This window comes from Camelus bactrianus, chromosome 11 (genome assembly GCF_048773025.1).
Source record: "Camelus bactrianus isolate YW-2024 breed Bactrian camel chromosome 11, ASM4877302v1, whole genome shotgun sequence".
NCBI classification, from domain to species: Eukaryota; Metazoa; Chordata; class Mammalia; order Artiodactyla; family Camelidae; genus Camelus; species Camelus bactrianus.
In genome coordinates, this window is record NC_133549.1 from 49291550 (window position 1) to 49562134 (window position 270585).

General features: G+C 39.2%; 3 protein-coding genes and 1 pseudogene across 19 annotated transcripts; 1 reads left to right on the forward strand and 3 right to left on the reverse strand.

Moving 5' to 3' along the window:
- Nucleotides 1-71049: 71049 nt before the first annotated feature.
- Nucleotides 71050-138651, reverse strand: KIF20B (kinesin family member 20B). 6 transcript variants are annotated; one of them, XM_045507557.2, is made up of 34 exons: nucleotides 138503-138650; nucleotides 134944-135091; nucleotides 127309-127395; nucleotides 127085-127201; nucleotides 126448-126586; nucleotides 125693-125877; nucleotides 123940-123976; nucleotides 123223-123450; nucleotides 122147-122258; nucleotides 121173-121244; nucleotides 120942-121088; nucleotides 120095-120257; nucleotides 119246-119536; nucleotides 116684-116823; nucleotides 116276-116414; nucleotides 115041-115269; nucleotides 114130-114182; nucleotides 112641-112760; nucleotides 107806-107959; nucleotides 103644-104883; nucleotides 103190-103328; nucleotides 97888-98007; nucleotides 94442-94502; nucleotides 89013-89138; nucleotides 88191-88318; nucleotides 86415-86570; nucleotides 82637-82813; nucleotides 80648-80758; nucleotides 79049-79246; nucleotides 78170-78238; nucleotides 76389-76490; nucleotides 75859-76009; nucleotides 72459-72601; nucleotides 71051-71331 (listed from the first exon to the last, which is right to left on the reverse strand). In XM_045507557.2, the coding sequence occupies exons 1-34, from the start codon at nucleotides 138523-138525 to the stop codon at nucleotides 71254-71256; spliced, it is 5583 nt and encodes a 1860-aa protein (XP_045363513.2). In that variant the 5' UTR covers nucleotides 138526-138650; the 3' UTR covers nucleotides 71051-71253. The 6 variants fall into 6 exon arrangements, with proteins under 6 accessions (XP_045363514.2, XP_045363513.2, XP_045363516.2 ...); XM_045507559.2 differs by having other exon boundaries at nucleotides 71052-71331; nucleotides 115041-115149; XM_045507558.2 differs by lacking the exon at nucleotides 80648-80758 and having other exon boundaries at nucleotides 71050-71331; nucleotides 138503-138651.
- Nucleotides 138652-138855: 204 nt separating this feature from the next.
- PANK1 (pantothenate kinase 1) lies at nucleotides 138856-243453 on the forward strand. Of its 11 annotated transcripts, XM_074373983.1 has the most exons (10): nucleotides 138856-139260; nucleotides 139376-139476; nucleotides 151380-151527; nucleotides 185320-185429; nucleotides 218898-219250; nucleotides 227286-227539; nucleotides 232871-233047; nucleotides 233565-233688; nucleotides 237839-237964; nucleotides 241942-243453. In XM_074373983.1, exons 5-10 carry the CDS (start codon nucleotides 218915-218917, stop codon nucleotides 241999-242001), a joined length of 1077 nt encoding a protein of 358 aa, XP_074230084.1. In that variant the 5' UTR covers nucleotides 138856-139260; nucleotides 139376-139476; nucleotides 151380-151527; nucleotides 185320-185429; nucleotides 218898-218914; the 3' UTR covers nucleotides 242002-243453. The 11 variants fall into 11 exon arrangements, with proteins under 11 accessions (XP_074230084.1, XP_045363519.1, XP_045363520.1 ...); XM_045507563.2 differs by having other exon boundaries at nucleotides 138856-139476; nucleotides 185320-185425; XM_045507564.2 differs by lacking the exon at nucleotides 139376-139476.
- LOC105081844 (proteasome subunit alpha type-1 pseudogene) lies at nucleotides 153086-154877 on the reverse strand (annotated as a pseudogene).
- Nucleotides 243454-263390: 19937 nt separating the features above from the next.
- Nucleotides 263391-268729, reverse strand: LOC123613139 (uncharacterized). 2 transcript variants are annotated; one of them, XR_012510418.1, is made up of 4 exons: nucleotides 267523-267618; nucleotides 267029-267067; nucleotides 265841-265921; nucleotides 263391-263645 (listed from the first exon to the last, which is right to left on the reverse strand). XR_012510418.1 is itself a non-coding variant. In XM_045507476.2 (4 exons), the coding sequence occupies exons 1-4, from the start codon at nucleotides 268610-268612 to the stop codon at nucleotides 263418-263420; spliced, it is 657 nt and encodes a 218-aa protein (XP_045363432.2). In that variant the 5' UTR covers nucleotides 268613-268729; the 3' UTR covers nucleotides 263391-263417. The 2 variants fall into 2 exon arrangements, 1 of the variants encoding a protein (XP_045363432.2); XM_045507476.2 differs by lacking the exon at nucleotides 267523-267618 and adding an exon at nucleotides 268304-268729.
- Between the last annotated feature and the right edge of the window lie 1856 nt (nucleotides 268730-270585).

The following is a 270585-nucleotide window of genomic DNA, read 5'->3' on the forward strand; positions in this document are numbered from 1 at the left end:
AATTAGTTTTCGTATATTTTGCTAGCACTACAATCAAAATGCAATCAGGTCCAGTCAACAGTTTGTGAAATGAAAAGGGTGTTTTACATAAATAACTAGGTCATTCGAACAGCCCCAAGCACTACACATCAGAGATTCTCCTCCACACAATATTCACTTTGTTCTCTTGGAAGGAAATACTTTCACTCTACTCAAAGTACCTGCTGAAAGCGTAAAATAAAAATAGTAAATGGAAATGGGAATAACCAAGATTCCTTATCAGAATAAGTAAATGCAATATTAATAAACCTTCACAAATTAATACACTCAAAAATCAAGTGTACATGAATCTGGGGGGAGGGTATACCTCAAACAGTAGAGCACATGCTTAGCATGCACGAGGTCCTAGGTTCAATTCCCAGTACCTCCTCTAAAAACAAACAACTCTAATTACCTACCTGACCCCTACCAAAATAAAATAATTAAATACAATAATAAATAAGTAAAATATTTTTAAAAAGTGTACATGAACCCCATGTTTCTCAGTGAGTGATTCACTGAACATGGGGGAGACTCCCACACACCGACTTCTGCTCAAGCTATTCTAAAAGTTCCACATCATGGGCGATGGACATTTTCTTGGACTTAATAGTTACATTAGTCACTACAAGTGAGAAAAAAATGTGGAGGAAATCAGGAGGCCGGCCACAAGACCAGGAGGCCAAAGACAGTGTCACTGCCCCCATCGGTCCAGCACACCCCTGCTCATCCCCACAGGACTGCCAGGTGCCATGCCGGGCAGCGAAGACTAAAAGATGAATGAGATGTGATTCCTGCTCATGAGGAGTCTACAACTGAGTATTTTTAATTATTTGAGTTATTCTGTAAAACCTGGCTAGAATACAGGATTAGACATGGTCCGTATCACAGAAATACATGGGAATGAGGGAGATTAAGGACAGCGTCAGAGGAGAGGACTTGAGGGGGTAATCGGTCGTTTTGTGACGAGAGGATGAGGGGAGGGCACTGCAGTCAGGGAACAGGGAGGCTAGAGACACTGGGTGGAGAAAACCCAGGGAGCGTTTGGCATTGTTGACAATGGGCACTATCAGGAGAGTGCCCGTCTGATTCACTCTGCCCCTGGTGCCTGGGACAGTGCTGGTTCACAGGTGAATGAACGAGTTCAAACTAGGGAAGCCTAAGAGGTATGAGAGAATAAAACCTCAGCATCAGGAGATGAGAGGGGCTTTCTTGGCACGGTGAGCCAAGGAGTTTTCACATTGTTCTAGGAGCAGTCGGGAGCCACCCAAGGCCTTCAAACAGGAGTCTGTCTTTATCTATAAAATAAGAATGAGGCTGTTGGTGATTACTCACTTCAAGATCATTGTTAACAACTGAAAAGGAGAAGCTGTCTGCAAATTCATGCTTAGTACCAATGAGGGACGATGGGTCCCAGACAATTAAGAGACTTGTCAAATAGGCAAGTCTGAACTGGGTTCTCCACTCTGCCAAAAATCACAAAGCTGCCCTGGGGTACTGAGCTGGGCTAACCTGAGAACAGAATCTGGGCAGACTTTGTGCAAACATGCTTTCATCCCATTCTTGCTCACAGAGGTTCCACGTGACCTCTCTGAGCGGAGATGCCCTTCTACTAATGTTTTCTTTCAGGGGCTCTCTAAGTAGCCTACCTTGCTCAGAGGGATGATGTGATGATTAAATACAGCAGCATCCACACTAAACAGGTAGATAATCAGTGACCAGTCATTTAAAATTGCTACAGTGCTAAGTCAGGTTTGTTCACCCAGCTACATAGACTTGGCTAAATGCAATACTCTCTTTGAGCAGAAAACACACACATAAGCAGACATTCAGAGTAATCTGCACACACCCTCTGCTTGATTCAAGTTCAAGTCATTTACTCTGCCCTTGTAATAGGGAAGAGCAAATCTGACTCCATATTAGATCTGCTTCTTTAGCTCTAACCCTGTGCTCTGTTTCCTGTGCTTAGCCATACTGGTTCTGAGCCTTTTGTCAAAGAATGTAGCCTGTAGTCTGAAATATACAGGATAGCTCATTCTCAAGACTCTTACCTTTAAGGGTATAACACTTTCCCGATCACAGAGAGAGAAAAAGTTTGCAGAACAGAGAATAACCTTTGTCTTGTTGAAGGTTTACAGGAACATCATAACCTGACCTACGTGAACAGCTGCAAAATCAAAGGATTCCAACACCAAGAAGTTTGCCACAACCAGCCACACCCTCTCCCCTTTTTGGTATAAAAGGAGCCTGAATTCTGACTTGGGAAGATGGTTCTCCAGGACGTTAGTCTGCCATCTTCTTGGTCTGCTGGCTCTCTGAATAAAGTCGTTACTCCTTGCCCCAGCACTTGGTCTCCTGATTTATTGGCCTGTCGTGTGGTGAGCAGAACGAGTCTGGACTCAGAACACACTCACAGAGAAACTGGGCAGGGAAATGTCCCTCTCACAGCCTTTAACAAATAAAGCTAAGCCTTAACAACCTTCATATTTGCAATTCTAGGTATGTATTGAGCTTGATTTCTTTGGTGTGTTATAAAATGGGACAACTGGTTTACAGGAGCCTCCAGCCACTTGCAAGGCAATACAGGGATCCGGATCCTAGTTCTGACTGTCACCAAACTAGCTGCATGACTTTAGCAGGTCTCTTAATTTCTCTGAGCCTGTTTCCAAAGAGGGAATAAGACGAATCTCCTTTTAGTGCTCACTGTCTATGGTTTGCTGCTTCTGGACTTTGAACAAATCTGGGTGAAGGAGACAAAAAATGTGTGATCTTTTTTTTTAACCTCAAAGCTAGTCATTCTCAACTCTGAGTGCGCTGAAATACAAAAGATCATTCTTAAGGAGATGTTCTAAGAATGATCATTAGGCTAAATGTGCTGTGTTTCATACCAAGGGGAAAACTGCCAAGTCTAGAGCGCATCTCACCTCCGTGAGGCCGGGAGAAGTGACAGGAGGAGCCGTGGTGTAGCCAGGCGTGTGCTCCTGGCCCTGACCTTTGCCTGGGATAAATACTGGCTGCCTCCAACCTCTCTGTTTGCTGAATGAGAAGTGTTGGCACCATCACTCGGCAGTTTGGCAAAGATGGAGAACTAGGCAGTTCTCCTTGTCTCTATACACCATACACACTAATGGCCCCAGGACCAGGTACCAGACAACCAGGGGCAGCTCCTACGCTACAGCACCTCTGAAATTACTCACATTAGCCAGTCCTAAGCCTGCTTACCCTGCCTCGCCCATTCCTTCCCGCAGAAACCGTAACGAAGGCATTTATCTCCAGTTCCCCTCATGCCCTCTGCCACATGACCAACCCTGGTATTTCCCTGTGTGGCCTATTTGCTTCTCCCTGTGAATGAAAAATGCACCTGCCATATTAGTAAACAGGATGTTGTAGCCATCAAGCCACTACAGCTGCCTGGAAAGGTGACCCTGAGGGAACTCAGGAAGGAGACAAACAGGCTGCCCACTGCCAAGCCCTCAGCCACTGCAGCCACCCTCAATGGGGCACCCAGCAGGGACCCAGGATGGGAAAGAAAGGAGACTGGCCCTAGACAGCTAAGGTGCACATCAAAGGAATGATTTCAATGAGCCCAGACTCTTGCATCTTCCTGCTAAATTCCTTAACTTGAGATATCCGGTTTTCTTCAATTAACAGTAATCTTTTGATGCTCTGAGTACATGGTTTTTGATGCAAAAACTCCTGTATATCCTGGCTCCTCCCATAACTCTTCGGAGCAGTCCCTAGAGCTAACTGAGAGGCTGTCTCTGGGCTTGAAGTCCTCAGAAAATCCGCCTAATAAAACATAATTCATACTTTAAGGTTGTACATTTACTTTCTTTTCAGTCGACATCCCCAAGGTCCTGTGAATACAAAATTGTAAAACTCCTTCCAGTTTTTCTCCTTGACCTCACCTTCCCTTATCCCAAGTCATATGTTTAAAACAATCGCAACTGCTTAAATCTGGCTGAAACAAGGATGCCTGTTCTGCGGTATGAATACTTGACCAATAACTAACACACAGGGGTAGAGTTAGTTGACCCTCTGCCTCAAGATGGAACCAATTCTGTGCCGTAATTTGTGCTCCAGAACTTTCCTGGGGGATGAGATTGGAGAAAGTCTCTTGTCTAGGCTGGAGGGAGAGGAGGAGGCAGAGACAAGGGGAGGAGGTGTACAAAGACGGGACAAAAAGTTGACTAAAGTTGCCCGGGGAAAGCTGGATACATAGTGGGCCGGCCCTTTTTGCAAAAGCTGGGGTCCTTGCAGAGATATTTCTGTTGCAGGAGGCATTCATTGTCCAAGGCAGAGAGGCAAGGTCAGAAATACCCCGGCTTCACCCTTTCTCCCTCCACCCCCATCTTGAACGCCCCCCCGGCAGGAGCCAGGCAGAGCCAGCTGCCATGGGGGTCAGGCAACCAAAGCCTGTAGGAGTGAGCCCCCACATTGCAGAGCAGAGAAGGAAAGGTTGGAGGAACAGGTCTGAGGGCAAAAAGGATGGACTGCTGGGCAGCCTCTCTTGAAAAAATCCGAGTTTGCCCAGAAAAAGACTCACAGACATAGAAAACTGTGGTTACCAGGAGGGAGAGAGGGGAGGCACAGATTAGGAGTTTGAGATTAATACACATTACTATATATAAAATAGATAAACAACAAGGACCTACGGTACAGCACAGGGAACTACACTCAATTTCTTGTAATGAGCTGTAATGGAAAAGAATCTGAAAAATATATATATGTATGTATATGTATAACTGAATCACTTTGCTGTATACATGAAACTAACACTGTAAGTCAACTAAACTTCAATAAAAAATAAGAATTAAAAAAAGAAAGATCGGAGTTTGCAACACAGGCCCTGTCCTTGTAGCAGTGTTTGTGGTCTTGAGCTGAGCAGCAGCTGTGGTCCTCGCCCTAAGCACACACTCCTCCGTGTCCCTCACCTGGCACCTGCCCCGCGTCTCCCATTACATTACCTGTTTGGATGACTGAGTCATGAGTCATGGAGATCATGGGCATCACAAAACACCGGGGCTGGAGGAGACTGCATGGACCGTCTTACCCAAACTCAGCATATTATAGAGGAGAAAAGTGAAGCCTGGAGGGGCCCAGATTTACCTAACTCGCTCAGTGGCGGAGCCAAGCTGCCTTTTCAGTTTGGTGTTCCTTCCTCTGCACACCTACCTGCGGCAAAAGGGATTTAAAATTCTCTCTCTAATCACAGAGACAGTGCCCTGGGGAATGACTGTATGTTAAAATATAAAACAACAACCCAAACTTTTGAAGAACAAAATGTTTGGCTTAAATCAGGTGGAAAACCCATTTATAAAATAGGTTTAAAAAAAAAAAAAACTAGACCTAATCTAAAAGGATTTTGCCTTCCTGGTTTTTGTTTTTTGTTTTTTAACTACATCTGAACATGTTCTTCTTCCTCTTAAATGGCTTTAGAATGAGCGCCTAATAATGAAGGCTGTTACAATGAGGTTTTTCATGAATTAAGATCGCTGCTCCGCTGTTTCGGACGACTTCACTGGTTCTCTCGGCATCTCAGCCTCTGAGGGGCTCCGGCTTCAATCTAATACACAAGAAATGGGCGGGGGGTGGGGGAGGCCGGCTTTTCCTGGTGACCATATTCATTTGCCTCTTTTCCTATCTTTCACATATTCTACACACAATTCGGTGGAGACAATATTTTGGGGTAGCTGGGTAAGTTCAATTTTAGTGGTAAGAGTTCTGAAACCAGATTAGCTGAAGATGCGAGAACTGGCTTGAACTGAATCTTCCTTGCTTAAGTACACTGAGGAGTTAACAGCTGTCACAGTCCTTCCGCAGCTCTCGACAGGGTAACTCAGCCTCTTCTCTAAATTGGCCCACTCCTGTCAGGAAGCACAGTGGTTTGCCAGGGGAAGTTTCTGGAAATTTCAATACTGCCAAGGTATCCTTGTCAGAGCCATGCACCCTCCCAGCTCCCTCTCTTCTCATTTTAACTGCAGCCTATTTGGGTAGGCAAATTTATGCCAGCAGAAATGGTAATCCCCTCAAGCTGTTATTAGTTTTGGTTTGCCCTGCTATTTCAACCACAAAATATTAACATTCGTTTGGGCTCATGAACTCGAGACTCCCAAAGAGGGGTTCCTAGAATTTTAACAACAGAACGTTAACATGGTCAACAGAAATATTTCGTAGTCAAATAAAAGAAGGAAGAGATTCTGTTTGAAGGGAAAAGATTAGTTTCCTTTCCCTTCTCAGTACATCTCTTTTTCTAAGGCTGAAAAACCTGTGCCATTTATAGAAACGAGGTTACAAATGAGCTCACTGCTTCTCATCAGCCTCAATCTGTTTAATAATCTCACTGATCTTTCTCAGACACTAATAGCAAACTGAAGATCACTTTGAAAGATAACTGACTTTCAGAGTAACAGAGTCATGTTGTGAGGAATCTCTGGAAGAGAAATCCACATGCCACCAAATAACCCTCGAGTCCTGCGATCCCTGTGGCCAGATAAGGACCACGTCCAAGCGTCTCTCTTCCTCAGCAACCTCCCAGCAGTCTCAGACCACAATGTGAGACCTTATTTCTCACTCTTCCCAGTCTAGCTGATATTCCTTCAAGTAAGGATGGTGCTATGGAATTATTTTAATCAAGTACAAGGAGACACAGAGACAGAGAAATGACTGCCATGAAGGAAGACATTTAGACTCACAGGTCCTTAGAAACAGGAGGCACGGCATGACAGTTTGGGGAGGGGGGTTGGGGCAGAGCCACACAGGGAAGCACCAGGGCAGTTGGGAAGCAGAGGGAGTGAGGAGAAAACATGGGGGAGAGCCTTTATTGTGGTTTCCACGGAAGGAACCAGGGAGGCAGGATGAGAAGACACAGGGTTGACTATATAATTTCAGCTAGTCTAGGGGTGTAGGTGCCTCTGGTTGTCTCACACCTGGCCCTGGTGTTATTAGGGCAGGTGGAGGGTGTCCCCGAGTGTAAGAGCTCAGTAAAGGAGGTAGTGGGAGGGTAGTGTCTCTGAACTGGTTGGTGTGCAAGTGCTTGCAGGCAAGTCATTTACTGTCTCTAGGAACTGGCCAGCCCTGGGAGGGACAGTCTCTCCAGGTCAGCAAGGTCCCAGATGCCAAAGCACCAGAACACAAAGGCACACTGAACACAGGGAGTCTCAGCTCTTCCCCTCGGATGGTGATTCCCTTCCCTCTCATCAGACAGTGCTTAGCCAACCTCCAGTCTTCACTGATGCAGTCCCTCCAGCTGAGAAGCTGTTTCCTTTCCCTACCACTCGCCTTAATCCTACTCACCCTTCCATTCTATTCTTGCGTAAGATATTCCTTGACCGTTCTTGTCCTCACTGACCTTTTCCACATTGGAATCCCCACAGTCCACACTTAAGCATCCACACCCACTGGGAACAGCTATCAGTAAGGTGGCACCTTTGACCAGACCATTTCTAAGGAAATAGGAAAAGAACAGCAGAATGCTGACCACAAGATAGAGAAACCTCTGAAGTGGAACCAATATCCAGACCCTTCATTTTTCTGACCAGCACCACAGTTTTGCTGGAAGGCAGTAATTGCCTAGCTCCTCCTGAGGATAAGTCACAGTTGGCCATACCAACAATGCCAGGCCTGTTCCTCACTTGCCCGGCCGCCTTGCAGTTAGACATGGACATAGGACATACTCTCGTGTAGGACATACATGTGAAAGCGGACCGACAAAGAAGCACAATATCCTGATCTTTCCCCTTCTCCCGATGGCTGGACCTATCACAGCCATCTCACAACCAACAGGAGAATGAAAACTCATTTGCTAAGAAAGACAGCACAGGAGGATAGAAAGTCTGCGGTTCCCTGACGGCACAGTTGATACGGTGAGCCTACACCAGTAGCCGCCTACACCAGTAGCCACCTACCCCTTGAATGCCAATTATGGGAGGAAAAAACTTAATAAATGCTATTGTTTTAAGCTACTAATAGCATTTCTGACTGCCATAACCTAATTTTCCAAAAAAAAAAAAAAACTAGAAACTTTGTGAAATTATTCTTCTGTTCACGCTAATGTGAATAAAAGAAAGAAAACATCTTGTCCGTATTTCTACATCATTAAAACAAAACACACAGGATTGGGATTTCATCAGTTTGACAAATTTGCTGAAGTTTAATTTACTATTGTGACATAAAAATTTCGTAGCTCCATGCAAACTGATTATTTGTAACATGAGCTGTTATTTGGATGACAGCGTATTTTATTTTTCAATTACATTCTGTTTAATAGGTAAGATACCCATTGACAGAACTACTGCTGCTGTAAGGTGGTTTTATTATTAAAGATCTAGATCCCTTAATTTAATCACATGTAATCCATTGTAGTATACAATGTGAATGGACTGCGGTTATAATAAGAAGTTCCTTTTAATGTTAGAACAAAACAAAACAAAAACCAAAAAATCAATAGATTACAGAAACAAATTTAATCTGTCAGCTTTAATCTTTTTTTGTTTTTTTTTTGGGGGGGGGGCAATTAGCTTTATTTATTTAATGTAATGGAGGCACTGGGAATTGGGCCCAGGACCTCATGCAGGCTAGGCATGTGCTCTACCGCTGAGCTGTACCTTCCCCCACTTGTCAGCCTTACTCTTGAACTCCAGATAAACTCTGCTTCATCCACCGTGAACAACTGAATCAAGTGTGATTAGAAGTCAGTGAAGTCAGAGTGTCGTATGAAGTAGGTGCTACACAAAGTTGATGGCTCAGCATAGCATGATTCTGACTACCAAGAGTGCTAGCTTATCGTATTTGAAGTTTCAGCAAGTAAGTTGAGTCCAAGCTGACTCCCAGCCTAACCAACCATACCTTATTTTCCGTAATATATAAATTCAGTTCTCCAAAACTGACTAACAAAGCTCAAAAGAATAAGAAATACGTATGATTATTTTGCAATCTTCCCAGGTCTTCGTAAAATCTTTAACTAAACCAATCACAAAGTTGTTGATAAAATGAACTAGTCAGTTCAAGTATCTAGCTTCACCATTTCTTTCCATTTAATGACCAGTCACTAGATCAAAATCTCTCCCACAGAAAGTGCCTCCCATGCAGAATGACTGGGTAGGAGCCATAAAGAAAGGCGATGTAATGTGCTGGGCAGTTCATAGGCTTCAGAGGGAGAACAGGGTCTGTTCTGTTCTTGGCCACTCTTTACTGTGCATCCTTGGGCAAGTCATGCAACATGACTGAGCTTCATTTTCCTCCAGTGTCCAATGGACACCTACCCTTTGAGATCGTTGTGAGGATTATTTTGTTAACAGAGTGGTGATCTCGAGGCCCATTCGACTTACTAGTAAAGCACATAAAAACAAAAGGGTCACGTTAGATGAAAGTGGACTATTTGTGGTCCCTGCAATTTTGCAGGTGCCATGCTGGGTAAATTATCCTAACTGGCACAGAGCAGCAGACTCTGGACCTCAGTATGAAGCAATGGATCTGGTGTATGTGTTCTTCTCCATCCTCACTGGTGAAGAGATCAAAAGCAGTTTGATTTTTGTGGAAAAGATAGCCCTGTACATCCACTGTCTTGTCCCAAAGCAAGTCACCTCCTGCTCTCTGACGCAATGGAATCCAAAACACCTTGGTCATCTTTACTTTCTACAGAACAGCATGTCAGTCCACCATATTGATGACATCCTGTTAATTGGCCCTGGTGACTACTAACTAGTAGTCAAAAGAACTTTAACAATGAAGTCAGAACTGTTGTCAAATCCTCTTCTACTAGAGACAGAGCTTGGCAGTTTTTCCTTTAGCCTCATTAAGTTTCAACTTTTTTTCTTATCATGGGGAGAATAGTTCTTAAAGAATTATTAAATGAATGAAACAAGATAATATATATTAATTAGTTTAATGCCTAGCACATAGCAGACAAAAAAAAAAACTAAAGAAATGGAAGCTATTCATACTGGTATTTTTTTTTTTTTAGAAAAGCTTTAATGAGCCTCAATTTATCTGTTCCGGATGTGTGTGTGTTTCCCTTCTAAAATTTTTGTGTGTTTTTAATTCATATTTCCTCATAGCTTTTACTAAGTTAAAACCAGATTCTTGTTTAAGAAAAATCTCAAAATGATGACAAATGTGGGTCCCTGTTGTAACCTTCAGGCATTGTTGAATGTTAATCTCTAACCATTTATATTTAAATTGAAACTTCTTTGAAAATCCAGTCAAGTTACATCCATTGAAAAACCAATTTTTTAAAATAACTTTTGAATGTCAAAGAGATTCTCTGCCCAGGGCACTAGCTACACAAAATTAACAGACACTTCTCTGACAAGCTGAAGTAGAATAATTTTAAACCCTAAATAATTCCTTCATGCACGTGCAAAGCTTTCAGAATATTACAAAACATTAATCTTGTAGTTCACAAATAAACTTTCACTTTTAAAAACAAAAGATATTATTCTGTTTTCCAGAACCAATATTCTAACAGCACACTATTTCTGCAGAAACAGACCTCTAATAACCATTTCAAAGATTAGTAAAAGCAGGTAATTTACCCCCCAGTACCAGCCTTGGTGGGCAGCAAGGCATGACAAGAAATATAGTTTACATCAAATTAATACATCTACATAAGAACCTATTCTAGGATTTGTTTAATCATTTTTACTTCCAGAAAAAAATGGAAAAACAAAACAAGGTCATTATTTTAATGAACTTTTAAGTGCTTAAAGGAAACCTACACTAGGATGCTTCTGGGGACAGGAAATGGTAGTATTAAATTCAAATCAATTATTCACTTGCAACAGCTAAGCAGGTAGAAGAAAAATTACTTCCACTTCCAAAATGGTTTCAGGGTACAGGGATGTTTGAAAAGAATGTAACTTTGAAAAAAATAATATTAAATATATTTAAGTGGGACAAAATGACACCATTAATTTTCTGGATTAGGTTGCAAACTGTTCTCACAGTTTTTAAGTTATAACTTGTGGCACATGTATCTAAACAGTGGTATTCACATATTTTTTTCATCCCAAAAACCTAAGGACACACCCCCAAAAGAGTGAATCTCAAAGATGTTGAGAATTGTTAAGAATATTTAGAATGGGAGTTCCTCTGATGATTCTGGGGTGTGCCCCCTTTAAAATGATCTATTATCCCATCCTAATCACCGCTGAGAATCACTGATCAGAATCCTAAAAAGTATATATTGTATACATTAAAATAGTCTGTAGCAAGAATTACAGATTTTGTTAAATCTTGGAAATTGTATCTTCAGACATACAGTGTCCCAAATGGAAAACTTCACAGACCTGGCCTCTGTGTTGTTAAAAGCCCTAGTTGTTAAAAGTTTCTATAAAAAGAAGCCTGAAGTGTACAAAAGGTAACAAAATGGGCTCAAGGCCACCTGGTTAGAAAAAGGTAGGGCTTGGCTCCAACCCAGGTGTGGTGTCATCTCTAAGTCCAATGCAAGATCTCCTAACGCTAAGTAGTACGTCCCCTTCTAAATTATCAGGATTTGATCAGCCAATTGCCTCAACATCCTGAGTTCCTTTTGCTATATAGATTCAGCCCAAATATGGCTAGGCTGATGGGGTTTGTTTTTTTTTTTTTCATTCAATTTAACAGCTGCAAAACCTCAAAATGACTTCAATTTGAAAACACAGTTCTTTATTTCTTTAAACAAGTAAGAATTTGGTACATAACGTATTCACTCAGTTACTAAATTCAGAGAGCAGCATGTGATGAAGGTCCCAAATTGCTCTGTAATTCTTGCCAAAATATCTTGGGTGCAGAGATAGATTTACAGAAAATTTAAGATATTTATGAGCATTATTTGTAGAAAAACATTGCCCTCCACAGGTTATAAAATGTTATCAGTATTCTAGATTCTAATCCTGAGTTTGTTACAAGGATTGGCCCCATCAGAGCCGAGCTGCTGTGCTTGGCATAATGCCAAATCAAAGCAGCTTTGCTACAAAAAGGAGATGGATGCAATTATTTCTAAGCTTTTTTTCTGATACCTACCATGGAAGGGAGCTGCCCTGTGAGTCATGGCCAAGACAGAGCTGTCCAGAGCCACCACTGAGCTAATTGGACATCACTCTGGAATGCTTCTATAGAAAATGTCATGCCCAAGCAGAGCATGAAAAGAGGACTATATTCAGGAGTGGTGCAGGCAAGAAGGCTCAGTTAAAACCTTTGTTTTGCCAGGAATCTAGTGTGTTATGTGTTTTACTTAGATTCTTTTGTTTCAGTAGCAGAAACCAATTCAAGCTAGCCAGGAAGGAAAAAAAAAAAAAAAGGAGAGGTGAGAATTTCTAAGAGGATACAAGAGAATCTCACAGAACCCAGTAGCAGAAATGTAGCTGGGTCTGAGGAAGGAACTAGAGGAAGGGACAAGAAGGACATTAAGATTCTCTTTCTGGTGGGGAGGGTAATAGCTCAATGGCAGAGCACATGCTTAGCACTCATGAGGGTCTTGGTATTGCCGAATGCAAGTTCATGTGCCCAAAGCAGAGCGAGGCTAAAGAAACTGAAATGTCAGAGTTTGGAACAGAGAAGAAAGGTTTGTTGCAGGGCCGAGCAAGGAGGACAGGGTGGCGCCTGCCCAAGAAAACCTCAAGTTCCCCGAAGAGTTTCAGCAAAGCATATTTAAAGGCCAGGTGAGGGAGGAGGGTCACAGGGTAAGTGATCAGCTGGTGCACAGTTCTCTGATTGGTTGATGTGGAGGTAACCCCACTGTCAGTACTATCAGCCTCTAGGTGCCAGGTCTAGGGGCTACTTGCTCTCCATCATCAAGTAGTTAATGTGCTGGTGTTGGTTTTTAGCATCTGAAAAACTCAGGAAATATAGATGAGATCCTATTACCAGAGAGGACCTACAACAGACGTTCTGGGGGAGGGGTCTGTCCCAGGAAAGCCCCACAGGGTCCTGCTCGGTTACACTGGATTCAATCCCCAGTACCTCCATTAAAAACAAAACAAAACCCTCTCTTTCCATCTCTCACTTCTGCTCACCTTTACACAACCTTCATGCTTCTTTTTACTGTCTTTGCCTCCCAATCTACATGGCAGAAAATACGTCCACCCTGCAGAGCCCGAGTGTACATGTCAGAGGTTCCAGCGACATGTTCAGTCTCAGGTTTAAATTCCCTGGAGAAAGAGCCCAGTTTTCCTATTAAATTAAGTTTCTACTTTTCATCCAGTTGACCAACACCAGGAGACCTAGAGTCACAGAGGACAAAAATCGCAGCTTGGAAACCAATCTTTACGAATCACAGGATGAAACAGAGAGAAGGCCAATTCTCATAGAAAGAGATGGTTATTACTTCCTCAATTAGAGAACTCCGAAAGTTCTATACAGTAGCCACCTCCAACATGTGTTAGTTCAGAACCGACTATGTGCCAGGGTCTCAATATGGTAGAGCGACACTGTGCAATTATACCACCTGTTATGGACTAAATGTCCGTATCTCCCCATCACCTCACTCGCTGAGTCCTGCCTAGTCCACCCCCTAACCATTTCTTGAATCCACCACTTCTCTGCAATCCCACTGCCCCCGACGTAATCCAAACTGCCATTGTCTCTCAAGCTGGAATTCAAAAGCCTTCCAGCCCTCTCTCCTATCTTTCCCGTCTCTAGTCTTGCCCCCTCCAACCTTCTCTCCACTCTGCAGCAGGAGGAAAGGTCTACAACACAGCACTCCAGAATCTGTGGTCTCTCCACCACTCACTTTTGACCTCCCCCTCTCGCCCTCCAGACATACTGCTTTCAGACCCTTGAACATGCCCTGCTGTCTCTCACCTCCAGGCCTTTGTGCATGCTGGTCCCTCGACCTTAAAGACTTCCTTCTTTTCCTACCCATGTATTTTTCAATTTTCTGCTTAAACATCTCTCTCTCCAGAAAACCTCCCAAGCTTCGTATACCTGAGTCAGATGTCCCACCTATGTACACTCATAGGCCCCTAACACGGTATGTAATAGGATTGCTGTTTCCTCATTTTTGCCTCCACAGGGCAGAAGGTCCATAAAGGCAGGAAAGCTGCCTGGGCTGTTCAGCGTCATATCCGGGGTGTCTAAAACAGACTAGGCACTGAATAGGTATTTATGGCATAAACAGCCTGAAATCTATCTGTTTATTGCTATTTCCCTTGGACAGAAATCTTTTCAGAATTTTTTTAACCACCCTCCCCCATCAAAAAGCTCCTTACTTCTCCCTGTTTTCTGGATATGTGGCCCCCACACACTGGTCTTGCTCAGCACAAACATCAATACAGTCAGGTCATAATGACCCCACCACAGCTGAAGCTGAAGGGAGACAATGAATCTACTCTCTGCCTCTTTCCTGAGCCTCCCTGGCTGCCCCCACCCCCAAGGCCAGATGTGCAGCACCTCAGGTATCCCTGAATTGCAAACAGTTCTGCTCCTGAAAACACCAAATATCTCTGACTTTGTAAACATCCCCCAATATCTTTTTAAAACCCCTCCGTATCTCAGAAATGGATTGGGGGGGATCATTTGCATACTCACATAGGCTTAGAGCTAAAAAAAAAATCCTATACTGAAAAAGAATATGCAACAAAATATATGTATGTATATGTATGACTGAAACATTATGCTGTACACCAGAAACTGACACAACATTGTAAACTGACTATACTTCAGTTTAAAAAATGGAAAAAAAAAAAAAAAAAAGAAACTTTGATGGCACCCAGTTCAGATCTTCTATTTCCTAGTTTAAGAAACCAAGACACGGGGAAAAGATGTCTCTTGCCCCAGGTCATAAACCTGCAAAATAAAGAAAGGAGAATGCCCAAGACTAGAATTCATGACTCCTTACTCTTTCAACTACGATCAGACTGCCCTCCAAAGAAAACACGCTAAGGTGAACTTACGGCCCGAGGCGCTCCCTGGACATCCCAGCCCCTCTTCCCACATGGAACGCTCTCCATTCTGTGACACAAGACACAGCTACCTGCTGTCTTCCTGGGGCAAGAACCCAGTTCTCCTTTGTCTCAGATTAGCAAGCAGGTTAGTTCTTAAAACATCTTGTTTGCCAGAAACATTTTTCTGAAAAGTGATATAATTAAGGTACCCCCTGGAAACCAATTTGAGGCTGATTCTGCCAAATTAACCTGTCTGAACAAATTGACAAGTAACTTCAGGAAAATCACCTGTTAGTCTGATTTTTTTTTTTTAATATATTTTCACAGATGGAATGGGCTGCCTCTTTCACAGAATTTCTTTTTTGGTTTTAATACCATATTGGCTCACTGTCAATAAAAATAAAGCATTTTATTTCTCAAATCTGCACCTTAAATTGGTGGGTCTTATGCTCCAGTGGGTAACATTTCCACTTTCTGAGATTTTTGAGGAGTTTAAATGGCTTAGATCATTTTGATTGGGATTTTTGTTTCCTCTAGAATTGAAGAAAAATGAATTGGACTGACTGGTGCAGATTAAGTATTTCTAGAATTTGCCCGAGTTGTACACAGCGCTTGGCATCTAATCTTGATGGCCCAGATAACTTAGCTGTGGACATAAATGTGTAAATACATCTGCCTACACATATAGGCAACTAATTTTCCCCAAGAATTAAATATGGGCTTATGGATATTCATTTACATGTTCAGTCAAAGAACATTTTATTGAGCATCAAATATGTACCCAGTGGCCCTGTGCTAGTGATAAAAACAAAAAGATGAATTCAGCAGAAGCCTGGTCCTACATAGCTCACTGTCTAGAGCAGAAAAGATGGTCTAATAAACAAATAGATGCAGGAGGCAGGAAACAGAAGAGTGGTCGCTCCACGTCTCACTCTGGTGAAGCCTGAACTGCACATTCGTCGAGAGTGGGCAATAGGGGATCCTTCACTCAAGACTGAAACACTAGCTGACAGTGCAAGACACCATGGCCAGAGACACCACTCACGGGTCCAGCATGTGAAAAGAAAGGATAACTTACATGATGTTTATATGGAGTCCTATCTCAGCTTTTCCCTCTGACCACTCCTAGCTCCAGCTACAAAACTACCCCTCTGTTCCAGCTTGGTCTTAACTAGAAATAATGACAGCTAACGTCTATTACTGTCCAGCAGGCACTGCACCACGATCCTGGCATAGGGTTGTCCATTCCATCCTAATGGCAACTACTAGATGGTGTCCTTATCCCCGTGTCATGCATAAGGAAACAGAGAGACAGGCGAAATAATTTGCACAAAGAACACGGACCTAGGTGTCTCCTCAGAGCCTGATGTCTCTATCTCCTCATTTCTAGGACTCTGGTATTATTATTATTATTATTATTATTATTACTATTACTATTATTATTTGTCTGACTGATAGCTAATTTATGGTGTCCTAGAGTCCCCACCCCACCCCCCAAAAAGCTATTTTCATTCTAAAGAAGCACTCGAATCCACTGTGTTGGAACGTCAGGCACTGCGGAATGATGGAAAAATTAGTGGTTGGGGAGAGGGGGGCAGATCCTGACACTGCCCCTCAAAAAACACCAAAAAGTCATCTGACTTGCATGTACTTTTCCCATTTTATTCAGATACAGCTGATGCGCATCACTGTGTAAGTTTAAGGTGGACAGCATGATGACTTGCATACACTATTGTGAAATGATTACGGTAAGAAGTTTAGTCAGCTTCCACCATCTTATATAGATACAATAAAAAGAAAAAGGGAAAAAAGAAATTTTTTCTCCTTGTGATGAGAACTCTCAGGATCTACCCTTAATCCGCACATACGTCACACAGAGTAGTGTGAACCGTGGTCATCACGTTGTGCAATACCTCCCTCCTACTTACTTTTCTTATAACTGGACGTTTGTGTCTTTGATCACCTCCCTCTAATTTCCCCTCCTCCCACCTCCAATGACTTGGATTTTTAAGCAGGGAGCTGAACAAATTTAGCCTTAGATCAATATGCAAATGGCTCACATAATAGTCAACAAGGAGGTGGCAAAGTCTGTGCCTGACTCATTCCGTTCTCTCCTGAGAGCTGTGTGCTAGGCTCCAAACATGCCGGCATAAAGCCAGTCATCTCAGCAATCACTGTGCACACGAGTGCCATGAGTCATCCGGGCTCACACAAGATGAAGGGTCTGAGATGACAACCACATTTTTAAGGCACTTTAAACTCTTTAAAGCAAGGTTTGGGTTTTTTTCTTTTTTGGTGATGGTGTTTTAGCATTTTACCTTCACTGCATTTCTTCTTTGCGATTAGAAGGGTAGATATCATAAAACCCATCCTAAAGATGAAGAAACTCAGAACCAGCAAACCTTACCCCACAGCATATGATTGCCAAATGGCAGAGCCCGACTCTCCACAGGAACATCTCTCCTTTGTAACCTGCTCTTCTCTCTTACCCTTCAAAACTCAACCAGCTGCCACCTCCTCTGAGAAGACTCCCCCAGGTACAAATGAGTCACTCTGCTCTGTGTGCTCCCGAGTTTCCCTGGCAGCCCTGGTGGAGGGTTTCTCTATAGACCCGAGGAGCTCAGCACAGGACACAGGTCAGCACATGACAGAATGAATGCAGGCCAGACTGAGCCCACTGTTTTTCATACAACCTTTGAATGAAAAACAGTTCTTCTATTTTTTTTTTTTTAAGGGTTTGAAAAGAAGAAAAAGATGAAGACCATGCAACGGAGTCTGTATGGGGCCTGCAAAGTCTAAAAGAATGTCCCGTCCTGCCCTTTGTTGTGGACTGAACAGCAGGGGTACATCACGGATCACTGCATGACGTCACTCATCGCCAGGCCTCAACCTGCCTCTCCTGCCATCTTCTCAGTAACCTTGATGCTCCAGACATCTGGGACCAGTGGATGTGCCAAATGGAACAGACTTTTTCCACATCTTCACATTCAGTTTTATTCTAGCCTGCAGTTAACTGACTGGCCAGCTTCACCTTACAGAGTCTGTTTTAGGCTTTGTGAAGGTGTCTGGAACAGCCCTTTGTCTATGGCGAGCGTAGCCCTGTTCTTAAGGAACGGTCTTTCTGGGTTCTTAGTTATGTCTGGAATGTCTGGTAAGACCTCCCACTCCAGCTTTTCAGAACTCCAGTACCTCCCAGCACCACGGAATCTCCAGTCGGCTCACAGTCCCTAGCAGCTCTTTCCTGCCGGGTATCGTGGAGTCTCACCCTGCACGTGCACAGCTTAAAATCTGTCTTGAGACTGAGGAGAACCCCTCTGCAGATTTCTGGAAGTCTTTTTCTAAGCAGTTTTCTCTTCTCAGTATCCTGCCCAGCAAATTCCATCATCCCAGAGCACCAACCTCTGATCTCTGTTTGCTCCCCCAGGTGAGACTACAGATCTCTGTGTGGGGGTGGGTCCCCCCTCCCTGTGCACCCAGAAAAGAAGCTGAGGTGAACGGGAAGCTCCCCTCATGCATTTCCCTATTCTCGAGAACCTGTCCCTGTGGTTTTAAATAGTTCACTCATGTTATTTTTACAGTTTTATTTTTTCATGACAGGAAGATAAATCTTATGCCTATTACTCTGTCATGGCCAGAAAAGGAAGTTGGTAGCTTCTGATCTTTTGAGATTCAGCTCAAGACTCTCTCCATCCCTGGCCCCATGATTGGTTTCCACACTCTACATTATACATAATTCTGTGTAGTTTCATTTATGTACATCCCCGCCTCCGCCTCTTGGGCTTTGAGTCCCTTGTGAGAGCGGACACTGGTTAGCATGGCATCCAATATTCTAGGCATTCAACAAATGCACTGTAATGATTTTTTAAATAAATTAGATGAAGCTTTCTGCCTAAACCATAGCACCCCTATTTACAGAATGAACGTAAGTACCCCACTTATATGAAAATTCTTTGAACCAGCTGAGGAGAATGACGGGGGGGGGGACTGAAAATTAGAACCTCAAGATTTACACAAAAGGACACAGACACTGCCCTCAGTCTGAGAGGGTGAGGCCCAGTTAACAGTGAACTTGCCCCCACGTGGGGATGAGTCAAGGAGCCCCAGCTGTGTCATGGGACGCCAGTAGTAAGCGGCGAAAGGGAAAGGAAATCTGCTTTGGATCCAGGTAGCGAGAGCTGCCTTTGAAAGTTGCTCTGACTCCACCCCTGAGAACTTGTTCACACGGCAAGTCGAGCTGTCACATAGGTGTTCAAAGGGGAAGATTCTTGAGCTAGACTCTCGAGAAGCCCAACTTCTAATACGTGTCTAGCATTTAGCATTTGCTAGGAAGGTTATCGCTGAATAAATGAATGAGTGACTGACCAAGTGAAGACACAGTTAAATCTTACCTCCAGAAATGAGAACCCCCGGCCCCAAGGGTGCAGCCAAGCGATGACCATCTCCTCCACGGGGGGCGCTGCTTTAGCGGCCTCAGAGTGCTTTCTCCTGCAGCATCACCAAGTCACCTGCCCGGGAACAACGGTAAACAACCTCTATGAAGCTACTCTGCTCAAGTCAGAATTGAACAAAACCTCGTGAACTCAGAGAGGTCCACAGAAGAGCAAATTTTTTAAAACAGATTCAACAGAGCTTCTGAGGAAATGTTAAAAGAATAAAGATTATTTCAGACAGAAGAACAGAAGGTGACTATAAATTTTCAAGCAATGAAAGCACATCATACAAACAATGGTAGTTAGCCACAAGCCCATTCCACTGAGGACAGGACAGAGGAACGGACAATCTGAAGAGGGAGAGATTTGCATTAAATCTATGGAAGAAATGAGAGAAACTGTGGTTTAGGACGAATAAGAATCGTCAAACTTCGATTTAAGGAAGTCTGTGTTTACGTGACACGTATAACGTAGACTCACCAAGTTCTCTCGCAAGTCAGAAGAGTTGTTATTTTTCAGAATGTTTTTTAGGTCACAGTTCTACATACGTGAAAACTCCTTTGTAATGCAAGGCAGTATTTGCCAGGGCACTTCCAAGGCTGAGACTGACATAAAATGAAGTTGGATTTTTTTTTTGTAGAGTACCTTAACCTGAGCACCTTCAAGAGAGACTTGCCTCACCCTCACTTTTATTCTTCTGCGGATAATAGTATGACCACGATGCCAGTGAGTTTCCACCATAAAATTCGTGATCGTCAGGCTAGTGAGACCTCAGCTGTCTATGTATTTGTCACGCTCTGGGAAAGATACAGTTATCTACTTTTGCATAAAAACATATACTGGTGAAAAGTGCCTTGAAAATAGTCGCTAAGATACAGATTTGACTGAGGCAATGAAAACAAGAGTAAGTGATTTCCCACTGGAGAGAAAAACATCAAATTTCTAATCAGTTAAATCTAGGAAAAGGAAAAATCTCAGACTCCTTTGGCAATGGGTAAGCCAAACATTGGACGGATTATCTGAGTCTTTTTACATTTCATCCAGATGTTCTGAAACCCAAAAATGTTGGCCAAGAGAGAATTTAAAACCAATTTAAAAATTTTAAAGTCTTCAGAAAAAAAATAATTTTTAAGGCTCTGAGATACCACACAGGAAAAAAAGTCTTGGAGACAAAACATCTACTAGAGTTTATTATAAGATGCAGAGTGCTGTGAGGACTTCGATGATCACATAAAATTCTGTGAGGTACGAATGGTTAGAAGTCTTTGCTGCAATGGCAGCTCTTGGACGGCCACTGAAAGATGCTGGAATGTTATGAGATTGGGAACCAATGCTGGAGACGTAGGAAGCCACACAAGAACAACGAACGCTTTCTTTGGGAACCACAGAACATTCCATTTGGCTGAACTTCATGGTACATATAATTGTTGGGAGCTACAGAGATAATTTGGAAGCAGAAGTGGGAAGCCCTGAATCGTTTATCCAAGGCATTATAAAAGAAACTTCCTTCATACAGTGGGTTGTATGTCTAAGTCACACTGGGCAAAGAGCTTTTATCTTGAGTACCAACTCCCATGAATTAATAAAGAAGAACCAGAATGGTTTGCTGAGAAGGATGCCGATGCCCTGTCTCTGCACAGTGGAAAGAATACCGCGACCGGGTAACGACGTCTGCCAGGGTCACTGAGAGGAGTGCCAGTGCAGACTCCCCAGGGGTTTTGCTACATCACCTCCATGGGCTCCTCCAGTGATTTTAGATGCTAAGATTCTAGATTCTAAGATTCCACACACTCTGAAAAGCACGTGTTTTTAAGGAAGACATCATTTATTTCTCTGTCCTTAGTTTCCGTTTTTATTTTGTGGCGTGTATAATAGCCACATAGTTGATTGGCTCTTAAGTATCTTAACTCATTGCAATTCTGTTAGAGTAGTAAAAAGGTAAAAGAAAGAGGGGGAAAATTTTTTTGAAGAAAGCCAGCTTCTGTTGAATGGAATGTCTGAAAAAGTCCTAGTTTCCTTTTTCTCTGAGCTTACTATATACATACTGCATTATCTTCAGCAAGCGGTACAGGAAGGGAAAAAGGAATCATGTTGCCTGCTGACCACTCCATTTATTCTACTTAACTGCTCGACACAGGCACCAGGACTCACCTTTTCTAAACAGAAACTCCTGGGGGGAAAAAAAAGAAGCAAAGGAAACACTTATTTCCCACACAAAGGATGTGTTGGTTCTAGAAGGTACTTCTCAGCTGCCAATAAAAAGAAGTCTGTTTTTTAATTAACAGCTCAATTCTTCAGATATCAGAAATGTCAAAAACAATAAAGTTTACAAAACTGTTGATGGAGTGTAATTGTGCACATGGACATCCTTTCAACTATTCAAATTCAAAACAGTAAGGCATGAGTTTTGGTTCTCATATTTTTGCTTCTTGAGGTCTTAAGTTTTTCCAGAATTGGAATGTGATATTTTAAGGATCTAATTACCTAAAGTCAAAATAATAATTGTATATGAATGCATGCCAGGGGGAAGTCTCAGCTTGCCCCCTCTTTCCCCATCTCATGCACCCCTCCCCACACTCTCTTGCATCTTCAGAAAACAGAACAATGGTCAATACAAAATACTCTTGGGAATACCTGCTGGATGTCACACATGAAAAGAATCTATGTAAGTGCAGTTACCTGGACGCAGGAGTCATGAAAACACGCCTCCTCGGGGCTCATCTAAGCACTGTGGGGAGCAGATTTAACTGTCAGCGTAGAATGCTGCCTCACCAGAGTAGAAGCGTGACGGAGGTGGGTGTCCGCCCACGACTGGGGGTGGGGGGACGTCTGCCCATTGACTCAACACTCGTGTTTATTTAAAACATGTCCTGAACCTACACAGTATGCCTGAGCTGCATGAGGAAGATGAAACAGGAGGTGTCCTGAGATCAGGGAGCCCCTGGCGTTGTGGAGGAAGTGGAAACACACGATGGAAATAGCGCAATGCAATGCGAGAGTGGTCGCCACTGTGCCTGGGGGGGTCCTGGGGGGTCTCTGGGGGAAGGAACGGCCAGAGCTGTGGAGGATACGTCAGAAGTGAATCCTCAGCCCCCTGAGCTCCTAATCAGGTCAAGAGGTTGTCTTTGTCACTGCCACAGAAACACCCTCAACATCCAAATTTAGGCATCAGAGTTTCATATAAATGATGGACTATTGCAGTTTTTAAACATTTTAAGTTTCATATATGTATTTACACATATGTATGCATGTTGCATATTTACATGCAATATGCATGCATGTACATACATATATCCACACACAGATGCATGTATGTATATACTTTTAATGGACAGGGAAAATAACCAAGAACATAAAGAAAAATTATAACAGGATATAAACTGTATGTGTCTGTGTGTGTGTGTATACACATACATATACATAAAATGACAATATTGTTTTGGGTCAGTCTCAGCCTATAGATAGTGATGCTACTGGCTAGAAATGCTGGAGACATTAAACTGGGTCTGTACTACTTGTAGTGAACCCCAAGAACATTTCCCATTTGGAGCCAATAGTTCGGTTGGACTGACCTTGTGGTTCTTATTGTAATTGCAAGATACCCTGAGCAATAACCATCAGGGGACTTTGAAAAATAAAGGCTTATTACTCACATGTCTTGCGAGGTACACGGCACACCCAAGGCCATGTAGAGAAGTCTCAGGTAGACACAGAGAGAAAAGGGAGGGAGAGAGAGAAAGGACCTGGAGTTCTACCTTTATTGGGGTCAAGGGTGAGGTGCCTAGTGTTTCGCCAGTTCACTCTTTATTGGTAAATTTAAAACATAAGATCCAAAAAGAAGCAATATAAGTGCACATCGATAGATAAATGGATAAAAAAGATGTGGGGTGTGTGTGGGTGTGTGTGTGTGGGTGTGTGTGTGTGTGTGTGTAATGGAATATTACTCAGCCACAAAAAAGAATGGAATACTGCCATTTTCAGCAACATGGATGAACATAGAGGGTATTATGCTAAGTGGAATAAGTCAGAGGAAGACAAATACTGTATGACTTCACTTATATGTGAAATCTCAAAACAAATGAACAAAAACAAAACTAATAAACATAATAAAACAGAGTCATAGATACAGAGAACAAACAGGTGGTTGTCAGTGGAGAGAGATATAAGTGAAATAAGTGAGGGAAATTAAGAGGTACAGGCTTCCAGTTACAAAATAAATGAATCACAGGGATGAAATGTACAGCATAGGGAGAATAGTCAATAATTACATAATATTTTTGTATGGTGATGAAGGTGGTCAAAAGGTACAAATTCCCAGTTGTAAGACAGGTAAGTACTAGGGATGTAATATACAACATGACTAATATAGCTAACACTGTGTTATATGTGAAAGTTGTTGAGAGGGTAAATCCTAAGCATTCTCATCACAAGGAAAAGATCATCTTTCTTTTTCTTTTATTTTGTATCTATATGAGATTATAGATATTCACTGCTTATTGTGGTAGTCATTTCACTACACACGTAAGTCAAAAAATTATGCTATGCACTTAAATTTATGCAGTGCTGTATGTCAATAAAATTGCAGTGGAAAGACTATTTAGAGCAGAATTACAAAGAACACATTACAACATTTAAAGACTTGTGAGCTGTAGCTACAATAATAAAGATAAATACATCTTAAATGAGCATATCCAAAGAACAGAGCAATGAAAGTAAGCATTCAACAAAAAGCTAGTTTTTAAAAAAAGACAATTTTTAAAAACATGAGAATATTTGACAAAAACAGGAAAGAAGAAAACGGTAAAAGTGCACAATAAAACAAAAACTGTAATAGAAAAACTAAATCCAGGAAAAAAAAAGATAAAGCATAAATATACCCAGGAGACCCTGTGAATCAAGAGTCACAACTCACTGGAGGAAGAATAGACTATAAATGAACCTTACTCTCCCTCAAGAATCTGGTGTTTCTGAACTTTGTTATTATTTCAGAGACAGGCTGGGACCTAGGATCCTTTACTAGAGTGCTTGCACCTGGACAAACGTCTCCTCCAGCAAAATACAAAGAAACTACAAGGAACTAAAAATAACTGCTTCCATGCACAGCTGTGGCAAAAAACAAACAAACAAACAAACAAACAAACAAAAAAACACGGACAATAAGCTACAAAAAGGCCAAAACCCAATGGACACTTATGAGGCGTAGAAGCAAAAGCAGGGTACTGCACATAATCCCAGCACAGGGCACCACCAAGAGGGTGGGCAGACCACCTAAGCCACTCCTCCAGCCCCACCCACTCATCTACCCCCTACCCTCGCCCCATTTAAGGAACCAGCTCCCTCCCACTCCCCAATCAGGTGAGCGAGCAAGGGCAGCTGTTACTTGTTTTCATTCCCAGGAGGGAGCACGAGTCCCAAGAAAGCCTTGCCTGAATTTCTCCTCTGGCCTCTTCATAAATTTCTGTTGATTAAAGAGTCTAAAACCTGGGAGTCGGTAACATTTCTATCAACGACATAAGGAAAGTTCGAGAATCTCTGTCCATATTTCTAGTTAATAAGTAATAAATTCAGTACCCCCCTTTCAAAAAACAAAATATAATATCCAGAATTAAAGCACAGGAAGGAAAAGCAAGTGGTGAGGCAAACGGTCAGTTATCTAGGGCAACCGGAGCTTTCTGAAAAAGGGGGAACTTCACGGATGAAACGGGCCTGGTTCTTCACCCAGCTGTGTCGCTGGGGATGCGTTTGCTGGAGTTGGAGGTCTAACGTGGATGCCTGGGCAATCAAAAGCTTAATGTCAGGCACCTTACAATCCAAAAAGCAAATGAGATCCCAAGGATAAATTTCTAGCACGACACATAACCCAGATGGGTGTTTTCTTTCCCCAAGTTTCTGGGTAGAGCTGACTCACCCCTGTCATCCCACCAGACTGTAGCCCCTGCCGAACGGCTCCCTCCAGATTGCCGCAGCTCCCGGGGGTTTCTGGGCTCCCGGCCTCCTGAGTCCCCACCTCCGAGACTCCGCGTCTATGCGGCCTGCTTTGCCCTCGACCTGAAATTAACACCTCCCCAGGGCACCCAAAAAATACCCACTCACACAACGCAACAAACGCTTTTTGCATTAGTTACCAAAAAAACCCCAGCCTCCCCGCACCGCTGAATCCCTTTTGTCAGAGGACACCAGGCCCCCACACTGCAGCTCTCTCCTTCCTGTACCATAGTTCTCCCACGCTGAATCCAGAAAATGTACCGACTTTTCTCAAAAACAGAAAAGAAAAAAGAATTTCACTCCAAACAGGAATTCTGACGCCAGCTGTTACTTAATTTAAAAAAAAAAAAAGAAGAAGAAGAATTCAACTCATTACACACTAAAACGCCAACAGAGGAATTCCAGAACTCAGGGATGGCGGGCAATTTTTTTTTCTCTGTGGTCTTCTGTACTTTCCAAATTTTCTGTATGTCCCTTTTCAAATTAGAAGCACAAAATAGAAATGATGTTATTGTTAAAGTTACTCACTTCTGAACAGGATGTGGAGCTAAGGGCGCTGAAGGTGGAGAGCCCCGCACAGGCCGGCTCCGCAGGGGCGGGTGAGTCGGCCAAGCACGCCCCCTGGTGGAAGAGCCCGTTGGTGCCCTCCGCTCTCCAGGGCCTGTTAAACCTGCGCTTGCAAAGGTCACCCAGTCTAACCCTGGAAAAGCCAATGAATGACCTTTTCGCAGTCTCATCTTTCTCGCTTGTCCCTGCCGACAGGAAAGGCGGAGGCCGTCTCACTCTGGGCGTACAAGATGCCGCCAGGAGAGGGGTCCGGCTGCCTGGTGGACTCGTGAACCTTAGTTCTGATAGCGCAGCTGCAGTGCGGTTTTGCCGCCGCTCAACATCACAGCGGCTTAATTGCCTAAACACGGCAGTTTGCCTCTTTGGGGCTACAAATTAAAAGGCCTTATTTCAGTCTGTGTTTCCTAAATTTTAATTTACTTTCCGGCCTTAATCCTTGCCAGGATTCACTGGCGCTGACTCGACGCCGTTTGCTAAAGTAAGCTGCATGGCCTCCCCCAACGGCATCACTCAGCAGCGCAGGGCCCAGGGAAGCTTTGAATTACATGGGGAGGGGGGAATACACCCCAGCGGGGCTGGGAGAGAGATTTCTCCTGGTGACTCCTGCTTGGGGGAGGGACCCCACACACCCCAACACCGCCCTCCACGTGGCTTCCCTCTGGGGCTGTTCTTGGCCTCTAGGGAATCTGATCTCCTCTTAGCTCTCTCCTTCCTTAGGAGCAGACTCTTACAGTGCTGTCTGCAATTTTCCTGTTTGTACTAAACCTCTGCTCCACCTGGGAGGGTGTGGGGTTTACCCACCATTACCTCCACACACCCTGAACTTTGGCCTCTGGGCCTTGGCTCTCCCCAGGCTCCGCTCTCCCCTTGCAACCGGCTGCTGAAAACACCTCCTACTCTCCTAGGTCTGCGGACTCAAGCCACAGCTCCTCAGTAAAGGTTGCCTCCAGGTCAGCAGGTGCTGACACTTTCAAAGCCATCTCACACCACCTGCCGGATGTTACCTTCTCTCTGCTCCCCCACCCCAGCACATCATTGTACATAAAATAGATAAACAACAAGAACCTATTGTCTAGCACAGGGAACTATGTTCAATTTCTTATAATAACATAATGGAAAAGAATCTGAAAAGAAAAAAATATATATATATATATATGTATACATATAACTGAATCACTTTGCTGAACACCTGAATCTAATGTTATAAATCAACTACACTTCAATTAAAAATATTTTTTTAAAGAATATATATGCCTGTGCTTCAGGAACTGTGGGCCAAGTTGAAGAACCACATCATGCAAAACAAGTCCCGAAAATGGCAGAGAAACAGCATCAAAATACCCAGATCACAATGATATGTATTTTTTAAGGGGGTAGACCCCAAGTTCCTGAGAAACATGTGCCTCAGGAACAAGAAGGGCCTGAAGAAGATGCAGGCCAACAACACCAAGGCCGTGAGTGCACATGCTGAGGCTGTCAAGGCTCTCATAAAGACCAAGGGGGTCAAGCCCAAGGTCCCACAGGGCGACAACTGAGCTTGACTTGCCTCCATTGTTCACCCCAAGCTCGGGAAACGTGCTCCTGCCTGCATCACCAAGGGTCTCAAGACTCTGCCAGCCAAGGCCAAGGCCAAGGCCGAAGCTCTGGCTCCAGCTCAGGCTCAGACTCCCAAAGGCGCCCAGGTCCTATGAGCTGCTATAACAACATACCACAGGTGGGGTGGCTTATAAACAACAATTATTTCTCACTGCTCCAGAGGCTGGGGAGTCCCATGATCCAGGCGACAGCAGAACTGGTGTCTGCTGACAGCCTGCTTCCTGGTTCAGAGACAACCATCTTTTCACTGTCCTCACAATGGCAGAAGGGGCAAGGGAGCTTTTTGGAGCCTCTTTTATCAGCACGAATCCCATTCATGAAGGCTTCATTCTCATGGTCTAACCACACACACTTAAATGTGCTCAGCCATCTTATCCTACAGTGTGTCCTGGGAGACACTAGTACAATGAAATACTCCATTCTGTGGTCAAGGGAGTTTAAGAAATGCTGTGTCCATCTGCTCTCTTCCTTTTAGAAATTCACAAAGCATATTAACATAGGAAGGGCTCTGCAAGGTACTTCCAAGTGATTTCCCCAACCCAAGCAGGCCTGACCAGGAACTGCCCGCCCTCCTTCACTCCACGGCCAAACTAGAAGCTTCATAGAACACAGAACACACCTTGGGAAACACCAATTTGTGTGTGTGTGTGTATGTGTATATATATATATATATATATATATATATATTTTTTTTTTTTTTTAAGTACCACAAAACAATTCTACAACCAACCAAAATAAACTGGCTTCAAATTAAACTCATGGGTTCTTCCTAGAACAAATCCAGAACGGGTTCTATCCAGATAGGAAAGAGAAACCCATGTGCCTGGGTAGTTTTTGCTGGTGCCGCAGTGCACACACACAGTTTAATGAAAACCATGCTTCTTCCTATTTGCCATGAACGGAGTTCTCCAGTCAGCTTCTACCTAATGAATAAACACCCCTTTCATAATCCCCACTAAACCACAATTATTATAGCAGTTTTTCAATACAGCTTTAGTGATCTGATTAATACTCTTGTTTCAAGTAACAGAATCACTGTAGTGATCTTAAACCTAAAGACATCAGAAAGGAAAAGGGCACCTCACAAAACACAAAGATGGGAATGCAACCAACCCTATCTACCTACCTACCTACCTATCTCTGTCTCTCTCTCCCTCTCTCCTCTCCTTCTGTGTCTCTTCATTCTTTACTCTCTCACTCTACTATGCTTTTGCTTTAACACAAATGCTCACATTCTCTGTCCTTCCTTCAGTGAATCGCTGCCCAGGACCCCCACCCCCACTTCCCAGGATTGACTGGCTTCCTCTGATTTTCCAGTCCATATGGCAGAAAAACAGGGCTACTGTGAGCTCCCAGGTTTACAGTCACAAGTACAACTATGACAAGAGAAGCTGAACTCGGCCTGGTCCACCTGGGGTCAGGTGCCTCCCCTGGCCTGCCAGGGGCCATCCTTATGGTATTATGAAGAGTAGGTGAAGACCACAAGTGGGTGTGGGAGTAGAGGAGACAGATTGGAAGAGAGACAACCTGTATCTGTTACATCTGGGAAACTGCGTAAACAGAGCAAAGACTCACTTGGCTGATCACACACGTGTTATTCATCCCATTACTGTTACCAACCTAAATGTGACTTCAGGCTAGACTGTAGTAAGAAATCAGTACACAAGTCAAAGTGAATTCATTCCCTCCTCTCAACTAAACAGGAGGAAAAAGGCATCTTGGAAATAATTAAAATCAGCAGGATAGAACGTGAGAAAGAATTACTCAAATGCCACTAATAATCATTAATAATTAATACTCATTCCACCACACACTAGGATGTACCTTTATTGTTAATAAGCTGAAGACTCAAGGGCTACATATTTTTCTGTGTTTATTTTTAATTTCTTTTCAAGCATTCTATAATTATTCCTCAAATTAGCCTTCAGTGTGAGCCTGAGTCTACACGGGAGAGTCTTCCTCCCTGGTAACGTTTCACGACACGATCCCAATTCATCCCCAGATTCACCTACGTTGCAGCCACACAGAATGCCTGGCCTCCCCCAGATGGAAGGGATACACTTATACTAAACATTATTTATTGTTTGCCTGAAATTCAAATTTAACTGGGTGCACTCTATTTTTATGTACAAAATATGGCAACCCTACCCAGATCACACTCTGTGCCTTCAAGCCCCCTTGTCACTGTCCCACCATGTTCCCCTTGGCAATACATTCCACCAGTCACGTCCCTTGGCAAACTCAGGCTTCAAGAACCACCTCAAAGGCCCTTTTCTCTGTGAACCCTTCCCTGTTTTCCTCAGGTAGTTTAGATCATCCTGCAACATCTTCTCAAATATCTATTAAAGACTTACAATGTGAATTGACTGCCTGTCGCCCCCACTGAGTGTGAGCTCTTCCTTCAAGCACACTGCTGAGTCTGGGAACCTGCATTTTCAGGCCTGGCATGTAGGAGACACTTAACACATCTTTTTGATGGAATGAATGAATTTTTTGGTAAATGAACAATTACTGTTCCCAATGAACAGCCCTCCTACTCCTATTTCCCCTCACACTGATTCATCTCCTTAAAACAGTACTTTTCAAATCTCGGGTTATTCCCGAGTAGGAAGAAAAATCAATTTAGTGACTAAAACCCAGCAAGAAATAGAATCGAGTGAAGCAGCTTAGAGGGAGGTAGAGTCAGTCGAATGGAGTGGAAATCAGGGCGCAGCTCATGCAGTTAAGGCTGAGTCGCGTTTTGTTAAACCTAAGTTTCAGGTGTGTGTGTACTGGGTTTTAGTGTAAAACTTATTTCTTACTGTAACATGGTCAAAATTGTATGAAAGCCCTGTCAGGAACATCAGGATGAGCTGTGAGTCTCTGATAATATTTCTTGCAATTTCTCGGCACCCCCTCCAAACATCTTCAATGGCTCCCCATTTTCTATGTTCAAGGCCTTCCATAATCTAGTCCCAACCTATTGCTCAGCTCTCTTTCACCACTACTAACTCCACAAACCATCCACCCCAGACAAACAGCCCCAAATAGACAAGATACACTTTGCTTCCGTAATTGTGTTCACCATCTCCCAAAGTCAGCCCTCCACCTGGCCTCTCTCCTCTTTGCTTTGTTTTTCTTTTAGCAAAATGAACCCACCTTCCAGACGTCCAATCCAAAGCAAACTCCTGCTTCCTTAAACCCTTCACCAAATTACCTAAAACAACCAAATCCTAGTTTTTTTCTAACACCCACTTACTGAGAAACCCCTCAGTTCCTCGTGATGTTCTGGCTCCCTTGCTGCAGTGAGTAGCAAGCCCAGTGGGTACAGCTCGTGATGAGCTCCTGGTGGTTTTGGCCAGAAGGCACTGACCCTTGGCTCATGGCAAGTACATACCTAGTGTTTTCTGTCAAATAGAATTAGGATTTTTATATCACCAGACGATTCCTTGTTTTTCACGTGGTGAAAATTAGCTGAGTTGTGTGGCAACTGTTGCTTGGAAAGCAGAGGGTGAGAAGTTGGTTATGTACACAGTCTAGGTGACATGTGTCAGATTTGCAGGAAGTGTCAGGCCAACTGAAACCTAAAAGCTCTTTTAATTGGCTGTGGCTTATTCTCACAGTCACACAAATGACAAATATCTCAAAATGCCATCCCCACTTCTCCATGACTGATGTCAATAAGCCACAGAAAACTGAAACAACCAAATGATTTGGGGGGGGGTTGGTTTTGGTTTTTGGCAACTACCTCAAAGCCTTTTGGGGAGAGATGCAGTGTATAAATATATTTCAAAATATATAATGCTATACGTTTGTTTTGCACTTCATAGATTCTGAAGTTCTCTAACATTACCTGGTGTTGTCCAGTTCCACCAGTCATAATTAAACATGGCTTATTCAGCATTTGTGTTCATTGTGAAAAGAATGCATATATATCCAAGAAATGAATGCTTTTTCCAAAAACTCCCACATGTTCTTCACAAATGCTAAAAACCAAGCATATATGTCATCTACTCAATCTACTCATATAAATTCTCAATTCCTTTCATCATCTCCTCTCTCAAGAGTCCAGTGCATGGCAGAGATCTGAAAAATAAATGGATACACATTTAAAAATCAAGTACTGAGTGTCTACTACAGACATCTCCTTATTTGGTCTTCAGACTTACCTGGCAAGATACATATGAGATACAAACTAAAATTAACCAACATTTCTCTAATGGACTAAACAGTATTCCCCCTAAATTCATATGTTGAACTGTTAACCACCAATCTGACTGTATTTGGAGATAGAGCCTTGAAGGAGGTAATTAGAGTTGAAGGAGATCATAAGGGTGATCTCTACAGGACTGGTGCCTTTATAAGAAGAGGAAGAGCCACCAGAGATCTCTCTCTTTCTGTGTGCACTCACAGGAAAAAGTCATGTGCGGACACAGTGAGAAGGTAGCCATCTGCAAACCAGGGAGAAAGGCCTCACCAGAAACGCATCTTGATGTTTCCCTCATCTCGCCTCCAGAACTGTGAAAAAATAAATTTCTGTTGTCTAAGCCACCCAGTCATTGGTTTTCTGTTTGACACCCCTGGCAGACAAATAGAAATGCCAAAGGCAGAAAGATAATAAATGGTGAAGAAGGGATTTAAAAGCAGATCTCTGGACACCAAGTCTAGTACTCTAATACGCCACGCAAAAGTGTTTACAACGTCATTTCAGACCTGACTTTAGACTAAGTTCTGCCCTTTCCAGGAGCTCAGGGAGGTAAAGAAACCTGTCCCCTTTGTATGCATATACGACGATGTGCTATCTGCTGTTTCTGCATAACTTTTCTCATTGGAAGTGGCTGAGACCAGAGCTGTAGCTCAGACTGCTGGAACGCAAGCTTACCCAGCATCAGAAATCATGATGCCACTTAAGCTGTGGCATCATTTTGAGATCATTTAGAGTTTTAAAAAAAAGGAGGGGATTAAATATTTTAAGTGTAGACATTATGAACTCTTTAAAAGCCAAAAATTATGACAGCTTTCAAACTATGAAAAGGCCACTGAAGCATCCTATAGGTTTTAATTTCTAGCAAAGTAAATATTGATCACTGTAACCTACATAAACAAAAAGCTCTTTGGGGTCCTCGATTTTTTTTTAAAGAATAAAAGTTTCTTGAGACCAAAATGTGAGACACTCTGGATGATCCCAGCCATAAGTCCATTTCTTCCTATGACCTCATACAGAGCCATTCTTTTGGAATTTCAAGAACCAAATAAATTCCTGTCTGGACCTAGGTTATCAGTCCTTCTGGCTCGGAAAGCTGCTTTTCAGTGACCTGGGAGACTTTGACCAAAGTTAGCTTTTTCTTCCTTGGCACTGGGGGTTTCCTGTCTTGTTTCTTACTAATTTCCCCCCTTTTTTCTCTCTTCTTTTCTTGATCTTTTTTCTTTATTCTTTTGTCTCTACTTTTCTCAGTTTTTCTTTATTCCTTTTACTTAGTTTCTTCTTTTTAAATTTAGTTTGTTGGTATTTACTTCGTTTATTTTTGTCTGGCTTTGTGTTTTGATTCAGCTACAAAGACCAGTGCATGGGTGAACTTCGAACTGATTTTCTTTAGGACCAAGCTTCTCACCAGCTCTTCCCAAATGTAAGCTGACCTTAGGACACCCTGACTCCAAGCGCGGCAGTGAGTCCAGCGTGCTTGGAGCCTCTGAGCCATCTCAGCTGAGGAAAGACACAGATTCACACGGTCTCCTCCAGACCTTCGGGACTATAAGTGACTTGGCTACAGTGAAGTTGGTCAGCACACTCCAACTGGGAAAGCAATAGCTGTGAAAATCACTGGTGGGACTCAGCAGACTCCAACATCCAGAGACTATGCCGCAAAGCAGGAATCACGAAGGCTTGGATCATCCCAGCACAGTGAATATTTGAAGTGATGGCAGCTGAGGAAACTCTCCGCCTCGTTAAGAAGGACACTAGTGGAGGAGAGGCATTTGAGTACCTCGTGGCTCACCGCAACAAGAAAGCAAACAGGCTGAAGGCAGATTCCAGCAGACAGTGTGCGCTGTGCAGACGGCCACCAGGAGGGTACTGTCCATGGGGATTTAAGGGCAGAAAAGCTGCTGGTGGATGCTAACCTGAACATCAAGATTGCAAACTCTGGCTTCAGCAACAAATTCTCCTTTTACAACAAGCTGAATACCTTCTGGGGCAATCGCCCTCACGCTGGCCCACAACTCTTCCAGGGAAGAACCACACAAAGTTATACTGTTTACACTGGTCAATGGATTCCTGCCTTTTAAAGGAAGGAAACTTAAGGAGTTGTGAGAGTGGGTTCTGAGCAGAACATAACACCTTCTATTCTTGTCAATGTGAGAATCTGCTCAGGAAATGTCTCATTCTCAGTCCCACCAAGAGAGCAATTTATGAAGGATCACTGATTATTGTGGATCATGGTATGAAGAACTAAAGCTGTACACGAAGCCACTCTCTTGACTACAGGGACCCTGGGCAGACAGAATACATGGTGTCCATGGTTACACATGGAGAGAGAGATTGGGACTCACTGATAGGCCAGACATAGGAGGTAATGTTCCAGCACCTGCTCCTGGGTTATGAGAGATCTGAGGAGAGCTACCTGGTCATCCCAAAGCCTCAGCCTTCGGCTGCTCTGACCAACAGCCCCGCTCCTTCCCTGCCCCCACATACAGCACAGGCTCCCTGCCAACTGCAAGCAGCACGCTTTCAGCAGCCTGCGGTTCCCACCTCTAACTGCTCCTCTAAGATACTCAGAGGAGGAACGGAGATTCCGAGAAAGATCAGTGCAGAGGGTCATGGCACAGCCAACGTGTAAGCGTGGGAAGAAGACCACCCCTGTCCCCTGGCCAATAGCGAGATCTCTACCAGCACAAATCAGAGCAGGAATCCCCCACGTCCTCGGGGGAGGACCAGTCTCGACCAGGCCTCCCTGCAGAGCCTGAAAGACAGCCTGACCGCGAGGTCCAGGGCCGCCACGGCTCCAGCTTCTGCCACGGGCTCCCCAGCCCGCCTGCACCAGGAATCCAAGTGCAGCCCAACCGGGCCTCGGGGCCCGCAGTGTGGAGAGCACGGCGAGGAGCCCAAGCCCGGCACAGCCCCACCCCGCGTGGCCCTGTGCCCTCCGGTCTATCTGCAGTGGAGCCCGGGTCTGTCCAAAGGGGGCTCCGCCCACAGGGGGGCACCGGACAGATGCCTGACCTGACTGCCCTGAGGTGAGACCCCAGCCTCTCCCCGCGACAACGGTCACGGCCAGCAGGGGGCCACTGGAAGCTCCTTCAGGAAGTTCAACTCTACAGGAAGAAATTTTTGTTCGAGGTTTGTCAGAGGAACCTAAATGAACCTGAAATCAAAGACAGAGGGGAGACACTGCATCCTCACGTGGTGGGCAGCCAAGGCAGTGATTAAACAATGAAGGGGAAATTCCAGCGGCCGAGTGGCGCTCACGACACTTGAGGTGGAGGATGGAGATCGCAAACTCCGTGGAGCCTGAGGAGGTGATGCGGTGACAGAAGATGATGCAGGGACAGGAGATGATACGGAGACGTGGGTCGCTCATGCCAGCAGCTGCCCATGCAGGACCTGCTGTGCCGGCCACCAGGACTAGTGGGAGGGGAGGGCGGTGGATTGAAACTCAGCCTGAACTTCCAGGGCCTCCAGGACCATCGCCTCCAAAACCGCCCTCTGGGTGTTGACGGCCCTGTCACTGCCGAGCCAAATAACCCAGAGACAAGGTCTTGGAGCTTAGAAGAAAAAGAGGCAATTTTATTGCTTTGCCGGGCAAAGGGGACTCACAGCAGGCTAGTGCCTTCAAAACTGTGAGCCCACCTTGGGGATGGGGTGGGGTGGTTATATAGCCATAGCTCAAACAATAAAGCATTGATAACAAGCAACAGAATCATTCTCTCATCAGAAGACTTAGAATGGCCACATGACGCCTCCAGGCGACCAATTCTATAGAGGCCAGCGGTTAGATCTCTTTATCTCGTAAGCACTCAAGGTGTGGTCTTCTTGGTAATTCAGGCTATTTTGTAAGTTACAGTCCTGTGACCTTCTCCTTGGAGAAGGACCCAGAGACCAAGCGTGATTATTACCTTCAGTTACTGGAATAAAGTAGGAACAGTAAGATCAATAGCTTTACTTTTAACAGTGGGCCTGGAACTGAGTAGCAACCGGTCCCTCAGGTCAGTTGACCGTTTTCAGGGCGAGCATAAGAATGAGCAATCTGTTAGCCTAAGTGTGACCATTTTATTAATCCTCCTTCACGGGGACCAGAGGAGGGGCTGCTCGGAAATGGGGCCGTGCTCACCCACCTGGGCCCAAACCTGAGCTTCTCTGGAGCCCTGCTCCCGCCGTGGTGCTCCTGCTCTTCTCTTCTGCCTGGTGCGGAGCTGGGGTGCTCTGTAAGATAAACACTACATCTTGCCATGCCCTCTAGCATGGCACCCTGCATACCACCCCTACCCTGCTGCCACTGCTGCCCTAGGAACTGAATCCAAGTGGAGGCTCCCAGTCCCTACCTCTTTGAGTCATGGTTCCTGCCTTTGAGTCATTGTCTTGGACCATGCCCCAGCTGGGACCATGCCCTCACTGCGAGGGAGTCTAGGAAAGCAAAAGTTTGGTATTTTCATCTCCCACTGGATGAGGCAACCTCTGCATCCCACTATGGCTAACAAGGTTAGAGAAAGACCAAATACCCAAGGGATTGCAGATGCACTACACAACTGTCCATAAGAAAAAGTATATCAGATGGGGAGCAGAGAATGTTCAATGATTAAAAATTACCAGACTGATTTCCTTCTATGAATTTAACCTAAAAGGAAAATCCAAAAGAAAAATAAAAATGAAATGTCTTGTTCTTTTAATAAGTGTTTAAGCCTCCTAGAAAACTACTTTAAGTATGAACAACATTCATTTGGATATTTGAATATTATTGACATGATGAAATTTTTATTTTAAGATGTTTTTATGATATAGATATATCTACATACACACACACACACACACACACACACACACACACACAGAGACATACTAGACCCTTGACAATAGCTTTTAACACTCACCTTGATCCAGCTGTAACTACAGCTGAATAAACTCTTGGATTTCCCAAGTATTCATAAAAATTAATTACCTTTTGAGTTTCATTTGAGATAAGTTTCCACTTACACCCAAGAGATTGTAGAATTAAAAAAATATATGTATTTAAAATGTATGACATTTGTTGATTGACTTAGTGTGGACTACAGGCATAAATGGATTTATATGAGAGAAATTTAGTATCATAAATAAATGGGGTAATAAAAACTGAGATGATTATAGATGTCTTTTTAGAACCCTCATATCTACAGCTATGACAAATGTTATATTTTTTAATTTTCCATAGTTTCTAAAATTTAGTTTTTCCTAATGTGCGTAGGTGGGACACAAGCATATTTAACAAAAAGAAGAAAGAGGTCTGCTATATTTTGAAAAATTATTTTAAGTTCCCGCCAAGACAGGTTCTATTCATTCCTGGAAAAGGAGCTTGTTTTGACATAGATTTAATGTCAGTGTGTGAAAGAAAGACTAGATTTTAAAACTTAAGCTATTTATAACATATGTGGGAAAAAATGAGTAAGGGAGATTAAATTTGTGTTTTAAATAAATATAGTAATAGCATAAAATTAAGGCTGAACTAAGTAATGTCCTCTTATCCTCAATACACACACACACACACACACACACGGACAGCAAAATAGTTACTCTGCTCTAAGTGTTCTAGGGCACTAGATTAAACTTAGTGTGTAAAAATGTGCATAAGAATTTTATGAGATACTTCCCACTAATTATCAAAAAATGAACAAGAGCATTTGCCTCCACTCTCCTCCTATAACTCCTGAAATGATAATAAAGGGATTAGATTAAAAGGTGAAACCACAAGGATAAACAGAAGTGGCAGAGAGATGACGGCAATAAAATCTGGAAGCAAGAACGCATGCGTGTGAGTCGCAACCTTTTGGCAAATGTGAGAAAGCCAGACCCTAAGCCAGCAGCGGCACAGTGTGAGCAAGCCCTGCCCCGCGCAGCCCCTCAAAAGCTCTGAACCGGAGGCTTCAGGGACCCCGTGCCGGGCCTGGTGGGTGAACAATCAGGGGAGTCACTGCAAGTCTGAACACAGAGTGGCTGGAAGCCCACACCCCCTCTCCGCTGGCCCAAGACTTTTACTCCCCGGAGATGTTAATTCAACAAAGCCCTAGACTCTGGGGCCCCAGCCTCCCCTGTAGGCAGTAAGGCTGTGCTGAAAACACGGGAACCAGGGAGAGTCTACACACCAAACAGACCCTCTGGCCTCTTGTCCACAGGGCTTCCTGAATATTGGGGGTGAATTTAGGCTGCAGCTTTCAGGCTACCGTTACTTTCTTGTTTCTATGTTTTTGAATTCCTTCCAATGACGTATTACGTAAGCAGTTAAAATTTAGGAGATGAATTATTTCCAACCTATACTTCTATGTCTAGCCACACAAGCAACCAATTATGAGGGTAGATTGAGGCCTTGATCTGACATGTACATGTACTTCCCAGACACCATTTCTCAGGAACCTTCTGAAAGCTGCACTCCACCAAAATGAGGGAATAATGCAGGGGGGGAAAGACATGCAATCTAAAAAAACAGAGAATCCGATATGTGAGAGAAATGAGAGGACTTGTCAGGACGAAGGTAAAGGAAGATGTCTGGGCCTAGAGAGTAAGACAAAGACCGGAGCAAGAGAAAGGAGGGCCCCAGGAGCCGGGGCTGCCATCAGTGGGCCAGCTCGTCCACCAGGAGCAGCAGACAAGGGCCAAGGGCCAGCAACACTTTTAGGAATTTACAAAAATGTTTCCCTTTTCATTTCTTTTAAAGTCAGGATGAACATTTTAAGAAGAGTGAAAATATATATATATATATATATATATATATATATATATATATATATATATATATATATACACACACACACACACACACACACACACATACATACATACATATATATATATATTCAGTCTAGATCACATTCATTACATTCAATGCAGCTGTAAAATATAATCTTATTTATCTTTTTAATGGAGGAAGGGGTTCACAAAGGGAAAACTGCCTAGGACCTACAAAACTCATAATGGGGCCCTGGCCTCCAGGGAAAACAGAAAAGAAATTGGATGACTTTATTTGAACATATGGAAAGGTGATTTAGACTTCAGTCAGAATTTGGCAGAAAGGATTAGTGATAAATACACAGAAAAAACTAAGCAAAGAAAAATTAAGACAATATACAGTAAAGGAAAGACCAAAAAAGTCTACAAGAAAGGAGATGTAATCGTAACATATACTAGATCAGCTGGACAATACATTGTCAAAAAAAGTACTGAAAATTGATGTGATAAAATATGTATATATCTCTAGATTAGGAAGATGGGAGAAGGGGATGTGTGCCCAACTATAAGAGAACTAACTCCTCATATTCTACAGTTGGAAGGAAATAGAAAAGAAATATGCTGAACAATTAAGAACTAGTGAAGGAGATGTGATAGAAATGTGAAGGTAAATAGATGAAAGAGTTAAAAGAGATGTAAGCTGTTGCCAGTGAGGAGAATCAGTGGTGGTAAGGATGAGAACAGGGTGCTGGCTTGCATTATGGCATATAGTTTTTCTACTTCAGGATGGAGAACATATGTTACTTGAATAAAATTAAAATTAAAGGAACTAAAAGCATTGCTGAGGGTCAATCTACATTACTTGAAGAATTTTCTATTTTTCTATGTATTAAATTTGTAAAAGTTTAAGTGCAAAAATGACTGAATTGCATATTAGAACACTTAGAACCCATGAAAGACATGCTCATGGGACGTGAAAGAAATTGAGCAGATTGTGAGGCCAAAGTGAAATTCTAACATGATGTGGATGAAGAGAGCTACTTCGAAAAGAGGAAAATGATCGAAAATGAGGAAAGTGGCACATGTTCAATCTAATCAAACAGAAGTGCCAGAAGCAGCCAGTACGTTATAGTCAATGTGGCAGACTATGAAATAGCTTAATATATAACCTCTCCAGAACAAGACACTGGGGAAAGAGCAAAACAAGAGAATACATAACATAATATTTTATGAGTAACTATTACAGTCTGCTAAAACGGCACATATTAGGTAGGCTATATTATATTAAAAAACCTTAAAGATACTTGAAAATCTATCACAGAAAATTACCATCCCCCCCAAAAAAAATTCAGAATGCGTCTTTCAATGGATTCTTTTAAGTCCATAACAACTTTCCAAAAACGACATGTCATACCACAATGCTGTGTACTCATCCAGGGATGGCTGAGCTGTGTGATTTTTAAAAGGAAATAAGGAACAGAGAAAAGATACTCTGACCAACACAAAAGCAAATGGTTTTTCTGTCAGGCATGAATAAATACTTAGTTATGCATAAAATGAGTGTTTAAAGAAATCCTGCCACTTTACAGAAGTAAAGGAAGAAACAAATTCTGTTGATGTTAACATACTGAAGAAAAAAATCCAGGAACAGCAGAGAAGAGTTATGATGAAGGTATCAGCAAGCGGTGAGACACCCGACCACCCTTGTATCTCAAAGAGATTTCAGCACAAAAGGCAGTTTGAGTTTAGAGACCCAGGAAATCTCAGATGCTGTCCAAAATATAAAAATATCATTTTCTCTAATAAACGTTTTAAGCCAAATAGTAAAAGCAAGTTGCTCAGGTACCTTCTTTCTTAGGCCACACCCTCATATTTGAGAATCTGGGTACAGGATGAATAATAGAGCTATCATCCATTGTGTGCTAATTATGGGCCAAACACATGCATTACGTCTTTTACTAATTCAGCAAATGTTTACTGAATGTTTTCCAGGATCCAGGCACTGGGGCTAGAGCTGCAAACAAAACAGACACCCTACTTGCCTTCCCAGTGTTTATGGTCTAATAACTTACAGAATGAGACCTGACACAGTGATGGGAGGCGATGAGGAAGGCAAGTCCAGACTGAGGAGGGAGAGGAGCAGAGACAAGCCTCCCTGAAGTAGTCATGTGAGGGGAAACTCAGAACTTGCAGGAAAATCTGGGGAACAGCACATCCAGCTCTAAGAAGGGGACACAGATGGGAGGTGTAAGAAGCCCTAGGATGCAGATGTCTCTGCATCTGATGGTGGACTTGGGGTCCCGAGCAGGGCAGACTGGGAGGAAAAAGCTGGAGGCAAAACAAAGGAGAACAAGAACAAGAACCTGCTAGCACACTGGTCTCTGCCTCTCACTGCATCTAAACACTTCTGCAGGGAATAATGGCTTCTGCTTCACTGCCAGCGTCCAGGTCTCGCACAAATATTTGTCCCGGCCAACTCTAACATGCAACCATGAAGGAAGTGTAGTTCCACCTTAGGCCCCTGTCCACCCCTTGTCAAACTGGCTTCTTACTCACCTCTTTTAGCCACATCCAACCCCCCATAGCAAAGTCTAGCTTTTCACCTCCGATAATGAAGCTATTCTTGGTACAACCGAAAACACCCTAAGCCTCTCCCCCAAAAGGATATGAAGTCCCATATGTCCCTTTATCTACGAGGAATGTTCATCCCGTCTCTACATGAATCATATTCCCTTTTAACACCTTAGGAGATGCGCTGAACGACTATTAACACATTTTATGTTCACTAACAGGAGTATGGAGGTGGAAGAAAAGAAAGAGTCGGTATTACATAATATAATTTGCAAAGTAGGTACCGAAATAAGGAACCACTTCTTCTCCCGAAATATTTCGATTTTTTTCTGATAGAAATCCAAGTCGTGCCTGGCTTTCTAAATGGCGGTTTGGTAAGGAATCAACATCCTTAATGGCCCGTGATGGGCGTGCGCGAGCGGCGGGACCGCGGAAGGGCCGAGCATCATCCTGCAGCCTCGCCCGCCCCCCAGCCCCCTGGACCGCAGAGCCCGGCGGAGCTGCGGGAGGCCTTGAAGCGCCAGGAGGGACTTTGGCACTGCGACCTGCGAGTTTTATTTCAAGACATTATCCTAAGGAAATTACCATGAACGTGTAGCTAAATATTGGTACCCCTAAACAAGAGAAGGGGATTGGTTAAATTATTGCACCTCCAAATGACAAAATAATACATGCAACCATTAAAAATGGTTTTTTGAATGACATAGAAAGACTTTCATTATTAAGTGAAATTAAAAGTAGGTACCTAAATACTATGCATGGTGTGAGCATGGTTTGTAAAATTAGTATGGAAAGCAAAATAAGGTTGAAAGTACTGTAAAGTACCCGTATTGAATCTACATAATAACAAGAAGCCGTTAATAATAATTAAATAGAATAATATTCAGCCGTAAAAAACAAGGAAATCCTAGCATTTTCCAACAATTTGGACGGACATTGAGGGTATTATTTTAGGTAAAATAAGTCAGAGAAAAACAAATAATGTGATCTCATATGTGGGAACCTCCCCCTCCCAAAAAACTTCTTAGATACAGAGACTAGATTGATGGTTTAAGGGGCAGGAATAGGTGGGTGAGATGGGTGAAAAGGGTAAAAAGGTTCAAATTTCTAGTTATAAATAAGTCCTGGGAGATGTAATGTACAGAATAGTGACTATAGTTAATAACAGTGTATTGTCTATTTGAAAGTCTCTAAGATGGTAGATCTTAAAAGTTATATCACAAGAAAAAAATCTGTAAATATGTGTAATGAGGGACGTTAACTAGATTTACTGTAATGATCATTTTGCCATATATACATATATTGGATCATTATGTTGTACACTTGAAACTAATAAATGTTATATGTCAATTATATCTCAATAAAAATAATAATGCAATTTAACTTACAAAAAGGAATTTACTGTGAAGAAAAAATAACAAAAGAATAAACAAACAAAGGAAAATATTTGCAAAACAAAGCAGATAACCTCTTTAATACATCACTTGGAATCAATAAGAAAAGGATTAACAATGTAATAGCAAAATTGAAGACATATTTAGAGAAGTAAATAAAACTGATTTTTAAACATTTGACATGTTAGATCTCTCTCATAGTAAGAAAAACACAAACTGAAACCAAATCTAAGTATAAGTTTTTAAAGCTATGTGCTTGGCAAAGATCAGAAAGTTTAACACATTGAGTTGGCAAGAGTATAGGAAAACAGGCATTCTAATTTATACTCCTATTGCTGGTGGGAGTATAAATTGCTGAAAACTCCATGATGTGAAATAGGCATATCAAAATTTCAAATGCATAGGACTTTGAACCCAACAATTTTACTTAAAGGAATTTATCCCCTAGTTATATTCAATCATGTGTTAATGATATATGTATAGACAGATGCATTACAGCATTTCAGCATTTTTCATAATAGGAAACAACTGGAAACAACTTAGGGACTAGTTAAATTACGGCACAGCTATACAATGTAATATTCTGTAATGGTTAAAAATAGTAAGGCATCTCTTCATACATTTATATGGAAATATCTCCAAGATACATTGGTGAAAAATTCAAGGTATATAATGATGTGCTTGAACACTACCATTTCATAAAAATAAAATCAGAAATGTATGTGCATGTATGTGAGTCTAAGTCAGTGTGTGTACACACAGATCATACACAGGCTGACACGCACATACCTGTGTGGTCATAGAGCACATCTGATAGGGTGCTGCTACAACAACAACAACAACAACAAAAAACAGATAAATTGTTTCCCTGTAATGCTGAGGGCAGACATGGGTAGACATGCTCCCAGCAGCCAATTAATTCTAGATCTTTGCCTCAACGTTGCCCATTCTTCCTTTTCTTCATATTCAAAAAGGTATTACCACTTATCCTGTGGATTATGTCAGACAAGGGGAAATCAGTTTACTTCATTCTCTTTTCCTCACCTCCCCTGCATTAAATCAATCATTAAATTTTACCTCCAAAACATACCTCAGCTTTGTCTATTTCTGTGGTAGAAGATGCTGGTTGTCTCCATTGCCCTCTGTCATAAAACCCTAGGTTTTCAACTAGACCTGTAGTCTTAGAATAACCATTTTATTTCCCAGCTCTCCTTGCAACCACATGGGGCCATGTGACTAAGTTCTGTCCGATGATCTGTAACTGAAAGTGTCAAGTGTAATTTCTAGGAATGCCCTGAAAGGGAGGAGACATAACCTTTGCTTCCCTTCCTCATTCATGTTGACTGTAATAAAAACAACATGGCTGGAATTAGAGCAGCCATCTGCACCAGGAGGTAGAGGCCACATGTTGAAAAACAAGATGGAAGGATCTGGTCCCTGGTGATTCAAAGCCACCAATCTAATTTTAGGCTAACTATGTGCAGACTTCAATTAAATGAGCAAGAAACAAACATCTTATCTGCCCAAGCTACTATAATACAGAGTTTTCAGTCACAGCTACTCCTGATCTCAAACGATAAAAAGGCTCTCCATTTCAATCGTCAACCACTTGGTCCAAGCCCAACCCATCTCACCTGAACTATTGCAACAGCATCCTAACTTGTTTCTGCCACATCCACTCTTGACCTTCCTCTCCATTCAATTCTACACACTCCAACCGGAGTATTCCTATAAAAATATACACATGATTAAATCACTTTTTGTTTACCATCCTCTAATGAATTCCTGTTGATTTTAGGACAAGTTTAAAATTCTCAAGACAGCCTATTCAGTCTCCCATTGGCCCCTTACAACTTGGACTCATCCTTTGCTAGTTACCCATCCCACAATCTGGACTACGGTTACATCCAGTGTAAATCTCTTCTCCCCAAGGCCCACTGCTGGCCTAACTCCTACTAATCGTTCAGGCCACTGATAAATTGTAACTTCCTGGGGAATTATAGTGAGGAGCCACGTCCTCATGACACCTCGCACTATTCTTGATAGTCCTTTCCACCTACGTAATTATTTGCGCCATTGTCCTTTAATGTAGAGGTTTCCAGTGGTGTATAGGTCTAGAGCGCCTACAGACAAAGTCCATGGCTCATATGGCATTTTCTTTTTCATTAAACTTGAAGAACATTAGTCAGTACATCCTCTTTTGAGTTTGTCACATTTTCCACCAATTCATGTCATGTCACTAACTTCGGTCCCTTTCCTCTATTCTCTAGGCCTTTTGCATCTTTGGCCTGTTTCCCCCACCAAACAAGAAGCTCCATTAGAATAAGGATGGTCTTGTCTCCACATGATTCTATGCTATCTTTTTTTGTATGTGTGTGAATGGATTTTTTCCCCTAGGTTTATTTAGAATTATTACAGTTTGACTACATGTACACTTTTACATGCAATATAATGTGTATGCTGTCTATCTTAATATGTTTGGGGCATATTAACATATTGTAAAGATCCTTATCCAATGATTGAGGGCAAGGAATAAACTAACCTTGCTCCATTTTTAATAGACATTTTTCTTTTTTTGATATCATTTACTATAAGGAGATAAATGTGGGAAGCATCGATTTGGTTATTACTGCACACCAAATTTTGAACAAATTTAGCACATGATTCTGAACTTTTGAAGCAAACATTTACCTTCTTTTCTACTAGTGGACTAAACAGAAAGCAAAATCATATTTACACTTTTGAAAGCTCTGAGAAGGACACACGAACATTTCATCAGGGCCATGTTAGCTCTACCCTCAAGGAGTTAGGCACCTCAATGTCAGTGACCCAATTCCACTTTGGCTTTTTAAATTCAAGATGCTCCAAAATGTACGTTTCTATAAAAATCCTGTCCTTGCCAATGGCAACAACAAAAATAAATCTAGATCACACTGTTGAAAATTCTTATCACATCAAACAGGATGCTTAGTACAAAACAGGAAGTTTTGCTTTATATCAATAATTTAAAAATGAAGATACAGAATAACACATCCCCAAACTCTTTAGATATTTTATTTTATGTTTTCTATTTCCTCAACTCTTGAAATGGTAAAACTTTGAGGACTGGTATTTATTTTCTTATTTTTTGAGGTTATGAAAACTAGAGACTCTTCTAAAGAGTCTTCTACATTTCGACAGAGAACACTGGAGATGAGTCACTTCTAAAAATTACAATTCCAGGTTCTCCACCCCTACACATCATTATACATTTTCACTGCTTTCAAAATTTCTTATGCCACACACACATACACACGTGCACACACACATACACACGTGCACACACACATACATTTGGTTAGTTTCTCCTCACTTGGTGAAGACTGAAATCTTGTTAACATCTCTGAGCATTGTAAAGTTATCTAAGCTCTAGATAAAAATACCAGAATCCTTAAAAAAAAATTCCCCTGTATAGAGAGAGGGAGGGGTGGGGGTTTGGGGAAGAGAGAGGGGGAGAGAGAAATCAGTTTAAACTTAAAATGTAATGTTCAAAATCTAACTTTTAAATGGAATATAAGTAGTTTCTTAAAAGATCTGGATGTAAAATATTCCCATAAACAAAATAGTGAAAAATATTTATTTCTTGCCATTAAAACAAAGTAAATCCAGTGATGTTAATGAAAGTCAATAATAAATTTGACAGAACTGGTGTCATAGGTTTTATTTTTTTTCATCAGTGTAATGTCTCACCAAGTATGAAAACCAAGACACCAGACCACTAGTTTAGTTCTGTGTTTGTTCAGCTAGCTAAATGGCTTGTTGAAACATGATATGTTTTTCTATTTTTCTTCCTTTCCCTTCTACTCATGCTTTGTTAAATTGATTCGGTAACTTCAGCTCTCCATCTTAAAATATCTCGACTGGCCTTTTCTTCAATTCACTGGAAAGACAAATCACATTGTCTAAAAGTTATAAATCATGTGCTGTTTCTTTTTCACTGAGAGCAATCTGTCCAGCCACCCTCTGCCCTTCAAAAATGCGTTTCCACAAAACTCGAAGTTCTCTAAATTACCTTCACACCATTTTTCAGATGATTAAGTTGTTCTATGTTTCCATTAGATGTCTCAGAAAATCCAAAATCATTTGACTCCGTCACTGATGCACTCACTAATAATAATTAAAACAGCCAGTGTTTATTGAGCCCTCACTCTCCAACAGGTGCTGTGTTAAGCATTTTATATGTGCAATCTCATATTACTTCCCAATAATCCACTATTAGTCAAGAATCTTTCGGTTGCAAATGGCAAGAATCCAGCTCAAAAAATTTTAAGGAAAAGAAAAAGCATAGGCTTGTGTACCTGGAGGTCTTAGAACATAGTTAGCTAAAGACATGACTGGATCCAGAGTCACAATGATGTCATCCGGACACTTTCTTCTCTCAGCTCTACTTTCTTCTAAGATGCTTTATTCTCAGGCTATCCCTATGTTATTAGGAGATGAATGACATTAGCTCCATGTTTACATCCTGTCCACAAAAAAACCTGCACTGGACTGACTTGTGTACCCTCCCAACCAAATTCATATGTTGAACCCCCCAACCCCCAGTGTGACTTCACTGGGGTTAAATGAGGTAGGAAGGATTGGTGTCTTTGTAAGAGAAGAATGAGACACCAGAGAGCTTGTTCTCTCCACCATGTGGGGACACAGCAAGGAGGCAGCCACCTACAAGCCAGGAAGAGTCCTCACCAGAAACCAACCATACTGGCGTCTTGATCTTGGAAGCCTCAGCTTCCAGAACTGTGAGAAATAAGTCTCTGTGGTTTAAGCCATTCAGTTTATGGTATTTTATCATGGCAGCCCAACTGACTAATACACAACCCTGGAAGGGTTGCCCTGACAACCTCAGCAAAAGTCCCAGAATTGATTTTGATTGGCCTTTTTCAGGGCACATGTCCACCACTGAACCAATCGCGGTGGTGAGTGTTCCCTTATTACCAGGTTTAGGTCACCTGCTGACCCTTTGAGCTGCTTCTGTGAGATGAGTCTTACTTGAACTATTTGGATCAAAGTTAAGGTGAGGTTATTTCCAATAGGAAAATTATTACCAAAAAAAAAAAAAGAGAGAGAGACAGAGAGAGAGAGAAAGTGATGCAAGGAAAAACAAAAACAAAACAGGAGCAGGTAACTTCAGAAACACTATGGAGAAGGTATTTCCATTTTCTATAAGAGGAAACAGGCTGAGTGAGGTGAAGTTACTTGCTGAAAAATTCAAGTCTGGCATGTGGCAGAGCTGGGTGGGATTCAGACTCTCAAGTCAACTCTGAGCCACTGTACTCTTCAACCTCCTTGATGATGAAGACCTTAGGGAATGACATATAATGCTATTTGAGCCTTCTTCATGGCCAGCTGCCTTGCTTCCTTTATCACAGGGAAATTTAGCAAGATGCTAAATAAGTAATATGCCTCTTACTCTGTAATTTTTATCAAAGTGATTAAAAACAATCCCCTTCCTAGCCAAAACAAAAACAAGAAATGATAACTTTTCTGGACTGGCTCAATGGTGCATTCTGCCCAGCAGCATCTTCAATAGTACATTTGGGTTGTAATTTGCCCCTGGTTACAATCTTTACAGGGACAACATTTCCCAAGCATTTCAGGGTCCTTTAATCTGTGAATATATCAAAATACTTTTAATCTCTTAATACTATTTCTCTTGATTTACTGTCCACCACAGGAAGTAGTATCTCCTTTTATTTACCCTAAGGATGACTTGCTTAAGCTCCAGGGAAGGCTGCTTTCTCTTTTGTTCAGGATTTGGTGAAACAGTTTCTTTCGCTATCCAGATCAGACAGTTGACCTTATAGATTAGATGGGAATTTATCTCCTGATTCACCTCCCCTCTTTCCAGGCTAGATCTTGGGCAGTTAAACTTATCCTCATGAGCCATCCCTACCAGGACATCTTTCCTGAAAAAAAAAAAAACTGCACTTAGCATTTGAGATGTGGCTCATAACCATTTCAAGAAAAAGATGCTCCAAGACAAAGCTCCAATAGAGCCAAAGGCCAAGCCTTCTCAGTGTCTCTGTCAGATCAACCAGGAACAGAATCATGGTGGGGTGGAGGAGGCACTGGAGATGCGGAAAGAAGCTGGTAAGCAGTAGGCAGCTGAAGGGATCCTCATCCATTGGATTTATAATAAAGCTAGATTCCACAGCAGAGATGGAGTCTAGAGCATTCGTGGAAACCCTTCAGGCTGTTTAGTTGTGGGAACCATCATGGTTTATCACAATCTTACTGTAAGAGCAAAAGCCTCTTGTAAGGTGATCAAAAATGCATTCTTTATAGGAAAATGTTATAGGAAAATACAAAAAGAAAAGAATGCCTGCTAAAGACATTAGATTGTAGAGTATCAAGTCACCAGGGCAGATAGGCAACTGGTTTCCTAGAACAAGATTTTGTTTCATTAATGTTTACCAGAAAATTACTTTAGTGTTTTACTGGGAATGTTAATTTCTTCCCAGGAAAGAGGTTGCACATTACATCATATACAAAGATTCCTTCCTACACCAGGTTTGGGACAAATTCTCTTTTATAGCAGTCAGAGTGTTTAAAGGTAATGGCCATGGAAGTCATGTGACAATGTGAAGAATTGGAAGCTGAACAGCAGAGTGGTTCTGTGTGTTGGTTTTGTGGCCAAATCAACCTGGGTGTTCAACCTTAAGCCTCAGTTTATTCATATGTAAAATGATGGTGATAATCACTATCTCATTGGGGAGGGAATATTAATAAATACTATTTTATTCGTTATTTTCTCTGAATTTTTACAATTGATCACTTTCATAGTCATCATAATAAATAATATTTATTATAATGATAAAATCTTCATAGCAACCAGGATCTGTGTTTATACCTACCATGGTCCCTTTCAAGGCCCCAAGGTAACTTATAAAAATTTAGAAAATATTTGGGCACCAAGATCTTAGGAAACATTGAACACTGAGTTTCCCACACTACAGGACTCAGGCAAAGTCCTAGACCAAATCCAATTCTGAGCAAAGTTTTCACATACACAAAAATGTGTAAGTAGAACTGATTCCTCCCAAAAGCCCATTACCATGGTAACCCACTAAACAAAATAGGCTCAAAGGAAGTATTTTTAAGGCTTTCTTATTCAGAGACCTTGGTGCAGAAATCTTCTTTGTCTTCTAAACAGACCATCAGCAAGTTCCTGTTGCTCTCTGTCAAACATCAGAAGTCCAGATCAACTCAGGCTTATAGTCACACAGGGGAACATACCTTCTTCCCTTTCTCCACCTTCAAACTCGTCTGGAGACCGCAGCCGACCTTTGGTTTGGTGGCCTGCTTGTTCAGCAGTGGAGGCCTCTCCAGCATGAAAGAAAAAAGAGAATCCATCCGGCCACTGTCATTTCATTCTGGGAGCCCCCTGAGCTGCCAGGACAGAGGCACAGCAAGCCCCGCCTCAACTACATAAGGCCTCTATATGATTAGTCATATGGCTCCTTGGCAAAAGCAATGTCCATATTTTAAGAAATAAATTAAAGAAGCATTTAATGGAAATGCAATTTTAAATACATTTTTAAATCCTTTTCTGTTTTACAGTCAATAATGCACTTACAACACCTATCTCAACAATCATCACACTTTAGTGTAATTCCCTACTTAATCATCTAATGCCCTTACTGGACTGAGCTGGGGGTTCTGGAAAGAGCTGTGTGTGCCTTGTTCGGTGCTATGCTATCTGGAGCCCAGCTCGGTGCCTGATGAGCCAATGTACAGAGCACAGGTGACCAAATAAATACTCAATCGTAGTTGATTACTTGAAATTGTAAAAGACAAAATGTACCAGACATTTAAGGAGATGGTGATTTTATTAGGTTACTGCAACAGGGAGAATATTCATTTTGTCAAAGAAAGGGAGGGGATCTGGGCTTTTATAGAGTTGGGGAAACAAAGGAGTCATCCTTGAGTCTCATGCAGGACTGAGACAGGTCCTACCTTGGCATACGTGGGGCAGTTAGCCATTTCCCAGAACACAAGGGTGGAGGGGATTTCTCCACCCATGCTGCTCCTCTAGGAACACAGTGCTCAGATAAAGTGCAACATTGTCAGAACAAAGTCTGTAAAACATTTAGCACCGAGACTAGGAGCACTTGGTAGGCCCTTCTAAGTGGTAACAACTGTTGTATCAAATCAGCAGAAGAGTAAAGGGATCCTTCCCAGGACCACATCACTAAGTTTCCTCATCAGTCGCTGTTCCCACTGGTGCCTGAGGTTCTTGGCTGCTTCTTACTCTAGGCTGCCTTCCAGGCTCCTGGCAATTTAAAGGACCCTCACTGGTTTCCTCTCATCACTCTCACTTATCAGATGATGCCTACTTATCAGGCCATCTCCCTTGGAGGCCCGTCTTCATCCAGCACAGTGCCAAGAACGTCCCACATAGTACGTGCTCCATAAACACATAGATTAATCTATGACAGAGAGCCCGAGCTTTAGAAAATCAAATGTCACACTTATGATAACAATTGTCCCTGTTTTCCCTCTTGATAATGCACATATTTGGCTGCAGAAAGATGTGGGCTTATGCCATTAGGCAAGAATTTACCTAATGTGACTCCTATGTCACATTTTAGAATCATCCTTTTAAAACATTGAATGCTCCTGTGCTAAACACATTACATTGCCCATGTCCACACTTAGACTCATCTACCACCTTCCCATACATTAACACAGCCTCCTAAGTCTTCCCTGCAATTGGTACTCATTGGCTTGGTTTTTCCCTACTCAAAATAGAGTCCAGCATTAACTGCAGAGTTGGAGATTCTACTGTACAAGCCCTTCAATGGATCATTTATAAAGGTATGAAACAAGACTGACCCAGACCAACCCCTGAGGAACCCCACCGTGTTTACCCTTTTCCTTCTAAACAGTGTGCATTTCTACCTACTCATTTTGCTTCCTATCTCTAAGCCAGTACTGAATCTGAGACAAAGTACCCTCACCCAACCTATGGTGACAATAGTTCCTATTAAATTGTACCTTGGGGTCTCACAGAGCACAAAATGCCACCTGAGGGGCAGAGGCAATTCATAGTGTACTGATGTGACATTTTCCTCCTCACTGTGCCATTTAAGAACCATTTAACCCAAAGGTTAAATGCTGTTCCCATAGAAATTCAGGCACAACAGATGGCCAGCAGAGGCACAATGGAATATTCAAAACCCAGGTTTCATCAGGAGCATTTATTTAGTAGATGGGGTTTCAGAATCCTGAAGACTTCAGCATGAAGATGTGCCCATTTAGGACAGTTGCTTTCTTTGGAATGAGGCTTTGTCAATTGTTTTATAGAACTTTGGAGGACTCTACAGGAATTTAATATCCTTAATACCTATGAGCCAAAAATTACTCTCCTTAGCTCAGGTTGCACCTGCGCTGCTTTTAGCACTTGTTAACTTCAAGATTCATCAAGGAGGACTTGAGCAGCCCTCCTGTTCAGAGCCCTCTCCTCTACCCCCACTGCAACTAAAAAGCCTCTCTGTCATTGAACTTCTCATCCTGTGAGGCAATTATTTGCTTATGTATTTCTCCAGAACATGAGTTGATTTATGGTCGGGATCACATTGCATTCATCTCTATGTCACAAGAGCCTAGAACATAGTAGGGACCTACCACATATTTGTTGAATGACTGAATGAATATATAAATGAACAAACAAACCACACATCACCCTTCCCCATCCCCAGCATAACCATTCTACTTGAAACAGGGGCCATGAAATGGGAGCAAGGCTTATTAAAGAAACCAGGCAAGTAGCCAATATGTTTCACCCCTTTTCCTTCACAAAGCCAAGGTTCCACACCTGGCAGGGCACATCCTAGGGGCTCAATTGAGACCTGGGACATGGCCCTCCTCACACCCCACGTCCATTTTCCTGCATCAGAAGCACAAATGCCTTTTTTAATTCAAGTTATAGATTTTTTAAAATCCTGAGTACTACTGTGAAGGAAAAGCTGGGCTGGTCTAACAAGATAACTCACAAGTCTAGGAATGTGAAGGAGAGGCTGGGCTGGGCTAACAAGATAACACACAAATCTAAGTATTGGAATACTGATCTGAGTTCTGCTAGACTAACTTGTAAATCTAGGTTAATTAGTGTTGGTTTGCTGTTCATGTTTTTTGCTAGCCAGCTGGGTTTTCAAAGATACATATCTGGCTTTGGAATGTTGGTTTGCTGCCTCCCTGCCTCCACTTTTGTGATGATAATGCTGCTAAAGCTGTTCCATGCCTATTGGCCAAATACCCCAAGCTTGTACTTTACCCTATAAAACCTCATGTGCACATCTTGAAGGTGCTCAGAGCTTCGGAGCAGAAGCCCCTCTGAGCCCGCCGGCGTAATACATCTGAGTACTCCAACCCTCCAAGTGGTGCTTGTTTCTTGACTGGCCTGTCATTTCCGTAACACTACTATCCTGCAGTCTGTAATTTATATTAAGTACAGCATTAACTGCTCGCTAGTTCCAAGCTACTCTCCTGAGTGGTCCATCACCCTAAGGGGAACATCACTCTACAGGTGGCAGCTAGTGTTTGAAAGACTGTGATAGAAAGCCACACCACACAGATGACACCTACAACTTTCTAAAAACCATCTTTAACAACTCCTAGTAGTGATAGTGAGCTATGCTTTTTCACTGATATGGTCTTCAAGATACGTGGCTTGGCTAAAAGTATTACAAAGGCTCTTCCTGCTCTAGCATAAATAGAATAAATAAATCTAGCAAATGCAGTAGTCTGTATCCTTTGAAATGTACCTGAAGCTTGATTCCACACAGAAGAGCTACTGATTTGGGGGATTCTTGCTGCTGGGATCTAACTGTAAAGTTAGCTGAGTTCAGAGTATTTTCACAGTTTCCTTTTCTGGAGGTATGGTGACAAAGATTTTCTCCTCTACCAAATTCCAATCAGTATCCTCTGAGCTCTTTGTCCAATAAGCCCCATCCTTGGGCATGTTCTCAAGAGCCCAATTTTAGCAAGAATCCTACTAAGGCAGTTTAGCCAGAATCTCCCATCCTGGGCATCTTCACACCTAATTCCCCAGGTGACGTCTCATCATCCTAGCCTGCCTTCAGGAAGAGTCCCATCAGATCATTTTAGCCAGAATCCCTCCCTTACCCTTGATGTTTACTCTTAATTTTTCATCCACCAACCCAAGCACACACATTGTTCCTTAGCTATAAATTCCCACTTTTCCTTGCTGTGTTAGGAGTTTAGCCCAATCTCTCTCCCTCACAGAAAAACCCCACTGCACTAGTCCCTGTACCCATCTCAGTAGTCCTGAATAAAGTCTGCCTTACCGATCTAACGAGCGTCATGAAAAATTTTTTTAACAATGGTCAAAAGACCTCCAAGATCAGATCCAATCACTTGGGGGCCTGCTTGCTACTAAATGTGAGCATGTGTGGCAGGTTTGGTCTGAAACTTGCTTTTATCAAAATCTTGTAGAAAGTTATGAGCAGGAACATATAACCCTCTGTAGCTTCTAATCATTTAAAGCTACTTACATTGCCAAAAAGAACCTAATGGTTGTGAGACAGGATGGAAGAGGGCAAGGCACAGCCATTCAAGGAATGCCACAGCAATTAACATCAAAATGGTGAAACATTCAACCCCCAGGAGGCCTTGAAGCTCAGTATGATAAGAGATTTAACTTCTAGCAGATCTTGAGCTTCATTATACGCCCATTGTGATATCAACATGGTGAATAACACGTCCACAGGCACCATGGCAGTCCCAAGGCTAGCCACAAAAGGTCATAGAGTGGGAAATGGCCAACTTCCTGGGAATCCCAGCCCCTTCCCCAGGCTACTTGAATGGTCCTTCCACTTATTAGCATATGAAGCCACCAAGCCCATAAAAACCAGCAACAAGGTGCCTTGCGGCCGCCCCCTCTCTCCCTCTTCAGAGACAGCCCACATTCTGTCTATGGAGTGTGTACCCACTTTTAATCTGAGCACCCAACCCCCACACCTCATGGCCTTTCTCTTGCCTTTCAATGCATCTCTCTGAATAAATCTACCTTTACTCAACTGTGGCTCACTCTTGAATTCTTTCCTGCGCAAAGCCAAGGACCCACACTTGGCGGGGCACGTCCCTAGGGCTCAACCGAGACCTGGGACATGGCCCTCCTCATGCCCCACATCTGTTTTCCTGCATTAGTTGTACAAGAGCAAATTAGTTTGGGTCATTTCACAACACCTACCTCAGCGATGATGCAGACTGAGGGTCAGAATCTTGAAGATCTGTCCAGTTGCAACAGTCCACAATTTCCCAATTTCCCTCAAATGTGCACAGCATCTACCTCCCATGCCGGGAAACAATTATATAACCATGAAAATGCTCCTTGTCTTTCAATCTTCATTTTCATGTTGATCTCTTCAGTCAATGGTAGATAAAGAAACTAACTAGATTGTTCCAAAGCCAGCAGTCCCTATTTTCAAAGGTGCTATTAAGGAGTGATGGCATAATTGATGTTAGCAATCACTGGAACTCAACAATAAGGCCCCCTGAGAGGACGAAGTGGATGTGTTCTCCCGCCTACCTGTCCAAGGAGGCGTCCCCCTGAGTCATGCCACAGGAGAGGGGGCATTATTTGAAGAATGAAGCTGTCCCACTCCCTTCCTTTACTTGTCTGGACTGAAAGCCTCTTACTGATGCCTCCTGCTGCTCTTTCAACGGAGGGCCCTTTCTCCTGCAGCGGGAGTTCTGCCATTGCAGGAGAAAACCAGCTGTAGATCAGGAAATTGGACTTTAAACTCTCCTTAGGTACCTGGCACTGGCAGGCAGAGGTGGCAACGTGAACTACCAGTTGTTTCCATGGGAACGTGAAGCAGTCTGGACGTGCAATGTGAGCATTAACCAGCACTGCTCCATGGACACGCAACCCTTCTATCTCTTAAGGAGGAGTCCCAAACTCAATTCAAACCAATACTTTATAGAACACCTACTATGGGCCAAGCACTGTGCTGCTGTGGGTACAAAGGTAAATAAAATAGAGTCCTTTGCCTTCATGAAACTCCAGCCTAACAGACTGGAGTGTGTTCTGAAAAGGAAGATCCCAGGTAGAGGAACATAACCGAGTCTGATTTAACCATTCCTAGATGTGTGAAATCAGAAACCTAAAAGGTGAGTCAGGGTAATAGAGGGAGAGAACTTCTTCGATAGACGCATGTGTGTTTGTTGACAATATATATTTAACATTTTTTCACCACTCGGGATGAGTGGTCAGAAACATCTGAAGATCCTGTCCCAGCGCAAATGATCCCCAAACCCCACTTCATATTAAAATTCCCCAAGGTGCTTATTAAAAGGACAGAGTTCCAGTCCTTACCCTTAATAATTATATTTGGTAGATTTGGGGTGAGGTCCTGGAAACTACTGATTAAACACTTCAGGTGATTTTGATGAGGCCTGCTCTGCAGCCCAGTTCCCTAGAAAACTAATTTATTTCCTCTGTCCCATGTCCCAAAGGAGGTCTTTGTCTGAGGCCAGTCTACATTCCAACTTAGGGTGGGGAGTGGAATTTCTTTGTCTTTGTGTTTTCGTGGCATTTGATTATTTCGCTTATTAGTTATCTAAAGTGGCCTCAGTGGCCTCCCCAACTTCCAGGTTTCCCCAATAACTAAAGAGTCCAACTTTGTGACTCTGGGGGCTGACTTCAAGCAGCCAGTCCCCTACCTGACTTCCCTTACTCCTGACCCCAGCCTACAGCTCCAGAGTTTATTAAGGCTGTCTCTTTCTCAACGATTTTTCTAGGTCCTTTCCAGGAGGATGACCAATTGTCCTGGTTGTTTCCAGGACAGAAAGGTTTACTGGAACTTTCAGTGATATAAACAGGAAACATCCAGGAAGCTCAGGATGAGTTAGTCACTGTGGCAAGAAGCTTGGCCTTCTACAAACAGCTGTGCTTCTGTAACAGCTGAAATGGTAGAAAGACAGGTCAGGAAGAACAACAACAAGAGTTAATGCTTCCTAGTAGGGCTGGTTTCTTTGACTCCAACCATTTCTAAGCCTTCTTTGTTTTCATCCATCTAACTTCTACCTAAATCCATGGAAACAAGAGTAAGAACTAGAATTTGAACTGTCTTGTCAATTTTAGCTGCTGGCTGCCCACAGACACTTAGACATGCCAGGTTTTACCTGGCTCTCATGCTGTTTTGGGAGAGAATAATTAATAAACCAGTGTCCGTGTTTGTGAGCATTGTCAGTCCACACAATCAGATCCCTCTCTCTGGCTCCAGATAATCAGAAGTATGTGTCTTCAGGTCCGTGGCTTGAAGGACTGTAGCAGATCCAAGTGACAGGCCTCCTGCAGAGAACTGCTCCGTTCCTTGTAATCTGTGGTAGAGCAAGAATTAGAAAGAGGGTTATGTGAAATCCCTTTTCCTCCAAGTTGAGTCTGGTCTCTGAGACCCCCGACTTGGGGAGTTTTACTTTCTGCTGCTCAGGGAGGAAGAAATGAGCCAGTATTCACTGAGAACCAACTACATGTTGGGGCCCACCACAGCTCTTTTAAAAGCGCCTCTCTCTTCATCCTCAGATCAAACCTAGGAAGAAGATCTTTACAATTCCCCCTGACAAATGAGGAACTCGATATACAGACAACCTAGGTAGCAGAGTCAAGCTTATAGAGTTAAAAGGTGCAGAGCAGGGATCCAAGCAGCAGAAACGGACTGAGCAGCAGCTTCTCCTTCACCTGGCACGCTCTGCTTCTCCCCACGGGGCTCCTGCTCCTTTCCCATGTTCAGTTTAATTAACACGGAGCAGGCAAGGAGGAAGCTTTTCAAAACCCAGATCTCAGCAGTGGGAGCTCCCAGGATCCCTCACTTCCTCTGAGCAGCACCTGGATTCTTAGACAGCAGGGCAGCATGCAGGCATGCTCTCAGATTTGTCCCCAACAAGCAACCCATTTTGACCCTGACGTCTCCTGACTCTGGCAGGGACCCGACACTGCCCTTCTCACCGGGTGATCGTCCCCTTGCCCAGCCTGTCTCCCCCTGGGCCTCTCAGCTAGTCTCCTAGCTTTTTCAGCTGCTGGATGTTTCCAGAGGATTCTAACAAGGTTTCTCTGCATCTGAGATGATTCACTTACATCCATTATGCCTCTTCTTTTTATAAGACTTAAGAAAAAATGTCATTTCTATCTAGATTGACTGGTGTGTGGAGAAGCTGGTAGGTCTATCTAGAGTTCACAGGCCATATATTGTTCATCAGTCCCAAGAGTTTAGTCAGGAATGAATCGATGCAACCCTGCACAACACCACATCCACAAGCTTTCCCTGGCTTTTCCATAAGGTAGAGCTTTTTTCCACCAACCCTGAACCTTCAGGTTCACTGATGTTCCCTCAAGGGGTTATCCTCTTCCAGTCAGAGGCCAAGCTCAGATACCAAATAAGAAACCTGGAAAAAGTCCCCATTTCCACGTCAGAAGTTCCATATCCCTCTTCTCCAAAAAGCTGAGGCATAATGCAAATGCTATTTTCAGGAGGAATTCTGAGTATTTGGTTACTGCCCCCAGGTAAGTAGGAATATTTAATTTTTAATTATAACCACAGTTACAGTGATATCAAAATGTATGTACAGATTCTTACTTTCAACACTCTTTTCTGTCTAGATTGGTACTTAGGCTTTAGAATTAGATGGACAGCAGAGATTTTCAGATTCTTACGTTGTGCGGGTCATGGAGAAGAAAGGCAAGACAAACCCCTACTGGCAAAAATAGAGGAGAAACGAGTATCTTGGATCTCTTTGTAGACTGTTTACTCTCTGTGATGACATGTTAAGGTTGGAGCCTAGATGTCACACCTGATCTAACTCTTAACTCACAATGTTCAAATTTCTAAAAGACAACCTGGCTTCCCCTGTTCTGATATTGGGGGAAAAACAATGGTATCATATTATATGTTCCCTATAAATTATCTGCTGTTCTTTTTAACCTGGGTGTATCTTGACTCAAGCCAACTGTTTGTGTTATCAGAAGGTGCCCCAGAGTATATTTGACCTGCAGATTCCTTCCTCAGATACATCATCTGTCTCACAGACAGCAATGTTTTACTTCAGCATCCAATTCAGCTAAGACAGTAAAGGCCCACTTCCTTAAACCTGCCCCCAGATCACCTACTACAAGCCCCAACCCTCGGAGTCCATCCTAGGACCTCCCCTCTCCTTGCCCTGCCATGTGTCTCCATGGCATTCATTCTCCCTCACTGCAAGTCCATAGGCACAATTCTGTTTGATCACAGTGTGTCTCTGGTGCCTTTCCACTGGGGGCACTGATAGAACGAGCGAGCGAGCACAGGGGTTCCAGGACCAACACTGCCGCTCAATAACTAAATCCTTGAGTAAATCACTCCCTTTCTCTGGGCCTCATTTCTCACCTGGAAAATAGAAAAGCAGATGTGACTTAAGATGGCCATAAATAATCTATGTGCAAGCATAAAATTCACTTTACTTTTATAAGTACTTGAATTTTTCTTTTATGAGTACTCATTCATTCTCAGAAATGAAACTAAATTTTTGCCAGTCTGGAAAATGACCCAATCTAGTAAGTTTCTTTAGAGAGATAGATAGAAATGATAGATCATTTCAGGTTTAAAATGCCACTTTCTTAAGTAACATCATCATTATCTTCAGCCACCTTGCTGTCCTAAGTCGTCTACCCACTGCACCTGATTCCTGCCAGTCTGACAGCTTCCAGGGCGTTTACCCTTGACTCCGGTCCCACAAGTCCAAGTTTGTGGAGGACAATCCAAACACCTGGGTGGGCAGAGGTGATAAAGACGTTATCCATCAGATTCTCGGCAATAATACCTGGCTGTTGAGAGCCATATCAAAATGTTGACATTTGTTCAGATATGCACCTGGGGATTTTCAGTAACAGGAAGACAAGGACAAAGCAGTGGGTTCAAACAGCTTACTGTGAGCCTTAGGGTGACCAAAAAGAACTTTTGCTGAGTTATGCAAAATATTAAAGACAGGGAAAAAGAGACTAGGGAGCAGAAAACAGCAGTGAGGTATATGTGAGAACCCAAGTGAGGAAACCGGCATGGCAGAGAAAGAAGGAAGGAGAAAGCCAGGGAATCCTGCAGAGCAAGAAGTGGTGAAATTTGATAACAGCCTCAGCATGTGGGTGGGTGAAAAGGAGAATGATGTCCAAAATGACCTCTTCTACCACAGACCTGGGGACACAGCATGCTGTGGGAGGAGGCTAGGTCTTTGGAAAAAAAAAAAAAAAAACACATTATGACTTAATCATCCTACACTTAGCAAAGGCAGGGCTTGTTATGAATAGAAATATCCTGAATCAGCTAGGCAAATTCAGAGATAAAAGCAAGGAGGGGAATCATCTCCTTAGTTTTAGAAAAAAAAAATTTGGAAGGTAATTAAGGTTGTGATGAAAGCAGGTGGAAAGGCATAAGAATTTTAAGTAGGACTAATGTTCATTGAAATACATTTTAAAGTTGGAAACAATAACATGCCTATCACATGGTAAATTTCAATAATTGCAGATAGTTACCTGTACACAAGTTTGAGCTCTCCTACTAAGTTAAGAAGTCCTTCTAAAGTTTTCTCTTAGTATTCTCCCTCCAAAGTGCCTCACGCATTGCCTTCCCTGTAGTAAGTACTCAACAAATGTCAGTTGAAAGAATAAATGAAGTCAGTTAATAATTCTATTTGTCCTTCTTTGGTCCTGCTAAAGGAAAGGACAAGGTATGATTAACCACAAACTAGACGATTACTGTATGTAAAATGAATTCACCTGGACTCACAGACGGTCACAGGTAGAAGGAATTTTAGAAATCATCAAGTCCTGTGGTGTTCAGGCTGTTCTCTGTTCCACCACGTTGTGGTGGGGAGTAGCCCATACTCAGCTTCAATCAGAGCAACTCAGCCTTTATCTGTTTTATATATTGGGCTTCTGAATAAAATTTCACCTGGGCGAAGTTTTTGAAGACAAGCAAAATCTGAAAACCATTGAATCTGAAACCCTCTCATTTCATAAGATAAAGAAACAGCAGATGAAAGATGCAGAGCTGTGGCTAGAAAACAGTCCTTCTGACACTTTTTCCAACGTTCTTCCTAACATGTCAATGAGCCCTGAATTGGGGGTATGTTTTTTCAAGCCACTTCCACGTAGAGTTGCTAGATGAAACAGCTGATGCCCATTAAATTTGAATATCAGATAAACAAAAAATATTTTAGTATGTCTCGGATACAGCCTATCATCACATAGTAAATGTCCAGCTGTCCAAACACCAGGGTCCGTAAGTGCTCCATCTTAGAAGCTGTAGCAACACTGAGGCTTTCAGTGTATTGCTATCAAGAGACTACTCTTTAACTCCCAGTTTGAAGGATAAAAACCCAGCTCATAAATCATGCTCCCCAGTGTGCTATTATGGATGGAGTCAGGATCAAGCACCATTACCACAACAATCCTGGCCATTCATTAGGGAAAAATGATGGCTTCCCTGGTGAAGGTGGAAGACACAACTGGTCAGTGTTATCTTAAAGATAATGCCCTACGCATGTTCACAATTTAGTGGATCAAGTGGATGAGCCCATTTGGGATTGTTGAGAATATGTGTCTGTGTAAGGGAGCCGTAATATCTGTGCTGCTGACTTTGGGGGCCCACTAAACAATCAAACCATAAATCATCAGTTGCTTCCTTGTCTTTGGCATCAAATTGGGTTTCTTTCCAGGTAAACTAGTATCTCTTCACTTCTGGTTCCTTCCCATTATGAGCTCCATCACATATGGCATTTGCCAAGCATACTGATGGACACAGAGATGGGTAAAGTAAGACCCCCCTCCTTGATATGCCCACATTTCAGAAAGGGAGGCAAACATGAAATATACAAATATAATGTAGAATGCTGAGTGCTGTAATGGGGGTAAATAAGCATGAACCACTTTGATGAGCACAGGAGGGGCATGTGAGATAGAAGCAAACTGGAAGTTAGACAAGACAAGAGGGGAAGGTGCCACCATAGGGGCAGGACAGCATGCTCAAAGGCCCAGAGGCATGAAATGCCACAGTGCGCTCGAGGAACTAGGAACAGTTTGGTGGTCCTCAAGCATAAGTTTCAGGAAGAAAAAACATGACGAGGTTAAAAATCTGACCTGACTTTTTAACATAAAACAGAAAACCACTAGAAAAGCTTTAGGTAGGAAAGTGACATGGTCAGATGTAGGTTTTGGGTAAAGCTGCCTGGAGGCAGTATGGAAAGGGATGCGGAGTGGGATGTAGGGCAAGGGGGAAAGGGAATAATGACCAGCATCAAAGAGTAATGCCTGATCCACACAGAAGATGGAGACAGTCTCAACTAGGGTAATGAGAAGGGAAAGGCGAGATGGGCTTGAGAAATATTTAGGAGGTCAAGTAGGCAAGATGTGGTAGTTGGTTGTATGTGAATGTTAAGAAGGAAAAGAGAGGATGACGCCCAGGTGACCAGGTGGGTGATATTCTGCCTAAATAGACAGAAGTTCCCCTGTGGACTCCCAGGTACCCCTGTGTCCACTCCTGTCATCACAGACTGAAGTGTGTAAGCATTTGTGGTTTATTTGTTTCGTGGCAGTCTGCCCCTCTAGCCTGAGAACGCGGTGGGGCAGAGCCACGTCTGGTTTGCTCCTCCTGGTGTCACCAGCGCTAGCAAAGCAAGGGGCACACAGTCAGCACTGAATAAACAGTTGTCAGAGAAAAAGACAAATACCGAATACTGCATGGTATTATTTATATGATATTAAAAAAAAAAAAAAAAGAGCCTAACTCCTAGAAAGAGAGAATAGCAAAGTGGCTGTCAGGGGCTGCGGGTTGGAACAAACAGGGAGAAGTTGGTAAATGGGTACAAACCTTCAGTTACAAGAAAAACCAGGTCTGAGGACCCAGTGTAGAACATGGTGTACCTATAGTTGATAACACTGTGTTGTATAATTGGAATCTTCTAACAGAGGAGAACTTAAATGTTCTCACCCCACCAAAAAATGTGGGGTGATAGATGTGTTAATTAACTTGGTGAGAGGAATGCTTTCACAATGTATATATAATCTCAAATCATCACGCTGAATACTTTAAAGATCTTAGAATTCTGTCAGTTATAACTTAATAAGGCTAAATAAATGGTTGCCAAAAACTACAGAATGAGAAAGAGAATATATAAGGGAAAAAACACTTTCAATGAGTTCTTTTTGGACACAGTGAGTTTGAAATGACTGTGCAAAAATCCAGGTGTAGATAACCAGGAGGCAGCTGGAAATGAGTCTGAAACTCAGGGAGATTAGGTTTGAAGATAAAGACTTGAAAGTTACCAGCATGTAATGAAAGCCTGAAAGTGAGAAGAGTATCAGACGCAGACCCTAATGAAATTCAACATTCAAAGAGATTTACTTCCTCCTATTTCTTAGCCAATTACCTTTGCTTTCTGGAAGTACAGTCACTGTCCCCTGGGCAGCTCCCAGAGGGAGCGTATGACACAGCTCCGGGGGACACAGTGCTACAGTGTGCACCAGGGGGGGCCCACACACACCTTTATGATCTTTCCAAGGAGACATCATATGCATATTCTATCTTCCCCTCTTTTTGCCAACCAGGTTCTCTAAACAACCCCTAATATCCAGGACAATCCTCTTCTATGAAATCCTCCCCAATGGACCATAGAGTAGCAATTATCCTGAATATCCTGGCCATCAAATAGCAAACTGCCACTCTGCTTAATCAAAATGTAGAAATCTTAATTCATCCTCAGTTGTTTTTCAAATTAAATACCTTTGTTTGACACCTACCTTTAACAACAAATTCAGCCTGCCTTGAAGTCCCAATGGTCTATCACCATTGGGCTTATTGTTTCTATTCTGTTGACTGTGTGCTTGGCCACTGCAGCAGTCTGTATGCTTTGCCCTAGTACAGACCCTGAAGAGATCACAGGCTGTGTCAGTTAAGGTCACTGGGCCTCCTGGATTTTCAAACACCATTCTATTGAAAATATTAACCCCACAACCAGGTGATATGTCAAACTATATATTTTGGCTCAGTAAATGTGGTTGGGGCAGGAATGCTTGATTGACAGGTATTTATAATTTTTATGCTTTTTAAGAAATATATATGCTTTTTAGAAATAACAACCAAAATAGGAAGCTGGGCTTCTAAATTTCTGGCTTTGCCTAAAGCCCACAGGGTTTCTTTAACTTGAAAGTTAAAAAAAAATAACTAAAAGGGATAATGTCCAAGGTCAATATGATAAATATATTTAAGCCTATATGCCAATACAATAACTTGTCAGTGATGGATCAATTAGGAATGAATTTATCTGTAAATAACACGGAGACTTTTTTCCTTCCAACATGTTCAGAGTTAAGAAGTCCCGGACTAGCAGAGTAGCTGCCCAGGGGGGCCCGTCGAGACCCAGGCTCCTCCTGCCTGTCCTCTCTGCCATCCTTAGTAATACTGGCTTTATCCCCACGCTGGTCATCTCGTGGACAGTGATGGTTGCTCCACTTCCAAGTTTAATGTCGCCAGGAAGATGGAGAAAGGAGGGTGGGGAAAAGAGAGAACAGAAATTTCTTTATCACTTTAGTCATGAAAGGAAGCCCTCCCCAGTGATTTTCACTACATGTCACTGGCCATCTTCAGCCACATGGGGACAGAGATAAATTTTGTAGCTTTTATAGCTTCTATGATGGAGGTATGCAAGAGATGGGAGACATGAAAACCGAGAGCTGCCAAATCAAGTACTTTAGACTTAAAAATAAATCTAAGTTATGTTCATGTATAACTGAAAAATTGTGCTCTACACTGGAAATTGACACAACATTGTAAACTGACTGTAACTCAATACAATAAAAATTTTTTAAAAAATCTGTCACATGATTACATCTGTCTATTTCCTAAAATCCTGTGAGCATATCTTAAGCTAATTGACTTTTCCTCAGTTGATTTCTATTTGCAGGATTCTTGGAGTGATCTTATGCCAAAATTTTCCACTTCATTTGAACAGTGTTACCCTCCTTTTTCATATGGTTTATTTTATCAAAGTGAGCTAGGATTGAAAATGTTTCTAGATGCTAGTTCAGGTAATTGGGTGAATTAGATATATTTTTAACTGCATTATTTTTTTAATTAGTTCCTGGAATTTTCCCCAGTGGTGGCAAGAACTTCTTTGTTTGGCAAGCAACAGTACCAAAGATAATTTTACCTATCTTCCCACATTTTTGCCCCACTTGGCACATTACATAAACTGGAGTTGATGGAGCTATAAAGTCAGAGGATGGGTTTTGTTTGAGTGCAGACTTTTTCACGGAGAAGTGCTTTGTCTCCATCTGGTGGACAACATTTTTTTTCAACACCAGCTGTAGTTCTCAGGCTGGGCTGCACTTGTCAACAATGGTAATAGCCAGCCCCCTCCCTAGATTAATTAAATCAGGTCTGGGATAGAATTCAGGCATCAGTATTTTTTAAAAGGTGAGTAGGTAATTTGAATGTGCAATTGGGGTCAAGAACCACTGAAGCAGTTCTAAATCTGTGATGAACACTGGACATTCATTCTTCCTGGAAGATTGCTACAAGGAAAAAGAGCAATATACGTAGGTAAATTCTATAATCTTCCAGAGGCCCTTTTCCACCTGCCAGAGGGGAAACCATCAAGGAGTTGCTAAGAATACAAGACATCTAAATCTAGTTCCTGAGTGACTCTCCCTAATAACAGAGAGAATGCTGAGCAAACACACACGCACAATCAAACTCGTCCCTGGGCAAAACTGTCAAGTAGTTTCAATCTCATTTTGATACCTGATGTGTTCACAGATAACCTTTTTACAAATTTTCTCATTTATTTCTCTCAAGGACCCATTACGATGGGTATTCCCTCTTCCCACGAGTGCCAACACTCACTACGAGCACAGAGAGAGCCCTAGAGTATTTTAGGTGCACACTCAAACCCGGCTTTTCTCTGCATCTTCTCATTCAAACTTACTTTGCCAAATAACACCATATTGTATAACTGAAATTGGAAAAATCTTAAATTTTCTCACCCAAACAAACAAAAAAAGTAAATATATGAGGCAATGGATGTGTTAATTAACTTGATGGGGGGGAATCCTTTCACAGCATATATGGATATCAAATCATTACTTTGTACCTTTAAATACGTTATAATTTTACCCATCAATTATACCTCAATAAAGCTGAGGAAAAGAACAGGAGAATCTGGGTAAAGATTAAATTAGTATTTCATTTAATATTCTTATTCTTGCAATTTTTGGTAATCTTGAAGTTATTTACAAATGAAACATTTTAAAAATATATTTTATAAACTTACTTTGCCAAGATCTCAGCTTGCTATCTTTGTCTTTTAACCAATTTCAGATTTATTTAATATGCACTTGTTAAGCACACAGTTGGTAATCTTGAGGGAAAATATATCAAAGGCACATGTACAACTATAGAAGCTATTATACAGGTTAACACGGATGATACATCTTATTTACTGCTTCAAGTGAAGTCTTCTAGAATATGTAGCTTTCTTTGAAAACTTTTTTTGAAAAGTTTCTCAAACTAATTCCCACACATAATGGCTTTTTTCATCATGATACATACATTGTTGGTACAAAATTTAGTTATTAAAAAGCAGGCCAGTTCTATTTCTGGCAATATTGGACTTGATGGTTCTGATCAACTCTCACTAAATACAACTTGAAAAATTATACAGTATATACATCATTAAAAGAGTGAAAAGGCAAGTCAGAGAGTGGGAAAAAATACTTGCAACACATATAAATGACAAAAGAGCTCCTATCCAGAAGATACAGAATTCTACAAATAAATAAGAAAAAGACTGACACCACAATTTTAAAATGGGCAAGGGACTTAGCAAGAGGAGACAGTCAAATAATCAATAAATATATGAAAGGTTCTCAACCACATTAGTAATCATAGAAATGCAAATTAAAACCATATAATACTAAATGATTGTGAGCAACTGCTGGTGATAATGTACTTTGGTACAACCACCTTGGGAAAATGGTAGTATATTCTAAAGCTGAACATAAAAATATACCCTATGACTGAGCAACTTCAGTTTCTACATACATCCCACAGATATGCATAGAATATGGCAGCATTATTTGTAAATAATCAAAAACTAGAAACCTAAATGTCCATCAACAGTAGAATAGATAAATTGTGATATATAAGGGAATATTACATAGCAATAAAAGTGAAAACCCTAAATGTAAAGAAAAACATGGATTAATGTCACAAGTATAATTTAGCACAAATGGAGTAAGACACAATCAATGCACACAATTTTTGCATTCTACACTGTCAGAAATTAAGATAGTGGATTACCTTTCAGTAACAGAGAGTAGTGACTGAATATGTAATCTGAGAAAACATTTTAATGTCTCATTTCTTTTCTATTAAAAGTTTCAAAAATTAGTTTTAACTTTGACCAATAATCAATGTACATATTTTATCTCAACAACACTAGTTTGCTGTTGTGAATGTTTATTCCCTGGTTATTCATTGCTAAGTAAGTTTTTAAATGGTCACCTAAAGACAAGTCCCCAAATAAGTGATAAACAGAATGATAATACAGAGGGGTAAGTGTTGGCATATAAATTGCATTCTTGAACCATATACTACACTGCAGTTTCATGGGACTAGCCATTAGTCATCACATTGATGAACTGGTACACAAATTGCACAAAAATTCCATATCTGAATTTCGATGGTATATAGAACCTAGTCATGCCAAGTCCGTACCATGAGGCCCATTTGCTATTTTACATACATTCATGTTCTTGATGCACGTGGAAGATATAACCAGAGAAAATAAAAAATGAGTTTTAGAATCAAAGACCAAACTGACCAAACTTTTAGCTAATTAGGGCTGAAAAATCATTTTTCTATAAAAAAATGTTTAAAAAATCATTTTTATTGTGTGTACTATTAATCAGACTAGGCTTTGCTAGCTGAAGCCTTATGTTTAGAAAGCCACAATAAAGGCTCCCATTTATGAAAATTTAGCCTACTTGGCTATGAAACAGGTCTAAACAAAGCCTAAATTTCCTTAATCAGTCCCTTATTTTGGGAAACTAAGGATCTGATTGTGTGTGTGACTCTGAGACAGAGTTCAGATACTGGTCCAAAGGTGCTAGTCACCTACAACAAATAAAAGGCTTTAAAGAATCAAATTAGCCAATAAAATTCCAGTCTAGTACCCAGTCTGGTCACTCTTTGGGATTTGGCTAAAGCAGATACACTAACAGCCTCTATGCTTTACAAAAAGTATGGAAGGGAAGGGAAGTTGATCAAACTGCATTCAGCAATTACAGCGGTAGTGATGGTTGTAGGCAGAGATCAAATAGCTGAAGTACTTTTATCTTGCTCCAAAGAAGTGAGGAAGATCAAGATTAGGGACCCCGGGCAGCTGGGAGGTGAAGCACAATTTGACATGGTGGATTAGAGTAACCAGAACATCAAGTTCATAGGTTCTTCCTCTGGCTGAGATTCAAGACTCAGATCAGTGAGAACATTCAGTATATTTGGACTATGACTTTGCAAAACCTGGGTATAATTGGATGAAGTGATGAATAAATCTCTGAAAGCCAAAGGGACCAAAAATAACAGGCTTATTAAACATGCCTACCAATAATAGTTTCCTAAATTTCTTTGAAGTTGTTTCCCTGACTTTAACATAAAATCTTAAATTCTCTTAAATGCTACTGAAGATCAAAAAATTATAATCAAAAAGAGAACTTAGCAGTATATATCCTTTTCCTATTTTTAGATAAACAATGTTTGGCTTTCTTCTCTTATGTTTTTAGTAGTTATTTATCATAATTAACTTTTGATAAGCATTTGCTAAAGTGACTTGTAATCACAAATCAGGTTTAATCTTATGCAAGAAAAAATAAAATTTTAAACTTGTAAAACACATATATTAGAAAGTGATTACTCTAAGTATTAAAATTGATTTTCTTTACCAAAAGAGTTTGCAATAGATTCCTAAAATGATCTCTCCTTAGGCATGTAGAATTAATTCAACTTACATTTATCTTATATTCCATTTTGAATACCATTTACAATTTTCAAACTGTCCCCCAAATCTATCAATCATTTCATCAAGTGGAATTATTAACAGCTGTATTCTAAAGTGAACTTTAATAAAATTCTTCAGTTATAATTCTATTATTTTTAACTCACCATACCTTACAGTTGTCAGAAGATGCCCCCAAAACATTTTCCAAAATATGATCTCTTGCCACAATAAAGAACAAATGTGGTAACTCTACAGGGGAAAACAAAAAACAAAAAACAAAAAACTTTTAAGTATATGTGCTAGAAGCCAGAATCTTTCACTTGGTACTGTCAGTCTTTCTAATTTTAGCTATTCTAGTCTCCCTGGAATGATATCTCATTACAGTTTTTTTTTTAAATCCTTTTTCCCAGCTTTTTATTGAGGTAAAATTTCATACAATAAAATTTATTTATTTCAAGTAGACAATTTTATTTTTAGTAATTGCATACAGAATACAAAACAATCAAGGTATAGAAAATAGCCATTTCCCCAAGACGTTTCCTCATGTCCTCTGATCCCATCTCCTGACCCCAGGCAAGGCAGTCATGGTCTTCCTTCTCGCTGTAGTTTCCCCTCTACTTGTAGCTTTACGTATATATTTTTATATGTAAGTCCTTGTCTGTGTGTACCAAAATATTATCTCCAGGTCAGCGGTTTATATGCAACATGTTATTATTTCTCGAGATTTTGTTGATTTTCTATCAAAATGTACTCTTTATTGCTGATTTTTAGTAGTTTGACTATGATCTTCCCACGTGCACTTTTCTTTCGATTTATCTTAATTGGAGTTTAAAAGTCAATGTTTCCTCATAAAACTTGTAAAAATGTTTGGTCATTATTTCTTCAAATATATTTTTCTGCTCTATTTTTACTCTTTATTCCCTCTAGATCTCCAGTTACACTGGGTTAATCCACTTGATATTGTTCCATAGGACCCTCAGGCTCTGTTCTTCCTTGATCTCCTTTCTTTTCCTCAAACTGAATCAAGTTCACTGACACTTTCTTCTGACATCTCTAATCTGCTGTTAAATCCAGCCAGGCTTTTTTACTTCAGTTATTTTTTTTTCTGTTGTAACAATTTCACCTGATTTCTTTATACTTTCCATCTCTCTGCTGAGATTCCCTGTCTTTATTCATTAAGATGGCATTGCCTTTAAATCTTCAACATGCGCACCAACAGTTCCTTTAAAGTTTTGCAAAATTTGACATTTGGCCCATGTCAAAAGTTTTTCTTGACTGCTTTTTTTCTTTACATAGGATTCATTTTCCTGTTTCTTTCCATACATAGTAATTTTCGACTATGTATCATGTTTATAAAAGATACATTGTAGAGAATCTGTATTATATTTTTCTCTTAAGAATGTTGATTTTTGTTCCAGTAGGCATTTTGTTTACTGACTGATTACTTTCAATTTACACAGACTTGGTTTTACGCTTTGTTAATACAAATGTGTAAAAAGCCCAAGGTATTTCTCAAGCCCTTGTAATTTGACAAACTCTCTCTCCTTTGTGAATATGGTTGAGGCTTGATTTCAGACTACATTCTGGGAAGTGGACACTTGTTTACAGTATGAGAGCTGAAACAAGAAATCAGCGTCACCTTGTTCAACCTTAGCTGGGAACAAATATGTTGAGTGACTCAAATTTTTTGCCACTCTGTGCAGGTCTAAAAATGACTACAAAAGTGCCTAGGTACTGATTTTGGATAACAAATTTTAACAAATAAGTATATTTGCAAATATGGAATCTGTGAATAATGAGGACCAATTTTGTATATATTTTTAGCACAATGAAATCATGTAGCATCATAAAAATATTTTTGTGCTTAAAGAGGTTAACTTTAAATTAACTATTTTGATGAAAATTGTCCCTAAATATGGTATAAGTGTTTCCTAAACAAGCCACCAAAGATAATATTCCTGACTCAGGGTCATGATTATAATAAATGCTAAAATCCAAGGAAATCTTAAAGGCTTTAGATGTATAAATGTGTGCTCTTAAAAAGCCCCAGTTGGCAATAATTCTTGATGCCTCTGCTTTTTTTTTTTTTTTTTTTTTGCTTCTTGTCGGTGTTTTTTTAAACCAAAGCTTATTATACCCTAGCGCTGTGATCTTGAGAAAGTAAGCTTTATGGGTCTCAGTTTTCTAAGGTCTCTGTGGGTCTAAAATTCTCTTTTCTGGTTATCAGTATTATTTTTTGGCCTTTAGATAACTCCTCTTCTTTTCTAACTTTATGCCTCTGATTGTCTGTGTCCTGCAAAATCAGAAAGCCAACTCTATTCAATTATTTAAGAATAAAAGACATTCTAATTAAAGACCTGAGGTCTTAAATTATGTGTGTACATATTTTAGCAACTAGGAGACCTATACACATTTACTCCCTGAATCTTAGCTATACTCCAAACAGATAAGTAAAATCATCCATATTTCCTAACAGGTACTTACAATAAAAGCAATCCCTAAAACACTGTTAAATATTAAGTAAACTAAATATCTAATCTATGACATCCATGTACAGAAAAACAAAAATAACAGCATCTTTCCTAAGATCCTCACTGGTTCTACGCTTGAGATGATAGGAAAATATATACAGTTTGAAAAGCTAGTATTAAAAACTCTTAGAAAATAGACAAGTAAATTTATTGTTGACTTATTTTCTTTATTGAATTAAAATTATACTATTATAAAATAGCAATGTATATACAAAGGGATTTGATGCATCATAGTATATACAATTATCTTTAAAAAGTCAGGATGCAGGTTACAATGATTATGAATATAAAATTTATATTTAAACATTCTCCATAAGTGATTTATTTGGCTGTTTTAGTTCGAAGTCGTCGTTTGAGAATCTGATGATCGCTTTCCTTCACTTTATGGTCCATCAAAATCTGAAATTAACAATTTCATAATTTTTTATAAATAAAAATAAAAGCTTATTTATAATTAATAGATATGTTCATGTTATTAATAACTGAAATAATTAGTACATTACAGTATTTTTTTGTCCTCCTGGACTGCAGGTATACTATCTTGTACAATAAATCATGCCTAGAGTGATAGATTCTATAAGAGTCTTTCAACACTACTGAATTATAGAATTAAAATAATTCACACTTTGTATTGAATTCAAATTTGAAATAATTACTAAAATTTTGGAGGTAAATGCCTCAAATAACTTTTAAGAAATGATCTTTTGCAGTAACAAGTACATAACTTAGAAAGTAGAAAGAGCATTATTTTGCAACTAAGAAAAGAAATAATTTCAGCCAGGGGAGAAAATTACGTACTTATCAGACAGATGGAGAAAAGTGACCAAGAAAACAGTACTTCTGAAAGCATGTCCTAATTGACCCTAATCTTAACCACTCGCTTTAAGTGTCTTACATCTGATAGTTACTGTTGCAAAACGTCTCTCCCCTGATTTTTCTTGGCCACCTCCTATTGAAGGCTTTTCCTTTAATTACTTTTCTATCTTCACTTTCATCCACTAGGCAAATGCAAGCATGATAGAAAATTAGAACTTTCTCTGTAATAGCACAGCCTGTTCTGAGTAAGGAGAATGAGTCATAGAGCCAGGATGACAAACTACAGTCTTTTCTTAAGAGAATCTAGAAGCCTTAAAGGAAAGGTGGGAGGAAACGACTGAATGTCAATTCTACACCTTTACCAGGCAGACTTTAGGCCCAGATCTTGTGATAAAGATAATAAGAAAAACGTATGTTAGAAGCAAATGAATTATTAAATAATGATAATTTTACTGATGGAATTAAAATTCCTGATGAGTTTATAAATGTAAATACATGATACCTGTATACATTAATGCAGCATTTATATCCAATTACTACAAATTTAACACATCCAATACCAAAAGTGTAACATTTAAAGCATGTTTTAAGAAATTTGATGAACAGAATGAAAATTCAAACCATTATAAAATTTACAAAGTTATGAATAATTCAGAACTAAAAAGAACATGAAGAGTTTTACTTTTAAGAAAACTGAAATGGTAGCTCACCACTTGGCCAGATATATCAATAGGAGATGAAATTTCATTTGTGTATAATTTCCGTTTGGCCCGTTTTGGTCGAGACACATTTTCTTTACTTACTTCTACATTTGAGGGCTTTGAAGAGCTCATTGTTTCAATTATTTTCTTTGCTATGAAAAAAATACATTAGTTAAATTCTGGAAAAAAAATCTAACTGCAAAGGTTCTAAATCCTTAATAAGGAAAGAACATACCGTATTAAAAAGAAAAGCACTGCAATTTATAAATGGTGAAAGGACATTAACAGAAAAATCACGAAGAAAAAAATTAAATGCCTAATAAACACATGAAATAGTGATCAGCAGTAAAAACAAAAAGACAAATAAATAAAATATCATTTCAGTAATGTTCAACATAGTGAAAAGGTATGGTAAGTTACAGTACAAGAGTAAAAACTCAGGTGTCTTTAATAACTTGCAAGAGGTTTATGCTACATTAAGGAAAAGAGCAGGACACACATATGGTGGACCACGCAGCATTAAAAATAATAAGGGAGTAGAACTAGTTCAGTACTCACATGTAAAGATGTCCACAACGAATATCAAGTGAAAGTAACGTGTAATTGTGAGCCCTTTACTTTTAGTTAACACACATGCCCGCACACAAACACACACACACACATAGTAAACTGTTAACAGTTGATTACTTCTGGGAAGTAGAATAGAAATTTTTAAATTTCTTACTTTGTACATCTGTTTTATTTTTTTTAACAGACACATATTGATTTTAACACACAACATATTTCCATTTGGGAAAACTCCTGAATAGAAATCCATACACATATGACATCAACTGTATTTAAAAAAAAAAAAAAAAAAAAAAAAAGAAACCACATTTAAGGAAATATGCTGAATTGATGGTATACTTGTCAAGGGCTGAGCTGAGCCTGAGAGCTGAGCTGCCAGATGTCAGAGTAGCTAATTAAGACAACAAGTCAAAATGAAAGTTAGCAGTCAAGACTCTAACCACTTACTGCAATAGAATAGGAAAGAAGCTGATCCTGAGAATGCACCAACCCCACCCCACTTCCATACTCCCCCATAGAATAGTACATGGTCTAGGTCAGGTGGGTCAGCACAGAAGTGGGGGTCATCTCACTGCGGGGTGAGCCCTAACAAAAGGTCCTTGCACTTGCAGGTTTATGGACCTTGGGGCTGGAGACAAGGGAGAAGGGCTAGGAATGGAAAGGTAGTCAGACTGGAAAGGAGTGTTTTCAAGGATCCCCTGCTTCCGCATCATAGAGAAGGTCTTCAGCAGAGGCACCTGAGGAAGTTCTCTACTGAAGGTTCCCTGTGAAGAGCATCCAGACAAAGGCTCCTAGGCTAGGAATGCAGATGTGTATAAGAGCATGGCCTGCAGGAGACTCGAGTCCCTGACTAACTCGCTGCAGAGACTGCAATGCACTGGCTGTGTACCAAGTCTGACAGGGGAAGGGCAGCTTTCCCCCATGAGGCCTAATAGGTAGTCTTTGTAATTGCCTGTGGTCAGTCTGAATCAAATCACACATAGGATTTTGGCCTGGAGCCTCCAAACTCTTCACTGCTCTGTGCCAGCCGCTATACTGAGAGCTAAGGATGTAAACCAGACAGACATTTTGCACTTGTAAAGCTTATATTCTACTGGAAAAGATAACAAGAAAACAAAAAAACTATAGTTTAAATAATCCAACTGCACTGTGAAAAGATCACTCTGCCCGCCAAGTACTGACCAGGAGACAGGCAAAGGGGATAAGCTGGGAGACCAGAGACATTGAGTAATGGATTAATGGTAGTTAACAGAGCAGCAGAATTTTAAGAACTAATCTCTTTTCTTCTTTTTTCCCTGTATCTCCAAGTGAACAACAGACATGTATGGTAGTTACAATCCAAAATAGAGATACCTTACATTCCTAGAAAAATGTTCAACAAACAAAAAATCCACACCATGTATATGGGTAGGGAAATTGTTAAGGAGCTGAGACAACCAAGTAACAGAGTCATTACCACGTGGGTACCCTCCTTTCCTTGAAAATATATTTCCTTTTTATATATAAGTGATGGTCAATATAATTTAAATAAAATACACAAGAACCTAAAACAACAAGTCCCACTTCTCCAAATTCAGACATTTAACAGCTTACCGTTTATCTCTCCAGATATTTTCTATGCTTATACAAACTATTTCTAAACTTATACAAAAAATACAGGTATTTTTTGAAAAATATAGACAAATGGGCCTGATAAGTCTGAAGTTTCCGAACTGTGCACCAAGACTGCTGCAGCAAACTCACAAGAGTGCCTCGGAGTATTTTAAACTTTTGAGGTAAACAGTGACACTCAATAGCTTAGGGTAGTTCACGGTTTCAAAAAGATATCACATTACCTTCCTTTTGAAGATGCCGTATTTTGGCAACCTGAATTTTCAGAAGCTGAATTTTCAGTGGTTGGTTCGGCCTTAAATACTAAAGGATCGAACTATTAGGTGTTTCTTTGGGTACACAGACACAATGGAAAAAATTACTGAGACACTAAGGGCACTGTGAGCCTAGAAAGTTTGGGAAGCTCTATGTAAAGTTTTTATAGGAAGTATTTTTATACAACCAATTTGACTCAGTTCACCTGTCCCCTGCCTCATTCTCCCCACCTCAAGTCTCCAATTTATTGTATGCTACCACTCAGGTAATCTCATGAAAAGCCCCTTCCCCCCCAGTACCCTCGCCACATTCTACATGCCAGACACATATTGCCACCTGCACATCCCCTACACTTCCCTGATACTCTGCTTGTATTAACTGTTCCCTCTGCTTGATGTGTACATAAATATATATGTATAGGGAGTATATCTCTTAGCATATATTAATATACAGGTATTAATATATTTACATCATAAAGAAAAAAGCATTAAGCAATTAAACCCAATAGGTATTTACAGAAATATGTTTTTGATATATATAAACAGGCAATATTTATCTATGCAGAGGAAAAAAGGTAGAATAATATATACCATAATATTAACAGTGATTATCTCTAGAGGGTATAATCTTCCAACATTTCAATTCCGAGGTTAAATCCTATCTCTTCTATAAAATCTTCCCATAGCCCCAGACAAAACAGCTCTCTTCCCCCCAATACTACCACAGTTCTTTGCCTACATCTCTATAACTACGTTAAGCAGCCTGCTCTGGATCAATTACTTAAATACAGGTCTTTCTCTTCCACTACATAGTGAACACCAAGGCATATCATCCTTTCACGTTTCCTTCACAGTACCTAACATAGGACAACGTCTATCTGAAATATAACAGTCACTGTTGAGTTAAGACACCAGTCAGATATTAGAAAGTACCATATACCTAACATTAAAGGTCATTTAATTAACATTCTACAAACCTTTTGACTGAAGAATAGTTGGAGAATGTTGTAAGAAGTCTCCAAATTTCTGCAGCGTTCCTTCTTTTTTCTTAGAGGGCACGTTTATACTAATTGTGGACGCCTGACTCCGTAAAGAATAAACTGTCTTAGATGATGGACGTGTGGAAACCTAATAAACAAACATTTTCTGTTACTGCTGATGAGGAATGTTAGAAGGAAACATTAAAGTTGAATTAAAGAAGCCAGACACAGGTTATGAATTCTCAGGCAGGGAACTTGGGATTAAAAACATGAGAGGGATGAAAAGGCCAGAAAGTGGCAAAATGAGTGTGACAGGCAGAGTGCACAGTCAGAAGTGAACATCTAGAGGTACCTGCTCCTGGCTAAATGCTGAAGGTTATATTCTGAGCTGGATTTGATGAACAGGAAATGGAAGATAAATTAGTTATAACTGGATAATTACTAATCAAATTTGACATCTTTATTTTCATTTTCTACTTTATAAATTTATGAAAATGGTCAGTTTTGGACAAATTTAAAAGACAAACCTTTTTTTCCTCTTTGACAGAAGAATTTCCACGCTCAGAAACAGGGGACTTCAAATTAGTTCTGGGTGTAGCATTCTTCTTATTTTCAAATTTCACAAAGTCCTAAAAATAATGATTTCCAGCTCTGATTAATTTCTTGACAATATTTTTTCCCTCTCTAGACTATGAAAAAAAAGGAATAAAAATAAACAAAAAACAAGAAAATGGTTCTTAATTGGGGGCAATCCTGACCAGGGGACACTGTCAATATCTGGAGATATTTTTGGTTGTCATTGCTGGGAATAAGGGAGGGTTTATTGGCAACCAGTGAGTAGAGGCCAGGAATACTGCTAAAACCCCCTAAAATGTACAGGATAGTCTCCAACACAAAGAAGTATCTGGTCCAAAATGTCAATCGTGCTGAAGTTGACAGACCTTGACTTGAAGGTATATTTTCCCATCTTCACTGAAATATTATTGTTATATAACATACGTAAGTTTAAGTGTATAGCATGTTGATTTAATACATGTTTTTACTGCAAAATGATTAAAGGTATAAACTTTTCACCTGCATAATAATGAAATTACATTGGCTAAATGAAAAATAGTAAAAAGGGTAACATCTTTGAACCCCATCTTTAAAATACAGCACAAAGGGAGGGTGACAGCTCAGTGGTAAAGCGCATGCTTAGCATGTATGAGGTCCTGGGTTCAATCAAAACAAAACAAAAACAAATAAAAATCTATGGTATAAGTACAAGTAAAATGTGAAAGTTAAGATGTCTTCCTTATTATACCATTGACATCTTCTATTTTTCCACACATAATCTCACTTAAGACAAAGTCTTTTGTAGTATATTAACTGAATTACACATGAACAAATCCTAGTTGTACTAAAGATTATAAACATAAAATGAAAAAGAAAGTCAAAAGAAGCAGAGAGAAGACCATGACTGAACCTCAAAATTCAAATTACAAAGTCAAGTCATCAGGATCATAAGAAGTAAATTTCCCAAAAGGGGAAGACAGACAGATGGGAATCAGAGGAAGCAAATGAAGAAAGATTGTAACTCCACCATATTTGTAGCGACAATAAAGATCTCTTTGGAGTCTTCACGGGAGTAGAACACAGCAATGTGTAAATTATTTTCCTCAGTTTATTACGACAGTAAAGTGCTAGCAAAATCAGTTAAATCTTTTAAGTTCCTACAAGATATATGTACAACAATCTGTGTATCTGTTCTGAAATGGGGGGTATATACCAACAGTAAAATGAATAAAATAATTGTGTCTTAACCCAGAGTACACAGCAAATTTTTCTTTTTCTCTTGGAAAAAATGAATCAAGGAAAAGTCAACACAGATGTTAGCCAACATGTTAACATAAATGATGATGAAATTAAACTACTTAGTACAGGTGACGCTTGAACAACATAGGTTTGAAATGCGTGAGTTTACTTATATGCACTGATTTTTTTCAATAGTAAATACCACGTTACTACACGATCCATAGTTGGTTGAATCCGTGGATGAGAAACCTCACATACAGAGGGCCAACTGTAAGGTACACAAGATTTTCACTATGCAGTGGCTGGTACCTAACCCTCCTGTTGTTCAAGGGTCAATTGTATCTTAATGGTATCTAAAATATATTAAACATAAATTAAATACAGAATAAAAGTTAACTATAAATTAAATAAAGATAGAATAAAAATTAACTAAGGCTCTCCAAAACAATCTCTAAAGGTGTTCTACATATAGCAGGAAATATGCTAACTAGTATTCATTTAGCAAATGTATTACCTGACAGAGAGCCTCAGGAGTATGGTTAATACTATTTCTGCTCTTCCACCAGCTTGCAAAAATACTACTCTTTAAAGAAGTGAAAAAAACAAGTTGGAGAGAAAGTTATTGCGCTAGAGAGTTTATAATTAGTTTTAAACTTAAAACAGTCTCTTTTAAAATAAATACTGCCATTTACTGTGTATCTACCACATGTGGAGCAAAAGCAAAGCATTTTAAACATAGTATATCTAACCCTTTATTTCCCAAAGGAGGAAAGTGAGGATCAGAAAGTTTATGTGACTTGTCAAACCTGCGTGGCTAGGATATGGTAGAAGGTTTGGAAACTCCGTAATTAGAAAACTGCAGTAGGAAGAAGTAAAACGGTTTTCAGCCTGCCACTAAACAGAGACCCAAATTTTAACAGTGGCTGGCTGAAAAAGAATCTCTTCCTAAACCTATTATGACCATAGAAACCTAAGATTTTAGTTAAGAGACAAAGATTATATTCAAGGAGGTTAATTAGCCATTTCAGTTTCTCTAATTTCTTTATCAACTGTTTTCCTCTTTCATTGGAGGGAAAGTGACTAAGTTTGAACAGGACTGGTATATTGAAACAGCTCTCTAATAAAATTTGCCAGCTTTTGACCTATCACAGCTTCACTGAAATAAGGAATAAACTACGTATTTTAAAATCCATAAGTTTTCTGTTTGAGGACTATTCACCACAGTAATATTCTTAAAGAGTATTGAATAGACTGTAAATTATGATTTTGGTCTCTAATAGCAGTGCTTATGAACAGGAAAGCAATGTAACAAGAGTTTAACTATATATTATCACTAAGTTTAGTAAGAATAAGGTTTACTTGTTAAATTCTATTAATAGTTAACAGTACTTACTTCCTCCATTTCATTACTCTTCCTCTTCCGGGCCTTGGGAATCTTAACCATCACTGGTGAGGTACAACCCGGGTGTTTCACTGACATTTTGTTTGGTTGTAAAGGTGTAAACTGAATCTCTAACTCGGGTTTTGGAAATCGTGAAGTCTGATTATTTTCTGTTGACACTTCACAAGAGTCAATGACTACAGATCCATCCTGCAACAGAATTGAATTAAAAGGGAAAACAAATCTTATTTGCAGAATATGATTTTCTAAATTGCCAAAAATTACCTCTCTCAATACCTATTAAAGAGAATGAATTGGGAAAGATGAAAAGTTTTCTGGGTCAAATTCACCACAGCAAGGACAGAAAGATTGAGTTATCACCTACTTTTCTCAAGGTTTCTACATGGTATGTTAAAATTGAGAGAAACTTAGAGATCCATTATTTCCCAAACCTGTGTGATCATAAGAACTACCTAGAGAAACTGTTTAGAAGATTCTTGGACCCTACTACAAACCTGCTAAATCAGATATCTCCAATGAAAGCATCTAGATTTTTAATAAGCACCCTAGTTACAGTTAACTAAAGTTTGCTGCAAATTCTTTATTATTCTTGCCACTGAGAGACAGAGTCTCATTCCCCTCTCTTGAACCTGGGCTGGCCTTAATGACGTCCATGACCAACAGCATGTGGTACAAGTGACATCATGATTCTTCTGAGGTTTGATTATAAGAAGCTCTGTAAGGAATGACTTGTGTTATTCCCCCAGATTAAAATGCCCTTCTTTTCCCATTCTCTGCTTGGTAAACTTCTATTCACCTTTAAGACCCAGTACAATGTCACCTTCTCTAATCCACGTCCACAGCCACTCAGGCAAAATTCATCGTATCCTCCTCAGTCAGTGTTCCTTCTTAGCACCCTCTTCCTAACACTTAGTCCATAAGGTCAAATGAGGTAGTCATTTACACACCTGTCTTATCAGATTCCTTACTCCTTGAGAATGGCAATCATTTCTTATTTATGTCTTCATCCTCGGTGCCTAGCAAGATTCCCAACACTGACCATGCCCAATAAATGTGTTTTTTAAGTAAATTTTTAAATGGTAATTCTATTTTCAAAAAGTGACATAGAGTTTTTATCCATTTTGTATGCAATCTGAGAAACTCTATGTTATCCAATGTGAGTCATTACAAATTAAGGAAACTCATTATGAGTTATTGAGATTTGGTGACACTTGAAAATGGATAAAATTTCCAAAACAATACTATTTAATAGAATGCTTATTAAAGGACTTCTTATAATGACCTCCAAATAGTCATTCATATTTTATCTTTTGTGGGATTTTCTATTTCTGACCACCAAATTTGTATATATTAAAAGATCTGTTTGAGATCAGTATCACTTTGAGAGTAGTATCATTTGGGGATCAAATTTCTCCAAAAGAATTTCACCTCTCCTAAAAAGCCATTAGTTTTCCTTCCCATAGCCAAGAGCACACACAACTAATTGTAAAGCAAGGTACCTACAACAACTGATTAAATTATACTTGCAGGTGTTATTTAGAAATTAATGGTCACTGCGTTAAAAACTGGGCTATGTTATCCAATACCCACCTCTACTTCATCTCTGGAAATTTCAAACCCTGTTGACTGAGGTTCAGTTTCAACCCTGTCAGGATCCACTGAACTCACACGTCTGGGCTGGAAATCCATGGTTTGTTTTCCCTAAAGTAAGGAAATATTAAAGCAGCAAGCCATCGTAACTGAAAATACATTAAAACACTTCATCTAAAGAATACAAAATCAAGATTTGGGTGCATTAAGCTGTGGAATTAATTAAAGACTTCTTCAACGACCACCAAACTCTCCTCCTTCCTCTCTTTCATCCTCAGAGACTTAGGAAGGATTAGGCAACTTTCCAGCCTCCTCTGAGTCTGATGTAAAGAGAAATTTGAAGATTACTTTCAACTTCCAAGGTGTTTTACCTACATTCTGTCACTTGACTTTCACTACAACTCTGAGTTAGATTTGGCAAGAATCATTAGTCCTACTTCCCAGAGGAGGAAATAGAGACCTAGAGATGTCAAATGACATGACCAATGTCTGTCCTAAGTTGGACCTTGACTCCAACAATCACGTTAACACAATTTTGAAAAACTAGAGGTGTCTGAGGAATGCAACTATAGTGTTAGACCAGAAAAGACCACGCTGATAGCTAAATCTTTCCTTGCTGCACTTTCTTCATTCTACTTTCTCGGTCATAGGGTATGTTCTATTCCTAAACCTTACTTAACAGGTCTGTAAAGAAATATAGGATTACATTTTTAAACTTGAGAAATTCCAATGTGGACCTTCTTATTGCTACCATCAAAATCAGAAGTCAAATACACCTCTTATGTACCTACCCCTTACTGATAAATGAAAAAGATTCCATTACAATCATAATGGGGAAAGCAACTAGCATGTACTGACTTCCACTGTGAACTGCACTGTTTTACAACACTCTCAACTAATTCTCACAATTTTATTAGGAAGACATCATCATCTCTGTTTTAAAGTTTGGAAATGTTAAGTAATTTTCCCCAAAACTCCCCAAACCACAATGACAGCAGCTGATACCTAGGTTTTCTAACTTTGTATTCTGCGCAATTTATACCACATGCTAATATATCTTTTTAAGGAGACGGTCTTTCTCTCAGAATCATAAAGTCTTTTGATGTAAGAGATAAACACATATAAACATTTATTTTCCTACTGTCTGAAGGCTTTAGAACAGCAGATTTTTAAGTGCAGATCATTTACTCTGAAAAGACTAGCTTCAGATGTACCCTGATTCAATTCATCTGCGAAGTATGAGAAATGCAAATACTTTCTTCAGCCAGGGGTCTGAGCCCCAGTATATTACGAAAGTAACTCCTGAATGACACATTCCCTCACCACTGTGCTTATTTCCAAAAATAATTTGTATTTTTACTGCAAATTCAGGATGGGCTCAAATATTTAAATATTACCAAGAGTTCAAGCTGAATCACATTTCTACATTTTAAAGGTAGATTAGGGACTAAATCATAAGTTGTTTATTTTCTAATTACTCTACCTGAGAGAGATGACCAAAATATTGGAGAAAGTGCTATTCTTGAGTCACTGATGAGTCAATCATAATGATAAACTCTGAAAACTCAAAATTCATGACAAATGTCCAAATAATCTTTCAAACTCTGATTCCCCACTGATCTATTGAAACTTACTTTTTTATTCTTTAAGAGTTACTCAGGGGGGAGGGTGTAGCTCAGTGGTAGAGTGCATGCATAGCATACACGAGGTCCCTAGTACCTTCATTTAAAAAATAAATGAACCGAATCTCCTCCAACCAAAATAAATAAATAAATAAATAAAGTGATGTTATTAAAAAAAGAAAAAACACTAGACATAAAAAAAACCCCAAAAAACTATGACTGAAGAATTGTGCTAGACATCAGAAACTGACACAACATTGTAAACTATACCTCAAAAAAAAAAAAAACCCAAAAAGTTAATTAAATAATTTTGAAAAATTCCTATGCTTAATTAAAAAAGGCATAGAAAGAACAAGATTCTACTGACTGTTTCAGAAGCCTCTGGTGTGACCTTTCTCAGTTGTTCAATCTCAGCGTCCTTCTGCGTGTTGCTGGAGATCAGGGCTTTCAGCTGTATTTCTAAAGCTGCAACCAGCTGGTCCCGTTCTTCCCGCCACTGCTGGAGGTTACCATCCTTCTCAGCCAACTGTGCTTTAAGTATTTCCTGAACGGAAAATAGAGAAAATGTTAAAGTAAACCTTGAAACATTATGAATCTAAGAATTTGTTGCAATTTTTATTATAAGTAACACAACAAATACAACTGTGAACTAGATACATAACAAATTATGTAATCAGGTCTAGATGAAGCATTTACTGGTAAAACAAAATACATAATACCTTCATATATCTTAAATGTCCAAATTCATATTTATCCTATCCCACCTCATTCCAAAAAACAGCTTATTGAGTACTTCTTTCAATAAAAAATTATAGTCTTTAGACTAATTCTAGCATCTCCCCCAATATTTGGGAAATAAGAGGGTTAAATTACAGAAAAGCAAATTTAAAAAAACCACTAATAGCAACAAACAATAGAGAAATGAAAATTTAAAATACCATTTTCACTGGTTTCAAAAATCATGAAGCAGTGGTAAATTAAAGAAAGTCAGTGCAAGACCTAAACATGACAAACTACAAAACATTACTGAAAGAAATTAAAGAACACTTAAATAAATGGGGAGAGAATCTGTGTTAAGGATCAAAAGATTCAATATTGTAAAGATGTCAGTTCTCCTCACAGATCCATAGAATCAAAGCAATTTCAGTCAAAATCTAGGCAGGCTTATACATGCACGTGAGTGTGTGCACGTGCACAGAAATGAAAAAGCTGACTAAAAGTTATATGAAAACGCAAATGATAAAGGATAGTCAAAATTATTCTGAAAATGAAGAACAAGTAGGAGCAATCACACTATGTCATTTCAAGCCTTCTATAATAATTATCAAGACAGTGTCATATTGATTAAAGGACAGACAGAGATTAGAGGAATGGAGGAGAGGGTCCACAAATGTATGGCCTACTGACAAAATACCAAAGAAATTCAAAGGAGGAAAGGACAGTTTTTCTAACAATGGGTGATGGAACAACTGAGTAGCCAAATGGAAAAAAAAAGAAAAAACCTTAATCATAATCTCATACCACATACAAACCCTTGGACAACTGATTTATGACAAAAGTGGCAGAACAATGAGAAAGAAACAGTTTTTTCCGAAAGCACTACCAAGCCGACTGGGAATCCACATTTAGAACAGCAGCAGCAGCAGCAGCAGCCTTTACCCCATCTCACTCCACCACAAAAATCAATTCTAGGGTCTAAATATGAAAGGCAAAAACCCCAAACCTTTGGGGAATAACAGAACATCTTCATGTCCTTGAGGTCCATAAAGGAAAAGACTGGGAAAATGAATTAAAATAAGTTTAAGAATTTCTGTTCATAAAAAGGCAACAAGAGAGTGAAAAGGTAAACTAGCGATTGAAAAAGGGTAACTGCAACACATTAGAGGAAAAAGGGCTGCTATCCAGAAAGTATAAGGAACTCGTCCTATAAATCAGCAAGAAAAAAGATAGACAGTTCAACAGTAAATAAGCAAGGGGACTTACATAGGCAGAGCCAGTAAACAAAGCATCCATCAGTACTAACTGAATGAGTTATATAAATGAGTACAACTATTTTGAAAATCAGTTTGGCATTCTACTACAGTTCCAAATATGTATATCTTTGTCAACTAGCAATTTTATTCTTGGCTGTGCAACAGAAAAGCATGCCCATGGGCACTAAGGGAAATGTATAAAAATGTTTCTACAAGAATTTACTCATAACAGCCCCAAATAGAAAAAAAATCTACATGTCTTCACCTTTAAACTGAACAGACTGTGGTATACTTATCACTGAAATACTCAGCAGTGAAAACAAACTTACTCCAGCTACATACAACAGCACAGATGATTCTCACAAACATAATACCGCGTGAAGGAAGCCAGGCACAAAGAAATGCATTCTAAAAATTTTCATTTATTTAAAATTCAAAAATGCACAAAATTAAAGTTTAACATTAAAAAACAGAATAGTTATTACCATTGAGAAGAGGGGGTCTCTAGATACTGATACTGTTCTATTTCTTAAACTGACAGTTAAGTGGGTGCTTGACTTTACAGTAATTCACTGAACTACATGTTTGCTTTGTTTACTGTGTTATAGGTTATAATTTAAAAAGCTTTAAACATCAATTTATTTCTTAAATATGGCATTAACATATATCTTAGGTATGACTGTAAAGAAACATATGGGAGAAAGGAGAAAGCTAGCTAGATTAAAAACTCAAAGTAGGTTTACTTGCAGGCATAGCTGCCACAGGGACCACTGACTAGGAAAAAAAAATAGGCCCATTCCTGGTTTAGAGCTGGAGTAACTATGACAGCCAACAGCTTTGGTTTCACTTCTTGCCTCCTACTACTGTCCAGGAAGGGTGGATGTGGGCTGTGGGACAGAAACAGAACCAGCAGCAACCTCTCCTGTTAAGACAGATGCAGCATCACGATCCTGCTCAGCCCAACACTTCCTGAAGGTACCTGCAATCATGTGCAACTGGCACATGAAATGAAATATACTGCCATCTCGGTGCTGTAGTAATGACAAGTATTAGTCTCACATAATTTGTCATGTAACAAAGAGAGTCAAGTCTCTAAGGGAACATGACAACTAAATGAAATGGTAGTATACTAGATTAGATCCTAGATCCAGAAAAAAAGACAGTGGGAAAATTGGTGAAATTCTAATAAGGTCTGTAATTTAGCTAACAGTACTACAGTAATATTTTTTCTTGATGTTAATCATTGTATTGTTCTTATGTAAGATCTAACATCAGAAGTTGGGTGATTAGTATATAGAAACTCTCTGTACTAGTTTGGCAACTTTATTGGAAATAAAATTACTTCAAAATAACAAGATAACAATATTTTTAAAAATCAGTGGGAAAATCATCCTTAACATATTGAAAGTTAACATTCCTGTTTGCACAGGAAAGTGTAGCTGATACTAGTAACATTCTGTTATAAACAAATTTGGAAATGCCAACAGATGACAATGTGACACTGCTAAGTTACTATTACTGTAAACAGAGAACTAATTTTTCATTTAAAAATAATGTTAATCTATTAGGTAATAGCTTTCCTAGGATCAGTGATGACTTTTAACTTCTTTTTTCTGATTAGCAATACTGGGTGCCAAACAGACTAAGATGTTGATTTAAATAGGAGGAAAAAAACACGCTAAGATAGAATCGCTTAAGAACCATAGCTAGTCAATGTAAAACTAGAAGTTATTCTATGTATGGTCTTCTAAGAAATACTTAGTTGACTTAAAAAAAAAAAGTCCTGATAAAATCAGCTTACGAGGTAAAATATAACACCATGTTAGTAGAATCTAAAGTTCAAAATGCAAATTTTTACAATCTAGTAGGGATAACCCTGTGGTCAAAAGGAAGAGATTTTTAAGTTCTAAATCTAGATACTGAGATGTAATCAGTTATTTTCCCAACTTGCTAAATGGACTGAAAAGTTTAAATAAGAACATTAAATGAACTTCAAGATAAATTGGGATAGAAAAGTCATCTTACAAATAGACAAACTGCCGTTAAAAAAATAAAAAGAAAAACAGGCAACCATACAGACACTGATAAGAACCTAAGGATCTCAGGGGAAAATTTAACAAACTAAACAAAGCAGGCGAAATACACTGAAGATAAAGTATAAATTTTACCAACCATTTCATTTTGTTGCTTCAAACAATGCTCTCTGTCTTCAGCATATTTTTTCATTTCTCTGTTCCGTAAATTCTCGGACTCTTTTGCTTGAGTGATAAGCATCATTTTTTCTTCTAACCATTTTTTTCTATCAGCTTTATATTTCTGTTCAGATTCCTAAATGTATAAATAGCACAAGTTAACTATCACATGCTAAAAATGCAGTTTATAAATTTGTACTTTTAACATTCCATATAATCCATCATTTTTCACTTCAACTTTTCAAAAACTTAAAACTAAGTGTTTTTCCTTAAATAAGTGACAAGATTAGAGTTTATTTCAGATTATGCAAAGAACACTGCTGGTTTGCTTTTCTAAACAGTATTTCATCTATAAACTTAATTTTGCTATAAAGTCCATTTAAGGGCTTTCCTTCATCAGTGAGCTTAAGAAGAAATAATTTAAATTTCTGAAAGAGTTACAGAGAACCAAGCCTTCTTAAATGCCAGATTAAAAAAAAGAAATTAACTTATGGTGGTTATTTCTAATTGCATGGTTACAAAAATAAAATTTTCCTGGGTACACAGGATGCCAAATAAAGAGTAACTTGTGCAACAGGACAAACATTTATTAATTTAAGGAACATTGGGAACAGCTAGACAGAGAATACAGTTCATAGGTAAAGTTCAAAGAGGCTTGCATGGATTCTTTAGGTTCAAAAACATCTAATTTATACATTCAAAATTCAAATAAAAATTCATTTCTAACAAAAACAATACTACTACATTAAAAACTATATAATTAAAAATCCCACTGTTTTATAAACTTCTAAACCCACTGTACTTGATAAATTATGGCAAGTCCATTCCAGGATTACAAAGTTTATTATCTAAGATATGTGATCACATCATTTGAGAACAATGTAAAACATACTACATGTTATACAATGTCCTTAATGTGAACATTCTCAATGTAGTTAATGTATTTTTTTTTTCATAACTAATAGAGTATTTACTCTGTTCCAGTTGCTTTTGGGTTTTGACAATGGAGAGGGTAAATTCCAAAGTACATAATTAACAGTTACAAAAGAAAGTAACTGATTTTTTTGTTGTTCAGTATCTGATTATATACAGCCTGAATTTAAGAGAATAATTTAGATGCAGTCAACTTTTCAAAATCATGTTTTCTTCAATCTCAAAACTACAATTATGAATACAACTTCTAATAAAATGTACAAAACTTTACATAGTATTCGTTAAATCCCATTAAAAAGCTATTTCCTCCATATGCTGTTGCCTTTCACATACATAGTATGTGAAAGCTGAACATGGGGGCAAATACAAACACAAAACAGAATATCTTCTATGTAGCAGTATGGTTTCAAATGTATTCCAGTATTCAGATATACAATTCTATTCTTTACCAAATTAATAACTAAATTTACAATAATCAAAATAATTTTCCTAACAGTCATCTTCTCCACAACAGTATTTGATGAATTAGAAAATTTAAGGAGTAGCAAAAGAGATATAAAGACATAAAAAGTGGCAATTTTAGAATTAAATGTGTAAAGTGCAAAACTGAAGGCCCACTGCATTTTCATTGGCGCTTAGTAATTTGTACTTTGGGAATTTCTTCCCCATTTCATTTTAATGTGTACTGAAAAATTATATTTATTAACATTTCCCCAGTATCGCTTTACCTATATCTAAATTAATTATAAAATACTTACTAAACTCTTCTCTTATGAGAAATATAACATATAGATACATATACATACATAGGTAAAAACCATACCTGTAACTCATCTTGAAGCTTACTAAGCTTTGTATTAAGTACATCTGTGTTATCCTCAAGTTCTTTATTTAAACTCTGATTGCTTTTGGTTTCCAGATCTTTGCATTTTTCCTTCCATTTTTCCAATTCTGATTTGAAAACATAAAAATTATTTTAAAAAGCACATACAAAAGTTATACCAAGTAGAGATATATGCAGCATGAGATATAGATCAGGAATCAGCAGAGACCAGAAACAGAAGTACACAGACCAAGACAGAACTGAGACTGTTCTAAGAGATTATCAAATTCTTAAAGAACTTAAAAAACTTCTCAATAACCCACTGCATAGTGTTCAAAGTATATAGTATAAATGCATGCCAATAAACAGGAAACTTCACGTTCTCAAAACAAATAAATGAATAAATAAATTAAAAACCAAAATCAAAAACAAAAAAGGGGGCAAAAACCCCCACTGATGGTATTCTGAAGGATAGAATCAGAGTATTTATTGAGATAAACATACAAGATGACATCAAATGGTGCGCAGATGTGAAATTAAGTTGAAAATTTATTCTTAACATCTGCGGAACACTGCAACAGGTCATCGCCCAGTTATTATCAGTGTCCTTATTCCTTCCTTATTTACATACAATTTTACTTAGATAAAACAATTTTCATCACAATGGAAAATGACAAGTGACGGGATATTCCAAAAACACACCAAATACTTTTTCACTATGAATTATTATAAACACTAAACTATTTTAAGAAGGAAGGAAATCTAGGAAAATAAAGAAAATGGAAGAGTGCATCTTGAGATATTTAAGTAATCTTGCTGTACCTGTGGCCAGCCTTGCTGCTTCCTCTAACTTTGCCTCAAGCACTTGATCTTGTTCTACCTGAGTTTGTTCTTGTTCTTCCAGAGTCATTCGCATGTCTTCAATTATTTTCTCTTTAACATTTAAATCTAAAAATTTGGAAAGAACATTTTAGAAATTACTAACATAGACATCTAGATTCTATTTTTTTCTTGAGTTCTTCTAAAATTAAAATACAGTTTTATTAACCATAATAGAAGATGAGTTCCAGAAAGATGAACACTTTGTCTTCTTCACTGCTATATTTTCAGAGCCTAAAACGGTACCGGCATATGTGAAGCACCCAATAAGAAACTGATATACAGATGGATGCTTGGATGACGGCAAGAATAAATGGATGGAAAAGGAATTTTTTCAGATAAAATTAACAATTTTCTATACAATTAAACTATTGATAAAATAATAAAACTATTATTTTACTGCACTTCATTTAACTGTGCTTCTCATACATTGTTTATTTTTTACAAACTGAAGTTTTGCAGCAATCTTGCATAAGGAAGTCTATTAGCGCATTTTTCCAACAGCATCTGCTCACTTCCTGCCTCCATCACATTTTAGTAATTCTCGCAATATTTCACACATTTTCATTATTGTTACATTTGTTATGGTGATCTATGATCACTGATCTTTGATTTTTTTTAATTGAAAATTTTAAATTATTTATTTATTTGGGGGGGAGAAGGATTCGGGTTTTATTTGTTTATTTTTAATGGAGGTACTGGAGACTGAACTCAGGACCTTGTGCATGCTAAGCACACACTCTACCACTGAGTTATGCCCTCCCTGCTGATGTTACACAAACTATACCCACATAAGACAGCAAGCTTAATCCATAAACATTGTGTGTGCTGTGACTGCTCCAATGTCTGGCTGTTCCCCTCTCTCTCTCCCTCTCCTTGGGCCTCCCTATTCCCTAAGACACAACAATATTGAGATTTGGTCAGTTAATAACCCTACAGTGGCCTCTAAGTGTTCAAGTGAAGGGAAGAGTTGCACGTCTCTCACTTTAAATCAAAAGCTAGATATGAAATGGTTAAGCTTAGCAGGGAAGGCATGTCAAAAGCTGAGACAGGCCGAAACCTAGGCCTCTTGCACCAAACAGCCAAGTGGTGAATGCAAAGTAAAGTCCTTGAAGAAATTTAAAAATGCTACTCCAGTGAACAGTCAAACAGTAAGAAAGCTAAACAATCTTACTACGGATATGGAGAAAGTTTCAGTGACCTGGATGGAAGATCAAAACCAATCACAACATTCCCTTGAGCTATGGCTTAATCTAGAGCAAGGCCCTAATTCCCTCCAACTCTATGCAGGCTGAGAGAGGTGAGGAGGCTGCAAAAGAAAAGTTTCCAGCTAGAAGAGGTTGGTTCATGAGGCTTAAAGAAGGAATCTGTCTCCATAACATAAAAGTGCAAGGTGAAGCAGGAAGTCCTGGTACAGAAGCTGTAGGAAGTTATCTAGAAGATGTGACTGGATTGCTGCAATCTCATGATCAAACTTGAACGATGAGGAGTTGCTTCTTACAGATGAGCAAAGAAAGTGGTTTCTTGAAACGGAATCCACTCCTAGTGAAGGCGCTATGAAGACTGTTGAAATGTTAACAAAGGATTTAGAATATTACGTAAACTCAGTTGATAAAGCAGTGGCAGAGTCTGAGAAGACTGACTCCAATTCTACTATGGGTAAAATGCTATCAAACAACATTGTATGCCACAGAGAAATTGTTCGTGAAAGGAAGAGTCAAGTGATGTGGCAAATTTCCTTGTTGTCTTCCTTGAAGAAATTGCCACAGCCGTCCCACCCTTCTAACTTAACTAACTTAACTTGACTAACTGGGTATTTACCCCAGTAACTACCACCCTGATCATTCAGCAGTCAGCAGCCATCAACATCAAGGCAAGACCCTCTACCAGCAAAAAGATGACAACTCTCTAAAGGTTCAGACGATGGTGAGCATTTTTTTAGCAATGAAGTATTTTTCAATTAGGTGTGAACATCGTATTTTTAGACATCATACTGTTGCACGCTTAACAGACTACAAAATAGTGTAAACATAACTTTTCTATGCACTGGAAAACCAAAATAATTTGTGTGACTTGCTTTACTGTGATCTTTGCTTTACTGTGGTAGTTTGGAACCAAATCCGCAATGTCTCCAAGGTATGTCTGTACTAATAAACACAAATCTTAGGATTTAGAAAAAATATTTTTTGTCAAAACACTTACTTTTAGCGTTAATATTCTCAAACCAAACTAAAATCTTTACCTCCTAAAAACAAAAAATTCTCAAGCCTAAACTTATTTTTTTTAATCGCAATTATTTTTGAAAAAAGTTCAAAGCCAAATATTTACTTCTAGTGTTTTTAAAACCAACTCCTCAGGAATAACTGTGCTATTATTATAGCCTTACCAAAATTGCTTCTGGCCCTTTAAAAGTGATTGAAGTAATGGTTTATAAACAAATCTATTCTAATTCTGCCTGATACAGAAAGGAGGAAAAACTGGTTTACTGTCTCTGGTGACAGACACATAGTATCAGGGCTCACTTCAGACACCTCTTACCAAAATGACTGCTCATGTCAGAGGTGATGAATCTTTAAATGCATAGCTCAAACTCAGGTCACTAAAAATGACATTAAAAATGACACAAATCTCAAAAGATGGCTCCCTTAAAATTCTAAATATAAAGCACGCTTAAAACAGTAAGAAAAATTTTGAGTAATTTTCAGTACTTCTGTCCTTTGATGTAAGCTGCAGGGGAGCTAATAAAACAGAATTCCTCCTTAGGATTAAAGGAGTACTGGTATTACTATCTAAAAGTCTTTCTTTCAAAAAGCATGATTTGTAAATATATTCAGATTATATAATCAATTATAATTGTATTCAAATAATTCATTCCTCTTACACCCTACTTTTTGCTCTAAACTAGAGGGCTTGAAAGGAGTTTAAGTATCTGGTTATTAATCAGTAAAGTCCCAGGACAACGATGATAACTTCACTGTCTAAATACCTATTATTTGAAAGGTAGGAGCAGTAAAGGAAAAAAGAGAACTATCATATCAGTCACTGCCTCCAATAATTTACATTTTATTTCAGGGAAGAATCCAGAAATATGCAGCAAAATAGAAAATAAAGCAACATAAAAACAGTTACGAGATAGCATATCAAAGTTATCTAAAGGTAGCTATGAACTATTGTAGCTAAATAAATGCCTGTCAAATGAACAAGTAATTAAATGCTTAACATTCAGGGAAGAGGATCACTGAAAGCTACATCAGGTTTCAAGGAGAAAAGGCTTAAGCATAACATTTGAGAACAGGTAGGGAGGAGAAAAAGGGACACCACACAAACTAAGGAAAGAAATGACACATAAATGTCCTGTAAAACTCTGGATTAGAAATACTCACTTAGTGACAGCTCAAATTTACTTTAGAATACCAGTATATCAGGTATACATAAAACAAGTATGAAAGCTTCAAATCATGGGGAATACCATGTTTCACTTACCACACTGGCAATAAGTTTAAAGTTTGATAATACTTAATACTGGCAAAAATGTGGGGAAATGGGCACTCTACACATTATCACTGAAAATACAAACTAGTATACCCACTTTGGGAAGCAGTTAGCAATAGTCATAAAAATTTTAAATATACATCATTTGGGCCAACAACTACACTGCTAGGAATTTCCTATACAAATATATTCACATGTGTGCACAGAGACTCTCTTGCCATTTCAGCAAAGTAGCAAGATACAAAATGAGTATGATTAAATCAATTATATTTTATATACAATAGCAAAAAACAATCCAAAAATGGTATTAGGGAAAGAATTCCATTGTCAATAGTATTACAAACAACAAAATATTTAGAAATAAATTTAACAAAAGATGTGTAAAACTTACACACTGAAAACTAAACATCACTAAAAGGAATTATAGAAGGCCTAAATAAATGAAAAGATCTCCTGCATCCATGACTAATATTGTTAGGTTAGCAATTTCCCCAAATAGATCCTCAAAATTAACACAACCCCTATTAAAATTCCAACTGGCTTTTTTGCAAAAATTGACAAGCTGATTCTAAAATTCACATGGAAATGCAAGAGATTTAAAATAGCCAAAAGAATCCTGCAAAAGAAGAAAGAATGTGGGAACATTCACACTTCCCAATTTCAAAACTTACTTAAAAGGTAAGAAACAAGACAGTGTGGTGCTAGCCTAAGAAGTGGCATACAGAACAATGAAACACACTGAGAGTTCAGAAATAAACCCTTACATATATAGTCAACTGACTTTCAACAAAGGGGCAAAACAATGCAATGAGGGAAAGAACAGTCTTTTTTAACAAATGGTGCTGGGACAACTGGATCTCCATATGAAAAAGAATCAAGTTAGACACCTATCTCACACAATATACAAAATTATACTCAAATGGATTAATACAAAATGGATCAAAGACCTAAATATAAGAGCTAAAACTATAAAACTCTTGGAAGAAAACCTAGATAACTTGAGATTAGGCAACAGTTTCTTACTATTCACATCTGCCAACAATGACACAGGAGCCAAAGTAAATGGAAACTCTAAAAAGATTATGGAAATAAGAGATGTTAAGGGATAATGGCCTAAAAAGGGTAGGAGAAAATACGACTGTGTGCAGAGAGATATTTTCACATCCAAGTTACTGATTCAAGTTAATCCTCTAAATGTTCAAGTCATCCAAATAAATAATAATCTGGTTGTCTTACCCCTCCTCTTTAGTTGGCCAAGTACAAATAGCATGAATTAGTGAAGAAAGTCTGAAACTTAAGAGTGAAACAGACATGGGTTCAAAGCCCAGGTCTACTACTCACACAACTAAGAAGTGAAGGGGTGAGTGATGGGAAGGAGAGGAATCTGCGTAATTTTATGAACAGAAATATGTATATATCATCTACAAAGATAATTTTGTGATATTTCAAATAAACTGTCAATACAATTTGAGAAAAAAATTCAGCAGATATACTTTGAATCTAAATTATTAAATGGTTTTTTAAAATATTTAAAAAATTTTTAAAGCTATTTTACTTGAAGAATTTTCTTTAAATGATTTTGTCTAGAAATCCATTCCATTCACTGTGACCTATACAACTTTGACTGATTTTATTTTTCACAACGTACTGGCCACTACCTAGAAACCAATGTTGCTTTGACTGAATACTTCTTAATGTTTTACTTCAAGAATAAACTTTACGTTGATAAGTTACTCTTTAAAATCAATACTTTTCTCTTTTGATGAAGTTACATCCTTTGTTGGCCTTATTTCACTTAAGAATTGTCTAAGGAATAGTAGTTATTCTTACTACTTATTTTGTAGTCATTTTAATACTGGAAGTAGAGGTTTGTTTCTGACCTTTGCACACTCTCTCATATTGTTGTATAGCTTCTTCCACTTTTCGATCACTTAACTGCTCCTGTGAAATGAAAGAATACGAATTAAATGCAATTGTAACTTAACTATGCCCCGATATTTAATAGTGGGGCTTGAAAATGGGGGTTAATATTAAATTTGGAATCTATCTCCTATAAGGCTGACTACTAGTCTCAATCTCTTCAGTTTCACCTTGGAGAAAAGGGCAGGGTGAGAGTGATAATAAGAAAAACAAAAACAAAACCCCCAAAACTTTATACCTTTATTAAGTGGTATTAATGAGAATGAAAAATGCCAAATCATTTTCTTTACTCAACCTTTTAAGCTAGCATGTATGTTTTTTTCACACATCACAAAAAGCATAAACAGGGGAAATGGAAGTTTACTGTGTATTTAATGTAGGAGGAAAAAAAAAACCATAAACAAATTCCCTTTCAGTAAATTCAAAATGCAGGAAAAATAGGGCTCCCACATGCCCTTTATGTAGAAAGTAGCTGGGAGGTTTGAAAAACTTGCAAGATAAATGTATGGGCACTTGAAATCCTTCAGTTCCAGTTTTAACCTGTCATGTAACCCAAACTTCACTCCCTCTCTCATCTAATTTCAGCACTATCTTCTCATATTATAAGTTTTAGAATAATCATTATAGAACCTGGAAATCTCTAAATCCTATTATGAAAGTATTGACTGCTTTATTAGAATTATATTCAGTCAAAAGCTGAATATAATATTTAGATGTATTTACATCTAAATATTCATTAGTTTCCTTCATTTAAAAGCAAACAAGCAAATACAACAAGTTCAATTTTTAAATTATTGTCTTATCCATTTAATTGATGTCAAGCAAAATATAACCATTTATAAAGGGATTCTGCTCTCCAAGTGCCCTTCTAAAAAATTTTTTACAAGACTTAATCTTCATTTTCTTTTTACTTTTTATTTATAAAAGAGTCACAAAGATAGCAGAGATTTCCTGTCTAACCTCTGCTCAGCTTCTCTAATGTTAACTTATAGTACCATGGGACACTTATTTAAAAATCAAGAAATTAACACTGGACACAAAAGTGAGCACCTGAGTTTTGAAGCTTTGTTATTTAGAACATGGAAACATCTTTGTAAAAGAGAAATGAACACTGGTATAATACTATTAATAATATTACAGACTTTATTCATATGTCACCAGTTTCTCCAATGATGTCCTTTTTCTGTTCCAGGATCTCATACAGGATACAACACTGCATTTAGTCACCATGTCTCCTCCAATCTGTGATAGTTGCCCCATAATTCCTTAACCTTAATGACCTTGACACTTTTTACTGGTTAGGTATTTGGTAGAACATCCTCAGTTTGATCTGCTGTTTTCTCTCTGAGGTTATGGATTTTAGAGACAAATGCCACAAAAGCACTGTGCCCTTCTGATCACATCAGATCAGGAAGTTCACAGTGACTTACTACTGTTGATGTTATTCTTAAACACCTTGGTTAAGATACAACTGTAAAGTTACAATTTTTTCCTTTCCATACCCTTTGCTAGAAGCAAATCACCAGGGCCTTATTTTATTTTAAGCAATTTATTTTTAGGTTCCAGAAAAGGTCAAAAGAGAATTTGTCATAAAGGACTGGTAGAGTGGACCCCAGTGAAGGGCCAGCGATATGACAATGAGTGGCCAGGGTGGCAGAAATCGTCAGGGGTGGACAAAGAGCATGGTGACAAGTGAGACAAAGAGAGCTTAATGGAGAATGACAGAGTAACAGAGATTACTGAGGGTGCAGAGAGGAGGACACAGAAAGCACTAAAGCTGGTGGACCAAAATGAAGAGTGACAAGAAGGGAGTATCTGTGTAGGAGAGACAGGCCTGGAAGGACAACAGAGTGAATACGCGATAAAGTGGAAGGGAGAGAAGAATGAGGGGTCAACCAAGAGCCAAGCCTTACCAGGGAGTGAGGACGTGTGATGAAAGGAGCAAACCTCGAACCTAATCTTACAAAGAGAGAAAATGACAGGAACGATGGAGACTGTCGAACAGTGACAGAAAGGGACGGAGAATGACAGAGAATGACACAAGGAGACGCATGGTGATGAACAGAGATAGAGACTGATGGAGGGAGATGGACAATAATGAAAGAGACGGAGGATGAAAGGGAATGACACAGGTGGAAGGACAGTGAGGGAAAGAGACAGAAAATGATGGAGGTGGACAGACGGTGACAGGAAGAAGCTAGATTGTGTCTGGCTATATACGGGCCACACTATAAACAGGTTTTCAATCTGTTTTGAAATCTCACTATATGTTTGGGTTGATGCTGAAGTCACCCATTAAAATCAAGCATTCACAGCTGTTCTCCGAAGTCTCTTAAAGTTCCCTAAGTTGCTGGAATCATGAAATGATTGTCATTTTTCTTGAAAGTAGGATTTTTAAACAGCTTTTTTCCCTAAAGGCCTCCAAAAAGTCCACTGAAAACATGGTGACTCTTGTTCTGTGGATTGGGGGGGAGGGGCAGATATGGAGGCAGGCTAGGAGACAATTCCCCCAGAAACCCTGGGAGGTCCTATTGCAGCACAAGACAGAGACACAGTTGGTCTCAGACCCAGAAACAGGGGTTTTCAGAGCCAGCTCCACTGAGGAGAGGGTGGGGTCCTTGGGAGCCACAGCCCACACCTCTCAGCCACCTGCTGTCCAAACAGTTTCAGAACACCCAACACCCAGGAGGGGAACCCCCTTGACCTCGGGCATCACGTACAGGGCTCCCCAGGTACCCCTGACTCACGCAGAGATGTGGCTGCAGGGTCCCTCCCTGACAGCACATGCAAAAGCGTGTCTGCTGCAGCCCCAGCAGTGCTCCTCACACTGACCACACAACCAAGCTGGGTTTACCACCTCAGAGTTCTCACTGGCTGGTGATGAAACAAAATTAATTTTAAGGCAGGACAAGAAAAAAATTTTTTTCTTCAAACATACAATTCTCTCTGTGCCCTTAGGGCCACCCTGCCCCTGTAGTGTGCATTATGCATCTGTATTAACCAAACCTCCTTAGAAGACACAGGAATGCCTACTGGATTGTAAAGAGCTACTCCTGGTGCCAGCATGATAACTCCTTAGGAGATAACCTTCCTTCTTAACGTGTAAGGGATCAAGATGACCCACTACTCACTTGTACTGTACATCTGGACTGTGTGTAAGCCGTCAACAAGACATCATTTGATATATAACCCTTTATCTCAAAAAGGTATATAACTCTGTTTTGACCTCTAGCAGGTAGAACAGTCCTCAGAGCTTTCTGAAAGACTGTCTCCGGGTTTATAATCCTCAGATCGGCTCAAATAAAATCCATATTTTACTTAAAAAAAAAAAACTTACACACTTAATTAAACACTAAAATATACCAACAGAAGCTACTTAAATCATCTTTAAAAACAAAACTGTTACCTTGAGTTGCTGAATGGTTCGCTGTTTCATCTCTATTTCCTGAGAACACTGGTTTTTCTTCTTCTCCAGTTCATTAATTTTACTCCTTAATAATTTCTCCTCATCACGCATTATAGATACCTACAAAGTAATATTTATAAATTAAATTAAATATATTTATAAATACTAATTGCTTTTTGTTGTTTAAAATTCATGGCCACTGACTCAAAGATTTATGTCCTTTAAAGCATGTAAGAAAAACTACAGATTCGAACACACGTGATATGACTTCAAATTATCGGAAAATTTCTTGACATTCCAAAGGAGATACATATGTGGAGTTCATATTTTTCTTACAATATTTTAAGAATCTTAAACTCTGTAAGTATTCACAAAAAAGAATCAACATAGCCCCTTGCATGCAATAGCAAAACCATTGTCTTGGAAAAAACAATAGAGATACTCTAGGGGAAAAATACTGGCTCAGATTTCCAAGATTTATTAATTACTGTGATCCAGAAATATAAGAAATACTTTAAAAGCTATTAGCACGTAGAGGATGAAAATGGAACAATTACAAGATCAAAAAGTACCCACGTAAGTGAAGGTCAATCGATTTTGGTGTTACTGGTAACCTAATTCTACAAACTTGCTAAAGAAATCAAAAAGCACTATGAATTAGTATGCAAATCTTCGCAAGAAAGGAAGGGAGGGGAGGGGAGGAAGGAAGGAAGGAAGGAACAAACAAACACAGGTAATCTATGTACATTTTTAGGCCAGTTTCCGTTGTACCAATCCTAGAGATCTCAAAAACTGAAGGAAATTAATTGAACAAAGTTCCCCCTCATAATGGGGGTGTCATAATAATAGTAGCTCTGAGTGGTTTGTTTTCAGGGGATTTTTACATCCCTTTTTAGGTTTTCTGTATGCTTCAAATCTACTACAATAAATATATATATTCCTTTTGTAATCACCAATTAGTAATATTTTTACTGGCTTATTTTGTTTAAAAATATGGGGCTTCCAGTAATAAACACCATCTTCATCAACTTTACAGATACAAACTATTTGCAGCAAGATGCACATGAGGACTGCTTCAGTTTCCATCCTGGCTCTTCATTTACCAGCCAAGTAAACCTGGATAAGTTATATCTCTCAATGCCTATTTCCTTAGCCATAAAATGCAAGTTAAAACAGTACCTATTCTTAATATTTGCGTGAGAATTAAATGAGATGATACATGTAAATTCAGAACAACTGATCCAGAGTAAGCTGCTATTATAATTATTAGCATTGACATTACACATTGTTTATTTTGAAAAATAGAAAACACTCTTAATACCCTTAGATTAATGTTAGTTATCTATAAAATAAAACATCACTTAAAAAGGGATACCTCCTAAACTGTGCTATGAAAAAATCTTAAAATTAGCATAAATTTAAAAAGCAGTATTTATATATAGTTGATCCGATTTATAAAAATAAAAATATATAAACATATAATTACAAAAATATATTATGTAAAATGCATGTAAAAAGAGCTAAAAGAACACAGAAGAATTGTCAGGAATGGTCATATTTGGAAAAATGAGATCAGGGAGAAGGCTTTTACTTTTATCTTCATTTCTTAAAAAAAATTTCCTAATACTGTATTATAATGAAAAGCTTTTAACTGGAAAAAGAAGCTGTTTTTTTTTAAAACTGAGTAACTAGTTCCATACGAACATAAGTCAATTACACCATGTTTGATAATGCTTACTGATAATCACAGTGTTCAGAAACAGTATCTTAAACCAGGAAGTTTCTATACTCTAAGAATCTTCAGCTAAGATATCACTTAAAACAGAAATAAACAAACGACATTAAAGCAATGTAAAATAAAAAATACATTAAAAAAAAAAGATCAGAAAAGACAAAGGAATGGTATTTTCTCCCATACTGTAGAAAAGTCAAGAGAGGATCTGAGTCCCAGATCTCAGAATCAGTAGTTCAAAATCAAGCTGCACAGGCCTCACTCATACTTCAACTAATAGAAACGTGGAAAATGCATGAAGGCTGTAAGTTCACCCTAACGGTTATTTCCTTATTTGTTTTGCTGAGGATACTATGAACAACATATGGACTGATAATAGGAGTTATAATAAATCCTATTATAATATGTAGGAATTACAATAAATCTAAAGTTTCCTCTGGACAACTTAGCTAAGTGAAGGGAACCTAACAAAAGGCAATAAGGTGCGTAAGACTAGGACTGCAGTTTGTATTTTGGAGAATTTAATCCATTTACCTGTCATTTGTCCAGAATTTATAAAGCTTTCAAGCCTGTCTACTACCTCTGGAAACTCTAGTCTTGATCCTGAGGTGTTAAAACCTCAATTTCATTCTAAATTTATTTTACAAGCTCACAATCTACACTAAATCCAAAGATAAGTAATTTATATCCAACTAGGAGGGGAACAAAGGCTGATCTGGCCAAAATTACACTCCTAGAAAGCAAACAATCCAAATCTTTTGAGTGACAAACAAGTGCTTTTCTAAATTATGCACTGCTTTTAACTTGCTGATCTGAGTAAAAATTTTCTTACACCTAATTACAGTTTAGGTCATGTCTACTTTTCAAATACTTATTGCTTGGCCTGGAAACTTTTTGTATATAATTATCAGAAAACAACATAAATTTTGTATTTTTTCTTCCATTGATTAAAAACTTTATTACCTTTCCTTCATTATGAATGAATACATATCCATCTTTTTCCATTGATTAAAAACTTTATTACATTTCCTTCATTATGAATGAATACATATCTGTTATAAGAAATAATGCAACAAGTAGAGCTTTAAAAAAAATCACCTATAATGAATGCCATTACCTAAAATAATCAAAATACACATTTTTATATATCTCTTTGCAGTCTATTTTATACAGACTGTTTGCATAGTTTTAATCCTATTATACATAAAAAACTGAGTTCAGTTTCTATATTACTTAACATTATAACACAAGCATTTTCCCATATTATAATAAAAACTTAGTACTTATCACTAAACTTAAATCAGAATCCTGCTAAATACATTAACAATGAATCGTGGAACTTAACCACTAATAAAGCAATGGAAAACACATTAAACATCACTACAAATCATTATAAACAAAGCAACAGGACTTAGGCCAAAGCTTCCAGGTATCAGAGTACTTAAGAAACTGTCAGGGAAAAAAAGAACCTCTGCTCACAGGAAAAGGAGATGGATGTGGAGGGTACCAAGCCTCCAGCAAGAGCTTTTCTTCTTTACCAGTACAGGCCTAATAGCCATGAAAATTATTATTTATTTAATCAAAAAGTTCATATCATTCTTTCCATTCGTTTTTAATTTACATTAATGCTATATTATTCTGAGATTATTTTTTTATGTTACATAAATTGTTCCAGAGTTCAATTTCAAGTAGTTTACAAGAAACCAACAAATCCTCTGTTGAAAACAACAAAAAAATGCTGGATTAAAAAGTTTTAAATGTTTCTAAAAGTACTGAGGAACTAACAAAAAAAGTAAAGAAATACTGAGATAAAAAAAGAAACTAAGTGAAAAAAGAATCACAGAAATAAATGGAGCACTAACTAGCTTTTATTTTGAGGACATTCGTAGAATGAAGGGGCCTGATTTTCAACAGGTAAACTAGAAGGTATTTGCAGTATATTTTAATGACAAAGAATCAGAGCTAAAAAAAAAAAAAAGAATCAGAGCTAACAATAAAGAAATCTAATACAATAGTAATTTTAAAAGGACAGCAAAATTAAAAGAAAATATGAACAAATGGATTTCACAGAGTGAAAACTGGAATAGACAAATAGTCAATAAGAACATTTTATTAGTTATCAGAGGAATACTCAGGACACCCCTTTACATCTTCTAACTTGCTACACAAACTCTTGCACACGTGTGCCAAGGATATTTATAAATAGGGACACTGCTTCTAAGAGCAAAGAATGGAAACAACCTAAACGGTCACTAGGAGAATGGATAACTAAACTGCAGAGTCACACAACAGAGTATTACACAGCAGTGAAAGCGATTAAGTATACATAAAAGAATCTCAGGATATGATGTGGAAAATGGAAGTCTCAGAAGAACAACATAATATATTGTTCAGAGATAAAAAAACCAAACATGGTTGAAATTATATTTTTAACAGATAAAAAAGATACACACAAAATATTCAGTATATAACTTCAGTGGGGGTAGGAAACATAATATGGATGAAACCCACAAGCATTTGTTGTATCAATGAAAAATATGCAAATTAGAATTATAGTTGAGATACACTATTTACCTATCAAATTAGCAAATATCAAAGAAACATGATAAAATACTACTTTGTGGATAAGGTTGTAGATAAAAAGATACTCTCCTATTATTATACATTAGTTCTGGTGAGCAAATTTGGCATAATCTCTAAAAAGCGTAATAAATATCCAAATTACTGATATACAAACCAGTGAGCCACAAGTTCCACTTTTAGGAATTTATACCACAGGAAGACATACAAATGTCCAAAATGACATCACTGCATAATTTGTATCAACAGTAGATTGGAAATTACCTTAATTGTCCAACAATAGGGGACTGATTAATGGTAAATATATGCTTGTAGTCATACAAATTTACTTGGAGACTATATCCTGAGATAGAAAGACAGCCAAGATATACTATTAAGTGAAAAAAACCAAGGTTCACACAGTGTTTGCAGGATGTTTCCATTTCCTTATAGGAAGAGAAGGAAAGAAGGACAAAGAGAAGAGGGAGAAGTAAAGAGAAAAAAGTAATTGGTAATATTTGACAGGGTGGAGGGAAACTTGATGGCTAGAAGGCAGTTTTTTCCTCACTATATATCCTTCCATTTATTTTAAATTTTATATATATATATACTTCCATTTATTTTAAATATAATCACGTGATTATATTTCATATTTTAATCAAATTATAATAAAAACTTGTTACAAATGCACTATATACTCTCCTAAATACTATCTTGCAAACAGAAGTTGGCTTTTTACTTTTTTGTGGGGGGGAAGGGGCTTGAATTTAGTAGTCCTTAAAAGAAAAGGTTCTAATCTTACATAAGGCATATATTTTTCCTAATATTGGACACTCTTCAGTTTGTATAAGCTGACTAAGTTTTCTCTTGTTAAGTAACTATTCTCATTTTAGGAAGAATTATTAAGTTGACAAAAGTTCTGGTCAATTCTAAAATCAGTGTCTAAACTTGATATGAGGAAAACAATCTTTATCAATTAAATTGGCCAACACAACTTTTCCAATAACGTACCTCTTTCTGTACTTGCTCAATCTGCTTTTTGGCATCAGCCAGTTTCTCTCTCAGCTCAGCATAATCTTCCTCCTTCCTCTGAAGATTGACTGTCAGATTCTGGGTAAGAGCAGAGCTTGCAGAGAGCTCCTCTTTCAACCTAAAAAACACAAATCACTTTGGATCATATGCGTGAGCTACTGACAATCTACAAAATTAGATCTTTTCACAAATATGGAATGTCCAAACTATGAATGAGTCCTCCAAGGAGGATTTCAGGAGATTTTATCAAGAGATCTTCGCATATAACATTTGGCTCAAAAGGTTTAGACAAACCATGTTCAAGTTCTTCACTCATCTTACATGCTACACTTTATCAGATTGTCATGCCCACCTAAATTTAAAAGCTACACAGAAAAATCTATAAAATAAATACTCTGCACATTTTTAAACATTGTAATAACATTTAGCTTACTTTTCTATTTCATGCCAGTTGGTTTCTTTTTCTTCTTCCTTTAATTGAAGTGAATGCTTTGCATCTTGCAAATTATTTGTTAATTGTGTGATTTCTTCTTTCAGCTTGATTTCTCTTTCACTTAAATCTTTGGCGTTTTTAACAGAATCTTGAAGGTTTGCTTCAAACTCCTTCAGATTTCTTTCTTGCTTTAAAATGATTGATTCTTTTTCCAAAATTTCTTGTTCTAACTTGGCTGAACGACTACATTCCTCTTTCTGAGTTTCTAAGATTGCCTCAAGCTCCTTTATTTTCACTTTATAGCAAGTAACATCTTGTGTAAGTTCTGAAAGTGCTCTTTTTCCTTCAATTACATGCTGTAGTTGAACACCAAGACTAACATTTTTTTCTTGCAATTCTTCTCTCAGCTGCTGTATACGAGTGTCTTTTTCTTTCAGTTGATCATCTTGATTTTTATTCTCCCTCTCCTCTGTTTTTAGTCTATTGTTTTCATCTTTATAGTCTTTTACTTCTGCCTGTAACTTTTCAATTTGCTGTTCCAGTTCCTGGATCTGATGACATCTTTTGGAAGAAGTCTTTACAATCTCCTTACATTCCTCCCAAATGGCTTCAACAGTACAGTGGAAAGAATTTTTCCTACTACGTTCCTGAATACCATGTTCTTTAACCTGCTTACTTCTCAAATAATCATCTTGCAAAAGGTCTATCTGCGTATCCGGCAAATCATCCTCTTGAGAACCACTTGACAGATCCCTGAGTTTGAGTAAATCTATGTTTGGGATCTGAGAAACTGAATCAAGTGTCCGTAGTTCATCTATTTTTGCTTGCATTAATTTTATTTGTGAAACATTATTTGTAATATTTCTTCTAGCAGTTTCTATCTCCTTTGACAATTTCATGATCCTTTCCTCCTGCTCTTGATTTATACCTCTCTGCACGTGTAATTCAGAAATCGCACTGTCGTAATTCGACTGAATTTGTTGGATCTCTATACTAAAACTAAAACTCTTTTCTTCAGAAGAAGAAAGTTCCTGCTGCAAACTAACAATCTGTTTATTTAATTCTGCTTTTTCTTCCTTTTCATTTTTAAGTTCATTCTCAATAATGAGTAAACGTGTTTCCAGCTCTTCGTTATTTTTTTGTAAAAATCTAATGTTTTCCTCATTTTCTGAAATGCTCTCTTGCATGTCTTTACTTTCCTTCTGGTCTTCAGTGGTGGCTGGGCTAACACGTGTAGGTCCTTTAAAAATAAAAAAATCATTATTAACCTGGCAAATCTCACTAAAACTAAAAAATTACCATGTAAGTCAATATTCAAACATAAGAAACATACGAAAGCAAACGTTTAGTGAAAGATAGAAATAAGTTATTGAGCAAAAAGGAGAAAACAGGTTGCAAAACATACACAGAATAAGCCCATTTATATAAAAGGTATAGTTCCACAAGTCACGGCAGAGAGAGTTAGCAAAGAATGTGCAAGAAAATACTGGTAGCCACCAGAGTGGGATTACCAGTTGTTTCTACTTTCTAGTAACTTTCAATGGTATTTAAATTGTCTACCACAAATCTTTATTATCATCTTAATATGGGACAGACAATAGGGGATCACACCCTAAGGCAAACATATCCTAAAAAGAACAGTTTTGAAGTACAATTACATTACAGATCTACTAAATTAGTGATCTGTGAACTGAATAGCTTATACTTTCACAGCTAAAGTTAAGAGAAAAATGGTTAAAATTCTGGCAAGTCTAATGTAGCCTTACCCCTCACTAGCTGCATAAGTGTCAATAAACTACTTGACCCCATGACTGTTTCCTCAAATGTAAAATGGAAATAATATCAGCAGTTTCATTATGATGTGCGTTGGTGAGGTTTTGTTTATATTTATCCTTCTTAGGATTCATTGAATTTCTTTTTTTGTTTGTTTTTTGGGGGTGAAGGTAATTAGGTTTGTTAATTAATTAATTAATTAATTAATGGAGGTACTGAGGATTGAACCCAGGACCTTGTGCACACTAAGCACACACTCTACCACTGACCTGTATCCTCCCACTCTTAGATTTTTTTTTATGACTTAGAAATGTTCGAAAAAATCCTCTTGCCCTTTAAGAAGACGAATTATAAAAATGTCTGAACCCTTTATCGAGAGAGAGAGATGGGATCGATGCAAGTTAAAAACAACAAAGACCTGAAACTCAGAGCTCACAAATACTTATCCTGAGAGAAAAGATTTGAGTCATGCATACAATATAATCACTAAACTCTGAAGTGAATTACAGTAAGCACAATAAAGCTTTTGTGATCAAGTAATGTTCTTTGAATTTTACTATACTTCAAGAACTAGGTTAATTACATAATATAAGGTAATTCAAGCTAATGTGTTTAGCACCTGATTTTCTTGTTCAGATATTCATATTATTCTTTCAGACATTTTTATATTTTTTATATCAAAAGACTCTTAGAACATATTCAGAACAGCCTTGTCAGGAAGTAATTAAAGTATTAATCAGTCTAGCAATAAAGATAGGATAGGTTTTACTGTATATAAAACCTAGCCTATACACAGTAAGGTTAACATAAAAAGTAAACATAAACAATGAGAAAGAAAGTTACTTTAATTCAATATTTATACCACATTCAACCTATACCTATATTTTGCTACAAAAATCAGTTTTGGTTGAAAAGTCACAGATAGGCAGTATTTCTCTGGATGGCCCCCTAATCACTATTCTGAAGGCTTATTTCTTGCACTGTTTACATGATTATAGGCTTCCCCAAAGTACAGATACCTCAAACAAGTAAATTCACTTTCGCAGGGAAATGGCCTTGCATTCCCTTTTAAGAGCAGAAAACATACATCCCATGAAACTATCAATCCCCTATTACTATTCTAGTGGTTAAAGGAATATTTTGTTCCAGAAATTGTTCAGTAGCAGGTAGAGAGGAAAAAGGGTGGTTATACCTACAATTTTCATATGATCCCTTATGTGATCCCTGTAGTCGCTAATAACGTAAATAACTGGGAAATAGTAGAATTGAAGGAGAAAAAAAATTTTTGTTACTTAAACTTACTTAAATCTACCCGCATCCAAATTATTTATAGCTATCAACTATAGGTCTTCTATAATCATTTTCTGCACGAATGAGTGACCCTTAGGATAAGTCCCACCATGTAGATCACTCATTCCTGCCCACTTCCACTTCCTAGTGATCTATCGATTCTACATTCTGAACTACTCTATGGCACTGATCAAGGTGAAAAGAGAGATGAACAGTGCAACAGAAATCATAGCAAGGCTCACTCGCTGAAGCTAAGGCACCACTTCTTCAGTGGATAACAGAAGGTGACGGTTCATCTCAATCTCACATGTATCTAGTATTGTTTTATCGCTAAAGGCATCTACTTTTGAAAACATTAATTTTACTGAAGTTCTATGAGACATTTATTATACTGGCATATCACCCAATTGTTTTTAGTGTTAACAACCTCAGGAGGCAGGTGTAAAGAAAGACTTAACTTACTCATTTTTCTCAAAGTGAAGCAGCTAATCAGGTTCCTAAAGCTAATGTACCTTCTCTTAAAAAGCCCTCCCTCCCTGTATTATACTATAAAAGTTTTCTAGAAGACAGAATGGATGGCTTAGAGAGAAGGTAAAAGCTGACCAATACAGGGAGGTACAGTATAGAGTAAGCACAAGACCACCTTTTTTTAGTAATTCTATAGAGAACACAACTTGACCACATTTGTCTTTAGTAATGTTCAGCCCAAAATCTTACTGTCAAATGTCCTTTTCTCCAAATGAATAAAGAATGCAGAAGAAGAAAAAAGAATGTGGAAATACTTTGGCAGAAAAGGTACTATAATCATGAAAGTGGAAGTGCTGACTTTTAACTACTGTAAGTACAGACGTAAAAGAATTATAGTCATGTAAAAGTGACAAAAGCACAATATCTAAAAACATATTTATTGAAATTAAGGCAGCTTTAAATATACTCATCCTCTAGACAGTCTGTAACGTTAGTGTAAACATTAGGGACACTTAGACTTTCCCAGGTTTTTTCCTTAGACAAGTAAATTTCCTTCTGTTTGTAACTTTTCTGTTTACTGGTTTAGGGGTTAGCTTTCTTAAAGGCCTCCTGCTGGCAGCTGAACAAGTACCTTTCTTTGCTGGTGGTTCATCTTGTTGAAGTTCAACTTCATTTAATCTTTTTCTTCCTGAATAGGTTTTAGTTTTGCTATCCTTAGACATTTCATCTGTTTCATTACAAACCAATTTACTGTTTATTATTAAAGATGATGTGCCAGCATTGTCCTAAAATAAAATAAATTAACATTAGTTCACGTATAGAAAGTTTTAATAAATGTAAAAACTATGTAACTTATGATTCAATACTGTATCATAAAAATTTTATTTTCAAGTTTGCTGAAACATTTTCTAAGTTATTTCTTAAATCTCACCCTAAAATAACTGATGGCTCTGGGAAATGAGTAATGTTAACTAACTTGTACATTTACTAAGGAGGACAAAACAAACAAACAAACAAAAAAACCTGTCCTAAAATCAGTTAAGTGTGTAGTTTCACTCTAACACTAAAAACAAATTCATCTTTAGATTTTCTAAGGTAATCAAGTGGGCTATAGACTTGTTTGTAGATAGCTGTAGAACCCTAAAACACTCACCTCTAAGTGATAAACAAAATGTTCTTTGAAAAGAAAAATATGAAAACATTATGACAAAACTGTTTCTTATAGATACTTCTACTTAAAATCTTGAGGTCCCACCTGAGAAACTAATCAACTGTTTTGTTTTGTAACCAAAATTTCTCAATGTCTTACACTTTTAACAAATCCCCGAAGTTTTAACCTTAGCTTCTAGCCTATGTATATTCAAAGACATATAATCTACATACTGCTTTAAAACTGAGCTCCTAGCTTATCTAAATGATAAAAATTACTCAGATTTTTACTTTTTAAGGCAAAGACTATGCCTCCCTAAAGGGCTAGCAGAAAAAGGTACCCAGAAACCAGAAGGGTGAAATCTCAGCAGTTAAGTGTATGTCTATAAAGTAATTAAAGGTATGGTAAAGGTAGAGACTTCTTTTTTTAAAGGCAGAGATTAATTAAATTGCTGCATACTGGTGGCAATCCATTTTGGGGGAAAAAACTATATGAGAAGACAAAACATCATTTTATATCATAAAATCAGTGAATGCTTTGTTCTTAAAAAGATATAGATAAATATGACTTTATACTAAAGTAACAGATTATTAAAAAAAAAAAAAGGCAAAGCCTTATTAGATATCCCTAAACAAAGGATGTCATGAATACCTCCAAGCTTTCTCAAATTAGTCCCTTGGTGTCACTGATAAATGACAAATCCTGGGGTAGAGGGATCACATCTGTGGCAGAGTTTGAGTTTTCAAACACTCCATGACAATTTCAAGTTGTCACTTCTACTCTCAGACCTACCATAATGACCTAATCTTTTTTTTTCCTCCTTCAAATTATATAATCTCCACAAAAAAATCTACCCCCTATAAGTCTCAGTTATTGAAAGAAATATTTTCTGCCCCTAGGGTGTGCTTGGTTGGAAGGATGCTAAAGAATCATTCAAAACAAACTTTTCATCATTGGAAGAGTCTGCTTTCAAGACAAGCTTTGGAACAGTGACCTGAGATCAACAGTTAATCAACATAGTCAGGTTAAGTTCCAAATGATTTTGCATTTGTTTAGTTATGTATTTATGTGAACAACTGGGCACACTGTTTTAAGTTAGTTGATAAAAGAGGTTCAGAACCTACCTAAAAATTTTATTTATAGGCAAGGACTAGTAAATTAGAAATATTGCTTATTTTATATTGCTTTTTTACTATTACTGACATAAACATTATTAACACATGTGGTACGCAAACATACTACAGAAATAGATACAATTCCTTATTAAATTTCCAACAATTTTCTTTAAAGTCAGTAGTCAAGAGAAGTGATCTATCTCTGGCTTTTCTTTTTCTTGTTTTATTTTCCTTCACCAAACCAAAGGCCAGACTTAATATCCAGATCTAGTGCTCAGAGCAAATAAGCAGATGATGATGAATAACCAAATCAAAGTGCGAAGAGCCTGCAAGCCCAGTAATTAAGTTACTAGAAAAAGTTAAGCCCTAAGTTCCCAAAAGTTTACCCCCTCTTGTTTCACAAATCAATTTTCTCTTCTTAATCTCTACTACCGCTACCCAACCACCTTAAATCAAAGTTCTCATCAACTATCACCTGAATTCCTCCAGAGGTCTCTCCGCCTTCAGTCTAATTCCATCTGAATCCCAACTTCCAAGTTTTTAAAAATATCTACTCAAAATAAAAAATCAACTTTGCTATGCTCCTTAAAATTAACGACTGCTCACTGCCTTCAGAATAAAACTCAAACGCTTTAATGCAGGATGTAAGGCCTCCTACCATCTTACCCCAATGTACTGCTCCTGGCCTCACTACTCACCTCTCCTTGCTTCATACTTTCTTCTTGAACAACAAATTGCTTGTACTTTCTACAGTGACTGAAAGCCTTCTCATGTTCATGTTTTTACACATTCTGACTCCTACATCTGGAAGGCCAGTGTATCTTCATGTCCCCTACAGCTACTAGCTGCTACCTCCCTCTACTTTTAACTGGCTAAATTTTACTCACCATTTAAGGTTCACTTTAATCATTTTCATCTCCAGAATGTACTCTCTAAATCCCCACCTCTTCTCAGCTTCTTGCATATACTGATTACCCCTGCACATTTCATTATAATTATGTTTACACTGTTTCTCTCTTACTGGGGAGTTGTTAAGGGGACTAGTTTTTATTAATCTGTATAATTCCCAGAATCTAACACAGTACCTGGCACACAGTAGAACCTCAGTGTTTTCTGACTAAAATAAATCATTTTATGCTTTTCTTCCTTACTCCCTACCTTATTACAAGGGGCTTTCTCCTAGTTCAGGAAAGTTAGACTGAATAATGCATATAACAGATCTGACAAAAATATCTAATAATATATAATTATAAATAATATACGATTAAATTATTAAATACATTATCGAACTCTCTTTAATAATTATATTAACATAATTCTAAGTTTTTAATGTAATTATTGCTAGTTTATGATAATACATCCAACAGAACTGACAGAAAAGTCAGATAGAGTGAATAATGCATCTAATAAATACCAAAAGAAAGGCCTGCTACAAGAGCTTAGACAAAGGATGAGCTACTCTTCTCTAGAAAATGTTCCTTATTTACCCCTATAGTATCAAAAGTCCATCTGATGTTGAGATGACACAGGGAAAGTTGGTGGGTATTAGAGCTTAACTGTCTAGATACAAAGCAGGGTCAACCACGGTAGTCCTTCTCTAACTACAGAGACCCAGTGGATGCCTGAAACCATGCATAGTACTGAACCCTATATATACTATGTTTTTTCCTATATATACCTATGATAAAGTTTAATTTATAAATTAAGCACAGTAAGAGATTAATAATAATAATACAATAGAACAATTATATACCATAATAAAAGTTATGTGAATGCAGTCTCTCTTGCTCTCAAAATGTCTTACTGTACAAATTTAATCTTAAAATTAAACATAGAAAAGTGGCTTTTCCATCTGAAGCACTTATGCACTGTGGCCATAACTTTTACAGTTTAACGTGTGACAGCAAATTTGCACATTGTTTTTTCCTTCTTCCCAATTTCATAAATAGATTCATTCTTACATAGATCTTAGCAACCTCAGCATACAATTTTTTTCTTTCCTTATTAAGTCGAGAACTCTCACCTTTACTTTTAAATGAAGCACTTTACGGCTTCTCTTTGGCATATCCAAATTGTCAGCATCACTACTCTTGTCCTTTAGTGCCATTAGTAAAATAAGGGTTACTTGAACATAAGCACTGTGATACCACAACAGCTGGTCTGATAACCAAGACACCTACTAAGTGATTAACGGGCGGAATACGTTGGACAAAGGGATGATTTACGTCCCCGGCAGTATGGCATGAGATTTCATCATGCGACTCAGGACAGTGCATAATTTGAAATTTATGAATTGTTTATTTCTGGCATTTTCCATTTAATACTTTTGGACCACGGTCAACCCACAGAAAGTGAAACAACAGAGAAAGGACAACTATTGTATACCCTTTTTGGTCAGAGAAAAGACATACAAAAGCAGAGAATTTTAGCTATTAGTTTACTCAACCTATTATGTTATTAACATATATTTTACCATTTTTACATCAAAAAATAATCTGAAGGAGCCTGCAATAAAAAACAAACATAAAAAAAACCCCAAAAACCATTGTTTTAAAAAAGGCTGAAAAGACAGGCTAATCATCCCATACGGAACTATTCGAATATGAAATCACCTGAATTTTTATAGATGAAAGGCTATTTTAAAATCCTTAAAGGCTTTATATAACATAGTAAGCAACATAATTTTTAAAAAATCCTTGCTATTAAGCATATGAACATTAGCAAAATTGCATATAATACAAATAAGTTTCTAAAGAAAAAAATTCCACTGAATTTCACTTCTAGTTCTATATAGATACACATATAGACAGATACATAGAGATACAGAGCTACATGGAGATAGAGACCTCATGATCTGCAGATATTGAAGCACATCTAAGTTCTTTTCACCCCATAATTCCCCAATCAATTTGCTGAGGCTTACTCTTCTAAGGGCTACACAGTATTGTCCCTCTTATGCGCAAAGAACTGCCAGCTTAGTTTGTGGGATATTACGTACAAGAAGGTCAAACTGCCCTCTGCTAAGTTCTCAAAATTCAGATTTGCAGAATAGTAAATTGAATTCAATGCCAGTATAAGCAGCTCAGCACTTTTAGTAAATCAGTCTTAGCTGTATAAGCTATTTTAAATTATTTTAAACCAAGCCAAACATAGGTTTTCTTATGTAATTTATAACACAGGCAAATAAAGTTAAATTCTTACACTGTCTTTAAATGTGTTTTCCATATGAAGTTTCAGGTTCTGAAATTTGTTGATAGTATCCTCTTTTTGATCAATTTTATCCATCAACTCTTGAATTCTTTGATTCTGCACAACTATTTTCTTTGGGAAGGGATTAAAAAAAGCAAAGTTTAGTAAATGCATTTTGGGATAACTAGAGTGCAAATATGATGCAGTTTAGAATTCTTTCACATTTTAAGATTAAGCAAGAATACCAATAGCAATATATTATGCATAACTTGATCTTACTTTCATTTAAAACACAACATGTTTATATACAAAAGGAAACAGAAGCAACATATCATATTGGATAAGAGGAATCAGGCGTCAGATGATCTGAGTTTGAATTCTAGCTTCTCTACCTTCTAGTTGTATGACCCTAGGCAACTTATTTAATGTCTCTGTAAAAATAAAAAATAACAGTATCTACATCATAAGGTTGTTCTGGGATTTAAATAAGTAAATATATGCAAAGAAATTAAAAGAGTTCATAGTAAGTGTTCTACAAAAATGAATATACATAAAAGTCTCAAAGAGCTACCAACCAACCTAGTTTTGTTTTGTTTTTGACATAGGAGAAACATTATGGCGGACTATTTTACATAGTTTAATTCAATTGAATTTTTACAACTAGTAGCTATTTTTATAATTAAAAAAATAAAGGAAAAGGAAAAGATCAGGAATTGTCTAAACAGTAGCTATAATGTCTTATGCTAAATAAGCACATTATTTTGGTTAACCTTACAAGTATGCATATTAGATACCAAGATCTTGAATTACTTATACCTAATCTTATTTTAAAATACTCAGCTCTTCAGAAGGATAAACTAAGAAGACCTATGCCAGAAAAGGTCAGGAAAAATATTAAGTTTAGAGCTTTAAATTCCCTTCACCTCTGCATATACCTGCAATTTCATATTTAGATCTATCAATGTCAAATCCATCTACAACAATCTGGAGTCATTATCTGACCTGAAGGTACAAAGTGCTAGAGAGTTTCACAATTCCGAAGCACACTGCTCAGGCCATATACTGTATTTTTAAACAGTAACTTCAGACAAAATAAACACCATTTAAATATATATAATTGACACAATGCACCTAGTAAAATGACATAAGTCTGTATGTGCTGCCATAGAATTATCTTCAAGACATCTTCTAAGGGAAGAAAGCAAGACACAGAACTACAATCCCATTTGTATAAACTTTTTCAAAGGTGTGTGTATGTGTGTTCTATATACATACACACACATAAATCTCTTCTGGAAAGACTAAAGAAACTTTCCAGTGGCCATCTTTAGAAAGATGGTATAAGGTGAAGGCACTTACACGTCTCAATTTTTAAAACCACATTCACTTACTACTTTTTCTTTAATTATTTTTAAAATAGATGCACCTAGTCATAATTCATGCCACTTATTTAACTTTATTAAGTTCCTTATCAAGACAAAATAAAGCTTAAAAGTATTACCTTATTAGATTTCTCAAGCTCTTGAACCAATGAATTTAAATTAATTTCTGATTCTGAAAGAGAGTATTAAAAATAAATACCTAAGCACCTAAAAAAATGTATCACTGAATAATTATGAAACACAAGCTGCTATAGTAGACACTTTATTGCTATACTCAAGAAAAAGACTTTTAACAGCACTAGAAGCACACAAGCCCTCAGCTACAAATTCTACCACCGGAGAATAGCTGTTTCTGAAAAAGCCACTTTCAAAACTCAGGGTAAAAATGAATGACATATCCTCAATGATAAAAAATTTCTGGTATAATGTCAGAAGAGAAGTATCTAGTACCTCTCTGTTCCACTTCATAATTAGGATTTTCTACCCATCTTGTTTCACACAGAAAAGGGCAGAGTATTTTACCTAACACTTGAAACCCAGAAGTGACAAATAATCCTATATATATAATAACAACAAACAACCCCATATTTATATATAGTGACTTCAGAGCTAGAATGAGGCACTATCTAACAAACTTAAGACTACTCCACAGGAGTAACTCCATCCCAAACTTACAAGTCCAGAGCAGAATCAACCACACTGTAAGAGTTCAGAAAGAATATGAAAGAAAAAAATTTACAACTTTACAATTTTATATGAGATTTCTTAATTTGCTGATAAAGCTATACTTGGTTTTTCGTTTTTTTTGAGAAGTCCATTTGCTAATAATATTGGTCTAACAGTAAAGAAAAGTGAAAAAATACTTTTATTAGTACATTACTATAAACTCATACAAATGGTAAAGTATTAAATATGTTACTTAGGTCATTGTCTGGTCACTATGGTAAATAAGCTGCATAAATCTCATACTTACCAACTGTCTTTTTATGCATTTACAACAACTAAATAGGAGTAAAATACATCCACTTACCATTTTCTCTCTTTTTTAACTCTTCTTGGGTTTTGATTAATTCTTCTTTGGTTTTAGCTAATTCAGCTTTAACTTGATTAAGCTTTATTTCTAAACAAGCAATAGCTTCCTGGGGGTCAGCAAGAGATGCAATATATAAGTGAGCAATTTCAGCCTGTTTCTTAATATCAGTGACATCATCTTGAAGAGAATCAATAATATCTTCAATTCCTACATAATTATGTCCTTCCTAAAAATAGCAAAAACCACATACCTAATGTTAACAGTGGCCTTCACTATTTCAGTGTGGTACCATCTGATTTAGACAGTTTTAAAAACAAATAGCAAAAAAATTCACAACTTGAAGTTTTTTTACTATATAAAATATCTCTAATTATAAAAAAAAAGGTGTGCTCTGTTATGTATTTTTCTGTCTAATGGAACATGAGACATATTTTTCCATAAAAACAAGGTCATAAACTGTGATAGGTCATTATAGAACAATTATGATTACCTAGTACAAATATACTTTCAGTTATATTCATTACAATGAGTCTTCAAAGGCTTTGTTGGGATAGCTGAGGAAACAAATCTCCATTTTCACAATTCAGACCAAATCCCAAACTATGTCAGGGACACACAACGATGGTTGGATAGCAAGAGCCTGGACATCACCATCCCAGACCCCTGAACTGAGTAATTAAAATCCAAAACAAAATAAAAACAGCCATTCCAAAAAGATGTGATCAATTTCAGCTTCAACAGAAGCAGCAGAAAAGAATGTCTCCTCAACAGTAGGGAATGGTCAGTCAGCCAAGCAAGAGTCATCTTTTCTATAAATAAATGTTTTTGTTTTAATCAGAACAGAACTAAATGACCCCTTAGATCTCTTATCTATTTAAATTCTTTAAGTTTAAGACAGATCTGAGAGGGGTATCCCATAATCCAACAAAAAGTAATCTACCTACTATCAACACAATGACTCAAGCAACACCAAACTGAGATATAAATGTAACAGATATATATGTGTGTATATATATATATATATATATTTCCAAATTCATAAGCTATATTTAAACTATTTGTGCTTACATTCCTAACAAAGCATGTTCAATTATAACAACGCTATAATAATAAGTTTTTTTTAAATTCAAAAGTATATTAATATATACATAACATATTAAAGTATATCATTGATGTAGTATACTAAATCCTAGTACCAAAACACCATGGATTTAATATTTCATTTAACATACTTCAGTTTCAACTTTCATGACACGATCTTCATTCTTCAGTTCTTCTCGAGTATCACATTTATCAACCAAATCTTTGAAGATAGCTAAACGACATTCAGCATTTTCTTCTAGTATCTCTCGTTCCTGAAGTAGAGTTTCCCTTCATACAGAAATTAGTCCCATTAGGAAACAGAAAAAGCACTACTTTGCATTTTTATTTTGAATTTCTAAGATTAAGTACATTATAAATTAAAAGTCAATTTAAATAATTATTCACGTGTAATTCACAATTACCATAGAGATTAGTAACAGCTATTTTCAAGCCTGTATAAAGGTCAGAATTCAGAAGTCACCTAATAAAAAGCTCCCCCAAAATTTAAACAAGTAACTAAAATTCTCAATTACCAGGACAAGAACAAAAAAACTTACTTAAAGTCAGCTTCCCGTTGAGCCAAATATTGAGTAAACTCCTGTGTAACTTCTTCACGAATTTTAAATTCCAATGTTAACTTTTCTTTTCTTTCACTTATCAGTTTTATTTTCAAGTCTTCTATTAAATCCAACAGTTTCTAAAACATAAATATTAAAATTCTAACTAAGGAACAAATATATCCGAAGAGAAAGACAAAGTGTTCAAAAATAAACTTTTCATTTAATCAATTATGTATCATTTTAATATAGAGATATTTTCACTGAAAATTATGTATTTACAGAAATTCACTAATGTGAAAAATCAAGTACACCTCTCCACATTTTAGAAACATAAAGTAACTCAAATAAATGCCTCACTATCTAGCTACACAAAGATAGATGGAAAAAGAAAATTTGAGCATCTATTATCTACCAGGAACTACTTTGGGGAGTTCACATTTTATTTCATTTAATCCATATAATCTTTAATGAACTTGGTAGTGGCATCCACATTTCATAGGTGAGGAAAGTTAAGGAGCAGGTCTGTGGTAAACGCTTAAGGTTGAGTTTAAAATTAGTCTGCCAAAATATAAAGCTTAAGTTTTATACAGTGTAGCTACTAAGAACCCCCAAACACTTTCCAAAATGGCAAAGAGAAATGTTACATAAACTTATCTTATTAGGCTTTTATAACTATCCAAATGTGAGCAACAACTCTAGCAACAACAGTCTCTGAAAACACATACATAATTAATCATGTAAGCAATAAAGCAATTAATCTTGACATTATAGCCAGTGTAGATATGTAATAAAATAAATTACGGGATTCAAAAAACATTCTGATATTCTTTTTTAAGGTTTTTGATAAAAGTTTCTCAACAATACATTAACTCTCTCAAAGCTACAGATCTTTCACTTTCTGAATTTTATATTTGAAAATATTTTTATAGATATCCTGACTCTGATGGAATTTTATCTAGTCAGTTGTAAGATATGCATTTATACTATGTAATCCTTTATAAACTACAGCATTATTTTTCCCTTATAAATTCACAAATTCTACTAATGTTTTAAGTTTAATTGACATTACACATAAACTTCAGTTTTGAGAAGATCAATACAAACTAAAATAGGACTATTAACAGCTCATTTTGTCATTGAGGGAAATACATTCTAGAGATCCAAGGTAAATAAGGTCAAATCACATAGTGACGAGATAAACTGGGACTAGTGGCATCTAAAGCTTTCATCTTCATTTCCAAACAACAAAGGCATAATGATGGCTTTCAAGGACACTGAAATAAACTATTAAAGTGAGAGTATTTAACTCAAAACATCATCCAGCTACTTAGACTTCTACAGTCTAAGAGTTCTATGATGTCAGATGTGTCAACGCCACTGAAGCATATTCATGAGTACAGGATTATTGGTGGTCCTAGGACACTGGTAAGAAGGCTTCATGTGTACATATGTAGTTACGTCCAGTTAATGAGGGGAACTGGTAATGTGGACATATCCACATTTCAGGATTAATACCACTTAAATTGATGTGTGAACTGTACTTAGACAGAGGTTAAAAGAACTGCCATCAAACTTTGTTTACCATTAATATAAGATGACCAAGAAATTTCTGCTTTTGAATAAACAGAATAATTGGTGCTGGGCAGACATTTTACATACTTGTACTTAAGACTACAAAGGAGAATTTTGGTGCAGTATGCTAAAACCATTGGATGAAAGGATACGGGGAAACAAGATATTCACATGGTCTCAGAGCATCTTCCCACAGATCATATAGGCTTTCACAATGAAGAGAGATCTAACAACAACTTAACCAAGTGAGCAAAACTGAGCATCACCAAAAATGAGGAAATCAGACATCATGTACCTCTTGATGTGGTGCAATGGGAAATTCACAACTTCACCTATGTGATAGGCTTGCTTAAAGTGTTGAACCTGAATCATTAGGAACTAATAAGACAAATCCAGACCAGGAGTATTCTACAAGATAACTAATCACAATTTTTCAAAAATATTTCTGCTAGATTAGAGACAACCAGAGAAATATGACAATCAAAAGCAATGTATTAACTCTAGTTGTAGATCAAAAACAAAGTGGCTTTAAAGGAAATACTGGGACTACTGGAGAAATCTCAGTATGGACAATGTAACATTAAGTTATTGTATCAATGTGATATAGCTTAGGTATGAAAATGGTCTTTTGATTATGAGGAAACTGTATTTCTGGGAAACACACATTGAAGTAGTTGGTTGTGGGTGTCATTATGTCTGCATCTTGTTTTCAAATGACACAGGCAAAAAACATGTGCATTCACACATTCACAGAAAGAGAATTAAAGTAAACATGGTAAGATGTTAAAAACTGACTAATCCAGGTGAAGTGCAAATGGGTATTCATTGTATTCTCTTTCTGCAGGTTTGAAAATTTTCCAAACATGAAGATGAAAGATAAACTTAGTCTTATTGAAAAAAATGGGAACGGGAGCCCTAAGAATTATTAACCCTAACTTCAGGAAAAAAAACCAAGTTTGGAAGTTTGAGTTCTTAATACATACATACCCTCTTCTCCTCGTGGCTAATTAAAGCCTTATCTTCCTCTAATGTTTTATCTAGATCTTCATCGGTAAATTCAGTTTCTACATTTTGGTTTTCTTCAGCTTTTTCTAGATCCTCAACCAAATCTTCATCTTCCACCACATCTTCTAGACTACTTTCCCATGAAATTGTGGATCTTTTTTCATTTACTATTTTATTATCTGAATTATTAATATCTAGTGATACATCTTGAGAAGACTTGACAGATCCAAATGATTTCTCTTGAGAGGAATTTAAAGTGTCAGGAACACAAACCTGTTAAAATATTCAACGTAACTTTTAAAACAGAAAAGGCAAGAACTGTCCACAAAAAAAAATTTATAAATTTATTTTAATTCATTGAATGACAACTTGAGAATTAAAAAAAGAAAAAAAACTTATGCAAACAAACATACAAGGAATTGGCATCCTTAAATAAATATTTGATAAGAAAAAAGCTAATTATACATTAATACTACAGGTAAATTTACTTTCCCGGGTTAAGTTCCTAGTATTATTCTTAGCAAGGATCTTCCTGACTAGTCACTAAATGAACCAGACGGATGGCAGAGCAGACAATTCATTGCAAGAATACTCACAATTTGTAATGGGTAATTTTATTTATTACTGAGATCATTTTAATCTTAAGCAGTGGTAATTTTCAATCTTTCCCCATATCCTCCTACTTGATCAAATATTACATTTTTTGATTGTCAATTATTTTCTAGCTTTACAGCTGTAAGTGCAAAATGGATTATCTACTCTTAAGAAAAAATTGTCTAAGTATTCTCATAAGAAGCTTAATAAATTCTGCAGAAATTTAAGTATATTTACTTTTTGCGCAATGGCTGAGAACTTCAACACATTGAGTGTCTCATCATAGGCAAAGAAACACTGGCTGATGTTGACAATCATACATATTTTTCCTTTACCATTAAAAAAACTTTGAAAATAGTGAGTCAGTTTACTTTCCCGGAAAGGCACATGCTGCTGAAACCTGTGGAAAATTTTTTCAAAAAATTGTAAGTTAAAACAAATCTCATGAATTCAGGGTGCTGATAAATTTTACAAAAATAATCTGGATATCATTGACTTAAATTCTAGGTCAGTGATTAGTTCTACCTGTAACAGTCATTTTTGTTTATTTATCTTGTTTTCTTTAAATACTACTACCAGTAATACTACTACTACTAATAACTACAATAATCTACTAGGCAAAATGCAAAGAAAATCACATTGAACTGGGTTGTACTCTCTAGCGTAGAGCAATTATATAACATATACACCTTAACTAGAAATAGTAAAGGCTGATTTATAATTTACTCAGCCTAAAGTGCTAATTAATGCAGAAATCTATCACATCTAAAAGAACACAATGCACTAGGAAGAATCACGTGGTTTTAGATGCTGAACCAGCATCATTAAAAGCTTATTATCTAAGGTGTCTGTAGATATAGACGTGCTATGGAAAATACTGTGTTTACCTGATGAACCAATGGCACCAACTGACACTGTTCCTATCATTCTTTAAAATCCAAAATGCCTAAACATTTTAATCACAATCCATAGTCATTACATAAGAAGCAAGTTAAAAAGAAGAGAGCTTTTCTAAAACTAGCAAAGCTGAAAGTGTAAATATTTTAATACTTAATTTGTTAGTAACACATTCAGCAACTCTTACTTTGACTTCTCGCTGTTCTTCAAAACATTTATACACTTTCCTAGAGTCAATAAAGAAGTGTTGATGTTTCCAGTCTCTCTTAACCTTTCACCTTCATTCTGTGTCTTCATGCTTCGTTCTGAACCAGCAAGATCACATAAAGACAATCTGAACAAACAAAAAAAGAACTTTAAAAGTTCCTCAAAACAAAACAATTCAAAATAATTACAATTTAATGAATGCTCAACTTACTCACTGACTCGCATTACACGAGGCATTTCAGAATCTTCAATCTGTAATATTCTAATGGTGAATATGCTGTGACTAAAAGAAATACACAAAGTTCAAATACTATCATTCACTTTAAATTTCTGCATTCTAAATAGGACAGGCAAGCATCTAAATCGACATCTATTTATATCCTAATACTAGCCATAGCTCTTGCACTGCATTCTCCAACCAGCTGCCAGACATTTCAATCCAGCGCTCCACTATCACCTACATACCCAACTGCCTAAAAGCAATTATCTTTCACTTAGCCCCCAATCCTTCAAACTTACTCCTCTTAACATTCCAACTTACATTAATGGAATCACTTATAATAAAGTCTCAATTTGCTTGCAAAGATGATATTATTAGTTAAATGGTAATATGTACAGCTAATCGACTTTGAAGATATACCTAAAGCAAAGCATACATTTGACCTAAATATAGGCTTATCTGGATCATGTATTATTCTCATGCTATACATGGGGGACAGGGCTCTTTCCCCCTTAAGAGAAAACCTGTTTTAAGTACCTCACTGCTTAAACTTGTCTCTCATCCCCTAATCCCTTCCATCAAAAACATCCTTCCTTAACCCCTTGAGATTGTAGCATAACTCAGTATATGTATAATGTCTGTGTTCATGAGGTAAGGAGGCGAAACACAGAGAAAAGTCCACTATTACAGGCAGCTGAAAATATTGAGCTTAGATATTCACACATGGAAAGAGTAAAAATACATCAGACTGAGTGCAAACTAGTAAATCTTTTGTTGTAACAAGAAATAGTCTTGATAATCTTACGTGTTCAGTTCTCTTCAGTTTACAGAATGTTATTATGACTATAGATTCATTTAACATATCAGAGAACCTACTGCCCACTTTAATTTTAAATTAGTTGTATTTAAATTAGCACAGAACACCCTGGGTGCCTCAGGTTTATACTGTAGGGTTTACTCCTTACCTTCTACTAGAAGCATTGTTCAGTTTTGTGAAGGCAACACTCTGGTGCTTTATTCCTAGTTTTAAAAGTCTATATGCTTCTTTGTAATCAGATACTTGAATCCACTGTAGGTCTTCAAAAAATAAAGAGGGCACATATCAATTTATAAAAACATGGCATTTGTTGTACAATGCAATGTCTTTGAAGATTTGTTATCTCTTTTCCCAATGACATATAATGAAATCTTTCTTTTAATAACATACCCTAGGTATAGTCAACTCAGCTAGCTATTCCATATTCTACCAGAAAAGAAGTACAGAAGATGAAGATATTATAATGATTTTCCAGTATTTAAGTTGTACTAACATACAAAGTAAATGTTCTTAAACAGAGTCTGTCAAAGGGAAAGTTAAAAATAGGTAAGATTCCTTAGAATTAAACATTCAGGAAATAAAGACAAAATACAGTATAGATTACATCTAAAAAATTATCTAGCTATGAGACATTACAGATTGCAATTCATTAATGAGTCATGAAATTAAATTTATTGAGTCATACCCAGCATTTTGTAAAAATGAAGTAGAATATAGAAAACACCAAAGTACATTCCTTGTAGTAAGGGTAAATATAATTAATTAAACTTTTCAATTGTATATATGCATATATATATATGTATGTGTACACACACACACACACCCCCCAGGTACAGGATCATGATGTTATTAATATGTATTCCCTACAGTGGGGTAGTAGTTTTTAAAGGTTGGAAAAACACTGCTGTGGGACAGAAACATTTACATAGCTCTAAAATTTGAATATTATTACAAAGCAGCAAAATAATTTGAATATCAACACACATGGCTTTTCCCATTCTCTAAAATCCAATCAACAATACTCAGCAAACATAGTACTGAACTAGAACCCTATATATTCAGGTTTAATTAACATACCAAAACGTACTTCCAAAGCACAAACTATTCTCATTATCTTGATGTTAATAATTAGTATAAAAATATTCAATTTCTACTTTGCTTTCCTGTAACAAAGCCTAGAAAAGAACTTCAGAGCAATAAAGTAAAAAATACTCATTAGTATACCTTTTATAAAAGAATAGCCCTTTACATCTTGGGAAAGGCGCAGCATCTTTCTCTTTTGGAACTTAGATGATACAGGAACAAACAAATCATAAATACATTCATTGTAAATCTCAAAGAAAGAAACCCACACAGAAAATTTTATATTATTATCCATATTCAAGCTGGCTTGTTCACAATCTTTCATGGATTCTTCAAACTCTGAGACATTCAAAGAGTTTGTTAAACTCCCTACAGAAAGAATAAAAAAAGATAATCATAAAATTAAGCAATCAACAAAAAATGAGACAACAGGATAGATCAAGACTCCTGGACTTAAAAAACAAAGTATCCTTAATCTTTTGACCATCAATGTTAAAAACTTTTTAGACCAAAGCAGACATAAATAAATATAAATATTTGTATTAACCAAAACTTGGCTTCTTTCTCTCCTTTTCTTTTACAAATATACTAATAAACCACACTGAAATTAAATGTAAAGGACAAAGAAAAAAATAATCTTTCTTGAATTCAATATGAAAGTTAACAACCAGTGAAAGGGACAGTGGTGATATTAAATCCAAGTAAGACTTCACAGTGACTGGTATTTCATACAGTTAATGTACCATTTTCCAAGTATTACTGTCATTAAAGAAATTAAATCACCCACAGAAGTGATTCAAAAATTAAAAGCTTTTCAAATAATCAATATTTAAAAGTAAATGAGAATGGAAACCTTACCATAAAGAGTATCATGACTGTCATTATGTGTAGCAACCTAAAAAAAGAAAGATTTTTTTTTAAAGTTAAAAAACATTTTCAGTTAAGGTTAAATAGCCAGTAAATTAATTACTTATCAAATAAGGCATGAACCAAATAAGTCATCTACTTTTCTACCTTTCATCTACTCAGTTCAACGACCTCTATTAATTTTTTCCTAGTTAAATAACATATTCTCATAACAGAAAATTTGGGAAACTACAAAAAAGTATCAAAAAGAATATCCTTATAAGTAATCCCTGCCACTCAGAGGCAATTACTATTAATATTTCAACATATTTCATTCTATTCTCTTCCCCACACTTATTGCCTTGTAAGTTTTTTTCCTCCATAACTAAAAATTATTTGTAAACATCTGGTGGCTGCATAACTGAATAGATGTGAGATGACTTACATAATACTAAGATATACATCTTAACATATTATTTTTCCTTCTGTAATCTAATTGTTTCCTTAGAATATATACCTAAATCTAAATTGGTGAATGAAAAGATAAGAACTTTAAGTTCCCACTCTTAATATAGCATTGCCAAAGTGCTTTCTAGAAACACATTTTACAATCAACCTATGAAAGTTAAAGTGTGTATCTCATGTTGTTACCTGAAATTTATATAATGCTGTACATCAACTATACCTCAAAAAAAAGAAATTAAAAAAAGAAGTGTGTTATCTCATTTTCCTTAACATTTTAATAATTTCATAGGCAAAATAATATTTTGTTGTAACAAAGTAACTTGTTAGGGAAAATTTTTTTCATTATTAATTACTTTAATTTCCTCTATGAATTATCTATTCAATTATCCACCAATCTCCATAATTTTTGTTAAACTACTATTTTACTCACAGAGACCATAATCATGGACTCTGAACTTTGTTTTCCTTGAGCAACAAAGTTTTATTACCTTGGAACCCTGATTTTTAAATTTCTTTAAAAAGAAAATCCCCATCAGTGTTTTGAATATATTTATAAAGACAGTTAATAGTTTTTAACAACATTAAATAGAATTCTGAAAATATAACAAAATTCAGAAGGCATAGGAGGAATAAATAGACAAGCACAAGTTTACAAAAATTTCTTTCTCATTAAAAATTATTAAAAAGAAAGAAAAGGAGGTAAACACATAACCTATAACAGACAACATGAAATAAAGTAGTGTGAGATTTAAGATATATTGAATAAAACAAGTTACAGAATGTCTGTATAATAAAATCTCATTTTTGTTTTTCATAAAAAAGAATATATCCTACACATAAAGAAAAAGATATAATGATATATGCAACTATATATGACTGTGTTCATGTGTATATACAGACATATACAGAAAGCTCTATATGTAAGTTTTTTTGTGTAGAGAGAAGAAGATCAAAAAAGGTACGTTCATATCTGTTAATAGCGGTTTTCTACCTGGGAATGGAATTATAGGAAATTTTCACTGTTTAATTTTCACATCCCCTTGTTTAGACGTGTATACATATTACTCTTACAATTAAAAAAAAAGATTTTTAATTCGGAACCATTTACATTTGTATTGTTTAAATATTTCTGCTGTTCATACAATATAAAATAAGAAGAGGTATCTTCAAATAAGCTTTTAAAACTTTTTTCAAAAAGAAACAGTAACCACAGAACATTCCAATATAGGCTGAAACAAACGAAAGAGCTATTAAGAGGTCATGATTTACGTATATTTTACATACTAACATACTCCCATACCTCTTTAATTTGCCGAAGCAACGCACTTTTGCTAGCAACTTCTTCTTTCTCTTGGTCTGGTGATAAGCGTAAGTAGTCTCTGGATCTATGTGGTTTAAGGTTCATCTTTGCATACAGTCTTTCCTGAAGACTATCAAATAATACATTCAAAGTTCGAGGCAGAATGCCAATATTTTCTTCTGTGCCTACGAAAAGAATTTTTGTTTTATACTCTCTAAGAGTATTAGGAAAGAGGCAAAATACATTCCTGAACTGCCAGAGCTCCTTTTATACCACAAATAGGCAGGAGAAAAAGATGAGACAAAAGTGAGAGAAGTTAAAGGATTACTCAGTTTTCTAACACTTTGGTCTTCATTGTATAATTGATATTTCATCAACTATTATTCTGATTCAAAGCCTGAAATTGTACATTGAGATCAGGCTTTAAGATTGGCTATCATCCATTATCACAAACTATTAAAGTAAAACAAAATACAGTGTTTCCCTGGTTATCCATGCTTAATTCCCTATGTCACATCAATCCTTTTTTGAATTTTTCTCATCGTATAATTCTTGTTATATGAGTAGTTTCACAAATTAATTAAGTCAATCTGAATTAAAAGCCATCAGCAATACACATTTGATATGCTATTACATACTACAAATGGGGCAAATGTGCTAGGTAATGAAAACATAACTACATGCAAGTATTATAAAGATGAGTAAAACATTAGTGCTGCTTTTGTTTCCTTTCTAGCAAAAATAAAACCATTTACCTTGAAATGTGTAAGTTTTTCCTGAATTGGTTAGCCCGTAAGTAAAAATCAGCCGACTCTGTCCTTTCAAGAGGTCTTTAACTGGCTGCAGAATGCAACCCTGAAAGAATTCCTTCTGTGTAGTTTCTGGGCCAAAAACCTAAAGAAGCGTTTTTAAAAACAAGTCCTTTTAGAAAAATCAAGTTACTATTCACAGTGAGTTCTACACTCTCATGTTTTTTAAATTTAAAAGATTTGTTTTACAAAACTCATTCTTAAAATAGCTGCCATATCCTCCAATTCCCACAAATATACTTGATAGTTTACTGTCAAAAAGTTTTCAAGATAGAAATCTGATCCAACCAGTAAGTTTTCATCTAAATTTTGAAAAGAACATTTAAAAAAACAGGTAAGAACTCTACAGAGATTTATTCACTTCCAATTATATATATATATGTACACACACACACACACATATATATATACACACACCTGAAATTTGAGTCCTACCATTAAGAAAAAAATACCAGTGCCTAAAGTCTAAGTTCCATAAGTACTAGATATATATAGTTCATTACATACAACTAGGTAGCAATTTAGCCTTAGCCAAGTCTCTTTTTCTTAAAAGTAAAATCTTCAATTTCACATGGGTACCTGCCTTGGAAAAACTGAATGTCTGTGCCATTTGCCCAGAGCTTTTCTCACTTAACCGACCAATGATACTTTGAGGATCTTTCAGCACCACAGTCTGCGAGTCCAGAATATACACACAGCCCTAGAACACAAATAAATAAATAAAAGTAAACCTACAATAAATAAAAATGATATTTTGCCCATTTAATGAAAGTAAAATATTAAAACCCAATTAAATTCAACACAAACCTTAGACTCATGTTCTTTTTCTGACTGTGTGAATGGTCTTATTCGAAGACAAACCTGGAGATAATCTTTGGATTCCAATCTGTTTACCTTTAAAAAGGAGAAAATATTTTAAAAATACTAAATATGGATTTTCAGAGATATCTTTCTTTAAAGTGTCTGATTGCTATGAACAATGTGAGATTATACAGAATCTCTAAGCAAACAGTGACTTCTGGTTTTAACTATTTTATACATTTAAAGAAAAACAAATCTTTAAAAAAAAAATATATATATATATATCACAAGAGATTCAATTTCTTCTACCTTCTATGTTTATACTTGAAGTTTACAATATCCTTCTTTGCCATAAAATTCTAACCTTTATAACTAATACAGATTAACAAGGATCTAAGTCACTAAAACATCTAACTACAGAATAATCACAGGTAACTAGAATAGTCTGTTAACCCAAATGTTCAATTCCACTTTGCATTTAGAATTTTTTTTTGCTGTATAGCATTTTCCTTACTGCTTCCTTTGAGGAAGAAACAAGATTAGTTCATTTTTTAAGATACTTTAATGAAATACCTTAAATTTTTTAAAAAAGTGAAAAGGAATCAATTACTTGAAAAACACAACTCACCAAATAAGACACAAAAAGTAGAAAATTTGAATAATCCAGTATCTATTAAAGAAATTCAATTTACATTCAAACAAAAGAATCCCAACAAAAAACTCCAAACCCTGGTAATTCATGGGTGAATTTTCTCAAACATGTATGGATATAATCATATAAATTGTAGACAAACTCTTTAAGAAAATAAAGGAAGAGAGAATACTTTTCAACTAATTTTGAGTTTAACATAACCTTGACATCACAACCTGAAAAGGATCTCCTCAGGAAAAATTACAGAATATCCCTAATTAAGATAGAGGCAAAAATCCCATAACAAAATAATAGCTAATATATAAAATAGGATTAACACATCCTAACCAAAATAGTTTATCCCAGGAATGCAAGGCCAATATAGCAATCAAAAATTAATTAGGGTAATTAGACACATTAAAAGAATAAATGAGAAGAAACTTATTTCTAATAGGTAGAAAAAAAAGCATTTGAATGATGATATAAATTTAATATACATATTCAACATCCATTAATAAGAACTCTCAGCAAATTTGAGAAGGGAACTTCCTTAACCTGATAAAGTGCATTTACAAGAGACCTACAGCTAAGATCATACTTAATTAAAGACTGAATCAAAGATGAGTAGCAAGATGAGTAACAACACAGGGATTTCTGCTCTCACCACTTCTATTCAACACTGTGCTAGAGGTTCTAGAGGTTTTAGCTAACGTAATCAGGTGAAAGTTGGATGGGGCAGGGAGAAAAGGAAAAGGAAAAAGGGAGAGGGAAAGAAAAGTACCCACAATGAGAAGACAGGAATAAAACTGTCCCTATTCATGGACAACATGAACATCTACAAATATCTGACAACATCTTCAAAAAAGTTACTGGAACTATTCAATGAGTTTAGCCATGTAGCATAACAGAAGATCAATATGCAAAATCGACTGTTTTTTCTATATACTGGGAAGAAACAGAAATTGATTTTTAAAAGCAATACCATTTGCAATAACCTCAAAAATTATGAAATACTCAGGAAAAAGACTTACAAAAGATGTGAAAGACCTCTAGATTGAAAACTACAAAATACTGCTCAGAGAAACTAAAGGAGGCCAAAATAAATGGAGATACACCTTGTTGGTCATTTAATAGATTCAATGTTGTTAAGATGTCAATTCTTCCAAAATTGATCTATAGATTCAATGTAATTGAATCAAAATCCCAGGAGGGTTTTTTGGTAGCAACTGGCAAACTCATTTAAAAATTCACACAGAAATGTAAAGTACCTCGAACAGTCAAAACAACCCTAAAAGAGGAAACTTGGTAGGCTAACACTACTACCTGATTTCAATACTTACTTTAAAGCTACAGTAATCAAAACAGAGAGGTATTGAGAGACAGATAAATGGATCCATGAAACAGAATACATAGAGTATTCAAAAATAAACCCCCATATATAAGGACATCTGATTTATAGCAAAGGTGCAAAAGACATGCAGTACAGAAAGGACAGCTTTTTCAACAAATTGTGCTAGAGTAACTGGACAGCTATATGCAAAAAAACAAAAACAAAAAAAAGAAAGAAAGAAAAAGAATTTGAATACACACCTCACATTGTACATAAAATTAACTCAAAATGGATCACAGACCTAAATGTAACTAAAACTGTAAAACTTCTAAAAGAAAACATAAAAGAAAATCTTTGTGGCCTTGAGTTAGGCAAAGATTTCGTAGACACAACACAAACAGCACAATCCATAACAGGAGAAATTGGTAAACTGGAATTCCTCAAAATTAAAAACTTCCCTTTCAAAAACACTGTTAAGGGATGAAAAGACAAGCCATAGACTGACAGAAAATATTTGCAAAGGATACACGTGACAAACAGATGTATCTGGAAAATATAAAGACCACTTACAATTTAATGAGAAAACAACCCAATTTTTTTAATGGGCAAAAGATTTAAACTGACACTTCTCCAAAGATACACAAAAGGCAAATAAGCACATAAAAACATATTCAACATCTTTAGTTATTAAGTAAACACGAATACTAATTTGATACTAATACATACCTCTTACAATGACTAAAAATAGAAAGACTACACAGAGGAGCTAACAAAAAAATGAAAGAAAAGAACAAAGTTCGAGGACTGATAATACCCAACTTTAAGACATACTACAAAGCTACAGTAATCAAGACAGTTCTGGCAAAAGAACAGAATCAGTCAATGGAACAGAAGAGAGCCCAGGAACAGATCCACATGAATATAGTCAACTGATCTTTGACAAAGAAGCAAAGGTAGTATAATGAAGCAGTCTCTTCCACAAATGGTGCTGGAACAACAGGACATCCACATACAAAAATTAACCTAGACATAGACTTTACACCTTTCACAAAAATTAACTTAAAATGGATACAAACCTAAAAGTAAAACACAAAACTGTTAGTCCTAGAAAATCTGGATGACCTTGGGTTTGGCAATAACTTTTTTGATTCAACACCAAAGGCATGATATATGAAAGAAATAATTGATAAGCTGGATTTCATTAAAATTAAAAATTTCTGCTTTGTGAAAGACACAGTCAAGAGAGTGAAATGACAAGCCAAAGAATGAGAGATAATATGTACCAAAAAATTTGTAAAGCACTATTATTCAAAATACACAAAGAACTCTTAAAATTCAACAGTAAGCACATAAACCAATTAAAATGGGCCAAAGACCTTAACAGACATCTTACCAAACAAGATATACAGATGACAAATAAGCATATGAAAACATTGTATGTCATCAGGGAAATGCAAATTGAAACAATGAGCTATCACTACACAATTATTAGAATGGCCAAAATCTGAACACTGACACCACCAAATGCTGGTGAGGATGTGGAGCAACAGGAACTCTCGTCCACTGCTGGTGAGAATGTGAAATGCTACAGACATTTTGGAAGACAGTTTGACAGTTTCTTACTAAAATAAAAACCATTGTACTATACAATGCACCAATCACATTCCTTGGTACTTACCCAAAAGAATTGAAAACTTATGTCCGCACAGTATCTACACATGAATGCTCATAGCAGCTTTATTCATAGTCCCCCAAACTTGGAAGCAATCAAGATGCCCTTCACTAGGGGAATGAATAAACTGCAGTAAACCCATATAATGGAATATAATTCAGCACTAAAAAGAACTGAGCTATTAAGCCATGACAAGACATGGAGGAACCTTAAATGCACACTGCTAAATGAAAAAAGTCAACCTGAAATGGTTACATACAGTATAATCCCAACTATTTAATACTCTGGAAAAGGCAAAACTATAGAGACAGTTAAAAGACCAATGGTTAGTGGGGGTGGAGAGGAGACAAACAGGAGAAAAACACAGATGAATTTTAGGGGAGTGAAAATACTCCATATGACACCATAATGATGGATATATAATGATGGATACACAATGACAGATACACATTTGTTCAAACCCGTAGAATGTACAACACCAAGAGAAAGCCATAATTTCTAACTATATTGTGAGGACTCTGTGTATTAATCATGTGTCAATGTTAAGTTCATCAGTTATAATAAATGTACCCCTCTGGTGGGAAATGTGGATAATAAGGGAAGCTATGCATGTGTCAGAGCAGAGGGTATATGAGAAATCTCTGTACCTTCTGCTCATTTTTGCTGTGAACATAAAACTACTCTAAAAAATAAAGTATTTAAAAACAAACAAACAAATAAATATACTGACCACACCAAGTGTTGGCGAAGATGTGGAAGAACTAGAACTCTCACATACTGCTGCTGGGAATGTAAAATGCTATTATCACTTTGGAAAAGTTTGGCGGATTTTTGACAATGATCCAGCCATTCCACCCCTAGGTATTTATCCAAGAAAAAAAAAAAAAGAAAATACATGTCCATAAGAAGATTTATACACAAATGTTCATAGAAGCTTTGTTTGTAATAGCTAGAAACTATAAACACAAATGTCCATCAGCAAGTGAATGGATAAACGAATTGTGGCATAGCCAAACAACTGGCAGTAAAAAGTAATGACCTATTGATACATACAACATGCATAAAACTCAAAATAATTACGCTCAGTAAATGAAACCAGATCCCCTCCTTCATTTATAAAAAAACTCTAGAAGTGCAAACTAATGTATACTGACAGAAAATCTGATCGGTGGTTACTTGGAGATGTGATGGGAGGGAGAGATTACAAGGAGGCACAGGAAACTTTTAGGAGTAATAGAGATATTCACTATCTTGGTTGTAGTGATGGTCTCATCCAAAACTTTTCAAACATGTGCAGTTTACTGTATCTCAATTGTACTTCAATAAAGCTGTTAAAAATATCATTTACAATTGCATCAAATACCATGACATGTTAATGAGTGTATTTAACAAAAGATGTTAAAGGCCTCTACACTGAGAAGTACAAAACATTGCTAAAACGTTAAAGACCTAAATTAATGGAGAAATATACCATGATTATAGATGAAAACTCTCAGTATTATTAAAATGTCAATTCTCTCCAAATTGATTCATAGATTCAGCGCAATCCCAGTCCAAAATCCCAGGAGACTATTTTATGAAAACTGGTATGCCAATTCTAAAATGTATGAATATGGAAAGAACCTAGGAAACCCAAAATACTCCTAAAAAAGAAAAGCAAAGTTGGAGAACTCATACTGCCTGATCTCAAGTATTATTAGAAACCTACAGAAATAGACAGTGAAGTATAGGCATAAGGATGGACAAATAAGTCAATGAAAGAGAATTATGCAGAAATAGAACCACACATATATACACACCCATGTGATAATCAATAAAGGCACCAAAACAATATAATGGGGAAAATAAAGTTTTTTCAACACAAAATGTTAAAATAACTAGATAAATGGCAGTAAGAAAATCAATCAACCAACCTGGACACCTACATCAACCATACACAAAAACTAATTCAAGATGGATAACAAATACAACCATTAAAACCAAGGCTCTAATCATTTCTAGAAGAAAATGTTCAAAAAACCTTCACAACCTTGGGCAAAGATTTCTTAGAGAGGATTCAAAAGAAATTACCATAAAAGAAAAAAAAATTTAATTGGGTTTTAAAATTAAAAACCTCTATTAATCAAGACCCTATTTACCTGATAAAGGACATGTATCTACAATGCATAAAGAGTTCTCACAAGTCAATAATAAAACAAACAACCTAATCTTTTTAAAAGGGGAAAAAATTTGAAGAGACATTTTACAAAAAAAGGTACAAGAAATACTTGAAATAGTGCTCATTTAGGGAAATGCAAACTAGAACCACAATAAGGTACTACTACTACACTCAGAAAATTACCAAGAGCTGGCAAAGAGGTGGAGAAACTGGAACCTGCATACATTGCTGGTGCTGGTATGGCCACTTGGGAAAACAGTTTTTATGAAGTTAAATATGCACTTATCATTTGACCCACAATTACTCCTAACTATTTCCCCAAGAGAAATGAAAACACAAGTTCACAGAGAGGCTTGCAAATGAATGTTCAGAGAAGCAGTATTTGTAATGGCCCCAAAATGGAAACCACCCAAATCAAATGTCCATCAAATTGTAGAAGGAAATGTGGCATATCTGCACAAGGTATTGCTGTTCAGAAACAAAAAGTAACAAATTACTGACACATGATGTGTCAATAAATCTCAAAAACATCATGCTAAATAAGCAAAGGGTCAGCAAATTTTTTTTGTAAAGAAAAGACAGTTAATATTTTAGGCCCTACAGGTCCCACAGTCTGTCACAACTACTCAACTCTGCCATTGTTGTGCAAAAGCAGATCTAGAAAATAAGTAAACCGGTAAGTATGGCTGTGATTCAGCAAAACTTTAAGTTTGAATTTCGTATAATTTTCACATCATGAAACGTTATTTTTCTTTTGATTTTTCTTCAACCACTTAAAAATGTAAAAATCATTCTTAGCTTGTGAACAATACAAAAATAGGCCTTTGTATACTGACCTTTGTGTTATGTGAAAGAAGGCACACAAAAAAGACTATGTAATGTATAATTCCATTTATATATCGAGAAGCATTTATCCCTTCCTCCCTTTTCTTTTTCTGATTAACTTAGCTAAAGTTAAAGAGCCTGGCATACGATGGGTATTAAATAACTATTCTTTTATCTAAGTCCCCTATACTCTCCTTTCCCTTTCCATCATTCTTTATAAAATGGATTAGTCCATCTCTCTAAGGCATCAAAATTAAGTCTAATCTGCAATAAACAGAATATAAATGGATTGAAAGTAAATGTATAAGAACAAGTCTATAAAGAAAAGCAGCAAACATAGTGATTGAAGGTAGAGTGGTAGAAGGACTTTTATTTCTTAAACACTACTAAGTAAATTTTTCTTTAATCTGCATTATTTTTTAAACTAAGGCCTGCAATTCCTAGGGGCATAGTGGACAGTTTACATTTTTGAAAGACCCACAGCAGCACCTGACATATGTTGAACACCATGAACTATTAACTCGAAGTAGTTCAGTTTCAACATTAGATCACACTGTTTCTTTTGTGATGGCATATCTTAGTGAAGGTGGATTTCCAGTGGTGGTTGTGATAAAAAGTAAGTACAGCCCCAAAACAACGAATAACAGGAAATGAGGGTGGCAGTATCCAATCTAATTCCAAAGCTTGAGAAGTTGTGCAGCACCCAAAAGGCACACAAAGCCCATTAGGAAGTAACCGTGGTTACTGAAGAATGAAATAAAACATTAATTTTTTTTCCAAATGGCTACTAGGTTAGGGCACAAACAGTTATTAAATAGTTTGCACCTATTATTTGAAAAGGAACTGTTAATGTGTTTAGGACACCATGAAAAAATTACTAAGATGGAAGTTTGCCTTAAGTCTACAAAGTGGGGAAACCTCTGCTCTTGTATCTGTCCACGTGTGTGTACGTGTGCACAAGCACACACATGCACGTACCCAGTTCCACTCAATCATGATAGTCAACATAACTCTGTTGTACTTACCTCAGTGCTTGAAGCAACTAAGGAAAATTCACGAGAGAGGTCAAGCTTAATGCCATCAAAATTTATTTCCGAAGGCCTTTCAACTGGGTCAGCACTGAAAACATAAGATGGTCTAGGCACCCCATCCTGATTTAAGTTAGATTCCATTCTGCAAGAATAACAGTAATTTCTTTAGATAACCTCCATAAATCAATATACAAGCCATCCATTATTTAAAAAGTCTGTGAGTCCAGCCCATTACTTTCCTCCATATAGCTAGATTTCCAAAAGGAAAACATTGGACTTCATCTATAACGTGACGACCCATGGAAAAGACAAAAGATCAAATTATTTACAGACTCTGAAAAAACTAATATTGGACACAACCTACCACTACTATTCATATGATCCACACACCACCGGTGCATGGGTAGATTCATCCAAAGAGATTTCATGAGTAAAGATAATCCAGAAAGTATGATAGTATAAAACATTCAGCCTCCACCTGATATCCTCTCAGAAATCAAACAGTGAGGGTGGAGTAAATTATAACCTTCTGTTTTTCGTTGTTTAGTATCTTCTGAAGAATGTTACTTATAGACTTTGTAACGTTGCATTTAGAATTTAAAGTCAGTTATCTGGACAATTACTTTCAATTGAATTCTTCTAAATAAAAGTGAAAAAAAGTATATGAACACATTCGAAACAGTACCTGATACATCACAGGTCTTAAAAATTAAGTTTAACATGAAATAATGCATCAGTAAACTATTACAACTAAATTAAACACCAAGGTACTAAATTTAAAGGTAAACCCAGAGGTAACCTTCACTGATAAAATATTAACATTCAAATATTTACTGCACAATACCAGGGGGAAAAGGAGTGAGCGCTTTACTCTTTGAACATTATGAAATATCCAGGACAGCGACTGCCAACCAGGGTTCCTGGCTCAAGAAGGTAGTTAGTAATGGGCATCCGCAGACATTAAGTAAATGAGTCAAAGATAGTCCTTGTTGTTTACTTCTTCACAGCAGGCCACAAACATTACTTCAAAAATCTACTGAGGTGTGAAACTCAAATTTTCACACATCCACTTACTTTATTTATTTTTAATTAATTAATTAATTATTTTAGTGGAGGTACTGGGGATTGAACCCAGGACTTCATGTATGTTAGGCATGCACTGTAGCACTGAGCTACACTCAACACCTCCCCATATCCATTTACTTTAAATATAGCCAAAATACGCTTATTTTTAGCTATACAGAGCCTAACTGGTTTGTATATCCCATGAAACTGCACCCATCATCTGCTAGCCACAGATAACATCCAGGACTATGAAGACCCCAAGCCTCTGACACAGGGACTCCCTACTGTGCTGCTGAGCAACATCACTCCCTCTCCCAGTCCCCTGGCCCCTCCCAGTTCCCTTGCCCTCTTCCCCTTCTAGGTGATGGCCCTTCACTCTAGTCTCTGGAAGGTCTCATACTGCGGGCGACTTTCCCAGCATGCAGTCCTGTCAAAGTGTTACCCCAGTAAAGCCCCTTGTGTGTTACTGCCGCCTTGTGGTGGTATCTTTTTCCTTGCTCAGCCCTGAAACTCCCCAAACTCAATACAATAGGGCTGTTTTCAATTTTCTGTTTTTCCTAAATTGCAAAAAGACTTAAGGAAGTTATACATTTGCTTTCAACAAAACCCAGCAAACTATAGGATCAACCAACCATATAATTAAGCAAGTTTAACACCTTCATTGTTTTTTTTTATTGTACAATCAGTGATGTAATCAAATGAGAAAATTACTTAAATGAAGTCCAATAGAATACTTCAAACATGTAATTTATGGATGAAAATTAAGCAAAAAGGTAACTGATAGAATAAAAAAAAACACTGATCTAGGAGAACATGAGAGAAAAGTTTGCAAAAACATGGAAGTACTGGCTTGACATTTCATATCTCAGATTTCATAGAAATGTCCAGGAAACAGGGAGGTGTCATTCTTTGCCTTCAATTAATTTTTGGTTAAAAAAAAAGTGTTGATAAATATTTTATGAAATTAGTAACTTAGAAAGAATATTGTACCTCCTAAAAAAGAGTAAGGTTATAGTAGTTTCTACTTGCTTATATGTTCAGTTTTCAATGAATAAACTGCCTCTTAACACTTAAAAAATTGTTGAGATATACAGTCACTTCCTGTACTTTCAGTTAACTTCTAATTTTGTGTGGCCTCCCTGACTAGAAACTTCTTGTGATCAAGGACCACGTCTTATACTACTCTGAATCCCTGACAACAAATTCAGAGATTCATGTAGTGATGAAGATTCTCTGCATAGTGACTTAAATAATAATAAATAAAGTCCTCTATACCTCCCCAAAAAATTATTTGGCCCTACTCTTTAGAGATATCTTTAGCAACAGCAGGGTTCAAGACCTAATTTGGAAAGGCTGTTCCCACAACTGAGAAACTGTATCTTTTATCATCTCGCCAGTGAGATTCCATGATTGAAGGCTGGTGAAAAATAACTGCTGCTGAATGTGGTTTCTGAATGTCATCCACAATATACAGTCTGAAAAATGTCTTCACTGTGGGGAGGATATAGCTCAGCGGTAGAGTGCATGCTTAGCATGCATCAGGTCCTGGGTTCAATCCCCAGTACCTTCATTAAAAAGTAAATTAATAATAATAAACCTAATTGTCTCCCCCCACCAAAAAAAAAAATTAAAAAAAAATTTTAAGTCTTCACAACTAATGAGTTCTTTATATTATTTTGTAACCTGAAGTCTCAGATCTTGTACACCTAATAAAACGTATACACTGCTATGCTGCTTCTGGGTAAATTGCTACCTTATTTCAAGAACAAAAACAAATCTGAATTTAACCATCTTTGGGATTATAAACAAGCTAATCCATAAGGCGTGAACTTTTGTCAACTAGTCCTTCTGCAAGGAATATTTGAGTGCTGCACCAGGCAGTTATCACTGAAAGAAAAAGTAGGAGATGGGGGAAACCTTCCAAACTGGTCATGACAGCACTAGCCACACACATCCCCTTCCGCTTAGCACTACAAAGTTCAAGAAGTGCGAGCCCCAGGCACCGGCAGCAACCTGGGAATTAACTGCAGACTGCCACCACAGGAATCCCACAAAATGAGAGCATGCCACTTGCCGAGCGAACTGCTCACCTTAGGGATTCAGGACGCTAGATCTGTCAATAACAAAAGCAACAATAATAAAAATATTAACGATTGCAAACACTTGGTGCCTACTATATACCGGCACTCTTTCTAACAGCTTTATATATTATCATTTTATATTCATAAGAGCCCGAAGAGGTAGGTTCTATCATTAATCCCTGGTAACAAACGAAGAAACAGGCCCAGAGTTTAAAGACGTTGCCTTGCGTCACACAGCTAACAAGAGGCGGCGGACACAGATTAAACCCTAAGCCTCAGCTTTCCAAAGCGCACCCGGTGCCCAAGGCGTCCTCACTGCTCCACAACCCAGTTCCTGAGTAATTTCAGGGGCGTCACGAGCCCCGTCGGAATGTGCGCACGCTGCCTGAACCGTTTCCCCCAGTCACCTGGTGTGTGCGGAGTCTCCCATCGCCTTCCTCGCACCCTCACCCGCAAACGTCGTCCTGCCAGCCCGACCAGCGAGCACCACAGACGTATATTCCTTTTCAAATTCAAACAATGGCGGCCAAGGCCCCGCACTGAACGCTGGGAGTGGGCGGGGCTTCCGGGCGCAGCCGACAGCCGCTGTGAGCTTCCCACCAGCTCCCAGGAGATGCTTTCAAATCTGGGAGGAGGGTCTCGGAATGCCGGGCGACCAATGGGCGGAGGAGGACGGTGGGCGGAGCTTCCCGCGGGGCTCGACGCGCCCGGCAGGGTAGGACCCTGCCTCGCGACTACGGTGGGGACCACCCTCTGCCGGATGGGACGCCGATCTCGGATTCCGTCCTGGAGACAATAAAGGTGTGGCGAAGGTCCCGAAGTGAGGCCGGTGCCACTACACTTATCCCCGCGAGTCCCCTAGGAACCGGTCGAGAAATGGCCTTGTCCCTGCAGGCCGGAACGGGCTCCGCATCCGGAGAGTCAGAACGAGCGCTGCCCGCACTCGGAGGGTCACTTCCTTCGCTGCATGATCCTGCCTGTCGTCCACAGTGGCCCTCCTGAAAGAAGTAAATTTTTCTCAGAATAAATTTTCATAAGCATTTTTGGTTTTGGGATTTTTTTTTTTTTTGCCTTCCTGAAAATATAAAGCAGCTACTGCTGTGAAGCGCTGTACTGTGACAATCTATCTTCCATGCAGAGGCAAGGTGTTTGCAATGCCCAAAATGTAAGTGCCAGTACGTCTCTTCTTTTAAAGTGGTCCTCTTCTTTTGAATGTAGTGTTATTACATTCAAATGACAAGTATTTAGACCGTCTCTTCCTGCTGTACTTCGTTTTAAAGAAAAGTAACTGCTAATGTTAATGGAGCGTTTACCCTGTGCCAGTCAAGATCTAAGCATTTAAAATGGATCGTCCCACTGATCCTGAGAACAACCTTTTCAGGTAGGTCCTATTATTATACCCTTTTTATAGATTCTGAGGAAACTGAGTTCGTATGTTTAAGTAATTTGCTGAAAGGCATATGGCTATTAATGGAGGTGGAATTTTAAACTCTCAGCTGAATGATTTCAAGATCCTGCCTCTCACATGTGGTCTCACTTTCAACTATTTTAATAGTTTGTAGAATAGTAACTGGTTTGAAACTTACTGTCTTCCCTTCCTTATTTTATATTTATATCTCCCATAACCTCCCCCTTCCCAATCTAACTTCCCACTGTCTCCTCATTCAGTTTCCCTTCTTCCCCTACAAAATAGTCATATTTGAGGTGCACCAGTTTGGAGTAGAGAAGAGAATGCGAGACCAGGAGTAAAAATGAACAGAGAAAGTAGGTGTGAAAGGGAAGAAAGGAGGAAAGGTAAAATAAAAACTGTGTTTTACTGTCCAGCTGGAACTCAAGTCCTTAGGGTCCTCTGTGTCAAATTCTCCATTGCTCCCCCAGACAAGTCTACGGCTAAATCTGCACTTCCGGCCATACCTGGTAATGCCTTTATTGCTTTTACTAGCTGTTACTCATTTCCAGCTTTTGAGCCCCCCAGGTGCTACATTTAAATACTTATTGAAAACCTATGTGCCAAACAGTAGGCCAGGAGTTAGTGAAACAGTGGAGAAGAGTGAGCAAAACAGACACTCACCCTAAAGGAGCTTGTATTCTAATAACTGGGAACAAAATTACAAATGCAAATAATTGAGAAATTACAACTGTACTGAGTGATTTGAAGGAAATGGTTCTTAGAGCTGTAAGACTATGTCACGGGAACCTGAGCAAATAATGTTTAATCTGGGTCTCCAAGGGTCTTCAGGCAGTAACTAGGTTTAAAAAAAAGAGAGAAATAAGCACTCCAGGTGTAGGGAACATAATACCAGGCACAGGGGAAGGATAAATACAAAATCCAGTAGGTTCTCTGCCTTATTTTATTCTAGGTCCCAGAAACATTCTGCACAGTTTAATGTTTCATACACACAGTTGTTTCCGCCTTGAAACACTCTTCATTTGGCGTCTGAGTCAACAAAATGTCACTCTCTTGTTGTTTACTCTTAACCTCACTGGCCACCCAGCTTAGTCTCCTTTTTCTGTCTCAAAATTATGGGAATCCTCAGAACCTGATCCTGAGCCTGCTTTTCTCTCCTCTACAGTCTTCTTCTTGGCAACCTCATCAACACCCTTGGATTTAATTATCTTTATCCTGGTGACTCCTAAGTTCCTTATCCTCCCCAAACCTCTCCTCTGAGCTCCAACCAGATGCAAATATCTCATTATCCTCTTAACATTTCCACTTGGATGTGTAACAGATATCTCTAACTTAACATATTCAATATGGGACCTTGATTTTTCATTCCAAAACCCAAATTCTCTCCTCCTCAATCTGTCTCAGTAAATGACACCACTGTGTATCTACCCAGTTATTCAAGACAAAGAATCATCTTTGAGTCCTTTTACCTCACCATGCTCATCCAGTTCATAAACAAATTTATTTGTTGTACTTTTGTGTTGTAAGTGAAATAAATATTCCTTTCCCTTTTCGTAGCCCAGACGACAGCCTACCAACTGGTCTTCCTGCTTCAGGTCCTGAACCCTCCATTCTTTATAGAGCAGCCCAGCCAATCTCAAAATGGAAATGATTATGTCAGTTCCTGGCTTAAAGCCCTTCAGTGACTTTTTGGAATAAAACGTATTTATATTGTTAAGTGAAGGAAAAAGGTGTAAAAGAATACACTAACTTTTGTGTAAGAAAGAGAAATGGGTCTACAAACTTAGGTATATATTACCACATTCACATTTTTGGCTTATTTTTGAAGCTAGAAATTCAGAAACTATAAATGAGAAAATTAATTGAAAATGGTTATTATCTATAGGGCATGGGAATGTTTTGCAAGGATTAGTGATGGGAGTGTGGCTTCTCTGAGTACCTTTTTTGTTAAATAGAGTTTTGCTTTTTTTAAAAATTAAATCTTAACCAATGGAAATAAAAACAAGCCCTAAAATATAACACAAAGAAAGAAATGAACTTACCTGTATTATCAGATTGCTAGCATAGCCACACAAAGAAAAAGAACTTGTTCAATTAATTTGAGCACAGTACTCTGTATACTGGAGTTAGCAAGTGGAGGATATGATATAGGAGCAAAAAGAAATGCCAAAAAAATCAATAACTTGGCTTAGGAGATTTGATATTGGAAGGGGTATTGGTGTAGTAATTTTGAAACTATTATTCACGTGTTATAGGACAAAGCAAATGAGTAAATGTATTCATGTTGTTTGGTACCAGGGTTCTCACTGTGGGAGAAAGGAAATAACAAATATGGAATGATAGAAAATAAGGAAGAACCCCATGACATTGGTAGTAGAATGAAGTTGTGATTTTTTAAAAAAATCTTAATTGTGTCCATTGAGAGGGTCTGGAGGCCGGGAAGCCCTGACCGCCCTGTAACAATCAGCACCCCCAGGACCAAGCCACTCAAATGGTTTCTAAATACCATTTATCACTAAAAGGAACCAGATCTCTTTGGAGAGAAGGCTGATTCCAGATCTGAAGCAGGGAAATTGCAAAGTGAGCCCAGAATGAATAGGAAGCAAAGAAGTCCGTAAAGATTAATGGGGTCCTTTGAAAAGGACAGTGGACCTGGCCTACAGGGGCTCCCACTGACCGTGTTTGGAAAAATTTGAGCATCAGAAAGAATAATGATGGTAACAGATTAAAGCAGATCTAATTTTTTTAAGTTCTCTTCATGGTAGGGGGTGGGGAATAGAGGAAAAAGGACTTAAGAGTGAACAGTTTTTCTTTACACCAGAATGTCAGTTAATGAGTACAAAAGGAATAATAAATTAAAAATCCCCATTTTGCAACTCCCAATGTAAAGACTGACATAGATAAAGCTTATTAATGAATGCTAAAATGATGGATAAAAGATTCTAAACCATTGGCTAAATGGTCTTTGAGGAGCAGGATATTGACACTATCGCAAAGAATCACCCTAAAGATCAATTCTTTTTTTTTTTTTTAAACATTTTTTATTGATTTATAATCATTTTACAATGTTGTGTCAAATTCCAGTGTTCAGCACAATTTTTCAGTTATTCATGGACTTATACACACTCATTGTCACATTTTTTTCTCTGTGAGTTATCATAACATTTTGTGTATATTTCCCTGTGCTATACAGTGTAGTCTATTCTACAATTTTGAAATCCCAGTCTATCCCTTCCCACCCTCCACCCCCCTGGTAACCACAAGTCTGTATTCTCAGTCTGTGAGTCTATTTCTGTCCTTTATTTTTGTTTGTTTGTTTGTTTTTGTTTTTGTTTTTTAGATTCCACATATGAGCGATCTCATATGGTATTTTTCTTTCTCTTTCTGGCTTACTTCACTTAGAATGACATTCTCCAGGAGCATCCATGTTGCTGCAAATGGCATTATGTTGTCGGTTTTTATGGCTGAGTAGTATTCCATTGTATAAATATACCACCTCTTCTTTATCCAGTCACCTGTTGATGGACATTTAGGCTGTTTCCATGTTTTGGCTATTGTAAATAGTGCTGCTATGAACACTGGGGTGCAGGTGTCATCCTGAAGTAGATTTCCTTCTGGATACAAGCCCAGGAGTGGGATTCCTGGGTCATATGGTAAGTCTATTACTAGTCTTTTGAGGAATCTCCACACTGTTTTCCATAGTGGCTGCACCAAACTGCATTCCCACCAGCAGTGTAGGAGGGTTCCCCTTTCTCCACAGCCTCTCCAGCATTTGTCATTTGTGGATTTTTGAATGACGGCCATTCTGACTGGTGTGAGGTGATACCTCGTAGTTTTGATTTGCATTTCTCTGATAATTAGTGATATTGAGCATTTTTTCATGTGCTTTTTGATCATTTGTATGTCTTCCTTGGAGAATTGCTTGTTTAGGTCTTCTGCCCATTTTTGGATTGGGTTGTTTATTTTTTTCTTATTGAGTCGTATGAGCTGCTCATATATTCTGGAGATCAAGCCTTTGTCGGTTTCACTTGCAAAAATTTTCTCCCATTCCGTAGGTTTTCTTCTTGTTTTATTTCTGGTTTCCTTTGCTGTGCAGAAGCTTGTAAGTTTCATTAGGTCCCATTTGTTTATTCTTGCTTTTATTTCTTCTAGGAGAAAATTTTTTATATGTATGTCAGATAATGTTTTGCCTATGTTTTCCTCTAGGAGTTTTATTGTATCTTGTCTTATGTTTAAGTCTTTAATCCATTTTGAGTTGATTTTTGTATATGGTGTAAGGGAGTGTTCTAGCTTCATTGTTTTACATGCTGCTGTCCAGTTTTCCCAACACCATTTGCTGAAGAGACTGTCTTTATTCCAATGTATATTCTTGCCTCCTTTGTCAAAGATGAGTTGACCAAAAGTTTGTGGGTTCATTTCTGGGCTCTCTATTCTGTTCCATTGGTCTATATGTCTGTTTTGGTACCAATACCATGCTGTCTTGATGACTGTAGCTCTATAGTATTGCCTGAAGTCTGGGAGAGTTATTCCTCCAGCCTCTTTCTTTCTCTTCAGTAATGCTTTGGCAATTCTAGGTCTTTGATGGTTCCATATGAATTTTATTATGATTTGTTCTAGTTCTGTGAAATATGTCCTGGGTAATTGGATAGGGATTGCATTAAATCTGCAGATTGCCTTGGGCAGTGTGACCATTTTAACAATATTGATTCTTCCAATCCAAGAGCATGGAATATCTTTCCATTTTTTAAAGTCTTCTTTAATTTCCTTCATCAATGGTTTATAGTTTTCTGTGTATAATTCTTTCACCTCCTTGGTTAGATTTATTCCCAGATATTTTATTACTTTGGATGCTATTTTAAAGGGGATTGTTTCTTTACTTTCTTCTTCTGTTGATTTATCGTTAGTGTAAAGAAATGCAACTGATTTTTGAACGTTAATTTTGTAACCTGCTACCTTGCTGAATTCTTCAATCAGCTCTAGTAGCTTTTGTGTGGACCTTTTAGGGTTTTCTATATATAGTAACATGTCATCAGCATATAATGACACTTTTACCTCTTCTTTTCCAATTTGGATCCCTTTTATTTCTTTCTCTTGCCTGACTGCTGTGGCTAGGACTTCCAGGACTATGTTGAATAGGAGTGGTGATAGTGGGCATCCTTGTCTTGTCCCAGATTTTAGTGGGAAGCTTTTGAGTTTTTCACCGTTGAGTACTATGCCGGCTGTAGGTTTGTCATATATAGCTTTTATTATGTTGAGATATGTTCCCTCTATACCCACTTTGGCGAGAGTTTTTATCATAAATGGGTGTTGAATTTTATCAAATGCTTTTTCTGCATCGATTGAGATGATCATGTGGTTTTTGTCCTTTCTCTTGTTGATGTGATGTATTACACTGATTGATTTGCGTATGTTGAACCAGCCTTGTGTCCCTGGGATGAACCCCACTTGGTCATGATGTATAATCTTTTTTATGTGTTGTTGGATTCTATTTGCTAAAATTTTGGTGAGGATTTTGGTGTCTATGTTCATCAGTGATATTGGCCTATAATTCTCTTTTTTTGTAGTGTCTTTGCCTGGTTTTGGTATCAGGGTGATGGTGGCTTCATAGAATGAGTTTGGGAGTAATCCCTCCTTTTCAATCGTCTGGAAGAGTTTGAGAAGGACTGGTATGAGTTCTTCTTTGTATGTTTGGTAGAATTCCCCGGTGAAGCCGTCCGGTCCTGGACTTTTATTTGTAGGGAGGTTTTTAATTGCTATTTCTATTTCCTTTCTAGTGATCGGATTGTTCAAGTGCTCAGATTCTTCTTGATTCAGTTTTGGTGGACAGTATGTTTCCAGAAACTTGTCCATCTCCTCTAGGTTATCCAGTTTGGTTCCATATAGTTTTTCATAATATTCTCCTTTGATATTCTGTATTTCTATTTTGTTTGTTGTAATTTCTCCATTTTCCTTTCTTATTTTGCTAATTTGTGCTCTCTCTTTTTTCTTCTTTGTGAGTTTGGCCAGAGGTTTGTCGATTTTATTTACTTTTTCAAAAAACCAGCTTTTGGTTTGGTTGATTTTTTCTATAGTCTTGTTAATCTGTATTGTATTTAATTCCTCTCTGATCTTTATTATTTCCTTCCTTCTGCTGCTTTTTGGGGCTTTTTGTTCTTCTTTTTCTAATTCATTCAGGTGGTGGGTTAAATTGTTTATTTGAGATTGTTATTCTTTTTTGAGGAAGGCCTGTATCGCTATAAACTTCCCTCTTAGCACTGCCTTTGCTGTGTCCCATAGGTTTTGAGTGGTTGTGCTTTCATTCTCATTTGTCTCAAGGTATTTTTTAATTTCAGCTTTGATTTCCTCATTGATCCATTGTTTTTTCAATAACATATTGTTTAATCTCCATGCTTTCCTTTTTTTCTCCTTTGTTTCTCCGTTGTTGATTTCCAGTTTCATGGCATTGTGGTCAGTAAAGATGCTTGAGATAATTTCTATCTTCTTAAAATTGTTGAGGTTTCTTTTGTGCCCAAGTACATGATCGATCCTGGAAAATGTTCCATGTGCACTTGAAAAGAATGTATATCCTATTTTTGGGGGGTGTAATGCTCTGAAAATATCCACCAAATCTAGCTTTTCTATTGTAGTATTTAATTTCTCTGTTGCCTTGTTTATTTTCTGTCTGGAAGATCTGTCTAGTGATGTTAATGCAGTGTTAAAATCTCCAACTATGATTGTATTCCCATCAATATCCCCCTTTATCTCTGTTAGTAATTCTTGTATGTACTTAGGTGCTCCTATATTGGGTGCATATATATTAACGAGTGTAATATCCTCATCATATATCACTCCTTTAATCATTATAAAATGTCCTTCTTTATCTTTCTTTAAGGCCTTTGTTTTAAAGTCTATTTTGTCTGAAATGAGTACTGCAACACCTGCTTTTTTGGCTTTTCCATTTGCATGGAATATCCTTTTCCATCCTTTCACTCTCAATCTATATGTGTCCTTCTCCCTAAAGTGGGTCTCTTGTATGCAGCATATTGAAGGTTCTTGCTTTATTATCCAGTCTGCCACTCTGTGTCTTTTGACTGGAGCATTTAGTCCATTAACATTTACAGTAATTAATGATAGATGTGTGTTTATTGCCATTTTGAACTTATCTTTGCAGTTGAATTGGTATATCCTCTTTGTTCCTTTCTTCTTCCTTTTGTGCTTTGGTAATTTTCCTTTGTATTATCATGGATTTTATTTAATTTTTGTGACTCCTTTGTAAATTTTTGGCTTGTGGTTACCCTTTTTTGTAAATCTATCAACCCATTACTATAACTGTTTTTATTAAACTGATAGTAACATGATCTCAAACCCATCCTACTGTTAAAAAAAATTTAAAAAGAAAGAAAAAAATATTCTATATTTCCCTGCCTCCCTCTCCCACTCTCAGTGATTTGTATGTCTTCTTTTATAATTTCATGTTTACTTTATTTGTAATTCATGAGTTATCACCTTTCCAGTTGTGTGTTTCTCATTTCTGTAGCATCCTGCTGCTTTTCTATTTAGAATAGCCCTTTCAATATTTCTTTTAGCATGGGTTTAGTGTTGCTAAACTCCTGCAGCTTTTTTTTTGTCTGTGAAACTCTTTATTTCTCCTTCTATCCTCAAGGATAGCCTTGCTGGATAAAGGATCCTAGGCTGCATCTTTTTTTCATTCAGGGCTTTGAATATATCTTGCCACTCCCTTCTGGCCTGTAGTGTTTGTGTAGAGAAATCAGCTGAGAGCCTTATGGGGGTTCCCTTGTAACTTACTCTTTGCTTTTCTCTTGCTGCGTTTAGAATCATTTCTTTATCCTTGACTCTGGCCATCTTGATTATGATATGTCTTGGTGTGGGTCTATTTGGGTTCTTCCTGTTTGGGACCCTCTGAGCTTCCTGTACTTGGATATCTGATTCCTTCTTTAAGTTTGGGAAGTTTTCAGTCATGATTTCTTCAAAAACCTTTTCAATCCCCTTTGATCTTTCTTCTCCTTCTGGGACCCCTATTATGCGAAGATTGGGACGCTTTATATTATCCCATAGGTCCCTTATGCTATTTTCATTATTTTTTATTTGCTTCTCTTGTAGTTCTTCTGAATGGGTGCTTTCTATTGCCCTGTCTTCTAGATCACTAATTCGTTCCTCTGCATTATCTAGTCAGCTTTGCACAGCTATTAGAACATTCCTCATCTCTGTCAATGAGTTTACCCATTCTACTTGGCTCTTCTTTATAGCTTCAATTTCATTTTTGACATATTTTATATCTCTAAACTATCTCTTTTAATTCCTTCAGCAATTCGATCACTCCTTTTTTGAAATCTTAATCTAGTAGGCTATCGATGTCTATTTCGTTGATCTTTCTTTCAGGGGATTTCTCTTCTTTTAATTGGGAGAAGTTTTTCTGCTTCTTCATCTTGCTCATACCTCTCTGGCACTGTGGTTTTTGGAGTATCAGTTGTTTATTTTGGTCCTTAAGGATTTTATCTATCTGATGCCTATTTAGGAATAGAACTTAGGAAAAAAAGAAAAAAAAATAAGAGAGAGAGAGAAAGAATTTTAAAAGAAGGGAGAAAGAGGGTTTGAAAACAGTGTATAATGAATAATAGAAGAGTGAGTTGAAGCAGAGTATTAATCGGGTTGAGACGTCCTTTTAAAACCTTTACAAAAAAAGGGGGGGGGAGATGAATAGATGTATTTGAAACCTGTGTCTAATCAATAGCAGGACATCAAAACCCAAGAGAAATAGAAATGAATTAAGAAGTAAAGATTAAGAGAGTAATAGAAAATAGAACAGGTAAAAACAGATTTAAAAAAAAGGGGGGGGTTGTCGGTGTTCTCCTGGAGTCTGTGTGCTTTTAATGTGAAGTCTTTCTGTCTTCGTCCTGTTTTGGAAGCTCAGCTTGATGTTTTCAGAGGCCCTCCGTTGGCGCCCTCTTCTGTGCTGCTCCCAGCACCTGTCGGCAAGCAGATCGCGCCTCCTCCTAACACTGGGTCAGGTGCAGTTCTCTGCTGTGGGGGGGCGGGTCGCTGCCCCTCCGGATGCCGCAGTCAGATGTTGCAGACTGGCCAGGTAGGAGGGCGGGTCGTGCCCCCTCCCAGCACCTCGGTCAGGGGCTGTGTTCCTGCCCGAAAGGCGGGGGGCCGCTCTCGCTCTACCTGCGCTGCCGCCGGTAGCTCCGCTGCTCTGTGCGGCTGCGCGCTCCGCCCTGGTCGGCGCTCCGCAGGTGGGCTCGGGGAAGACCGAGGGACAGCCCTGTCCCTGCTTGGAGCCAGAACCCAGCTCCTTGTTTGTCTTTGTGGAGCAAGTTCTCTGAGGGACCAGGATGGAAGGATCCTATCTGCCACGGGCTGCAGGCCCGTCTCAGTCTGGCCTTTGAGGCTGCTAAGCCCTTCGGTGCGGATGCAGGTTTCGCCCCCGCCCCCGCCTGAGTGCTCAGCGCGGAGGACATGGCGGCTGTGCCTGAGCCCCGCCTCTCTTCCCCGAAAACTTTCCGCGGGTTTTCAGAGATGGGGGTGTGCACCCTTCCCCCGAGAGCACATCAACCTTGCTGTTTTATGGAGGGCCCAGGTTGTTTTGCCCTGTGCACCCACAGCCACGGCGCGCAGCCCCTTGCGTTCCCCCGGGGCTGCCTCCGTGCAGCCACTTCCGTCCTCCGCCCGGCTTGTGCAGCCTGGCCCTGCCCGCCGCTGCCGGCCCACGTCTCAGGCTGGGTGTCGGGGGGACGCTCTGTGCCCGTTTAACTTAGTTCTGTTAGTCAAGGGCTGCTCTGTACAGATCCGAGCCTCGGAGGCTCCCCCTCCGTCCCGCTGGCCTCTCAGTTGGAGAGGGGAGACCCAGCGAGCGAGCGCCAGTCCTCCTTTGCCGCTCCCTCCCCGCGGGACCCGTCCCGCGCTGCTTTGCCTTTTCTTTCTTTTTTCCTTTTCTCCTACCAGATTTTTGGCGTCTTTATCTTTTGAAGAGGGCGATGTTCTGTCGGAGTTCCACAGGTGCTCTGGTTGGCTGAGTGGGTCTGTAGATGTGGGTCTTGGTGTATTTGTGGGAGAGGGTGACCTGCGAGTGTCCTTCTACTCCGCCATCTTCTCCCGGAAGTACCTTAACTCTTTTTTTGGTGAGAGTAAGGTAGAGGCTTTCACCTATTTCTCTGCACCAGAGTTTGTGATCACTGAAATTCAGTGGCTGATGGGATGGCATCTACACAGTCTGATTCCCAGTGTGGCCCTTCTTCCATTGCACCAAAGTGCCTCCAACGTGGCAAGCTTCACTGGATTCACTTGAGACTGGTTTTACTGTGTTTCCTAGGGCCCTGAGGGACATGTCCTCCAAGCGTCTCACAGCCCACACAGTAAGACGTTTGCCCAACTTGTTTTCTCAGAAACCAGGAGTCAGCAGCGTTCAGTTCCAGCTCCAGCTGGTTCAAGATCAATTCTTAATTAAGGGAAAAGGTAATTTTTAAAACATAGAGATTTATTTATTACACATACCTTCACCAAGTGAGGAAACTTAGTGTCACCAATAATGAAGCAATCTATCACCTGACACTGTTTCTGCCAGAAATGTTTATCCTGAATCTAATCACGAGGAAACAATCAAAAAAGGGGGGGGGAGGGTGGAGAATGTAGAGCATTTTACAAGACAACACACCTAGGCTCTTCAAAAATATCAATGTTAGGGAAAAAGAAAATCAAAAGATGGAGGATTGCTTTAGTCAGGAGACAGATGTTGCTAAATGAAATTTATGAAACTTGTCTGGTTCATAGATCTTTAAAAGTAACTGCAAAAACCTTTTGTGGACAATTGAGGGAATTTAAATATGGACTACATAATAGATGATGCTGAATCAGTATTAAATTTTGGGCACGTGATAATGTGTGACTATGTAGAAGAATGTCTTTGCTTTTGGAAAATGTTTGCCTCAGTATTTAGCAGCAAAGTGTCAGTGTCTGCAACTATATACCTTCAAAAGATTTGGCAAAAAATTAAAAAAACAAAATACAAAGAACATTAAGGAGAACAAAAGAATTGAGAACAGAGAGACTAGAACAAAAAGCAAATGCCACACAAAGGTAACAATTTGTGGATCTAGATAAAAAGTTATAATGATGTACGTTGTGCCACTCTTTCAATTTCTAAAAATAGCTTTGAGATTTTCTAAAATAAAAAGAAAAGGGAAAAAAAAAAGTCCAGTTCTTTACAGTGGCCAACCAAACCCTGTAGATCAGGCACCAGCCAACCATACTCCTCTCTTAACTTGACTTTGTGCAGTAAGTTGATCTGCCCTGGGTACCTCAAACACACTGGGCTCTTTCCAGCGTATATGAAACTTTGCATGCTTCCCTTTCACCTGAATTCTCTCCTGCCCATTTATCATGTGGCTCACTTCTCTTCCACCTTTGGATGTCATCTCTTATATTACCATCTTAGAGAGGCTTTCTGTTCACCTTATCTCAATGGCCATCTTTTTAATTTGCAGGCTTAATTCTATTTTTATACTTATTATAACCAGCAGTTGTTATATTTTTATAATAATCATCATATGTCTGGTTTTTGTTGTCATTGTTGCTATTCTCCCACCTCCTGAAAGTTAAGTTCTCTGAGTACAAGAACTGTGTTTCCCTGGGTCGCTGATGTAGCCTTGATGATTCTGCAAATACATGGTGATCAGACAAATAATTGTTGAACAATGAATGAAGGTTGTTGTGGCTGGGGTGGAGATGGTGGAGAGGGATGGGCCAGGGCCATATCCTACAGGACTTAGTCAGCTAAGTTACTGATTTGGATCCTTATTCTAAGAACAATGAGAAACCAATGGGCTGTTTTAAGCATGAGCACAATACAATACAATTTGCCTTTCTGTTTTAAAAAGGTTAACCTGGAGTGGAGGAATGGAGGCTGCCAAGGAGGATGCCGTTGAACCAGATAGCAGGCTCTTGCAGACATCCCAGCAAGAGGTGATGCTAATGTGGACTTGGGAGATGGCAGAGCAGTCGTGGAAAACTGGACGGACTTCAGAGGTAATTTTTCCTACATTTTCCATTTCAGTACCAGTAACTGGGCTTTCCCTTAGAAACATAGAACCAACTTGACTGGGAGATGCTTAAGATTTAGTCCCCATCCCAAAGAATTCCATCTGTCCCCTTGAAGTGAACATTAGCATAAGATGAAAAAATTGTTAAGTTATGTCAAACTCATTTCCTGCCCTGGTCACAGCCTCTACTGATAGTAATAGCTAACTTTCTATGTGTCAGATACTATTCTAAGCATTTTATACTTACTCAGTCCGAATAATAACCCTGTGAAGTATTTTGTTACTAGTATCCCACATTTAACAAAGGAGACAACCTGAGACATGGCACTGTTAAGGAATAGTAAAGACATCTACTACATGGAGGTTGTGGGTTTAATTTGGGTGATACTTGTAAAGTACTTATTAAAGTGCCTGGCACATGTTAAGTAATAACTTCTTGTATAAATAGTAAACAAAGGAATTGGAATCTGGGTGGTTTGGCTCTAGAGTCTGCAATTGACCACTGCCTCTTACACCCCTGGGATTCTATTAAAAGCAGACTGAGTGCCTAGCTCCTGCTACAAAGCCAATCGCAAGACTAACATGGTTTTTCTGTCCGCGAACTGAGTATGTATTGATTTCAAAGGTTTGAATAATGGGTTTAACAAACATTTATCAAGCACCCACTCTGCAACAGATATCTCTACCCTTAAGCCTTCGGTCTAAAGCAAGCCTTACTCAATCTGTGATTTCAAGAATTAATCCCTAATTCCTTAAGACACTTGTATGTAAGGCATTAATTTCTCTCCTATGCCTCTGGAATGATGTTATTTCTATACCATCCTGAGAAAATAGTCACACATACAAATCATTTTTTATGTCCTGTGGTTTATATGAGGAAATCTATATGATAGAAGTGTACAAGGAGTATCAGGAGCAGAGCTAGCACAGCTTATGAGTAACAGCTCTGAGGTCAGGTTTGAGTTGAATATAAGCTTAGCCACTTACAGGAAGTGACTCTAGCGAGGATATTTAACTTCTTAAAGTTTCATGAAGTTGTAAGGATTAAAATAGTATGGGTGAGTTATTTAGGTACAGTCCTGACACATAGTATGTTTCATCATGGTTGTTATTTTTATTGTCTGCTAATTAAATCACTAGGATGCAAGCTCATGAGTGTGTCTGTCTAGGACCACTATAGCCCTGACACCTAGAAGAGTGTCTTGCATATAACAGCCATTGAATAAATATCTTCTTATTTAATAAAAGGCATCTACCAAGGAATATTTCTTTCCTTTTTTTTTTTGCAGGTAGAACAATTTTATTTCACAGTTATCTTTAAAACCACAAAGACACTATGTTCTCCATATAAAAACATTAGTACAGATAGCTATACTTTCTAGAAAATGATTATATAGACCCTCTTAAAGAAAAATGCACCCCATTGTATGGTTTCAGTAAAGTTGCTTGGAAAAACCTCACTTCTGGACTGATTCCTAAAACATACCATTCCACCATTCTGCATCTTTTGGTTCAAAGTATAAATTATTGTCCTCAGTATGTGTTCCTGCATTCATACATGTTTGATAATCCACATACAGACTGGTCTATCATTTAATGTTCCATTGGTTCATCAGCCTTTTCTGCAGGTTCATCAGCAGGTTGAGCAGGCTGTGCCTTTCTCTGGGGTCTTTCTTCAAGACCTTCCAGGAACGGAGACACATCATCATCATCATAAATCATAAACTCTAAGTCTTTACCAGCAGTTCCAATGGAAACATTCTTTGTAGTTAGGTCCTGTCCTGCAGGAAGTGTCTCCCGTAAGGCACGCAGACCATGCTTAACCAGGTCATTCAAATTGCACTCCATAAACTCTGACATATGTCTCTCCAAGTAAGTACGAGCTGATTGAGAACAGGCTCCAATAGACATAGCTCTGCAGTCAAAATAGTTAAAAGACGGACAGGTTTGGAAAATGTAAGGGCCCATATCACCATAACCAGCAATAAGCAGCCCAGCACCATATGGTCTCCAGCCATATCGTTGCGTCGGTATCTGGGTTTTTGCTTCCAATTAGAGATACAAGACGAGACACAGGAAGAGGTCTGTCAAGTACAAATCTGGAATCCAGACACTCCTGGCACATAAAATTACATAAAAGTCTAGCATCAGCAGTAAGTCCAGCAATTGAGATACCAATATGGTTATCAACATGGAGAATTTTTTTCTGATGAACTACAAGTTCTGACTGTGCTCTCTTCAGTGCAACCAGCACTGCATGAGTTTTTGACTTCAGACCAACTGTGGTTGAACCTTGTTTGACAGCTTCCATTGCATATTCGATTTGATGAATCCTGCCCTGAGGGCTCCAAACAGTAACATCATTGTCATACTGGTTGCGAAACATGGTTCCCGCAGGAGCCTGGCTGAGGCCTCCTGTGAACCTGCGGATCAAGGAGCGGGTCAAGGAGCGCTTGGATTATTTCTTAAAGTGGCATGTAGGTTCAAATGAATGAATGGAATTTGCCATTGAATTGCAGAGGGAGGCCATTCCAGGCAATGAAAACATATGAGGCAATGAGGAAAAAAGACAAGATGGCGGGCAGGGTACAGCACAGTGGTAAGAGTATGAGGTCCTGCAGGTATGAGGTCTTAGGTTCAAACCCTAGTACCTCCATTAAAAAAAAAAAAAAAAAAGTAAATAAACCTGATTACTTCCCCCGCAATTTTTTTTTCATTTTTCAGTTTTATTAGGTAGAATTGTTACAATTTGACTGCACATATACAATGTATTGCATGTAAATACATATATACAATATGCTGCAAATTTTTTTTAAATTTACATGTATGTACTGTTCATTGTTTCTAAGAATGTTTAAAGCTTTAGCTTTTTAAACTTACATAGTTATCAAAGGAATAAAGACAACCACAAAATAAGAATTAATTCAAAAAGATACATACAATGCACTATTAATAATTATTTATAATTGCCAAGATATGGAAGCATCATAAGTGCACATCAATAGATGAATGGATAAAGAAGATGCAGCATATATACGTAATGGAATATGACTCACCCATAAGAAAGAAAAATACTTTACTATTTGCAGCCCTTCATTCACTTTTTTTTCCCACTTCGAAAACCAGAATTTTATAACTGGCATAAACATTTCCATTGCATCAAAAAGAACAAAATACCTAGAAACAAACTTAACCAAGGAGGTTACTTACACTCTGAAAACTGTAAAATATTGATGAAGGAAATTGAAGATGATACAAAGAAATGGAAAGATATCTTGTGTTTCTGGATTGGAAAAAGCAACACTATCAAAATGTACTACACAAAGCAATGTACAGATCCAATGCAATCTCTGTCAAAGTATTCACACCATTTTTCAGAGAACTAGAACAAATAATTCCAAAATTTATATGGAACCGTAAAAGACCCCAAACTGCCAACACAATCTTTTATAGGTCTTATTTTTTTTTCTCTTCCTTCTTTTTGTCTTTTCTTACGGTTTGATGAGTAGAGAAGTTATTTTAACGCTTGTTGTAAAGCTGGTTTGGTGATGCTGAATTCTTTTACCTTTTGTTTAGCTGTGAAGCTTTTGATTTCTCCATCAAATCTGAGTGAGAGCCTTGCTGGATAGAGTGTTCTTGGTTGTAGGTTTTTCCCTTTCATCACTTTTAATGTATCTTGCCACTCCCTTCTGGCCTGTAGAGTTTCTGCTAAAAAATCAACTGATAACCTTATAGGAATTCTCTTATATGTTATTTGTTGCTTTTCTCTTGCTAATTTTAATATTTTCTCCTTACCATTAATTTTTGTCAATTTGATGACTATGTGCCTTGGTGTGTACCTCTTTGGGTTGATCCTGTGTGGGCTCTCTATGCTTCCTGGGCTTGGGTGACTGTTTCCTTTCCCAAATTGGGGAAGTTTTCGGTTATTACCAAAAAAAATTTTTTTAATTAAAAAAAAAAAAAGACTAGAGCACGCAGAAGTTTACAAAAACTCTAAGTATATGGCTCAGTAAGACTGTGTATAACTAAAGTGGACAATGACAGGAGATTGAAAAAAGTAGGCAGAGTCTAGATCATAAAGGACCCTGTATGACATGCTAAAAAAGAGTTAGAATTACTATATTCTATAAGGCATAGGAGGTTGTGCCCAGCAGGGTCATGGAGGAAGAAAAGCAGCAGAAAGGATTGTATCTGTAACATCTCAGTCTTATAGTATGGGAGTCAAGAGATGAAGAAAGAGGACATAGAAGTTTAAGTATGTTATTTATAGGTGCAAAGGTAACCAGTAGAGGCAGAAAAATAACCATAATTCTCTTGAGCTAAATCCTAATCTGTCATTGTAGGAACTAAATAATGTCTGTAATTGATACATGAAGAAATAGTATTAGGAGCAGTATATATTCAAAGATATGTATAGTAAATGCCAAAAGAATTAAAATCAAATTGTAAGAGTGATTGCCTCTGGGAAACAGGACCAGGACAGGGGGAGGGCAGGGGAAGCTTTGTATTATAAACTCTTTCTAAATTTTTAATAAACATTTCCTAATGTAATGTGTCAGAGAAACAACACATTCCTTTAAGCACTTACTGTGTGTCAAGTTGTAAGACCCCATCACCTCCTAGTGAAGGAATAGGTTTCCCTGTCTAGACTCTTCCAAGTGCTCCGGAAGTGCTGGAGCTTCTGTTTCTACTTCATGTTTGATGTCCTCTGGCGGTGAAGGATCTCACACTGTTTTGAAAAGTGTCCTATTGACAAGGGTGAAGTTGACAGAGAGCAGTTCATGTGGGAGCCTAGCGAAGACTGAGGGCACAGGTAGACATTCTTCACCTGGATAAGCTAAGAGGCCGAGTACAGGTGCTGTAATGACCTGACAGCGATGACAGTAGCACCTGTGGCTCTTCTACATGAAGTGGCATGCTGACTCCAATGGTAGGGATGGTCTGCAATCACCAGCCTCCCTTCCATCTACCTCTGTAGAGTGGGTCAGTAACCATCGCCTCACATGGGCTCCCTCCCCTACTTTGCCCTTTTTTGGAAGTCAATCAACTGAATATTAACTGTTTCTTTCTCTGTATCCCTGATCTAACAATCTCAGTTGTCCCCAGGCCAGCATAGATGGATCAATCTGATGGCTCATCCAGGTGAAGAATGTCCACCTCTGCCCTCAGGCTTCGCTGGGCTTCGACATGAACTGCTCTCTGTGAATTTCACCCTCTCTCAACAGGACACTCTTTTCAAAACAGTGTGAGATCCCTCACCACCAGAGGACATCAAAGATGAAGTAGAAACAGAAGCTCCAGTTTTGGCACTTGGAAGAGTCTAGACTGGGAAACCTATTCCTGGTTATGCATGCACGAGTATATGTATATACTTACATATGTATATTTTTTATGTGTATATATTTATACTGGAAAAATACTAGGGTCTTAAGACTAAATGAGATGGCATATAAGAAAGTGTACAGTATTAATTCATTTATACATCCAACTAATAAACTCTTTCATGGATGGAAGTGTGGGGCAAGAAAGAAAAAACATAGGACTAGCATTTCAAGCCCTTTTCTCACTGCAAATATGAAAAACTACAGCATTCTATTACCCAAATGGAAATATTTAAAACCAAAAATAGTATTTATGTGTCGTAACTTGCATTGTTTTGAAAATAGCCCAGGGCAGTGCTAGTGGACTTCATACATATTTTCTAACAGTTAGAGATTTTCTGGTGAACTTAACTATTCTGAAGAGTTCTATTTCTGATGAGCTATTTCACAATTCTAGCTACCTCAGAAGGAGGAAGTATGATCATCATGTCAATATGAACTTTTTATTTTGGATATTATTATCTTTATTATATGCTTTTCAGATTTCAATTACTAGTAAAATAATACTGTCATGACTAGTTTGATTGTTTTTGACTGAGGAAAACCAATGAATTACTGTAATTAATTGCCACGTAATGAGACCAATTTTTGTAAATCCCACAAAAAATACCATCTTTGCTCTATGCCAACAGGGCCTTAGTGACATTGGGAGGGAGAAGGAAGAGAGGGAGGGAAGAAGAGAAGAAGGAAAATGAAAAAGAAGGGAAAAAAACAAGTGCACACTTAGATACTTTTTGTTTTCAGTTGTTTGAAGGAATATTTCTGAGTCTGTAGTCACAGAGGTATAGAATATTAGAGATACCAGGGGGCCAGCAAATGATCTGGTTCAACTTTTGCATTTTATAGGGAAAAACCCAAGGCCTTGAAAAGTTAGATGGCATGCCCGAGCACTCATCATAGGTGAGTGGCAGAACCAGAATGTGAATACACAGAGCATAACCAGTTTTTAAAAAAGACACACACAAGGGAAATACCAAGTTACAAATTATTAGACTAGTATGATCTGATATTAGCAACTTTGAGACTTGCATACTTTTTTTTTTTAAATACATGAACTCTTCTTTAGCGGTCAGGAAATGAGCATTGTTTCTTTTTACTTTCCAAACTTCTTTGCATTCCATGTCCCCTAGTTTTTCACCCTAATGTAAGTTTTTTACCCCAGTTTAGAAGTGTTTGTGCTCAAAAAGCTTTCACTGGTCATCTTATTGTGTCTCAAACAAAAATACTTACATACATTTAAAATTTTTTAGTTCCCTCTAAGTTAAAAGAAGGCACTTCTATAGTTACAGTGATAATTATTATTAAAACAATATAAATATATTAAACATTTTTATAATTGCTAAATATCCAAGTAGAAAATTTTAAGAATGTACCTATTATTGGAATTAACGGGGATTTATTTTTCCATTAGTTCAGGTACTTGTGGAAGAATGTTAGTTATGTCTAAAATGGAACAGAGTACCACTTTTATTGCTGTTTTTCACAATAATAATAATATAAAAATAGAAAGAATTTAATTATGACAGTCTCACCCAATTCTTTGAACTTTTTTCAAATGAGATGTCAAAAATAACAGAGTAATTTGTTATCCAAAATTACTTTTAAAGATTTATCAGCTAACAATTTAATTAGGTCTTCATTTTAGTTTTGTTGAAAGCTATGAATTAGAAACCATCTGACTTATAAAGAGTTTTATTAAATAGACTTAAGTCTCAGTCTCTGAAGCTATACCAAAAAGAATTTATCACAGATTATCAAGTGACTATTAATTATATATTTTATTCTTCCACCCAGCAGTGCTTCATTTAAACCAATATAGTCAGTAAGAATTGGAGATACTAATTTCAACATCTGTGCTAGTACAATATTTTTGATAAACTTCTTTTATCGCATGTCAAAATCTTAAAGCTTTCATTTATTGCATGTATGGGAAAATGTTGCCATATGACCTAATTGACAAAGCCAGTTCTCATTCTCAGACTAGTCAGTCAGATAAGACTTGTTTTCTTTCCAAAAAAAAGTCTGATTTCATTTTTCAGGTCAGATGTGCTAATACTTCTTTTAAGGAATACTCTCCAAAACACTGAGAATAAGTTACAGAATCTGGATTGTACATTTCTAAAAGCAATCAAGATTAAAATGACATAGCTCTAATATAATTAATTTTACATTAGCTAAAACAAAACAATACATTTTTCATTACTTAGTTCACCATAATGCAATTTAGTATCATGCTTAAAGTAGAAGTTACTTATGAATCAAGACCTATGAGAGCACATACAATATTCTTTAGGAAATGTACACGTATATGGTTTGAACCCTGATACCAGATTTTTCTTACGTGCTTAATAAAAGATAAAGGTATATACTGTTTGTATTAATCAGAGTAATAAAACTAGCTGCTGAAAAAAAAGTCCACAGTGTTTTATTTCTCAATCATTTCATAGCCCCAGTCAGAGCAGGGTGACTCCTGGGCAGCTGTCTTCAAAACAGTGGCTTGGTTCCTTGTCTCTGGTAATCTGCAGTGTTGACCGCTGTGGCCCCAGCAGAAGGGAATGAGAGCTTGAACAAGGGTGCCAGGGGTATTTATAATTAGACCTGGCAAGTGGTGTTCATTATTTCTGCTCGTGTTCCTGTGGTAGGTACCCAGGCATGTGGCCCTAATCTGACTGCAGGGCAGAGTGGGAATGTGGTTTTCCTGCACACTCAGGAAGAAGAAACCCCGTTGGTGAGCATATAGCCAACCTCTGTCACAATAGCTTATAACTAATTGATCCAGCAGCTAGCAGATTCATATGTTGTTATTGGGAGATAATGAACAGTAGATAATTCAGAAGATGAAATAAAATGGGAATGAACTGTAATCAGAATGAGTATATTATGATCTGATTTGATAAAATAGGGTTTAACTCTTATTGGATGATATACAACTGATCTGAGAAAAATCTGGTAAAAATTTTATGTGTGTTAAGAAATGTATCTTTAAAAAGTTAGTATTCCTTAAAAGAAATTCCAGTTACACTAAAAAATAATCAGCATCATTACCACTACTGTTTAGGCAATTTGAAGGTGCTTTTCTTACTAGCTTACAAGTGCTAGGATGAGTATTTTTATAATTAATTATATAATCAATAATTATAATGAAAAGAATTGCTTTCCTTTAAAAAAGATTTTAAAGCTATCTTTGCATTGCTGTCATAGAATTTTCAAAAGCACTGCGTTCTTCTGCAAAAAGGGCAGAGGCACACTCTCCCCCACCTCCCCCGCCTCCCTACTGCCCTTTCTGATTTAATTCAGAAGATCTCAACACTGGCCAGAATACCCTGATTCTAAAACAACATTTTGCCCTTAACAGAAATATGTATAAAAAAGACAAGCATTAGACATATTTTAAAATATGTTTTGATTAATTATTCAAGGAGGCTTCCTCAGTCATTTGAATTGTTCCTTTGTTGGGCAACCAGGAGATTTTTACTTCTTGTGTCAGTACACCATAAGCAGATTCCAGATACTTGAGGGTGTGCCTTTCTTGTATAAAATAGGAGAATGGACTATAGTGAAGGGAAAGGTGGGAACACAGAATGTATGTTCAAGGCAAAGGAAAGAGTACATTTTAAGTTAGGGGGAAAAATAAATAGGGGCTTATAATCAAGCAAATGGGTCAATTCCAGGCTCTGTCACTTAGAATTCTGTGACACTGGGCAAGGTCAATGAACCTATCTGAGTCTGATGCTTCTTAAATGCCAGCTTCTCTTGGGTACAGAAGATACCCAATAAATGGTAGTTATTATTACAATCTAATAGGAAAGACCAATGTAGAGAAATAACGTGAGTGATCTAGCCCCACCTAATAAATATGATCTCTTTCTCTCCTAAGGGAGAGGATCCTCATTGGATTTTATACATTTCTCATATTTATTTACTAGATTTTAAGCTCTTCTGGGATTACAGGAACTTACTTTACTCATTTTTAAAAACCCCTCAAGGAGGGAGGGTATAGCTCAAGTGGCAGGGCGCATGCTTGGCATACTCAAGGTCTAGGTTTCAATCCCCAGTACCTCCATCAAAAAAATAATTAAGTAAACTAATTACCCCCCCCCAAAAAAAAACCTTAAATAAAGTCTTCTAAATAAATAAATTAAGTTAAAAAATAAAACCCTTCAGCCCTAAGGATTGTTCTGACACCTAATGGGAAAAGAAGGAAAGATTTGGGACTGACTCAACAATCTTCAGTCTTTTACAATAGTTCATAATAGATATTTGATGAATATGGGATGATAGGAATGAGGAAAAAAAGCTGGCCCTCCAAAAAGAACTCATAAAATAACACGTGATGTAGGGCCCAATCCACAAAAGCTTCAAAGTCATTCAAAATTCTAATGAATTCTTTCTCAGTTGAAGGACATATTTTAGTAGAATGTCTAAAATATGTTTTTAATTCTGAACTTGATTAACAATAATTCTGAGTCACAGTTGGGATATACAATTTATGGAGCTGTTAAAAAAAAAAAAACGACTTTCAAATGAGTGGTTTTTAGGGGAAAGTTGTGGGAGTGTTTGGGACATATCCAAAATGAACTGTTTTCTTTCATTTTTCCGGGTTGCTTATTGTGGGGCAATAAGTAACTAGGCAGATTAAATACCAAACAGATAATTTGAAACAAAAAGAAACATCTCTATTCAATGACTATATGAATTTAGCATATCCAGCCTTTTCTTGCCGAGGCATGTTCACGTTATCCAGCATGGGGCTCAACCAGTGACTGTGTCAAACAGCCAAGAGTATCAGGTTCCTTTGCTAAAAATATTCCAACTCAAATCATCTAGGCAGACAGTATCAAAAAAATTTCTTTGTCCAAAGAAGTGACCAAATTTTAAGAGACCAAATAGAAACAGTAAAAGAAATTACTAAGTGAGCTTCAGTTTTTTCATCATTAATATATTTTTAATACAGGTCCACAATTTGTACTCCAAAATTTCAAAGTAGAACAAAAACAAAAAGTACCCTCGGAAACTCAAAAGTGTTTTTGTAAATTTGGCACCAGGATTATTTGGCAGCCAAATCTGGCATGGGTAAACATGACGCCTTGGTTATGTCTCAGTGTTCATATCCATCCATCAGTCACCCTGTGCTCTTTGCTCACCTTGTATGACTTGGGGATTAATTACACTGTGAAAATGCCCAAAAGAGTTAAAGACATGACCATGGCAGCAGTAAAAAGAAGGAAAGAAAGCATCTGTCTTGAGCAGTAGCTCGGAAAGTGAAGTTATTCCAGAAGCTTGATGGTGATGGGTCTGTGAGACATCTTACCAAAGAATATGGGGTGAGAACCCCCACCATATATGACTTGAAGAAACAGAAGAACAAGTTGTTGATATTTTACAGTGACAACAGTAACCAAGAACGAATGAAAAATAGAAAAACATTACATAAGGGCCAAAAATGAAGATCTCGACTGTGTGATGATTGAATGGATTTGACAACAAAGATGTAAAGATATGCCACCGACTGGTTTGTTGGTCATGAAACAAGCTAGAATATACCATGTAGAACTGAACATTGATAGTGATTGATACTCAGAAAATTGGCTGCAGACATTTAAAAAGCATCATGGTATCAAGCATCTTAAAATCTGCAGTGAAAACGCTGCTGCTGATCATGAAACTGCTGAAAATGACACTGATGAATTTGCAAAGGTCACATCTGATGAAAGCCTTAGCCCTGAATAAACTTACAGTGCTGATCAAACAGCTCTGTTCTGTGCTGTGTTTCTGGGAAAACCTTGACAATGGCTGATGAAAGGACACGAACAGATTTCAAGGATGCCAAGCAAAGGTTGACTGTTCTTGGGTGTGCTAATGCTGCAGGCACACACGAGCTAAAAGTGGTAGTGACTGGGACAGGCCTGTATCCAAGATGTTTAAAGGGTGTGAATTCCAGTTCCTTTTTAAATCCCCCCCAAATTCTCATTTCCAAAATATATCTGATTCCCAGGGTTTTGGATAAGAGATTGTGGACCTATAATACCTACCATAGAGATATGTTGTGATGACTCCATGAAATAATCAATGTGAAAATGCCTGGCACAAAGTAAATGCTCATTTAATGTAATAGTGCTCTTATTAATTATTATTATTCCATTCCCCTACTCTTGAGAGTAAAATGTTGGGCAAGGTCTTTTTGGCATTGAAGTTACTAGGTTGACAGCATGGGTAATAATAAGCATTTTTCAAATTTTATCACCCTAGGAGATGCTTTGACAATGTACTGCTGATAATACGTACTAGAGTATCTCCCTAATCTTCATCCGAGATAAGAAGCATTTCCCAAATCCCAGGATGGAAAAAGTTATGCAGCAATAGGCTCCATTGCATGTTTATAAAATACACCTGTAGGTAGCCCTTATTTTATTCATCAGAGAAACATAATTAATTGCTTATCTGTCTGTTCCCTCAGCTCCCTCTGCCATAAGCACCACATAAACAATAACTTAATCTCCCTTGTGAACGAGGATTTATTCCTAACTCACTGTATAACCTCAGCTGCTATTGTGAGACTGTGGACATAGCTGAATAAATAGAATTGGCATTCTGTTTTATAAAGAAAGTTACTGTTAGCCTGATGAATGTGAATTCATTCCCTATAGCCTGGTCCCCTTTTTGTTTTTTAAATAGTGTTTGTTTATTTAAAGTGTAAGTTTTATTGCTTTTCTCTCATTATAAAAGGCACACATAGTTATTGTTGAAAACATGGGAAATATGATTTATAAAGAAGAATAGTAACCCACTCTTCTAATTTTACAGTGAACGATAATCACTCTTAACCTCTCTTTACTTGGAAAGATGTCTGTCGAGCTAAACGGTAAGCCCTGGGAGGGTAGAAACCAGGTCCATTCATTCCTGTTCTCTCCGCTGTCCTCAGCCTCTACAGTAGTAAGCATGTAACAGATTTAAAGAAAATACACATACACACTCATGGATGAAACTATAATCACAAGGTTTTTTTAGCCAGATGATTTTTAGTTAGCGTGATTCCGGTAGAATGGCAGGAAATGACGTCTCAGCCATTCAAGGGCTTCCCTTACGGGACTTGACTCGGGATTCTGGGTCTTGCCCAGGGTGCTGAAGCATAGAGAGGGCCTGTCCTGTCCTCTCCCTTCCATCTGCATGAATATCTGGTGGACGCCCGTTTTCTGTGCTAGAAAAGTTTCCTCTGGATTGAACCACTCCATGGCTTCCGCAGGACCTGTGACATCTAGGACGTTTGAGGGGTCAGGGCGTGTCCGGGTGCACCTCATCACACAAGCCATCCTCTCTGGGCACTAGCGTTCTCGTCTGACCGCCGCACCCAGCCTGCTCAGACCTCAGGAATTCTCTCACACCCAGACCCCCTTGTATAGTGATAGGTATATTTGTCTCTTCCTCGCTATCCTCAAAGATTCTCCCTTTCTCTTCTCCTAAGAATATGTAGAAGAATCTTGCAGAGGTTGAACTTTAACAAAATAAAAACTGCTCCATGGAAATGCCTGCTTTCCTTGTGCAAAAAACCCTGAGGCAAGAAAACTCCACAAATCTTCTGCTTAGAAAGGGAGTAGTGAGCACAGGCTATGGAGAGTATGAAAAATTGATTCTCAGGAAGTTTTTCTGCCATAAGAATTAAGTCACTGATTGACCCAAAGCCCCTCAGTAGGAAGGGGCAGACCAACACCACTTAACTGGAACACGCTGGGAAGACCAGGCCCCAGCTGCTGCAGGGCAGGTGCTCCTGGGCAGGGGACAGCAGCAGCTGCAGGGTCCAGTGGCCCCGTAAACTGCTGATGGAGATTGCAAATGGACGAGATCCAGGGACTTGAGTCTTAACAGAGTTTGTTGTCCAAACCCAGAACTATATCATCCACAGGGACATTCCATCATCTTACACTAGACAAACAGAGTGTGAGCCAAGGACAGAATCTAAATTATTCTAATCTTGAAATGTCCACTTGCGTATATGCGTATGTCAAGCTGGGCTTGGCAGAAACAGAGTAACACTATTCAAGAGCATTTAAATGGAACAAACTCAGGCACCTGATCAAATTTTAATACTAACATTGTGTAAGGGAAAGTTAAAATGAAATGACTTTTTAGACATCAGTGTGCTTTCAGAGTTTTGAATTGTATCCCTTTGAACAACATTTCTTATTTTTAGGTGGATGACTTTTATTTTAATCTTTTTTCAAACAATCAAGGTTTTCACTTTGTTCTAAATTAATTTACTTGCGATGCTAATAGGAAAATTTTGTTATTACTCAGGAATATATTTTTTTGGAGGGGGCACCTGGAGAGAAATAAAATTTTAAATGGCTAAGGAGTAAAATCACAGAGAAAACTGAGCCACTTAATTTCGGATCTATCTTTATTTCCATGTTTACAGTGGTATTTTTATATTGACCTCAACTTCAAAAACACATTAAAAATTAAGAAGTAGGGATGTGGGAGGTGTTGTAATTCCTCTGAACAGCCAAAATAGTGATTATAATGTTTATGTTTTCATAACTGAGATCCTTGGACCCACAGTTTTTGTGTTTATGCCAGTTCTCTTGTACCTTACTAAACATTTTTGACGTGTCATACATTATGAAAAAAATCCCCTAAAATTGAAAGTTCAAAGAAAAACTCTCCTGAAGATCCACCACCCAGAGACTACAGCTGTTACCATTTTTTATCTGTTTCTTTGGGGGTGTTTTCCTATACCCGTGTTTCAGATTCCCACTCTTGTTACTTTTACTTCTTTTTTATAGTCATGGTCAACATTGCATTCTCTTTTTTCTTTTTTACTTATTATTATAAAATAAGTATTTCCCTCACTGAAAAAGTAGACTCTTCAGAAGCCTTTTTAATGGTCAAGAGTCTCTCATGTGGCTGCATTACAATTCACTTAACTAGTTCCATATTATTGGATACAGATGAACTGTCTTCCAGAAAATCCATTCTTGTGGATTCCATACCTTGCCTCTCACGTGTGGCTAAGGGCCAGGGGTTTCTGTGCCACAGGATAAGTATCTTCTTAGAGTAGTCAATTCCCACAAAATTGGAAGAGAAGATTCATTCTAAAATAAACCCAACTCAGGCATTATGAAATAGAACTGTAAATGTGTATGAATTTTTAAGATAAAGCAAGAAAAGAATTTTTTAAGTTAAATGTGATGGAAGAGAAAATTATTTTGCTGGTATATCTGTGAAATATTATTGCAATCTGCATTGGTAGAACTATGCGATGGTCTTTTGTAATTCATATAATATTTGTCTTTTTGTAACTGGCTAATTTCACTTAGCATAATATCCTCAAGGTTCATCCATATTGTAGCTTGAGACAGGATTTCCTTCTTTTTTAAGACTGAATAATATTTCTTTTTATATATACCAAATTCTGTTATCTCTTTATCCATTGGTGGACATTTGCATTGCTTCTACCTCTTGGTTATTGTGAATACTGCTGTCATGAACATGGGTGTGCAAATACCTCTGAGATCCTGCATTCAATTTCTTTGGATATATGCCCAGCAATGGAGTTGCTGGAACATATGTTGGTTCTATTTTTAATATTTTGAGGAGCCTCTGTATTATTTTTCCATAGCAGTATAACTCATTTAAAAAGGAAGAAGACATGCAAAGAAATATCCTATTTGTAGAGGGTCATGTTGGACCAACAACTCTTGATTCACAAGGGGCAGGAATTCACTTCCCCTGCTTCATTTGTCTCTATTCCTTTCACAGACAAAGCCCTGATTTTGCTCAAGTATCCACTCTTCCTTCAGAAGGCCCATTACTCAAAGGAATTTAACCTCATTACCAGCTTTGGGAGTGTATCTTGCTTACTCTAAACCACTCATGGTAATTCCACTACCTTACCATTGTTTGGGGGGAGGGGGTAGGTAATTAAGTTTTGGTTTTTTTTTTTTAATTGAGGTACTGGGAATTGAACTCAGGGCCTTGTACGTGCTAAGCATGTACTCTACCACTGAACTATACCCTCCCCCACCCCACTACCTTGCCAGTGAATGGTTTGGGCACTCAGACTTCAATCATTCAAGGCACAACTCTCCCCTGGGCAGTGTTATTGGTAGAGGAGTAGGTATGCGACCTAAGCTGGCCAAATCAGACTGAAGGGAAAGGTTTCTGTGGTACAGTTGGGTGAAAGGTTATCTTTTTCTCCTGTAGAGCATGAATAAAGAAATGTGTGTCCCCATATGTTCCTATAAGCCATTTATTAACAATAATGACCCTAGTCTGGAGACAAAACTGATACACAAAGGAAGACTAAACCAAGAGAATATCAAAGAAATGGGGTGGAACCCTTATGGCCTTGGGCCTGGAGCCCTTTTGAGCTCTGCACTGCCTGTTAATAAACTTCTTCACTTTTTAAGCTAGTTTGAACTGGGTTTTCTGTTACTTGCAGCCCAAAGCATCCTACCTGATGTAATTCTTTCCTGCTATTCAGGACCCTTAGGGAAAGAGTTTCAGAATCACCCAACGATCTTACAGCTCTGAGGTCTAACTGCTCCTGCTGCATTTCCTCTTTACCCACTGGCTAGCTGATGCAGTCTTCCCACAATCAACTGGGGGATGTCAGGCCTCAGGACATTTTAAAATTCGAGAGAAGTTTCTACTCTGTAACTGAAGAAGGGATGAGGAAGGGGGCTATCCCTTCTGCCAGGAGGTGGCCTATGGCTAGATCCAATCTGGAGGAGGAGAGGTTGTATCACAGACGCAGCTTTGAAGGGAATGGAGTGCAGGGCTACTGCTAACCCTTACTGTGAATTACAGGCGAAAAGTGCAAAAAAAAAAAAAAAAAAAAAAAGTCCTTCCCAAGACACTTTACTTCAGTATGATGGTAAACTGTCCCAATACATTGATTTTGTTAGCACAAAACATTTTTCTTTCATTTGCCAGAAAATTGTCGTGATGAATCTACAAATGTATGCTATCTAGGGTGTAAATAGTTCACTCTTAGATCTGGCACTATTGAGCCTGGCACCATCTGGCCAAAGGAACGTGGCAGCCTATGAGAGACAGAACGCAGAACGCAGACCAGATGAGAAGGCTGGTGAAGATGTGCTTACAGTCCGTTTACTTGTAGTTCAGATTTAATTTTGACAAGTAAACGCTTTAGCAGGTGAACTGGGTAGGGTAGATAGGGTTTTTAAATTTTTTTTTCATTTTAAAATAATTTCACACTTATAAAAAGATGCAAAAGAAAGTCACCAAGAAACAAAAATCAGTTCTCCCATATTCACCCAGTTTCCAAATGTTCACAATTTACATAATGATAGTACAAGTATGAAAAACAGAAAATTTACTTGGATATTAGACTATTAACTGTTATACAGATCTTATTCAAATTTCACTGCCACAATAATGTTTTTTTTATGGTCCTGGATCCAATCCAGGATCACACATTGCATTTAGTTGTCATATTTTCTGTCTTTTTCAGTCTAAGACAGTTTCTCGATTTCTTTTGTCTTTCATGATGTTGACACTGTTGGAGAGTACTAGCCAGTTACTTTGTAGAATTTCCTTCAAGATGGGTGTGTCTGGTGTCCTCATAGTTAAATTTAGCTTATGCATTTTTGCCAAAAATGCTTCAGAAGTGATGCTGTGCCCTCCTCAGGGCATCATTTCTGGAGCCCCGTGGGGTCGACGTGCCTCATTACTACTGATGATTCCTTGGTTGTGGTGGTGTGAGCCTGATTTCTCCACTGTAAAGTTACTAGTATTCTCTTTATAATTAAGAAGAATCTTGTATGGAGATACTTTTAAAATATGTGTATCTCCTGTTTCTCATCAAACTTTGTACCACTAATTTTACTGTCCATTGATGAGACTTACCTACAACAATTATTACTGTGGTATTGGCCAAATGGTGAGGCCAAGATTTGAGCTTTAGAATCAGGTTTGGAAAGAGTAGGTGGGGAACATCTTGCCATCTGACAGTATTATCTGGTGACAAAGAGCAGACGTTTTGCAGTCAGACAGATCCAAATTCAAATATTGACTTCACCGTGCATTAGCTTTGTGATCTTAAGCAAATTAACTTCTCTGAGTGTCAGTTGTCTTATTGGTAAAGTAGCAATGATGGAGTCTATAGAGTCTTATGATGGTTATAATGAGTATAAATAACTTTGCTGTCTCTGGCACACAGTAAATGCTCAGTAAAATTTAACTATTATCATAATGATAATGGTTATTGTAACAGTCTTCAGTGGGAAGAAAACCCAAAGGTATTTTCTTGCCATAGTTACTTATGTAAAAAGTGCCCTTTGTTTTTTTTTCTTTTTTCTTTTTAATTTTTAGCCTTTTATTAAATCTATCTTTGAAGAATATGCTCTTGATGTACTAGTTAAATGGGCAATAAACCAGATTGAATACACACACACACACACACACACACACACTCACCATTTGCCCAGCATCCAGCATTTTGGAATTATAACAGAGGAAAGAGACTTGAGACTAACTGGGATAAAAGTTAATATAAACATAATATCCAGAATTATTGAGCACTTCAGCAGATACTGCTTTTTTTTTTTTTAACCCAGTAGCCAATCTCCTATTCACAGTAGTAGAACTCTGGTATATGAGTAAGTGGAAATGTGCCCAACCAAAAAAATTTTATTTCCCAAGTTCCTTTGCAACCAAAGGTGGCTAATATGGCCAGTAAGCAAGTCTCCTAGATGTGACTTCTAGGAAAGCTACTGAATTTTCATAAAAGAGACATACCTGACATGGGCCTTTTAACCCTCACTCTCCTCCCTTCTTCCTGCCCGGAACTCAGAAGCAGTGCTTGTAGATGCAACAGCCACCTTGTAACACAGGGACTGAAAGCCACACACTGAAGATGGCAGGCAGGAAGATTAAAAGAGCCTGGTTCCTTGTGCAGCATTCATCTCTCTTGATAAGTAGGGAAACTTGGGACATATCATTGGTTTCTGCCCATTGAAATGTATGCAGAGTGCTACGCCGCTCACAGACCTAGCTCCTAACGCATCCCATGTGGTCATCCAGCTGCTGGCTGGATGTCTACACTCAGAGCACAGCTGGGAGTCACGCCTTGAGGATGGTGGAACCTCCGATAGCTTAGTCTCTGTTTGACTGCATGGAGCAGCGTTCCTTCTCTCCACCCTCATCCCTACCACTACACTGGACTGCAGAGTGAGAAATGAACTTGATTGTGTTTGTTGGGTTAAGGTACTGACATTTGGAAGTTCTTTTATGCAACTAAACATTAATACTATGACAGAAACCACAAATGGGACCTTGAAGTGGGGTGCTCCTAAAACAAAAGACAAAAACAAAACAAAACAAAAAAACCCTGAAATAAGTGGCACTGGCTTAGCATGCCAGGTATGGGAAGATAGGAAACTGATTCCAGAGGCAGAAAACGTGGCAGTCCGTGCTGTGCAGTGGCAAAACACTTGGCAAAAATTCTCACTTGTAATAACTTGAGAGGCAGGCCATCTGCTTACTGACTGTCAGCTCCCAAAGAAGCAGTTGGAAGGAACCAAACTGTCAGTGCACATTGGCCACAATTGGCTGGCAAGCTTTGGTAGTTTGCAGGAAGAAGTGAAAGAAAATTGGAAAATTACATAAATTTGAGGTCTTGAAGTCGACTACTTCTAGACCCCAAATAGTAGAATAAAAGAATGAGAAAATTGTAAGCAACAAAGGACTTCTGGGTCACCACGTTTTAGCACAGATCACATGAGAGTTGTAGCTTTCCCACTCAATCCTGATGTCATCAAAGTGGCTGCCTACTTAGTGAGATGAGAGAGGCATGAGAAGGAATTAAAAGATGTAAAGGATATTGAGAACCATCTCTAGGAAAGTATTTGGGGTGTAATTGTTGGCATAGGAACCATCTGGAAGAATATCAATGAGAAGGCTGTGAGGTTTCTGAGGAAATAGTATTTCCAAAGAAAACATAAGTCTGGGACAAAGATTAGTCAAAGCATAAAACAGTAACCAGCCTTCAACTCCGAGGTTCCATGAGAAGGAAGCAGACTCCAAAATCTGTGTAGTGCCAGAGATAGCTTCCTCCCCTGTCACTCACTTCAGATGTTGCCATGGAGGATAATGAACAATGAAGAGAATTCCCAAAGAGTGGAACCAGGGGTCACAGAGAACTATAGACAAAATAATGCCTCTCGTAGAGGAAAAACAGTCCAATCAAAGACATTTCCCAATGCTTCCTGGTTGGGGATACGTCACAATGCCCACCCTGCTGCTTTGGACCGGCATCAGCTTTCCATCTTTCATTTCCTTCCTTTCCAAGTGGGGCCATGAAGTTACTTGTCTCTGCTCACCGTTGTGTATTTGGGGATGAGAAGGGAGCAGGGAGCAGGTGACTCCTTTTTGGTTTATAAATTACTCAGCTGAAAAGAACCACATGTGAACCAGATGGAGCTGACTGAGCATCACCGATGGCTTTTATCTGGATTTAGAGACTTTGGATAATGTTCTAGGGACAGGCATGGAGAGAAGTTTATTCTATATGTGGGAGGAAGAGTGGAACGGAAATTTATTGACCAGAAGGACAAATAGTGGCAGAGACTGACCATGTGCTTTCCAAGGTCATTTCTTTTCTTTTAGATATTAAACTAAACTACATTGCTCAGGCTCTTCTGCAGTGGGGTGGGGTGGCAACGGGCCAGAGAGGCACGTAATTAAGTTCTGGCCAATGAGATGTGGACAAAGTTGATGTATGCTATTTCCAGGTCCAGTCCCTAAAACATCCCCACAACCCTCTGTACTCTCCTTCGTTCCTCATCTGCTGGCCGATGTCAGCATCTCAAGCAACACTAGCTTCCTAATTGACTGCACAGAGCAGACACCGCTAGCTGACCACATTGAACTCTTTGTGAACAACAAATAAACTTTTATTGTAGTAAGTCACTGAGATTTTGTATTTACTTATTATAGAGACTAGTATCAAGCATGCTGACTAATAAATCCTCCCCTATCCTAATTTAACGTGCTAAATGGTGTATGACTGATGGGCAGCTAAATGTTTATTCAGATTCCAGACCTATTAAATACATTTTTCAGCTGTTAGATGATCACAGACCAGCTGATTTGATAAACTTTAATTTTGTAGAGGTTGTGTTTCAGACACAAATATGCTCATCCACAATGGAATAATAAATGTCATATCTAAATGTGCCTGAGGAGTGGGCTAGAGAGAGATGCCAAGGGAAGTGGTTAAAACCTTAAAATTGTTTTCAGATGTGGTCTTAGGGTCCAATCCTGCGTCAGCATCACAGACGGTCTGTCATTCAAGGTCCAACCAGGAGGAGAGAGTGTTCAGAAGAGAGGAGCTGTGGTGCAGGAAAGAAGAGGCAGAGAAGCTAATCAGAGGACAGTGAGGCAGTGCAGACATTAGCAACAGCATGAAGCCATCACCACCCATAGGTTGGCAAACATAGGGAGAAGGTGGTATAATCAGAGCCCAGGAGTTAAGATCACCCAGCAGAAGATACAGGCAAGGCAAGCATGCCCCTTAGGCAGCAAGGAAAGGAGAAGACTGCAGTTCTCACCAGTGCCTCCCATTAAATAAGCCAGTGGTTAAGACAAATGACCCTGGAGCCAGAGAGAGCCAGCCTGCAGGAGCCAGCCCTCCTGCCCACCGAGCAGGGGGGCGCACGGCAAGCAGTGGATCTGAGCACGTCAGCATAGGACGCACAGAAACCGGTAAAAACAGGAAGAGCTATAGAACATTCCATTCTCAGTAAAATCAAAGTTCAAGTGTTAGAGCAACTTAAAAGAGCGTGGCAGTCAAAAGTGGGATATTTTTAAAAGTCTGGCTTTTCAGAGGTTCTGTTCTAGTTACTGTGATTTAAGTCATCACTTTTTCATTTTTATTGTGCATCAAAGAAGATGCAGCATGTAGGGGAATGTCTTTATTCTGTGTCCAAATATGCAATCTGTACAGCTGTAGCTTCTTCCTCCTTCAATTTTTTTAAAGTTTTTTTATTGATTTATAATCATTTTACAATGTTGTGTCAAATTCCAGTGTACAGAACAATTTTTCAGTTATACATGAACATATATATATTCATTGTCACATTTTTTTCTGTGAATTACCATAAGATCTTGTGTGTATTTCCCTGTGCTTTACAGTATAATCTTGTTTATCTATTCTACAATTTTAAAATCCTGTCTATCCCTTCCCGCCCTCCACCCCCTTGGCAACCACAAGTTTGTATTCTATGTCTATGAGTCTATTTCTGTTTTGTATTTATGCTTTGTTTTTTTTGTTTTTGTTTTTTAGATTCCACATATGAGCGATCTCATATGGTATTTTTCTTTCTCTTTCTGGCTTACTTCAGTTAGAATGACATTCTCCAGGAGCATCCATGTTGCTGCAAATGGCATTATGTTGTCGGTTTTTATGGCTGAATAGTATTCCATTGTATAAATATACCACATCTTCTTTATCCAGTCATCTGTTGATGGAAATTTAGGCTGTTTGCATGTCTTGGCTATTGTAAATAGTGCTGCTATGAACATTGGGGTGCAGGTGTCATCCTGAAGTAGGGTTCCTTCTGGATATAAGCCCAGGAGCAAGATTCCTGGGTCATACGGTAAGTCTATTCCTAGTCTTTTGAGGAATCTCCACACTGTTTTCCATAGTGGCTGCACCAAACTGCATTCCCACCAGCAGTGTAGGAGGGTTCCCCTCTCTCCACAGCCTCTCCAGCATTTGTCATTTGTGGATTTCTGAATGATGGCCATTCTGACTGGTGTGAGGTGATACCTCATTGTAGTTTTGATTTGCATTTCTCTGATAATTAGTGATATTGCTTCCTCCTTCAATTTTTGTAAGCAAATTTGGTTAAGTATTTGAAAGCTGCAGAGGTGGAAAGTGGGAGAAATTCTGCCTCTGCTGCTTAGCAGCTCTGTGATATTGGACAATCCACATAACCAAACTCTGCAGGTCTAAATTCCTGATATCTAAAATGGACATAATAATACCTTCTTACTTATCTCACTGGCTTATTGAAATGATCATAGATGTTGTTTGTTTTATTGAGACAATGTATGTGAAAATATTGGTGTACAGAAAAGCATTATATAATGTTAAGCCATTATATGTTAATAAGCTTCCAAATCTGTCTCCCTACCATTCCATCCTTTATTTTGGGGGTTGGCTTTGCTGAGATATAACATAAATACAAATACATATAAGTATACAGTTTAATGAATTTTGACCAATATATACAGATATGGAACCACTACCACGATTATGAAATGGAATCTATCCAATGCCCCCAAATTATTCTTCATGCCCCTTTGCATTTTTATACTTTAAAGCCAATATATAATCAAGAGAAATGAAAACATACATTCACATAAAAATTTATATGTAAACATTCATAGCAGCATTATTCTTAATAGCTCCAAAGTGGAAACAACACAGATGTCCATCAACTGATGAATGGATAAATAGAATGTGGTACATCTATGCAATGGAATATTATTCAGCAATAAAAAGGAATGAAGTACTGATCCATACTACAACATGGATGAACCTTGAAAACGTTATATTAAGTAAAAAGCCAGTCATAAAAGACCACATATTTTATGATTCCATTTATGTGAAATGTCTAGAATAGGCAAATCTGTAGAGACAGAAAGTAGGTTAGTGTGTTTGCCTAGGGCTAGGGGTTAAGAGGAAATGGAGAGTGACTGCTAATAGGTATGGAGTTTCTTTTTGGGGTGATGAAATGTTTTAAAATTGATTTTGATGATGGTTGGGTAATTCTATGAATATACTAAAAGCCATTGAATTTTATCCTTTAAATGAGTTAATTGTATGGTATATGAATAATATCTCCATTAAGATATTACCAAAAAAAATGAAGAGTTAAGGAATTCAAAGAAATCTAAAACAAAGGCAAAATTTCAAATACAAAATTTCTTTATAATTTTCATATACTATTTTTTCTTCAAAGTTACAGGAGCATTTATATAAATTAAAGAAAAATACCATCCACAATCTTAATATGCTAGGAAATCAAACTATTTTGATTATTTGCTATCGCTTCCTCACCTCATCTTTGAGTATATTTGCTTGATTTATAGTCATAAATGGTAGACATGATTAGTAGGTTTCTTTCATCAGTTAACATTACATCACAAACATTTTTCCATCTTGTGACACAGTCTTCAGAATGATCAATTTAAAGCCTGTATGAACCCACACACCTACGGTCAATTAATCTTCAACAGAGGAGGCAAGAATATACAATGGAGATAAGACAGTCCCTTTGGCAAATGGTGTTGGGAAAGCTGGACAGCTGCATGTAAACCAATGATGTTAGAACACTCCCTCATACCATACACAAAAATAATCTCAAAATGGCTTAAAGACTTAAACATAAGACAGGAAACCATAAATCTCCTAAAAGAGAACAAAAGCAAAATAATTCTCTGACATAAATGGTAGCAATGTTTTCCTGGGTCAGTCTACCAAGGCAGTAGAAATTAAAGCAAAAATAAACAAATGGAAGCTAATCAAACTTAAAAGCTTTTGCACAGCAAAGGAAACCATGAACAAAATGAAAAGACAGCCTACCAAATAGAAGGAAATATTTTCAAACAGTGCAACTGACAAGGGCTTAACTTCCAGAATATTCAAACAGCTCATACAACCCAATAACAAAAAAACAAATTGCCCAATCAAAAAATGGGCAGAAGACCTAAACAGAAATTTCTCCAGTGAAGACATACAGATGGCCAATAGGCACATGAAACAATGCTCAGTATCACTAATCAGAGAAATGCAAATCAAAACTACAATGAGATATCATCTCACACCAGTTGGAATGACCATCATTAAAAAGTCCACAAATGATAAATGCTGGAGAGGGTGTGGAGAAAAGGGAACCCTCCTACACTGTTGGTGGAAATGTAATTTGGTGCAGCCACTATGGAGAACAGAAGAAGGGAGTGGGTATAGCTTAGTGGTAGAGCACCTGCTTAGCATGCATGAGGTCCTGGGTTCAATCCCCAGTCTCTCCATTAAAATATATATATATATATATATATATATAAATATGTTTTGAATTTAGCTTAAGATAAATCCCCATGAGTAGAATTTAAAGATGCATCACAAGATGAGGCCATTTTCCTGGATCTTCGTATGTCCAATAACAACTTTACCTAACATGCTTTAGCTTATGCCAAAGAGGTGAAAGTTTCAGGAGCGTCAGCCATCCTAGGTGAGTCATGATCAGGCAGATTGGGCCATATACTCTGAAGACTAAAGATGACAGCAGGACAAGTGTTAAGAAGGTACAACCCAGTATGAACCAGCCTTGGCCTACAGTTGACCTAACTTCACAGTGCAGCCATTGATCTAATTTTAGGATGAAAGAATGAAAAACACTTCTATGATGCTTCTCAAAAACATCCAAATCTTAATGACTTAGTGGCTAAACCGCAGCACCAGTCTTCTCAATGACATTCTTTTATGCCATAAAGTAGGTTGATCAAAGCAGTATGAACATACATTTTTGAAGTCAGCCTCCACATCAGCCTGACTACCCTGAGACTGCCGTGTTGTGAGGCAGCCCAGGCTAGCCCAGCAGAGTTGTCACGTGGACAGAGAATGATAACCAGCCAGCCCAGGCTGCCTAGCCCATCCCAACCGAGATGCCAGACATGGAAGTGAAGAAGCCATCCTGGACATTTCAGCTCCAGCAAACACAATGTGATGAGAAACTGAGGAACCAAACTGCAACCAGAATTAAGGCCTCAGATATATGGCCCCAGTTGAATCATCCCAGCCATCTTTAACCATTTGAGCCATCCCAACCATCCAGTCATCACGAAATACACAAGCTAGTTCCCCTGAGCCCTGTCCTAGTTCCAGATCCACAAATGCTATTTAATGCCACTAAACAAACAAACCTTTTTCTATCCACCATGGAATTTGAAAAAGATATTTGAATGAGAGACACTCAGTGAAAACAAGTGCCACCCCTACCCTAGCTGCTGAATTGGCTTCTATGTAAAAAGCAGTAGCTTATTATTGGCATTGACTTTGATCCAAAGTCACATGTGTGATCTCTGCAGAGCAGCAACGGGAATGACAGCTGAAAGCTTATCCTGGCAGAATTTTCTTCAACTGCTTTAGCTCAGAGGACCAGGCGTGATCTGTGACAGCTGGTGCTCTTCCAGCTGCCGGCGGTGCCCCAGACACTCTGCAGCTGGATATGACAATGACACCACTACCTCAAGCTACCTGCTTTAGTGAGGAAAGCTCTGGCTTTTATGGGTACCCAGTCAGGGTCCAAATTCCAGCTCTACCACCTAAACCGATGTATAGATTCTTAGCAACTTACTGAATTTGTGGACACTGAATTTTCTCCTCTTTGAAATGAGGATAATAACACCTAACTTTGTAGGTATGTTGTTAGGGTTAAAATGAGCCTTACTTAGCTGGCATTTAAGAATAATGATAGCTGATGTTTCCTGAGCATCTCACAAATAACTTGAAACCCCTTATCACTACCCTCACGAGGTCACTCAACACTGTCTGGCTATTTCAGAAATATTACCTCGCAATTTCAGAAGTAAGCTGAATTTTCCACTATTTCATACCCTTCCTCTCTCTTCTAAACTTCCCCAGACCCTCTTTCCCTCACTCTAAGCTGATGGCTTCACCTCGTATTTCACTGATAGACGATAAGGAAACTACATCATCTTTCAGTCACCAAATCTGGACTTCTCTCTGCATCTGCATCTTCTCCCTTGCTCTTTCATCAGTGGAGGAAGTGCCCCTCCTCCCGTTAAAGACCTGTCCTTCCGTTTGTGCTCTAGATCCAGTCACCATTTACCCTCTCGCTGGATCATTCCAATGGAGCATTCAAATAGGCTCCACTATCTCTTTGTCTTTCAGAACTTTCCTTTGACCCCTAAACTCCCTCCAGTTACTGCCTTGTTTCTCTGCTTCTTTTATGGAAGATTCTCCAGAAAGTTTCTGTACACACCATCTCTACTTCATCTCTTCAGCTCACTCAGATTAGGATTCCAGCTCCACCACTCTTCTGAGATTGTTCTTGTCAGGGTCACTGGTGACCTTATTGTCAACGGCAGTGTCCACTTTATCGTCTTCTTCTTATTCCATTCCTCAGCTGCATGAGGCCAACTTGGACTCTGGATATTCCCCACTCTTCATTTCTGTGACACCATAATCTGGTTTTCCTTGTCCTTTATGAGTCTCCATCCTCAGCCTCCTTTCCTTTTTCAACTCTATATGTAAATGTTAATATTTCTCAAGACTCAACCCTGGGTCCTATTTTTTCTATACCTACGTTATTTCCCTAGGTGACCTCATCCATCACAAGCTTTAATACAGTATTATGCTGATGGCTTCCAAATGTATATCTGTGGTTCAATCCTCTCATATCTCCAGACTCACTTACCTACCTGCCTAAGTGCTGTAGCTAGGATATCCAATTGGCATACAAAGCTTACCTCTTCCAATTCTACCCTTGACTTTTCCCCTTTCCTAATCTTATAAATTCATTTAACAATTTCTGTTGATTTTAATTCTAAGGTAGGTCTTGAAACTATCCATTACTGTCCATCTCCATGGCCAAACTCCCATCATCTTTCACCTGTGTAGCTGCCTCCTGTTTGGTCTCTCCAGGTTTCCCTCTTGCCCCTGCCCCTGTCCATTCTTTATGTAGCAGCCAGAGTTATCTTTCTAAACAAAAATAAATCAAATCACTTGTCTACTTTCAGACTGTCAACAGTTTCCCATTATGCTTTAGAGTAATCCTAACTGCTTACCATAGACTACCGTGCCTCAAGTCCTCAAGCGCCTGTCTAAACCTCCAACCTCCCCTTACCCACCCCCTCCTCCCTCCTGATGCTCTAGTCACACGGGCCTTCTGTAAGTTCCCAATTCTTTCCTATCCGGGGGCTCTGACTGTGGTGCTCTCTGCTTTGCTCTTCACCTAGATTACTCCTTCTCATATTTTGGATCTTAGCAGTGTGATCTAAGAACAATCTTGCCCACAAATAAAAGAAACCTCATCCAAAAGAGGCTTAAGCACATGGAGGTTTGTTTTATCTCTTATAACATTTCCAGACGTGGGCACTCTAGGGCTGGCACATGAGATTGCAGGGTCTCAGCCTCTTCCTGTCTTTCAGCTCCACCATCCTGCCTACGTTGACCTCTCAGGTCTGATTTCATACTTGCTACCTCAGGGTCACACATGGCTGGTGCATCTTAAGACCTTAACTCCCTCATCTAGACAGAAGAAGGGGATGGTAAAGGAGCAAAGGCCACTTTTTATGTAACTTTTTATTATGCAGAATTTCAAACATAAAAAATAGAAGAGTATGACACCCCCCCTTCCATGGATCCAGCATGGAGCTATAATAATTATCAATCTGTTGCCAGTCCTATTTCATCTGTACCTTCTCCGCACACCTCTCCCTCTCCCCTTCTTATTTTGAAACAAATCCCAGAAATTGTATCATTTTCTCCAAATATTTTACTAAAAGATAAAGTTATTCCTTTTTAAACATAACCCCAACACCATTATCACACAAAAAATTAACAGTTCCTTAATATCATCAAATATCCAGTATTCAAATATCCAATTGTCCCATAAAGGTTGTGTTTTTTATAGTTTACAGTATCCAAATAAGACTAATACTTGGAATTGATATGTCCTTGAAGTCCCTTTTGATCTGTATGATCCTACTTCATCTTTTTTTTTTTTCTGCCCAATTTACTTTTTGAAGAAACCAGGTCCTTTGCCCTCTAGAGTTCCCTGCATCCTAGATTTTCCTAATTGCATTCAGATTGATGTCCTCTGTCGTCTGTATCTTACATTAGTAGTTGGAGCTACAGTTTTGATTAGATTCAGATTTGGCTTTTGTTGTTACGTTCTGCTGTCTGAAAGTATCTGTCTGATTATCTCTCTTTTTGTAATAATAGCAGCTTTTGATGATTACTGTCTAGATCCATTAATTACGTTACAAAGTGGTGGTGTTTTAATTCTGTCATTCCTTCTTCACTTATTAGCTGGAATATTTTTATAAAGGGAAACTGCCTCCCTCTATTATTAGGTTACCAAGTGAGTATAGACAATAAGGAAAAGATAAATGCTTGATTCTTTTCCTTAGTTTACCAGTTTTCTAAATAATGACTTGACTCACTAGTATCCTCCAATGATAACCAGTCAGGCTTTTTTAAAAAATTGTTTTTTTGAACTTATGGATTTAAACATATTTGCTGTGTTTTAATACATTGTAGTTATTGCCTTTATTGATGCTCATATTGTCCCATCTTTGGCCTTTGGGAGTGTCCTCAGATTGATTCACTTGTTCCTTTTCTGTGAGTACAACCAAAACTTTCCTGAAACATTGCTTGTTTCATTTCCACTTCTATCTCATTGGCCAGAGTTGTGTCATATGGCCACCCTGAGCTGGAAGGCAGTGGTAGTTTGAGTCATTCACCATCTCTTCAAAGAGGTTACCCCTCATGCCTCATCTAAAGAATGCACAACCATTATTCTACAAAACTCTATCCTGTTTACTTCCTTTATACTACTAACTGTAAGCTGTAGTTTTTTTTTTTATTTATTCACCTGTTAAACAGGCCTGATTGCCTCACTAGTTGTAAGTTTCATAATGTTTTTTCCCTAGCAGAATTCCTGTAGGTGCCCACAGAAGATACTCTATAAATACTTGTTGTATAAATACAGTAATGAGGCTATTATCCCCATTGTATACAGTGCTGTCCAATACAGTAGCCTCTAGCCATGTAATAGCCACATGTTGCTATTTAAATTTAAATGTAGTACAGCTACAATGAAAAACAATATGAAAGTTCTCCAAAAACTTAAAAACAGAACTACCATATGATCCAGGAATCCCACTTCTGGTTATATACACAAAGGAATCAATCTCAGCATCTTGAAGAGATATCTATACCCCCATGTCAATTACAACATTCTTTACAGTAGCCAGGACACTGAAGCAACCTAAATGTCCATCAATGGATGAATGGATAAAAAAAGATGTGATCTGTACACGCAATGGAATATTATTCAACCTTAAACAAGAGGAAATCCTGACATTTGCAACCTAGAAGACATTATGCAAAGTGAAATAAATCAGACACAGAAAGACAAATACTACATGATACCACTTATATGAAGAATCTAAAATACTCAAACTCACAGAAGCAGAGTCCAGCGGTGATTGCCAGGGGCTGGAGGAAGAGAGAAATGGGGAGGTGTTAGTCAAAGGGTACAAAGTTTCAGTAACACAAGACAAGTCTTATAGATCTATTGTACAACGTAATGCCTTTACTTAATAATAGTGTACTGTATACTTACACATTTGCTAGGAAGGTAGATCTTATATTAAGTGTTCTTATCATCATCATAATAATGTAATAATAGAGAAAGAGGGCAGAAGGAAACTTCTGGAAGTGATGGATAAATTTGTGGCAAAGACTGTGGTGACAGTTTCACGGTATTTATCTCCAAACTCATCAAGGTTGTCTACATTAAATATGTACATTTTTATATGTCAATCATAGCTCAATAAAGTGGTTTTAAAAATAAGTTAATTTTCTAAAATGTAAATTAATTAAAATATAAATACAATTTAAAATCCAGTTGTTTAGTTGCATTAGCCACATATCAAGTACTCAAAAGTCACACGTGGCTGATGATTATCACCACTATGTAGATATAGTGCATTCACCTCTTCACAGAATTCTATTTGAAAGTGCTCTATAAAAGAACAAACTGGCAAAGAAGAGGAGCTGGGATTCAAACCTATGTCTGAATGACTTCAGGGATGGAGCTCTAAACACCATAACATAGTATCATTGTTGTTACTACTTGCTTAGTCCTGCTTTCAGTTTCAGCCCCGCTGGAAGAATTTACAGGGAGCTTCAAGCCTGGCTACTTAGGTAACCAACTGTCCCAGAGCCTGAGCAGAAAAGTCCCAGGCAAACCATGCCACCTAATTATCAAAATTCTCTATTGAGGTTTGTGGCAGGTAAATAGATAGGCTCATTTCAACCCTTTCTAATAGGCCGTATTGCATGCTAGAAGTGAGAAAATTGAAGACTTCATTTCTCAGGGTCCCTGTACATGGCTTAGCTCAGCCAAGCAGATGCACTCGGGCAACATCTGGAAGGACAGACTGAGGAGGAGGCTGCACTTCTGCTGTTTTGTCTGGTGGGTGGTGCACGTCTTGTCTCGAACATCATGGATTTGGAGAGACAATACAGAGCATGCATTTTGTAGGTTTCTTTTTCTTTTCCTTTTTCTTCTTTTTACATTTTTTATTGAGTTATAGTCAGTTTACAATGTGTCAAATTCCAGTGTAGAGCACAATTTTTCTGTTATACATGAACATGCATATATTCATTGTCACATTTTTTTTTCACTGTGAGCTATTGTAGGTTTCAGTTGAGCCTGAAACAGTCAGTCCCATACCAAACAGTAAAATCAGTGACGCCCTGATTTCTTGGTTTACTGTTGTACGAGAAATAGCAGCTTCCTTATAGCAGTTCCATCAGGAAGCTGATCCTGTAGTGGAATTCTGGAACTCATTACTGAGAGCCCCGCCTAAAGGCTCTCCCTTCAGCCTTGCCAGTGACTTTTCTTCACCCAGTTCCCTGTATTCATTCATTTTATGCTGATATGAGTTAAAGTGGCTTTTATTATTTGCAGTTGAAGAACCTTCAGTATTCAGAGGGCACTTCACCCAGAAAACAAGGAAGCTATAAGACCAATGGAATATCTTGAATGCTGGGACCCCAATAGAAGACTCTCCCTTCCACTGCTCGCATTTCAAAGGAACATGTATACACCCTGTTCACCAACATCCCCCAAATACTGGACCTTTGATGATGAAGAGAACATATGTGTGTGTGTGTATACACACACATACACACAGATACAGAGATACACGTTTTTCCCCTCTTCCATATGCTGCAATGCTCTTCCAAATCTCTTTACACGATAGTTGGAATCTCAGTCTCTCAGCCTTCAGGAACCATATCAATGTGGCTTCCTCAACTAAACTGGCCCCTTTCGTCCAGTTATTCTCTTTCATATCATTTTGTTTAATTTTTGTGTCACTTAACACAGTCTGTACTTATTTATTTACCTATTTTCTGTCTTCTTTTCCCCTCCCCAGAAGAATTGTGCTCCAGGATGGAAGGGACTTTTTGCCTTGCTCACCACTGGAACTTGGAACAGTGGATTGCACATGGTAGCATCATTTAAAAATATTTGTTGAATAAATCTACAAAATAGAGATTTGGTATAGCTAGGAATTTTTTTAAAGGGAAAAAAGCCTCTTTTGGAAACCAAAATCTAAGATGCTGCAAAAATATTTCAGTGAGAAATAAAGGACCCAATAATTATCGTGAAAGGCAATTCTGTGTGGGCAGTGGAATATATCAGGCATTTGTAACCATGGTGTAAAGTCTGCAGGTGATAGGAGATACATCACCTTTTGAGAGATACTGCGGCTGAGTGAGTTAGAAATTGTGTAGGTCCTAGAGCCACCCAGACCTGATTTGTCCGCTGTGTGAACTTGGGCAAGTTAGTCTCTCAAATCTTTAATTCCCTCATCCAAAATATGAGAATAATAATAGTATCCAACTCACATGACTACTGTGCTAATTAAAAACATGACACTTATAGCACACTTAGTACAGTGTATCACATGCAAGAACTCAATAAATGCTAGATAATAAGACTACTAATTTTGCTAAATCCAGCTCCATTCCTAAAATTATGCCTAGTACTTGGGGTGACTCTGATTATAGCTTATCAAATTTCTAGGCAGCCACACTCCATCTCCCCCTTCACCAAATCATAATTAGTCAGTGCTCAGAAAATATTAGTGACTGACAGGAAGTTTGTTCATGTGGGGTGTGTTTCATTCCTGTACACACGGTTATTACTGGTAGTGGCAGCTGCTGATGCTTAATTTTTCCATCTCTGTTGACCAAAAAAAAAAAAAAAACCAACAACAAAAAATTAAAATAGGCAACAATAGTATTGAGTACAAAGTACTCCATCTCCAGAGAGAAAAGCAACCCATATAGAAAAACAATAAAGAGAATGGGGTTGGCCTAAACCCTCTCCAGTGGTTTGTTCCAATGAATAATCTTCCTTACATTTGATCTGCCCTATTGAGAGGGCCAGGGTCAAGTCATCCTTCCAGTTGGCAAGTACTTATGAAGTGCCTACCATCTTTATGATGTAAGGGGCTAAAAATACCTCCTCCACATCCCCCCCCCACCCTCCTTAATTTCTACTCAATATTCAGAATTCAGCTTAAATACTGTTTCACCTGCTCACGTTTAGACGAGGTCGGATCACCCTGGTACGTGCCTTGGTGGCACTGGGAGTCTTAACCTGTTTTTGCACTTCGCGGAATGCACTTACACTTTTGCTGCTGTGGTGATTACGTGCTGAAGGCCTGTCTTTTCTGTAACCTAGATAAAGGCAGGGACTTTGTTTTTGCTCAACACTGTATCCCTAGTACTTAGCTTGGTGCCTGCTGTGTAGTAGCTGCTCAATTCTGAAGACAGGAAAAGAGGGAGGCTCTGATGAAGGGGTCATCAGAACCTCAACACTACTACTCACCAGAGCAGTTTTAGAGGTTTTTTTGGTGGCCTCTGACTCCCTGGGGTGGCTCAGCTCCCCAGGGTGCTGCAGAAAAAAGTATAAAAATCACTGTACTCGAAAATAGCACTGTATTCAAAAATAGTCTCTTGTACAAGGTGGCCCCATGTGAGTCTCTAAGAAAGGCACTGACACAATAAAAAAGCAAAAATGAAAAAAGACATTCATCTTGGGTCAATATCATTCTGGCAGTTAAAGTTCTAATAATTATTTTAAACTATGTCTTGAAGAGTACCCTTTCTCCAAGCTCACACTGTGTCATCAACATGGTTAATAAGTGGTAGAAAGCTTGGGCAAATGTGCCTCTATTTCCATTTTAGCAAGGGACTAGAATTTAATGATGGCATGGTGGACAGGTTTTATCTGTGTCTTCAGAAAATAACATTAAGTTACAAGTGTAATTTAGGGTAACTAAAAACTATCCTTGACTTCCCTCTTCTTAGGGGAGGAAAGTTTTCCCAGAATCCCCCAGGCTTTACTTGCTATTTCATTGGCCAGACTACTTCTAAGTCAATCATAGACTTGGGCCAATCAGGAATGTTCTCCTGATTCTGGGCCCACCTCTTTGGGGAGTTTTACTACCCATGTTCAGAAGAAAGTAAAACCTCAGCATCTTCACCTGTACAATGAGAGAACTGCATCCTCCATTGATTCCACACACATTTTTTTCAGCTCTCATTTGTGCTGTGCACTGTCTTCAGTCCTGGGGATTTGAAGATGAGAGTCCTTGTACCTCGTTTGGGAGGCTGAGAGCTGTCAGAAGTGCTTCAGAAGCCACGCAGGTAACATACATGTGTAAATTTAGTTTACTCGCTTTCTAACTCAAACTTTAAATTTTAAAACATGCGGCTGGTCAAAAAGAACACTTCTTGGCTGGGGCGGGGGGAGATTTGGTTTCTTGTTCATTCATCCTTGAAGAGACAGAAGAAAAAACTACAATGAAATGTGATTTGTGTTGAGTTAGACTGAGAGGTGAGTGGCCTGGCTTACACCAGAGAAGGTATAAGCCACCTGGAAGATCTCCTCAGAGAAGGCCTTCCACTGAGTTCTTTAGTTGAGTCTCCAGCAATGAGTAGGTGAGAATCACACAGTACCTTTGGGGAACTGCACCTGTGGTTTTACAGGAGCATACGGTGTGATGGCAGTGGCTGGAAATAAAGGCTGAGGCAGGCAGAACAAGAAGGACTTGGGTGTGCCCTGCTAAAGAGTTTAGATGTATCGTGAATTGTGTAGCATCCATGAAGGAGTTTAGATACAAGAATGTCATGATCAGATCTATATATTTGAAGCATCACCCTTTTTAAAGTGTAAAACCCAAGGAGAATATAGCTAGAAGGTCTTGTTCCTCTTCTGCATATTTTATCTTGCATGTTGAAACCACCATATTCCCAGTTGTCCAAACATAGAAATCATCCTGGCCTTACCTCTCCCTCACCCTGCAATTGGTCACCGAGTCCTACAGATTCTTTAAATATTTCTTGAATCCACTCGATGATCTCATTCCAAATGGTGTGTCCTTCACTCAGTCCCTTATCACCTCCTTCCTGGTTGTTCCCAGTGGTCTTCTATATGGTCTTCCCAACTAGGGACCCCCTCCTCCAATCTATTCTCCAGGTCTCATGGCCTTCAGGAAAAAGTCCAAACTGTTTCCTCTGGTGCAGAAAGCCATCTGCGATTCGGACCCCATCTACCCTCTTTTGCTATCGCTCACCTCCTTTCATAGGTTGTCTTTCAGGCTTGTCGAACTCCTGGCAGCTTCCCAAACATGCCAGATGGTTTCAAACCCACCAGCAGAGTCTCCAGACCCTCAGTTTGAATGGATTTCTTTCAACCTTCCCTGATAAAATCCAGTTATCGTTCAAAATCCAGTTTAAGGGTCATTTCCTCCCTGAAGTCTGTCTTAACATCCACCTCAGTGCCATCTCCCTCCTCTCTCCTCCCCTCCTCCACCATTGCTCACTCTCTGGAGTCCTCTGCAGTTCCCTTCCATGGCATAGGCGACGTACTTTGCTTCATTCATTGCTCCTCCAAGCAAGGACCATCTGCATTATAATCCCATTTTTAAAACAGTTACTGTCACTCTTTTGTTTCTTTAATTTAAAAAACATTTATCATCATTATCACCATCATCACCATGCAGACGCCTGTGCTCCAAACCTACTGAAAGGCTATGAACCTGGGCCCAGAATCAGCTTTTAAAAAAGCTCCTAGATACTGGTAATGTTCTGTTTCTTGATCAGGTGCAGCATACACAGAGTGTTCATTTGTGCAAAAATCACTGAGCGCCACTCTTAGGATATGTATACAGTTCTGTATGTATGTTATTTTCAACAAAAAGTTTAAAAGGGAAAACTCCCTAGGTTATTCTTACATTCACAGATGATGGAGAACCATTAATTTACCTCTCTCTCTCGATGAATTGTAAGCACCTAGAGAGCAGTGAAGGCATCTATTTTTGTCTTTGTATTACCAGCATCTGTTTTAGTGCCTACAACATAGAACATGCTTAATAAATGATAGGTAAATAAATGAATGAATGAAAAGAGGGAGAAAAGTGCCTTGCACGTTCCTCCTCCCTCACTCTTTTCCAAACATTATTTGTTCCATGCCCCTGCTGGAGCGCATAATTCATGCCTCAAAATGACACCTCTGTCAGGGAGGGTATATCTCAAATGGTAGAGCACATGCTTAGCATGCACAAGGTCCTGGGTTCAATCCCCAGTACCTCCATTAAAAAAATAAGTAAATAAATAAACCTAATTACCTCCTCCCCCTGCAAAAATAAACCAAATAAAATTACACCTGCAACAACCCTCCCCCCCCCAAATAAACCTGTGAGATGCCACCTGGCTTCCTCTTTACCACATGCCTGGTGTACTGATCTGGACACCAGTCCAACGAGGGAGGGATAAAGGAAGCAGGTGGAGGACATTGTGTCCCCAGGACCAGGACTTCTGCCCTACCTGGGTCAGAGCCACCTGGCTCAGGCCTTCCTCACCATGGAGGAGAGAACATGTCCTTGGAGATATTGCATTGCTTAAGCTTCTATTTGCATCTTTGATGTGAAGTGCTTCCTAAACTACTCAGCTTGAATTATGTGGGAATTTGAAAACTTTGTATTTGACTATTTAGGAGTAACAATGGAGTTTTTTGTTTTGTTTTGTTTTTAGCAAATTTACAGGAGTAAGTGAGAGACACCCCAGGTAAAATATCACCTAAATCGTTTATTCAGTCACAAATAATTACCAAGAGCTGCCTAGGTATACAATGATGAACAAGAGTCATCTACCTTAATGGAGATTACAGTGTAGCTGAGAGAGACAGCCAAACATCTAATTTTCTCATAGCGCTTATGATGTGCTGGACACTTTACATCTATATTCATTTCATCACTGTAACAACTCAGTGATGTTCTATTATTATACCTATTGGAGAGTTACAAACTGATAAGAGTCATGAAGGATTAGGGAGCCCTAACCTTGTACTAAGGGTCAGGGAAGATATCTTTAAATGTAAGACATTGGAGCAGAGATCTGAGGATTGAATTGGAATCTCGTAGACAGAGAGGTCTGGGAACAGGCAATGGAAACAGCAGGTGCAAAGGGATATACATTTGTTTGAGGAACTGAAAAGCTGCTCTGTAGAGGGAGCACTGCGAGCTCTAGATGGGGCAGAGGAACTAGGCAGGGGCCAGATCACCTAGGTTAGGTTTTTTTCTCAATGTCTTCAACTAGTATGATAAGGTCAGGGAAGCAGAGATAGGAGAATTAAGGTGTATCCTTAGCTTTATCCTTAATAATCTCAAACATCTCTCTGTGGCTCAGTTTCCTGATCTGAAAAAATGAGTCAATGGACCAGAGCACTCAAGTAGTCCTGGGTTCTAGGGTGCTGATTCTAGGTCAGGCTCTGCTGGAAGGAATTCCCATCGGAGGCGCAGGCCCTGGTTGCTGCTGAATACACTGAGGCCTCCCTCTGACTCCTCTGTACATTAAGTAAATACAGATGTGGAGAACATCACACACAATAAGTTACACAATAAATACGACTGTGAGCATGGTTTGTTCCCCTTGTTTGAAATGAAGGATAACCTACTAATAAATAACAATGTGATAGGGATAACCACCTTTGGGGGACATTTACTGTGCACCAAGATTACATTAGGTACTTTCAGGTGGATTTCTCAGGACAGCAACTAGTTAGATTCCAAAGGTGAGGCCTCAGGAGATTACACAATTTTGAGAAGGTCTTCACCACCCAAATCGGTCCTGTCTACTGAGCATGCCGGGTCCTATTTCCTGTCACCAGGTGTGTTAACCTGAGCAGTGACTTCCTCTGGGTTTGTTCAGTGGCTGAGGTGGAATCTGAACCCAACTCTGACTCCAGAGGTTACACAGTTGCCCACCCTGCTATGCTGCCTCCCCTTCTTAAAACACAGGCAACTTCTTACTCTATAAATAGGGTGACATTGTCTCTTCAGCGTCCTTTCTGGGTGAGGAAAGTGCTTTTTATAGCTTGGGACCGCTTCTGTTTACTTGGTCTCTTCCAGCGCGGGTTAATCCCGCCTACAGCTGTGTCCTTCACTGTCCTTAACACTGTATTCCTAGGTTTCCTCCCTGCAAAAGACAACTCCACGAGAGCACATGGTGTCTGTGTGCGCCAGCAAAGAAATTACACTCCCCTCCCTTTCCAAATCCTCCTACCTTTCTATAAATAATCGTTCTCCTGCCTCCCCTCAGGCCAGTGAGTAGTTTGGTCACTTAACACTGACTCTCTCACACACTCACCCACAAAGGTTTCGGGGAGGAGGGGACAACGTGAATGACCTTGCAAAGGTATCTAGCTCACTGGGGACAGGATTAACAAACCCAAACCTCTGCAAATATATATTGCATTCCCCCTGCATTCCTCCCAAAGTTGTTAGCTCCTCTCGCGCCTGCCTCGCCCAGTCCTCTTTGGGCTCGCTCCGCCATACAAAGCCCAACCCTCCCATCTCTTCTTCGTAAAGCCGGAGAACTTCAGTCCCCATGTTGAAGCTTGTCGGTGGCGGTGGCGGGCAGGACTAGGCATGCTCAGTAACGGGGACAGGTCTGGGAGGCGAAGGAGCTGTGTTTGAAGTCGCGCGAGTGGGGGATCCGGGGAAGGCGGGCTGCGTGGGCCCCGCCTGGGGGTGCGTGGGGATCCCCGATTCCGCGCCAGGAGCGGGCATGCTCCAGGCCGGCGCCGCGGGGCCGGCGCGCGGGGGGCAGGGCGCGGAGGAGGAGGGGGAGCCGGCGGGAGGAGGGGAGGAGCGCCAGCCTCGCCATCCCCCGGCGCCGGCTCTGCGGCTGCTGAATCGGAAGCCGCGAGGAAGATCCGGGGAAATAAAGACGACCGAGAATGACCTCCAGCGAGGCCGCCTGAGCCGGGGCCCGCGCTCCGTCCCACCAGCCCTTGGCATGGGCGACCACGGCGGGCTGCCGGAGCGCTCGGACCCGCACGCTCCGGGCAGTCCCGCCGTCGCCGGCGCTGTAGCCGTGAATGGGCTGCTGCACAACGGCTTCCACCCAACGCCGGTCCAGCTGCCGCGCCTCTGCGGTCGGGGCCCCGCAGGCGCTGGGGACGCGGGGCCCCCGCGCCTCCCGCTCCAGCCCGAGCTCCAGCCACAGCCGCCGCCCCCTCAGCACGACTCCCCGGCCAAGAAATGCCGGCTGCGGAGGAGGATGGACTCGGGAAGGAAGAACAGGCCGCGTAAGTCCCTCCGGGAGGCAGGCGCAGCGCGGAGCCCGGCACCGGGGAGTGGCGGGGCGGGCACCGGAACGCGCCCGGTGCGCCCCAGCGCCGGCAGTCGAGCGCCGGCTCCGAGGGGGCGCCCGGGACAGATTCTTTCCCCAGGGATGTGAAGCACTACAGATTGCCGCCTGAGGCTGACCCGCTTGCTTCCATCTGTAGAATGGGCCGATTGGACTCGGAGCCTGAGCTGCTCCTTGGGTCACCGCTCTGTAGAAGGCGAACGCACTAGCCGCCTTTCTAATTTGTCCTTGGGAGAATGCACGTGTGTTAACATTTGGTGGGGTCCGGGAGTAAGGATAGAGCTGCGCGGGGAGAGCCAGAACTGCCCCCCCCCGCCCCCCGCCCCCCGCCCCCCGCCTCTTTCCCTTCTCAGAGCTTGTCTTTCTGGGGTTGGCGCTCAAGCAGCCAGCCTGTCCTTTGAATCGCAGAGAAGCCGCCAGCTCCTTGGGTCTATTGGCGAGCGCTAGGTCTGGAGGCGTGGAGTTTGACAACCCCCCCCCAAACCACAGCCTATTAAACGCGGTTTCTTCGCAGCCAATGAGAGGACTTGTTGGGAGGGACACACCCACTGATACCATGTGGGCCGGAACTATGTGGACCAATGAAGATTGGAGGTGTATTTTTTTTTTTTTCTGGGAGTGGGGAGGTAGAGTTGAGAGTTTCTGTTGGTACAGCGCAGAAAGTAGAAACGCGTTATTTCACAATCTAAAGCTTCTGTATATAATGTTAGTTTGTAAAGAGACCCTTCCCCGCTGGATGTTCTGAGATGCAAATTTGTAGATTGAGTTTACAGTTGGTTTTTCTTATCTGAGCCGAACTTCATTCAACTGGTTACCTCTTTCTGGGTCTTAATGAAGCTTATAAATGGCAAAAAGCAAAGTAAGTAGTATGCATGCTAATAAGTGATTGTATTCAAACATGCATCTTTTGCATATAGGTTAGATTTCCCTGTTAGATACAGGGAAATTACTAGATATGCTTTGGATTTGTCTGTAAAAGCTTGGTATTTGGCAAACAGCTTCACTTTTTTCTGTTTCTTTCTGTCTATCAATTTAGACTCTTAGCTTTTCTGCATTCAATTAAAGTCTCTGAGACTTTGGAAAGCATTTTAACTCGACTGTGGGATGTGGTAACTCTGATACTTGTGTTTTGTAGGTCTGAAATGTTTAGGTCGAAAGTTAAGGTCTTTTGGGGAACTTTGAAGCCACAAAGCAGATTAGCTAAGGTTGTAAAGAAGGCATCTAACATCTGAATTTCTCTTTATTCTTGTTTTAGAGTCTAATTAGAAAATGACTTTCTTTATGGATTTAATAGTGATTACTTATGATTTATTAACCTGTTTTACTTCTTTTGAAGCCACATTTCAGTTATTTCTCTGATTTACATTAGCAAATTGTATGAGAGTTTGCAATGTAAATTAACAAAAGAGAAGTGTGTTGAAGTTTTGTTTAATATAGTATTTAGTATAACTTAAATGGTCTATGTTTAATTGAGTGTATAACAGCTTTTGAAATAATTTTTGAGGAATTGAAAATACACTCTCCTAACAATAGCATGAAGGGATAGAAAAAATAATCTTGAGCCTTAACTTTTGCTTGCAATACCACAGGAAGTATTTTAGAATACGAAAGAATATAACTTTATGCCTGTGTGCTTTGTCAGGAATTAAAGTAGTGTATTTTTTTAAAAAATGAAAACCTTAGTTATTTTAAGTTGAGTGACCATACTTATTTATAAACTTTTTTAAAAATTCATCAAAATTGACTTTTCATTATCCCACAATGTTTTCTTTTCTCAAATTTGAGCAAACATTTCTGAAATAAATGTAAATGTTCTGAGTCACATCTGCTGTTTACTACCACAATTTATTTGTTAAAATTAGGCTTAATTTAGTATATTTATACCTTGCCTATTAACATTCAGGTATCTTTTCATTAAAAAATATATATATATTGCCCAATCAATTGATACTTAGGTAATCTAAGACAAATTCACTTAGACTTATGCATATCCCTATTTTTCTGATGACTGATAGCTTTTACATAAGCAGTTATTTACATGCTTTAAATGCAACTTAAGAGGATGTCAGTGGTAGAAGCAAAGCTGGAGAAATAATTAATTCTTACTTAGAATTTACAACTTCAGACACCTGCTCCTCTCCAAACCAGAGATGTTTCAGGGCAGTCAGATATCACTTCACTCATATAGGCACCTGGAATGCATATGTGGGCAAGTGTGTTTCTATCTGGTAGTATTTTGGATAGTGTGCAATACACATTAAAATACTTAATCTTTAATAGCAATGAATGGAATGAAACAGTTTAGTAGTTTTTGATTATTCAAAAAATTTAAATCTGACCCCTCAGTGCAAGGAATATTCATAATCTTGTAGTCCAAAAATCAGAATAGTGGCAGGGTAATTTTGCTAAATCAGGAAAGGGGAACCTTGTCCAGTTTTGTCATCAAAATTACCATCACCTCACTCACTCGGCTTAACCTTGGAAAGCTTTTCTAAGACTAACTGCTTCATCGAACTTCCTTGGTTTCTTTACCTGCCTCTGCTACTTAGCAGCTATAGACCTTAAACAAGTTAGCTCTCATCTTGGAGTGCTGCAGTTGGCTGGATGGTCTTCAAGTGTTGCTTCTTGTACCTTCAAAAATTCTAAGATAATTCAGAACCGACAGTTCTTCCTACATGACTTCTCCCTACTTATCTAGTCTGCCACATTTTTTTTTTAGCATTTTTTTTTAATTTTTATTTTTGCCTTATGCTATTTTTCTTACGGCATTAAAACATTTTAATGGTTGTATCATATTCCCAACATTCCATTATATAGATATACCATAATTAATTTAACCTGTCTCTCAGAGCTATAGGCTGTAGCTAGCATCTCTATGTATCATAGGCAGTGCTGTAGCAACAACTTTGTACATAAGTCTTTATTTTTGGTGAAATTGGTGAATATATACTTTTAATGGAAGAAACAGAAATGCCACACAATAGTATATAGCTGTTGCCTTGAAATCCTGGATATTTTAGATCCTAAGGACACTTGTAGATAAGCCACACTAGTGAAGAGAGGAGAAAAATGCGAAGGAGATAATTGAGCCACCAAACACTAAGCTGCAGAAAGGCAAATATTTGCATTTCATCAGAAGACTCAAGGATGTGCGCTATCCTCTTCCTGCCCAGTGTGTGGCAACAGGCAGGGATGAGGGCTGGATCAGTGCCTGCGGCCTCCTGGTGAAAGTTCTGAATTCTTAGATCATCTAGATAGAACACTTGCAGAAAATGGGTGAGAGTTCATTATGCATGTAACACACTCGTGGGTAGAAACTGAAGGAACCCAAATCTGTTACCAGTTTTAGCTAACCACCATTGTGAAAGTATAAGGCTTCAATTTTCCAAATACTGGGATATTTAGCTGTGGCACTTACAATTTCCCCTACTTCAGATAGAAAAATGAGAATAAAGAGATAAATAGGTAGAATTTTCTAGTTGTATGTGCATAGAGCATTTTTTAAACATAATCAGAACTTCTAGATGGACGGGGAGCTTTGCAAATCAAGAGCAAAAGACTAAGATGGAAAGCAAGGGCACACTCTAGAATTCCTTCTGAGGTAAGGTCAGATTCCCAAGTTTGTCAGTGTACTTAGGAATTGTACGATGCACATTTGATCTGGAGATTTAAGAATTTAAGGGCCCAATTATCCAGTGTCCAAGTGGTTAAGTCAGGTATCAGGGTCTGTTAGGCACATGAACACCACTTTTCCCAAAAGACCAGTAAGTGAGTTTCAACATTAATACAAAGCATATTGTGTTTGGCATGGTAACCAAAGGTGGAAAGAGTGCTGTTAATTTTTAACATCTGGGACATTCAACAAGTGAATAGAGCAAAATCCAGCATGGTTTTTGGAGACAGAATTGGTAGGGAAACAAAAGAGTACTGGTTTTAATTAGCAGGTTGGGGTTGGTTTTTGTATGTGTGTGATAGCCTGACTTTCAATTGTGTGTGTGTGTGTGTGTGTGTGTGTGTGTGTTAATACAAACCAATTACCAGGAAAATCAATCAAGGTTTGACTTCCATTATACTTAATTAGGTGCTTTAGCTTTACTATGTAGGCCACTGTTCACCTTGGACTGACAATATTCTCTATCAGCTATGGCACACAGAATTTCTAAGTAGACCTTTTCTCTAGATAGTGCAGCTGTCAAGTTTGGTATCTCATTACTTAATTTATGACATCTTTTAGATGCTTAGAGTTGGCTAATCACACACGTGTGTCTGTGTTTTCTCCTTGGGAATATATTTGAAAGCAGCTGAAGATTCCAAGGGGTGAGAGATTGTTATTTTTAGAGGCAGTTACATCAAAATTATGATCTGGCCCTCTAACAGATTCCTCTATAGTTCAGAAAGAGTGAAAAGACGCGTGACAATAGTGAGTACCTAATCACTTTGAGTAATTAGCGTAGCCATATTGAGCAACAGCTTTGTGCCCCATTGCTCTGTACATGTTTTTACAAAAGCGTGCGATTACTACTCTCACGCTCCATTTTACAGATGGGGAAAGAAAGGCTCAGAAGTGAAGCAACCTACCTGAAGACAGTGAATGACAGGGCTAGAATTCAAAACCAAGTCTTAACTCCATTGCCAGCTAGCTGGCTTTCTTTTAAGGCACAATAAGCATATTATTTGGGGGAAAAGAAGTGTGTTCTGTAAAATGTGTAGAAAAGATAAGTGGATGCAATCTGTACACCTTTGGCAAAAAGCTCATTCATGTGTGTGTGGAAGTTAACAGTATTCAACACTAAGGGACATTTAATGTTGCCAGAAAGCTAAACACTTAATTTTTAAATTTTGTTTGGGGTTTTTTGAGGGGGAGAGGGAGATAATTATTTAGTCGGTTAATTATTTTAATGGAGGCACTGGAGATTGAACCCAGGACCTTGTGCATGCTAAGCAAGCACTCTAACCGTTGAGCTATACCCTCCCCCCTAAACACTATATACATAGATTATCTCCTCCAGCATCCTGTGAGATAGGTACTGCTATATATATTGACATCTTCTGTCCCCCAAAATTCGCGTATTGAAATCCTAACCCCCAAGGTAATAGTATTAAGAGATGCGACATTTGGGAGGTGATTAGGTCATGAGGGTGAGCCCAGAGAGTTCTCTAGAGGTTACAGCAAAAAGCCATCTAGGAAGCAGACTTTCACCAGACACCAAAACTGCGAATGCCTTGATCTTGAATTCCAGAGCTGTAAGAAATAAATTTCTGTTGTTTTTAAGCCACCCAGTCTTGAGTATTTCTGTGATAGCAGCCTGAACGGCCTGAGACAGATACTATCATGATCTTCCTTCTGCAGATGAATAAACAGAGGGAGGGCTCTAGGACTCAGGGGGAAAACTATCTGAGTTCAGATTTTGACTCTGCTGGGCCAAGGGACCAGACTTAGGACCATGGTGAATTCCCAGGAAGTGTGGGTTGTGTTCTGTAGCAGCTTTGGAGCCGCCAGATCTGGATTCAGACCCTCATTCTTCTACTTACTAACAGTGTAGCCTCAGGTGAGATGCTTAACTTCTCAGAGGCTCGGTATATTGACTAGAAATAACGGTGTTCATTTTACCAGTTGTGAGAACCAAATGTGGAAAATGTAGATAAAGTCTAGAGTAGAATGCCCTCTGGTATATGCATAATAAAAGATATTTTACTATTAATACTGGCTACTACTAGTAAAGGGTAGTTAATGTTAATACTTTTGCTGTTATTAAGTCATAGGGGCTTTTAAAACTCTCTAAAATCTCAGGATTTTCATCCTCGACTGAGAACTGGGGACTGGGTTTCAGGGTGGATACCCTGCCCGATCTGACATCACGTCCTGAATGGAAGCTTCCCAGCTTCCCTCTGAGGTTTCTAGAAGCAGAACACATGGCCTGTGTCACATCTTGACCTCCTTGTCACTTTCATAGCTTGCTCCATTGCAACTCCTGAGACCGAGTACAAGCGTGCCCTGCCTGAAGTTATGTTGGCAACTTTGCGAATAAGAAGACTGTGATTTATTTCACTGCTAATCTAGTGTCAGGACAAAGTTATTTTTAAAAGAGGAAGTATCTTCCTTTGATCTTTCCTGTTTGATATCTCAGCCCTTGAGTGAGGCAGATAGACACAAGAGAGCAATGGGAAAGATTAGGAAAGGGAACACGTTTCCTTTATAAAAAGCTGCATGAGTTGAACAAGGCTTCGGAATTCAGAACAGCTGCATCGAGTTCTCGAACCTTCTTTTTAACCCTCAGCCCAGCAAACTTCGTTCTGGCAGATGATGAGATGAGTATTTCTGGATGCTTGTTGCCTGCAAGAGCAGCATGTGAACCTGGTGTGCCTGGCCTTGACTCTACGCTGAATTGGAGGCCACGGGACTTCAGATAGTGGCTCAAGACAGTCTGGACCTGCGTGAACCTCTGTGAGCTGGGGCCATCCTGGGCAGTGCCAGTTACTAGGAGTCCTCTGGGGCTTCTGGACAATAAGTCCTTTACAGCCTGAGATAGGCGGTCCAAGGCAGAGAAAGACGCAGTTGCCTTGAAACTCAGTATGGGTCAGCAGTCTGGTGAGTCTTCTGTCAGAACATAAGCACTCAATAAAAATTATGGGTGGTGATGTTAGATATCCTTCCTTACACTAAGTCAGAATCTGCTAATTTCTACTCTGCATTCCAATATATCTAATCTATCTTCTACATAACAGCTCATTAGATATTTAAAGATAGCTACTTTATTTTAACTTTTCCCTGACCCACCCTCTGAAAAACCAAGAGCCACATTCTCACCTGCCAGACTCCATCACCCATGTGATTCAGTACAGGTTGTATTGAGTTGACAGAAGTTTTTAAAACTTAGGCTGCAGGGTGGCTTCTTTGGGTTGACATGAAGGAGATCAGGTAAGGACTGACCTGGGTGATCTTGAACCCTGAGAGTTAATAGTCCCCATGGGTCCCACAAGGGCCAATTAGTTATTATCCCTTTGGGCAAAGCACTGTGCTAAACCAATTGGTAACAAGCCGTAGTGTAGCCTGAACAGTTACGGGGTTTGATTTTACTCAAATGCTACGGCAGTTCCTTGAGTCATTAAACTGTGTGTATGAGTCAGAGGACCTGAACATCATTGAGGCTGTTTACCATTCATATTTCTCCAACTTACCTACATTTGATGAAAAACATCTAAAGAGATGCTGTGTATTTAGGGGAAGGAAGGTAATACCGGTTTGGCCAAGGAGATAGGATATCACATCTTCTTACCTTTTATAGAAATGTTTCCTACTATAGAAGAAAAGTTTTTATGTTTGTGGAAGTATTTCTTCCATAGAAATAGATACCCTGAAGCCAGTCCCCAGAGGTTTTTTTATAGAAGTTTTCTACTGTGAGGAAGTGGCCCAAGTGTGATTTATTCTTTGGAGTGACCACATAATATTTCATCAGCAGTCTTAAGAGTGGTAGAGGGTAGCATTAATAACTATGCCAGGACCAACTTGGGCAAACCAGGAGTTCCAGAGGTGTGCTGGAGCCGGCCCCTACAGGCTGGTTGTACACGTCACTTCCAACTCTACTTTCAATGTCCTTGTGTTGGTAGCTTGAAATTGGCCACAGTAGGTGTATTTACACATTGGAAATTGACAAATGCTGAAAATTAGGGCTTTATTTTCAGAGATCCAGTTGTTAAACATTTACCAGGATACCACAGACTGGAATACAGGTCACAGGTCACTGAGAGAAAGGTCTCCAAGAGCATCAGTGATACAAACTAAATTATTAAGGCATTTGAAGCAGAGAATTGGAGAAAAAGCTCACCATGTCCTCTGCTAGGAGAAGGCCAGAAGATGAGAAGTTGGATGAGTGTCATTCTCAGGAAAGAAAATATTTGCAAATATTTGAGAGCCCACTGTAGTATAAGGGTAGAATTTAGAATCACATTACAGAGTCAGTCCTCTGGATCTGCAGATTCTGCATCCAACCACAGATCAAAAATATTTGAAAAAAAAAAAATTCCAAGAAGTTCCAAAATACAAAACTTGAATTTGCCATGCACTGGCAATTATTTACATAGCATTTACATTGTAATTAGGTATTAAAAGTAATCTAGAGATGATTTAAAGTATATGAGAGGATGTGTGTAAGTTATATGCAAATAATAGGCCATTTTATATAAAGGATGTGAGCATCGAAAGATTTTGGTGTCCACTGACAGGGAGGGTTTGGAGTTCTGGAACGAATCCCCCTTGAATATGGATGGACGACTGTATTATCTGCCTCCTTTTCTCCCTCTGAAATTCCTACCTCAAAAAACAGTTGGGCTCAGAGCTGGATTACCCAGTAGGTAGAACAAACAGGTGCTAATATAACAGCAACAAAGCACAGGAACCAAGAAAAGGATAAGAAAACAACATACGTGTCTTTTTGTGTATAGATATGTAGATACATGTATGTACCAAAGTAGTAATTATAGGAAAATCGTAGCTGTGGGCTTCTTTGCACTTATTTTATGATTCACTGTTACTTGAATTATTTTGGGTTACATGCTCATGGCTTGTGGACTGGGGGACACCCTAATTTTTTCTTTAAATAGATATGAATCTGGCCCCATTTAAGCCTCATACTTTTCTAGTGTGATTTGTAATTTATTGCTGCTGAAACAGCAGGGTGGAGTTGCCAGAACTTCTTCATTTCATGTTTCTGGTTAAGGCGGGCAGGTTGAAATTTGTCCCAGCCAAGAGAAGGAGCTTGGTATGTATGTTTGGTTCCAAAGCAGGATCTGTGAGGCAAAAGAGGGACTGCCCCACCATTTGCATTTTACTCCAAGAGTAACTCCGTGTGCTCCATTTACCCTTTCACTGTCCTGAAGGAATATTTGGAGAGTGTTAGAATTTTTTTTTAAAAATCTTGTTATTTAGTAAAATTTCAAACATGATACAAAACTACAGTGTATAGTACAACTAACTGAAGAACTCATCAGTCAGCCTCTGTAATGATCAGCTCATGTCCAGTCTTATTTTGTCTGTTATATGCAAACCTTCCTCTCGTAAACTGGATGATACTGACACAAATCTCAGATATCACATCATTTCATTAGTAAATATTTTCGTATGTGTTTCTAAAAGATGAGAACTCTCTAATGAAACATAACTGTAATGTTATTTGCTGAAAAAGTGAACTATGTATTATATCCAGTCGAGACCATAGTATTTCTGAGGCACAATTAGGTGAATAATTTTAGTTATCTCACCACAGAAACATAACCATAATGTTATTTGCTGGAAAGTGTGGACAGTGTGTTATATCCAGTTGAGACCACAGTATTTTCTGAGGCACAATTAGATGAATAAATTCAGTTATCTAAGCACAGTTTAAATTGTTACATCTTCTTCGTTGATGCATGAAAATCTGATACTGTGTTGCCCTGGAGGATTCCTTTAACAGTACCTTTTATTGTTTGTTTAGGATTAGTTTTTAACCATTTCTTCATGGTCTGAGATTTGAAACTTCATTCTTGGAATGAAATCATCCTGTGCCCCCAAATAGGTGCTTTAGGATCACCACAAAATCACTGGAAGAAGTGATTGATAATCTCCTATGTAGTGTTTGTCCTGAGATTGAGAGGTTAGGAATAACACCCCTCTTCTTTCATCTGGAATCATTAGGGTGAGAGTAGGCAAGCTAGCACTCATCCTGAAGACAGTCAGGATGTAGGTCTGTGCTCAGACCTGGGAATCTGGAGGTGCTGGATTCAGGGTTGAACCAGGAGGGATATTGCTGAAATTTATGAGATTCAAGATTCCAAGCAGTCTCTCCACCCATGACCCTGTATTTCAAGTTAACCCCAAGAACAAAGAAAAGGATCCTTTATCTCTCTAGTACCACTCTTGTTTGTTGAGCACTCCTAGGGATCAAACCAGTTAAACATCAGTGAATTCTTAACTGTTTAACTGCCAGAACTGGCTTACTTTTGTCAGTTTTGTGGTTCTTTTCAGTTTTATGAAAAAGGTGCTTCAAATGCATTTTATACATCTTGCCTTCTTTGATGGAATAATGAGTATCATTTAGTATCATCTCATAATTTAGGGAACATCACTAATACCAGTTTTTATGCTGGTTGTGTAAGTAATGGTGTACAAAATGATGTTTGATCTTTTGTTTTCCAGTCCATGGATATTTGTTATCCATCATCTATATACAGAACAGAACTTTCAGGGGCTCCAAATATTTTGTCCAAAATGCTTCTTTAAAAATATTTTTATCTACTTAAAAAGCTGTAGTTAAAAAGCTGGAGACCGCCTAACCAGTGTTTGAGTAGGTTCCTTAACTTCTCTGAGCCTTAGTTTGATCATCTATAAAATGGGCATAATATTGCCTACCTCATTGGGCAATGAGAATTAAATGTTGCATGTGAAGCCCCTAGCTCAGCACCTGTCACGTAGTCAGCCCTTAAGGTTCCTTGGTACAGTATTGCTGCTGGGTTAACTTATGTTTTCATAGGCCCTGGAATAAGCTTCTGAATTCTTATGAACAGATCATTAATTGACAAGTTTGTGGCTCTGAAGTATTTTCAAAAGTTTGGCTTGTGCATATATGTCCACATAAATTTGAACAAGCTAGTATACCACTTCAGCACACGTATACCATTCTCGATTAAATTTTGGGCAACGCTTAGGCACATTTGCTTGGCAAAGGCTCTCACTCTGGCTTAGGTCAGTTATGTAATAACAAATAAGTGGGTAACCTGTCAAGTCCTGACAATGTTGTCCTAGAGTTTTAGCACTTATCTTAAGGTTTAGATGCTTTTTGTTTGATATTTGTATTCATTACAAGCAAACTGAGGAGTTTAGTTATTTTTAGTGTTCAGCTCTTTTGTGAAACACTTTCAGTAAATCTTTTCAAGCTACTGAATCAGTTTTGATTCAAGAAACTCCTGAGATTGCAAGGAAAGCTGTTCAAAGACAGTTAGGATTTGCACCTCCTCTCTGTGAATGAAGCTTTTCTCCATACTGTGTAATCCACAGTTCAGAAATAAATTGGATGCTGAAGTTCCTCAAACTGCAGCTCTTATCTGTAAGTGACAATTTTCCAGCCTTTATGTTCAGCAAAACAGCATCGTTCTCATTGGTTAACTTTACCTTAAATACATGATATATTTTATAAAATAAGCCAATATAAATGAATGATGTTGCTTTTATCTCTTTCATGTATGAGGTCCAGAGTTAAGATGTAATAAAAAAAAATTCCAATGCTGAAGAGTTTGAAAATCTTACCATAATGAGAGAGAAGGGCATAAGATAAATAAAGTATTTTGAATACTCATATTTATATTTTCAAAGTTTTAATTTCTTTTTCCAATTAGATATTATATCTAGCTGTGCCCTTGATAGAACTTGTTATGGTAAAAAAATAACATTTATTACTAATCACAGTGATCATCACTCTGGCATCTTGGCAGCAATAACCCAGAAGGCAGCTGAGAACCTGGAAAGAAGCAGACACTTCTGAGCCACCAAAATCACTGTTGGAAAGTAGATAAAATTGGAGATGCTTATGCATTTTACAGTTGGAGTACTTCCTGTGCTCTCTCTGAGTCTGTTTACTCTTACCAAAGTCACAGCTTTAACAGACTTGATTTTCTGGTTTCTCTGCATTTATACATAGCAGGTTCGGGATAAACATTGCAGTACACTGACAACAGCTAAGAAATTAACAGCACTAGCTGAAAAGCAAGACATAGAAAGCTGTAATAGAGACAGAAGAAAACTCAGACCATAGCAGCCTGGGAAGCACAAGTTTATGTGGTTCTGGAGGGCATCAGTCTATAGTGGGCACAATAATTGATTCTCAGATGACCCTAAGGCATGAGAAAGAACTAAGACTTTCTTCTATTTTCTTTAAGAATATGAGAAAATGGGTCTTGCATTTTGGAAAGATTTTCTTCAGTAACTATTATAATTTGGCATTTCTATTTTAAAAGTTATCAATAAAATGAAGGGATTGGGCCAGAGCTTTATATATGTTATAAAATCTGCTTTATTGAGATATAATTCACATACAGTTCACTCATTTAAAGTGTACAGTTCAGTGGTTTTTAGCATATTCATGGAGCATAGCCATCACCACAATCAGGTTTAGAATTCTTCCTCACCCCCAAGAAACTTATTAGCAGTCACTCCCCTGTTCCCCCACAACTCCCAGCCCTAGACAACCACTAATCTTTTTGTCTACAGACTTGCCTAGTGTGGATTTTTCACATAAGTGGAATCATATAATATATGGTCTTTTGTGATTGGCTCTTTTTACTTAGCATAGTGTTTTCAAGGCTCATCCATGTCTTAGTATGTATCAATACTTCATTCCTTTTTGTTGCCAAATAATATTTCATTGTATGGAGTTACATGTTATTTATCCATGCATCAGTTGATGGAGATTTGGATTGTTTCTACTTTTTGCCTATCATGAGTAATGCCACTCTGAACAGTAAAAGTTTGTGTGGGCATGTGTTTTCATTTCTCTTGGGTGGACCCAAGCATGGACCTCCTACTACCCAGGAGTGGACTTGCTAGAGCATGTATTGACTTGTGTCTAACCTCTTGCAGAATTGCCAGAATGTCTTCCAAAGAGATTGTACTTTTTTATATCCTGACCAGCGGTGTGTAAGTGCTCCAGTTTCTCCACATCCTCACCAACACTTGTTATTTTCCATTTTTTTAAATTATAGCCATCCTGGTGGGTTTGAGGTAGTACCTCATTGTGGTTTTGATGTGCATTTCCCTTAAAGAGCTCTTAAGTCCCTCTAGCACCAACATCCTGTGATTTTTAAACTTTTTGTGGGTTCCAGCATCATCTCCAGTTTAATTATAAGGTTCTGAATGGCCAGGAAGTGTCACACTTTACTTTGTGCTAGTCACTGTGCTGAAGAGGGAACCTTGCACAGAGCTGCTACCATTTGTAAATATTAAAGGATTATTTTAATTAAGTGCCATCTCGTACTAGACAGTGTGGATTTCACTTATAGTAGAGTTTTCATTCCTTCTTTCCAGACTGTCTTGATTAATGATCAGTCCTTGCGGACTAGAATGTAAGTGCCGGTGGGCAGGTTCATTGCCACATCCTGACTCGGTGCCACAGCCTCACCGTGTCTAGGAACAAAATAACAAACAATGAATCAATGGGTGCATAAGCATGTAGCTTGTTACTTCCTCTTTATTTCAGCTTGCATTGCCATGTGAGTAGTCGGCACATCTTTTCTCATTCCCCACCCAGCACGACTTGAAGGATTTGCTGGGCTTTCACAGTCGAGCAAAGATAAATGGACAGAGCCCATTTCTGGTAGCGCTGTTCTTCTGCCCTGCAGCGCCGCCTAGCAATGCTGTTCTCCCCGAAGCCTCTTTAATTAAACCACTCCCTGGTATTAAATTGTCAACAGCATCCCTGGAGTAAGTAAGCATGCTCTCGTGGCTTGTCAAGACAGAAAGCTAAACCTCTTGGTGGTTTAAACTGGGATTTGTTTAAGCAGGTAATGAGATTACCACCTTGAGCCTCAGGGCAGGGCATTAGGTAGCTGGAAGGACCATTCCTGGGTGGACGCTGTGATCAGCTCTTGTGGCTGAAATGATCGCAGTGGAGATAGTCAGAGAGATAGATGCATTGTACTTGTGTCCCCTTGGCACATCTCTGCAGAGTCGCAAAACTATGGATTCTTCTTTTTAGTCCGGGGACTGTATTTCAGATGAATAAGGTGGTGTCATTAAAGGTGAAGACCACATGGAAGGTTGATACACACGTTCTGTTACCTCTAGATTGGGTGGGACAGGCAGCTTCTTCATGAGAAATTAGGATGATGACTGAGGCTGTCTATAACTGTGTTTTCCTCCCGCCTGCTCAGCCTGAGAAATTACTGTGGAATGGGAAACAAATTTCATCTGCCTATCATTTCCCCTACTGAAGGCCAGAGACAGAAATACAGGGCTTGACTGTGGGGGTGATGGAGAGAAGATGAGCTCGGTGGTCCCTGGAATGCCAGCCCTCTGTCTGCTCTGATTTCTCTCCTAAGAAGGTGGAGTGGAGAGGCTCCAGGACCTTAGGAAACTGCATCTCATTGAGCTTCTTAGGGACTTGGGGAAGAGACGCAAGGAAATGTTTTTTTTTTTAACCCATGGGTTTGATGTTTCAGGTCCCCTCATGTCAGCGTCCAACTTGGCCCTGCTGCTTCTTGGCCCAGGTCCAAGCTAAGAATACATTTACTGATGCCACCAGAATGACGCCCTGCAAGACCTTTTTTTCCTCCCAAATCCTAACCTTAAAAAAAAAAAGTAACATAGCTTTTCTGTCGGTGTTTCTGTTTGTTCTTCTGATTTCATGTGATTGTCTGTGTCATGGGTTGCAAATCAAAGGTCTGCCTGCCTGACCTAAAAGACCTTAATACATCAGTGCTGTTGCCACTGCGTACTTCTTTTTTTTTTTTAATTGAAGTATAGTCAGTTTACAATATTATGTTAATTCCTAGTGTACAGAATAGTGATTCAGTTATGCATATATATATATTCCTTCTCATGTTCTCTTTCATTATAGGCTATTACAGTGTATTGAATATATATAGTTCCCTGTGCTATACAGCAGGACCTTGTTGTTTATCTATTTTATAAATAGTAATTAGTATCTGCAAATCCTGAACTCCCTTCTTGATGGAAAATGTGTGGTTACCTTTAAAATGGGAGCCACTGGGACAGTGGAGAGCACGGAAGAAATTTAATTATATGTGGATTGTTTTTAGACTCCTATCCATGGGGTTTAGTCATGGATGGATGATAACCAGAAACTTCAGAAACTGTATTTAAAATATGGAGGTCACCTGCGGCACTCATGTTTTAAAGTGTCCATAAATAATTTCATTAACAAGCAATTAGATGTTTTCACGTCCCTGCTGGGAACACGGATGTCTGCCGGGTCATTAGCGTGCATTGCCCTCAGCTGGCAGCCTGAGTGCCCTGGCAGTTACGAGGAAGGGCAGCTCATTCAAACTCTGATTCTCACTTTCAAGTTGCGGTCTAGCTACTTAGAGCATTCATTTCCATTTGGCTAGCACAGTGGGCGAGCACAGTGGTTCTGAACTTGACGCATGAGAATTCCAGAGGCCCCTCGTTGAAAACATTTTCTCCAGTCCCACTGCATTGGACTCTCCCAGCAATGACCTGGGATTCTGTATTTTTAACAAGTGCCTTAGGTGGTTTTCACGATGAGGCAAATTTGAGAAACAATGAGGTTGAATGCAGCCAGTTGTTCTCAAAGATAAATACAATTGAAACATTTGACTTTAAAATTTAGTTGCATAAAATACTAAAATGGAAGTTGCTCTAAGAAATACAATTGTAAACACAACCTAGAGATCCAGTTCAAACTGCAAATGCAAAGTGGACTGTGGTCAGATATCATGTCAATTCTAACCTGGGATTGTATGTAGAGCAAAATGTAAACAGAGACTAACTTTTGTCACTTAACTCAGTCACTTTTGCATTTGTGGGCCCCTTGCTCCAAAAAAAGAAAGAAAGAAATACAATTATATTTTATGACTCTGTTGGTATAAAGATGAATGTATTGCAGCATTTCTTTGACCTGAAAATTCAGATGTTTTCTTCTGATTTAAAAAAAAATTGCAGTATTTTCTTGATTGCCTAAAAATATTATAGGTACTTTGAAAGAAAAATATTGCTAGCCATATTAGTAAACAAGAAATGCTGTAACCATCAAGCCATCAGCTACCGTCACCCGCCGACAGTGAGCGGAGGGAACTCGGGTTGCAAACAAGCAGCCAGCCCAGCCCCTGCAGCCACCCCGAATGGTGCACCGTGAGGAAACTTGGCGTGTGAAAGAACGGGATCCTGGTCCTAGATAGCTAGATGTGCATCAAAGGAATGATTTCAAGGAACCCAGACCTTTGCACCTTCCCATACATAAAATCACTAACTTCCTTAACTTGAGATACCTGTTTTTTCTTTAAACAGTAATCTTTTGATGTTCCAACTACCTGGTCTTCATACACCATGGCTCCTGCCTTGCCACTTCAGAGCAGTGCTTCAGAGCGATCTGAGAGGCTGTCATCCCGGGCTTAAGTCCTCAGCAATGTCCACCAAGTAAAAGCTAACTCTCAGCTTCTAGGTTGTGCATTTTATTTCAGTCGACAGTACTGAGACTGTTGTGCCAAACGGTTAGTTTGAGCCTGCGTGGCAGAGGTGGTGAAATCCAGAAGTTAGTTCTGGTGGCTGATGGGATAATACTTCTCCCTGGTTCAGAAGTTCTAAAAGGAACCCTCACTATTCTTTTCCCCTTTCGTGGATGAGAATATGATCAGCTCTTTTGTTCCCACCCTTGTCTGGGTGAGAGGGAGAAAGCTGATGGGGATCGAAGGCTGTGCCAGTGGAAGAAGGGTTACTGTCACACAGGGGTGTGTGGCCTTTCCCACGGCAAGCCATTCCCACAAACACACCTGTGCCCCCTTAAGTGTGTTTTGAATTGCCAAGTTTAATATACAGGCTTTCCCTGACGATAGATGGGTAAATCAGGTCTCTTCTGACCTGGAGGAGCCTTGGTGTCAAGCATCTAACTGGCGAAATAACTCTGCTGTTGGGCGTCAGGCTTTCCCTGTCATTCTTTTTTTTTTTTTTTTTAATTTTTAAAAATTGAGACATAATTGATGTACAATATTATATGTTTCAGGTGTACAGCATAGTGATTCACAATTTTTAAAGGTTGTACTCCATTTTAAGTTATTATATGGGGGTGGGGTATAACTCAAGTGGTAGAGTGCATGCTTGTCATGCACAAGGTCCTGGGTTCAATCCTCAGTACCTCCATTAAAAATAAAATTAAAATTAAAAAATAAGGTTATTATAAAACATTGGTTATATTCCCTGTGAGTACAATATATCCTTGTAGCTTATTTACTTTATACATAGTAGTTTGTATCTCTGAGTCCCTATCATGCCCTTCCCCATTTCCCTCTCCCCACTGGTAACCAGTTTGTTTTCTATATCTGTGAATCTGTTTCTTCTTTGTTATTCTTTGTTATTGCAGTAGTTTGTTTTATTTTTTAGATTCTACATATAAGTGATAACATATAGTATGTCTTTCTCTGTTTCATTTACTTCACTAAGCATAATGTTGTTGCAAATGGCAAAATTTCATTCCTTTTTATGGCTGAGTAGTATTCCTGTGTGTGTGTGTGTGTGTACCACAGCTTTCTTATTCATTCATCTGTTGATGGACACTTAGGTCGCTTCCATAACCTTGCTGTTGTAAATAATGCTGCTGTGAACTTGGGGTGCACGTTTCTTTTTGAATTAGTGTTTTTGTTTTTTTCAGACGTCTACCCAGGAGTGAAATTGCTGGATCATATGGTAGTTCTATTTTTAGTTTTTTGAGAAACCTCCATTGTGTTTTCTACAGTGGCTGTACCAATTTACGTTCCCAACAACAGTGTAAAAAGTTTCCCTTTTCTCCACATCCTCGCCAACATTTATTATTTGTGGTCTTTTTGATGATGGCCATTCTGACAGGTGTGAGGTGATAACTCATTGTGCTTTTAATTTGCATTTCTCTGATAATTAATGATGTTGAGCCTCTTTTCATGTGCCTGTTGGCCATCTGTATGTCTTCTTTGGAGAAATGTCTATTCAAGTCTTCTGCCCAGTTTTTAATTGAGTTGTTTGTTTTTTGATGTGGAGTTGTATGAACTGTTTATATATTTTAGATATTAACCCCTTATTGATCATATCATTTACAAATATTTTCTCTGATTCTGTAGACTGTCTTTTCATTTTGTTGACGATTTCCTTTGCTGTGCAAAGCTTTTAAGTAAAATCAGGTCCCATTTGTTTATTCTTGCTTTTGTTTTCTTTGGTTGGGAGACAGATCCCCCAAAATATTGCTATGATTTATGTCAAAAAGCATTCTGCCTATGTTTTCTTCTAGGAATTTGATGGTTTCCAGTCTTACATTTAGGTCTTTAATCCATTTGAGTTTATTTTTGTATTTGGTGTTAGAAAATTTTCTAATTTTATTCTTTTACATGTAACTGTCCAGTTTTCCCAGCACCACTTATTGAAGAGACTGTATTTTCTCCATTGTATATTTTTGCCTCCTTTGTCAGAGATTAATTGACCATCAGCGCATGGGTTAATTTCTGGACTGTCTATTTTGTTGCATTGATTTATGTATTTGTTATTCTATCAGTACCATACCGTTTTGATGACTGTAGCTTTGTAGTGCAGTCTGAAGTTAGGGAGTGTGATATACTTCCAGCTCTGTTCTTCTTTCTCAAGATTGATTTGTCTATTCAGGGTCTTTTATGTTCCCATACAAATTTTTAACTTATTTGTTCTAGTTCTGTGCAAATGCTATTGGTATTTTAATAGGGGTTGCATTGAATCTGTAGATTGCTTTGTGTAGTATGGTTATTTTGAAAATATTAATTCTTCCAAACTATGAATACAGTATATCTTCGCATCAAATTGTGTTGTCTTCAATTTCTTTCATCAATGTCTTGTAGTTTTCTGAGTTACAGATCTTTTACCTTTTAGGTAGGTTTACTCCTAGGTATTTTCTTCTTCTTGATACACTTATAAATGGGTTTGTTTCTTTAATTTCTCTCTCTGATAGTTCATTATTAGTGTATAGAAATACAACAGATTTCTGTATATTAATTTTGTATCCTGCAACCTTACTGAACTCATTGGTGAGCTCTAGTAGTTTTTGGTGGTGTCTTTAGGGTTTTCTATGTATAGAATCATCATCTGCAGACCGTGACAGTTTTACTTCTTCCTTTCCAATTTGGATTCCTTTTATTTCCTTTTCTTCTCTGATTGTTGTGGCTAAGACTTCCAATACTATGTTGAATAAAAGTGGCAAGAGTGGGCATCCTTGTCTGGTGTCTACCTACTGGTGGGTGAGGCTGGTGCCGAGGCTACAACAGGCTGGTTGGAGGTCCAGGCCAGGGCCCAGAGGATTCTGGGGCTGGTATCTGCCCACTGATAGGTAGAGCTGGGTCTCAGAGTCTCTGGCTGGAAGGCCCTGGTGATCCTGGGCCTAGTGCCTGCACACTGGTGTATGGGGCTGGGTCCTGGGCGGGGGAACGGTTGTGTCAAGGGGTGGCTGTGGGTTCAGGGAGTCTAAGCCTGTTTGCTTATGGGTAGGGCTGTGTGTCCTGTCCCCTCCCCCGACCCAGTTAGATAGTTAAAAGTATCTCTAAAGTGCTTGAAAAGTCTTTTTTTTCCTGTTAATTACAAACCCCTGGCTAATAAGCTGGCAGGAGGATTCCAAAATTGCTGCTACCAGAGCCTGTGAGCTGCAGTTGCCTTCTGCCTCTCTGGAAGACTCTCCAAGATCAGCAGTAGTTCTGACCCAGGCTCCTTTCAAATTTCTGCTTCTGCCCCTGATCCCAGAGCATGTGGAATTTTGTACCCATGTCAAGAGTCAGATCTCTGTTTCCTCCTTCTTCTGGGACTCTTGAAAGTAAGCCCTGCAGGCCTTCAAAGCTAAATGCTCTAGGGGCTCTTTTTCCCAGTGCAGGACCCCCAGGCTGGGGAGTTTGCTGTGGGGCTAAGACGCCTCACTCCTTTGCGAGAGCTCTGCAGTTGTAATTATTCTCCCATTTGTGTGTGGCCTACCTGAGGGGTAGGGTACTTGATTATACTGTGACCCTACCCCTCCTTCCCATCTTGTTGTGGTTCCTTCTTTATATCTTTCATTGTGGAAGATCTTTTCTGGTCGGTTCTGGTCTTTCTCAATGATGGCTGTTCTGCAAATTAAATATGGTGTGCTCATCAGAGGAGGTGGGTGAGCTGGGCTCTTTCTAGCCATCTTGGCCCGTCCATTCTCTGTCATTCTTGATGGCTTGTGTCTAATGGATTTCGGTAACAGGTTTGATATGGGCAGAGTATCGCTTGAGGAAGGAAGGAACTGTTGAGATGAGGAATGCAGGCTTTTTCGTGGGCAAGACCAGAGTTCCTTGAAGCAAAGTAAGAACAATTTTTTCTTTCTTTTGCATTGTTACAGAGAAGTTTTTGGTTGAGAATTCTAAAATAACTCTTGATTAAGAAGAGTAAACCTACTGATTGTAAAAAATCAAAAAGCATCATCAGCAAAGCCAAAAGAAGAAAAAGCCCTAATTCACTATCCATACTACCTGTTATCACTGAAGTTTCTAGTCTTGTTTTCTGGGTACAAATAGCCGTTTACTTTTTACACAAAATTGTAATCATATGAAATATACCATTTAATCACCTGCACTTTTCACCTAATGATATATAATGAATATTCTCCTCATGTCATTAATTGCCATCCCACAAAGTGATTTTAATGGTGATGTATTGTTCCTTTGTGTTAATGGATAATCATTTACTTAACCAGCCTTCTATTTTTGGACATTAAATTTGTTTTCTCATTATTAGTAGTAAATCTTTAATGATTTTTTAAGGTAAATTTTTGAATACATGCATAATTATTTCTTTAGTGGAACTAATGTGTCAAAAGGTACAGAAATCTGGAGCTTTTTAATATATATTTCCAAATAGTCCAGAGGGAAGATTGCAACAGTTTACATTTTCCTTGGTACCCTGTAAGTATTTATGTTCTTGTACCCTTGCCAACACTGGGTATTACCACGCGACTGAAATTCAAACTGAAGAAATCTGGTATGCATTAATTTGAAAGAAACCACACCTCAAGTTTCTTTGCATAGAGTAATGTTTAGCAGATTGCTCTGTGTGCAATAATTATGGGTTTCTTTGCAATGTTATGGAAACCCTTTTATTAAATTTTACATTTACCATTTTCTTCATGATCCTTAAATAGTTGTTAGGTTTTCAGCTCGTACGTTTTATGCTGTTAAAAGTATGACTTTGGAGGATTTTGTGTACATGTATTTAGGGTGATGGAATGTGAAAACTAGACAGAACTTTAGTGATGGGTTAGTCCACCTCCATCTTACAGTTTAGTAAGTAGCTCAGGAAGGAAACCTGCCCACAATCCTCTCTGTTGCAAGTGACAGACAACTCAGACTAGCCTAGCGAAATGGGGAATTTGTTGGCTCCTGAAACTGAATGTAGGTTCTTATACCTATTGTGACTGACCTTGGGTAATTCCTTGATCTTTTTACCCCTAAGTTTTGTTATCTGTAAACCGGGAGTTGGGCTTAACCAAAGGTCCCTTCCACCTCTAAAAGTTCAGTGTTTTTATGAATATATTAGCAAGGAATTCCATTATACTATCAACCAAATTAAGACGTAGTGAAGAGAAGGCTAGCGCTCAGGAAATTTGTAAAGAAATATAATTCATATTACACACTTGGATCTAAGTTAAAGGTTTTTTGTTTTGTTTTTTTTGTTTTTGTTTTAACTTGCAGGGGTTCTTAGGCAACTTGATCATAATGGGGATTCACATAGTGTAAAAGTATCTCTAAAGTGCTTGAAAAGTCTTTTTTTTCCTGTTGATTACAAAAGCCTCAGACATCTTTTCCATCTATTAATTTGCTTAACAAATCTGTTAACAAGTAGTGGAGAATGAAATTCCATCCTTTCACTCCCTATTCACAATTATTATAACAAATTTTAACTTGGTGAACCTAGGGAGAACTGTTAAACTGTCCGTGACAGCTGCAGGTTTGCTGAGTCAGACCCAAGCAAGCCCAGAGGAGCTGATCTTAGCCCTCAGCGCCTAATTTACACACAGGAGAAAATATACTTGGGAGGGACCCTTGCCTTACCTCTCCAGGAACATCTCTTAAAGTTCTCTGGCTGGTTGCTCTAGAGGAGGTAGATTTTCTCCTGTCAGGCTCCCTTAACTCTAAAATTGTTTCTTTGAATCGTAGGAAACCTCTTTCTCTCTCTTTCTCTTTCTGGTTTTTTGTTTTTGTTTTTTATTTGGTCTTTACTCATTTATGCTATTTGGAGTTCCCTGTGTAACCCTTGATATTTTCTGCAGGAAGCTTAACTGTTCCTCAGTGACTATTCCAGTGTTCTGAAAAGGTCTTTAAGAAACAAGCTTTGTCTTAAAGCCATCAACTGCCAATAAAATTCTAAAATATTTTCACCACTATTTAGAATACGATTCATTTCAGGGTTTTAACTACTATCAGATTGCCAATTCAGGTCCTTATTGGGAGAAATTTTTAGACAAATAAATGCAAGAGTCTATGTACCTTTTATTTTATTTTTAACACCTTTATTGTGGTATGATTCCTGTACAGTAAACTACACATATTTCAGATGTACAATTTGGTGAATTTTGATAGATGCAAACAGCAATGAAACCACCACCACAATCAAGATAGCTAACATTTCCATAGTGTCTAGGGGGCAAAGAGGGTGGGAAGGGATAAACTGGGAATTCGAAAACTGCACCTCTTGGGGAGTGATGGAAATGTTACCCACGTACCTTTTTATGAACACTCAGTTCCTACATGTTTATCAGTGACACTGGCAGTCAGTGCATCTGGCTCTGCAGGACGGCGAGGGTTCCAGGGGGAAATACCTAACCAAAGATTTTGATAGAAAGCATACTAGTCAGGATAGGCAGGATCATCCTGGAGTAACAACCCCCAATCCTTGGTACCTTAAAACAACAAAGGTTTATTTCTCATTCACACTGTAAGTCCATTGACAGGTGCCTGGGGTTCCAATCTAGCTCATCTTTACTCTGCTGGCTGGCGGCACCATCATTATCTTGAATTTTGTTGGTTAGAGTAACCGAGGAAGAGGTCTGCAGGGTCTGACACTAGCCATAAATGCTCTTGCCTGGAAGTGACCCCCGCCATTTCCATTCCCAGCTCACGGGCAAGATTAGGCACATTGCCCAGCTCCATTAGAAAATGGCCAGGAGCTGCAGTCTGACCCCATGGGCCGGGAAGGAAGGGAACCAAGCGGCATTAGTGACTGCTAACACAGTTTCCTCTTCTGATTACCAAATATTTGTCACCTGCAGGTAAAATACTCATCCCTTCCCCAAAGGAGAGACCCCCGCAGTCCCACCCAGTCAAAGCATCTGGATGATGCACAGGAGGTGCTAAATTAGGGGGTGATAGGTACAAAGTCATTTTGACATCATCTCTGAATGGGGGTCCTCTTGATCTAGAAACTTCTGAACTAAAAATGGTAAGGTTACCTGCCGTTGACTCCCTCCCCCATGCTTATATTAATATCTAATGGTGCTATTCTTTCTGAATAGGGGGTGAATGAGACACATCCATTCACTGGTCCTCGGTCATTCTACAATGCTGAAGCATTTCTGAGATCCCTGTCTTGTAGGTGAAAACTGTCCCTTTGGGGTCCTGATTCTTCTCTCTGGGAGGGCTTCCCTGGTCCATTGTTCTCTTCAGCCCTTGGTTTTTTTCCAGTAGCCTCATGCATCTTAAGTAAAGAATATACGTTCCGTAAGGGGCTGAGTGGCTTTCCCAGGTGCTTCTTGACTCTGGAGATTTGGGGGCTCCAGAGTTCTTTTAGGTCTTAACAGTTTCCCCAGCCTTCCCAGGCTCAGGCTCTTGGTTTCCTTGGTAGGACAACTCTTTAGGAAGCAGGTTTCTTATCTCTTTACCTCCGGTTTATTTCCATATGCCAGTAGTCAAGCCCTCAGTTCTTGGCACACTTATGTTCACAGGATGCCTTTGTGCTCTTGCTTCCATGCCTTTCTTTATTGACTTAATTGATGATTCTTTGAACCTGTCAGGCTTTGCTGGGGAGGCCATACCTCAAGTCTCTTCTCCCCTGAGCTATTCTAACTGCAAGCATTCACTCAGAAGCCACAACCTTACCTGCATCTTTTCTTGGAGACATCTTAACCCTTTCAGAGTGTGAAGAGGGGGTGATAGTCATTCCCTTCCTTTGACCCTCACCCCCAAACTATGGGTTAATTGACCTTTTTCCCTTCCCAGTTTTATTATTCATCTGTTGAGGGAAAAGAAGCAGCTGCTTTTTCCAACCCTGCAAGTCTGACTTGATGGATTGTTCCCTTCCCTTTTTCTTTGTAGACCAGTCAATGACTTTCTGAGCACATCTCTCTTTTAAGGGTTACACCTTTTAAAATGCAGCCAACATTAGCCAGTAGTAGCCAACACATGCTACTAACATTTGACTTCAGCCTCTTGCATGAGATCTAATTCTTCAGGTACCTTATGTTCCTTCCAAGTACATGATGGTTTCACTAGCTGCATTGCCAGCCTCCAAAACCCAGTGCCTCCCTCCCCGCTGCCTGGCCTCTCAGCCAGTGCTACACTTTTTTTTAGCTGTTAAAGCAGCACTCCACTTCAAGTAGCAGTCAGAATAGGCCAGGTTCTGTGGCAGTAGCAGACAATACCCAATCTCAGTGGTTTAAAGAACAAAGGTTTATTTCATACCCGTGCTGTATGTGTCTTGAAGACTGACTGCTTCCAGGACCCAGGCTGACAGATCAGCTGCTATCTGGAATGCTTCCCATTGCTCTGGAAAAGCTCTGGAAGGTCTCATGCCTGTAATTAAATACTCTGGCCTGGAAGTGACAACCTCCACATCACTTCCACTCACCCTTAAGGCAGTTTTCCTTCAGCATTGTTTTTGAGCTCTCTCTATCTGGAGACATAAATCTAGTTGCTTCTCATAGTTACATAGTATTCTACCATATAAGTGTATCACACTTTATTTACATATTGATGACACCTAGATTGTTACTGGTTTTTCGTTATTACACGTTGCTGAAGTGAACATCTTTATATGTCTCCTAGTGCACATGTGCAAGAATTTCTTTAGGAAATAGTTCCTTTTATTCGTTAAAATATAGTGAGAGAATATGGGCCCCAAGGTAGCTACTTAACTGTAGCACTTTGTTTTGTGAACATCAGCTTCTAATTCATTCACTACATGAGGAAACCAGTTTGAATGAGTGGATCAGTTAACTCTTCTAGTGGAATTCTTGTGCAGTTCGAACTCGGTCTACTGCTAAACATCTTTGATGAATATTCTGGAAACTTTTTAGAATGACATCTGGATTTAAAAGTGCAAATGCAGACATTCTGTGTCTAAAGTGAACATTACTTTTAGTAAACACAGAACAGACTCTTATCAGTACTTCAGCTGAATTTATCAAAGCATCTGCATGCCCTGGATTAATGAACACATGAGTCATGGATTGGGATTTCTTCCTTTCCCTTCTCTTCTGTTTCCATCCACTGCTTGCATATGGAAAGTACAGTTTAGGTTGACCTTGATATCAGGAAGATAAATAAGGGGGGAGGGTATAGCTCAAGTGACAGAGCATAGAATGCGTGCTCAGCACGCACAAGGTCCTGGGCTCAATCCCCACCACCTCCTCTGAAAATAAATAAATAAACCTAATTACCACCCCCCCAAAAAAGGGAAGATAAACAAAAACATTTAAAATATGACAGTGTCCTGTAAAAGCATTAAAATGTGAATAGGAGAGGATTTAACTTGTCATGAAGACAAGAAATGAGTAGGTAAGTGAAAGCAATTTCTGTTGCCATTTAAACGATAAATATTCCAGTCCTTGTTCCCTTTTATCTTAACCCAAATTACTGATGTGACACTAAACTGAATTTTCAAAACTCTACACTTTTTCCCCCTGTTTTGCTGAGTTGCTAAGGAAAGCTTTGAAATGGCTCAAAAATGAGCAGGAGGTGAAGCAGGAAGAAGAAACCGAATTGAAAATAACTTGCAAAATGCTCAGCTATCCTCTGTAGCATTTTAAAAAATGAGACTTCTTTTCAGTTGCCTGTAGTTAAGAATATTCAGCCAAATAAAAGGCCATGTGGGGTCTTTTCTGGGTTTCACACAGCTTGTTCTGTCCATTCTGTGCTGAGATGTCTCCTGTTTCCCCTTATCACTGAATACTTATTTCTCCACTTCTTCATGTACTGAAAATTTTATGTGAAGAATTTTCTCTATCCCCTCCTCTGATTTATAGCCTCTACCTGTACAACCTGCTTATCCTGCTGCCCTCTGACATCACTAACAACCTGGAGGGATGGCCTTCTAGACCTTCCTGTGGGCTTATCTAATCATAACCATTAAGGGTCTTCCTTCCACCTGCCTGCCTGCCTCCCTTCATTCCTTCTTTCCTTCTTCCCCTCCTTTTTTTCCTTTTTTTCCAAACCAGATGGGGTAAATAAATTATTTGCACTTCCAGATATCTCTTGCTTTCAAAGAGACAATTGGGGATATCTCTCTAGGCAGCTAGTATAGATCTCATTCATTCTTTTTATCACCTGCCTAATATTCCACGGTTTGGAAGTCATACAGTATTAAAGTTTCTCTGTTAAAGGGCATGCACCTTGTTTCCAATTTGTTTGGAACTTGGTTTTTTGTTCTTCTTAAATTTGGCCACTCAAAGGGGTGCTACAATGAACATCCTATACCTGTCCTCCAATACTGCTCCTTTTTTTATATGGTCCAAGAGAGGGATTAACTGCATTTAAAATATACGTACTTTTAATTGTAATAGATGTTGCCAGAGTCTTTCAAAAATAATTATCCTAGTCATGTTCCAGAATACCCTGCCCCATCCTGTCCAGTAGTTGGTGTAGGATTACAACGGCAACACCGATTACATAGCCCAGGCACCCGTTGACGTGCTATCGTGTATTTCACTGGGGTTTAAAACTAGGACTCTCATTGGCCTATAATGATTAGGGGTAGTTGTGATTTTTTTGTGTATTTTTTAAAGAATCCATGGAAAATTTATTTATAGGAAGGAGGGAATCGGAGGCCATTCTGATGCAATCCACCCCTTTCACAGATAAGGAAATCACGATTCAGAGAGATGGAGGGAATCCAAGTGAGCTAGTTACTGGCTGCTGCTTCTGGGAGGCAATTGTTCTGAATTCTGAATGGGAGCTTTATGCATTACCTATACTGTGGGCCATGCTGACACTAATTTTTAGAGAATGGACCAAGAAACATCATCTGTGAGCTCAGCTGACTGCTAGGGAGGAACTGTTCCTGTCTTCTGTTCTCTCCTGCTAGGGTAAGCGAGCTCCCCCAGCCTACACTGGGCTGTGTGGGATTTGCTTTGCAAACTTCTGCAAAGATGACAGGACATTTGTTAACTTGGTCTTGTCAGTGGAATTTGCTCCTCTTGATCTTTGCGGGAGTTTGGATTCCCATTTGGGTTTACTCAGTATTTATTGTAGAGCATCTGAGCAGCCAGCAGCAACTTTTCAGGTTCCCCCTGAATAACGTCAGCCTGTTCAGGGAGTTCAGCCCTTTCTTTTAATAACAATAGAAAGAATTATGATGGAAATTCATTTTGTCATAGATACACCTCTCCCGCAGATTAAATATAAATATGTATTTATACATAAATATATACCATGAAGCACGCCTTTGTGTTGCAGACTGGTCAGGACCTGTGCTCATTTGTGGGCTCCCCTGTCAGTGGTCCTGGTTCCTGTGGTTGAGGAGTTCACAGTAGTTCACAAGCCTGCAAGCTGGAACTTCTGGGGGAACTTTCAAAAATACCCTCAGGCCCCGGACCCACCCCAGGATTAAATCAGAACCTGTGGGAGAGGAGACACAGCCGAGCTGAGGACTTGGGGGCAGGCCGTTTGAGATGGAGAGAGTAATCCTCCTGAATGAAGAAAGAAATGAGTCGGAACATGGGGTGTTCTTTTGAGAATCCTGCCCCTCGTCTCTCATAGCCCACTTTCTCTCCCTTCCTCCTTCCTATTTCTTCTGTAGATTAAAGCAGTGGAGGAGGGAGGGTATAGCTCAGTGGTAGAGCACATACTTAGCATGCACGAAGTCATGGGTTCCATCCCCTGAACCTCTGTTAAATAAAAAGTAATAATAATAAATAAATATATAAATAAATCTAATTACTCCCTCCTCCCAAAAAGTTTTTTACATAAATAAATTTAAACCAGTGGAGTCACATCATATAAAGTCAATTCATGAAGGCAAAAGTTGAATACTATAAAATGATCATTAAAGAGGCCCTGAGAAGACACTGTGAGGCTTAGAGATCAATGTACCATCTGTTAGTACACCTAGCATAGCCAGTTTTTCCCCTGGCATCAAAACAGATCACTGGTTCTTTGGCTGAGATTCTGATAAAGTAGCATTTGGGAGCCGGGGTGTAAGCAAAATGTGTATTGGAATTGGTCTCCATTCGGTGAGATTCTGGAGCCCTGAGAAGCACGTGGGAGTTGAGGCTGGCTTTAGGGAATCCTATTCTTACCTGCTCGGTTCCAAGGCTGACTCTGAGTGGCATATGGGCAGAATCATGGGCACCATTTAAATTCCTTCTCACCTGTCTCCTCTCCTAGGCAGAGACAGGTGAATTCAGGTAGACTGAATGGTAAATGCGCAAACAGATGGGACACCACTGCATTTCAACACTGAATACTCAAAACCTGCTGGGTTCTTTGCATGTACAGAATTCAAGGGCCCTCTGTCTTTCTGTCCCCTAGCATTCCCGTGGTTCGGCATGGATATTGGCGGGACGCTGGTTAAGTTGGTCTACTTTGAACCGAAGGATATTACAGCTGAAGAGGAGCAAGAGGAAGTGGAAAACCTGAAGAGCATCAGGAAGTATTTGACTTCTAACACTGCTTACGGCAAAACCGGGATCCGAGACGTCCACCTGGAACTGAAAAACTTGACCATGTGTGGGCGGAAGGGGAACCTGCACTTCATCCGCTTTCCCAGCTGCGCGATGCACAGGTTCATCCAGATGGGCAGCGAGAAGAACTTCTCCAGCCTGCACACCACGCTCTGTGCCACGGGAGGCGGCGCCTTCAAGTTCGAAGAGGACTTCAGAACGGTATGTCCCGTTTACCCCTGTTCAACCGTCAGAACCACCTCTTAGAGAAAGAAGGGAAAACCTCTCACATGACCATGATCCTGGCATCTCTTGTGGACGAACTAGACTCCTAGGCTTGGGACTCTGGACAAGCTTACTTCACCTGTCTGTGCCTCAGTTTCCTCATCTATATGAGAATGAAAATAGTTCCCACCTCATAGGGTTGCTACTGGAAGGATTCAGTGAGATAATACGTACTTGGCCCTTAGTTAACGCTCAATAAATACCACCTACCGCCTCATCATTCTTGTTACAATTGCTCCCGTAAAACATGCTAAAGATAAGGTGATCTAAATCCGCTTCTGAAGTATTTTAGAGTTTTCCACTGTTTTTACTACAGTTTCATGTAAGGCGTAATCATTGTGCCAGCTTTCTAGATGTACAGACTGAGGCCTGCAGGAAAGGCTTTTTATAAATCTTACTGAACATTATTATTTCTGTCTACCCATGTGCTCTGTATCTTTTTCATTTTATGAATGTCCTTCAGAAGTTTTGCTCACAAGGAAAAATGAAATTTTTGATATTATTTATAAGTGAATAACTTTGTTGATGAATATAATTTAGGGGATATGATTCTACATAAGAAGAATAATGCTGTAGCCTGACTGGCAGTACATTCCAACTCCGTGTTGCTCATTTAGATTTGACAAATTTGGCTAAATGGAAGAGACGGATGAGTGACATGAAATCCTAACTTTCTCTTTATTGAGTAATCCCTAACACCTATGTGTTCCAGTTTCCTCATTTCTACAGTCAAGGTAATCTTTATACTGTCCAGCTGCATCTCACAGGAATAAAATGAGAATAAAGAGAAATAAGAAATGGAGAAATAAAGAAAATTAAATTAACAGAAGTGATTGAACACAGGAGAAGGAAGGATTGGAAGATCTGGGGCTTAGTCTTGCCAGAAAATTTAATATTAATGAATCAATTAATAAATCAGTGCTTTATTCACAGTATTTAATACAGTTATAAATGCAAACTGTATTTGCATCAGCAGAAGTAACATCGTTTATCTCAATTCGTAAGTAGTTTCTACAAGAGTAGGCAGTGAGTCCTAGAGTATTATCTGAAGTGAGATTGATTACATTCAGGTTTTGACTTTTCCTTTTGTGTCCCCTTTCCCTCCCCAGCAGTAGATTTTGACACTGCCACTTACTTAAATGATTCATGAGATCTTTTTCCCACCGAAGAGACCCAGTGATCAAAAGAGTTTTGAAACTGAGAAGGTTGAGATCCAAGGACTTGAAAATTAAATGCAGGTGTATAAATGGAAAATCATTAACCCTGAATTCTAGTCCTGCTTCTGCATTTAACTAGCTGGGTGACTTTGAACAAGACATGTCCCTCCTCTGGGTCTCAGTTTCACTATCTTCAGAAGCTGGCAGTAAGATTTCTACAACAGATAAGGAAACTAAAGCTAAAGAGAGATGAAGAGGAGCCAGTAGTGCCCCTAGGTTAGAGCCGGGGTGTCGGCTCCATTCTGATTCAGGAAACGCTGACCAACCCCCAGTGCTGTGAACTCCCCAGGTCCCTCAAGGACACCCTCTGCGTCCGTCTCCATGTGGGAGCCTGAAATGAACCGAGGTGACCTGGAGCACTTATGCCAGCTTTATCAGAAGCTCCATGTCCCTCTGCTGGGGAAGTGTCCTGGAAGAAAGTTACTCAGTATATGTTGGCCACAAGCAAGCGTGTTTCTCAAGGGTCTGAACTGAGAAAGGTCATATCTTGTTACAACCCAGATAGAGAAGCTTCTGCTCCTTCAGGCAGGTTGCAGGAGCCGCGTGAACAGACTGGTGTGGGGAGCAAGACCAGGGTGTTTGCAAAACAGCCTGGCCATCTATAAAAGAAGGTATCTGGGCTGCCTTCTGTTTCCATGCTCAGTCTTGGCCAAAGTGCAGACAGAATTGAAGAAGACAGCTCTCTTCCTGTAGCCTGTTTGTCAGTACACTCAGTGACCTGCTCTTATCCTTCCAGAGTTTGTGAGGATGAATAGGTTTTGTCATCCTCGTTCCTAAGCATTCATTCTCTCACTCAACAAGTATTCATCGTGCTCTTTGTATGCAACAAGTACTATGATGAGCAAAACAAAGCCGCTGCCTTCCTGGAGCTTATATTCTAGTGCAGGGAGCCAGTCAGTAATCAAATAAGTGAATATAGAATATATCAAACGGCTATAAGTTTGGGAGCATAGGGGGAGTTGGGAGGGTCTTTGTGTGATGTGGTCCCAGTGGAGCAGGAACCAGAAGAAGTAATCAAGCAAACCAGGCTGGTAGTGGGGAGAGTATTTTAGGCAGAGGGAACAGTAAGTGTTAAGGCCCTTAGATGTAGACTATCCAAGCTCTTCCCTTTTCCAGAATGGAAAGTTGAAGGTGCATACTTAGTTGTCAAGGATCAATCTATAGTACTATATGTAGTAAACAATCTGACAAATAATAATGCGGTGCATATATATATCTACCAGAATGTTTTATGTACCAAGTCTAATATTTTTGTTCACAACTACACCTCCTAACTTCAACAAGAGTCCTCTTTCGAATGCAAAGTGTTCTAACAATAGAAATTTTATAGAAAAAAATCATCCTTCTTGTCCACTTAGCTCTTCCTTACGAGAGGTACTTTTCCTTGTGAGTTTTGTTCAGTACAAGACTAACATTTATTAGAAGTTAGGAGTGACTCTTAATTATTTAGAAAAAAGAAAAAACCAAGGACCTACCTCCTAAACAAGCAGGATATAGCAACAGTCTTATTTGCTTGACAGGAGTTTTAGAGAACAGTAATAGATTTTCTTATTGCTTTCACTGCATGTTTTCCAAGGTGAGAACATAAAAATTAGCCTTCATTAAGCCAGAAATCTCCAAGGACACAATCTAAAACAAGTTAATAAGGGTGAAAAATAAGGAGGGGATAGGGTAATTGTGGATGTGAAGATCTAAATCTAAGTGCCCATTCAAGAACACTTATCATTATTAATCTGGGGACTGATTCATGATATTGCAGACGTATAAGCTTTGGTAGACACCATCATTCTCCATTGCATTCTAGTTTGACCCTCTTGACCGTTCATGCACGGCCCCTTTTATCACTGGGTGCCAGGAGGAAGAAGGCATCTCTTGGAGGTTTTGTTATTCTTCTCACTCACAGAATGTGTTTGAAATGCATCTCTCTCAGGTCTCTGTTAGCTCTCCTGCGTGGAGAGAGAAGAGCCCTGAGTGTAATTTATAATTCAGAATCAACCATTTTATATGCAGATTGTTCTAGGTTTAGTCAGATAACCTTTTATGCCACTTTCAGTATGATTTATGGAGTCACTGTCAGCAAAGGCACCTTGGGAAGTGTGAGGTATCATACAGATGTGTGTTTTATTCATTTTGTGGAAAACAATTCGGTGACTCATTTCTCAAGCACAGGGGAGTGACGTACCTGGTTCGGGGTAGGTCCACAGAATATTCTCATAGAGAGTAGGTATGGAACCTCTTGGGACGATGGTTTTTACCAGATTGATTGATTTAGCTATTTATTTAGTGATTTTTGACAGACTGAGCTGAAGCATATAAGGGGAACCTCTTAAACAGCTGTATCTGGAACATGCCTTGTGTTTAGAATCCGTATTTTTTTCTAATTTTGGCCTACAGGGAATCACTGAATTCTTTCGAGAAATTAGTCTTTAGTTTAGAAATGGTGTTTCCAAATGTTTTTCCACTTGAGATAAGAAGACCTGAATTATTTTACTTCTCATGTAATTATAACTCACGTATAACTCATGTTTCCAAAGCATTTTCATGGCCGTCTCATCTGATTCTTGAAAACAGCCCTGCAAGTTAGCTAGGGCCGCTGCTACCAGGGAGAGTCTGTGATTTTACGGAACGCCTGTTGTCACCTGTTGTCACTGTGCTGGAGTGTGGTGACAGACTCATCCCTGCTCTTTCAGCTTCAAAATCTGTGTGGTCCCAGGACCAACAGCATCAGCATCACCTGGGATACTGTTAGAAGTGCAGTCAGAGCGGGGAGAGGGTATAGGTCCATGGTAGAGCACGTGCCTAGTGTGCCTGAGGTCCTGGGTTCAATCCTCAGTACCTCCATCTTTTAAAAAAATGAATAAACGTAATTATTCCCCCCCAAAAAAAGATGATAAAAATAAAAAATAATTAAAAAATAAAATAGTTGGACAAAATGATTTAAAAAAATTAAATTAAAAATGCAGTCAGAAACTCTGGGAGTGGGACCCAGCAATCTGTGATTTAACAACCCCTATGGAATGTAAAATTTGAGCCCCCCCCCCCACTGCACATGCTTGTTTGGGTGACTTTATCATAGTTTAGTTCGAAAAAAATGGTTTTTCTTTTTACTTTATTTTTTCCCCTACTTCCGTTATTTACAGAGTTTGAGTCTCAGGGCCAGCTTTGGTTTTTTGTTTTTAAGCTGGGGGGGTAGTTTAAACGTAATGATTTAGGAACTGGCAGAACTCATTCTTTCCAAAAGTGCTAAGGAGTTACAAGCAGAGGAGTGCTGGCGTCGGCTGCTGCTGGCTTCTGGGAGCCCCTTGTGTGCACGTCTTCCCAACTCTTGTGTTTAGTGACATCATGTTAGTAACTTGAAATTGGCCACAATGGGGGTGATTATACCATGGAAATTGGAGCTATAAACCAGGGCTTTTGTGCCCAGAGAGCTGGTTCTTAAACATTTACCAGCACACCTTGGTTACAAGGTTACGTTCACATTAGCTGAAGCTTCATCTGCATGTTGGCTGGATCTGATGTTTCAGATCTATCACCATTTAAGACCCATCATAGAGATCAACATTAGAATGTATGGAAAATTAGGAGGAATTGATTACCTCATAGTAGGAAGTCAGATGTAACCCACAGATGTGTTTTGTCGGCCTTCAACAGTTTTTAAAATTTAAAATTAGCTGTCAGCACTTAAAATTGGGATATTTCAGAAAAAAATCTGGATTTCTGGCTCTTGAGAAATGGAATCATTTGGCCACTCTGAGCCCCCCATTACCACATGGCAACCAGGGGCTGCAGGTGAATTTTAAATGTGAGGATTGTCTTATGCGTCACAATCCCCATCATTCTGTCACTTTAATAGACTTTATTCTTTTAGAGCAGTTTCAGGTTCACAGCAGAACTGAGCAGAAAATACAGAGAGTTCCATTCTGTCACTTTAATGTTTAGTCAAGGAACTTACCTTTTTTGTGTTTTCCTACTGTTTCCTGTAGGCATCTGCTTTATCCCAAATTTAAAGAAAGCTAAGCCCAGAGAAAGTTTCTCTGTAGTATGAACATGCTGATCTGTTTTAGGCTTTCCACAAAGTTAATTCAGTTCTACTTAAGACCTCCAGAGTCTTGTTCTGAATTTCAGGTGGCCTGTTAGAAAGCCCCAGAAATGATCTCACTCACTGCTTACACTTGGGAGCCTGTCTTGGGAGCCTGTTCTTTTTCCTGGATGGGGAAGACTTTTGAGGGGGGTCTCTCTCAGTCTCAAGGAAAGTGACTAATATTTCTGTTTCCCAGTTTGAAGATGCATGACCTTAGACTTCAAGCAATAGCCACCCCCTCAGTAAAATGTGTAGAAGAGATATTTGTTTGCTGCTAGGCCTTTATTTGAAAGCGATTTTGAGGGGAAAGGTGAAATCACAGCCTTTCTGTTCAGAGCAAAGCTGTGTGCTTTGTTTATTTGCCTTGACAGGTGTTTCTTTTTCCTGAGCGTCGTTTCAGGATATCCAGCTGGACAAACTGTCTCTCTGTTCCTGTCTGTGATGTTGGTTCTGGGCATTGCTATCAATATTGTTGATGGACCTCTGATTAATTTTTAAGCAGGTTAACTTGTGGTCCCAAGACTGGCTGACGAAATCACCAGTTTTCAGTTTGAGATGATCCAGGTGGTGATAGCTTTCTCCGTTGCACTTAACAAATGTTTAGTAAGCAGTTCCAGTGTGATGCTCAGGGGCACCCAATGAACCAGGAAACAAGCTAGAATGCACCCCATGTCATGAATGTGGTGGAAGACCTGGGCAGGGCTGAGGAATCCAGGAGGACTGAGAAGATGGCGCTTACACCGCTGTCTCGCTGTAGTGTTTTCGGTCTCCAGATAGTCTTATACTAATAGGACTACCCCCTGAATCTGTGAATAATTACATGCATCTCACCCAAAAGTTTCACTTGGTAAAAAATGAAATGTGTGGAATCATCTATGAGATAGATTTACTTTATCACCAAGTGTGATTTAGAATGATTGTTTCTGTGTATCAAGAACACATCTACCATCTTGCTGGTTAACCCCTTCTCACTAATTCTCTTCTGCAGGTGTAGCTTCAGTGGATTTTGTTGAATGGGAAATTCAGATGAGTGATAAAAAGTCAAGAGTTTTCTTCTAGCTGTTAACTTTTGTAATGAAGGTGATGCCTTTTGGGCAAAATGTCTACGTACAGTAGTTGTGTAGGTGGTTTCCAGATCCCAGAAGCAGTCCTCATTATGAACGAAGACAGGAGGAGAACAGCGGGTCATTGGGAGACGTTTGCTAGCTGTACCACGTGGGGAGACTGATTTAAGCTCCGTGAGCCTTAACCATACAGTAAGGATAATAGTACCGACTTACAGGGTTTTTGTGAGAATTAAATGATCTGTTACAAGTGCTTGGCCTATAGTAAACAAAAAATACTAGATATTATTTTCTTAAAGAAATTTTTAAAATATTTAAGTTAGACCATATAAGTATCTTTGTTCATTTGGTGATTGTTAGAAATTTTGGTGTGTTTTTTTTGGACCAGCAGTAATATCACTCTTGAGGAACATGGGTTAGACTTTTGAGGATACAAAGTGCCCACTGTGCCCTAAGGCTAGCCCACAGCCCACTTCCTCTTTGCTTTTTTTCCTCCTATGTTTAGGAGAATAGGAGTTTTTATTTCATAGGAGTGTTAAAGGGCACTCTGGAACCATCTCAGGTATTAGTAAAAGAGCCAACATTTTGTGAGTCCTTTGTACATGCCAAGCCCTGCGTAAGCATTTTACATATATTACTATCACATAACCTGCACAACACTATGCTGTGGGTGTTGGCCCCATTTTACAGAGGAGGAAACTGAGACTTGAGAAGTTAAGTAGCTTGCCCCACATCCCTCAGTTAAGCAACTATTAGTGCTAGCATTCAATGCCAGGTCCATCTCCAAAGGCCAGGCCTGGGAAAAGGAGAGCCGGAGATTGTCCCCAACTCCCAGGCTCACTGTGCCTCCCCAGGACCTCATATCCTGCCAGGAAGTGGAAGCTTCTTTCTGCTTTTAGAACATTCGCACTCTCCTCACCCTGTGGTATGCTGTGTTAGTTTCTCATACCTCAAACCTAGTGAATTAAAGCCCCAGAAATTTATTCAGCCATAGTTCTGGAGGCTGGAAGGTAGAAATCTGGGTTTTGCTGGCAGGACCACATGTCCTTCAGGGACCCTTGAGCAGGATCCATGCTTTGCCTCTCCCAGCGTCTGGTGGCTGCTGCCTTCCTTGGCCTGTGGTGTAGTGCTCCAGTCTCTGCCTCCCAAATTCCTGTGGCCTCCTCCTCTGGGTCTATCAGATCTTTCCTGTGTCTCAGAAGGAAACTTGCCAGTGGACTTAGGGGCCCACCTGGATCATCCAGGATGTTCTCTTCATCTCAAGATCCTTAATTACATCTGCAAAGACCCTTTTTTCCAAATGAGGTAACCTTCACAGGTTCTGAAAATGAGGCTCCGTGGCTCCGTCTGTCAGGGACAGGCACTCCCCATGCTAGTGGGTGCTTGGCCAGCCGTCAAGCAGGGTCCTGTCCTCTGGCACGCACTGGTCAGGCAGAGGCTGCTTTTCCAGTGGAATGACTGACTGTCAGCAAGACTGCACAACGGGGCAGTGTTCTAAGGACGTGTCCGTCCTTTTCGCGTTAACAACACACAGGAAGTCCAGCTGGAAGCCTGCGGGGCTTCCCCTGAGGTGGTGGCGGCCTCTCTCACAAGGTCTCCTTCTCTTTCAGATTGCTGACCTGCAGCTCCACAAGCTGGATGAACTGGACTGTCTGATTCAGGGCCTGCTTTACGTTGACTCCGTGGGCTTCAACGGCAAGCCGGAATGTTACTATTTTGAGAACCCCACAAATCCCGAATTGTGTCAAAAAAAGCCGTACTGCCTCGATAACCCATACCCTATGTTGCTGGTGAACATGGGCTCAGGTGTCAGCATCCTAGCCGTGTACTCCAAGGACAACTATAAAAGAGTTACAGGGACCAGGTAAACGCGGTTTCCACTAGGAGAAACTCTTTCTGCTTAAACCCAGGCCTCTTGCTTGAAGACCAGTTTATCAAGAGGTTATTTACATTGAATACATTTGTAAAAGAAAGGTCTTACCCTCCTCGGCCAAACAAAAAGGATTTATTGGATATGTTACACAGGGTGACTTATGTAAAGGTTAATAAAACACAGCCCTCGCTCTTGCTGGAAACTGGTCAGACTGAGGGAATAAGGGTCCCACATACCAGAAGTTTCCCCAAAGGCAGTGCCTGCTAAGCGCCAGGTGAGTGGCAGGGACCAAAAGCACAGCAGAATCCAGGGGGAAGGATGCTGGGGATGGTCAGAGAGGGCTTCAGAGGAAACCTTCTTTTGGAACTACCTGGGTGCCTAGTCCAGGGAAAATTGCTTGAAATAATGTCACTGCAGTCAGTGAGCTAAACTGGATTTACACAGAGTGTTTTTTACCCTCAGGTAAATGCTCCAGCTGTGAACTGGAGTAGTCGGCACTCCTCACAGAGAATCTGAGAGTGTAGTGAACAGGAAAACAGCCCCGCGACCACAGCTGGGCAGAGTGCCTTGTTTCTTAGCATACACACCCCAAGGGCACGTGGGCTCAGCTTCCAGGGTCAGAAGGACCCAGGGTCAGAAGTCTTTGAGAAGTCCTAGTGGAAACAAAATTAGGTAGGTTTTCCTTACTTGTAAGAGGATTTGCTATGTATGAATTGTTTCTTCAACTTCTTGGACCACGGAAGCATTTTTGGAGGAACAACTTAAGAAACTAGTGTTTTGTGGCAGGTGCTTTGGGACATGATATTGAAACCGTTGTTTTGGATAGATGGAGATAATCGTGTGACTTCTCTGGGCCTCTGGACCCTTGTCCGTGCCATGAATGAGTTGTTTCTTAGTTTCTGCAGCTTTCCCAGCACTGACATTCTGCCGTACTGCTCACCCCTTAGGGGGGAGAGCACTGCTTTTCTTCCGTATTAACATGGCTTGTGAAGGGGCTACATAGATCAGTGGTTCACTGCCAGGGAGGGGAAAGTTGAGCCCCTCCAGGGGATGTTTAGCAATGCCTGGAGACATTTTTTGGTGGTTCCAACTGGAGGAGGGGTGACACTGGCATCTAGTGACCAGAGGTTGGGGATACTGCTAAATATCCTCCATTGCATAGGCCAGCCCCACCAAAAAAGTATTGAGCCCTGAATGCTAATAGTAGTGATGTTCAGAAACCCTGGCACACACATTCTGACTGGTCCTGCTCGTGTCCAGAACATAGGCTTTGGTGTCTAAGTTAATTGCCACTGGACAATACGTTCCCACCGAGAAAACAGAACTAAGCTCACTTGCTCACAGAAGAGTCACAGCTAGCCCCAGGGCCCCATCAGGACTGTTGGAAGTATCAGAGACAAACGAAGATTTCAGCTGAGCTGGTTTAACATTGAGAGTGATCTCCTGAGAAAGGTATAATTTTTAAGAAACTACAAACTTCCTCCCAAAAGGAGTAATTGTGTTGGTAGAGCTAGCCCCAGGGTAACAACAAGGTAAACATTCCCCACAATTAGAGACAGCTATAACTTTGTTGATGAACACGTAACAAATTCATGAATTATATCACAGTTAGATTCTCTTGAACTTGGAGATTCCAAGGATCTGGGTCATCGTCTGCTAATGAGCCAGCTGTGGTGTTTGGCTTCTGTTACGGATGCAGTAATGCCTATAAATTGCAGTTACTGGTAAACACCTGTTACTAACCAGTGCTTTGCAATCATCAATAAATCCTGTCTGGATGTCCAAGCTCCCTTATAAGCTCTCTTTAAGCAGTAGTTTTGGAAATGTGCTACAGGAGACCGAAGGTTCATAGAGAGCCTTTTCCAGGACTGCCACAGTTCAGGGAGGTGAATGAAACATCAAATCTGTGGGCCCCAGACCCTCCTTGTCCAACCAGAATTGTTCTACCAAAGGTTTTTTTTTTTTTTTAATCCAAGTTAGAAAACCACAGATCTAAACTACAGGCACACCTCAGCGATATTGCAGGTTTGGTTCCAGACCACCACAATGAAGTGAATGTCACAATAAAGTGAATTACACAGATTTTTTGGTTTCCCGGTGCATATAACATTTGTGTTTACACTGTACTGTAGTCTATTAAGTGTGCAATAGCATTACATCTTTAAAAAAAAAGTACCATTAAAAAGATACATTATTGCCAAAAAATGCTGTCATCTGAGCCTTCAGGGAATGAATCTTTTTTTGCAACAGTTAACATCAAAGATCACAGAGCACCATAACAATTATAATAACAACTAAAAAGTTTGAAATATTGCAAGAATTGCCAAAATGTGACACTGAGACACAAAGTGAGCAAATGCTGTTGGAAAAAGGCACTATAGACTTGGGGATACACAAACCTCCAATTTATAAAAAATGCAACATCGGAGAAATGTGATAAAGTGAAGCGCAGTAAAATGAGGTGTGCCTGTATTTTGGTCAGCAGTGAACATCAGTGTGTGGAACATACTTTGGGAGACTCTGCTTTAAGCAAACAGCTTAAGCTTTAAGTTTTGCTGCTCCTATTGTGAACCGACAGGTATAACTAGGTTTTTGGTATTCACCTAGACCCTCTATTCCCAATATAAGAACTTTTATTTTTAGGAAGCCACATCATTACAGGATATCAGTTTTCTTCTCTTCTCTGAATTTTTAAAATTATTATTCTTATTTTTTATTGAAGTGTAGTCAATTTACAATGGTAGTTTCAGGTGTACAGCAAAGTGATTCAGTTGTACATATACATACATATATATTTTTTTCAGTTTCTTTTCCATTACAGCTCATTACAAGAAATTGAATATGTTCCCTGTGCCATACAGTAGGATCAGTTTTCTTTTAAACATATGATTTTGTATGGTTCGTTTCAGTGTTATATGTAATTTTATCACATCCTAATTAGTAGCAACATTTTTTCCTACTGACAGCTCCAATTTTATTATAGAAGTCAATGAAAAAAACAGGACTTAACAGCTGACGCTGTTAGCATGTGTAATCTATTGAAAGAGGAATGTAAAGAAGTTTAAAACTTCAATGAAATGAGCAGTGCAGCTTATTTCATTCTTTTGGAATCTGTTTTAAGGGCATGAGCATTCAGGAATTGAAGATTTTCTTGTACTTCTCCCTAAAATTCCTCACTACAAGGTTGCTGGGTTTTTTCTTTTTTTTAAAGTAATGATGTTTTGGACCCTGATTTGCTGAGGGTCTTGCTGTGTGTCTGCTGAAACAAACAGATGTATCTGATTGTGAGTGAGAGAGTCACTAGATGAAATAATGGTTAGCAGGTTGAGGATGTTAATAAAGTGCTCTTCTGCGACTGTTCATTCTTTCCTCCTCTCTGCAGTGTCCCAGCTGTGCCCGTGCATGCCCGCTTTCCCCATTCAGCTCCGATTCTGTGTCTGGAGTCACCTGTCATTTTCCAGTCATACAAAGCCCCTGTCCTTTTTCACTCATACCAACCCATCAGATGATGAGTTGCCTTCTTTCTAAGTCCGCCAGTGTCTTCAGGTGTCTATTTTTGGAGTTGGTTGTTGAACACCTCGATAAATACAAACACCTGAGGTTCAAAGAAGGGTTATTCATGTGGATGAGAGATAGAAGCTAGAAAGATGAGCAGAAATTTTTAAAAAATATACAGAGGGAAAACAAGACAGACTCAAATGACACTCAAACCAAGAAGTGTTCCCGTTAAAACCACTAGCTTTGTAGGGTCGACTGAAAACAACAATGTATCAAGACCCGCCATGTTAAAAATAAATGAAGACAAACTTTCTTAAAGGAAATCCAGAATTTCTCCTGTGACTGAGCTGTTAAGTTAGTAATGCCGACAGAGCTCTTTTAGTCCTCATGGTACTGCACCTACAATTTGGATAGCTGTGACTGGTGGTGCCTAGCTACCTAATTTTCCACGAGAACCCATCATTTCAATCAAGAATCACTATTAAGAAATATTACAGTTACTGCTTTAGATGTGATTTAAATAACTGTGTCTAGCTAGAATCTGGTACCTTCTTGTTACCGGTTATTGACAGTAAATAGAGTTTTCCCTAGATTTCTTTTTTCAAATTTAAGTTTTAAAAATAACCTCAATCTTAACTTGAATTTTCTCTTAGAATTAAAAGCCAGTACCCAAATACATGGAATTCCCAGGGCTAGCAGCTCTTGGGGCTTCAGAACAAACTGGTGTGCATTTACCCTTCTGCATGGTACAGAGAGTAAGACCCATCAGTGCTCTTTTTCGTGCCAGGAGTTCACTGGTGACAGCTTTGTTCTGATTCTGCTTTTCTTCCTCTCCAGTAACTTTGGTGTTAACAGACAATTGAGTTCACTTTCAGCTATCATCTTTGGTTTCTAATTTTGTCTTAAAAGACTGTTTTCAAGGAATTTCCCCGCAAACAGCTGAAAGCTTTTAAAACTTAGTTTCATCATTGGAACCATTTTAAGATTTTTTTTAACTATTTTTTGACTATTGAGTGGTAAGTAAAATACTGATAACCTTTTCTAGAGTTTACTAGAAAAATTCCAATATGAGACCCATCAGTGGTTTTCTTTTTTGAAACTTCTGAGGTGCTTAACTGAGATTATTTCTGCCGGATAAGCAAGGTCAAGTGAAAGACACAGCTTTTGGGTTGGCTGCTCCTGGCGGAGCCCCAGTTCAGTTTTGTCATCACAGAATTTGGCTTTATAGATGTGGACTACGCTTCACATATACAGTTTCTTTTTCTAAATGTTTGATTTAGCTACATTTGTATATATGTATATATATATTTTAATAATAGTCATTTCTCTGGTTATTTGCTGCTTTCAGAACCCCCAAATAAGGGAGATAGGTCATGATTTGACCCCTTTTTTTTTAATAATTTTTTTTTTAAATGGAAGTACTGGGGATTGAACACAGGACCTCATGCATGCTAAGCATGCGCTCCACCACTGAGCTATTAATCACCACCCCCTGGGCCCCATTTTATAGGTGGAAAGTTCGCATGAGGCACTTAGGTAAATAGCTAGTTGAAGGTCTCACAACAGAAAGCAGTGAGAGTCTTTCCCTGGTTTTATTCTTCAATTTCAGGGCAAATTTTCCTTGATGTTTCTTTTAGTCTCTGCCCTCTTTTTTTTTAAATCCAGTCTACCCTAAAGCTCTTTTTCACCCAGCACTTAAACTCAAGTGCCCCTTTGTTTTTCTCCTGTTTTTATTAACCCATATTCATGGTCTTGATGTAGTTGGGGATTTGGATGGGCATCTCTTAAAGTAAAACTTAAAAATAAACCTTATTGTTCCTTCAGTCTTGGAGGTGGAACATTCCTAGGCCTATGTTGCTTGCTGACTGGTTGTGAGACCTTTGAAGAAGCTCTGGAAATGGCAGCTAAAGGCGACAGCACCAATGTTGATAAGCTGGTGAAGGACATTTACGGAGGAGACTATGAGCGATTTGGCCTTCAAGGATCTGCGGTAGCATCAAGGTAGAGACTGAGTAGCTAGGAGCAGTAGTGATTAAAGACAAGGCAACCTCTCCACCCCTGCTGTTCATTTAGTTTTTTTGGTTTTTTTTTTTTTTTTTTTTAATGCCAACCCACCAGCCTGGTGCAAGGATCTATGGTATTGGAGCTCAGACTTGATCTCCTGCCCTTGATGAAGCACTGAGATGTTTAATTCTTGATGCTTGTGCTTAAAATAAGGCAGCTTTGAAAGAAGGTTCTGGAAAACTGCAACAGTTTCCCCCGTTCCATTCTTGTCCAGATATCTAGAGGCATTTAAATTTTTTTTTCCCCATTAATAGCCATGCTACTTTGTTCCTATTAAGAAAAGGGCAGCCAACCATTCATATCATAAGCCTGTCTGCTTGTAAACCATGGTAGCCAAGTCAGGTCACTTGAGCGTGATCAGAGTTGCTCATAAAGCTCTCCGCAGTACTTTGGTGGAAGCATGGGGCCTGCCTGAGGACGATTTTGAACACTCTCGCTAATATTTCCAACATAGCTTTGGCAACATGATGAGTAAGGAAAAGCGAGATTCCATCAGCAAGGAAGACCTCGCCCGAGCCACCCTGGTCACCATCACCAACAACATCGGTTCCATTGCTCGGATGTGTGCATTGAATGAGGTAAGGCCTTAACCAGGGAAAGCCGTGTATCATTCATAAACATCGTCTTTGGCAGTGCAGTCACTGTTGACCCTCACAAAACTCCGGATCCTTGGGAAACCCGCCCTCCAATGGAGTCACACCTTGTAGCATGTGAAGGGTGTGTGTTGGGGGAGTGAGAGGAGTATGTGTTTACCTTTTAAGTAGGCACTGGATGAGAACAAAACCATCTAACCATGGAAGCATGGTAAAAATTGCCATCTATGCCGGAGCCTCTCCAGCCTCATGGACACGCACTTATTGAAGTGCCTCCTGCCCAATAGTTGCAGGTAAACGATTCCACTTGCGATATTTGATTTTTCTCTCTGCTTTCAGCTTCTTTACAGTGTTGCCTTGTGGCATGGAGTTCAAGCAGCATTGTACAGGGCTATCAAAGCACAGAGAGCTTGCTGCAGCCGAGGCCAGCCAGGCAGAGCCCCAGGCACGAGAAGGGGCGGAGCTGGTGACAGACAAAGCTTTGGTAACAGGTTTTAAAACATTGCAGAATTCCTTTGGAAAGAATAGAACCCTTTTCTGAAATACGAGACAAGTCAAGTAGACCAGATCTCACTGAGCTGTGTTAGGAAGACAAGAAAGAGGAGTCGGAGCAAGGAATAGATCATAGGAGAAGTATTAAAGAGTCATCGGTAATAATGCTCCAGTAATAGTTTTAAAATACAAATTTTAATAGAAATATGACATACATATAAAAGAGGGTTCAAATCACAAGTGTACAGCCTGATGAATTTTCACTCGCACACACACACCTGTGTAGCCACCACTCAGATCAAGAAGCAACATTACAGGTCCTGCAGAAGCCCTTTCCAGCCCCCTTTCTGGTTGCATAGTGGCGTGTTAAACAAGGTCTGAGGCAGTCTTTACCGTAGGTGGATGACAGCCCTGCCTTTGAACGCTGGCTGGGGTTACAAGAGAGACACCCTCCTTTCACAATACTGAACAGAATCTGTCACTGGCCCATGGATCAGGGTCATACTTTTTGTAAGTCCCCGTTTCAGCTGGAGTTTAAACACGAGGCCGGCATTTGGGTGAAAGAATGTATTCCAGAGACATGCCATCTCAAAGTCCACTGTGGTCATGAGACCCATTTTAACAGAGCATTTGTTTTTTGACTTTAACCTCTAAAGAGTTTTTCCAAGTAGCCAAACAAACCCTAAGACCAGCACGTGTGTAGTTGGCTGTACTCGTGGACTCTCACAGGTCACTTGAATGTGCTGCCTCCTGCCCCACAGAGCAATAGATGCCCTTTCCCCTGCTTTCCACAGAGCCTGAGGAAGCCAGCAGGTCTTTTTACAGGTGTCGTAATCACTTTAGGGAGAGGGCAACTGATTTTATTTTTCACTTTTTATTTCAATTTCAATGCCATTTATTGTTGGAGTATAGCAAAAATGGCTGTTTGAAAGTGTAGCCAGGTTACATGCTTGTCGGAGGAACTATTTTAGTTTCTGTGGCGTTGAATGAGTGAGAGGAATCACGGATCACCCGGGGCAAGGGCTCGGTTAGCTGGCATCGTGCCAGCGCAGGCTCCCCGTGGCCGCACGAGCAGCTGGCAGTGTCACGCTCCCCCGTGAGACGTGACATAGGTTCTTCAGCCATTGCTTTGCTCCCTGGGGTCGCTGATTGGAGAAGCTTTGATTCCAGCCATAGAGAGACACCACATTTCCTGAATCTAAAATCTTTTTCTGTCATTATTGGAATGCTATGAAATGCTTCTCCATCAACTTAGAAATAACTTTGTTGTTCCTTTTTTTGAATAGAAAGTACAAACGCATAATACAGAGCCCTGAAGACACCAGAAGGAGGGTCTGCAGAGGAGTCACCATTTCCACCTGCTCCCTCAATTTTAACCTCACTAGAGGCAGCCATTGTTTTTAGGTTTTTTGTTTTGTTTTGTTTTCACTCTACATTGCTTGCAAGATAGGATAAACGTATCCTTCCAAAGGTAGCAAACTCCATATAAATTATTTTTCTAAACAACAGGTTTTTTGGGGTTTTTTTTTAATTTTTGTTTTTCATTGAAGTGTTGTCAGTTTACAATGTCTAAACAAGAGTTTTACTGAGATAGAATCACATGTCCAACAGTTCACGCTCTACATACTATTTTACATCTTGCTTTGCTTGTTTGTTTATCAACTTTTTGTTAGGAAATTGGTGAACATACATCATGGAGAGAGAAGCGTATAAAGAATCCCCATGTAACCATCAGCCCTGACCCAGCAGTTAGCAAGACTGATCAATTTCCTACTGATATAGAGCATTATCTAGACTTCCGCTATTATTTAAAATCTGTAGTATATTTTATATATATATATATACATAGTGTGTGTGTGTATATATATATATAGTCTGTGTATATATATATATTTGGAAAACATTTCATATCATTTCATGTACATCTGGGTATATCTATAGGATATATTCCTAGAATGGAAATTGCTGAGGCAAAGGATATGCTGATTGTACTTTGGCATAAATCCCCTCCACAGAGATGGGTCTAATTTATATTCCCACCAGCAAAGTGTACAAGTTTCCCTCAGATAGCTGTCAAACTTTTTGATCTGTTTCAATTTCATAGGTAAGAAATGCTACCTAGTTTTAATTTGTATCTGTCTTCTTATAAGTGGGGCTGAGCATTTTCCATCTATTTAATAGCCATCAGCACTTCCCCTTTTGTGGGTGTGTGAACTATCCATACTGTTCACCCATTTTTTTTCTATTAGATTGTTGGTCTTTTTCCCTGTTGATTTGTAGGTAACTAATCCATCCTATTGATAGGTACTGAAAATATTTTTTATGCTTATTGCTTTCCATTTGGATTTGTTCATGGTGATGTTTTTCCCCCTGAATAAATACTTGATTTTTGAAGTAAATATAGCAGTCTTTTTTTAATGGATTCTGAGTGTTAATATCTTTTCTTCAACATTATTTTTAAAAGGAAGTCTTTCATGTTTACTTCTAGTCTCTCTTTCCTTTTTTTTTTTTTAACATTTATATCTTTGACCCACCTGGAATTTATTTAAAATGAGGAATATCCACTAGCTTTTAATGCCATTTCTATTTCTTCTGACCTTCCACCAGAGAAGTGCAGGACTGAGGCTTTGAACAAGACATATCTCAGATGCCCTTGTTTTGAGGGAAAAGGTGAAACTCCTTATTTTAATTAAATTCCTCTTTAATCTGTTTCTTCTTTTGAGTATTCCCTGCCCCTTCTTAGTCTGGGCAGTTTGTGGCTACAGTTGTTATTTGTGGAAGCTTATTAAAACCACCTCCCACCCTTCTACCCCTGGAAAATGTTCACAGTGGTTAATGATGCATTGTTAAAACTTGAGACAGTTAAAGGGCAATGTTCCCAGACCCTGATTACTCTTGATAGACTGAACAGAAAATAATGCCAGCTTCTAAGACTCTCCTCCCTTTGATATGAGTGACCATAGCAACTGGCTCTGTGAGTGAGTGCATGGTGAGCAGCCTCTGTATGATTGACCAGCTGAGCTCAGTGTGACGTGTGTGTTCAGAATGCATATCTGTATCCATGACAACAAAAATTGAAATACATTCTTCATTATCGTATTATAACCCACATTTTGACCTAACAGGATAGTTCACCATGTATCCTAAAGGTAGAGACTGGGTATTGTTTCTTTTTTGGTTTCCCAGTGATTAGCACAGAGCAACCTGACCAAACTCGTTAGCTAAATAACCCATACCTTAGCCATTTTATTTATGAGTTGTAAATAATACTGTTTTATAGATGGAAGTTTGGGGGATTGCACAAGCAAATTTAGCTGAACTTGAACTCCAGTTGCAAGTTTACATATGAATGTTGAGAGCTTAATTTCTTGTCAGACCTAAGGCAACCTAACATATTACCTGTAAATAAGCCCAGTGTCAGTCTCTGCCTCACCCAAGCAGAGTCTCACCCTTGTGTTCTTGTGGAACGCACTGTGAGGTTTGTTTGGCTTCATCTTGGAAATCCTGAAATAATTCCACTTAAAAAAAGAAATTCACTCTGCAAGATCCTGGAGTACAATGATGTACAAAACATTGGGTCGTTGCTAAATGCTGTTTTTATGCCATGATTCAATTGTTTCCCTTTTCTCTTATTTTTTTCCAGAATATTGACAGAGTTGTGTTTGTTGGGAATTTTCTCAGAATCAATATGGTCTCCATGAAGCTGCTAGCATATGCCATGGATTTTTGGTCCAAAGGACAGCTAAAAGCTCTGTTTTTGGAACATGAGGTAGGTTGAGCTCACATGGACTTAATTTTCCTACATGGAAGTTTTTTGGGTTGTCTAAGGGTTGGGCAGATGCCTTCATTTGCATTTATGCAAAAGGTAAGGAAGAACAATATATAAAATGGAAACTGTCTTATCCAACAGTCAGGAGTAGTCATTGGTTAATTTTTTTTTAAATCAGTTAAAATAGATAATCATTAAAAAATATCTCCCTACTTTCACCATTCTGTTTTAATACAAAATGTATAAATGTTCATTCATTCACCAATTTTTTGATGTAAGACCAAGGCCTATTTTTGAGCAAGGGTTCTGCCAGTCAGAGCTTGTAACTGTCCCCTGCTCCCCCATAATGCACAAGTATTAGGTACCTTCTTTGTTTTCTTGTTTGTTTCTTGAAAGTGGATCAAGAAATTAAAGATACTTATGAATCAGTTCAGTTGCAGAATCCTAGATTTTCTTCCCCCCAATCTTTCATATGCAGTGTGCACCTAAATAGATGGCAGTGGTTTGTGATTACCTTTTCCAAGCTTTGTTTCATTTTTTCCCCCAATTTTATTGAGATATAGTTGACGTAAAACATTGTATAAGTTTAAGGTACACAATATAATGATTTGATACATGTATATATTGTAAAATGATTATCATAATAAGTTTAGTTATCATCCACCACCACATACTGTTACAAAGATTTATTTCTCCTTGTGATGAAAACTGTTAAGATTTACTCTCCTAGCAACTTTCACTATTGTTAACTACCATTTTCATCTTCTTCAAGAATTCAACTGGATTTTCACAGAAGTGACCATTCATTTTGTACTCTTTGTATTGGTTTAGGTGGCATATAATTAAATCAGATGGATTACATTAATAAAACTGTCATAAACAAATTTGAGGAGAAACACAGCTGACTCTTGGCAAGTAAACAACCCAGCTGGTGAGAATCGACTTGCTTGGGCTACTAAGGGTAGGCCAGTGGCCTTGAGAGGCTGGTGTGCCTAAACGTGAGCCAGCCTTCCTAAAGAGAACTAGGGAGCTCGCCTAATTCAGAGAGTCCCTTATATCCAGTGTCTACATTAATACAAATTGGAGGTTTTCTAAGAGTGAGTGAGGGGTCCTCCTCTCTTCCCACCTCCTCTATCCCCCTTTAAAATTAATTCTATAAAACGATGTGACTGACAAGGGCTTAATTTCCAGAATATACAAATAGCTCATACAACTCAATAACAAAAAAACAAACAACCCAATCAATAAATGGGTGGAAGACCTAAACAAACATTTCTCCACTGAAGACAATGAAGACATTCTCCAAAGAAGGCCAATAGGCACATGAGAAAATGCTCAGTATCACTAACTGTTAGAAAAATGCAAATCAAAACTACAATGAGGTATCACCTCACACCAGTCAGAATGGCCATCATTAAAAAGTCTGCAAATAATAAATGCTGGAGAGGCTGTGGAGAAAAGGGGACCCTCCTACACTGCTGGTGGAAATGTAGTTTGGTGCAACCATTATGGAAAACAGTATGGAGATTCTGTAAAAAATTAAAAATAGACTTACCCTGTGATCTAGTAATCCCACTCCTGGGCATGTATCTAGAGGGAAGTAAGCCAGAAAGAGAAAGAAACATACCATATGATATCATTTATATGTGGGATCTTTAAAAAATGACACAAACGAACTTATTTACCTAACAGAAACAGACTCACAGACATAGGAAACAAACTTCTGGTTTACCAGCAGGGAAAAGGGGAGGGCGGGTGGAGGGATCAATTGGAAGTTTGGGATTGCAGATACTACTTTACATGCAATAGATAAACAGCAAGGTCCTACTGTACAGCACAGGGAACTACATTCAATACCTTATAATACCTTACAATGAAAAAGAATATGAAAAGAAATATGTGTGTGTATATATGTATAACTGAATCACTATGCTGTACACCAGAAATTAACACAATGTTGTAAACCGATTATACTTCAATAAAAATTTTTTTAAATAAAAATAAATAAAATCAATGCTATAGAGAGTAGTAACTGTTTATCACAGGAGGTACTTAATGCCTTGGGTGTATTGCAGCAGACAGAACATTGGGAAAACTAGTATCATAAATTTCAAATGTAATGAATAACTACTGTGGCATTTTTCTCATCTCCAAACTGAATTATTCATTTGAAAAGTTGCCAATGCATTTATAAGTTATTTAGAGCTCTCTAAACTTATTTTTTGTTTTTATCAAAGCACATAAAACAACAGGAAGTTAAATACTAAATAGTTTTAAAGCTCAGTGATAGAAATTAATACAAAAGAAAGTTTTTGGTTTTGTTTTTTTAAGCAGGCCAAGGTACGAAGTGCTGTAACGTTTTCGTAGGGGGTAAGGGCAACAGAGTCTCAGAATTTTCACCCCCCTCCCCCAACCAGAGCAGCTCCCTTTTTATCTGCTTATTTATCGATTTTCCTTGTAAGATTTTGTTGGGAAAAAAAAACAATTAAAATGAAAAAAGAAACCACTCTTCTGGTCCATCTAGTGCTGCCAGATGTAGCGATTCAAAATACACGACAGTTATTCTACCTGACATTTATCTGTGTTTTATTTGGCAACCCTAAGTTTAGAGCTTCTTGGACTAAGGCAGAAAACAAATCCTGGAAGCCATCAGGGATTAAAAGCTATCTACAAGGGCACCCAGGTAGTTAATTGATGGTAAGATATGGGATGAAATCCAATGTTTGAGGGAAACCCAGTTCTCTGGGTACAAATGCATATCACTTTGTACAAGCTAAGGTCTCTGGATAATGGCTTTGGTTTGTATCATAACTCAGTCTCTGTGGCCAATGACAGTGGAGCATTTTTATATCTCCTTTTAATATTTCTCAGAGAATTATTGGCATTCATAGGTTCACTCTGGCTCAGGCAGGTCGTACTGGAGGATATTATGCAGAGAGAACTTTTGAGAGAGTTGGTGAGGCGGCTTTCCTGCCCTGCCTCGGAGTCAGCGCTCACTCAGTCTCTCATTCATTCAGCTTGTCCGAGTGAGCATCTCTAAGAGAAGGGCGGCTAGCCACGCCTTTCAGAGCACAGCCTCTCACCGACTTGGAGACCCTAGGCAGTGACTCTACCTCTCCATTTCTGTTTGTGTTTGTAAAATGGGGTGACAGGAGTATTTGTCTCATAAAGTTATTGTGTGAAGATTGAGTATCCACGTAAAGTGCTTAGAACAATTTCCGGCATATAGCGAGAGCGCTCGATAAATGTTAGCTGGTGGCGGTGGAGGCAGAGGTCCTGCCATGGGGTGTTCTGACATCTGCCACCCATTTCTGCAGTAACTAACTGGTATATCAAGCAGATACCAGAGGAGTAGAGTCTCCTACCTTTTGGAAGCCAGGTTCTCTAAAAATTTCTATTTTTCGATTTCTTTCATTTTCACAGATACTTGGGGTTTTCTTTTACAGATGAGCAAAATGTTGCTTGGACTGATTTAGATGCCTTCCCAAGATCTACTGAGAGACGCTTACAGTGAGACAGTACACCTTTGAAGTCACAGAGATTTGGGATTGAGCCCTGGCCTAAGTCATATGACCCTGAAAGGGTCATTCACTTTATTACCTTCCATTTCTCATCTGTGGAATGGGGGTAATAATGTGAATTTTGCCATGACAAGGATTCAGATGAACTAATCATGCTACTAAAAAGACCCAGCACTGATGTAGCACACACTATGGTGCCAGACGTTTTTATAAGCCCTTTACATCAGTTTACTTATTTAATGTGTATAAACAGGTAGATATCCAATACATGCTCTTATTATTATTATTATATCATGTTTCTTGGCAGAGTTTAGGTTTTAAATTTCCCTTATCTACAGCAGTAGGGGGCAACATTCCTAGAATTGTTAAAAAAAAAAAGAAAAGAAAAGAAAAACAATAGGAATTTGGCTAAGGTTCAGGAAGAATCGTACAGAATTTTTCCCCTTGTTGTTGTAGGGTTATTTTGGAGCTGTTGGGGCACTGCTGGAACTGTTCAAAATGTCTGATGACCAGTAGAGACGAGCCATGGATGGAACAGCCTTCTGTGCGAACAGGGAACTGAGCTCTGCTGCTGGAGAGGGTGAAAGCCACTGTGGGATGGAAGCCAAGCCATTATGGAAGATGAACCTGCTGGATTTGTAAATACTTTAAAATCCTTCTAGCTGATCTTTTACTCTTGGATTTTGAGCTTATGATTCAAATTGGGGAATATAAGAATTTTTTTCTGTATACTGCATTTAAAAAAAAATTTGTGCAGTGTAGCCAAACCTACCAATTTTATGCATTGACTTTGAAAAATTGTATGGTGTTTAAGAAGGACCTGAAATGTAAGTGCTGTTTATTTTTCTTCTGGGGTTTACTGATCAGTGTGGTAATTTTAACTTCATTTAGTAATTACTCTAGGAGATTTTACCTTTACTTATATTTTTCATGACGTTTCATGATTTGCTGTTGGTTTCAAATGAAACTACAAATCTGGCATGTTTTACTGTGAACACTATTTTGTTTGTTCGTTGACCTGTTTTTTTTTTGGTTTTTTTTTTTTGGTCTTTTTTTTTCTGTTTGAATGTCTTATGGAAAAAGAATCCTTCCCCCTGTTTCTGTCCTCGGATGACTCCCTGTGCCCCTCCATATCATTCTTTAATGTAATTGTTCATTTTTAATCAAGGTGCTGACCAACTCAAGACAAAGTAAAGCATGAGATCTAAAGCTCGCAAAAGTGCCCTTGAAGAAGAAACTCTGAAAAAGTGTTCATGAGTTTAGTAAGTCCAGCAAAAGCTGAAAATTATATGCAATTTTGTCTCATCCCTTATGAATATACCACGTTGTGTTGGATTTATTTTATATTAGGTTATATTAAATTGAAATGTTCAATGATGAAATGTCCTCGTTTGTGCACAGCATATGAATGGCAGCAAATCCTCGTGCCAGATGTTGGAATTTACAGGGGAAATTCTCCCAGAGGAGTAACTGTTCACATCAGGAGGTTCAGGAGAAGTCATGGGTTGAGGTGTCATGTAGTAATAATCTATGTTTTTTGTATATGTACGTACCTAGGAGCTTTGTAACAAGGCATCTTAAATAATAATAAAGGTTTTTTATTTGAAATATTTTAAGCTGAAAACTATTTCAATCCCACTTTCTAAAATTAAAAAACAATTGTGATACTGATCTCTTTTTTTTTTTTTCTGTTTGAAAGATATTTACCTGATGCGTAACTTTCAAATGAGAATCTTGTACCAATGTTGAAACACATGAAATCTAATGATTAGGAACTAATTAATCTTTTGAATTGAGCATATTGTTGAAAGGGATTTTTGAAGGGCAGTATAATTGCTCCATAATGAAACTTTCCTTCTCTGCCTTCTGGGCACCATCTTTGATTTCCATATCTTCAGGTCTTGAAGAAGTTGTCGTTAATTGAAGTATTCACTTGTCTGGTTGAAATAAAGCCTGTTTCTGTTGTGATTTTTTTAGTGTATATGTTATTTTTCATTTCTTAATCTTCATGTCCATATTATCTGCTTTTGTACCATAAAATGGATGTGTGTTGTATTTTTGCTACTCTGCATTTCATAATATGAGACATTCACTTAAGTGTGGTAAGGTCCAAAATACTGTGTCTTCAGTTGATGCTGTAGTCTATGCAGGGTGTTTTTTTTTTAATATAGCTTTGTATTTCTTATTGAATTGATTCCTTATTCCCCAAAGATCACTACTACATTTGATAATTCCAAAAGAGTTTCAAAATTTGGTCGTCACAAGTACATTTGATCAACTTCCACCTGGCTTAAAAAAAAATTCAGTGGGGTGGGCATAGCTCAGTGGTTAACGTACATGCTTAGCATGCAGAAGGTCCTGGGCTCAATCCCCAGTACCTCCATTAAAGAAATAAACAAACAAACAAACCTAATTACCTCCCCCTCAAAATAAACAAAAGTGAATAAATAAATAATTTTTAAATGCTAAAAAAAAAGTTCAAGCAACTAAGATGTTCTTGAAAAAGATCAGTGTAAAAATCCACAATTATCTGGGATAGTGCCTTTTTTTAGACTTCTCTTCAACCAAGCCTACTCTCATCTGTCAGGGAACAGCAGCCTCTTGGATCATGGTTCTGCAAAATAAATCAGGGCAAGTTAGTGTGATTACATAATTGTTTTAATTATCTGGAATCACTTGATCTCTCATTACAAATGTTTAAAACATTGGTTTAGCTGAGGAAATAAATTATTCCATTGTACAAATATCAGTTAAATGTTGGCTACTTATAGCCAGCTTTTTTTTGGTTTTTGTTTTTTGTTTTACAATGAAGGACTTGTAGCCTGAGGAATTTTTTTTACAATCATTTGAATTTCTTTACAATCATTTGGCTTAACATCATGAAGAAACTTGACAAGACTAAAGAATTTTTGTCTTGACCTGCGTGAAGTCAGGGTGGCCAGGTGATCCAGAGTATGGCTTTTGGTTGTGAGACAGGTTCAGTTTGCATCCAGCTCCGCGACTGACAAGCTCTGTGGGCAAGTGGCTAACCCTCTCTCTAAACCCTAGTTTCCTCACTCATAACGTGCGGCAAAGAGTAATTTTTACCTACATTTTCAAAGAGCTTAGCACAAGCGCTGACACATGGTAAATGCCTCATGAATGCTTGCTGTACTGAAAAAACTAGATGTTTTTAAACTAATGCATTAAATTGGTGATTTCTAACCTTCTGGAATGTGGGGAACCCATCTGAACATTATTGATCACACTTTGGAATACTCTACACATGTTTTGTGGCAAAGCTATTAATGTGTTTGATTACAGGGTACTACCCCTACTAGGGGTTAAGTAGGGAACAATTCTGAATTTTGAAACACATCTGGTCCCGAGTTTCAGATACGGGGATTGTGGAAATATGTACTTGTGTTTCGACTCATGTAGTATACATGGATTCAAAGTCCCTTTGTTGGGAATCATTGTCACAGGTAATTTATACCTGACATCATTCGATCATACAAGGACTATCAAGAAGTTATTTTGTGCCAGGAAGGAGCTGAGGAGGCTAGGTGGAATAGAATACAACCCCTGCTGTCAGGCAGTGGGGGAGGGAAGTCTTAATCCAACATGTGCAATTAAGTATCACAGGTGTCATTCATTCATTCACAAATACTTAACAGCAGTGAGCAAAACAAAGAACCATCCTCACAGAGCTTATATTTTAGAAGGAAAGACAGACACATTACTAATTACATAATATAATGTTAGGTCAGTACTACAAAGAGAAAAAGTGAGGTAGGAGGGCTAGAGAGGGAGGTAGTTCTATTTAGAAAATGAGAAGTGGAGACACTTTTTGTGTTAGAGTGCGCAAGGACAACCTCTCTTAGGAGGTGAGGTTGAAGCAGAGTTGAATGAAGTTTGAGAACACACCGTGTATAATACCCGGGGGAAATTTTTTTCACTCTTGAAAAATGTGACGGGAGGTTTTGAGGAGCTGTAAGGAGGCTGCTGTGCTTAGAGCAAACAATGGAGAGAGTGGCGGGAATGCAGTTTTAGGAGTAGCCACGAGCCAGGTCCTATCCAAAGTGCACAGATGAGGGTGGAAAGCGGCACTTGAAGGAGGAGTGGTCCCCTCTCCTGGAGGAGAGTAAGGAAAGTTTTCATAGAGTCTTGGTAGGGAGGGGGGTAGGTTTATTTATATATATATTTTTTTTCTTTTAATGGGGGTACTGGGGATTGAACCCAGGGACCCCCTGCATACTAAGCATGCACTCAACTACTGTGCTACATCCTTGCCCCTAGTTTTCGAGTCTTAACCAACAAGTAGAGACCACCGAGCGGAGCAGGAGGGGAGGGCTTCCCAAGCAGAGAAAGCAGATTGAGAGAAGAAACAGCTTGGCTTTTTCAGGAAACTGGATTCTGTTTGCTTCAGTGGGAGCGTGGTCAGTGAGAGAAACCAGATACAGGGAGAGAAGAAAACAGGTAGATTATGGAAGGACTCGTATTCCATGATAAAGATGGTCTTTTTTGCAGTCGGTGTGGGGTCATCAGAGAGTTTCCAGTAAAATGAAACTAGAGTTGATCTGGCTTCAAAGTGTTTAGTGAGTAGGAAGGTTTCAACACCAGCAATCACCATAAACTCCATTACTGGTGAGAACTGTTTAGAGACTAGGCACTTTTCCTCCCGGTGGTTAGAAGATGATCCTCCCAAATTTGTTGAAGAAGATTTAATTAATGCACATTTTCTTCTGGGTCTACCAGGTGCTCACTCATTCACCCTTCATCTTTTAAACTTTGATCAGATGCCTGTGATCTGGGAGGCACTGGGTAACATTTAGGACACGTTCACTTGTGAATAAGACACCAAGATCCCTGCTTTCACTGAGCTTACATTCTGGTGAGGGAAATTGACTTTAAGCACATAGACCAATCAATAAACAAGAAAATAATCCGATAGTAATAACTTCTATGAGAGAAAGAAACACAGTGATGCGATAGGAAAGAAAAAGACTTCCTTGGTCAGATGGGCATGAAATACAAATATGAATTAAGTTACGGCCTCAGCTTCTGAGGAGTGACAGTCAAGTTCATCTTGCTTTCGTTCATTACCACCTTCTTAATGAAAACGAAAGATTTGGGGTGAAGCAGTTTGATAACTAATCCATTTTTTTTAACTTAGAGTGTTTAATTTAGTTTACATATGTATTTAAAACCATATGTTACATGAAATGATATATTAATTTAGTAATGTATCTTTTTTTCCTACTCACTCATTTGCTGAAACAATATTATTTGAATTTTCATTACCAGTACCTTTGTCCTGACCAGAGTCATTTAGTAGCTTCTAGAGCACTCCAAGTTTGACACACAGCACTTTTGAATCTGTGAGTGATATTGACACTGGATTCTTTTTAACCAAATCATAGCACCTGCTCCATAATGGACTCAATTGCTTGTTTCATTCTCCAAAAGCTGTATATTGATAATGTCACTATTTGTGGAGAGCCTTTTTTTTTAAAGGCTAGCTTACAAGTATTCATCACATGTAATACAAATATAAAAGCAAATTTTTACTAAAATTCTTTGCCTCTTTATATAACTCACTCACATTCCAAACTAGAATTAATTGAAGTAATTTCAGTTAATGTCACCAAACAATTCTCAACCAGTCCCCAGTGAGAATTCTTTTTTTTTTTTTTTTTTAATTTCAACAAGCTTTACATGCACGTAACCTAAGAAGTCAGATAGTTCTGTTGCCGATAGACGCAACCGGTGTTCCAGGTTCTTGTCCCGTCCCAGAAAGAACTCAGAGACAAGACGTTAAAAAGAGGTAAAGTGAGGATTTACTAAAGGATGGATAGTACACTCTCAGGGGAGAGCGGGCAGGCTTAGATGAGCGGCTGCCCGGAGTTTCTTTGGCAAGTTAGTTACATAGGGTGTAAAAATGAACGGGCGGAATATTCTTTGGGGAGGGAAGGGTTTGGGGTCGTATTCCCTGATAATCATCCCAACTCCACCTTCCCAAAGGGAGGAGGGATTTTTGTCCTTATTTAGTCTGGATCAGAAGTGTCATGGCGTCGGTGCATGATGGGTACTTCTGATCTGCAAGGCTAATTTTATTGAAATGAGGGCATAATGAGCAAAAGGTTACGTTTGGACGCTAGAAATTCCAGCCTTTTCTCACCTATCTTTGTTCTTCTCCAGGCCACTTGTCATCCCAAAAGGCATGATCCCTTATCAGCCCTAAGGTTCCTGCTTTTCTTTCTCTGCCCAAGGATCCCTGCTGCTTACATGATGTGTGGTTTCCTGCATTTGGCCTGTGCCCCTCCTTTCTGCCCAATTCCTGCCATTTGGTCTGTGTCCCCCTTTCTCTGCTCATATCTAGCTATCTGCCTGCTCTAACAGTTCCACAAGACTGTGAAAAATAGCAGTACCCATGTCTTTTCTTTCTTGTTTTATTTCACCATTTTGAGCATAGCAGCTTCCCAGGAAAGAAGGATAGGGTGATGAGGGTAGCTTTTTTTTAAAGTGCCTGCATGTCTAAAACTTTCTAAAAATATTTTTATTCCACCCTTACACCGGACTGATCGTTTGGCAAGGTACAGAATTTTAGGTTAGATATTATTTTTCTTCAGAAGGTTGAAGGCATAGCCCTATTACTGCCAAGCATCCACTACGGTTGTGAGAAAACCTGATGCCCTTCTGGCTCCCGATCTTTGTATGTGACCATCCCCCACCCCCGCCCCCCTTTCCTGAAAGCTTTTAGAAATTTTTTGACTTTCAAGTTTCAGCTCCAACATGTATAAAGCTTGGGATTCATTGCTCCCATCCTCGCAAGAAAAAAGCTGAACAAATTGAAAAATGAAAGACTTTTCTTGGACCCATCAGATAATTGAGGTCAGAGGGCAAACCACCACTTAGAAACCTGAAGAGACAGGAAAATAAAGAAAATCACAGCTGAAATCAATTTACGTAAATGGTCATTTTTGACAACTTGGTGGAGGCTGAGTGTGGACTAACGTAAGAGTGAGGAATGTTTTGGGGGCTACAGCCTTAGCAGGGGTCTCCATAGTTTCATGGGTTGTATTTCCAGGAGCCCCACCAGGTTCTCACGGTGACGAGCCAAGAAAAATCCCTTGTATCTCCAGCAGAGTGAAAAGGAAAGTAACCATTTTGAAATACATGCGGCGTATTAAAGGGCTGCTTCCCAGGAGACAAGAGTTTATCAGGGATTTAATCTCACCTCCGGGGGGAACAGCAATTACCCAGCTTTAGCCTCCTCTTGCCTTCCTAGTTCATCTAAGGCAGGACGGGGGATGGGGTGCAGCTGGGGAGGGGAACCGGGAATGGGAATGCTAGGAAATGCTTGTGAAAATCACAGCCCTGGAACACAGGTCCACTAAAAGACAGATTTAATCATAAGATTACGGACTGCTTCCTCTCCTCACATCTTACACCACCGCAATAGGGGTCTATAGTATAACAGATGCAATGGATTGCAGACTCTATGCAATTAGAAGTGATTAGGGAAACCCAAAGTCAATAGAGGAGTCAAAAGCAAGGACAGGGGAGCAGGGGAAGGGTATAGCTCAAGTGGTAGAGCACATGCTTAGCATACAGGAGGTCCTGAGTTCTGATCCCCAGTGCCTCCTCCAAAAATAAGTAAACCTAGTTACCTACCCCCACCACCAAAAAAAAAAGGACATCAGAACAAGAAACATTAAACACAGCCCACCTCTAGCCAGATGACCATAAACCTCATACTAAAGGCCTTTTAACCTGTTTCTCAATAAAAGACTAAAAGGCAAGAAAAAAAACAGCCTGAAGAGATAAAGTCATCCATGATACTTATTACATGGATGAACCTTGAAAATACTATGTTAGGTGAAAGAGAGTCACAAAAGGCCATTTACATAAAATGTCCAGAATAGGCAAATTCAGGGAAATAAATAGTCAATTAGTGGTTCCCTAGGGCTGAGGCTTCTGGAGAAATGAGAAGTTACTGCTAAAAGTCATGAGGTTTTGTTTTTAGTGTTGAAAATATTCTAAAATTGATTGAGGCGGTGGTTGTACAACTCAATTAGAAATCATTGAATTATACATTTTAAACGAATTAATTAAATGGTATGTGAATTATGTTTCCATAAAGCTGTTTTTCAAACACAAATCAAATTTGAAAGTTGAAAAACTCCTTGAACTATATAGCACAAAAGTGAAATTATGTATGTTAATTGGATGTTCTTTATTTTAACCTAGCTGGTGACATTTTTCAGTTTTGTAAAATATTCTACTTTTGTGTTTGCTTTTCCACCATCTTTTCGCTGTGCATTTCTTGAATTATCACATTTCTAGACACAACCAGGCGCACTTAGTCAAATCTGTGTATCCCAAAGCTGACGTGGTTACAAGGATAGATAATAAACACCAGCAAAAATAAATGTCAGCAGCCTCAGCCCCATTTGTCTCAGTTTTAGTTTTTTAAACAAATGGGTTTCCTTTTAAATTTTTGCAGTTATAGCTTATGAAGACGAGTTTAAAAATTTCCCTTAGGTTTTAAAGCAACTAGAAAGCACTGGACTTTTTTTTACGTTAGACTTTTTCTTCTCTCTTCTCTCCATCACTCTGTTCATGAAATTTGCCATTGCTATTTTAACCAGGTTCGGCATCTAAAGAATTCACGCCATTTGGCTGCCATGACACGGTTAATGAATTACGTCTATTTTAGCACGTTCCGTAAGTGAGGCAGGTGGTCTACGTCTTCTTGTGTATCTTTAAGAGACACTTACACTGTAATCTGAAAGAAAACTTAAATTTTAAATTACTTGTTTTCCATTAACTACTCAAGTTTATTTAGCCTTACATATTAAATTTTTTTCATGGTATGTTCTCAGACTATGTTTCTAGCCTTACGTTTTGTGTGTGTGTGTGTGTGTGTGTGTGTGTGTGTGTGTGTGTGTGTGTGTATAGGGTGTATTGGGGAGGAGATCAGCCCCAATTTAATCCAGCAAGTGATGGATCTGGAGTTTATATTAAAACCATAATTTACGCAGAGTGTATTTTTAAATTCAGCAGTTGAACAGTTTGTCAAATGTCACATTATTTAAATATAGGCCAAGAATGTTTTTGTATGAAGCTCCACAAGTGTGTGGGCTGAAATTAGACAAGTGAAATGGGATGGTGAATGAATGTTAAACAGGATTATTTTTAAGCATTCTCCGTTGGGGTTTGATTACTATTTCTACTGGATTTATAAATTTTGAAACAAGCAGTCACTCTTGTCAGTCTGTTCATGCGCCAACATCAACATTGAATTTATCAAGGAGTTATTTATGCAATGTTTAGACAGGCAAAATGAAATGGAGAAGGGAGGCAATTCTCTGTAGATCCGACCCACGCAACTTTTAGCAACTGCAGAGAAAATGGCTTGGTTGTCGAGAACAATTGAGTTTTGTTGGTTGTGCCCTGAACATTTAGTTAATTATGCAGTTCTCCCCACTCCTTAGCCTGTGTTTCTACAGTCCATGCCTGACCTCAGCTGTCCGTGGCAGTCATGGCTGTGGTCATTAATTAACCATGATGACTGCCTTGGCAAAATCAAGCTGTAAGGGTTCCTGTCTGCTATAATGCTTGCTCTCAGAGGACCTTAGGGACCATTTCATCTGTGGCATAATTTGTTTTAGTGGCCATCGAGAAAGATACTACCAAGACATAACCTCCCTTGGGTATAAGAAATGAACCTTTTTAAAAGGGTATATGACATTGAGATTTGTTTTAACAAGAAAACGCCAAACTCTGCCTAGTTTTTGGATGCCAAGTGAATCCCAAATATACTGACATGCCAACTTTAAGATGTAGAGATTCATTAACTCATTATATAATGTTAATTATTCAATAATTACTGCTCACGTTTTAATGTCAGCAGCCACTCATCAATCCACTGCTGCAAAAGAGAATTTGGAAGCAATAGTGGAGTCTTACATCTCAATTCAGAAGTTGATTTTGATCATTCAAGTGGTAAGTTGCAAAACTATGCTAAAAGCTTTGCCCAAAGCAAGGTTACCAAGTATGAGAAGTAGAAATTATCCTTTTTGCTTTTATTCTAATTTTTAAATTCCTAAAGAAATGTTGAACAACTGTTGAGGGAATATCAGTTAGAAAGGTGCCAAATTATTATCCTGCTTTGAACTCTTAAACAGTTCTGACCTGGCACTGGATGAAGAGGGAGGACTTGGGATAGAGAGACCTTTACTGTCCTTTCAAAACTGAGCTTCTGTGATTCTAAGAATTGGGCTCTGAGCCTGCCCTTCACAAAGTTATCACATAGGAATAGACGATATTTACACAGAAAAGAGTTCATTACAATGACAGCTCTGAGGGATTAAGCCTTTCATGGGCTTGATTCTTCCAGTACATGACCTCCTTTAAGGTACCCAGAAAATGAACAAGGTAGGATTCCTGTCTTCATTTTACAGAAAAGATTGAGGCTTGGAGAGGAACATGATCATGTACCAGTCATCAAGAATCCTGAGATGGCCATCTGGAAAAAAATCAAGGCTTCTCTGAGTCCCCATGGCCCAGATTTTTGCTTCTATTTTCCAAAAGGGGTTGTGTACAGGCGCCATGTCTGACGCCTCCTGTCATTCATCTCAATGAGATTTCTTCATGCTCAGACTCAAAATTTCACATTGGCTGGTCTGAGGTCCTCGCTTAAGGGCCTTCCTTCTTTGTTATTCAGTTAATGTCAACACCCTTACTTGGCCTTCTCTCTTCTTCTCTTTCATCATTACCTCCACCACACTCTGCACAAACATTGATACCAGATTTGTACATTGTAGAGTGCATAGAAAACAAACAGCAAACAAAAGCTTATTGACTGAACTTTGATGTGGTTAAATAATATGTATCTCATCTTGTCCAGGAAGAAATACTTGAGTCAACAAAATACTGACTTGTCACTGTGAAGACCCAGGCCAAAATTCTTTTTTTGCAAAATGAAACAATGATTGATTTCTACACCAATTTTCTCTAAATTGATTTGAAATAATTGCTATTTTAGTCAATAACTTACATTTCTTAGCTCTGATGTTCCTTTTTTTTTTTTTGAAGTATAGTTGATTTACAATGCTGTGTTGGTTTCTAGTATACAACATAGTGGTTTAGTTATACATAAATATATATATTCTTTTTCATAATAGGTTATTGCAAGTTATTGAATATAGTTCCCTGTGCTATACAGTAGAACCTAGTTGTTTATCTATTTTGTATACAGTAGTTTGTAGCTACTTATCTCAAACTCCTAACTTCTCTCTCTTTCTGTTTCCCCTCTGGCAACCATAGATTTATTTTATGTGTCTGTGAATCTGTTTCTGTTTTGTAAATAAGTTCTACAGCAACACGGATGGACCTAGAGATGATCATACTAAGTGAAGGAAGTCAGACAGAGAAAGACAAATATCATATGATATCACTTTTATGTGGAGTCTCAAAAAAATGACCTAAATGATATTACTTTTAAAAATTTATATTTCTCATAAAACAGTTCATCTTGATGTGATTTTTTAAACTAATCTTTCAATTACTAAATTTTGAAAAAGAGGTATAAAGAAATGTTGGTATTTGGCTTTTAGTATTTTTATTAGGTTTTTAATTTTTAGTGGTAATATAATTTTTAGTTTCAGCAAATAAACCTCTTTTCAATAACTAATTTTTAAATGAGCTATCACTTTGTCTCGATTATTATTTATATTAAGGAGAGTTTGTCTTCTAAATCCATCACCATTGTTAAAGATAGTTGGAAAGGAAATCTTGATTGAGTTATTTTCAGTCCTGTTCAATTTTTTTTGGTCTCTAGAAATGATGTAGGTCGAAGACAGTTTTCTTTTTTAAAATAGAATCCTGTGTTCTCAATAACTCAGCCCAGCACAAAAGCTTAAGTAATTGTAACATCTCAGATGTCAGATGACGTTTATAGAAGGAGATGCTCAGAATACAGAGTATCAAAGTGTGGTGGAGGCCAATATGCCCCAGAACAACCCAGAGAGTTTGCTTAAAATGCCTGTTTGAGGCCTTCTCCTCACACTTGAATCTGAATCTCTGGGAGTGGAGTCCCAGAATGCACTAAAAAAAAAAAAAAAATCTTCTCCTTAAAAACCTAAATTTTGAGAATCACTGTCTTAGAGGTTATGTTACTACCAACTTTAAAAATCATATTTAAAAAGTCATATCCACACTGGAAACAAACCTTCTTCAGTCTCCAGCAGGTGACACCCAATGCAGGAAACAGCGCTGTTTGATTATCAGCTACTGATGAAGTAAGCCTGACTGCTGTCTCTGTTCAACACGACGACACCACGTAGACGTCCATCAGCCATGGCCACTACCTAATGACCAGCACCCCTCAAAACAACCGACACAAACAGTACAGTTTTGTAGCCTGGTTTTCGGTTTCTGTTCCACTCCCACATTTTTCTAATACATCCTTTGGCGTTCTGAGTTCAGTTTGCAGGGTGGAAGGAACGTCTTCGCTGGGCAGTTACTCTGCTTAAGACTGTCCGAGGTTCGTCTCGGGTGAGCCACTGTCCCCTCTCCAAGTGTGGAAGTGACAAAAGACACCTCCATGAGGTCAGCCTGCACTTACTGTTGCTGCCACCTCTGATTACTGAACGAACACTTCGCATTTTGCAGTGCTCTCTAAACACACTGCAGACTTTAAGGACAATTTGCGCAGAAACTTAAAGATCCCTTTTCTTCCCCGAAGACCTTTATACTAACTGGCAGAGGCAGCACTGTGATATAATTATTTTAGGCTATAGAACACAGCCATCATGAAGTCTCGCTACACCTAGGGATCCTCCAAATTTTCTCCAACAACAGCACAAACCTTTGACCAAAACCCTCAGCTTTCTAGCAGACAGCATGTTCATCGAGGGCTCCATGGCAGAAGTTAAGCTACTAAATTCAACAAGAATTTGTTAATCACCTCTCATGAGCCTGGCTCTGTGTTTCATCCCCAATCCCATTTCTGGGTTGGCAGAATCCAAGGCTCTATCAGTATCTTGAAAGATGTCTTTTCATTTCCCCCAAATTTCACTTCTTTAAAAAAAAAAAATGTAGTGCTTCTTATGAATTGAGAAGAGAGGAATTGTTGTTCTAAACTCTTCAGGCTCTGAAATGTCAAAATTCCCAGATGACTGCAAATCACTTATTCACCTGGGTATTTCGTTATTTTTACAAAGCTCTATTAATTTCCAGTAAATCCTGGAAATTACTCTGAAAACATGTACCATATTAAATTAAAAATCATTAAAATAAACATATTGTCTCCCCTCTTACTATGTAATTGCTAAAAAATTTTCTCCCCAGGGTCATGTAATTTATCTAGAACCAGAAACATGTCCCCCCCACCCCCACACCCCCCCGCTTAGAGGTGAAAGGGAAGTGAAAATATAAAGGAAAAAAATCTGACGTTTTGTTTTGGCTCCGTAGACACTCTCTTATTCTGAAAGTACAAGGCCAGACATTTTGAAAGCTTAAGGCATGTATATGAATCATTTCACTGCAAAAGTATATACATTTATCTATGTCTATGTCTGTAGAGCTATTTTGTGGACTTTGAGTGTGTTCATAGATTGCTATTATATCTTATCATTAATAAATATTTATATTATATTAAAAATTCTATTCAAAGCAAGCTTTTATTAATTGTTGACATACTGGTGAGTGTGGCTTGCCCCTGGCATGGCTTTCTGCCAGACTTTGCTGCAGCTGCTGTGGGCACCACGGTGGATGAGACTGGCTCTGCTCAGGCTGGCCGGGGCTCCTGGTTGCAATGGTTGCAGGTGTGCTGGTAGGTGGGTCTAATCCTCTGGAGTGGGAGTTGAGGGAGGTGCTGGTCTGGGTGAGGCCAAAAATTGGGTGTAGAGAGGTGGGAGCCCCTCTGGGGCAGCATCAGTCCCAGGTGAGCCCACCTGCTGGGTTTGGCATGGTGGGAGCTGCTTTGAGGAGGCACCAGCTGGGACAGGTGTGCAGGGGAATGCTGGGATAGGGTGAATGACGTTAACAAGGTAGATGGTGCATGTCAGATACGGCACTCATTTGTGTGCTGTGCCAGCTAGGCAGAGGGAGAATTTAAAAAGTGGCACCTTCAAGAGTTTATGCCCTCAGATAGTGTTCCAACAGATTCCTGCCCCTTCGGCACTCCACGTAAAATTAGTCAACGAATCTCCTTTGTATATGACCTAGGCAATTTTCATACTGCTGCCTCTGTGCTGTGAGTTGGAGTGGGTGAATTTGTGTGTTAGTTCTTTAGAAATCTCAGTTTCCTACAGCCTTCCAGCTCTCCTGGATATAAGTCCCACTTGTTCTCAAAGCCATATGTTCCAGGAACTTGTCTTCCTGGTGCAGGTCCTCTAACAAGAAGCCTGAGGTCTGAGACTCTTTCATTATCTGTCAGTCCCCCAGGAGTTGTGACAGTTGAGGGGTGGAGGCGGTCAAATTCCTACCTTCTGGCTTGGATGGCCTGCAGGGAGACTGAGGAGAGGCCTGTCACATAGACCGCCAGCTCACACTGTTAAGTCCAACAAAAAGCTGGACCGTGATGCAAGCCAATCGCCTCCAGAATAAATCCCCCTCATTGATTGTCTCCCCTTTTGTACTCCTCACATATTTTAAGGCACAGGTTAGAGACCATGATGTTTTTAGCATAAACCGGGCCTACGTAGGATGACTTCTGAAGCAGACAGGCCATCCCTACTTTATGTGTCCTTCCTATAGCTGCATCGCCTTTGGGGTAATAATTGATAAGCCATCCTGTTCTGTTGGGTGACAGGTAGGACAAGAGCCAGGAAAGGGTGGGCCTTTGTCATCCTCAGCTTCTTCCCACCCAGCTGCAGGGTCCGTGGTGATGCTGAAAGGAGCCACCTGTGCTAGTCACTGAGGGGGGAAGAGGTGCCAGCTATGGGGACCGAGGTTCAGGGGTGGTGCCAGCTGCTGACCACTTGTCTCCCCATGGCATCCATCAACTGCAGTGCCAAGGCTTTGTCTCCTGTTCACCACCTCATTCCAGGCATGTTCCACCTCAGATGATATTTTGTCTTCTTTCCTTCTTCTTTAAGTTTCCCTTTCTTCATTCCTAAGAGCTCCACATTCGTTTTTCCATGCCAGATGCTTTCACACACCACGTCTTCTTTATTCCTCAAGAATAAGTCCCATAGGAACACAGACTGAGATGCCACAAGTTGAAATATAATGCCATAAGTGACTTTCCTGGGTTGGGGGTTAAGTTTGTTCCCTTTCCAACTGTGAGGAGGGAGGGTACATCATCACGGTGAGGACCCAACAGATAAGCTCTTCTCCAGAACAGGAGGCAAAGAGTGGGTCCCCATCTTCATCATCCTCCCGGAGAAGCATGAAGAGGAGACGGGCAACAGTGAACATGGGAGATTCTTAGACATGCTGCTGTTCTCCTGATGTCCATCCCAGATAGAACGAGGAGCCAGAACCAAACCCTGTCTACACTGAGGCTGGAGTGGCAACTACCACCAGATGGAATAACTGGTAGGCACCCGCATTGGATCTGTCAGGGGGACTCCAGGACTTCTGGCCTTTGGACTATTCAGGCTCACATGGATATTCCCTTAGCCTCATCAAAAACCTAGCTCTCTTCATAACTGCATTATTTTATTATTTTATTCCTGTTTTTGAGATAAGAAAGATAAGGCTTGGAGCATTTAAGACACTAGGCCATTCATTCATCATCTGTTGGCTCTTGTGTATTTATTTACTTGTATTTTATTCTAGTTATTAATAGTAATGCTTTGAAAATAGTTAACTTTTTTTTGATAGTTTCACTTTTTATTACCACATTCTTTTAGAAATTCAAAGAATTTTAGAGCTATGTTGCTGTCAGCTCAAAACAGCTATAGGGTTTGGAGATTTTTACTGGACAATACGATTTTCTTCTTTACAGTTAATACTATCTCTTTCCTTGTGCCTGAAAATGCCCTATATAAAATAGTTAACTTTTAAAAACGTTCGGAATTTTTTTAGTAGCTCATGAAATCGCCTTTATATTTTTCCTCAAGAGCTTGCCAAATTTTACAAAACCATGTTAGGAATCATTAAACGTATATAAGCACAGCCAAGCACTCATGCACACACAGATGCTCAAACATGCGCCATTAGCAGTGTGAGCCTCCGTTTCATTTATACAATCTCTTCCAGCTGGTGTTCGTTTGACTTGGGGCCATTATTTTATGGGCCCATTACATTAGTTATTTTAATTGGCGGAGTCTAGGAAGGTAAATCTTCACATATTGATTTTCCTCTTCAAAAATTCTTAACTGTTTTTCTGGGTGAGTTTTTAAACAATTTTGATCAAATTCCTTTTAAAAAATGATCATTACAGTTGCCCTGAAGTGGCGTTAAGCTATTGAAATTTTTTGTCGGCTGAAAGAGGGCAGCTGTGGTGGCTTAGATAAGGACATCACTGTCGCGAAGGAGGTCAAGGACCTGGGAGTCCAGACTGTGGCAGTGGTCATTCCTGTGACCCAGTGGATGGAAGGATCCAGAAAAGGAAGAAGGTCCAGCAAGAATGTCAAAGTCTCTTATGAATGAGGGGCATTCCTGTTACCTTCTGCTATCAAACCACTCCAAACTGAAGGGCAACAAATGAACAATTTTATTATGCTCACAGTTTCTGTGATGAGAAATCAGAGAGGGCTGAGTGGGGATGGCCTGTCTCTGCTCTGTGAATCAACATTGAGCATTAACAACTCTGAGTCAAAAGTGATTCAAAAACTCACACTGTGTATGTACAAATTTTTAGAAGTATTTTAACCAATTTATTTTGTTTTATTTTCTTTTATATGCACAAAGGATTGATATATACTAAAACTCATTCTCTAATAGGTCTAAAATAGATATTTCAACATGTAGAACAAAAATAAAGCATTGTCTTAGCAATTACTATTGGGTTTGGTTTTGTTTTGTTTTGTTTGCCTTTGCTCATGAGAGGAACTGGCCTGTAATTTTCTATTTTTGTGCTGTTCTTATCTGAATTTGATATTAGGTAATATCAGCCTCATAAAATGTATCTGGAAGTGTTTTATGTTGTCTTTGGAAAAACTTTGAACATGATCACAATAATCCACTTCTTGAATATTTGGTATGATATCTCCTATACCTGGTGTTTTCTTTGAAGGAAGTCTTTAAACTACTGGTACACTTTATTTACTATTTACTATTTACTAAACACAATGGGCTGAATTGTGCATCTCTCCCCAAATTCATATATTGAGCCCTTTTCCTTAATGTGACTGCATTTGGATGTGGGGCCTTTAGGAGGTGATTATGGTTAAATGAAGTCGTAAGGGTTGGGCCCTAATCCTACAGGTTTGGTGTCCTCATCAGAAGAGGAGGGGTCCCCATAGCTGTCTGTCCACGCGGTCACAGTGAAGAGGCAGCTGGGGACACAGAGGGAAGGCGGCCACCTGCAATCCAGGACGAGAGGGCTCATCAGAAACCAACTCTGCTGACACCTTGATCTTGGATGTCCAGGCTCCAGAACTGTGGGAAAAAGGAATTCCGTTGTTTAATTCCCCTCTTCTGTGATATTTTGTTGTGGCAGCCCGAGCAGACTAACACATAGGATTTTTAGTGCTCTTTTTCTTTTATCAGTCATTTCAAGTATCATGTTTTTCTTGGAATTTGAACATCTATTCATGAATATTGGTATAAAGTTTTCAGAATATGTTCGATTTTTATGGTTCTGCTGTCCTTATTTATACCTTCTTTGTAATTCCTATTATAACTTAATTGTATCTTTTCTTATTCCATGCATTCACAACAGGGAGGATATTGCCCCAAGGGGGTAAAAATTGCCTTTCTCTTTTGAAGTATGAGGCACAGCACACAAGTGATAAACAGTAGATCTGCGGTACTAAAATTTCATGAGAGGGCATGGCTGTAAGAAAAAAATGTTTTAAAAAGCTCCTGGGATGTTCATTTAAAAAAAAAAAAAGGTTGGGAAACACTCTTGTTTTTGATCAATTCCATTAGTGTATTATCTATATTTGTAAACTTTTCAAACAATTGGTTTTGTTATTACTCCCTATTGAATTTTGGTTTTCTATTTAATGTATTTGTTCTTTCTTCCACATCTTTATTTTCTTTGAGTATTTTATAATTCTTTTTCTAAAATGTTTAGCTGGATTATTAGCTCATTAATTTTCACCTTTTTTTCTGTAATATGAAACTTCTGAGCCTCAAATTTCCTAAGTTTTTCTTTCACTGTATATCTCATGTGTTTTCACAGGTAACAATTATTATCTGATAATATTTTAATTTTAGTTTTGATTTATCCTTTGATCCACAATTATTTACATGTATGGTTTTACATTTTCAGCTGTATGCATTTTTTCAAAATTTCTTTTTGTCATTGATTTCCAAACGAACTGTATTGTGATCAGAGAATATGGTCTTTTACTTTTATTTCTTTCACTTTTATGGGGACTTATTTTAATACATGACTGAGTGGAAGATTCTTTCCAGTCCCATTATACCAAGTTTATTGTACTGTTCAAATCTTCTACAGTTTAAGTAATATTTTGTCTTGACTGATAATTGTTCACATTTTCTCAGGATAACAGTGGATTTGGCAATTTCTCATCAGTTATAATTTTCCTTTCGTAAGTGCATGCCAGTTTAACAATTTTGTAGCTTTGTAAAAAATGAAACTTTATTGTTAGGAACTTACCCTCTTTAGCCCTAATGCTGTTTTTGTCGTTGTTGTTGAAGACTCTAGCCTCCTTTTGGTTTTCCCAGCATCTCTGGCATATCACTATCCATTCTTTTACAGTCCACTCTTTATTGTTCTTATGTATTAGATGTGTTTCCTTTTAAAAGTATATACCTAGAATTATAAACAATCTGATAACTCTGTCTTTAACTGTTAGGTCAAGTCCATGTACATAGTGGGTGTCTTGAAAATGCACCACTCAGATTTCTGACAGTAGGGAGTATAATTGAAGAGGAGGGTGCTCTGGGTCCACCATCCACCACCACAATCCACCCCCTCATTCAAACAGAGGCAAGTACCTGCTGCCAGCCAAGAGCTGAGCTCAGCAAGGATACTGATGCCGGCCTGTGTGTAGGAGAGCTCAGTCTCCTTTGATGGATCCAAGTCTCCCCATCTGCAAGGCTGAAACTCACTTGAGACTTTTCTACCCTCTGAGACTCTTCCTAACCAACCTACTTCGTGCTCTCCATCCTTTTCAAGAGAAAAACTCTCCAAATTGGTGGTCGTCCCTGTGATTTTCAGTACACAGTTATTCTCAATAGTCAGTGGGTTTTTCAGCAACAAGGTTGTGACGATGTTAAACTTAGGTTCTGTACATGTAAAAATATCTGTTTTGTGCTCACTCTTGAATAACAGTTCAGTTAGACACAGAATTCTAAGTGGAAAGATTATTTTCAAGGTTGCCCTAGACATTCAATAATTTCACAAAAGCTGTGTGAACGCTCATATTAGGGAGTTAATGGCTCATGTCTGTATTCATCAATGGATCTTGAATTTTGTCAAATGCTTTCTCTGCATCTATTGAGATGAACATATGATTTTTTCTTTCAATCTATTAATGTGATGTATGACATTTATTGTTTTGTGCGTGTCAAACTATCCTTGTATTTCAGGGTAGAATCCCACTAGATCATGCTGCATGATCCTTTTAATGGTGCTGCTAAACTTGGTTCATTAGTATTTTGGGGGGAAATTTTCCATTATATTCACCAGGGATATTGGTCTGTAGTTTTCTTGTAATGCCCTTTTCTGGATTTGGATTCAGGATAGTGATGGCCTTGTAAATGACTTTGAGAGTGTTCCCGCCTCTTCATTTCTTTGGAAGAGTTTGAGAAACTTCTTATGTTTTCACAGTGCTAATTATTATCCATTTATTTCTGCTCGATGAAATTCCTACAGCATTTCTTGTACAGCAAGTCTTCTGGTAATGAACTCTCAGCTTTATTGGTTTTCGTATGTTTTCAATGTCTCCTTCATTTCTGACGAACAGGTTTGCTGGGTACCATATATTTGTTTGATAGGTTTTTTCTTTTATATTTGAATACATTCTCTCTCTCTCCTGGACTGGAAAGTTTCTATTGAGAAATCCATCTTGTCTCATGCGTGTGACTTACATGTGATTATTCATTATTCTCTTGTTGCTTTCAAACTTCCCTAAGTCTTTGACCACAGACAATTTACTTGCAATGTAATTTGCTGTAGCCATTGGAGGTTCAACCTATTCGGGATCCTTTGAGCCTCATGAATCTGGATGTCCATCTTTCTTTCCATGTTTTATAAGTTTTCAACCCTTTCGGTTAAATATACTTTCTCTTTCTCTCTTCTCCTATGGGGCCCCCAAATTCATTATTATTTCTATTGATGTTTCAAAGTCTTTCTTCACTCTTTTTAATTTTTTTCTTTTCACTTCTATGACAGGATAATTTCAAGTGACCCATCTTTTAGTTCAGATTCTTTCTTCTGCTTGCTCATTTGTTGCTGAAGATCTCTATTGTATTCTTCAGTACAGTCATTGTAATCTTCAGCTCTGGTTTCTATTTAGTATTTTGATGGTTTCTGTTTCTTTGTTGAACTTCTCATTTTGTTCATGCATTTTTTCCCCTGAATTTCATATAGTTGTTTGTCTGTGTGTTCTTGTTTTTCCCTAAACTATTTTAAGAGGATTATTTTGAATTCTTTGTAAGACAGTTCATAGATGTCTATTCCTCTAGGGACAATTATTAGAGATTTATTTATTTTCATCATTTCATGTTTACTTGATTCTTCATGGTCCCTGATTTGTTGCATTGGTATGTGCACATCTGAATAAGCAGTCTCTTCTTCCCTTCTTGGACTTTGTGGTCCAGGGTGTTGCTTCATCTTTACACCTGTTCTGTGATTTTCACAGTGAATTCTTGTCTATTGATAGTCCTCTAGTATACAAGTGTGTAAGGAGAAATTTACGTCTTCTAAGGCTTCTGCAGGAGGGATCTGAAAAATTAGGAGGTCCGTCTCTGTCAATGGAGGAGCTGATTTGAAAGCTTGGAAAATTGGGCACTAGGAATTGCCTTTATATTATGAGAAATATTAAGGTAACAGAAGGGAACTAACATTTCTGAAGGAGGTAGTAGGCATTAGGAACTTTTTTGATGATGTTTTGGAGATTACATGAGTGGTGGCCTTGGATGTTAACCCACATGTGGTCAGCAGTTTACACAGAATTCTCACATGTGCCAACTACACATCTTGGTATCCAGAGCTGAAAGGCGCAGTCATGATTTTTTTTTTTCTGACACCCTTGTCCTCACCACATACTTCTTGATATCTCTGAGCTGATCATCCTCTCCTCTCCAGGTGCAGGGAGGGGAGACATTAACAAATGGGTTTCTTTACCAGAAGTGTTGCCCTATGCTGAGCATGTTGCAGCAGTTAACTATCACCCTCAAGGCAACCTGTAGAGGACACTATTATCCACATCTTTTCAGGGAGGAAATTGAAGCACAAGGAGATTAAGTAAATTGTCCAGGAGATTAAGTAACAGCAAGTGAGTAATGGGCACCAGATTGTATTCAAACATCAAAGATATTTGGGGCTTTTTTGAAAGAGCATATTTTGGGTAAAACCCCAAGCATCTCATCCCTTGGTGACAGATAAGGACCTGTCTGTGGGGAAACGGACTCATCATGCCTACATCCACAGGCCACCAGGGTGCTTTGTCCTGGAAGGAGCAGTATAGTTGCTTCTCATACAGTGGAGCAATGCTCATTAGGTAACACTCTCTTGCTGATCAGCAGCAAATTCCAACTCCTTTTGACTATAAACCAAGACACAATATATATGTCCAAATCAGTACAAAAGGGGCTCTTAACAATTTTGTATTTTTGGTATTTTGGGTTTTGGGCTATGGGGGTGGGAGTGACAAAGTAGCTCTGCAGAGCTCCAGGGCACGGGGAGGGATCAGTAGTGGCATCCTGGAGGGTGGCTGAGAGCATATGGGTGGAGCATGTTGACAACGCGAGCACCAGCTGTTGAGGGGGAAGCGCTCCTGGCTGGGTGGAAGGCAGATGTTTGGGCCATAGAGCATTTGCGAGGGGTGGCGTTCCATTAAGGTGCAGCTGATGCCTCTCCCCTGTGTGAAGAGGAAAGAGAAAGGGTTGCTGAGAAGCCACTGGAATTGAGAGTCGAAGGCTGTGGTTTCCTTGGCTCAGGGGATGAGGCTCAGTACCTGTCAGGCTCCACAAGGTGGGCTTTTCTGATGCCCTTCCTTTCCCTGGGTGCTGGCCTCAAGACTATGCTCTTATTTGTAAACTCTGTTTAGGCATTGGACATCTGCCTTCCCTTCTCCTAGGGAGCCCCATTTTTCTGACTCTGACTCTCGCTGCTCTGATGTTGAACTTGTCTGTTACCTGCTAGACTGGGAGCCTGGGGAGCAAGGCCAAGGCCTGACACCCACTTTAACACCAGCACCAAGGCTCTCTTGGCGAGTGTGTGCTGAAGGGATGAGCCTCACCACAACCTTCAGGCTAGGTTCAGGGCCTGCAGGGCAAGGGCAGGTGGGGGCACCCTCAGACGGGTGATGGACTGTGAAGTCAGCAGCACACACTAGCCCCCTGTTTTGGGTAGAGATTGATGCAGACCCTTTGAGACAGCATAATCTGTTTGCAGCAACAACTACCCCTGGCTTTGCTGTCATGTTCCCCTTGTCCCCAGATAAGAGTCCTGGATGTGACAGAGTGAGTGGCCTGGGTACACTGACAAGCTGACAGCGTCTCTGGGCTGCTTACGACACAGGCAATCAGATAAAACTCTTTCCTGGAACAACTAGTTTATATTTCTAAGTTTTAAATAAGCTATTCCCTCTCGTTGGAGTGTCCTTCTTTATCTTGTTTGCCTAGTGGCCTGCTACTCACCTTTTAAGACTCACCCTAAGCTCTGCCTTGTCTATGGATCCCCTTAACTTCATTTCCAACAAAAATGACTGTTCCTACTCAGTCTTTCTTATGAACCCTGAAATCGTGTTTCTTTTTGAGCAAGAAGCCTGATCTCTGAGACTTTATCGTTACTTGTCTGTCTCTGGGGAGTTGTGACAACTGGGGACGGGGGTTGTGGTGGCTGAGATTAGGCTCCTGACTTCTGGCCTGGATGGCCTGCAGGGAGACTGATGGAAGGCCTGTCACTGACCACTGGGTCACGTGGTCCAGTCCAACAAAAGACTGGACTGCTGTGCAAACCAGTTTCCTCCAGAGGACCAAGAGCAGACAAGAAAGAGGACCCGGGGGGACGGGGGTGGGGGCCTGGCCCTGTGATCAGGAACAAGCCCCAGGCAGGTGGCTTCCTCCCTCTCCGGAAGGGCTGATGTGGCTTCTCTGTGCCCCACACTGACTGTCAGGAGAGACATGGTTCTGGCCCTCCAGCTGCTATTGAAGCTCCCAGGAGGAAGCAGTGGATAGGACCATGGACAGAGGCGGGACTGGGGCAGGGGGTGTATTGCAGGGGGAGGGCAATGCGGGGTAGGGGGGTTGGGGGGGCAAACCTGGGCACATATAGTGGGTTCTTTCTTCCTCCCACCAGCCACTGGGACCCTCTCCATCCGTGTCGTCTCTTGCCCCCTGCCGGACTGGGATCATAGTCACCAGAATGGGCCTATTACTCCCCAGGGAAGGAAGTGTCCTCAGGCCCCTCCTCCCTGTGGATCTGGTCACCCATCTCTGGGGCCACAAGGACCAAGCAGTGAGCGCTCTCCTCCCCTCACCAAGCAGGAGCTGGGGAACCTCCTGGTGGTTTAATGGTGGTTAGGACGTGGCTCAGAAGTTTACTTTTTCTTTCTTTCTTTCTTTTTTTTTCTTCTTTTTCTTCCCTGACCTACGTAATTTCTTTTTTTTTCTTCTTTTTCTTCCCTGACCTACGTAATGCTGTTTCTGATTTGGTATGTTTTTAGTCACCCACCTGATAGTTACTGAAACCCAACTCAATCAGTGCTGGAGCTGATGACAACCTCTGTGCAAACCAGGGACTTGTCAGCTGTGAGCCAGCCACCGATATCCAGAATTCTGGGCCTGATCCAAGGGGGAGACCCTGGTGCTGGAACACCTGGACGTGGTGAGTGCCTGAGCCCTCAGTCCTTTGGCCTGTCCTGGGCCACTAGGATAGGGAGGGTCTTTGAATTTTTTGTGTTACAAATGGTCAAAGCCCAGTGCCCATAAAGCTCGTCTCCATCCAAGCCACGCCTTCCAGGCCCAAGCCTGTGTGGTCTGAACTGGCTCCCCTCTCCTCACACCTCCTACTGGAGGGGGTGAACCCTCCATCCCCAAGGGCCCTGCTCACCTCCATTGGTCTTGTGCTGTCTTCCTGGCACTCACAGTGGGGAAAGATCACCCTGGTACATGGCTGTATGGCACATGGTTTCTAGAAAGAGAAAACCCTGTCTGCTTCCTTGTCTGGCAGCTCCTGGCTGCAGACACATGACATCTGTGGCCCCAGCACCTGTCAAGTTCTGGTCACTCAGGGAATGTTTGCTGGAGAATCAGGGACAAATGAGCAGCAATGGGCACAGTAAGAGAGAGTCCTCCGTGTGAAAAAAAAGCCAACCCCTTCTGGTTCACAAAGATGGCTCTTCTCTAAAGGACAACAAACTCTGTCCTGTCCCCTTGGTTCCCGGAGCTGCCCTTGTTGGAGAAGCTGGGCCTGGGGCGGTGTCACATGGTGGAGGCTGTGGGGGTGGGGTGGCAGGTCACGAGCAGGGACAGGGTGGTACTCACCTGACTCTGACAGATCCAGCATCCTCAGGCCATACTGCAACCAGTGCAGTTGCCAGCCTGGGCAGGGACCCTGTTTCCCACCAGATCTCAGGCCTAGGTCCCCTTTCTTGGGACACCATGCCCCTGCTCCAACTGCCTCTTATGGGCCCTGGTTTGGGCGCCTACCCTGGTGAGCCACAGCCTGCTCCCCTGTCCCTTGGTCCCTGTGCTCACCTGGGCTGCGCCCCCTTCACAGCTCAATGCCCTCCTCCCTCCCCTCTCCTCAGCCCCATGTCCCTCAAGGCCACCCCCAGCCAAGACCTTCCCCCTGACATGACACGGAGATGAAGACAAGGAAATGGAGCCCGATGGACATCAGAGCCTGGAGAAGGGGGACCAGATCCCTGAAACCTGAGGGTACTTTTCCAAAAAGGATGCTCTGGAGTCCTGGGGAAGGCTCATCCTACAAACAGTCCCTTGGGAATTGACAAAAAGCCCATTTATTTCAGGAGGGACCATAGTAGTTTCCAAAAAAGGCTAAGCCGCGCTGCTGATTCGGTGACAAAGACCCTGGATCATGCCATGCTGGGAGTACAGGAATACTGTCTCAGTGGCACTTCTTTACCTGGGCCCCTCCATAACCCTCTGTCATGCCTTCTTTCTGCCAAGATAGGTAGGGGAGGACGTCTCCCCATCGGCGGCAGGAGGCCTCTCTGTGCAGGTCAGTGTGTGCATCAGGCATGCTGACAACATCAGTACCAAATACTCCACTTACCTTTTCTTGTTTCTGGGTTGCTGGTGGCTCCTTGACGATCTAGAATGTTAAAAAGATGTAATTATAGGCTGGAAGGGCATGTGGGGCTCTGGCTCAGCCAGGAGGACAGGAGGGGACCCTGCTCAGCGGCAGCAGGGGGACAGAACAAGGGCTTTGGGGTATCGGTCTGGGTGTCCCTTGCCTAGGGGTTTGTAACCAACACGCTCCACCTTCCTGAGCCTCAGGCTCCTCAGTTATCAAAGGGGAATCGGTCCCTCCCTGCAGGGTGGAGGGGAAGACAGGCAGACTAAGGCAGCTGGTCCCTAGTAGAGGCCCCCCTAGGAGTTTCATGAACAGCCCTGATGTCATATGAAGACAAGAGAACACCCCCACCCCTTCCTCCTCTCCCCTCACCTCCGTCCCCTGCAGCCCCGGCCTCCCAGCCCTCAGGGGTGCCAGTCCACCCCCTCTCCCCCCGTCCTTTCCTCACTTCTCCCCCTTTGCAGAAACCTGACCTGCTGGCTCCTCTGCTGGTTTGCGTGTTCTTTCTCAGCTCTGCTTTTTCCTTTTCCTCACCCAGCTCTCTGGCCTGTGTCCTTGCAAACCCACCCAGTCAGTGCCTCTGCCTCCCTCCCTCCCAGGCCAATCTCTGCCCTTGGCTATTCTCCTGCTTTATCAGGAGACCTGCCACACCCCCGAAGGTGACATTTACCCTCAGTGCCTCCCAGGTTCCCATACCAGACCAGCCACAGCCCACGAGCTCCTGTGGGCAGGGGTGGGGCTGCTTCATTTCTGGGGCCCTGCACATCCTGGTGACACAGTAATGACTGAGGAAGGAGTGACGGAAAGGGACCATGTTGTTTTCAAAGGCACAGTTCCCCTGATGTTAGCATCCTCCTCCCTTCAGGCCATCAGTGCCCCTGCAGACCCCTCTTCTTCCCCCAAGAGCAAAAGCCCTTCCAGCCTTGGTCCACCTGAGACCCCAGAAGCCTGACTGCTGTGAGGCAGCTCTGGTCTCAGGGGGCCTGGGGTCCCTACTCCATAAGGCTGAGACAGCCCATAGGCCACCTCTCTGTGAAAGCAGGAGGCAGGCGGCCCCCTGGAAGCCCAGGCTGTGTCTATCCCGGGATGGGAGGCAGAGTCTGTGCCTTGTTTGCTGGTATGAGGACCCGGCGCTGATGGGAACCCACTGGCAGGATCTTGGGTCACACATGTGTCTGGTCCACGTGTCTCAGGCTGATGGTCCGCTAGGTTGATGAGGGCTTGTCACAGGCTGTGCGGGCAGGGGCCACTCACCCTCTTGCAGCAGCAGATGCAGACCAGGAGCAACGGGATCATGAGCAAGGATGGGATGAGTGCAAGGCACAAGAGAGGACTGCTGGGAACCGGGCTCTCAGTGACAATAATGGCCACTGTGGTCTCCTCCTCTGGAACAACCTCAGGCTCCGTGACAACTGTCGTCACTGTGGTTGTTGTGAGAATGGTAGTAACTGTGGTGGTCGTTGTGGTCGTCGTGGTCGTTGGGGTCGTTGGCATTTTTGTGGTCATTGGTGTGGTCGTTGTGGTCGTCGTGGTCGTTGGGGTCGTTGGCATTTTTGTGGTCATTGGTGTGGTCGTGGTCGTTGTGGTGGTTGTGGTTGTCGTGGTTGTGGTTGTTGTGGTCGTTGTTGTGGTCGTTGTTGTCGTTGTGGTTGTTGTCTTTGTTGTCGTGGGCTCTGTAGGCGAAAGCTGCAGAGGGCACACATGCCAAAGTCCTGGGGTGGGCCTGGGGGACCTCTTCCTGTGCAACCAACATACATTTCCCACAGTAGACCCCACAACACGGTCACAGCCTTCCCCTCCAGCTGCCTCATCTAGGGGGACCACAGTAGGGCTAGGGGGTCAGAGCCAGTACCCAGAGAGCCCCTGTGGAGCCCTGGGCCATGGACCACACCACTATGCTGGCTCAGTGGCTCCCCCCATACTCCAGTCCTCCAAGCAGTGACAACCCAGTCCTCACAGCCTGCCTTGGCTGAGAGCACAGGGATTCTGGGAGGACCACAAAGAGCTATGATACACAGACGGATGAGGCAGGGGAGGCTGGGGCCCCCTGAGAGGTGGGGTACAAGAACACAGGCAGGACATCCTGATCACATCTCTGTAGTCTCTCTCCCCCTCTTTCCAGCTATGCAACCTTAAGCAAAGCTACTCCACCTCTCTGAGCCTCTGTCCCCACACCTGCAGTGAGGAAATGGCGGGCACCTGAGAGCTTCAGAGAGCGCTCACAGACAGTCCCAGCACACGCCAGGCCCAGGTGGGGGCTTAAGGAACGAGATCTGTTCTTGTGCTGTTGTTCATAACCACGGGCACGTGTGCTGCATCCGAGGTCTCGCGCACTGCACAGCCTTCCCTAAGTCAAGTGCTCTGCTTCAGAGAAGCAGGGCAGGGATGTGGGCAGAGAAAGCCTGTGCCCAGGAAACAGGGCGGCCAAAAGCAGAGGTCCAGTCAGGCTGAGGGGACCCTGTGCTGGGCCGGTGCCCCAGGCTGCTCCTGAGTTCTCTCTTAAATGTGCCTGCAGATGGATGGCTGCAGGGAGTGGGACCCTGGTGGGAAATGTGTAGGTTCAGTCTCTGATCTGCAGGGGGATGTGCAGGGACAAGGGAGACAGACACAGGGAGACTGTCACATGGTTGGAACCCTCACCAGCTGGTACTGGACACCAGGGCGGTGGCCATTCGGCACAGGTGTCCTTCCCCCCGGGGGAAACCTCACTCCAGCCTAATGCTCTCTGTGGTCCGCTTTGGGCAGCCCCGGTCTAAGGTGCCCAGATGATGTGGAGCTTGGAAAAGTGGGTCTTAGGAGAGCATCCCTGTGTTCCCAGCTTCCTCTCCCCGAGATGAACCCCCGCCCTCCCCACGGCCGTGACAGCTTCCCCACCGACAGAGGAGAGAGTCTCTCTGCAGAGACCAGAGCAAGTCAGGACAGAGGAACAGCTGAGGAGCACGAGAAAGGAGGAGAGGCACAGGGTGGCTGATGATATCTGCAAAGTGACAGCCAGTGTCTCCAGACAGGCTCAAAAGGTGGGGGCTGTGATGGTCAGGAGTGGGTTCAGAGCCCTCCCAGCTGCTTCACCAACATGGAAACAGTCCCTGACTGTGCTCAGCCACAGCTGGTCCAGTCCTCCCAACCCCTGTGCCCGGGAACCCGATTTGGAGGACCCGAGCGTCCCAGAGGTCCTGCACTCTGTCTCCTAGGACACAGTGTCCCAGCCTCTCCTGCTCACCGCAGCTGGAATCCAGGATGGACCTCAGAGCTCCCCATCACAGGGCCTGGGCCAGTGGGGGTGGCCAGGTGTGTCCAGGTTAGGCAGAGCCTCAGCACTGTTTCTGAAGTCTGTTCTCTAATTTGTCCCTTCCACGTGCCTTCAACGATACTTGGTTCACAGAGATAGCAGAATTTCTCCAGGACCTGGATAGCTGGCTGTACTCCATGAGTCTTATAGAAGCATTCCAGGGAATTTCACAAACCTGAGTGGGGGGACAACTTCCCAATAAAGGGCTAAGAGCACTGAGCTGGCTGTGAAATGCTGCCCAAGGTGC

Coding starts and splice junctions, on each gene's coding strand:
- KIF20B (XM_045507557.2), bottom strand. CDS start 138,525: ATGGGAGACTCCGCACACACCAG. Junction 115,270..116,275: donor TCATGAAAGTTGAAACTGAA/GTATGTTAAATG, acceptor TGCTATTTTTAG/GAAGGACATAATTATGTAGG. Junction 72,602..75,858: donor AACTATTCTTCAGTCAAAAG/GTTTGTAGAATG, acceptor TTTTTTTCATAG/CAAAGAAAATAATTGAAACA.
- LOC123613139 (XM_045507476.2), bottom strand. CDS start 268,612: ATGACCACAAAAATGCCAACGACCCCAACGACCACGACGACCACAACG. Junction 267,068..268,303: donor GCATCTGCTGCTGCAAGAGG/GTGAGTGGCCCC, acceptor TTAACATTCTAG/ATCGTCAAGGAGCCACCAGC. Junction 263,646..265,840: donor ACAGCACAAGACCAATGGAG/GTGAGCAGGGCC, acceptor CTCTTCACACAG/GGGAGAGGCATCAGCTGCAC.
- PANK1 (XM_074373980.1), top strand. CDS start 189,852: ATGCTCCAGGCCGGCGCCGCGGGGCCGGCGCGCGGGGGGCAGGGCGCG. Junction 190,375..218,897: donor GGGAAGGAAGAACAGGCCGC/GTAAGTCCCTCC, acceptor TCTGTCCCCTAG/CATTCCCGTGGTTCGGCATG. Junction 237,965..241,941: donor CTCTGTTTTTGGAACATGAG/GTAGGTTGAGCT, acceptor TTGTTGTTGTAG/GGTTATTTTGGAGCTGTTGG.